The following is a 288,358-nucleotide window of genomic DNA, read 5'->3' as shown; positions in this document are numbered from 1 at the left end:
TGTCATTCACTACCAGAGCATGTCACCTGCACTAGTACATGCACTATCTTTCTCATACCCTGCACCCTGCCCAAGGGGGTACCTTGGGCTTTCCATAGGGATGACTAATGTGCACAGAAAGGGAAGTGTTATGCCTGGTCAGTGGGGACACTGACAAGAAGGACATGGCAGTTCACAGATTACACACAGGCACTGCGGTGGGACTTCTTGGTGACACAAATATGCCAATCATGGATAACAAATTACAATAACAATTTACACAGGGAGCACTTGCACTTTGAAACTGATCAGCAGTGGCAAAGTGCCCATAGCATCTAAACCAGCAAAAACGAAATCCAGCACAGCGTAAAAAATACAGGAGGTAGAGGCAAAAAGACAGGGGAAACCACGCCAAACATGCCAGGTCTAACACAGATGATATCTGATCCAATGATCATTGCTTATATATGGGACGACATGAGGTACTGTGTTTTGATTAATTTTGTAACCAGCCGATAGGCCACCCATGGCAGGCTGGCTGACACAGTCGAAAAGAAAAAATTAACATAGGTATGGAGTTGTCCTCTGAGTTGGAGGAAGGCGCTTGATGATAACTACTTCATACATCCACAATATATATGCTGTGCTTGCAAACTACCGTGGTTCAAGGGAGTATTCTGAAAAAACAACTTAGATTCTCCTCTGCTTTGCTACTCTGGCGCGGTTTCTTTCACAGTCTCTTCAAAATAAGACTCTTTATCCAGTGACAGTCTCTGCAGGGCCAGACTGGCCATAGCGGGCACCTGGCGTTTCCCCGGTAGGCCGCTAGGGTGGGGGCCGGTTTTGGGCCCCTGGGGGCCGTTTTTGTTACCGGGGTTCGGCAATGCCGGCCCCTGGTAACAAAATCGGCCGAAACCGGCCGTCGCAAACTGCTCACCTGCACTCTCCCTGTCCCCAGGGGGGCTAGCTGAGCAGTTTGCCAGGGGCGGTTTCTGTTCTCAGTCCGGCCCTGAGTCTCTGCCTATGCTGTCTATGATGATACCATCCAGGCATCCATCCATTCAAAGTAAATGTCTATCATTCTTCTTAATCCCTCAACAAACCTTAGTTTGTTTCACCATCAAACATTTATTCTTTTTTTTTTTAAACCCCCACCCATGCGTCCTTTCCTTTCTTGCTTGCCTTGGCTTAGAGTTTGACCCAAACACCACTGAGGATTCTTGCTATCCTCCACTCCTAAAGTTTTACCCACCCAGGCAGGCATCTTTTCTTTCCCCTTCCACCCATCCTTCAACCACCCATGCATCTGATTCCTATCATCCACCTATGCATGCATCCCACGTATCCTTCTCTGCCAGTCATAAATATTACATCGCGCCCATCCTTCTTCCTTCCACCCTTATTTCCATTTTCGTTCCACACACCCATCAAGGTCATCTAATCTGACTTTTAGTCAGATAGAAGAGGCCATTGGTTACTCAACTCCCGCCGCTATTGCTAATGCTAAATAAAGGGCGTCTTCTTCAACCGTTGTTCACAACAATTTCTCTTACTTACTAAGTCTCAACAGTACAGTGTACTGTATACCCTTGCAGCGAGTGTAATGTCAATAAGTAAGGATAACTTACCACCGCCCGCCACTGCTGCTGTCTCAGCCCCTGCAGGTGCTGAATCTCCTGCCCCCTCCGGAATGGCCGTGTCGCTATCGCCGCTGGCACCAGTACTGGTGGATAGTACTAGGCCGAAAAAAAAAATACACATTTTTTAGATGCCATATACACCTCCCCCATGTATTGTTTTTCACTATCAAGATTCAAAGAAATGTTAAATACATATACAACACACATCACTGGTACAAATCTGGTACTACTAGAGTAGAGTAGACACTAGTAGTGTTATGGTCTCTAGGGTCATGCTATCTCTTTGCTAAGTTAGCCTGAGCCGCGCAAGCATTTTAGCTTTGAGTCTTTTATTTTTGCGCATGTTACCTCACAGCTTGTTGTGTAAGAAAGAATTAAGAAGCCTTTGAGCCCACATGAGCTCATACTGCTACTGTCTGAGCGCTGCATACAAGTTTGAAAAACAAGCAACTTTGTTATTGATTTCTGGTGGTCAGTCGGTTTTGCTTAGCCATAACATGCTACACTTTTGGCATGACTGAGAAATGCTTGCAATATACTGATTCGCAAAATTTTTCTCATTACAGACGGAAGATTCCTTTCTACGAAACAGAGCTTTACAGCGCTTATGATGTAACCAGTACTTCTAGGTTCTTCTAAGGTGAGGGGTCCCCCAGAATTTGCTCAAAGGTATTCATTTATAATTTTATATAAACTATATTCCTGCCAAGGGGAGCGAGGTTCTTCAACCACTGTTCAGTTATCACGATTTCCCCTTTTGTCTTCTCTGGACTTGTAGTTGTAACAATGTTTATTGTTTTAATTTTATGCATTTTGCTGTTGGTGCTGGCACTTATAGTTACTACTATACTGCATTATAGACCAAAGTACAGAGCTTGTTATTTAAAAATAAACCTTTTGAACTTACATAGACTCTGTGGTATTTGGTGTGGATTGTGGACTTAAACGAGTGAGTGAGCAAAAGGGTGTGCATTGCTTCCATGACTCTGAGAGGTCGGGAGTGTAGTGTTATGTTCTGGGTGGTCTAATCATTGGGTTTCTTCAGGGAGCCTCAGCTAATGAGACACTATAGCTAGTCGGTCAGGGGATTGTGGGTGAGGTAAGAGGAAGGTCCAACCTCCTATCAACAATGTCCAGTGCATAGTTCTGTATGTGCAGAATCCTTACAACAGTAGTAGTATGTAGTGTACTAGTATGCTATACAAAATAGTTAAATATCTGGTTGGAAATTTTGTTGGTGGTAATTTTCTAAAAGCCTCAAGATTAAGAAGACTAGAAGAGGACAATCCAAAGGACTGGACTCAGTGGCTAGAGCGATTGGTGAATCGGAGTTTTATTTAAAACCTTTAAAATAAAGACTGACCACCTGGGCAAGCTCAGCTACAACAACAAAAACCCTGTCTTACTGACGTAAATTATGTCAGTAGATTTTATAACGGAACAGTCAAATAGTACTGATCACTGTTATCCTCCCCTATATATTTTATTTTGTTTCGGGGATGTTTTACTGCACTACGTCCAAAGTTTTTAAGAATAAAAAGGAGAACCTATTGGCCAACAGTTCTTTGACAGTCAAACAGAACAAAAACAGACAACTGTCTGAAACCTTAATCAATACCAGGTAAACACCACATAAGATTGGAAACAGGCAGAGTTCTACTCAAAAAATATGTGAAGAACCGAATGACACCTCACGGGAACACCACCATTGGGGCAACTAGTATGTAATCTCCAGACTGGGCCCCTGTCTCATCATTGGTCGTCATTCGGTTCAAAAGAAAATGTGTCCAAAACAACAAACCATAGAGTGCAAGAAAAAGTGGTAGCAGAAAGGATCTGCTTGTGACAATCAAAAGTGTTTAAAATCAGCAGGCGCACGTCTCCGTAAATTTATTCATAGAAAATGGGTGTGCACTGTTGAATTAAAAAGGCTGGTAGCTATTCTCGCGAACCATTACCTATCACCGACATGTTTGTCTGCCATGATGTTTTTTTGGCAGATTCATCAGGGCCGCACACTTTGCTGCCACACCACTATTGGACACTTGTTCTATGTCAACTGTCAACAAAGAGGCCCAATAGAGATATTAAAAACCCCGTAAGCCACCCTTAGAAACTGTATGTCTGGTGTCGTGTTAACAGTATCTACCCTCAAGCAGCCCGCTTTGCTCATACCAGCTACCAGGGGTTCCAGAGAATAAAAATGGTACTCCAAAAGTGAGTCTCCGTAATCACAACGACTGGGAACATCAATCTAGGACAGGGGTCTTCAAACTGTGGGGCGCGACCCCCAGGGGGGCCGTGGAGTGATGTGAAGGGGGTCGCGCATTCACAGTCACACTTCTGACCTGGCCTCCAGGGCTTCAGCTTCCCTCCTCCCCCGTCCTGTGTCTCAGCCCGGGCTGCTGCAGTGCAGCTCGGGCTGCTGAGTGCTCGGCTGGGCAGTGTCTGGAGTCTTATCTCCAGCACGCCCGAGTTTTTTGTCGGTCTTTAAAGACCATTAGCATATTTACATGCCGTTGTTAATTGGTTACCACGGCTTAGTTTTTTTATGGTTCCAGTACCTACTGGGCCCCCACTCTGCCAATTCCTTACATTTGTATTTGTGCACTTACTGCTGTAGTGTGAGAATGCATTTAATGAAAAGAAATATAAAATTGGATTGCTAAAAGAAACATGTCTGCTGTGTGTTATTTAAAGAGCATTTATTTTTATTTATAAAGTTTTATGCAGAGACCTGCTCTTGACACTAAATAGAGTTAGAAATAAAAAAGTATGTATTAATTAGTTATGTGACTTTTCTGTCTTTGTTCGCTTTAATTATCAAATTGTCATTGAGGCATCCCTAGAACAAAATTAAAAGTGCTTTCTATTTATATTTGCTGTTCCTAAGTATTCACAGAAAAGTGCTAACAGTACAGCTTTAGGTGACTGCTTAGTTCTGGGCCATCAAAATAATGAGCTGGTAACCCTAATCATAAGACTGAAAGTTTGTTGCAGGATCAGCACATTATTTATGTTCACCACCCTCGATCCCTGATTAATGCCATTATAGCAATAGTTTAACTTATATCTGAAACCCTACGCTTCAAGTTTCTGGGAATGCACCCTGCTTTCAGACAACTCACTTCTCATTCTCGCTTTCACTTTCACGCTCGCCCTGCACTCCCAGCGATTACAATGCACTCACACTGATCACCATGCACTCATAGCGATCACAATGCACTCACACTGATCACCATGCACTCACATTTTTCACCCGCTCACCCTACACTCACACTGATCACCATGCACTCAAACCAATCACCATGCACTCACAACATTCACCCGCTCACCCGCATTCACAGTGATCATAATGCACTCACACTGATCACAATGCACCCACACTGATTACCATGTACTCAAAACATTCACCCGCTCACCCTGCACTCACAGTGATCATAATGCACTCACAGTAATCACAAGGCGCTCACACTGATCACCATGCACTCACAACATTCACCCGCTCACCCTGCTCTCACAGTGATCACTCTGCACTAAAAATGCGCTTGCATTGTTCGCTCTGTACTACACCCTGCAGTCTCATGAGCACACTTCTCACCCTACACTCATGTGACACTTCACTATCAATCAATCAATCAAAGCATTTGTATAGCGCGCTGCTCACCCGCAGGGTCTCAAGGCTCACTCACATGTCCCCCCTCACTGCTCAATCGGTAGCTCACTCAATCAAGGCCATCACTAACCATGCACTAATTTGTCCCACTCTGCACTTATAGCCAAATCCAAATTCATATGGTCACCTCACTCACCCTGTAGTCACTCCTTTTACCCTACTCTCACACTGTTGCATTGCTCACCGTGCAGTCACATGGGCACTCTTGTTACCCACACAGTGCAGAAGGTTAAAGTGCCTGGTACAAAGAAGCTGTACCATGCACATCACAGAACTGAGTGTGAGTAAACTATGAGTAGCGCTATAAAAAAATGAAATGTTTGTCGAACAGGTGCTATAAAGAGATGAGGTGTATTGTTGGAGAGTGGTAGTGAGGGAATTCATGGAGAAGGTGGAAAGACTGTTGCACTGTGTGCGACCAGTGCTAGGGCCAGCCCTGGCTGGGAGTGTTAACCCCCCCGAAGTTCTGGTCAAGTGGATCCCCTGCTTCTGCCTATTATTATTTACATTTGTAGTGCACTACTGTTACCAAGAGGTGTCCAGGGGCTACTAACCATCTGCCTGCAATGTGAGAGAGGGATCCAGGGTTGGGAGAGGAGAGAAGGGAGGGATGGAAGCAAGGGGGTGAGAGGAAAGGTGCATGGGTAACTGCTTAACTCTGCACAAGACCGCCAGGGTTTGGAGGGACCCTTGCTGCTTCCAGCCATGGCCAGGTGAGCTGCTAATGTGGCAGCGCGTATTCCTGTGGAGTGGGAGGCCTTTCACAAAGGTTGAATAGACATCATTCTGATGTTAATTGCTGTATTTTGGTTATAAACTGGTACTGATGGGGTGAAATCTTTCCTCAGTGTAAACAATTTCAAAGTAATAAAGCAATGCTATCCCAAAATACGCAGCATCACAGGAAATTATTTACATTTTCTACTCACACAATTTAGTCAAGCCTGTCGCATAATTTGGTCCTCACCTGCCTCATAATTCCAGTAGCCCTGCCTAGAGGTTTAGAAATTTTTGTCTGGTGGGGGTCCTTATGCCTGAAAATGTTGACAGGGGGGGTCCCGGCATCCAAAAGTTTGAAGACCACTGATCTAGGAGCACAGAGACAAACACACAATGATGTCAGCATTGTTCAAAGTATTTACGAATAAGTTGTAAATCAGTTGACAAGCCACTGTCTATTATCTAATTTAAAAGAACAGGGTCTGCCTATCTAGGTTCCGCCCCCGTGAAACAACTTAACTTTTTGCTCTAACATGTAATAATCCCGTGTATCCATGAAGTACAGAGTGCAAGACAACGTTCCTGAAATTACGATATACAAAACAGCTCTCAAGTGGCTTTAAAGAGATTTTCAACTCTGGGTCGGTACTTTTGTGTATAAGTTCCTAGCAAATTACTATCCCAATGCCTGTGCATTATAAAAGAATCATGTCAGGGCACACGAACACGAAGCATGATGAAATCCCGCTTCCGTCTTCACCAAGCAGCAACATACAAAACACAGACTTCAACTGCCTCACAAATCGGGCGTGTGGACGCCAATGCCCGGATAATCTAGATCTCACCGTGTTGTCTCAGGACGAGCGCCTTGTCTCGTTCTCGTGTATCAGCGCCATTCTGCCTTACTAAAGAAAGTTTATTGAACGCTCAGACGCTGCTGCGTGAAAGACACGTGGTACAGCGCCCACAAGCGTGGCGGTCATCTTAAACTAGTCACAAGGAGCACTAGTGAAGCCCTATTCGAGCAACATGACAAAAATTATCCCAAAAAGCCACAATACAGTGGAAAATCACTTGAAAAACTGATCGTAGCACTAGGTCCCCACGTAGTTTCATCGTCAAATTTACACTTTGGGTGAGTGAACACCTATGGATCACGATGATGCCAATGTGTCCCAACATAGATTTACTCAGCTCTTTAAAGAAATGTCATCTAGAATATATAATCTACTCACAAGACTCAGTGTGTGGAATTACACGCCCCTCCATTCAAAATGACCACTACCATGCCATACACATTGGTTGAAAAAGGTGTTGCATGTCTGTATTGAATAGAGAGTGTGTTTAGTGCAGAACTAGGTATATATAACCAGGTATATAAGGACTAAGTGTCCCTTCCAATATTTCAAGGAACTGTGAGGGCCAAATATATAGTTCACCAGAGCCCTGGTGATACCAAAGAGCAAAGAAACGAAGACCCACCACGTTAAGTCTTATCCTGTTCCACTCTATAAATTAATTGAGCCCCAGGTGGTCAGTCTTTTCTCTATAAATCCAACGTGCTTCTTTGGATAGCAGGACATTCTCAATATTTTGTGGGGTCCCCTTCACCTTTTCTAGGACCGTCCAAGTAAAGGAATGTTTTTAGTTGAAACAATGCTGCACAAATTTTGTCGGGAGTTTGCCTGCCTTTATGGTGCTTAGATGTTCTTGCACCCTGACCTTGATTTTACGTGAAGTTAGTCCAATATATTACAGGCCACATTGACAAAGTAATCTATACACCACATGAGTTGTGTTGCAGTTGCTAAATTGATTTAGAAACCATTCTCTGCCAGATGCTAACATGACGTTGGTACTCTTCTTGGTAAGGAGGCCGACCGAACAAGAGCCGCATGGATAGTGTCCATTGGGAATGGTGGTAACATTCGGTGTTCTGTCCACGGGTTCACGGGTATGCACAAGTTTATCCTTAAGATTACACGCTCTCTTGAACGCAAATCTCGGAGGAGGCATTTGAAACTCGTTATTGGATAAAAGTGACCAATGCTTTCTTATAGACTGTCTAATCTTTGTTGCCATTGGATCATAAGTCGTAACGACTGGAACGCAATCCTCTCTATTCCTCACATTTTTCTCAAGTAGTGCACTGCGTGGTGTGTTAACGGCTCTTTTTTTTGGCTTGTCTGACCACTTTGTTTGGGTAATTGCGATTCACCAATTTGTTGGTAAGCTCCTGCGATTAATCCGGAAAAACATTTGTGGAAGAACAATTACGCCTGTACCTCAAAAACTGTCCTACAGGGAGATTATCTCTCAGTGCCCGGGGGTGGAATGAGTCATACAGGAGCAGAGAGTTCCTATCAGTAGGCTTCTGATGTACACAGGTGTTAATGACGTCATTTTGAAATTCTATGTCCAGGTCAAATCACACTGCCTTGTGCCTTTTGTAAGTCCAAGTGAACTTTAGATTTGAATCCTGGTCATTAAGCCATCTTAAGAAACTCACCAGATCTTCCTCCGTACCTGACCAGATGCACAGCACGTCATCTATATACCTCTTCCAGAACCGAAGGTTGCTCTGGAAGGGATTGCTGGTAGGGTAGATGACGTGCTCCTCAAATTGCCCAACATAAATACAGGCCAGACTGGGGGCCATAGTGGCCCCCATCGAAGTGCCAGAGATCTGGAGGTAGAGTTGGTCCTTGTAACTGAAGTAGTTTCTAGTCAGAGCAAGTTCGATACATTGCAGTACAAATGCTTGAGTTGCATCATAAAACCATTCCTGTGCCCCCAGGGCGCGAGCTGCTGCCACCAGCATGGCGTCCTGGGGGATACAGGTATATAATGACTCAATGTCAATCGTGACAAATAACTCATTAATAGGATCGTACTGCATGTTATCCAGGATATTAAGAACTTCAGTGGTGTCCTTGACAAATGATTTTTGATTCACTACCGACTCTCGCAGAAAAAAATCATAATACTCGAGAGGGGCTCCAAGACAGACTTGATCCCTGAAACAATCGGGCGTCCAGGCGGGGGACGGGTGGGCTTATGGATCTTAGGAAGTGTGTCAAAGGACGGAGTTCTGGGGTTGTTGTTCACCAAGAACTCCACCTCCTTAGCTGAGATCCAGTGGTTTTCCTTAGCTTTACCCACCATTACGCGTATAGTTTTAAGCAGATCTTCCAAAGGGTCGCGACTCAGAGTTTGATAATTGGTTCGCACCCCCAATAGGCGCATGACTTCAGCGTCATAGTCTTTAGAATTAAGGAGGACAACAGCCCCACCCTTATCTGCTGACTTAATCGTCAGCAAACGATTATCCTGTAGGCTCTTGACAGCCTCCCAATCATCTTTTGTCATGTTCTTGTATTTAGACTTGTTATGCATATTCTCAATTCTTTCTATGTCTTGTAAAACCAAAGATTAGAATACTGCTACTTCGGGCCCAATGGACGTGGCCGGGGGACAGAATGTAGATGGTCTTCTAAGGTCAGTTCCAATAGATATGGCCTCATCAGGTTTTTTATTTAAAAAAAAAAAATTAAAATTGTTCTCATAGTCTCATGGAACTCAATCCTACATTTGAAGGAGTCGTGTGTGGGGGTAGGGACAAAACCAAGCCCCTTATTAAGACTCTCTCCTCATTCCTCGTGAGTGTATGTTCAGATTAATTCACTACATTACTTTCCCTCAGTTCTGCATTCGGCCCCTGCTGCGGGTCACTTTGGGGGAGAAGATTTGCCATTGGGGGAGTTGTTGATTGGACTGATTGGGCTGATTGCCTCAGCCTCTGCCTCTTCATGCCTAACCATCCCCTCGAGGGTTGTTCCTTTGGCCCCGGCCTACAAAAGACCTCAATAAGGCACCCAAATCTTCGTCACTGCGACCCTGCTGGTTAAATCAAACCCGATTACCCTGTGGTATATCCTCTTCTTCCTCAGTGGAAGTATTATCAAAAGTCCAGTGGTTTGGGGTACGTCTAGTGTGTTGCCTTGCACCTCTCCCCCTTGGGCGTCCCCCAAAATTCTGTTGTTCTTGGGGTGTCTGATAGTACTCGTCTTTTACATAAGGAAAAGCCCACTCATGTGTGTATCTCTCCAAATTACGGGTTAGTCCTTTCAATTTCTGATTTGCCATATAATATTTGTAATCAGTAAGATCGTCTTGGATCCTTTTCAATTGCTCTTTGGTATCCACCAGAGTCATGTCACGTTGTATAGTTTCTTCAAGTTCAAGTATTTCTTTTGAAAGTTCCTCACTCAAACTTTTGGCAGTACTGATAATAAGAATGAGCCAATCTCTAGTGCACTTATTGGCGATGAAACTCCAATCGAGCCTAAACTTGCTGTCTTCAAGAAATATGCGAGGCTCAATTCTCACTAGAAGGCTTGCTGGTGCTGCTCCAGCTGTGTAATATTCGGTCATTAAAGCTCCATGTAGAGCGATTCTGACCTGTCTTTTTTTAAGAGTACTTAAACGTTCCCATTCCTCCCTAGCTGTAGTAGTACCTAACAAGGGAGTTCCAGGGAAAAGTGAGGGGCCCGCTAAAATTGCGGCTATCTGCTCATCCGTGAAATAGCCGCATGGTGACCGAATATTACACAGCTGGAGATTACATACCAGTTGCCCCGATGGTGGTGTTCCCGTGAGGTGTCATTCGGTTCTTCACATATTTTTTGAGTATAACTCTGCCTGTTTCTAATCTTATGTGGTGTTTACCTGGTATTGATTAAGGTTTCAGATAGTTGTCTGTTTTTGTTCTGTGTGACCGTCAAAGAACTGTTGGCCAATAGGTTCTCCTTTTTATTCTTAAAAACTTTGGACGTAGTGCAGTAAAACATCCCCGAAACAAAATAAAATATATAGGGGAGGATAACAGTGATCAGTACTATTTGACTGTTCCGTTATAAAATCTACTGACATAATTCACGTCCGTAAGACAGGGTTTTTGTTGTTGATAAGTTTTTGAGTGGAGGGTAACCCTGTCCGTTCTTCCCTCTGAGCTCCTCTTTTGTGATAGACAAGCTCAGCTACAGACAGACTAATAGAGGTAGTAGTAGAGTCATAGCATAGGCAGTTAGAGGCAGGGATAACAAGAATCTAGAAACTGATTGTCTAGATTGAACATTGGAGAAGATTTTGTAAAAAAAAGAATTAGGGGGACTTACTTGGGACAGCAGCAGAGCCCTCGGTAGAAGAGCGTTCATGGCCCTGGGAGAAATCTTCCCCAGCTCCCGCCGACTCCGACCCCGTCTTCCTGCCCCTGGGTGCTGATCATGAAAGATGTAAGAAAGAAAGAAATGATTGATGTGAAACAAATAAAATATTGCAATAAAATCAACCTATCTAAATCTGGTTGACTAGTAGTATTGCGGGATTCACGTAGCGGTCGATCTTGTTATTATTTAATATATTTGTGAACACTATTCCAGTGTTCCATTCTGATTCCAAACTACTAACTAAGCCTAAGTACCACCTGACCTAGCCCACCTATTCCAGACGGGCCAATTGTTTACTAAGTCTGCAAAAATGCAATGGAAGACACATGCATAGTTTTTTGCATACACCAAATTGTAGATTTGGTTAGTTCCTGCTAATGATAAATAAATAATAAGCCTATATTTCCGCTCAATAAACAAACTACAAAAGGTTCTACTAAGGACTGGGGTAAGCAGCACTCAGCAACACGTGACGTTACAGAGGGATATGTCATGCAGACCACTAAAAAACCTACCTATTAATAACAAGTAACTAAACTAAACCTATCAATCCACTACTATCTCTTCTTAGTGGCACGAGGACAAAGCAAGGACTAGAGTCTCTCTAGCATTACCTAACTTAAGTTCTCTAAAGTAAATACATAATTATGTCAAGCGAGCGCAAAGTTGCAAACAAGTAAGATTAGTAGCGCCGAGCACCTGTGTCATAACAATCACAGAAAATTTTTAAATGTCATTTTCCTGCAATTTAAGCAGCAGCATTCTTGCTGTTCGGGGAACAAATGTATTCGCAATATATAACAGAGAGCAGAAGAACACAAAATAGTAATATTAAATAGCTACTCACCAAACCCCGGGACCTTCACTCCTAGCAGGTTCAGCAGGTCCTGCTCCTGGTCCAGGATATTGGACCACCGGTACGTCAGCTGGTTATTGGTGCGCCGGACACGAGAGCATCGAAAAACTGCCCGGCGCACCTTTCCCCACTGCTGCCGACGCTCCTGGAGTCCGTACCCAGACCCAGACCTGCCGCCTGCTGCCAGGGTTAAGGGGAGGTGGTTCTGGACGGAAAAAAAAAGTGCGGCCACCTCCGCCTGACCAAATAGGGCCTGTACATGCACTCCATGTGAGCGCTCCCTTCCACAGGGAAGGCGGCTGTGGCTGCGACTGGGGGCCGCTCTCCCGTTAGCTTTGACCTCTCCCTTGTCCATGGCTCCGGGACTCTGGGGGGACGGGCGGAAAACAAAAGAGAGGAACTGGAAAAGTAGGTAAAAGAAAAAGCATGTTATAGCAAAAGAGTAAAAAAGTAATAGAAAAAGTAACAAAAAGTAGAAAAAACTCAAAATATAGAATCAGGAAAATAGAGAGATAGATAATATATAAAAAAGATTTTTTTAAAGTGTACAGAAACAAAGGATTGCAAAGATAGAGGGAGGATAGAAAACCAGGTCCAGAACCATAGAATAGAGTGGAAAACATGGCCACGCCCATTGCGACCGCATGGGTAAGTTTGCGCGATATTTCCCCCCGAACATGCAAAAAGCTTCGCAAACACATAATACGCATTCCCGGCGAGGAAATACTCATCGAGAACGGCGGGAGCATGCAATACGCGACCCAGAACAGGAAATCGGGAACGGGCGGGACAAGTGAAAACAAGATGGCCGCGCCCATTAGCGACCACATAGGCAAGTTGGCAACACATTTCCAAGGCGATCACACAAAAAACATCGCAAACAGGCGGGGCAAGCACTTCCGCGTCTTCGTGATATTTCTGCTTGTTTGCAGAGATTTTTGCCGCTTTCGCAGAGATTTGTGTAATGCGATTACGCAAATTACGCCCACCTCTAACAAAAATGACTGCTTTGCGGATATCTGGGGGAAGAATACCTTGTTGGTCTGCTTCTAGGAACATAATCAACAAGTGAGGGTAATAGATTCCTATTCACTGGAAAAACTCCACAGGAAACCACTTAGGTCCTGGTGTTTTGTTTGATTTTCATTTTGCAGTTGCAGCCTAAATCTCCTTCAGGGTAATCTCCACTTCTTGTCAAAGGTGTATTTTATTGAAAAGAAAAAAACATAAAGAATCTTGCAACAATCTCGCACAACATCCCACGCAGGGGGTTAGTCAAGGCTGTCGGGAGGACATTGAAGGTATGGGCAAATCCAACCATCGGGCACACCGGGGTACTTAAGCTAAATAGTCACAGGAGGTGCAGTCCAAGCCCGATGTGCCACCAGTAATTAGCAGCGTGGATCCATTGGATCACTTGAATCATGAAGAACTACATTCGAAAGAAGTACCCTTGGGCGAATCGCTGTATGCCTCCAGCTGCAATTGCGTTAATAGTGTCACAAATAAACCAAAAAAAAAAAAGAAGAAGAAAAAACTCCCCCTCTCCCCCCCTCCCGGTGGTGGCAGCCCTCCGCATTCATACTACTCCATACGCACAGCACTCATACCTGGAAGAGATGTAGGCTCCTCAACGTGGGTGGGTAGACTGCTGATAGCAATCTCCTAGAGAGGAAGCGGACCAGAGGTCCCCAAAGAAAGGTAAAATTTTTTAAATTGCCCAGAAAGACCTCGGCCATACGTTCCATGCTCAACAATCTCCACAGTCTAGCATGCCACAAACAGATCGCTGGGACCTCCCTCTTTTTCCAACCCGCCGCCAGGGTGATCTTGGCTGCCCCAATACACAACCAGAGGATTTTCTTATCAGCCCGGGTCTGGTGTTCCAGCAGTGGATCACAGGGGCACAATAGCACGTCTGCCATTGAGTCCGCTACGGGGTATCCCAGGATATCTTTAATGTGGGAAAGGATTTCCTCCCATTAGGGGCGGATAGCGGGGCAGTCCCACCAGATGTGGCGAAAGTCACCTAATAGGCCACAGCCGCGCCAACACCTGTCGGAAGTGCCAGGGTATATGCGATGTAACTTAGCGGGAGAGAGGTACCAGTCCATCATTGTTTTGAGATGTGCCTCGCGAAGTTCAATGGAATGATTGTGTTTCGGCAAATCTCTCCACAGTTGTGACCATTCCACATCCGATATATTGCCGTCCAACATTTCTTCCCAGAGGCCCATGTAACGCGGTCTGGGGGAAATAGCCGTGGACAAGAAGTGACGGTAGAGAAAGGAGATAACTCCCCGCATGGCAGTGGCCCGGGAGATGAAGGCCTCAAAGGGGGTCAGGGCTCGAGTGGCCGCGTCTCGAACAGCAGGGGAGAGCGCCCAGTGAAGCAACTGGGCATGATGGTACCGCTCCGCTGAGAGGACCTCATAGTCCCGTCTACAGTTGTCAAATGTGAGCGGGCATCCCCATGGAACAGGTGGGTAAGGGCGAAACAGCCCCCACTCCTCCACGGATCAAAGGGCCCCTCACATAAAGCAGGCGGGAAGGCAGGGTTGAAATGAATGGGCGTGAAGGGGGAGGGGAATGTTGTCCACCTCTCATCCCTGTAGACAGAATCCCATACCTTCAGAGTGGTGCCAGTGGGAGTGCTAATATATGCATTCTTAGGTCTATCTCTCTTGGGCTTTCAAACTAGATCCGAAATCGATCTCCCTGCCACGCTCCTGTCCATATGTAGCCAGTGTTTTTCTGACATGGGTTGAGACCACTCCACCAACATCCTGAGCTGCGCTGCTTTGTAATAGAGAAGCATGTCAGGAAGGCCAACCCCTCCCCCCTCTCGCGGACACCTAAGAGAGGTAAAGGAAAAGCGAGCCTGCCCTCCCTGCCAAATAAAGCGGAGCATAAGGGTTTTAACACGACGAAAGAAGTCAGTGTCTACAACTATGTGGAGCGCCTGGAATAAATTATGAAGTTAGCGGCGTACAGTTTCCCCACTGTGGGGGTAAGGTGGACCCCCAGGTACAGCAGAGAAGAAAGGGTCCACTGCAAAGGTGAAAGCGGGCGAAGGCGGTCCACCTCTGCTAGGGAGAGCGTGAGGTTTAGAATAATGGACTTGTCGTAGTTGACTTTAAAGCCCGCTACCGTCTTGCAACGCGCCAGTTCCGTCTGAACGTGGGGGAGGGAGTGCGCGGGGTCGGAGAGGGATAGTAGGACGTCATCCGCAAACAGGGAGATTTTATGTTGCTCGCCAGTGAAAGGTAGTCCCCGTATGTCTGGGTGTTCCCTACCGCCATCGGCAGCGGCTCTATACTTAGGGCAAATAGCAGGGGAGAAAGTGGGCACCCCTGCCTCGTGCCACGTGAGTGTGAAAAAAAGGTCGATAGGTGGCCGTTGACCGAGACTCTGGAACGGGGGCAGCTATAATTCGCCCCCCACCATGGACAAGAATCTGGGCGAGAAGCCAAAAGCCGTAAGGGTCTGGAATAAAAAAGAAACAGTCCACCCGGTCAAATGCCTTCTCCGCATCCAGACCCACCAGGACTGCCGGGATACGGAAGCGATTAGCCTTTTCAATAAGCCTTTTCAATAGGGTGGACCACTCGTCTGGTGTAATCGTGGGTCTGGCGTCCCTTAATGAAACCCGATTGATCTGGGTGGATGAGAGCGTGGATCAGAGCGGGCATGAGATCTTGTAATCTGGACGCTATTATAGACGAATATAACGTAGCGTCAATGTTCAGCAGAGCTATAGGCCTATATGAGGTACACTTGGTGGGATCTTTACCCGGCTTGGGGATAACCGATATAACAGCCTCCGCCATGGAGCCCGAGGTCGTGCCAGTCTCAGCCATTGCGTTAAAAAGGAGCACCAGATAGTCACTTACTTCCGCTGCAAAGGTCTGATAAAAAAGCGCTGTGTAACCGTCCGCCCCGGGTGCCTTATTGAGTTTCAGAGTCTTAATTGCTGTCAGAACCTCCTCCTTAGTGAAGGAACTCATTCCACTGGGCAGAGACGTGAGGGAGTGGAAGTGCATTTAGATAGTCACGCTAAGCCTCCGGGTCCAGGGTGTACCCCGAGTACAATGGTGCGTAGAACTCCCCAATGAGTTCCGCCTTGGCCTCGTCGCGGTGCCTCAGCTCCCCTCTGTGGTCTTGAATACCGCCGATATACTCCTTCTCCCTCTTATCTCTCAGCTGACGCGTGAGGCGCTTCCCTATCTTATTTCCCTGTGAGTAAGAGAGACAGCGCAATTTCAGGAGAGTGAACTCCGCTCGGTTATTATAATGGACCCTAATCTTACCCCGGACTGCCGTTAATGAGCAGAGTGTCTGCCTGGTGGGGTTCTGTTTGTCGGTCTGTTCCAACCTGGTTAGTTCCTCATCCAACCCCTCTCGTTACTCCCGCCGCAGCTTATTAAGAGCCGCATTGAGGGCTAAGTAACTACCCCTGATCGACACCTTAAAGGCATCCCAAGTAACAAAAATCGAGGTATCTTGGACAGGGTTGAGGTCAAAAAAGTTGCGGATCGCTGTCCGCAGTACCTTACAGGAGGAATCATCTCTAACCAGGGAGGCTGGGAAATACCACTTGCGGGTTCCAGCACTGTCCGGGGTCCAGTGAAAACAGAGGGTCAATAGGCTCTGATCGGAGACTGAAAGGGGGAAGATTGTCGCCCCACACAGGGAACCCCGGAGGGACTGGCTCAGAAAACCATAGTCTAGACGGGAATAAGAATGGTGGACATGGGAAAAGTAGGTGTAGTCCCGCGCAAGGGGATGAAGGGAACGCCACCCGTTGATTAACCCCAGGTCTGTAAAGCACTGACGTGTCACAGCCGAAAAGACCCCAGCGTCAGCCCTCTGAGGGCGGGAGCAGTCCAATTCTCGATTCCACGCAGGTTAAAATCGCCCAGCACAAAAAGGGCCCCTTCAGCAAAGTCCTCCACAGTATTCAGTAGATCCTGGAGGAACTTATTCTGTCCCGTATTGGGGGCGTACAGTACTAGAAAGGTACATAATTTGCCGCGGAGCATACCCTTGACCGAGATCCATCTGCCCTCTTTGTCGCTCCGAACCCCCAGCGGTTGAAATCGCACTGCTGAATGGAACATAAGTGCCATTCCCCTGTGCTTAGTAAGGGCAGAGGACCTATATATAAACAGGTATTGTCGATGCTTAAGGCGGGTCTCGTCCTTCCGAGCTAAATGCGTCTCTTGGAGACCCACCACATCTAAGCTATGGTCCAGAATGTATTTCCATACCTTTTGGCGTTTTTGAGGAGAGTTCAGCCCCTTCACATTCCATGTTCCCACAGTGACCGGCATCACGAATATGTTCTCACACTCAGCTTAGAGTCCCACCTTCACATGCTCGATGCATACCTCTTCAACCCGCACTCCTGGCCTCCCAACACATCCACTCCACCCGTAGCCCCCATCATCAGACTCCCCGGGGCCTCCGCTCGTCCTCCGCAGTGCGCCACCCCCGCCTGTCCTCACGGCTCCAACACCCCAGCAAGGCCCTGGAGTAGTACGCCCACTCTTCCAGAGGATAGATAACTCTCCTAGTACAGACTGCAAGGATAGTATCACACATCTACACACACTTACGCTACCACCACCCCCCCTTCCCCCCTCCCAACCCTCCATCCCAACTCTTCCCCCACTCCCTCACCCCAGGACTGGAGAGCCTCAACGGGAGTGCCTCCCCCGCCTTTAACTGAAAAGGCCCCAAAGGGGCAAAGGAAAGGAAAAAACATAAAGAACAGAGAACCACCATAAGGGTGGTCGTTGAGATCCCTAGAGAGCGGTGGTTGAGGTACCAGTCAATGTCCCACTCGCTCTCCGGACCGGGGCACCTTCTCCAAAAGTACATAGTTACCCACGGTACCTGAGCAGAGGGGGGTCCCTCCGGCACCTATCAGCCTTCCCTCCTTAATCATGCTGCCCCCGAAGTGTCACGCTCACCACGGAGGCCACTGCTAAATCTCTTTCTTGCTGACTGGCCGTAGGATCTGGCCTGTTCTGTGTCACGGGGCACCTCACTCTTTGCCAGGAGGAAGAGCGCCGTCGTCGCCGATTCAGTGATTACCCAGTCCTCGGGGAGGGGGCAGCGTCGTCCAGGCCCAGAAGCTCTCTGGCCGCCTGCAGCGATCAAATCTGGACCAGCCTGTTCTGCCACCGGAAGATGAGGCGAAAGGGATGGCCCCAGGAGTACGCCACATTATGTTCCTTCAGGAAGGATGTCACCGGCTTAAAGTTACGTCTCTTTTGTAGCATTGACACTGCCAAGTCTTGGAATAGCTGTGGGTGATGATCTCTAAACTGCAAATCAGTGATTCCCCTCGCCTTCCGAAGGATACGCTCCTTAAGCTGAAAATCTTGTACACAGACCAGAATGTCAGGAGGTGGGGCCCCCGAACCTCTCGGTAGCCCTACTCTATGTACTCTGTCCATTCTGACCTCATGAAGGTCCTCCTCATTCAGAATCTGTAGAAAGAGCGCCTCCACATAGCCACTCAGGTCTCCTGCCTCTCCGTCCCAGGGCACTGCGCGTATGCGAATGTTATTCCGGCGCGAACGGTTCTCCAGGTCTTCTGCATGGGCCTGGAGATCCAGGTTTTGCTCCGTCAGTCTGAGCACATCCTGTTGGAGCTGGTGCACATCGCCCGCCAGCCCCAGGTCGTGTTCTTCAGGCGTCGCCACCCTCTCGCCGATGCCATCCACATCCCTCCTCACCTCCCTGAGATCGGAAGCGAGTTGGGAGCGGAGCTCCGAGATATCCTCCTTGATGGCAGAAAAGAGCTCCAGCATAAAGGCCTTGGTGGCAGGTGCCTCATCGTCCCGCGGCCGGGGAGAAGTGCTGGTGCCAGGGGACGTCGTCGGCTGTGCACCCTTTAGAGGCCCCTCTTTGCCCGGCATGTCATTGCGGTTTCTTTGAGCCATCGTGTCTCGCTCGGAGGCGCAGTCCGACCAGGGCATCGCCCCCAATCCAAGCAAGCTCTCCTCTATTGCGCCAAAAGTGCCGCCGCGAGACCAGAACTCCGGCCCAGTGGCCAGACCGCACAGCGCTCACTCTCTTCCTCCACCGAAAGGTCTATTCAGGTACCCGACCGCACCCACACTGCGCCTCTTCTGCCTCCACTGGCATCAGGCCGCTTCCAGTAGGCCGCACCGTTCCGTCTCGGGTGTGGACGTGATCTGCAGGTCCTACCCCCAGGCACGATCCCCAGGCGTTTCCAGCCAGTGATCTTTATGTCGATCCCCTTCCTCTGGCGGTCTCAGGAGCGCGGCCCCTGTGTCTCCAGGCTAATTCCGTCCGCTCCGGCCCACACGTATGCGCAATGGCAGGTAGGGAGTCCAGGGCCCAACCACTAGCAGGCCGCTACTAAGGGCTGGTACCGTCGTAGGTCATGGGCGACCCTATGCTCCAGGCCTGGGGGAGTCACCAACTGTGTTCCGCAGTCCCCGGAGCTGGGACAGAGGCAAGCGCTCCTCCGAACTCCTGCCGCGGTCCGGGCTGACAGCTCCCCAGGAGGCCGGACCTAGGCCTCCAATCCTCGGCCTCGCATGCGACAGGAGTTCCGCTCGTCCGTCGGGCATGCCTCGCTCCTACTCCCACAAATCAGCGACCTTCTCAGGGCCCTCTCTTCCGGTGGGGCCGCCGGAACGCGCTCCAATGGGGTCTCACCCGGTTCCATAGTCGGCAGGCCCCGCCACAGCCGCGCGGCCAGATGTCACCGCCCCGGCTGTGCTGTACGTGAGTCTCCCGGCTCACGCTGCTCAGCCCTGCCACAGGCTTCGGAGCCGTCGGGGGGGTCACCACTCCACTACCGGAGCCGCGAAGGACACCAGATCTTCACAGGTGATTTCTGAGGTGCCGCGCCAAAGTGGGGTCAGTCGGCAGGGTCCAGGGAAGGCGCTGGACAAGGCTATAACAATCGCGGCAGCGGAGGGACTGAAAGCACGTCCTACTCCATCGCCATCTTGGACACGCCCCCCGTAATCTCCACTTTTAACTCTTCACGTGCCTCGGTATCAAGTACCGGAGTCTCGACCAATGCCCAATAATGTGCTATGAAGGAGGCATCCTGTGGAGGCTGTGCACTATGCAATTGCTCATTATGGCAAGCAAAGGCCTCTGCAATAGATGTGTCTGTATCAGCACGAATTCCCCCAGACCCCATCACCCGAGGCACCCATCTGGCTTTCAATTACTTTCTACCTACACAGGCAAGCAGTTTCCCTGCCTTATCACCAGCATCATCAAATCTACGAAGCGTGGTCAGCATTCCTATGCCCGTTCTTGATATTCTACCCCCATAATTTCTAGCTGCCTAGGCGGTGGGGGGGATCGCCTTTGAGCTCTAGGAGTTTGCTCTCCAACTGGTTCAGAGTGCCCACTTCCAGTCTCTGCTTTTGGACAATCAGATTCTGAGCCCTATCCTAAAGGACTGTCTTATAGGCTTCCCATAGTATCATCTTGGATGTAACCGAGTCTTCGTTCTCTTTGAAGTAGAGTTCAGAGTCCACCCGTAGCCGAGTGGCCACCTCCCAATCTCACAGATCTCATACATCCAATTTCCAGCCCATACCATTTCAGGGTCCTTACCTACCCAGTTTCACTAAAAGGGGGGAGTGCTCAGAAAGACCTGAGCTAAATATTCTGGCCGATGAGTGCCCCTATTTTCCTGGCAGAGGCAAAGATGTAATCAAAACGTGAAAACACCCGGTGTGCTCTGGAGAAGTATGAGTAGCACCTCTTATTGAGGTGCACTCGTCTCCATTTGTCGGAAAGGCCCAAGGTGAGGAGAAATTGTGCAAGTGGTGTAGTGAGAGTGGGTCTCCCCGGTACCTGATCCAATCTAGTTCATTTGACATCACATCATTAAAAGTCACTAATTATCATGAAATGTATCCGTCCCCCAGAGTCCCTGGACTCCCACACATATGCCAGCAGTATCTATCCACCTCTTTGCTACTTGAAAGGGAGGATTTTTTCTAATCAATATGGCCACCCTTCAGGATCCTGAAGTGTAGCTGGCAGGGGGCCAGAACTGTGTTGGCCCTTCTTCCCAGGAATCTACACTGTGTCCCTTAGAGATGGGTTTCCTGTAAGAGAATCACATCCAACTGTACTCTCCGAATATACTGGGCCACCAATCCTCTTTTAACCGTATCTTGCAGTCCATTCACATTCCAAGAGAAGACCAAGATGGTTCTGGAGTCAAGTGGGGGGATATCCGCACTAGGTCCATGGTCAGGTCTATGCCGTTAAGGAATGTACAGCAGCCATGACTTAAGTAAGTGTGTAGTGTTTTGATTAGCATCCAAAGCCAAGCTATTCACTGACCGGTATGTCTGGATCCACCCCTTAAAAACTCTTAAACCCCATTAACTCCTATATTGTAACCACCACTTCTACCACCCCACTAGAACCCCTGTGAGTGTGTGCCCCAATAACTCAACTAAAAGTACTCGACAAGGGAATAGAGAGGTCTGTAGCCCTCCCCTCCTTAACTCAAGCCCGCATACCCTAACACCAACTCTAAACAACAACGCATGTACACTGCAACACTATATGGGATTAAAGAAGTGAAAAAGAAAAGAGTATTTAGATTAATTCTAAGCATTTGAGCCAACTTCATGGGGGGCATGAAGATATTAAGTCTGCCACCAGCCATCTCCCGCTATTCCACTGCCGTTAGTCCTGAGGCCATATCATCTGGAGGGGACACTCCTGACCCACCCTCGAGACCCGCTACAGCCACTGCCAGAGAGTGAGGGGACTTCAATCCTGTCTCTTTGTCATCTCCATCATCTTCCTTATTCTTTTTAATGTCTATAGTCTGGTGGAAGTTAGAATGAGAAGCCCCTGGGTGCTGCCCAGGATGCATTCTGCACCATGGGGTGCCACCCTTCCTTGCAGTTGCCCCTGGCATCTCCGTCTGAGGTGATGTTGTTCCTTCGGATGGGCCCTGCCTCCACACATGGGTGTATATTGGACTCCTAATCCCATGCCCTGAAAAGTTGGGATTCTCCTCTAGCCATGGTCAAGCTTCCTCTGGCATCTGGAAGAAGAAAGACTTTCCCCGAAACAGGACCTTCAGTTTGGTTGGAAACATGAGCATATATTGTAACTTGAGCCCCTATGCACCTTTTCTATAATAAAGCAAGGAGAAAACTTGTATTAGGGGAGGCCACTTTTTGAGGAACTGCACAATGTTGTGTCCCTCCACTACCTCAGGGAACCCCACAAACCTTAAGTTATTCCATCGGGCCCAATTTTCCTCATCCTCCAGTCTCCACATCACTTCCTTACTAGTGGTCCAGGCCTCTGTCACCTCCTTACACAGTTCCCAGATTGCATAGTCCAACTCATAGATTTGTGCTTTGGCCGAGGTGACTCTTTCCGCTATATTAGGGAAGTCTTGGAGCAACTCATCCACTCTTCCCTCCAAGGCATCCGGAGTAGACTGAATTGCGAAAAGCAGGACAGCATTATCTGGCATGGGCTGTGGAGCGGCATCCGGTGGTGGTGTCAGAACTCTTGCATAATGGTCAGGGCTCAGAATGCCCAAATGCAAGTCACAGCCACAGTACACCCTAGCAGGGGCAAGCTATCCCCCAAAATCCACAAGATATGAGACAAGAGGAAAATCCAGCCCCCCAAGCCAGCAAAAATACGGGCCGCAGTCTAGGTATCCCTTCGTTATCACCACCCAACCATGGGGGTTATTGTTCACATTCCTAGAGTTCAGGCCCCACAACCATTCTGCAGGCGGGGTAGCCCCGACATCTCCAAAACGACAATCACTCGTCCGCACCCGGGGGAGGAGGAGAGCCGAGGGACAGGGCAGTGGAAGTCATCTGTCACCCCACCCCGGGGTGGTGCTTGTTCCAGGCAATCTTAGATAAATCTGCTCCCTGGCATGACGTTGCCAGCGAACTCCACTCTCACACCCTAGGGGCCAGGTCTAGACCCTACAACCTCTTGTTGCCGTGCCCCCACAAATCTGGCCCAGAGGAAAGGGGGAGGGGCAAGGCAAAAAGAAAAAGAGATGGGCCCAAAGACAGTAGGAATGTGGCCCCACACCCAAAGGGACCACAAAAGTTCAGAAAATCTGGTCGGACCGCGGTTCTGGCGCCCAACTGCCCTCCCGTCCGACTCACTCCCACATAGGCCAGGGGGTCCGGGTAGCCTTGGAAATAGTCACACACCTTGGGTGGGCCCACAGGCCCGGTGTTTCTTTGCAGGTCACTGCTGGTGGACAGTCTCTTTCATCTCTCTTCCTCCGCGCAAGCTGAGCCACCTCTCTGCTTCACCTCCAGGCCGCAGTGTTAATGGGCCAAGCGGCAGATATGCCACACCCAAATATCCTTCTCTTACTCCCCCAGCCTCCATTCAATCAAATCCCCCCGCCTGCCTAAAGCTTCTCCGGCATCCAGAGCCCTGATCAGCCCCTCAGCAGATTGCTGCGGTGCTTCATTCAGCCCATGTCCGACCAGCAGTAGAAATATTGCCCCGGGGAAGACCCACACAGACCTCAGTTTAACAGCTGGATTGAGGATCTGGTGAGTCTCATTAAGTCGCATAGGCCAGGCTGCCCAGGTGTAGGACCAGGCCACTGCCACAACAGCAGCGTCCCGATTCCTCCCAGTCAGCATCCCCCTGCAGCAATCGGTGTCTCTCGTGTCTTCGGGGAGGCCAGCACTGATGAACGGTAGACTATCCGCATTGGCAAGGATTATTCAGGATTTGAGCGGGCTGCAGAGGGCTCATTTATGGAGTGTCCCTAAAGTAGGGACATTTTTAAGCATTTTTACAAGGGGAGTAGCTTCTGGTGGGAGCTGCAAACCATTATTGGGTTTCCTTGGGACAAGGTTGTCGCTCATAAAATCAACTGTCCTTTACCTCCTTGTCCTGGTACTGAGGAGTAAGGGACTGTTCCCAGGTTGCTCGGTTGAGGGATAGGGCTTGGCGGAGGGAGGAATTTTAATGTGATAAATTGGCCCCTAATAGTTGGTGGTACTCTTTATTGACAAGGAGTCATTCGCCATATTTTTTGTGTTTCCAACACAATTGGGCCCTGGTCTAAGGATATTGGTGTTGCCTAAAAGGCCCGTAGGCACTGTACTGCTATATGCGTTCTTAGGTGCTCCTTGTTCTATTAACAGCTTGACCGAGATATCTATACTCTTAAGTACAGGGTCAAGTGTTTTGGCCAATAATGCCTCAACAGCAGTGTTGTTTGGGAGATACAAAGTATCATTGTTGTACAAAAGCTAGGACCGGCTGGTCCAGCATTAAAATATATATAAGTCATTTAATTACTTATATTCTATCCTCCCAACCCCTAGTTTCTCTCATTCAGTGTTTGCAATTTTTTTTGTTGTTTGTGATAAAAATGTTTGTATTATTTTTTCAATAATTGTTTTATTCAATGTCTGATGTGAGAATACTTTCTAATGTGTGACATAATGGTTTCTAAATGTGTAAATAGTCTTTGCCTTTAATGTTTGTTAAAGTTTGTTTAGCCTTGTAAATATTTGCAATCAATGTCTTTTTCTGTCAGCAACTCTTTGAAAATATAAAAAATACAAAGTGATTGACACAAAATAATGGTGTCTAGGGAAGCGACAATAAATTGGTTTCTTACCCTGTATCAAAAAAACTTATTGAGTCACTGTGGTTTGGGTACTTTGTGTTGTTCACTATCAACAGCCTTGATAGGCACAGATTGAGTTAGATCTTCTCCTTAACTCAGGTTAGCACATTTATTGACAAAATCTCTGCCCCGCAGCTTGTGCTCAGAGGAACTGTGTAAATCTCTGGTTGTGGTAATACTTTAGAACTATTAGGCGGGTTTCTGATACGAGGATTGACCGAGACCATTGTCTTTTTAATTATTAAATGGAGGAAGTCCCATGTTTTCAATCCTGTCAGTTAAAGTATTACTATCATCAATCGATAAATCCCCATTGAAAACACATTGATTGGAAACCTCCCTTATTTGTTCTTTGTTTGTAGTAGTGTTAGCAAAGTAGTGTAAAGGAGAAGGATCCATCGCAGCACCACTATCTACACCCAATAATAGTACTTTTTTTGCACTCAACCTTTCTTCCAGACACACTATCTCAGTGTTAAGAAAACATATGATGGCGGTTAGGGGTCGGTGGTGTGAGTACTGCAGATTTCCTCTTGCCCATGATACATAGACCTTCAGGTACCCAGAAAAATCCCCAAAATTAATATAAGGCCATGGTGGGTGGCCGAGTCCATCCTCCCCTGGCTGTGGACTGGCACAGACGAGCATCCTGCACAACGGGTCTTGCAGCGTCGTAAAAGCACCTGCATGGCGCAGTGATCAGCTCTCCCTGCCTCCTGGCATGTGATAAGGCTGGGGCTATTGGTTTCCTGCACAGCAAGTCTTGCAGCATCCTCAAAAAGTGCCTGCATGGTTTGGTGATGAGTTCCCTCCACCTCTTGGCGTGTGGGAGCATGGAAGTTGGAGTAGCGGCTATTGGTTTCCCATGTCGTGGGTCTTGCAACCTCATAAAAAGCGCTCAAACGGCACCGTGATCAACTCCGCCCACCTCCTGACATTTGGGAGCCTGGAAGTTGAAGCCTGAGTAAGGATGCAGCTTTTGGTTTCCCATGCAGCGGGTCTTGCGCATCCTAAAAAAAGCACCAGCAGGGAGCCTAGAAGTTGGAGTCTGGTTAAGGCTGCGTCTATTGGTAGGATTGTCATAAAGACCTGAAGGCCAGAGTCTATTTTGTGCCCAATCTTTAAGTTAGCTTGTCTAACTTTGACCTAGATAATGTCTGCCCTTATTTTCAGAAGAACCTGTAGAAGTATCAAATCATCCAGACAATGGCTTAGACACACATCTAAGGCGTCATAAATGTGGGACAAGATCCCTGTTATATATATTTCAAGGTCAGAAAGTGGATATAAGGAGGTAAACAGTGTAGTCTGAATGTATGTACTTTTGTCACACTGGTTTATACTGGCGCGACTCAAAACTATCATATTGGTACAATTATGTCCCGAATTAAATGCAAATTCCCCAGTTTAAGGCAAAGGTCAAGGACCAATACTCTGAAAATCCCAGGAAGTGGACACTGATTCAGAGATGTCTTCACAATAGATTATCTACTCCACAAGGTTCCTCCAGAGTCCCGTCATACCACTGTACTGCCTCAGCACCCAATTCTATGCTGAGAGCTGACATTGAGCTAATTCTGAGAAGAGAGGAGCTGCTCCCCAGCTGATGTGTGTTTTCCTTCTGAGGGAACACTCTCTCCCAGCCGAAGCCTTATAACTACAGCCTTTCCCCTGAATATAGGTATAGGGTGTACTGAACCCCAAGAAACTCTAAATGCAAGTTAGCTGCTCCATGCTCTCATAGTGTAGTGAATAGAAATCTTTACGATTTTAGGTTGCCAAAAACATTCGAATCATGTTAGAAATGTTAATATTATTCTCGCTGTTAATGACATGCATTAGTGCTGTTTTCATTACATTCTTTTTAGTTATTACTCATGTGCTGATTAACAGGATAACACTATTGAAATAAACACTTTAAAACATAAAGGGCCATATGTCGGTAATGGCCGAAAATAAGTAAATTTGCCCTTACCGACCGGTATTTAACTTTTTCTAATGTAAAGTGGCTGGATTTAAGGATTCAGTAATTTACCGATTCGGTAATTTAAGGAATCGGTAAATTACCGAATCCTTAAAATACCGAATCGGTAAATTACCGAATCCTTAAATCCTATGTAGGGAGCACTCAAGTGAGTGCATTTTTGATGTAAGGATTCGTTATTTACCACCAACTACAAGTTGGTGGTAAATAAGCATTTACCAAATCTGTAATAGTGAATGGCTTCCCATTCATTCCTATGGGCCTCTAGGCCCATAGGAATGAATGGGAATTACCGAATCGGTAATACCGAATATTACCGATTCAGTAAAATTTACAGAATTTTTACCTACATACTATTTACCGATTCTTAAATACCGAATCGGTAAAATTCGGTATTTAAGAATCGGTAAATAGAGATTACCTACATATGGCCCAAAGTCCCTTTTCTTAGTGCATAACTTGTGCACAATATGCTAAAGCACAAAATGGGGTCAGAATGATCATGTATTTAATTGATTTATATTTATTTATATATAAATGCTGGTCTTTCTTTTTTAGCAATCTTTGCAAGCGTACTCTACATTTTAGGGTTGGTGTCCGAGAACATATTAAGATTCAAAAAGTTCTCAGACTCCTATGTGTCTTCGCTGTAGTCGAGAGGAGGGTACATTCATTCATACAGTCTGGCGTTGTCTCTCTCTTGACTGCTTTTGGAGGGGAGCGTTTGCCTGCCTTTCGGAGGTCCTAGGGTGGGAGCTCCCACTCACACCGCAGCTGGCCCAACTTCATGTCATGGAGAGAATAGGAGGCAGCATTTATAAGCGACACCTCGTACAACTGGGTATCACTTTGGCGAAAAGGGACATTGCCAGGGCATGGAAGGCAACGAGGGCCCCCATCAGTTGCTGCATGGAAAAATGGGCTAGATTTCTGCATGGGGCTGGAACAACCTAGGGGGTGCCCACACAAACACTACAAGATCTGGAAATGGTGGGGGGATTATTGGGGGCTGTTATTAGATCCTCTCTTGGGATAACTCATAGTTGCATCTTCGGACAGTGGAGATGTGATGCACGGGGGGCCCGGAGGGGTACACCTGTCTGTTATGAATATACTTTGCGGTCAGGACTATAAAGAACTTGTGCGATCGTGGGGGGGAGTTGGGGTATTCAATTCATTGTTACATATACATATTTGGATTTCACCTTGAAAAGTCATAGTCAACATATCTGTATGGTTTGATTGTGCAGCTGTCTTTGGGGTACAGAGCTCTGCAATACATGTGCAACTTGACAAATTAAATTTGTTTAAAAAAAAAAGGTCTCAGACATAGAGTCACTTCTAGGTAAGATAACCCTAGAAAGTTTGGAAGAGAGGACAGTTGAATATGGCCTCACCTTGCCTTTTTGTTTTCAACTCGATTTTACGTACCCTGCTGTTTGGGTTTGTCTTTAATTGCCTTCATGGACGATCATCCCTGTGTATGGGGCCCTGTGCTTTTCTATTTACTATTTTGATCATCAGCTTGTGACCTGACTGTCATCTTAAATCCTGGAGTTCCCCACTGGTATCCTTGTGTGATGAAACGTTGTAGAACATTTAGCCATTACCACTGGTAAGACTCATATTAATCAATCAATCAATCAATCATTTGTAAAGCGCACTACATATTATTATTATTATTATGTTTCTTATATAGCGCCAGAATCGACCCCCGAAGGGGTATCTCCGCGCTTGCCTTGGGAACCCGTCCTGGCTTTTCCCTGTGAGATAGCCCCTACAGGGCATCCCCAAGGTGAAAGCCAGGCATCCCGCCGCGGGGGGCCGTTGTGGAGATTAAGCAAGCTTAATGCTCAGAGTTGCAGAGTGTGAACCCAAGATTAGGTCAGGCACCGAAGCGAGAATTATCGAGTCCATGGACATTTGAGCTCAAGACCCTGCCGCGTCGGGAATTGAACCCTGGTCCTGGGTCGGACCTCTGCTTCAGGGTCTGCCTGCTCTAACCAGTGAGCCACGCTTCTGCACTCCTGCAAGGGTATCAAGGCGCTGGGGGTGGGGGCGCTACTGATCGAACAGCCAGGTCTTGAGTATCCTCCTGAAGGTCAGCAGGTCTTGGGTCTGTTGTAGGCTCAGTAGGAGTGTGTTCCATGTCTTGGCGGCGAGGTGGGGTAAGGATCTCCCACCAGTGGTTGTTCTTCGGATGCGCGGGACGGTGGCGAGTGAGAGGTCGGCGGAGCGTAGCTGGCAGTTGGGGATGTAGAAGGAGAGCCGTCTGTTGAGGTAGGCTGGGCCGGTCTTGTGGAGTGCCTTGTGTGCATGGGTGAGGATCTTGAAGGATAGCAGGTTTCTCAGGTGGGGGGGGGTGTGGCCGTGGCGTGGTATTTCGATGTTGGGGTTGTGCTGTCGGGCTACGTGAGTGAGGGGGGTCATGTAAATGTTGAACAGCGTCGGGCTGAGGGAGGATCCCTGGGGTATGCCGCAGATGATCTCGGAGGCTTTGGAATGGAATGGGGGAGGCGGACACTCTGGGTTCTGCCGGAGAGGAAGGAGGTGGTCCAATCGAGAGCCTTGTCTCGGATCCCTGCGGCATGGAGGCGTGCTCGTAGTGTGCAGTGGCAGAGAGGTCTAGGAGGATGAGTACTGCGGTCTCGCCATTGTCCAGCAGGGTCCTGATGTCGTCGGTGGCGGCGATGAGGGCAGCCTCGGTGCTATGGTTGCTGCGGAACCCTGACTGGGAAGGGTCCAGGATTCTGTTTTCTTTGAGGTATCGGGTTAGCTGTCTGTTGACGGTTTTCTCGATGACCTTGGCCGGGCAGGGGAGCAGAGAGATGGGCCTGAAGTTCTTGAGGTCTCTTGGGTCTGCCTTAGGTTTTTTGAATAGGGCGTTGATCTCGGCGTGTTTCCAGATCTCTGGGAAGGTCGCGGTCTCGAGGGAGAGATTGATGACGTTGCGCAGGTGGGGTGTGATGGAGCTGCTTGCTCTGTTGAAGACGTGGTTCGGGAATGGGTCTGACGGAGAGCCAGAGTGGATTGTGCGCATGGTCTTGATGGTGGCATCGATGCTCACGCTGGGCCAGGCTAGCAGGGGGTCGTGGTCATGGTGTGCGGAGGGTCTGTTGTATGGCTGTCTGTTGGGGCTGTCTGGGTGTTGAAGCTGTTGTGGATGTCTGCTATTTTGTGGTAGAAGAATGTGGCAAGGGAGTCGCACAGGGCTTGCGACGGCGGGATATCGTTGGTGTTAGAGCTGGGGTTGGAGAGTTCCTTTACAATGTTGAAGAGCTCCTTGCTATTGTGTGCGTTGTTGTTGAGGCAGTCTTTGAAGGAGGTCCTCTTGGCCGCCCTGATGAGGTGGTGGTGGTTGTGGATGGTGTCCTTGTGTGCTGAGTGGCTGTTCGGCGTTTGTTCACTGTGCCATTTCTTCTCTAGTTTCCGGCAGGTTTGCTTGGAGGCTAGGAGTTCTGGGGTGAATCAGCTGGCCCTCTTGCACGTGTCTCTGTGGGGGGATTTCTTCAGCGGGGCGAGGATGCTGGCGCAGTCCTCAATCCAGCATCTGAATCTGTGGGCAGCGTCGTCGGTGTTGGAGGGTTTAGTGGGTGGGCTTAGAGCAATGGTTTGCGTGTAGTTGGTCTTTGGTGATTTTGCTCCAGCAGCGGCGGGGGATCTGTTGGGCGAGGTGGTGTATGGTGGGTTTCTGGAAGGCGAAGTGGATGCAGTGGTGGTCGGTCCAGAGGAGTTCGGTGATGTGGCTGACAGAGACGTGCAGGCTTGAGGAGAAGACGGGGTCGAGCGTGTGGCCGGCGGAGATGGTGGGCGTTGTGACAAATTGCTTCAGTCCGAGTTTGTCAAGCTTGTCAATCAGGGTTGTGGAGTTGTTGTTGTTGTTGTTCTCAAGGTGAAAGTTCAGGTCTCCGAGGAGGATGTAGTCGGTGGAGGTCAGAGCGTGCGTCCTTATCAAGTCGGCGATGGAGTCGCTGAACTAGGGGCGCGGGTCCGGGGGGTTGGTAGACGAGAGTGCTTCTGAGGGTGGAGTTACGGTCTGTGTGGATCTGGAAATGCATGTGTTCGGCGGTGCTGAGTGTGTCGTCATTGCTAGTCGAGACCTTGATGCTGTTATTTTGGACGATGGCGATTCCTCCTCCGACTCAGTTGGTGCGGTCTTTGCGGGTGATCTTGTAGTCGTCGGCTCTAAGGCTGGTGTAGCTGCAGTTCCGGCTCATACTATTCATTTGCCTAGTCTTTCAGGCCTCCTCGCACTATCATATTCCAGACTCCTACCTTTTGTATTATACCATCTCTACAGTTAGTCGATAATCCCTCACAGTCCTTGAGGTTACCTTATGCCTCTTATGGTCTACATGGTGATTGCTGTCCTGGTTTTTTCTTACTGCTTTTCCTTATCTTCTCTCATTTCGACCAACAGGCGTATCAGCTAATCATTAGTTCAGTACTAGTACTTGGGGGCATCCTGGGTACTTGGCAGGTCTAACTACTCAGAGTGTGACATAAGGGTGCTAACTTGTTTGATCTGTGTTGCCAAAAATAGATCTGGATGTCTGGTACCCAAAACCCTTTTGGCTTAGTTTATTTTTAAGGTTAAGGCCAGAAGGCTTCCCTTGGGCTTTCTGAAGTTTTCTGAAAGAAGGCTGATCTTTGAATCTCTCCTTCTTTTGGACGTTTGAAGATTTATCTGTAGCACCAGCAGACTTGTTCTTCAATGTATATTATTTTTTGCAAAGGTCGTTCCAAATACTTTTGCTCCTAATCAAAGGCTCTGCTAAATGGCGGTTGTATTCTAAGCTTCATTTAACCTTCTTGGTCTGCAATGGAGCATTCATTAAACTAGGCGTTTTGCAGTGTTTTATTTCTAGTTTTTTTTTAGATTGCTTCAATCTTTGTGCACAGGGTTGTGAGCAAGGAAACGCATGCTTTTCTCCCTCTCTGACGTTTACACATTTCTCTTCATGAGACCGAAAGCATTCTATTGAAGACCATCGCGGAGAGCATTTTCCCTTCCATAAAGTCTTCTCTGGCCTTTGGGGCAGTCTCCAAAAATGGCTGTGACTGACATTAGATGTATCTGCCTGCAGGTGAGAATCTCTGCTGCTTCAATACAGTACATGCGCAACAGCTGCAAGCTTCATTTCAAAATCTGAACCCACTGAAAAGTGGAGGACAAACTGGCTTTGGCATCTTGGGGGAATGTTATCAGTGGCCTGTTCAGCTGGTCATGCTAGCCCAACACAAAATCCATGCCCAAACCTTCAGAGAGTCCACTACGAAGGATCATTAAGGCCAGGCTGTTTGATAAGGAACAAGGTTCCCCCTCCCCCTCATTGTTTGCGCTCTAGGATCCCCAAGTCATAGCACAAGTTAAACAGATGTGATCAAAGCAAGTTTGTACACTGCTACTCTGTCCCTGAGAACTTCAGTGGATAAACGCAGGTTCAAATTTAAGGCCCCATAGCTACGGTCTTGGCTTTCGAGAAATACCGCCCCTCCACCTGGCTTCAAGCTAAAAGGAGAGATCCTCCAGAGTAACACTTCTCAAAGAGAGGCCTTGGACCTACTTGTGGATGCACCGGGAGGCACACAAGAAGTGGGGCAATGGACCACATATCTTGCTTCAGCTTCTGGTGACACACATCCTTCACCCTCACCTTGCCCAATGCTTTATGCCCTTACAAGTCCTTCTGACACAGCTCCTTCTTTCTTCAAGTATCTGGATTGTGAGTTGCTCTTCTAGGAAGCACTTTGCTCTGAGACTTCCAGTACCCTATTCTTCTCAGTATTAGCCCCTTCCAAGCCTCCTACCAGCAGTGTTTCCAGTGAGATTATAGCAGGATTATTGATCATGTTCCTGACGTGTGAAAGGAGCTGACTGCTCCCAAGCACTAGCTTATTATCCCCCAGTCTACTGCCCTGGACCATTTGGCACCAGTCAGTGAGAAACCCCTGGACCACTGATCTGGGGGTGCCATCCCATAGGTTCATACTCTAGAAATGTGCATTCCACCAGACTGACTTATGGGTTGTTAGATTTAGGGGGGTGGGTTTCACCTCACACCTCGCTAGTTAGCCTTGTGTCACTGTGCTGAAATGTTTCAGGCAGGAAGATGGCGCTAGGTGTTCACTGACAGGGGCTTGAGGGACACATTGCACCAAAGAAGCGTTGGTTCCCTCCTCTCTGTACACCTCTAGGAGAGAATGGAGCAGAAAATAAAAGGAAGCAAGGCAGTCCTTTCATTTCAAAGTGACTCTGTCTCCCTCCTTCCTTTCATAGGAACCTGATGCTTACAAGGAGATATACATGGATTCCTGTATCCCTACAGTTTCAAACTCTCTCTCTCTCTCTCTCTATCCCCCCTTTTCTCTCTCACCCGACACACATTTAGAGAATAAATGTATATGTGCCATCCATACCCCATATGGATTGAGCAAAGGACTGGCAGAACCATTTCTTTAGCAGGAGAGGCCTTCGGTAAATCTCGCTGTGCAGGGGACAGAAAAAGACATGTTCTTATTATTACGAATATTCTCTCTCACCACTGCCAATACGTCCCCGTCCCATGCGAGGACAGTAGTCACTTCAACTAAAAGAGGGATGAACTTGGTGTGCCCCTGTTTGCCAAACACATGGCCCAGCTGGGCCTCAGTCCACCCTACTAGGCTTTCAGGGTTCATGCATGATTCTTGTGTGTGCTGAGGCAAAAATCACAACATTATTAAAAACTTGCTTTGGCGGACTTATAATGTGGTCATAGTTCACAAAGCATCAGTGCTATAATTAAGAAAAATGGAACGGTCACATCTAGACAGGGAGCCAAAAACTTTATAGAACAAGAAACAACTGTTTCCAGAACAGGCACAGTGCTCTGGTGAACATGTGGTGCACATGTGAGTGAGAACTAGTTGAAAACAATACACGTTTTACAATACATTCCTGAAGCACCAGGACCAAAGCAAAGTTACAGATCAGAGCAGGATTACTAAAGTTCCCTCTGATTTCACATTAGGTGACAGTGCATAGCAAACCGTACTGCAGTTCCTATCGCTATTATTTTTGCCTTCACACAGGCTGTGCTACACTGGAATGAAAATCCTGTCGCTAGATCAGGGGAGGGGTTTGTGGTTAAAAAAAACCCTCCCCTGATCTAGCGACAGGATTTTCCTTCCATTTTCACTAGTTAAAAGGAAGTGAACACAGAAGGTATACACCCCCCTTTTTTTAGGTCCTGAAGAATGCTACGTTCCCCTCGGGGACACCTCAGCAGAAACATGTCAACCGCATTTAATACGGTGAAGAGAGAATATTATCCCATACCACCGTCCACTTAGTTTTTAACCACCATACATTTACCATTTGAATAAACATAGCACATAGACTAATGTAATGGGTTTTAAATCACTTATCACTTCCCCATGGCCATCACTTAGATTTGGAAGTGCATCCCTGTCTCCAGTGTATGCCCGCCCTCTATCAAACCAAGTTTTTAGAGGGCGAGGACAGCCGATGATGAAGCATTACACCGGGCGGTGTGTGAGGCCAGTCCGTAAATTTTTATGAGATGCCCCCACTGGTAGTGCATCTCTACAGAACTCTGTAGATACACATAGGAATTGATTCAAGGTGCAGCCCACTTTTGTGTATTCAAGTGTTTACATCACCCAAGACTTTTGGGAAATGACAGTCTGGGTCTGGAGCCAGTTAATGGGTTGGTTATGGAAGGTACTATGGCGAGATAGATGTCTAAGAAGCTATGTCAAATAGGTTGTCAAAAGAAGAAGATTGTTTTTGAAGCCTGGGTATAGAAAAGTGGTACAAGATTAAGTAGGTTGCATTCCAAGGAGATTTAAAGAGTAATTGCATCCCCATCATGTCCTGGAGGAAGCGGGTTGACTAACACAGTAGAGCAGACAGATAAAAACAAGACTTTATTTAGAAAAAGGATGTCTTTAAGCAAGTTACCACCATCTGTAAATCATGTGTTCCTTTGTATAAGCCTGACTGCTTGAAGCCACAGCTACCCAGGGTTGATCTAAAGGTTTTAGGAACAAGCCTGACTGGACCAAAGACAGTATTGTGAGTACATTACACGGTGAGGACCCACAACCACACCGTATGATACACCACTTTCCTCACACTACCCAGTTGCCTAGCCTTTCTAGCCTCCTTGCACTCACTATCATATTCCTCTTGGGTTACCTCCAGTTTGTTTCAGCATGATGGTTGACCTATTTTAGTTATGACGTATTTCCTAAGTATAAGGTAGTAGCATGGAGATTAACAGAATGGGACCCTTGATTTACAATTGGATGTAACTTCCTTAAAACATTATCATACTCTGTGAAACTCTTGGAGTACAAGGAACCATGATTTTATTAGTACTGGCTGAGTTAACTGCAATATTGCTACCAGAGTGAGCTGCAAACATGTATTAAAAATGGAAGCCTGAGTAATTATACCAATTTCAGTGAATAATATTTTTGATAATAATAGGTGTCTTGGTGAAAAAGCCATCAGGGGTGTGGCCCACTAAGTGAGTGGGTTTTCATATACGGTGTGTAAATCTCATGTCAGGTAGCCCTGTTAGGAATTACTAAGCATGGAGGGCATCTTCTTTCTCAAACAACAAATAAAAATAAAAGCTCCACCAAGGCTACCCATGCCCTACCTGTTTCCAGTGCCTTCTCACTCCCCGTCCTTTTTGCTAATTGCAATCTCTTAGCTCCCTCGGCTTCTGCCCATCTTATCAACTCTTTTCGCCATCTAGATCTTCAAGGGCCCCCTCTCGCTTTCCAGCGGCTGGTGATCTCTCTTTTAGCCAAGACCAGCCCCAGGTCTGTAAATTTACTCATCACTTTATTCTGTGGCTGTGCTGTGTGAGGGAACCATTCCAGGAGGCAGCTACCCAGTGTTACTACAATCTCCATGTCAGTCACGGTTGACATAACTGCTAACACTCCTTCACAATACCCTTCCAGTTTTGAGTAGTTCCAGAACAAATGCAGGAATTCTGCTTCTTCCATGTTGCAGCGTGGGCAGGCGGCTGATTGTGTGTTAAAGCACTTAATAATCTTTTCCGGCGTGATGTACGCTCTGTGTAATACGTAGAAATGAACTAACTGAAACCTAGCATTCCTGGTACTCTTCCATGTCATTTCCGTCAACTACCCCAAGTTTCATGAGGTATTGGCTCACCTAGATCTGCCTACCACTTTTTTTGAGTTCAAATCTTTTTTATTGAGCAAAAACAAAGATGATAACGGCCATAAGGCATCAGTAGATTTACATTCGTATTGGAGTGACGCCGTGGTCAAGCATGGATCAGTGCATATAAAACAATACATACAGTAACGGAAAATAAAGCATAATGAAAACAAGAAGGTAACATCAGACCGAATCTGTAAATGAGATGAGATGAATGAGATGAGTGAATAAATAAATGGATAAACAAATAAATAAATGAACAAGGTAAACAATAAAATATGCCATCATTGCAATCTTTACGGTTGTGCACAGTTCCGTAGAGCTCTCCATCCAAATCTTATCAGACAATACCAGGTATACTTTGTCATCCCTGCACATTGTGTCTAAGTCTGGTAAGCCCATATGGGCAGGATATAACCAGTACAATTCGTGCGTCGAGCACCCCCACATTTACTAAGTGTTGATATCATTGGTGGTGTATCATGGTGGATCGAAGGTAAAGGAGGCCTGCCTACCACTTTTGATGCAAGCCAGTCAGGGAGACTAATGCTTCAGGCATGATGTGTCTATAGAGGCACGTGACCGCTTTAAATGAGCCTGCCGCTGTTATTATATATTGGCACACCTCCGACGTCTGAGGTTCCATGAGACCTTCCCGCCAGTGGCCCGTATGGCTGCCATGATAGCTGAATGTAGCAGAAAATCACCCTCTGGTAAAATCATACCTTTCCTGTAGGTCATTAAATGCTATTGATAGAGCGCGCAGTTCACCCGGGTCACCGAATTCACCAATTACTTACACGCACTGGGCCCTGGCGTGCATAAAATTTAATATACCATTGACAATTGGGGTGAACTGGGTGATGGCTCCGGCTGCACGCTACTATGAGTAATTAAGGTTTGGGTTACACCTCTGCTTACCATGTACCTGACTTACCCCAGGCACAAAAACTTACGACAGATCTGGAGCTAGAAGGGAAAATAGTAGACAGGGAACCTAGAAAAAATATATTCTTTATACTTCAGTACATACTTATCCACAATTTCTGTAAAATGACCACAGACACCTGATGAAGTTTAAAACTTTATATAAGAGTTCAAAGAGAAGATGCCAAGACAATAAGCGATATGCAGAATAATATATCAAACATCAAAATCAACACCAATAAGTAACTTTGTATTAGAATTATAACCATTAGAATATATGGGAAGACTAAAGGTAGGAATTTTAGAACAGAACAAGTCACTGCAATTTTATACTAGGACATGGGTTTAGATTGGGACCTAAAACATGTATTTATCCTAAGTGTTTTAAACTATTCTTACTAAATTCACTGCAATCAACTAAAGGAAAAGGAAATACTGGAACATACTAAAATATAACAGTTTGGCAATTTTCTAAAGGTGGGGAGAGAAGTGGAACAACCTACTAAACAATCACATTCAATTTGCTTTAAAGGTGATAGAGCAGTATCACTGGCAAGAGTGCTTAACTGAAAAGAATTAAGAGAGAGAGAGAGAGAGAGAGAGAGAGAGAGAGAGAGAGCTGCAAACCCACGGACGAATATTTACCTAATTCAGATTGAAGACTAACCCTGGCCACGGGTCAGATGGGAAGACGGGGACAAGGACCCTCAGAAAAGGAATGCCAGAATGCGAACAGGTACAGCCCACGGACAGATCAGGACAGGATACCCCTCAGGTTCAGGTCAAAGGACTGGGCCTCCCAGGGTACGACCAACACCCACAGCTTCGGACGGCAACGCCTGCGTTACCCCCTTCTGCAAGTAATCCGCCAGAAACCCCGATTGGATTTTCGAATTTCCCAGCAAAGTGCTTCGCCAGCACTTAGGATTTTCCACCCCTTAGGAGTTTGTGGAAAGTATGGACAGAGTGCTCCGCAGCACTTTCAGCTTGAGCACCTATTGAGATCGTAGGGTCAGTGACAGGTCTGCTACTCGGACAAGTCGGACAATTTTCCTAAGCTAAACTAGGGCAATTATACTATTTTGGGGTCCCTCAGTCCACCCACTAATGTTGCAAGTGACAGTTTCCCATATTATGATTGGTCAGGAGAGGTGGTGCGGTCATTACCACCTCCTAGAGTTCGGCTTTCTCATCATTATTATTCAATTTTGCACACCCGCCCCCGGGTTCACGTTCCCAGGCATAGGAATACATAATACAATACAAGAGTCCAGCATATAGCAACAGTGTATGACAGTTCAAGGTTCAATACTGCATCTTCGGGATGGGTTCCCAGGCGCATCGGGCTTCAGGAGCCAGCTGGCTGGTTTTAGCTTCTGCGCAGTTAGGATTTTCCCCAGTCACATGACAGGGTTCAGAGGAGCCTCAGCATGGCGTTGCTCACGTATGCCCCAGCCCACAAAGACGCGGTACATGAAAAGTAAGCGAGAACAAATTAAAATCACATCCAAAATTATCACACTGTATACCATGATAAAATTCTAACCAACCCTTACTTTATAATGACTATAGCATTATTGTTTAGTGCGAAAAGACAGATAGGCTGAAGCAGCAGTAGCAAGCGGAGAGCGTGGTGAGAGTCAAGCGGCCATATTTGCAACAGTGCGCATGAGCACAAATTCCCTCCAGAATGCGAGTGCGTCACATCACATGGGTATGACCGACGCATGCGCAGACTGAACTTCAGCGAAGCAGCCGATTCTTTAGTGCAAGCTTCGTTAATATGGAAAAGACATACGAGCAAGCATCCTGGGGACACCCGCGTGTATGGGAAAACGTATAATAAATGACAAACAATTATTTTAGTAGGATTATACATTAGGCGAGGTTCTTGCACTGGAACAAGGCGCTTTACGTGCGAATCCTTGCTCCATCAATCCCCTCTTTGATGATATTTACTATCATCACCACATAAAGGAAACAGATGCCAACTTCTCATTCATCCACATCACTCATTTGTATTTCAACAAATTTGTTGTTGAGTTTTCTTTCAGCTTCTCTATGAGAGTGGTGATTTTTCACCTTCTTGTAGACTTCATTTCTTAATTCCTCTAATTCTAGCTCATCAATATTTCTCTTCACCCCCCTCTTGGGTTCTAGAGACTTCTTTTTGCATTTTTGGCATTTGCAACAGATAAAGATAATCAATACGACCACACCTATCACGACTATTGGCATCAGTATTTTCCACAAAATATTTCTACCTAGGTTAGAAAACCAACTACCTATAGAGGAGAGACCTCCAGTCAGTCTCGTCCAGGCACTGTCAACCTCCAATGGTTTGAGTTCTTTCTCCAAATTAGTTATGTTCTTCACATATTGTTTTAATTCGATACTTTTATCTGGAATGTAAGTGCAACAATGTTGCGCCTTCAGCATTCTACAGACTCCGCCCTCTTTTGCTAATAGGGTGTCAAGGGCAAGACGGTTTTGTAAAACCATTGATCTGATCGCAACCATTTCAGTATTGACCATCAGGAATCCAGCAGCAGTGTCCGTTGATAGCCGGTCCACTACTGTAGACAATTTGCAGATTCTATGGGTGTTCAGAACTACCCCCATTCCAGGTATCAGTGCACTAAAAATATCACCTATAATTTCACCTACACTTTCACGTTTACTACGCACTAAGCCATTAGTTTCTTCATCGCTTCCAGCTGCATTATTCACATGGTATATTTTCGGGAAAACAATGCCAAAGTAGCAGCTTCCATACCAGTGATCCGGCAATTTGAAATAAGCCTTGTTCCCACATATATAATATATTCCGGGAAACACAGGTTCTGACCCATTTTTGAAACCCCAACCTCCAATTACTTTGTAATTATGTTCACACTCGCTGGAACCGATGAATACATTGTTATAGTACTATGTCTTTTCCCTATGGATACAAAGTTTCCCTTTTCGTTCAAAATCCAGCAACAAGGCAGGATTAGCTTCGCCTTGCGAGGTGTTATCCATGTGCTCAGCCCACCTAGGGACTCTATCTTTTTCGTCATTTGCTTTCTTTTGAAACTTTTCTCTCCTTCTGTCTGCCATCTTAATGAACATCTTTTCCTGCTCTTGCAGAGAACAGGTCAGATTTTCTTGCCTTGCTTCATCTAAATCTATGTTGCCTATAGTCAGAAAATATTCTCCCATATAACGAGTCACGTCACTTTTGGTATGTACAAGGTTCAGGTGTCCTCTAATAGGAAGTTCAGAAAATACTACGTCAGCATTTGAATAATAGTACTGTAAAGTGCTCCTATAAAACAAGCTAGCTAAAATACTGCAGGAAATTCCATAGGTTAAAGGTAGGTGGTGGTATGTCACGCCTTCAGCCACTGAGGTAGGTAGCTTCATGCAGACATAACAGTCTTCTATTTCCATAGCTTCTACGTAATGCACCAACAAGTTAGCAAAAACATTCAAATGTGTCCTGTTTCTCATTTTGTGGAAGTGTAGTCCATCCTCATCTGATGCTTCTAAATTAGGTCGTGTGTGTGTCAAGCCTACTTGTTTGTCGCGTCTTTCTAAATTTCGTGGTGTTTCTACAGTCTGTACAACCCCTACGTCTACTGCTTCTGGTTCAGTAGGGGACAAATTTGGATTTTTGCTTATCATAAAAGGTAGAAAAACTGTTAGTGCTATCCACATTATTATTAGCATTGCTATACTACACAAGCATATTTTACAGCAAGTTTTAAGACACCCACATCGGGACCTTCCAGAGACATTCGGATCAGACATATTTAGCTTACAGGTGGCTTTTGCTACCCCTCTTCGTTTCTTGGCACCAAAGGTTCACTTCAGGGCTCTTTCAAGGAGGGTCTTCGTCAGAACTCCGATCAGCGATGGACTCTTCGTCACTGTTGCCACTGTGGTGTGGTTCGTCTATTTCCTCCAACACAAAGTAAGTCCACTCAGGGCTCCGATACAGTCGGTTCTGTTTCTTTAGTCTGTCGCTTTTTCTCAGCGATTTTCCTTGGGCTGCCTTTCTTTCACTTTCAGCCCTTTTTCGGTCTTTCAGTTTCTCTTCGACTGTCTTTAGTCTGAGTCTTAGTCTTTTGACGTATCGGGGTGCACTTCTGCCTCCGTGCCTCCCAGTGGTAGAGGAAACTTGGCCTTCTTCGTGTACTCTCTTTACTTTTGGTTGTGGCACTTCTTTTTCCCTACCTGACTGACTTGTTCCAGGTCTTTCATCTATGTCTTCTGCCTGGTCCCTAGTCTGACCTTGCTCAGATTCAAATCGTACTTGCTTCTTATGTTTCTTTGGCTTTACTTCGGTTGTCTGAGCACGTTGATCTATTTCTATCTGTTCCTGTTCATGCTCTTCAACCTCTTCGTTTTCTTCTGCATGAACGTCAGCTCTAATTACTATCTGTCCCTCTCCAGACTCCGGAGTTTCAAGAGGAGTCTCAATGTCTTGATCTGACCCTACTTGGCCTACCTCCTGATCAGGTGTGATGTGATTCTCGTTGACCTGACCTTCTTCATCTATTTCTAGCTCACCTGGACTATCCCACTCACTGTCTAAGTAGGAATATTTCCTGGTTCGTATTGGATCATGAACCTGGTCGTCGGCAGGGAACCACTCAACGTCTCGACTTGTGCTCGGCAGTTCGATGTCAGCTAGCTCAGGACTCTCCTCCTCGGGAGCTTCCTCAGCTGTGCTGCCTTCAGCTTCAGTCGCGTTTTCTCCAGTTACCCGCTTTGTGTGGCTGGCGTGGATCCACTTCGGTACGCCCGCACACTTTACAGCAGTTGTAGTGACGAAGATCACTTGTCGTGGCTTTCCCCACCTTGGTTTCAGGCAACTGCTCCGGGTGTGTTTCTTTAACGCCACCCAATCTCCTGGTTGCAGTTTGTGTGCTGGAGTCTTTGGCCACTCGTCTTCTGTCTCTCCAATCTGCTGAGAGAGAGAACGCACTTGGTCACCCAGCTGCTTGCAGTATTCTAGTACCATATCATCAGAAATGCTTAGCAGTTTGTGTCCGGGTACCCATGCCTGTCGCATCACTCTTCCCATCAACACTTCATGGGGGCTCAGGCCAGTTTTTCTGTTCGGGATACTTCTCAAACTCATCAGCACAAGGGGTAAAGCCTCTATCCAGTTCATTTTTGTGGAATCACACATTTTGGCCAATCTGGATTTCAGGGTGCCGTTTATTTGCTCCACTACTCCAGAAGCCTCTGGATGGTAGGCACAATGCAGTCTTTGCTTCATTTTGAATGCTTTACAGAGTTCCTCTAGGACATCGTTGGCAAAATGCCCACCTTGGTCTGTTTCGATTGTTTCGGGAATGCCGAATCTAGGTATCAACTCCCTGAGCAATAATTTGGCAGTGGTTATGGCATCATTTTTCTTTGCGGGATAGGCCTCCACCCACCGGGAGAATAGACAGACTATGACCAGGATGTATCTATACCCCTTGCAATTAGGCATTGTTACAAAGTCTGCCTGCATTCTGACAAAGGGACTTACTGCCTTTCCAATGGTACTCTGTTCTACTACAGTCCTCTTTCCTGCATTAAATTGCTGACACACTAGGCACCTCTGGCAAAGCCTTTCCGCCTGGTTCCTGAATTTTGAATTACAGAACACCTTGTCAAACACTCGACACATTGCGTCCCTTCCCATATGTGTTGGTTCATGTATCATTCTGATCATGGGGTCTACCAAGCTATCAGGCAGTACAGGCACCCCAGTCGAGTTTACCACCACACCATCATCTCTCAACTTGCATCCATTTTCGGCCCACCTGCCTTTCTCTTGCCTGTCTGTTGCCTGTTGTAAATCTTTTAATTCTTCCCACGTTGACACATTCTCAAACAACATAAGTTGGCAGCTGGTTCCACCCCACAACGCAATTTGGAGTGACATGTGGTATCGGGCACAGAACTGGGCAATTTGGTCAGCGTACCTATTACCGGCGGTCACATCGTCATTTCCAGATCTGTGAGCCGCGCACTTGACCACAGCCAATTCTTTGGGCAATTGGATAGCTTCCAGTAAGTTATGCACCACCTTTCCGTTTCTGATAGGTGTGCCAGAGGACGTCATGAATTCTCTTTGCAGCCATAATTGACCGAAGTCATGAACAACCCCGAAACAATACTGGCTGTCTGTGTAAACAGTTATTGTCTTGTTCTTACCCCTCTTACATGCTCTAGTTAACGCGATGAGCTCTGCCACTTGTGCAGATTTCACCTCGCTCAGGTAAGATGCTTCTATGGTTTCTGTCAACGTAACCACAGCATAGGCAGCACTCAGGCCCCCACTCTCATGTCTTAAACACGAGCCATCCACGAACATTGTCTTATCCCCATCAAGTAGTGCTATTTCACGAATGTCTGGACGGGGCTTTGTACTGAACTCAGTTAAATCGATGCAATTATGTTCCCCTTCCTCTTCTAGGTCTACATCCAGAGGGACAGGTAACAGTGTCGCTGGGTTTAGGACATTGCACCGAGAAATGGTTACATTTTCAGCACCAATCAAAATTCTTTCATACTTAGTCAGCCGACTAGGTGTGAGGTACTGGGTCTTAGTTCTAGTCAGCAGGATTACAACAGAATGAGGAACATACACAGTGACGTGATGTCCCATGACAATGTTTTCACTCTGTTCCAGACTGACGCAAGTAGCAGCAACTGCTTTCAGACACCCCGGTAATCCAGCAGCCACCGGATCTAGAGTGGCTGAAAAATAGGCCACCGGTCTCCTAATTAGCCCGTGCTCCTGGGTCAGGACTGAAAGAGCACAATTTTCTCTTGTGTCACAGAAAAGCTCAAAAGACTTAGAGTAGTCAGGCATACCCAATGCAGGAGCGGTACATAGACAATTCCTCAATGTTACCCAAGCGTTCATGCTTTCATTGTCCCAGCTGACGGGGTCTTCTACTCCTTTCTTGGTCATTTTTATCAGGGGTCTTGCTAGCGCGGCAAATCCTACAATCCATTGTCTGCAGTAACCCACAACCCCTAAGAACATTCTTACTTCTTTCTGAGTTCTGGGCAGTTCCATGGCTTTAATTATTTTGATTCTTTCAGTAGTGACTTTCCTGATTCCTTTTTCTATCTGGTGCCCCAGATACTTCACTGAGTTTTTGCAAAATTGTAACTTGTCAGGTGACACTTTATGTCCTCCCTTTCCTAGGTGATTCAGCAAGGCAATGGTGTCGGTGACACAGTCTGTCTGGGTTTTAGATGCCACCAATAGGTCATCTATGTACTGCACTAGAACAGATTCTCTCGGCAGCACCAGAGTTTCAAGGCACTTCTTTAGTATCTGGTTGAAAATCGATGGACTTTCGGTGTACCCCTGGGGGACACGATTCCAGACATAGATATGGCTGTCAAATTCAAAACTGAAAAGGAACTTGCTTTCTGGATGCAACGGGATGGAAAAGAATGCATGACACAGATCGATGACAGTGAACCATTCTGCATTCCAGGGAATCTGATATAGTATCACTGCAGGGTTGGGCACAATAGGACAGCAAGGCACGACAATCTGGTTTACCTTGCGCAAATCTTGCACTACCCGGTACTTTCCACTAGGCTTTTTGATCCCAATGATAGGCGAATTACAGGGGCTGCTCATCACTTCTTCTATTATTTCTGCTTCGAGCAGCCTGGTAATTTCAGTCGCTACTCCTGCTTTCACTTCTGCACTCATTTTGTACTGTCTGGTTTTGGGATATACAGCATTCGTTTTTATCGTTATTTCAACTGGGTCTACATTCGCCATCAAGCCAACATCTTTTCCTGTGAAATCCCACACTTCTGGAACTACTCTTAACTGGAGTTCTTCAGGTAAATCCTCAACTGTTAACGGTTTGATATCTGCATCTTGTCTGACTAACATCAATTTGTACAGGCCATCTTCATCGGGGGTCTGAATTTCGACGCCTTTTGGTGTGCAATAGATGGTACAATGCATCTTGCACAACAAATCGCGTCCTAGCAGATTCACAGGACTAGAATCACAGACCACAAATCTGTGCATTTCCTTGAAATTACCTATGGAGATTTCCATTGGTTCAGTTACTGGGGTACTTATTATTTGATTTGAGACGCCCACTACTTGGATCGCTTCTCCCGAGAGGGGTAGGTTAGGAACATCCACTGTCCTCACAGTAGATCTGGTAGCACCAGTGTCCAACAGAAAGGTGACGTCTTTTCCCTCAACCTTTCCTTCAATGTATGGTCCAGTCTGGTCTACCGGTAAGGAGGCGCCAAGCACGCACTCCTCACCCTCCCCTCTCAGGCCCCGTCAATCTTGATTTTCATAGAGGAAGGTGTCATTTAACAAGTACTGTGGAATGACTGCATCTCTTTCATTCTCGACTTCCCATACTTCCGCCCTCTCATTCTGCTGACCCTGATTCTTAAAATTTTGTCTAGGAGCTCGAGGTACTGGAGGTAGCTTTACCTGTTGCTGGTTCTTCCTCGTCCCCTCTTTCTGCACCTGTGGGTTTAAACCATTTACAGGGGCATTACCGGCCTGCAGGTGTGGACACTCGTCTCTCCAATGCCCTATTTGGCCGCACCCGTGACAAGGGAATTTTTTCATAGCCTCTTCTCTACTCATTTTAGTTCGGGGCTTTCCTCCTCCCCCACCAGTGTTATTCTGTGAGTTCTTATTAGAATTCAAGTTACTTAACTGCTGTTCTTGTTGTTCAGCCAACTTCACCTGTGCCCACATTACTTTTTCCTTGAGGGCCTTCCTTTTGTTTTCGATTTCATCTTCGCAGTATTTTGCGTATTTCAGGACATCATCTATTGGTTTTCCCTGCCAACTGATTTTATTGTCTCTAATCCATTGGGAGATTTCGGGCCTTAATCCTAGCACAAATCTGTAACTGAAATGTGTCATGTCCTTCATGTCCACATTATCGATACCGCTGTATGTTTTAAACACTTGCAGTAACCTTTCATAATAGGAGTGAACAGTTTCATCACGTTCTTGGGCGGTTCCATCTATTCGGGTCCAATCTGTTTCTTTTGCGGGAACCTTTTTCTTGAGATATTGTATGACTTGCTCATACTTCCTCATTACTTCAGGTGCAGGCGCTCCTGTTTTCTCATCTCTGGGAAATTCCTCACTGGGCCAATCAATTTCAATTTTACAGTCGGTCCACAGATCTACAGGGACCACAATGTCGAAAAACCCATCCAGGTCTTTCAGCAGACATTTCTGAACTTTTATGAAACGTTCTACCTGCCTGTACCAATCAACAGGCTTCTCCCGTAATTTCGGGAAGTCATTTGTAAATGACACAATATCCTGTCGGGACCAAGGGACATGGACATATTTCCCTCCCGGGACCTCTCTCATGGGACACAATTTTTCTGCGGGAGTTACTTCTTTCAGCATATATTCTGACGCTTGTGATTTCGCTCTACTGTCTTCCTTTTTCTTCGCCCACCGGGTTCTCCATTTTCCCACATCCCCCCATTTCTGCAAAAGCTTTAATAATTCTTTTATCTGGATCTGTTTTCCCATCACATTCAAGCTTTCTAAGTCCTTATCTGCAAAGTCTACTCTGTAGGGTTTCTGAAGAATTTTGGAGCGACTGACATCTATCCCCATTTCTGTGGCAGTGTCCATTAACCTTTCATGGAGCAATCTAGCGTTTCGGGTAAGATTTTTACTGATGAACAGCAATTCTTCTTCATTGTAGGAGCTCAGGCGTTCCACCCCCACATTTCCAGCCATCATCTCTTCTATTTCTATTCTTAATTTATATATTTCTAACGCTTTGGGTTGGGGAGTGGTATCTTTTTCCAGCTCTTTGGTCCATCTGTCTAATTCTTCTGGGGACACCACTGTGGCACTCCTAACCCCAGATGCACCTTCAATCAACACCTCTTTTGGCCTATTCTGACTTCTTGCCCCCGACATGCTAGTCCTAGGTTCCCTAATAGGCAAATCCATCAGAACCACTGATTCACACTCGCTTTCTTGATCCTCATCTATGTATACCTCCTTTCTCGAGGGTGGGATACTAGGAGTGGGCAGTATTGGGGAGATAACAGGAGGACGAGGACTAGCCAGGTTATCTCTATACAGCGGAATAGCTGGACCAATAGTTACGGGAATAGTCAGGGAATCAGGATGGGGATGTATCTGGGCAATGGTTCGAACTAAATCCTCTCGCTGTCTAGCCAGGGCTTCCTTTTCCTTTTCTCGTAGAGCCTTTTCTGCAGAATTGTCGTGCAATACCTGAGGTACCAAGGGAGGATAAATACTTGGAGCAGTCAGAGTGACCAATCGGGGTGGTCCTTCCCCGAGCGGCTGGTAATTTGGGACCGTGGATTTAGGTCTGCAAAACCCATCCCCGTCACTGACCTTACTGTCTGTACCCGTTCCATCTGTATCACTATCCCTCCTACATCTGGGATACTTTGAAAAAGGGTTTGGAGAATGCACAGGTTCTGACTCTGCAACATAGGGAGGTGGATTTTTCATTAACAAATCCTCCAGGTGCTCATCTTCTGAGTCCCCTACAGGCATTAGGTGATGGGTCTTTTCTTTACATTTTCCTTTCTTCTCTTCTAGTACTCCCATCATAGGAAACAATCCTTCTGTCATCATGTTTTGCCTCCACTGTTTCATTTTCTGCTCTTTGGTTGGCGTTGGAAGTCTGGGATACCATTTACTTACTCCCTTATCCATCCTGGGTCTATCCCTTTCTAGTGCCTCAATCTCCCATTCTTCCAGGGCTTCGTACTGGGTCAATCTGGGTCTGGGGTGTAATTCATTCATGCGAGTCCTTAAGTTAAACAGAACCCGACCATTAAATGTACCTTCAACAGGGAATGCTAAAACTCCGTCCTCAGCAGTATACTTTGCCCAATTTTCCAACCATACACAGGTGTGATACCCTTTGTCAAACATCATAAAAGAGGCAGGGGTATTTGGCGGGGGAATGAGCACACCTTCCCTCGTTCTAATGGGCTTGTCGGTTTTGAAAAAATTCTTTAATTTGTCAGTAAATGACAGTTTCCTTTTTATTCCATACATCATGTGCGGTCTACCTCGCAATATCTGATCCTTATGAAATCCTAGGTACTTTGGATTTGGTATAAAATCTGGATACCACATATAATTTTCCAGACTTTCTTCTAACTCGGCTTGATTAATTTTGTTTACCTTTGTACTTCCAATGCTAGCGCGACTTCTATTTCGCACTACCCAATCAGATCAGAGAATACAAAAATCTTTAGCCAATGGGTGCGCGGCCTTTCCGCAAGACAAAGTCTCACTCTTCGGCACTCACCCTTCCTTCACAAATTCAGCTTCACTACACACCCGCGGTATCGACCAATACCAGCGCGGCACGGAGTGACGTCAGAGCAGCCCTCCGACCGACTCCCTCCTTCACAAGGTAACGGAAACTTTTAACTTTTCCTAAAGTACGAATGTAAAACTTAGTTACTAACACACAACGTCTGCCACTATGTCTGAGTGTTCTAAAGAGACAGAAAAACTTCCTTTCACTGCAAGTAAACCACTTCTGTCTACTTCTCATTCACTCTGGGTAGACTTCTTTGCCTAACCTCACACGCGAGTAATATAGAACCCGTTATTCTTCCGACTCATCCACTTTCGTCAGGGATATGTACTGAGCCGGGATTTCACCAGTGAACTATTTTACTTACCAGTCAAGCCTCGGAGACCCTACTACTCCTTCCGTATGCGACCCTTACTAGGTGATATCGCAATGAAAGTTTTATACCGGACTCGTAGCTATCATTTATCCAGATGCAACAAAAGGTCCTAATTAGTGCTTCCAGTTATTCCTAACCCTGCACTAATGACTCAAACCTAGTGACTTCAACAGCTAACCGGATTCTGCTCACCGTTAGCCAAATACTTCCCCGGGGATTCGGACTACACTGAACACTTACAAACAATTCTGGGTTAATTCAACATGCAATAGCTATAGCAGCATTGTAAAATCGTATACATTTACATATAAATCCTTAAAACATTTCAAAATATTTAAACCAATACAGTAGAAAATCAGCAGCACATTTTGTTTTCACGGTTGGTTTATCAATTATCCTGTCTACCTAATCTAACTAGTCCAAACCATCCTCTGCTTGCCAGAAAATTACTGATAGAGCGCGCAGTTCACCCGGGTCACCGAATTCACCAATTACTTACACGCACTGGGCCCTAGCGTGCATAAAATTTAATATACCATTGACAATTGGGGTGAACTGGGTGATGGCTCCGGCTGCACGCTACTATGAGTAATTAAGGTTTGGGTTACACCTCTGCTTACCATGTACCTTACTTACCCCAGGCACAAAAACTTACGATAGATCTGGAGCTAGAAGGGAAAATAGTAGACAGGGAACCTAGAAAAAATATATTCTTTATACTTCAGTACATACTTATCCACAATTTCTGTAAAATGACCACAGACACCTGATGAAGTTTAAAACTTTATATAAGAGTTCAAAGAGAAGATGCCAAGACAATAAGCGATATGCAGAATAATATATCAAACATCAAAATCAACACCAATAAGTAACTTTGTATTAGAATTATAACCATTAGAATATATGGGAAGACTAAAGGTAGGAATTTTAGAACAGAACTAGTCACTGCAATTTTATACTAGGACATGGGTTTAGATTGGGACCTAAAACATGTATTTATCCTAAGTGTTTTAAACTATTCTTACTAAATTCACTGCAATCAACTAAAGGAAAAGGAAATACTGGAACATACTAAAATATAACAGTTTGGCAATTTTCTAAAGGTGGGGAGAGAAGTGGAACAACCTACTAAACAATCACATTCAATTTGCTTTAAAGGTGATAGAGCAGTATCACTGGCAAGAGTGCTTAACTGAAAAGAATTAAGAGAGAGAGAGAGAGAGAGAGAGAGAGAGAGAGCTGCAAACCCACGGACGAATATTTACCTAATTCAGATTGAAGACTAACCCTGGCCACGGGTCAGATGGGAAGACGGGGACAAGGACCCTCAGAAAAGGAATGCCAGAATGCGAACAGGTACAGCCCACGGACAGATCAGGACAGGATACCCCTCAGGTTCAGGTCAAAGGACTGGGCCTCCCAGGGTACGACCAACACCCACAGCTTCGGACGGCAACGCCAGCGTTACCCCCTTCTGCAAGTAATCCGCCAGAAACCCCGATTGGATTTTCGAATTTCCCAGCAAAGTGCTTCGCCAGCACTTAGGATTTTCCACCCCTTAGGAGTTTGTGGAAAGTATGGACAGAGTGCTCCGCAGCACTTTCAGCTTGAGCACCTATTGAGATCGTAGGGTCAGTGACAGGTCTGCTACTCGGACAAGTCGGACAATTTTCCTAAGCTAAACTAGGGCAATTATACTATTTTGGGGTCCCTCAGTCCACCCACTAATGTTGCAAGTGACAGTTTCCCATATTATGATTGGTCAGGAGAGGTGGTGCGGTCATTACCACCTCCTAGAGTTCGGCTTTCTCATCATTATTATTCAATTTTGCACACCCGCCCCTCGGGTTCACGTTCCCAGGCATAGGAATACATAATACAATACAAGAGTCCAGCATATAGCAACAGTGTATGACAGTTCAAGGTTCAATACTGCATCTTCGGGATGGGTTCCCAGGCGCATCGGGCTTCAGGAGCCAGCTGGCTGGTTTTAGCTTCTGCGCAGTTAGGATTTTCCCCAGTCACATGACAGGGTTCAGAGGAGCCTCAGCATGGCGTTGCTCACGTATGCCCCAGCCCACAAAGACGCGGTACATGAAAAGTAAGCGAGAACAAATTAAAATCACATCCAAAATGATCACACTGTATACCATGATAAAATTCTAACCAACCCTTACTTTATAATGACTATAGCATTATTGTTTAGTGCGAAAAGACAGATAGGCTGAAGCAGAAGTAGCAAGTGGAGAGCGTGGTGAGAGTCAAGCGGCCATTTTTGCAACAGTTCGCATGAGCACAAATTCCCTCCAGAATGCGAGTGCGTCACATCACATGGGTATGACCGACGCATGCGCAGACTGAACTTCAGCGAAGCAGCCGATTCTTTAGTGCAAGCTTCGTTAATATGGAAAAGACATACGAGCAAGCATCCTGGGGACACCCTCGTGTATGGGAAAACGTATAATAAATGACAAACAATTATTTTAGTAGGATTATACATTAGGCGAGGTTCTTGCACTGGAACAAGGCGCTTTACGTGCGAATCCTTGCTCCATCACTATCATGGCACTTTCTTCATATAAATCCACTATCGTGGTTATTACCCTCTCCGCCCAGGTTTCCAGTCTCTGCCAGTGTCCCCCATGTGGCAAGGCCTCACACATAGCCAGTGGGATGTCAGGTGCTTAAGGCTGCCCCCTACGTGCCCGTAGCAGAATCCTACCCCAGCATTTTCAGACTGTTTGGAGTTCAGATGTCACAACATGCCTTTGCAAGGGTAGTGCCAGCCCCCCAAGATAGTATGTGTAGGCTTGGGGTGTAATCTCTCTGACGGTTCTCCCCCGAGTCGTCCCGCTACCCACTTTGTAAACCATTGAATCTGTGCCGCTAGATAGTAAGCCTCAAAAGTTCGGGCAGCTAAACCTCCCTCTGCTTTGGGTCTCAAAAGCATATTGAGCACCACCCTTTGCCCACCGACTCCACACAAGAAGCTGAAGATTGTGGATTTGAATGCAGTAAATAGACGCGTCAGGATCCAAACCGGTAGTGTGCCAAAGTAATATAGCAATCTTGGCAATGTTACCATTTTCAGGAGGAAAATTCGGCCAGCCACCGACAACGAAAGAGTCCCCCAGAAGTCAAAGCTACTTTTGGCACCCCTTAGCGCTCTCCCTATGTTCCCTTCGAGTAAATCTGCCTGTAAGTGATATATTTGTGTACCCAGGTATATTAGACATCTATCTTCCTACTTCACTCCTTCCGCCTCCAATGGACCTGCCCTGTCCGACCGGTAGAGAATAGGCACGACTTTCCCCAGTTAACTTTAAGACCTGCCACTCTACCTAGGCCTTGTATGAGGTCTTTCGCTCCACGCATTGTCTCTCTTGAATCAGCCAGGAACATCAGCAAATCATCAGCGTACAATGGTATCTGTTGCACTTGTCCAGCTACCTCCAGGCCCTGATAGTGCCTGCCTGATCTAGCCTGGGTCGCCAGCAGCTCCATTGCCAGGGCAAATAATAAAGGTGACAGTGGGCAACCCTGTCTTGTCTCTCTACCCACAGTGCATGCATCGGATATCAGACCGCCCGCCCAGACCCTGACAGTGGAATCCCTATAGAGAAGAGCCGTCCATGCCACAAATTATTCCCCTAGCCCGAATTTTCTCATCACTTGAAATAAGTAAGGCCATTTGAGGCTGTGAAATGCCTTTTCAATATCAACCACGAAAATTCTTGCCTCCTCTGATAAGTATCAGCCTCCAGTACCCGCAAGAGCCGTCTTGCATTCTGAGCTGTATTCCTAGTGGGGATGAATCTCGCTTGTTCCTCATGTATCAATATTGTCATATGTGGAAGCAGATGGGAGGCCAAAAATCGGCTCAGGATTTTGTAATCCAAGTTAAGCATGGAGAGCGGTCGATATGCCGCTCTATCCCATTTCGGCTTCCCCGTCTTAAGTGCTGGGGGAAGATCACTTCCGTCGTTAATTCAGGGAGTCGCACCCCTTGTCGTGCCCGTTTATATAGCTCTACCAGTCTGGGAGCCAATACCTCAAAATAAGCCGACTAAAATTCTGCCAGTAGTCCGTCCGTCCTGGGCGTCTTATTTCTGGCCATACTCTTAATAGCCCCCTCACCTCGCAGCTCTCTATGTCACTACCCAGGTTGGTCGCAGCCTCATCGTCCAGTTCCGGGAGCTCTACATCCCTTACAAATTCGTCCAGGCCCTCTTCTGGCGGGACCAGTCTACTCTTGTACAGGCTAGTATAGTACGTTAATATCCTGCTGCCTATGATGGGTTTCTCCTCCCTATCCCCTAAGTTCTAGTATCACTGTCCCCTTTCTAGCTGGGTTCGCCAGCCAGGCGCGCTCCTGATTATTCCCTTTCTGAATGAGCGTGCGCCATTTAGTTTTTATAGTCGAAACAACGCAACCGCTCCACTTGGGCTGCCACTGTTTCTTTGGCCTCAAATAGTTCCTCATGCTTGTCCTCCCTTTCAGGTCGTTCCGTCTCTATCTCGCGGAGTTGTTGCTCCACCATCTATATGTCATGCAAGAGGACCTTTCGTGTCCCAACTATTTCCGATATGCAAAGCCCCCTAAGAACCTTCTTAAAGACATACCATTCCATAAGGGGTCTTGTCGACGTATCAGCATTTTCTACGAAGTATTGCCCTATAGCAGTCTCCCCTGCAGCATGGAAAACATGGTCCTCCAGTGCTTCAGGTCTCTGGCGACAGGCAGATATTTTGGGTTGCCAACGGGTCCATGCCAAGCTCAGCAATACCGGGTTGTGGTTACACACTGTTCGGGCTAAGTATTCACTAGACCGCACTTTCCCATGTACATCCGGGGAGCACAATATAGCATCCAATCTGACATGGAGCTCGTGTACTGCAGAATAAAAGGAATAGTCCCTCTCCCCCGGATATTGGGCCCTCCAGGAGTCTATCAGCTCCCATTGCTTTTCCCACTGTTGGCGCATTGCTGCTATTTTATGTATGGGAGCATCAGGGAGTGGGGGATGAGAGCAGTCCAGCCCAATATCAGTAACACAGTTAAAATCAGCACCTAATAGCGCTGGGACCGTCAGCACCGAGGCAAGTGAGCTTGAGAATTGGGCCAGGAAAGCAGGTTGCTCCATGTTAGGACCATATAGGATCCCAAGAACTATATGTCTGCCGCCTAGGCACCCAGACACTACCACAAACCTCCCCTCCTGGTCTGTTATCTGTTGCGTGCACTGAGAGGGCACTCCCACCCGTATCTAAATCAGAGCCACCCTGGCAAAGGCTGAATAGCTGGTATAATACACTTGCCTCTTCCACCGACCTTGCAGCCCCCTCATTTGCCAACAGATGAGTCTCCTGCAGTAATGCTATTTGCACCACCCTCCTATCCAGATAGTTATGTATTTTGTAGCTGCACTGCATAGTATGCATCCCCCGGACATTCCAAGATACACATTTATTATCTATGGGGGGCGCCATTGCATGCAATACGTACCATCCCTAATGCCTGTGTTAATAGTGACACGCCTAGTCCCACATAACAACCCCTTAACAAACAAATACCTCAACTCCCCCTCTCAGTACAGGCACCCAAGAACTAATTCCTATCCAAACTAAAACTGTGCATTGGAAAATCCTCTGGTAGTGGCGGGGCATGTGGCTTCCCCTACCATGCACAAAAACCCTCCTGGCCGCATCCCCTTGCAGCTAGTCTTGGGCAGTAGCCCTAGTCCGTATACAATTTTGTCTGCCTCTATGCCTTGGGTGGCAGCCTTCACAGTTGATCTCACCCTGGGGTCACTGCCTGCATCTTGACGGTCCTCCAAGTCTTCTCCATTGCTTGCCCCACTCAGGCAATATCGTCCGCTGTTTGAGGGGTAACCTCTGGCAACTCAGGGTTCAAGTCCTCCTTCGCACTGGATGCTTGTGAACTTTCAGACCTGCCCAGTTCAATTCCGCCTTTGCTCGATCCAGCGCTAGAGCCTCCCTGGCTACGTTCTGCAACTGCCTGCAGTGCTCTGCTCCTCTCAGTTCTGTGGGAGATGGGGCTTGGCTTAATTGTTTGCCGTTGTTCGCTCCCTGTTGCACCAAGCCCTGGGATGAGTTCTGTTGCACCGGCCCCTATGGGAATCTAGCCAGTCCCATGCCTCTTGCGGTGTAGTAAAGAACTGCACCCCATTCGTGCCGACCACTCGGAGCCGCGCTGGATACCGCATTCCATATGGGATCTGTAATTGCCGGAGTTTCCTTTTGAGAGCCAAGAACAACACTCTCTGGCATTATTTTGTCATTGCCTATATGTAAATCTTGTTTTTGACGGGCATGTTGGAGGATATGATGACGATCCCTGAAATGGAGGAGGCGCGCCACAATTGGGCGAGTGGGAGCTCCGGCTTGGGTGATCTAGCTGGCACTCTGTGAGCCCTCTCCAGGGCATAGAAAGGAGACAGTCCCTCCGAGGCCACTTCCGTCTTGAGCCAGTCCTCCAGAAAGAACACTGCATCCGTGCCCTTCATTCTTTCCGGTATTCCCACTATGCATATATTGTCTCTGCAGGATCTGCCCTCTTCTGCTTGTGCCTCCATTATCTTAACCTTATCTTCCACCTCCCGGAGAGCCTTCTGCAGGGTAGTCACCCCTTCGGGAGTTTTTTCTGTGGCTGCCACTCACTCTCTGAGTATGCGATGGTCATCTTTCAGCAGGCCAAGGTCCATTCCTATTGCATTAATTTTGGTCTCTAACACCTCCCTGGAAGTCGTGGTGGCCTGCATGATGTCTGCCAAAGTGGGCCTTGTTGGTTCGGCATCCTTCCCCGACTCCCCCAGTTTGTCTTCTTTCTCCATCTGACTTCCGGCTCCCACTGCGTTCAGGGCAGTGAACCCCTTTTTCCGAGGGACTTTCCCTATGCTCCGGTCCCAGTGCCCTCTTGTTGGGGCTCCGAGGGGTCCCCTTGTTCAGGGCAGGGTGCGATAGTGTCTTCCGCCGCTTCTTAGGTGTGAAGAACAGCACTGGCGGGGCCTAGTAGTGCAGTAATTGGATATGCAAGTACCTGAGGCAGCAAGGCTCAACCGGTCACTCAGCGAGTCCCAAGACTAGGCATCCGGCTGTAGCAACAGTGTTAACTCTTCGGCTTCACTCTGGCAATTGGCGTGGAGTACTCCCCGACCACCCCGGCTCCAATCCGACGTTCTCTTCTGTGCCGCTGCCCTGGCCTCCCCTTCTCTGCACCTCACCAACTCTGGGACAGCGAAGGTCCGGGTCTCCCTTGAACTCAGGGAAAGAACAGTTGGGCTTTCCTCAGGCTTCCGTCTTGACCTGCACCCCGAGGCGCAAAGCACACCACGCCAGGGGTAGGAATCGGCCGGCAGTGGTTGCTCTCGAGTCTCCTCCCAGTGCAAAAATGTGTGGCTCTATAGTCCAGATCAGCCAGGACCTCCCCTGCTGGTCTCCCGGTCCCTTATTCACACCACACGGGTTAATCAGAAAGCCGTATACCGCCTCTCCGCTGTCCGGGGCTCTCAGCCTGTCTCCGGCCTCCAGCACGAGCATGAGGGCCTCGTCTCTCCCCTCTGTGGGCCCACAGCACCCCTAGAGGTCCGCTCTGCTGGCTGGGTGCAGCCCCAAGCGCTGTAGCCTACAGTGGTTGCGGAGTAACCTTCTCCGTCGAGGCGCTTCTTCACCACTCGCCTTGTTCCTTCAAGACTGCTCAGGCTCAGCTCCGTCACTGGCAGGGTCCTTCTGTATCCCTCGAGGTCACCATTTTGGAGTCGCCAGCTAGGAATCCAGTAGGGGCAATTTCGTCTGATTCTTGGCCCACTCAGTGCCCGCCGCCGCTCTCTCCTGAGTCCGGCGTGACCCCAGTACTATCAGCCTTGCAGATTGTGGTTGATAATAGCTCCCAGAGCTCAGGATTGATTACAACAAGAGATATGGCGGCTGGAGCCCGCTCCTGCTCCCATCGACGCATAGGCACGCCCCCCCATCAGGACGCATCATGTGCAAATCAGGGAATGTCTATTTTGTCACCAAGTTCCCATTAGTGAACATGCAAACGCAACAACATAATATTTGAAGGTGAGACAGACTGTGGACCACCCATGAGGTGACTCTGATTATCTGAGTCATCTTATGTCGCCTACTTCCAACCCATCCCTGTTGGAGACTGTAGGCGAGGAAATGAAGCCAGGTTTGCATTTACATCACACAGGCAGGGAGCACCTGCACTGCCTGTAGAAGGGAAGTGTCTTCAGATGCCTACAACAGTTATTGTAGAGACTTCACTCACCCCTATGGCTGTCCTCAGGCCTTCAACTGAATGTCCCAAAGACTCCTGAACAATGTAACACAGTGGAGGGGGGTTCTTACTCTTTCAGTGTGAGCAGATTGTGTTGGGATGTGCAAGTGCACAAACTTTGAGTTGCCCTAGGGACAACTATACTAACATGACACATGGGAGCTGTGCTTTCCCATGCATACACATTGAGTGTGCATCTACTGAGTTGCCCCCAGGGATTGCCATTGTCTCTAGTGCTCAGTGGTAATACTGTAGTACCTAAGTACTTGGTACACAACAAATACTTTCTTCATCTGGCATTCACAAGAAGGGGCGCACTAGCAATAAATAGTAGAATCATGTTATCAGAAACTTCAGATATAAACATGTCAGAAGATGTGTGAAAATCTCATGCTGGAAAACCTATTTTATGGACCGACTGGATGAGGATAATGTACTCCTATGTTCGCACCTGAAAATGCAGTGGTTGCTATAATCTTAAGGGTTAAGATAAGAGATAGGGGAAACTAACCTCAGTTGTTGTACTGCTTAAAATATTTCAAATATTGCTTTCACCTGCAACTAGCTCAGGTTGGATTGCGAGAAGCTTATATATAAAAAAAAAAATTCTCCACCAAAACTCCTTCACTCAAATTATGGTTTCAATAAGAGTACCTGTAATCTTCTAATGTTATTTAGCACATTCCATTTATTTCTTGGTCTGATGAATGATCCGACTAAAATATTGACTTTGAAGAACAAGCTCTTGTCAAGGCATCTAACAAGGACCTTTCTATTCCAAGTTAACTTATCAACTGTAAAAACTTAGGTCACTTGGAATAACATCTTGTAGACCTACCACTTTGGAAGAGGTGTGGCGTCGCGGCCAGGGGCGACTGACGCTGGAGATCACGGTTCGATCCCCGGCGGCAGGGGTCTGCCCAGCACCATGCGACTCTGGGCAACAGCTCGCTTAATCTTCCCAACAGCCCCCTGTGCCAAGATACCCCTTCGGGGGTGTTTCATGCGCTATATAAGTACTGGATTTACATTTACATTTGATTGAGAAAATGTCTATCATATAGAACTGTTAGAACCAGTGGCTTAATGTAAAACTATGGGCCCCCTGCAGAATGTGAAGTGGGGCCCCGGAGTTTTCCATATCTCTCAGATATTTATTGGCCTTGAAGCAAATGGTGTTCCCCATGAAGTACTGGGGGGACCCTAGAGGGTTGCCCCCCCCACGCCTCAGTGAGATGAGTTACGCCTCTGGTTAGACCAGTCAGCGTTTGCCTCTGTTTTTCCACTCCCACTACGGGTCATATAACCCTGTATAGCTTCTTTTCAGACGCATCTGAAGCAATGTTATGAGGTTTTCAGTTGAACAATCACCCTTCCCTCCCTGAAAAACAACAGTTTGTTCATCCTACAAAGTGTATAGTCGTCAGGTAATTTATAGAAATGTTTTATGTCACAGAGTATAAGAAATATGTATACACAAATACATGACAAATACACTAAGATCTTTACAATATTAAATGTATAATATACAATTCTACAGATATCTTACATACAAAGGTTTATGCAGAACCCCTATTTTAGATCTGTATGTACCTTACAGTTTTATTACCACATAAATATAAAATCATGAATGGAAAAATATTTCTAATTGTGGACAAAAGTGTCAAAATGTAATATGCTTTAGATCAATTGTTGCTCATATTAAAAGAGTTACACTTCCACTTGATTTACCTCTATGTTGTCGCACATTTTGTTGTTAACATTCCTTTGAATAATATATTACATTCTACAAGGTGATGTAGTGGGTCATTTCAATTTAGACAAAATGTTTGTTTTTATCCAGTAGAATTTTGAAATGGCATTTTGTTGAAAACACTTCGTAAAGGATCAGTTTTCATAAGGCTCCCAATTCCCCATGCTTGTAAAGGGAAAGAATAGGTCTTGAAAGTAATTAGTAAGAATAAGCATGTGTCACTGATGTGATTGTAACCTGTTCTTCTAATGTCTGCTGATTTGATTTAAATTATCTGTTCTTTGTGATACAGGAAGCAATGAAGAACCATTTACGTGTGTTGTAGTATTTATTGATTCAGAGTTCTTGTACTGTGCTATAGCTCATGGCATACTGTAAGTATATAGCTGTGTGTCTAGTGTGTTCAGTGTTGATGACTTGTGGGTTATTCTTAAAGTAAGGGGATTTGTTTTAAAAAACACATTGTGTCTAAGACTTTTTAGAATTAGAGTTGTGGCAATTAGTGCCTGAGATACTTGTGTTGGTAAGATTACTCTTAGTCCTCAAGGGATGGATCATGGTAGGTATTTAGTATAACTAATGACTGTGCAAAGTATCAGTGTATGTAAATGTATTTCCAGTATATTCATTAGGTTACTGTTCAAATCAAGATTCAGGATTGGCAACAAGTAGCCTTGTTGTACAGCAAGGAAGCTCTCCATTAAGACCACATAATGTCCATGTTTAGATCTTGGGACTCTGGAAGTCTCTATCTCTCACATCACTACCTTTGAACAGAATGCCGACCAATCACGTGATATGATCATGACATTTATTTAAAATAATTTAACATGAGTTTGCCAAAAATGTAGGTGGATTAAGAACACTTTCTTAGCTTCCAGATTCCCTAGTTGCATTGTGGATCAGGGCTCCTAGTAGAGAGAACTACTCAATAAATGTTATGTGTAAATTTATTTGAACTGCCTGAAGACCTCAGCTTTTCAGGGACCAGACCACAGGATAGGCAAGGTCCCTTTCACAGAGTGCTCCAAATGTCCTTTTTACTCACACCATCTCCTTTATTTATCTTAGAGCTTTATTGGCTGAGACATAAACAACAACAAAAAACATTGTTCCAACAACGCTTTTTGAGTTCGTTTTTGAGATACATCTCTAAATTCAACAAACAAAAAATATTGTGCTGGTATTCGTTTCTGGAGCATTAAAATCTAGTAGCGGGTAACACTTTGTAGATATGCGAACTGTCCTGTAAAAATGAGGTTAATATATCAGAGTTTGCTTTCTTTATTACTACAGAAACAAAGAAGCATGTTGGGGTTGTTCATGTGGGGACATGGTAGTGAGGAAGGGTGACTATAGTTTTATCAATGTGGCTGCCTGCCTTTATGGTATTAAGAAGTAAATATGCTATCACTCCAGCATATGTGGGTAAGCCGTACATATTCTACTTATTGAGAAATATTATACAACTTAGCTAAAGTGACTCTGGCAGTACGAAACAAGAGTTAACTTTTCGGCAAGGCACCTCTCTACTCCTTCCATTTTTCTCTGATGCACTATGTACTAAAGGTATGCTTTATCATTTGTCTTTTTCCAAATAAATTAGGCTTAATGCAGACTTGCCAACTCTGGAAAGTTTATCACTGTGTGAGTGAAGAGGCAGGATCTCAGACAGGGTGAGGCTTTTGGACTATCGAAGACATGAAGGGAGGACCTGGTGAGAGAGCAAGGCTTTAAGCCCAGCATTGTCTAAGAAGACACTTCTCTCCACAAACAGCAAACAAAAGGCTTTTGAAGCCATCTACTCTGCCTCAGGAAAGTTGTAAAAATGCTAATGGATTAATCTATCCCTATAGAGCCTTCAAACACAAGCTGAACATTTAGTTATGTGGGGGTTTCCAGCTCACAAGGCACTCACCGCTTGGTATCTGCTCTTCCCCAGATGACCATGTGAAGAGAGCCTATATGGTGGGCAGACCATGTCATTTGCCAGGTCTGTTTTTGAATATTGTGGACTGCTGCCTTGTTCTTTCTTCATATGTCTGATAGAGGCAATGCAGGTTTGTTCTAAAAGTAAACCGTCGAACATATATCTGAAAACGTGCAATGAGTTGAAAGTTCGTGAGTTTTAAGGGCAGGCCCCTGTGAATTGTGTACACATGTATCTGGCATGTTTGATAAAGTTTACTCTCTAATACATTGCTGAATATCACTTCACTGGATACTGAAAGACAAATAAAATTAAACAGTCAGTGAGATGAATTGGGAAACATAGTCAAAAAAATTGTTCCTTTACATTTGAGAACAAATCGTAGATGTAGTTAGACTGTTTTATTTATTACCTTGCAGTGGGGAAGTAAAATGGAGCATTAGATACATGCATAATAAGGTCACATCAGACGATGGAAGGGCATAATGCTCTCTTAGGCTGTATAATATGAACATCCTTCCAGATGTTTATTTCTTATGCTATCTACACTTAGATTCAAACTTGGAAAAATATGCTGGGGAACAGTATTGAAAGAAGAGGGAATGTTTGGCAAGCCACTAGACAGGAGCAGGAGCTGGAGGTTACTGCTCCATTGCTTTAAAAGTGGTTCAAGAATGTGACCTGCTTGTCGGGGGACAAGAGTCATTTGTAGTTCGTAGGAAGAGGATATCACCAGCAGAAATATGATGATCTGCTACTACTGAACACATCACAGGTTAGACCTAATTTAGAGTATGTTGTCTAGTTATGCAGGCCACATTGTCAATCGTAGATTTAAAATATACTAAAGTGGGCTTCCACCTTGGTCATACACAATTCTCAACAGATGCTCAAGTCTTTATACAAGTACACCCTTACAAAACTGGGGAAACAAGGTAGAGGAAATCCAGGTCCTCGAAGGAAACAACACAGTGTGAGAGGCAAGTTTTTTTGAGTGGTGTGCCCGCAAGATCAAGTAGAAATGGAAGTGCTAGTCTAACATTATAATGTGTTGTTAAAAGAAGAACAGGGAACTTACATGACCAGCCAGCAATGATGTTGGAGAAAGAAACAGTGAAGGGATTTATGAGAGAAGAGATAGGAACAAAGACATGGGGAAATAATTGCCCGGAAATCTGACAGGATCCTTAGTGTCACTAGGAATTAAGTAAACTGACAAGTTTGATTAAATCAGAGGATCTTCTCTGTCAAGATGTGTGCTGAAACAGAATGTTTCTGACTAAATATTTTGAATTGTTCATTAAGGAAAGAAAATTAGTTTGTTTGAAATGTTGATACCACCATGCACAGAAAGAAGTTGTCTAATTTATGAGAACACTAATAAGTTAATTCCCAACACAAATTTGTATTGTCACACTATTTCTTCACATTTCTTATCATTGGCACCAACTTAAAGTAAGATTCAAGATGAAATCAAAATGTTATCTGATGGCACATCTGTGGTGTCAATGTTGTTCTTCCTCTCCAGTGGGTGATGGCAGATCTTTACTAACTTTTGCTTACCTAGATCCCTGTGATCCTAAATTGATTGTTCTTATTCTCTTGTGGTTACTGAGTACCTGATAAATAAGCATTGGTCCTTTTTATTGTACAGTATGTACACATTTATTTCAATTCTAAGTATAGAAAAATAATCAATTTTATAGCAGGGGTAAGGATACAGTCATGTAGGTGAGTATTATATAATTCAGATGTGTAAGAAAACATCTGATATGAGGGGTGTGCGGAAAACAGGCTTCAGGCGCTGTTGTGAGTAGATTCACCTTCATTACATTAGCTCCTTTTGCAAGGGTATAATATTAGCATTCAGTGGGGCTGTCAACAAAACTATCACGTTTGTTTCTTCAGCTGACATACTTGTTCCGCTTCGATTGGTTTCTGTGTCGAAGTCCATTCAGGAGCCACTAGTTTACATAGCTTAGCTTTGACGCAGCAGCTGCTCTGTCCAAGTGTATTTCCGCACAGTCCTGCATGGTGAGCAAGCTTCGCAACAACATTAAAATGAACAATGTTTCCAAATGTGCTTCATGGCAATGCGACAGGTAGTTTTAGGATACCGCAAACTGGTAAGGTAGTCACAAGTTGCTTGCTAATACTGTTTTGCAAATCCTTTGTTTCACGTAAAGGACTAATGAACACTTCCATTGCTGCAAAGGTGTCCAAGGGTAACTCAGTCAAGAGGTTCTTGCTTTATCCTGAGTGATGATGGAATCTGTAGTACTCGTCTGTCCTCCCGGCACAGGACGTACTCGCTGAACTGTGAGGAGTCCACACCGCCGCCGCAAGATGCCACCACGTTAAATCCCTTTTGAAACAACCGTTCAAGAACCTGTGAATTCAGAAATGTGAGAAGAAAGTTACGCAACTTCCGAACTTAACAACAAACAATGCATTCTACATAAGCCTATAATGCATTAACATCTCGAATAAAATTCTGCAAATGCAGCTTTGCAACAGAATGTACCAATGTAACCACCTCTTTGATAGATCCTTGAGATACATTCACTTAGCTCCAGAAACGTAAAAAACCCTGAACGCAGAAAAATGGATCTGTGGTACATAATATTCATATTATTTTGCCATTTTAAACAATGAACAGGCAATATTGTCGTTTTTCTTTCAATGTTCTTTGCAAATATAGTTGTAAACCTTAACACACACATTACTTTTGCAACCTGAACAGCTTCCTCGGATTCAATGGATGTCTGGGTCTAAGTGTTTAAGACTATGCCTTTTTGCCCAGGATAAACATGATGAATTTTGAAGTTTGAAAGTATATACGCACACCCTGAAACCCCAGTCTCACCTAATGAGCCCATTTATTTCCACCTATTTTTCTGTGCTATAAAGAATGTGTTCTTGCCAGCTTTCAAGGTGTTGGACATCCTAGTTTTGCCATCTCCTCACACTTGTGAGCCGCATTGTGAAAAGGTTTTGTTGGGGTGACTGGGCCCACCGCATTCAATTCTTAGTAGTCCACTCAGTGAGCCTCTTTCTTTAACCGCCTTTGCAATAGAGAGTTACATTCAGATCACAGTTGTCTCAGGGGTGCTGGGACCTGATTGCATGGAAGCAATCAAAAGTAGGTACAACAGTTTTGATAATAGTAAGGTGACTAATCAGTAGACTTGGTAAGGCCAGACAATTGTGCTAAATAGGTTCCGAGATGTTTGGCTGGACAAAGGTATTGGCTGATGGAACGCTCAAGCAATTTTTCTGTTTGCAGTGTTACATCCTCAAGATGCCCATGCTGCCTAACGCTGGCTCCCAAGTCGAGGTGCCCAATGTGTCTAATATTACAAGACCCTCACTTACCAGCTTAGACCCATAATACTGGAATAAATCTCAGGTTGAGGCACATGCCTAACATCAGCAGATACATTTTATCTGGTGTCATGCTACCCAAAGGAATCTCAGAGTGTACTTGAGACCAAGACAAAAAGTTTCTTTCCATTCCTAGAGAACACGTCAAAGTTGAACTCTGAACCTTAAAATATTGTTGCATACCCAGAGGTGGCTACTGATGATCTTTTAAAAATGGTGTATCGTGGTTGATTATCAAATATAGTCATCATTGATAAACTGAATCACCTATACCTGTGAAGTCAGTTGTCAAGTACCAGGAAAAAAAAGGCAGCATAAACATTTACCAAGCAACCTATTGCCGACTACCCATATTACCGTATCCATTTGGGTAGCCCAAAATTCAGATCATCAATGGACATACTGGCCAAACTAGTCTTCAGCATGGAGACTTCACTTGGCTCATCTTAGAGTGTTTTGGTGCAGGCTTCCTGGATAAATTAGTGCCTCGCAGATTAACGGAGGAAGAAGAGGTGGTCAATATTTCCTAGGACACACTCTCTTTGAGGGTCACACGTTTGTGCTGCAACATAGTTATTTATAGATTTAAAAGCAAAGCTGGTCTCTTTAATAATGATGACATAGCTAACATGGCTAATACCACTAGATTGCACAAGATACTGTATCTGCTATGTTTTCTGAGCGCTCAGGACACATTTTTTGGTCTTTAAAAAATGTCCTCCTCAGGTGAAAAGCCCTGCTTCAGTTTGATGGCCTGGGTGCCACAAAAATATCCAAAGTGCCTGCAGGAGGGCACTGAAACATCCTCAAATAAATTCTCAAATACATATCTTTAAAAAATTGTTTCACCATATGAATATATTTGAGGTGTGGGCTTCTAGTGAGATTACCTGAATGATCAAGACCAACTGTGATTCTCAGTAAGTATTACCTACAAAATAGGGTCACATTAAATTATTTTGGCCCAATCCTGTTCCCTTGCAGTCTTAATTGTAGCTATTCACCTTCCACCCACTTCTGTATAAACAAGCGCTCCCAATTGATTGGACTGGATCCACATTAAGTTATGTGGCCTGGATTCTATGAGCCAGGTCGCAATAATTAAAACACGTCCAAACTTGATGTCAGCCCATTGTTGAGAACCTGAGTTATTGGACTGCATTCCAGGCTCAGCCATTGGTGTCACCAGCTTCAGACCTTCAGTAAATAACCCCTACAGCTATTATTCCTTGGACTCCAGGGCAGCCAGCCATTATGGTGCCTGCTTGCTTAGCATTCAGTATTCTCCTTCACCCCATCAAAGTTTGGTCTGTATGAACTCATGTGGACCTCAACTCCTGACTGAACTTTATGGATGTAGTTGATGACTGCATTTTCCTGATCACGTGAACATCTACCTAAAATGTAGTTCGCTTCTGTGCTAAAACCTTTGGTCCATCATTTTTTTACGTATTTTAAATTTTTCACTTTTAAACTCCTGGGTGCTTATTTACTTGACTATAACTCAACGCAAGGAAAGTTGCTGCTTTTGTCAATTCCGAGAGAGCAGAAATGCGTCATATCAACTAGTATACGGCGCAGTTCTGCTCTTGTAATGGCTGTTTAGCATTAATGCAGGCACTCTTGTGCCAAATAGTAAGGGTGTCTGCATTGTGGTCAGAATAGAAATTGTGCATGAAGGGGTACCTTCCTGCAAAAACAACTATTCTTAGAGGTGCTATTCCTCTTTGTATGTGTGCTGTGTTATTCCTCTTTTTATGTGTGCTGCAGAATGAAGCACACTTGCAAAGAGGAAGCAACAAGGAGAAATAAAGATATTTTTCCTTGTTACGCCAGCCTCCGGTAGGCACACCATTTTGATGCAAAACCGTGTCTATTGACTTTAGTAAGTATGGGCTTGCTTCTGAATACATGGTTGGCTGCCCCAATCATTTAATACCTACCGCATGCAAGGTAACACATCGTAGCGCAAATCAGGTTTTGCATGACTTTGCAAATACTAAAATAGATTTTGTATCAGGGTTACATTAAAAAAAGTGACGCAACCCAGATGCAAAAATCTTAGTAAATCTGACCCTGCATTTCTTTTTCATATATCTGAAGAAAAAAAAAGAGAGAAACTGCGCATTTACAAAGGTCGGACCTGCTTTACTTATGCGTGTTTCTTTATTTTCTCGTACAGCACAAACGAGGTTCTGATAATCATAATCTCAAACTACCTGCTAGAACACATAAGTTTCAAACTAAAATGTTTTACAGCGACACTGACGGATTTAAGTGCGTCATCCAGAATGCCCTCAACCTAAAATGGGAACTCTGTAGAGTTACTCTTTCTGCCCAGGAGGCTTGTGCTTAGTCCAGGATCTTGCACTCACTTTAATGGTGTGTTACATCAACTTCACAAGATGCTGAAACACCGGGACAATACATACATACTGTGCCTACCTGCCTTGGGGTATCCTTGCCTGCCGCCATTTTACAGCAGGCCACGATTTTTGGCTTAATATTGGGATACTATAGAACTCGCAGTTCCACAACCTTACACAGTAGCGTTACAATGTACATAAAAAATATTGCTAACGCTCTGCCTTCAAGTGATATGGTAGTCCAATTAGCTCCAAAGACTACTGCTTTATTCGTTTCGAAGTCAGGCCAAAGGAGAAAAAAATAGCTTTCAAAAGAATATTCCAGAATTTGCCAATGCACGTTTTGAACTCGTATGAGAGGAAAGTCTAATTAGACATGAAAGCACAGCTGATGGAGGGCTGGAACACCCCTCGTTGTGCTGTTGAATTACGGCAGCGAGGCGCGCGCTTTGCAAACACAGCGCATACCCAGCCAACTGGGATTTGGAAGAACATACACTGGCACATTTGTTTTTTTAAAACTTCAGTCTGCTTAACTCTCAACTTCTGGCTGGCATGGAGGCTTTGAGCTATGTAGGCTGGATCTCAGTGCTGGGCAAACGGTGGGCACTGCTTCTTTCCAGCACTGCTTTGGGGAAGAGTCGTGAAGGAAGGGCTCGGATGCATCTGGCTGTGGTACAAAAATGGCGCGCGGAATCAAACTCGGCTGCCAAATCCTGCTGATTGTTGGCAGTAGTTGCAGCTCGCAGCGAGTAAACGCTTGCAGTGGAAAGAGCACGTTCCCAGTGATAAACTACCAAATACGCAGCCCTTCACCTCGGGATTTTTCACCCCAGAACTAGGTTCTAGCAGTAGCCGGGGGCGTACACAAACATCCAGTAGGGAACGGCCACACTTCTCAAGAACGTACTTGAACAAGCATTTACAATGCAATGGTCTCGGCAATATTATAGGTAGAGCTATTGGTATTGCTCATTATTTTTTTTATCTTTTTTGTATCCCTAAATAAATGGCATTGTCATTTCTATCGGCATTAGCTTTTTTTGCATATGTGATACCTATTGCATTAGCAGAGAGAGAGTGAGGTAGTGAAAGAGAGAGAGTGAGGTATTGAAATAGAGAGAGAGTGAGGTAGTGAGAGAGAGTGAGGTAGATAGAGAGTGAGGTAGTGAAAGAGTGAGGGAGGGAGAGGGATGTTGTGAGGTAATGATATAAGCATAGAGTGATGTAGTGAGAGAGAGAGAGGTAGTGAAAGAGAGTGAAAGTGAGTTATATTATTCTAAACTTTTTAAGCGCACAACACCCAGGGGTTTCATGGCGAGTTAGTGAGATAAAAAGAGTGAGGTAGTGAGATAGAGAGTGATTGAGGTAGTGAGTTAGAGAGAGAGAGTGAAGTTGTGAGCTAGAGGGTGAGGTAGTAAGAGAGTGAGGTAGTAAGAGAGTGAGGTAGTGATGTTTTGAGAGAGAGAAGTTGTGAGATAGTGAGGTAGTGAGATAGAGTGGTGTAGTGAGGTAGAGAGAGTTATGTAATGAGAGAGAGGTAGATAGAGTGAGGTAGTGAGAGACAGAGACTGAGGTAGTGAAAGAGTGAGGTAGAGGGATGTTCTGAGGTAGTGAGATAGAAACAGGGAGTGAGTTTGTGAGGTAGTGAGATAGAGAGAGAGTGAGGTAGTGAAAGAGAGTGAAAGTGACTTAGTGAGATAGAAAGAGAGAGTGAGGTAGTGAGATAGAGAGAGAGTGAAGTTGTGAGGTAGTGAGATAGAGTGAGTTAGTGAGGGAGTGATGTAGTGAATTTTTGAGGGAGTGAGTTGTGATATACTGAGGTAGTGAGAGTGAGATTGAGATAGAAATAGAGTGAGCTAGTGAGATAGAGAGAGAGTGAGATAGAGAGTAAAGTTGTGAGGTAGTTGTGAGCCAAAAAGAGGGAGGGATAAAGCAGCCCTGGTTGTAATGCAGTGGTTGTAATGCATTCCTATATGAGCCACAGTATTGCCGCCTGATTGTCTGACTTTATATAAACTCTGCAGAAATAATCTGAAAACAAAGGGGAACTTATAGTAACGCATTCGTGTTCGTCACCAACAGACTGCTTTGTAGATAGATGACAGGGTTAAGAGGCCTGTTGCACAGATCTAGTCTAGCTGCAGTAAGCTTCCGGGCACTGTACTGGGGAGGTATGTCCAGCGTTAATGGACTTGCTCTGGTACCACGATTGAAACAACGTGAAGCAGCTCAGAGTGTTGATGTGCCTGCTGCAGGGGTCGTCTTGTGACCTGCAGGTGACACGTGCCAGGTGTGGTGAAGTAGCTCAGTGGGTGAAACGCTCACTGCAGACAGCGGCACGTCACCTGTATGACGTCAAGCAAACTAAATATGTCACACAGCAGAACACTACTTCTAAGCTTACATACACATTACTTAACTCAGTCGGTACAACTTGTACTAGAAGGTGTATTTGAATCAATTTAATAAAGCCAGTGTTTAAAAAAAAAAATAAAAGGACATACTTGTTGAGGTGGGACGAAGTAAAAAAATATAAAGAGCATCCAAGCCAACACAAGTAAAAACTATAACGATGTATCGATACGCAAAGCGTAGCATTTTAAAATAAAAAAATAACAATGGCACATTGTACCATACTGTAGAAAAGAGTAGCATGGCAACCAGTCCATCCCGAAAGTTGTACTTGATAGCGCAATAAATGTGTTATTACATAGCATTCAGATTATTGCTAGATTGAAAAAAAGATTCTCAACCCCTGAATTATGATGCAACGCTCATAGTAGAGGTGAGCCTGCTATTTGTGCCAGCATCACATTCGAGGAGACACTCCACACGTCCATGCCCAGTGGTTGGGACGCGTCCCAAAAGGACTGCATCACCATCATATGCTGGGGTGGGTGCTAGCTAGAGTGCAAGAGGAGCAGTTTTAAAATATGCCCTAGGACGAAAAGGGGAGCAAGTACATTTTGCATTGTTAGGACTATAGGGGACCCACGAGCTTACTTATGTAAAACAGACGTAACCACAATATGCTAAGCACAGAAATAATTTAACAGTAAAATCAACAGAACAAAATTCTGAGCACAGAAGTGGGGCAACAGTAAAAAAAACAGTAAAATACCCAGATGACCGGTGATGCTGGGTACATCAGCGCTCAACGTGAAACACACAGAAAAGGCAGTGCGCATCAACGCAATAGAAACAATTGACAGATGAAGCTGTGTGCAACAGGCCCGAAACTACACCGGCAAATGACTGATACCTAGCTGAGCACAAAATACAGAGAAGGCAGGCAAGGCTGTACGCCTCGGCGCACGTAATTAATTCGCAGGCAAAGTTGTACAGAGACAATTAGCAGGTAAAGTTGTATGCGTCAGCGCTGAACAAACAAATGCCCAACGAGGCTGTGGGCATCAGTGCACAATGTGAGCTTCGTGGGCAAGGCTGTGCACATCAGCGCAGGGTAAATCACTGAGAGCAAAACTCTGTGCACCAAGGGAATTATGAAGCAAGACTGAGCATCAGCACAAATGGAATAAGAGGTAAATGAGGCGGTGCGCATCAGCACAAGGTGAAATTCACATGGCTTGATTGACATGATGGGTCCAATTACAGATGGGCCACCACTACCCTCGATGCAGAGCAGGACGACGGGGGGCAGAGCAGGACGACGGAGCTGCGGGGGGAGGGGGGCAGAGCAGGACGACGGAGCTGCGGGCGGAGGGAAGGGGGGCAGAGCAGGACGACGGAGCTGCGGGGGGAGGGAAGGGGGGGGCAGAGCAGGACGACGGAGCTGCGGGGGGAGGGAAGGGGGGGGGGGCAGAGCAGGACGACGGAGAAGTGGGGCAACAGTAAAAAAAAACAGTAAAATACCCAGATGACCGGTGATGCTGGGTACATCAGCGCTCAACGTGAAACACACAGAAAAGGCAGTGCGCATCAACGCAATAGAAACAATTGACAGATGAAGCTGTGTGCAACAGCCCCGAAACTACACCGGCAAATGACTGATACCTAGCTGAGCACAAAATACAGAGAAGGCAGGCAAGGCTGTACGCCTCGGCGCACGTAATTAATTCGCAGGCAAAGTTGTACAGAGACAATTAGCAGGTAAAGTTGTATGCGTCAGCGCTGAACAAACAAATGCCCAAAGAGGCTGTAAAACACAAATACCCAACGTCCTTGTTCCTCATTTGGCTCGTCCTCGTTCCTCAGGAGTGCTCCGGTCTGTTCCCTCCGTCTCCCGAGTCCTGAACACGCACACCTCAGCGTCCTGCAATTATGGTGGGCGTTCAAGATACCAGTTGCGATGAGATCCTGTGCGGGCGGGGCAGGATCAGCGGGAAAAAAGACGGCGGGAACCAGACAGCGGGAGGGGGCGGCAAAAAAGACGGCTACCACTGAATGATTTATTTAGCGGGAGGGGGGCGGGAAGAAAGACAGACAGCGGGAGGGGGGTGGGAAAAAGAATACAACAGCACAGCGGCCGACCTAATCAGCGGGAGGAGGGCGGGAACAAACACGGACAGTGGGAGGGGGGCGGGAAAAAGACCAGGCAGGGAAAGAAAACAACGGCCGACCGATTCAGCGGGAGGAGGGCGGAAACAGAGACGGACAGCGGGAGGGGGGCGGGAAAAAGACAGCGGGAAACGAGGACAGCAGCCTACCTCATCACAAGAAGACTTAAAATGGCGGCCACAAGCTTCAGATTTTTTTTCGGAATTGGGGGCGTATTTTGCTGTTCTGAGTGACGGGCGACGTCACTGTCTAAAGAACAGCAAAAATGACGCCCCCAAATCCGAAAAAGACGGGGCTTCTTTGGAGGGATGGCTCTCTCCTCCAATGGCTGGCCTCCATTTAGGAAGCCAGCCAATGGAGAAAGAGCAAAAAGAGGGAGGGATAAATGCAGCACTCTAAGAATCATTAAATCTCCGACTTCCGGTTTCTGCCTTACGGCAGAACCGATAGTCCTCGACCTAAAAAAGAGATCGAAGGGAAAAAGAAAACAAATTCGTGTAAGAAAATGCAAGCGGATTCACCGGAAGTTCAAATATCTGGGGTCTCTTGCCACAAATAATGCTCCCTATCTCCCCCCCCCCCCCCCCCTCCCTCCCCGGAAGCTTTTGGCTTTTCTCTATCCACCTCATATTACCTTCACAGTTATGCTCCTGGCAACATGCTCAGCAGCACCGTATTTCTTCCAGTGCCTTTCAAACAAACTTTAATATTTTTAAATCACATTATCTACAGAAGCACAGGTGTAGTTACAGTGCCGAAATTCCAGAACACAGGTTGGTATCCGCCTGAGGTACCCGTGATTAAGCTTTACTAGGTGACAAAATGCAGATTAAATTTCCTGCCTATCAAATTGGCCGATTTAAGGGTACCCTTTAACATTCTGGGACAAATCTATAAATCATGTTTTTATTCTGTAGGGACAGGGAGACTATGGTCTATATGAAAGCCACTGAAGATTCCTGGAGATAAGAAAGTTAGCAAGTAATAGACTCTTTCTAGTTATCTCAGCAAATCAATGGTAAATCTGGGGCTCGAGTCGGGGTACCACGTGGGTCGATGGTGTCCCCCACTTATTTTACCGGGTGGACACCGTCCCCCTGCCCAAAAGATGGAGCCGGTACCAGATGCTGCACCTGCGCGTGAATGATAGCCTTTCAAATGCACCCGACGCTCAGACTAATCTCCCCTTCCACCTCGAGCCCTCCCCTTGCCAGCCTTTCTCAGAGCACAGCCGAGGCGCCAAGGCTTCATGGAGCTGTGCTGTCAACACGCTGAGCATGTCACTTCCAGGGACCCCGACCGATGCCCGTAGTGCCTACAGCCCGAGTCTGTAATAACCGTGTAATCCGAGTAATGGGTCCTGTGTATAGTGTGTTCTTGCGTGTTGAGTGATTGCCACTTATTGCAGTATTATACCTCTACTTGTATCTTGTATGTATTCATGCATTTCAGACGGAGACCGACAAATTTTGTGACGTCACTTCCTGTTGTGATGTCACCTCCAGTGAGACCACCTAACTTGGAGCGTCCCCCCACTTTTTTTTTTTAAGACTTGTGCCCTCGGTAAATCTACCAGGATCCAAATAGTACAACAGATAAATCAAAGAATTGTATGTATTTATGTGAGTTAAAAAAAACACTTTCAATCCATGAAAAACCCCACTGACGTGTGGGAGGGAAGAGAAAGGAAATCTTTTATGGGGACCGTGGGATATGGTCTCTCCTATAATCAAACTTACAAAAGATGTCCAACCACCCTGTGCTTAATAAAAAATACCCTGTGGGACCCCGGTTTCCCTTACTAGGGTTAATCAACCAGAATTTTACTTGCATTTTTAACCATACTAGTGGTACTCAAAATAAAGGGAAACCGGGGTGACCATGAGATATTTTTAATATTTACTCTCCTTGCTAGGATTAGAACATTATCCAAAGTGCTCCCTGGAAGATAATTGAGCCTAGCACCTCAATTCCACTAGTTACATATGTCAACAGATGAGTGTAACAACTCCCAGCATCCGCTGTTGAAAGATGCAAATTTGGTAAGAAAGTTCACAAGAAAGGAAGGTGCACTCTGATAGGTGTCAAACAGGAAACACGCTAGTAGTCCAAAAAATGTCTTCTTTATATTCAAGGTTGTTTGATTAAAACCGACACACAGCCAACGCGTTTCGTTCCCTAGTGCCACAGGAACTTCGTCAGGGCTAACTAGGAATGTCAGAAATTTTCGAGAAACCACAATGTAAGTTGTTGATCATAATCACACATTTTAGAGTAAAATGGCACAGTCACCTAAATCAATGCTAATATTACACTAAAGACAGCACCAGATGATCAATATCTCTGTGTAGGTAGGAGAGCAGAAATGTGTCAATGTTTTCATATTTTTGATGTGGAAAGAACATAGTGAATTTCATGGCTGCTATTCCCTAATACTGCCACAAACAGCCTTCAGAAATCACAAATATCTGTGGTTCCCCAGTACTCCATGTGCATCACAAGGACAGGTCTATGAAAGTATTGAATTGCTCAATGTAGGCCTATTTAGGCCTAATTTCTGTCCCTGTCGAAGTGAGACAAAATGCCATGGCTCACTGACGCCATTTGAACGCTCTCTCGGCAAGTGGAAATCAGCTAAGTGCACCTGGTGACAACCATATACTACCGCAAAAAATAGATGCAAAAATTTTACTACAAAGACCTTTCGTTAAAAAAAAAATGCATCACAGTTGTTGAGCAGATCACAAAATTTGTGGAAGATGCAGAATTGGTTTTTTTGCAAGGAAAGAAGAATCGCAACCCGAAGGCTTATTTTAAACCTGAGTATGTGTTGTCAGGTGCCTACCTTAGCACTGTATGAATCTCTGGTAACTTGTGGTATAGCTTTTGAAGCCTATGGCAGCAAGTTTTTTTTTTTTAATTTAGAATACAGAACATGGTAAATAAACCCTGTGCAAATCTGTTCCATGTTCAACCTTTGAAGTGGGACTATCCACAGATGTGGACAGTGGGTGGACTGTGCAAACAAATATCTATTTGAGGGCGTGGAATTTGACGCAGCCCCCCTCCCTGCACACTCAACACACTTTGACATCAGTTGTGTAACCACATTTGAAAGGTTGCTTTCTAACCCTTTCAATGCCGCGCATGCCCAGTTAAGCGCTTGGACTCCAGCTCTTTCATTTTCAATTTCGTGTCAAAGATCAGAGTGTGAAACTTTTTGTGTTTAAAGTAATCTGGGGGAGTTCTATACAACATTTTGAATGAAGTGCAGGGATCAATGTTTTTTTTTTAAGTCCACACCGCAGGCACCATCATTTAATTATGAGAGAGACATAAATAATGCATTTTTCAGTGTTGCCTCCTTCTACAAAAAGGCATGAACAGGCTTTTTGTGCGTAGTTTTAGAACTCTTTCCATAACGCGCCTCGGGCTGTTTAGGGGGAAGGGGATAAGTTGCTTCAGGCTGCACGCTGATGAAAAAAATTAGCATTGCTGCTGTAACACCATTACGAGGCCAGCGTGACGCCAACCAACATGGAACAGAAGCCCTATTTATTATTATTGCCTTTGAAACAAACAGCAAACCTAACGTACCAGAAAGAAAATGCCGAGCCACCGCCCCCACCTCTGGTGTCCTTATTTCCACCCTTTAGAGCACATGTTGTTGTAAGTGCAGTATTGCAAATAGTGAACTCTGCAAATACACTGATCCCCCAAACTGAAGGTTTAAACTAAAATAGAAATAGAAGAACAAAGATAGGTAAGCACGAGCTGGACATTCGGCGTCATACAATTCACCCTGTCGTGTAAAAGTTTATTTACTGCAGAATTTAAGTGTAGGGTGGAAAACTATTATTGTAGAGCGCAAAATGAAACTTTAAAAAATATTTGTCAAAGTATTTCTATAGCACAGGCTTATAGTAACACAGTAAATGATGTCACAAAACATTGTAAATATTAGTATATATATATATATATGTGTTAAGTAGAGACGTGCACAGTGTAATAAGTTATTTACTACCTTTATAGAGCTGAAGAGTGCCATAACTTATGAGTTTAATGATATCTCTCTTTCTTTAATAATATGTTATGTTATGTTAATTTCGATTTATATAGCGTCAAATCACCGACAGGTCTCTTAGCACTTGCTTTGGGAACCCGTCCTGGCTTTCCCTGCAAGATAACCCCTACTGGGCATCCCCAAGGTGAAGACCAGGCATCCCATCGCGGTGGGGCCGCAGTGGAGATTAAGCAAGCTATTGCCCAGAGTTGCAGAGTGTGAACCCATGATTCGAGTAGGCACCGAGGCGAGAATTATCGAGTCCGTGGACATTTTTGAGCTCAAGACCCTGCCGCGTAGGGAATTGAACCCCGGTCCCGGGTCTGACCTCTGCATCAGGGTCTGCCTCCTCTAACCAGTGAGCCACACTTCTCCACGTCTTGAATAGAATATTACACCCAGCTGAATTACAAACAGAGGGCCTGATTCAGAGCCGGATGGGCTACTCAGGCACAAAAGCGACAGATATGCCATCTGCTGTATCACAAGTGCATTATATCCTACAGAACTTGTAAGAAGGTGGGCGGGGTATCCGTCACAAACCATTCTGTCAGTGGCATAGGGAGCCCCTTCGCCGCCTGTGGCGGTCTCTGTATTTGCCGCCACAGACGCATTGAAGACCCAGGCGGAGTGAGTGATGCTGAGATTCCGCCAGTTGCCGACCCTCGACGGCCGCAGTGTAGAGCGCGGGAGGGGGCGATTGCCACCCAAAGACGGCAGGTAATAGCGGGAAGAAGCCAAGCCGCCCCAAAACTCGTGCCGCCTGGGGCGGAAAAGCCCCCCCACCCTTTGCTACGTCACTGCATTCTCTCAAATTCTAAATCGGGCCCATATTTTGTAGATTTCATGTGCACAAAATATACAGTTTTCTCCCACAACCCAGCACAAAATGAAACTTATGTCTGTTCAAATTGCCTCTACTGTAGTCATATTAACACATTTAACCCTTTCCCTGCAGTACTGTGTGAATCTGCCATTACACATATTTCTAATATCACGGTTTATTGACCCAGATGTGTTTTCACTGTCATGGCGTAACATCAATATGCCAGGGGAGCCAAAATGATTGTGCCTTAATAAAAGCTTGTTATTGGAAACAACTGTACTAATAAAGCCCTATTCAAACCTTTATTACTACAGTGCAAACGTCAAAGCAAACGTGATGACCATAGTAGACCTCAATACTCGAGAAAACCCTGCATATTGCTTCACAGATGGCATATTACTATCATTTTGAGAAGGGAAACACGTGGTCCTATACTCAAGAGTTCTATTTAATGAGCTACAGTTTGCATGAAAAAGAGGCTGCTATTTAAACAGGAAAATACCTTTTGAAAATAGTTAAATACGAGACTACTCTGGGTTTCTCCAGTGAAAAGGTAAATTGTTTAATTAGGTAGTATAAAAGTTTAGTTTTAGTGTTCATGCTTTGCTCAGAAGCACTTTGTGTCGGTATAAGTGAGAGAATTTACAACTATTCTGATTAAACAAAAAGGCGGTGCTGAAGCTTAGCAGTGTAGGCGGGCCGCCTTTATCTAAATTCGATATTGGATTCCTTACCACACAAAAATAAACCCAAGGAAGAACAACTAAATTGTTCACAGACAATGTGCACCTTCTGAAACATCAAAGTAAGAGCGCTAAAATGACAGTGGAACAAAAGAAAACTAAATTCAGATCTGATTGCATGTGGAATACCCTCCAGAGGCTGTAAACTAGCTTGCACCAGGAAAAAATAGGAGCACTTCAAGCTCACGTTACAAAGAACAAGTCAACCAAAGAGCTTTTCATTGTCTCAGAGCAATACGAATCCCCAACATCTGTCAAACTTTCAGGTGCATGCTAAAGATCTGTGTGACAACCTCTTGGTCATCAATGTTAAACTCAATGCCCTCAGCAGGTGCATGGCCTCCACCTCCCTTTAACACAAGGAGTCTCCCACCTTCCTCCAGCACCTTCAGGCCCCATTGTCATTCTCGACACGCTAACACCAACCACTGAGGATGAGGATGAGGATGAAAAAGGTAAAATCCTTCCAGGCCGGAGATGTTTGTAACACCAAAATTGTCAATATGGCCTACCAGGACTGCGACCACTGATCACAGGTTAATTTCTTCCTTATCAGTGGTTCCATCCATCCATCAACCTACCAAGCGCACCACCAACACGCATATCATAAAGAAAACCTTTTTTGAATCAGGAGAGTCTCTCCTATATATAGACCAATTTCTGGTTTACCATTTGTGGCCAATGCCCTTGACACAGTAGTCATCTGTTAACCCTCATCTCGAAGCACACTAGCTCTTCAGTGATCTTCACTAAGGTTTCAGATATCAAAGAAGTTCAGAATCAAATCTTCTAAACATCACCAGAGAATTCCTTGGCAGCTGAGACCAAGACACCCTCTGTGCTCAGATTCTTCTGGGCCTCCATACGGAACCATCAAGCACATTCAAGTCAAACAGGGTCAATTTTTTCACAATTTACCTCAATGACCCTTTGTGTTCTACAAGGTACAGCATTTTCACCTCAGCCCAAAAAACATTCCAACAACCCATTGTAAGTTTCACACTGTCTATCCCAGGTTCATCATCGGATGCAGAAAAACTGGGTAATCCTTGAATGGTGAGCAAACCAAAATCACTCTATTGGGCATGGCCTTGCTGAAACACCAGCACATGTCCAGGCCCTATCATGTTTGTTGAAGTACCACCTAAGCATTATCTGAGCCTCAAGTGCTCTGAGGTTACCTAGTTGGTGGCTAGTAGCTCCCAGGGAATAACAGCTGCCACCAAGTTTATATTCAGTCAGTTCAGGATAAAGGTTTTTCTTTGTTTTGTTTCGTTTCAGGGAGGGGACTCTTTATTCTTTAGTGGGTAGGGGTATGGATTCTTGTTTAAATTTGGGCTGGAGATTAGTTTGACGATTCTAATGAAGCTTTTTCTGTTCTATTGCTAGATATGTTGACTGTTAACCATCAAGTTGTGTATGACTTCAAAATTAATACAAGCATTTGATATAAAAACAACACTAATAAAGAAAGAAAATAAAAGCAACCACTGCCATGCTTGCAGCCAGAAAAAAACACAAGAACGAGCCCAGGCTTCCCACTGGATAAAAATCCTAATTCATAAGATTGATGTCATATCTGCAAATGGGTATGACATCGCCCCTGTCCGTAGGATTGGGCAGAGTTGTGAAGTAGGATGGCTCGCTAGCGTGCTAATACATTGAATGCGTCATAAACTACGGGAAACAAACAGGACAACTTTAGGTACCTTTCTTGGCTGCGGCAAATGTTTCATGTTGCTACAAGTGCAGCAGGTGGACGGGTGCCCTCCTAGGACCAACTTTCCATTCCCTGCTACTAAACCTCACCGATGCAATGTCCTGAACAGTTATCTATCACTCTGACATTCATTCGCAGTCCTTGTAGGATTTTCTACTATGAATCTGTAGATGCTAAATTGCTTGAATCTCATGTGTATAAACTCGATTAATAAAGAGTTGTCTATAAATAAGATATAGAAAATTAAATTATCTTGATAAGCCTTCCATTTCATTAGAGCCAGTGAAGCAAGGCCCACAATTTACTTTTACCAATCTCACCTGAACAGAGTTTAACCGGCAGTATCCGTTCAAGGGGAATCTGATTACGTGGGTTGGATCTTGGTTCCAGCCTGCATTGACCGAGTTGCACATCACATCCCCTGTCTCAGGGAAAATTTCTTCTATTAATGCTTTCTCCCCACTCAGTGCAATCCGCTCTCCAAGGTCCGGACTCACTCTCACCACCAGGCAATCACATGGCTGGAAATGTTTTCTTTGTTCTTTGTCCTGCTTCCAGCGCTCTAGTTCCTTGATCATTGGCTGCAGCTGGTAGTACCTTGCTTCTTCATATAAGAGATGGAATTCCTATTGGAAAAAAAACAATTACAATAAATTGACCATTTCAACACTTAGACATGCACATTCCTGCTTATTGTCAACAATGGGTGCATAGCATGGCGGTGACAGGCAGTGAAAGCTGCAAAACTCCCCCCTCGCCATTGGAGAAAACTCTGCCCGTCAAACTAACAATGCATTGACAGGAACCTCCGTAACAACAGATCCAGCCAATGCTAAAGATGAATGCTGGACTGGCGGCCGTCTCAGAATTTGACAGGCAGGGACTCTTTTGCGGCGATAGAGTACTTTACTCTGTCGTCCTAACGGAGTACGTCCTCGTGACAAACTCTAAATCAGTATCCAGATATGTGAAGGAATGCACACCATTCTTTCTTTGTGATTTAAAGTTTTTTTATATTCCTTCCGCGTGCAAACTTGATGGGATTTGTATTTCTTTTGCGGTCGTGGGTTGGGTCATATGGGTAGTTGGAATCACGGTATAGGCTGGAATGTATAGAGGAAGGCGGAGTAGCGCTCAGGGACATTTTATGGGGGCCATCATGCAGGAGTTGGTGATTGAGTATTTGTTTGGTGGAGGCAAGGGAAGCAGCTGAGGCGGGTTTACCGTCAAACACAGGATTGGGATTTTGCAGGTACACAGTAAGGCTTTTTTTGTTGGTAATTTGGAAACGATTACATTGTGGGTGTTGATTTGGTACACATCTAGGGTGAGGTTATTACACGGGGTGGAAAGTTTGCATGTTCTACCTGACGGTGAATGTGGGGGACACGTTTGGCATAATTTGAGGGAGATACTTATTGGTATTGGGGCAAGGGTGATAAGCGTTGGCAAAGAATGGGTAATTTCTTAAAATGCATGGAGTGGAACTTTTGCAACTAAATTTTGTAGTTTCCCCTGACAAAGGACAGGCAAGTCCGAAATGTATTGGGTTATGTGAATCTGGCTACCAAGGATGAATGATGTATTCCTGTGGGGTATAGTACAATGCCTGGATAGGTATATCTATAGCATTTTTAAGCAATGGGAAAACATGATGCCTTCGATGTGGACAATAAAGAAAAGAATAATTTGACAAAAAGGAATAAGTGTGATTAAAATGGATTATTAAATTCAGGATGGAGTCTATTGAGTACCCGTGGATGTTGTTTGCGACTGGATATGGGGCGTAAACTCGCTCCATACTTTGTAAACTCTAAATCAGGCCATCTATTCCTATTATTAGATAGCACATCTTTTTGATAAAAAACTTTAGATCGGTTGAGCTAGAAATGATTTTTATGCATCAAATGATGGATTATGTGGCAAATCCATAATTATGTGGAAAAAAACCTGTGGTTTCAGAATTACATGATTCCAGTGGCCCTGACTATAGGATTCAATCTGCACCTTACTGATGATGCCCAAATAAACTGAAACCAGTCAGAGGTTGGTAGTGTTCCCGTTCTAAGGGGATCAGTCTTGTCAGTTTGGGTAGGACCACAACAGAGTTGCATATTGCTTGATTCTGTCTAAAAAGCAATGATGGCCAAACAAAAACCAATGGGCTAGATTGTGACCCAGATTAATTAAACAAATCCACCCATCACTTGTTTTCTTCACTGTTACCCTATGGCCTGCTTCGCTTGGTAGACCACAGACGAGTGGGACAGCTGCCCCCCCTCTTTTTTGAGGGGGAAAATAACATCCTTCAACCTTGGGCAAGGCAGGGATTTTTATATTGAATTAAAGCGCCAGCCATTTAGCAAGAAGGCCCAATACATATACCCCTATGTCGCTGAGCAAGTTTTGAACAAAAAAGCTGAGATAACCCCAGCTGCTGGGCAAGGTGGAGGCGGTAATATATAAATAATACATCAACCTTTGAAAATTGCGGGGGTTAAAAGCCATATTGTCCACAAGTTGGTCGATATTTAAGAGTATCCCACTTCATCTACTTTGCCAAGATAGGGTTCATTAATTTCCCCCACCTGGCCAAATTGCAATTTTTTCAAATAACCCCAAGGTTTATGAACATTTGTGGTTGTTTGCCAGAATATCAGTTACAGAAATATTGTCTAACATAAATACCATTTCCTAAATATGGTTAACAGAATATCATCCATTTGGGTGTTGATTTTCTAACATTAACTGCAATGGTGCCATATTTTTGTAGACAATATTTAGGATACAATATCTTTGTCGTATGATATTCTGACAATGATCTTCTGGTATCACATCAACATTTGCTGTGGAATAAAAACAAAAATAGGAATCCACTTGGCCAAGTTGAAAAAGGGTTCAAGGCTGGCCTGGCTCCCAATCTCTTCATTAATCAAGGCAGGCTGTTACATTTTAACAAAGCTGCAATTTTGTTCAAAAGGTTTCATTTTCATGCAGATTTTGCAATGTATTTAGGGTTCTGGATACGTTTGTAGCGAGAAACAAATCTCCCCCTTCTCATCTTTAGGCACGGCAAAGGATACAAATAAACCAATTTTCCTTCAGCAAGTCAGAGGGAGTGTACCTCTAAATCCACTAGAGCAAGATGGTGGGGGGCATACGCCCTTCAGACACCTATACAGACACCATACGCCCACAGACATGCATACTTAATCAAAAACCCACATACGTGGCACCAAGCCCACATACTCCCCACGAGGCACCCGCACACCTCTCCAGTTCCAAGAAAACCTTGAAGCTAGAAACAGACACTCATCCCCAATTACTTTCCACGAGACACCCACACACCTTTCCAGTTCCAAGAAAACCTTACAGCTAGAAACAGACACCATTTGGGAGGCGCTTGCACAAGCACAAGCAGGGCTGTAGGATATTGCAACAGAGCAAAGTCAAAGGCTCCAGCCAAGCAGGACATAGGTGTAGAGGCCAGTTCTGAGCACCGGGCATGAGTGCAATGGATGGGCGCCTCCAACGAGGCTGTGCAGAAGGAGTTTTGGTGAGGTGTGGTCAAACATAAAATGAAAACAGAGGCTCCACCTCTTGCTATATATAAACTCAGTTAACATCACACGAGTAAATACTATCAATATAGAAGAACACATCAACCTTTAACATATCTTCAACCTAAAACAAAAAAAATATGTAATCTCATGAAAAAATAAAGATAAAAGTGAGTTAAGTTCCACTAATAAGTTGGCATGGGCTATGCCACAAAAATTAAAAAGACAGAAACATTCTAAAGATAAGGTTCACTCTTATCTTTTACCACCACCATAACCACTTAACTTTAACTCTCTCATATGCCGAACTTCCAATAAGATACATGTTTTACCAAACTACAGTTTCAACAGAACATCACCCTCGCCGTCAGTGCATGCCTTGGAAGAACCCTTTCAGCGGATTGATACAGGTAGTAGCCAGTAGCATAACTAAAAGGCTAAAATACACCTCTTAGCTGATCTAAGAGGCGAACTAAATTTGCTGAAGGAGGCGGGCTCAAAGCAACTAATGGGTAAATGGGACTGACTCATAGTCATTCTCTGCTAATGACAGTAGGGCTTGGTAATCACCAGAACTACGAAGAGTTAGAGCCTCTGGAATTATACGTAATGCACATCCTGATCTTTGCTTGCAAGCGAGCCTAGTCTGGCTTGTAACTTGCACTTTTTAAAATCTGGCGAGTGTTTTAGAACTTCAAGAGATTGTAAAAAGTTTTGTGAAGCATGTTGTAAGGCAGTACTCATGAAATAAAATACATATTGGTATCAATTCAACGAGAAATGCTTTATTCCACATTTTCCCACTATGATGCATTTCCCAAATATGTGATTCGTTCCAGTTTAGTGGCCTTAAGTTGTATTAAGGCCAACTCTGCAGTGTCTTACAAAAACACATAGTGGCAGCTATACTAACATTTTGATCTGGGTTTTGGTCACAAAAGTTACAGAAACTGATGCAAAATGTTTATTTGTGAATTACAAAAACATATTTTGTGCTGCAAAGATGCTTGAAAGTAATGCAAAGCAAGTTAAGAAGGGATTGGTGCCCAAATATACTAAGAGGATACAACCAGACGTGGGGCTCCTACAGGAGACCCATCTTTTGGGGACACAGTGCAGGTTCCTGGAAAGAGGTGACTCACTGCTCTGGCCCATAAGGGTTATACCTCGCCTCGGGGTCCCTGGGTGTTGCCGTTTTAATCCAGAAGAACCCTCCCTTCCAGGTGGTTCAGCGCTGGATAGATTCTTCCCTCAGATATGTGGGGTTACAAGTGCTATGAGGATGGACAGATGTTACTTTGCTTAGCGTATACATGCCACCTGGCTACAGGCCCCCATGATGACGAAACTCTGATAAATTGTGTTGGAAACAAACTCCCATGTGCACATTCGCGGAGAGTATTTTAACGATGTAATGGCTATACATCTGGATCTCACTGGGACACCTATCCCGACTATGTCGCTTTCACGCTTTGTCACTACCCTTGGCCTCGCGGACTGCTCTGTAGGGCACAACCCACTGACAGGATATACTCATACTTTTCTGGGGCCCACAGGGTGTTTTCACACTTACATTATATCTTTGCACTGGTGGGAGAAGTGGAAGGTATACTTCAGGCAGAATACTTGGCCCGGGACTTCTCTGATCACTTCCTCGAACTATTGAAGATGGGTAGACGAGACCCCAGGGATGGTATTTGGTGAAGACTTAATGCATGGGACTTGCAAGATTGGGAGGTGGACATATGGCTACGAATGAGCTGCAAGCTTTACTTTCAAGAGAAAGAGGCTCAGTCAATTCCACAGTGACACTGTGGGAGGCCTACAAGGTGGTCCTGCAGGATAGGGCCCGAAACTTGATTGCCCAAAAGAGGAGGAGAAAGGTGGGAGCCCTAGACCACAGACTCCTGGAAGTTGAAGGAGATCCAGGTCTGGAGATGGAGCCCCCTAGACTTAGACAATTGAAACTCCTGAGAGCCAAGTACTGTGCTCTGGTGCACAGTGTGGTGGCAAAACAAATGCTGGCTATGCTCCATAGGCTGTATGATACTAATAATAAAGCCAGGAAGCTTCTGGCGTGGCTGGGTAGGAAAGAAGTAGTGGCCAAATGGGTTTCGTGGATAGTCAGGCCGGAGGGAAACTATTTTGAGATGGATGATTCTATTACACAGGCCTTCACACATTATTACGAGGAGTTCTGTAAAGCTAAACCCTGTCATGTTGCACCACGTATTGCTCATTACTTGGCGTCTGTTTCCACCCCTGTGTTGGATGCACAGATGCGTGAGGCGCTAGAAGCAGAAGTTGCACTGGCGGAGGTCGAGGCCGCTATGAGGAAGTTACGATCTAACAAAACGCCAGGTCCCAACAGACTTCTGGTGAAATTATTCAAGTGATATATAGGGTTACATGGACCTCACACACATAATATGTTCTTGGAGGCCGGTAGCAGGGCATTCTGTTACCAGACCTTTGGCGGGCAGTTATAGTGGTGATACATCAAGAGGGTAATCCCAAAGAGCACTGTGATTCTTATTGCCAGATTTCGTTACTAATATCAAAGTCAAAGTCTAGGCTACAATACCTGCCACAAGACTACTGCCAGCTTCATGCCCGGTAGGTCCACCCATTATAATTTACGACGGGCAAATAATTGGCTGAATTAAGTCTGCACCAGGCCAGAAGCCCATGTTCTCCTCGTACTGGACGCGAAGAATGAGTTTGACGCAGTGCACTGGCCCTTCTTAGAAAAAACTTTGATAAAGTTTGGCTTTGGACCCCAATATAAGAAGTAGGTGGGGATGCTTTATCAATCAAGTCAATGTAAAGGTGTCCTCTGACTTCCCAATTTGCCGAGGTATGAGGCAGGGCTACCCTCAGTTCCCCCTCACAATAGAATCGTTGGTTTGCGTTCTGTTGAACAACACCACCCTGAGGTCTGAGGTTTCCAACTTGCAGGAGTGGAGGGACTAGAGAAAGCATTTTCCTATATATGGATCACATCCTCTTAAATGTGACTGAACTGCTGACGACCCTCCCTCGGATGTTTCCCTGTTTGAGGAATATGGCAATCACTCTGCTTATCAGATTAATTGGGGCAAGTCAGTACTTTACCTTCCACAGGGCAGGATGGACGGGGAAGGATGTCCCTCCTCCCATGTAGCCTGCTCCGAGCAGAAGATAGCTTCAGGTATTTAGATATTTTTATGACACTGCAGAGAGATCTCTGCTTCAAGCGGAACCTGGGGCGGTTGGCATGAGCATGTTGGGAAGACATAGAAAGGTGGAGAGGGCTGCCCCTCAACTCTTATGGGGGCCTTAGCAGTGTTCAAGATGACCTCCTTCCCAAAGCTGCTATATGTTCTGCAGAACACATACTATCGGATCCCTCAAAGGTCATCACTGGCTTACCTGTGGGATGGAAAACACCCCATAACTGCCCTGAAAATGCTGCAGTGTAATCCCTGCAACGGGGGTCTGGTCCTTACGGACCTGAACAAATCATCCGACTAATGTCGATGAATCGTTGTTTGCCCCACAGGATCATTCCACCATTAGGCTTGAGAGGGCGTAATGGGAGAAACAATACTGTCTACATTATCTATACAGGGGAAAGAGGACGCAGAGACTCCTCCTGGCCTTGTAAAAGGCCATAGCAGCCGGGTGGGGGGGACAATGAAACGCATGGGCTGGCGCTGCAGACCCTCAAGGGAAACACCCTTATGGGAGGGGACATGGCTTCTGGAAATATGGAAACAACAGGGTTTTGAGGCTTGGGATTTCCTTTGGATCTCAAAGGTAGGCACTCTACTAGAGGGAGGGGACTGAATGCCATTCACCTCACTGCAACGCAAATAGGGGATGAACGTCAATCAATTTGTGAAATATGCATAGGTACGCCATGCCGGGGAGGGTATACCTGAATCTGCCCCAGTAGAAGGGGATCTGCTAAACGGGGAGTATGAAAAGGATGCAGTCTCCCTAACTTATAAAACTTTCAATATATGCTCAACACTCTCCGTTGGCTGCGAGTGAAATGGGTGGACGATATATGAGATCTGATGGACATATACTGGGAGGCGGCCCTAATGCACCCACTGGAGGTGGCAATAGAATCGAAACTCCGCCTGATACAATTTAAGTTCCTTCATAGGGTTTATTATGACAGGAGGCAACTGAATTTCAGTGGAAAACACAAGACCCACATTGTTTGAGGTGCCATGTTGGGGATCGTCCTTTTTTTCACACAGTCTGGAGATGTTCAGTGATCCAAACCTATTGGGAAGTGGTGATTGAGGAGCACGGCAAGGTTCTCACAGACTCGATCCTGCTGGATCCCAAATTTGTACTCCTGGGGATCCCTAACGAGGATTTGCCAAGGGCAAAATTGCTGTTCTGCGGTCTAGGACTAGTGGTGGCCAAAAGAGATATAGCCCGCTACTGCGAGTGTGGGGGACAGCCCAACACTCCAGGAGTGAAAAAGGGGTATGGACATGTATAGGGTGGCAATCGAAGACACATACACCAGCAGGGACTGCTCCTGTAAGTTTTTTTTAGATATGGGGTGGATGGATGCACTACTACTTACTGGAGAAGCCCGTGTTGCACTGGGGCCATATGCCTGAAATCCTGTGTGATGTTCTTTTTTCACTGATGCACCCAATGTAAAATCCAATAAAAAATGTTTTTCAAGAAAGTAAAAGTACTTTGCATCAAGGAGGCTTTACATGGGTGGTACATAGGCATTTTCCATGCAACCACCCATAGACACTTTGTCTAGGAATAGTATTGTGCACTGGAATTGCATCCTTCCAGTACACAACCTATGCTAGACATAATGCCTACATATTTGCACCATTGTGCAAAGGTGTGTTCTTGGCTCTAGCCAGCACTAGGGAGGGATCAGACCAGTACCCTATGTTAATATATATGAAACTTTCTTATTCTCTCCCTCATTGCGACACACCAACGTTGGTTGCTGAATGCATGGCATGAGTTTTTAGTAAATCTACCCCACAGAGTGGGTATTTGCCAAGCGGATTGCTATAACTCACCACCCACCCTGGGGTAGGCTAGGGCCCAGGGCAGAGCGAAACATCCTACATTTTCCCCTTCTTGGCTCGGAGACCAATGCAAGCACATCCCCTTGATGAATGTGTGACTAAAGGGAATTGCCTCCCGAATCCAGGCAGTAGAAATCTAAACCACCTTAAAGTTAGGGTGCCTACCTACACAAAAAAAAAGAGAACAGGAAAGTTATGAGAGCATTAGGCCTCATGATAACTGATAACTAAGTGGCACAAATTAGTAGATAGGCAGGGATTATAGGAGCCCTGGCAAAGGCCGGAGACGCAGATGGGCTTTCTGAACGGCCGAAAGAAGTTGGCATAAGTGGTCGGATAGATGAGTTATTGCATCTCATCTGACACCCAAGATATATGGTGTTTTGATCATATTCGCGGTACCCTGTAGTAAAGAATATTCTCTGGGGTATACAGAAGGGGTATTTTTAACACTTGTATGGATTCATGCTATAATCTAGCATTCACTTAGCTAAAAACTCCCAGCAATGGTTCAGTCCACCACGGTGGTATTTACCTACCAAGATGTAGGAAATTGCCTACGATGAAGCATGTCACAATATGTTGTGGGTGTGATGATTTCTCCAAAATTGTTTAGGATTCCTGTAGGGTATCCCAAGAAGTACCCTTTATTGACCTCAACATTTTCAGTGTGTTATTCTTATGATAGGGAGGATATGCCTTGGTTAAATTCTTCTCTCTATTTTATTATGTATTTATATTTTTTGTTTTGCCCATTGATTCCTTAACCAACACACCTCAAGGATTTAAACTGATTCTTCCTTTCAACATCCTGAAGCTGCTGAATGAATCCCCTTTCCTACCAGCGTTGTTCAACCTCTTAAAATATGCAGTAGTACCTGCCTGCTATAGATTCCTGCTGCAGAGCCTAATGACCTCACCAACTTACCTTACCTTTAATATGCCATGCAAGACAAGCTATTAGAATGTACATGCTGGAGTATGATGAATCTGATAACTTAATCCACAAAAAGGGAACACGTTGATCTACCCGAAGAAATACTGTTATTCCCCATGTCAATTCTAGCAAGAGAACCCACACAAATGCTACAGTAGCTTTTAAGCGTGAAAGCTGGAAGCTCTTAAGTTTGCATGAGCATTGGTATTAAAGATGACCACATTTTGCTGTACTAAAAATGTGATACAGTTTAAGGAATAAATAACATGCTGCTTAACTATCATTCCGCTTTCAGTTCTATATCAGGTAAACATGATCCGTACAAGCAACCAACCACAAGGACGAATTCAGCACCTTCGACAAGTTCCATATAGCCTTAACTTATCCTCTGCTTGCATTGAGATCGTGGCTAGGTAGATAAACAGATTCTGCTGAAATGGCTGGGAAAAGGAATGAGATTGGCTTGAACTTCACAAGAACGGATCAAATGCTCCTTTCATACCATAATGAACAGCTTTTTGAAAGTACATTTCAATGCACCAAAAAGGACTACTTGTGGTATTTCATCAAAATCTTCTCGGTCTCTAATTTTGTCCATGTGTACTGAACCAATATCACAAAATGTATATAGGAGATCCTATAGACTTCTGGATAAAAGAGAACTTCCTCTGGCTGACATACCATGCATAATCAACGCTACAAGCCAATTTGTTTTTGTGGATTAATGTAAAAAAACATTTGGCTCAACAGATTAGCCCTAAATAATGTCAAATATAATCTTATACGGAATGCAGATTTGATGATTGATTATGGTGAGAGATAAATGATGTTGCTGTTCTGCTCACTTATCCTTCTTGTTCAAGTTGCAGCAGTTTCATGATTGGTGGCTCATCAACTGAGCTCCCCAGAAGTCAACAACAACTTCACAACACATAGGTATGCATTTAAAATCCCAGTTTCTTGGCTCAATATTGAGGTAGGCCAATTGTAAGTTTGAAAATAAATACATATTCTCCTGGTGAATAAAAAAAACGTAAGTTGTAAGGATAGAAGCAGCAACATTGTTTTTCACAGCTGCCTTCCCTGGGTGAAGCAGATCCTTAGGGCTGAAGTAAGAAGGACACCTGGGACATCTGGTCTGATTCAAGAGCTCTCCTCTGTAGGGCCATTTACAGCCCAAAATAAATTACAGGCCCCAAACACCCTAGAGCATCAGATTAAGACTTGCATATAAAATGTGAAAAAGCAGTTTATGCGCCATTTTTGCACACATTATTTTAATATTTTTTTATATGTTGCATGGAAATTTCCATCAGCTTAAAGTTGGTGGGACAAACCTGGGAAAAATAGTAGGAAGGTCAAGCGTAGTTGAACAACCTCTCTATGTGAGTGCTAGATATGGGGAAAACACCATTTGTGCCAGATTTCATACTACAACATGGGTCTGCAAGACCCTGGTAAAATCTGCACATCAATGCACAATAGTACTTGGGAGGATAGTGCTTTGAGAGCTAGCACAACATGAGACAACCAGATATTCTAACTTGAAAGAAGAAGGATCTTGTTCCCCGGGGCATAGTAACTTCCCCACTGGGGGGAGAGAGGCTGCTAATGGTCCCACTGGGTAGAAGTTCTTTCAAGGAAAGCTAGAATTGAGCTAAGTGGCACCTGTCAAGATTTTACAAACTGCACCTGCTCAGTTCGCATATTGTATATTGTGCGGACACTGCTGCTTCAGGGGTCTTATAGTCAACAGGCCTGTGACGCTGACTAGTTGATTGCCTCTATAGGACTATAACCCCCAGCAGGATTCCCACAGAAGTTTAAATGTTTGGGCTAAGCAGGGTGCAGGGCAGCCTTAACACCCTGCAGCAACAAATGCTTACTAAGCGCCAAGACGCCTTCGGGCATTCGCGTGCTTTATAAGTTGATAAATCAAATCTTACTTGCCTCCAGTAAGTAAGCGCAAGTGAGGTGCATATGGAGAACAATCAAGCCTTCCAAGGGCAGATCTATGATCTATGAACTATGTCAGTATGTTTTATTGCATCTGATAGGATATAGGCCAATGTTCCTTCTTTTAAGGACACTCACTTAGATTAACATGTACATGGAATGCTTGTCTTTCTTACATCAAGGAGCCTAGTTACAAGAGGGTTTGCATCCCATTTGCACCACGCAAAGTGGTGAAAGTGCTTTGCAAACCTTAAGTCAGATTAATGAAGTTACGCAAGGCCACTTTGTGTGGGAATGAGTGACTCCATAAATCTGGAGTAAGGCAAGCCAGCGCAACTCACTTTTTTGCCTCATTCGGGCCTGGGGAGGCATTCTGTGGGAGTGGCATGGGTGCAACTCCCATGGTTTTTGACGCATTCCCAGATTTACAAGAACTGGTAAACCTGGGAAAGCGCCAAAAAGATATGCCTTTCCAGGAGAAGCGTAATGAGGAGAAATAGATGTGTTTCTCCTCATTACTTTCTCTTTCAGTGCACACATAGAAATATGCCTCTCAAGATTGTTTTTGTGCAGGAAGGTGCCCCTCCTGCACAAAAACAATCCTGCATGCAACGCAGGCACCGTTGCACCATAGTGCAAGGTTACCTGCATTGGCGCTAGGCTGCCAATAGGGCACCAGTGCAGAAGAAAAGGAAGGAATGCGCTGTATTACCTTAAATACAGCGCATTCTTTTCCTTTCCCCGCCACGTAGTGCAGCGCACCAAGGTGACTTGCTGCGCTGCGTAACTTTTTCATAAATAGGCCTCCTTGATTTCTTCCCTTTAGGACACAGCTCCATTTTTTTTATTCCAAGTTGTTTCTTGGAGTGCTTGATAATTGTGTGATTGGCCCACAGCTGGTTTACCCAGCATGCTTCTCGAAATATTTCTTTTTTTCTGACAGGTAGGTAGTGATAAGTATTGTATACTTTTCCAGTCACTTTAATTTAACACATTTCACTAATGTTTATAGATTGACATGTGCGATTTAATTTTAAAAAATGACAATTTGTATTCCACACAAATTGAATTACTCTATTCACACTTAGCAGGCGTCCAAAAAGTGTTAAATTAAATTCAACTCAGAGATGCCGCTTTTATTACCTTTAAAAGATTGAGTTAAAACCTGCAAGCATCCAACCCAATTTTTTATCTTATGTGAAAACCCTTTACAACTCTTGGGGAAGGTGAGCTTCAGTAGATAAACCCTATTTTTTTTGCATTATTTCCTATGAGCCCTTCAGGCGAAAACATGTAGCAAATTTGTTGAATATTGTACTGCAAATGTGCCCTACAGCCCTATCTTTAAGAACATTGATTGGAGCGAAGAATCCAGAATTTGTCTTACAACGTTGGCTCGCTCGGAGCCATTCACAATGTGGTTGAAAAAAGGGGGGTATTTTTTTCTGTAAACTGCCCTGCGTGTTCTCCTCCAGATGTTACCTTGCAGACAGCCCACCCTGAGAGCAATTAATGAAAGCAAGAGGTGATTATGATGTAGCAATATTGCAAATTGCAGTAATCTCCTTAGCCAAGATGTTTCCCCATTGCTCATGCCTTTTGATGCCACAATGCCCAGCTGGGCTGTAGATACCATGTTGGATACACTAAAGTAACTAGGTTATAACTAGTCCTGGGTTGCTTGTGTTCCAGTTCAGGGAGTAACTGGACTGTTCCCATTGGAGCAGAGTCAAGACTCATTTGCATATGGCTGGGTCCAAACCGAGGTGGCATGGTGTGCAAAATAACCATAGACTGGGATGTGCCCGAGAGATTATGAGTGGTTGAGATTAAGTCAAACATTCCAGGCATCACTTACATGTATTCTTTAGTGTGTCACCCTAAGTGGGACCGGGTATGCCAGGCAGGGGTCCCATGCACAGTATATCACTGGAACCAAGCTATACCTGGCTGATGACCCCTAACAAGGGAAATAAAACGCTCCTGGCTTACTTGTACTCTGGAAAAATCTGGCAGTTCAGGCTGAATTGTTCCCATTGGAGCAGGGTCGAGACTGATTTGCATATGGCTGGCCCAAACTGAGATGGCATGGGGGCAAAATAGCAATAGATTGAGATATGGCTCCAAGTAACTACCAGTGGATGAGATTAATTCAAGCATTCCATCCATCACTTTTTTGCATTCTTTAACATACTGGATACTGAGGAAGAGGCACAAGAGGAGGAGAGTCTATATAGCTTCCAGCAGACACGGGGGCCCTATGGCAGCTGGAGTGTGGACAGTCTTCAATGTGTTCAACAGTCTAATATAGAAGCACTTTGTGAATTTCGAAACATGTGGAAATCCGAATTCCTGCCCTCCCCAGCGATACAACAACGCCAGGCAAATGTTGGTCTCTAGAGGTCTTTTTATGACAGTCACAAGTCTAAAAACACATCTGCCCAGGATTAGAAATCTCGGTGCCAATTTAAACATCAGATCTGAGGTGGAAAAACGTGTATGCGAAACCGTGTTCTAAATATTCACACTTTCAAGCCTCGCAGTGCTAGCGACTACACTTGGAAGACACACTCTGCAGCGCCCCGAGGCATTTAACCTGACTAAATGAAGAGGCACCAACTGATAAATATTCAATAACACTTTATAATGGTTTGTTTGGGCGATGGAAATACCTCATGCAACTCTCTCAGGAAATAGTCCTGCTTTTTAACCTCAAATTCTCTTTAACTGCTGCAAAACAGACATTTACTCCATTGGAATGCTGGAAGCGTTGTTTAAACGTCGCTTATGTCGCTGTCTTTAATATCCGCTCCCCTTTTGCTCAGTGTAAGATATGTTGCGGATGTCGGTAATACACACGCTTTCTTGCAGAGTGCAAACGATTCACAAAAATAATTACAAAATAAAGACAAGATCCGCGCTCAACAGCGCTGTGGAGGCAGCAGCCATTTCCAAGCATCTGCGAGCAGGTGGACTCTGGGGGTGCTGGCATGTGTGTCCGGAGAGATGTGCTATTTTGAATTCAATCAGAAACGTTTCACTCAGGTGACTGGAACTGCTTCTACCATTAAAGTGCCACCAAAAAGATTTTGGGGTAGATTTTCAAACATTATGCATAGGTTTAGCATCACAAAAGTGACGCTAACCAGCACAAAATATTTTTGGGGGAATTTACTTTCCAAAGCAAAACTTGTTTTGCGCTGGAACGTACCCTAAAAGTAGCACAAAGCACTGCTTTGCGTTACTTAGCGCCAAGGGGGCATTACATGGGCGTTCCCATGCAACCACCCATGCCTTTTGATGCAAAACCCTATCTACAAAGAATTGTAGGCAGGGTTTTGCGGCAAACATTAAATAAAGACACTTCAAAGGAAGCGCTAACCGGAGAAATGTTTTTGTTCCTCCTTTCTTTTCCAACTTTGCATGCGTGCTGCACTGTGCAGCACACATACAAAGTGGGGAAATCTTTTTAACCCCTTCGCTGCGGCGGGAATTCCGCCGCAGCGCTAAGGGGGCGGGGGGGCCGAGCGGCGCTCACATGCTCGTGACGGAGCTGCTCCGTCACGAACCGCGGTTGAGCTGTGCTCATGACGGAGCGGTTCCGTCATGGCCCCGCCCGCTCAATGGAACGTCCAGCGCAGGCGCGAAATTCGCGCCGCGCAGGCGCGCCGAGCGGGCCATGACGGAACCGCTCCGTCATGAGCACAGCTCAACCGAGGCTCATGACGGAGCGGCTCCGCCATGAGCATAGAAGGGGTTAACTTGTCTAGGCATGGTATTTTGTACAGGGAGGGTACCCTTCCTGTACAAAACCTATGCTAGACTCACGTACACAGCCTAGCACCATGGCGCTAAGGTGTGTGTGTGGCGCTCGGCAGCTGAAATCAGTGACGTCACTAGTGAGAGGGGAGGAAAGGACCATATCTCTGAAGATATGGCACTCTCCTGCTTCCTTCCTGTCATGCAACGCAGTGCATAGTCTTTCGGTGCCGCACTGCAAGCACTTTTTGGAAATCTGCCCCTATGTGTGAAGTTTTTGTGGTCACAATCAATAGAGGCTGCAAACAGCCCGAGCATTCATTTTGTAAAAAATTTGACACATTAGGTATGCTGAGTAAGGAAAGCTAATGGCCCCATGTACTGTTCTCCAATTCTTGGATAAAACTCCACTGGGTTAGCGTATACAAGATAAAAACAAGCAAACAGTTCACGTGCAATTGCAGATTAACTCCCACATTACATTCTACCCAAGAATAAACAACCGTGGAAGGGAATGGGAAATTGGGGGTTTGTGCCACTGAGGGGGTCGCAGGTTACAAAACGTATTTACAACGATTGCAATGCCGTCAAGGCCACCAGTATCTCTTCTGCAAACGTTCCCTAGCACTACGGAAACTGCCTTGCTTACTGGGTAAACAGAACACTTACAGGCGGGAAGCACTCTTCCAGAAGTGATCTACAATGCATTTAAATACCCAGGACATTGAGTCTGCCATCTTACATCTGCTAACATGGCCAACTCAAAGGTAGAGCTCCATGAAGGGAGACAACATCGCTCAGCAGCATCTTTCAAAGTATGTGGTGTGGGCTGCATGTCTCCCTCTCTTTAGGAAAGTGAGGTACCGCACAAATCCCTCTGGATCATCACCCAAAATCCTGTGGTGGCTTAAACTGACCTTGGCGTATGTTGTTTCTTGTGCATTGTCTGTTCAATAGCTAAAGCACCGGGCACAATGTGCAGAACAGAGAAGGGCATGTTTGTGATGCGGCAGTAATACCTTTTCAGTCTTTGCATTAGTTATTGTGAAAGTCAGTCTATCTTAAGGTGCCTTAGGCCTGAGTTAGCGTTGGGTAGTTAAGAAACCAACACAATTTGTAGAGGAAGTTGTGAAACCTTCACTGGAGCCTTCTACTCTGTTAGATAATCTTCTCATAGATTTACCTCCACCATAGTGATGGTATAGCATAAGTAGCTACACATGAAAATTATTTTCTGGTGTAATCCCATCCAAAGGACGAGTTACCACTTTCTTCTCAAATTAGAAGATTTGATGGTATCACTGAACACTAAACCAATCAGTTTGTGTTACATATAAGCACCTGCATAGGACAACCCTTCCCTACCTGAAAGAAATTATTGTTCCACACAGACCAACTTCTGAAGAGCCACCAGGTCACGTTCCAAGACAAAGAGTGAGCAGCAATATTTGCTCTAAACTCCCAGGTTGTGAAATAATGGTCCGTTCACTAAATGTATAATAGCATTGCTTGATATTTTTGAAAGTGTTTTTGAAGATTGATCACGTTGCTTAAAGGATTTTGACATTGTGAGGAATTTGCTTTCTGTTACTGGGCCACTGCTTTTTAGGTTCGGGGTTTGACAAAGTTGTTGCTTACAATGTACATAAAGTTTGCTTTGGGTCTGTCCCTTTCAACCATTGGCTTTTTTTAACTGCCTTTTCAACTGCTGGCTTGAGACTTTATCAATCATGTCTCACCTCAGCGAAGCAATCATCTATCACCTAATGCTACTGGCTGTTTGGGTGTATTCTTCCACCTCCACCCCAGTGCTTGCATTGAACTGCATGCAGGACTACTTTACAGCTGTAGCCTTCTCTGTCTGCTTCTAAAGGCCACTATCCTTCATGTCCCATTTTGATGTCATGAAACTGCATGCTTTAGTACATGGGTTCCATCCTTTTCTGTAATAAGAGTTTCTTAAGTTGAATGGAAATCATCCTGAGCTACTAATATTATCAGTGTTGTAACACTCACCACATCAGACAACATTACATTAAAGGCCACCTTATGCAAGATTACTAGCAGCGATAACCTCAGTACAGGAGGTAATGTAATAAACGATTTGGCAATTATGAATGTCTCAATATGGGTAATACATACCAGACTTAACTGCAATGCCCTTGGAACCAAGATAATTATATCAGTAATGAGTCTTCCCAATGCTACACGATTTATCACTCAAATATCAGCTTTAAATATGTTTTGGAAATTCAGCCATTTTTCTCCAGACATCAGCTTATAAGTACTAGAAATACGCACATTTTTGTCTCAGATCCACACTTCCAATTTTGGTATACCTATATTAATTCAACCAAGCAAAACCTTCTAATTTAGTACACTGGGCTGCACACAGGAGATCTACTTATAGGTGGCTGGAAAGCTACCAGTAGCCCACGAGCTACTTTTTGGAAAAGCCTGCTATAGTATATTAATTTAAAACCAGACCTTTTGGCTTTGTCAATGTTTGTTTAATGGTGGAAGCAATTGACTTTGTGGTGCAGACTGGTGGTGGATAATCAGTTACAATAATCAAATGAAATCACAGTGATGTAGATGACTTGGCATGAGAAATACACAGTTTTACTGTCCAAGATAAGGAATATGCTACTTACCAGTATGCATCTGTTCTTGGCATAGAGGGCTGCAGAGTGGTACATTTATGAATAGATCGCCATCTGGTGTTGGGCTCGGATGATTGCACTTTGTTTTTCTCCTGGAGAAGTCTTTGTCGTCATAGATGACTCCTCCTCTTGGTGTTAGTGCGCATGGGCATCGGCTCCATCCTTAGATTGTTTTGCCATAGTAGGGTTAGATGGAGTAGTGTAGTAGAATACATAAAGATATGCCCATGTAAGTGTATCTAACTAAGATAATGTTGGGGCAGACACAGGTTTCCGGGGAGGCAGGGAGGGCATGTACCACTCTGCAGCCCTCTATGCCAAGAACAGATGCATACTGGTAAGTAGCATATTCCGTTCGAGGCATATGGGCTGCAGATGGTACATTTATGAATAGATTGTACAGCAGTTACCTCCCTAGCGGTGGTCACCAGTGTCTGTCGCAACTGTTTGAAATAGAGTTTTTAATACAGCTTGGCCCACTCTGGCTTGTTGTGTAGCCTGTACATCAACACAGTAGTGTTTTGTGAATGTATGTGGTGTAGACCAAGTTGCTGCTCTGCATATGTCATCTAGGGGAATGTTCCCTAAGAATGCCATAGATGCTCCTAGTTTTCGTGTAGAATGAGCTCTAGGAGGAATAGTTAATGTTCTCTTTGCTTTAATGTAACATACTTGTATACATTTTACAATCCATCTAGCTATGCCTGCTTTAGAGATAGGATTGCCCTTATGAGTTGGGGAAAATGCCACAAATAGTTGTTTAGTTTTCCTGAAATTTTGTGTCCTTTCTATGTAGTACAAAATGGCTCTTTTGACGTCTAGTGTATGTAGAGCCCTTTCTGCTACTGTCTGTGGTTTTGGAAAAAAGACTGGCAGTTCCATTGGTTGGTTGATGTGAAATGCCGAAATTACTTTAGGCAAGAACTTTGGGTTTGTTCTAAGAACCACTTTATTCTGGTGTAACTGCAGGAATGGTTCTTGTATTGTCAATGCCTGTAATTCACTTACTCTCCTGAGTGAGGTAATGGCTATCAGGAAAGCCACCTTCCATGTAAGGAATTGTATTTCGCACCTATGCATAGGTTCGAACGGTGGTCCCATTAGTCTGGTGAGTACTACATTGAGGTTCCAGACCGGGGAAGGTGGTAATCTTGGTGGAATGACTCTTTTAAGGCCTTCCATGAAGGCTTTTATCGCTGGCACTCTAAACAGTGATATGTGCTGCCTGTTTTGTAGGTACGCTGCTATAGCTGCTAGATGTACCCTGATAGATGTGTATGCGAGATTACATTGCTGTAAGTGTAGTAAGTAGCAAATAATCTCCCTTGTTGATATGTCTAGAGGGTTGATATTATTAGTAGTACAGTGTATAGCAAACCTCTTCCACTTAGCTGCATAGCATGCTCTGGTGGTGGGACGTCTCGCTTGTTTAATTATCTCCATACAATTTGGTGGTAGATCTAAGTACCCAAATTCTAGGATTTCAGGAGCCAGATCGCTAAGTTCAGTTGTGTGGGATCTGGGTGCATTATTTCTCCATGGTTCTGTGTAAGATGCATGGGTAGAATTCTTAGCTTTTGATGTGGCACTTGTGAGAGTTGCAGGAGCGTGGTGAACCACGGTTGTCTTGCCCACGTGGGTGCCACTAGTATCATGGTCATTGAGTGTTGTTGCAGCTTTCTGACCACTAATGGGATTAGTGGGAGAGGGGGAAAAACGTATGCAAATTTGTTGGACCAGTTTATCCATAACGCATTGCCCTGCGACAGGTGGTGTGGGTACCTGGACGCGAAGCTTTGGCATTTTGCGTTCTGATGGGTGGCAAAGAGGTCTATCTCTGGTTGTCCCCATCTTTGGAAGAATGGCTGCAGTATTTGTTGGTGCAGTTCCCATTCGTGTATTTGTTCCGACTGTCTGCTTAAGATGTCTGCTATCTGATTTTGAACTCCTGGTAGGTGTTCGGCTAACAGATAGATGTTTTGAGGAATGGCCCATCTCCAAATTTCCTGTGCTAGTCTGGATAGTTGGAGAGAGTGCGTCCCCCCCTGTTTTTGAATATAATACATTGCTGTCATGTTGTCTGTTCTGATCAGGACAGCTTTGTTGGTAACATGTATTTGGAAGGCTTTCAATGCTAGAAATGCTGCTAGTAGTTCTAGGTGATTGATGTGCAGTCTTTTTTCCTGCACACTCCACCTCCCTTTTACTGTGTATTTTTCCATATGTGCTCCCCATCCTGTGAGTGATGCGTCTGCTGTTATTGTCACCTGTGGAATTGGTTCTAGGAACGACCGCCCCTTGGCAATGTTTGTTGTGTTCCACCACTTCAGAGAGCGGTGTGTGCGGTCGTCTACCAACACCAGATCCGTAATCTGTCCTTGAGCCTGATTCCACTGTGTCGCTAAGCATTCTTGTAGCGGACGCATTTGTAGTTTGGCATATGGTATTAGCAGTATGCAGGATGACATCATCCCTAATAGCTGCATAAACACTCTTGCTGGTAGTGAGTGTTGTGGCTGGAATCTCTGAATGATTGTAAGCATTGTTTGAATCCTGACTGGATTGGGGTATACTTTGGCTTTCCCTGTGTCTATAGTAGCCCCCAGATATTGTTGAACCTTGCTTGGTTGTAGGTGTGACTTTGTGTAGTTCACCGTGAACCCTAGCTGGTGTAGTAGTTGAATTGTCTTTTGTGTGTTTTGAAGACATTCCTCTTGTGACTTGGCCTTTATTAGCCAGTCGTCCAAGTATGGGAAGACATGTATTTGTTGTCTTCTTAGGTGAGCTGCCACCACTGCTAGACATTTTGTGAACACCCTTGGTGCTGTTGTGACACCAAACGGAAGGACTTTGAACTGATAATGTTGTCCTTCTACCACAAACCTGAGGTATTTCCTGTGGGCCTTGTGAATTGGAATATGAAAGTAAGCGTCTTTTAGATCCAGTGTAGAAAGAAAGTCCCCTTTCTTCAGTAAAGGCAGTACTTGTTGTAGCGTGACCATGTGGAAATGCTCCGAATTTATGTATGCGTTGAGAGGTCTTAGGTCCAGTATTGGCCTTAGAGACCCGTCCTTTTTGGGAATTAGGAAGTATAGGGAGTATACTCCTGTTCCTTGTTGGTGCTGTGGAACCTTCTCTATGGCATGCTTTTCTAGCAGGGATAGTACTTCCTTTTTTAACAGTGTCAGGTGATCTTGTTTCATTGGACGCTGCCTGGGGGGGATGTTTGGCGGGGTAGATGTGAGTTCCAGGCAATAACCATGCTGGATAATTTGTCGCACCCACCTGTCTGATGTGATGTTTTCCCAGACAGGTAGGAACTGTGATAGGCGTCCCCCGACCGGTGTTATATGGTCTGGGGGGAGCTGCATGAAGTCACTGTTTTGGGGTTGGAGAGTTGCGGTTGTTGTTGTTCCCGCAACCTCTACCCTTGTTGTTGCTACCTCTGTAGCCACCTCTTGAATTACCTCTGGGTGATGTAGGTGTAAAAGAGGTTTGTTGCTGGTTTGTACTTGTATTTTTGGATCCTCCTCTATAGGCGGATCTACGAAAGGAACCTCTTTGTGTCGGCTGTTGCAATGCTCCCATTGATTTAGCCGTTTCGGTATCTTTTTTCATCTTTTCTAAGGCCTCATCTGTCCCTGTGCCGAAAAGTGTTTTCCCATCAAAAGGTTGGTTTAGTAATGATGTTTGTACCTCTTGTTTGAACCCTGATACCCTGAGCCATGCATGTCTCCTTAACATGATGCTTGTGTTTGTAGATCTTGCTGCAGTGTCTGCCGCGTCTAGGGCGCACTTGATTGAAGTGTTAGTAATTAACTTCCCTTCTTGTATGAGTTGATCTGCCCTCTTTTGATGTTCTTTAGGGAGATGTGTGATGAGTTTTTCTAGTTCATCATAATGCGCTCTGTCATACCTTGCCAGTAGTGCCTGTGTATTAGCTATGCGCCAGCTGTTTGCCGCTTGAGATGCTACTCTCTTGCCCGAGGCATCTATTAGCTTAGACTCTTTGTCAGGAGGTGGAGCTTCTCCTGTGGATAAAGAGTTTGCTCTCTTACGAGCGTTTGTGACCACTAGTGAGTCTAGAGGAATCTGCCCTTTAATGAATATTGGGTCCTTTGGAGCTGCCCTATATTTCTTATCGATTCTTGGGTTCAGTATCCTAGCCCTCACTGGGTCTTTGAATATCTCTGATGTATGACTGAGAAGGCCCTTAAGCATTGGTAGTGTTCCTGATGTTCTTTGCGCGGTAGGTAGTGTTTCTAATAAGAAATCCTCTATTTGAGGTTCTGCATGTAGTTCTACCTTGTGATATATTGCTGCTCTATTAATGAGTTGTGCAAAACCAGTATTATCATCAGGAGGTGAGGGTTTTGAAGGGTACAATTCAGGGTCGTTATCGTTATCTGACCCTACATTGTACTCCTCCCATGGGTCTACCTCCTCTGGGATTGTGTCTTCATCATCCCTAGGATGTTCTCCCTCCCCTGTGTCACTCTCTACATCTGTTGTAGGTGTATATGGTCGTGTGGGAGACATATTTGGCCTATTGTGAGGGAGAGGGGAAGAGGGTGTGTCTCTATGTCTTGGAGAAGGGGGAGGAGTTGTATTTGTCCCCATTGTTCTCTTCTTAGGATGAGTCTTGTCATCCGACTGTTCATTCTTCCTCTTTTTAGGTAGTTCTGTGACTACTTTGCCAGTTTTTGGATCTATCAACAGAGTCTTTTGTTTAGGATCTGTTTTATATTCCTGTGTCGGTACCGCAGTTTTCGGGTCCGAAAGGTGTTTTTTCTTACTACTGTCCATTTGTATTTTCGGCACCGAGATTTTATTCGGATCCGATGTTCTCGGTGTCGAGGATGTCCCCGGTGTCGAGGGTGTTTTCGACATCGACACGTGTTTCGGTGTCGATATGGACTGTTTCGACTTCGAGCTTTCCTTGTCATGGAGCTTCGGTGTCGATGTGGTCCGTTTATCGGAACCACCATGATGGGAGGCCGAGTGCTTCGGTTTCGGTTTCGTTGCCGGGCCCGAAGGCGGGGCGTCGGAAACTTTTTTCGGTTGTCTGACCGGGCTCGAGGGCGGGGTCGACACCGTGCGGGGTCTGTTCTTTGGTAAAGGGACGTCGTCACTCACGGTTTGTTGGACGCCGATTTCGTCGGCGTCGGACTCGCTCTCTTCTGACCCCGCCTCGTCAGCCTCCTCTTCCTCCTCTTCTGGGTGCTGGTCCTCAAACAGATCCGGGATTGCTTGTGACTGCATTCTCGATACCTCGTGTCTTCGGGCTCGACGGTTTCTAATCGTCGATTTTGAAGAAAATGCTGCACAGGCTTCACAGTCCCTGGATTCGTGTTCAGGGGACAAGCAGAGGTTGCACACCTCGTGTAGGTCCTTGTGTGGAAACTTAGCACCACACGTTGGACATTTTATGGATGGAGTCCTTTCCATGGACTCCGGGCTGGACTACGTCGCGTTGGTCTTCTCGTAGTCTTCGTTCTCCGAAACGCGTCGAGATGGAAGTGAAGTCGCGTTCGGTAACAATACCGTCGAATTGGAAAGTTTTACGCGCCGAATATACCGTCTTTTACCGAAGTCGGTCCGGAGCTCTTCGATCCTCATCCGAACCCGATGGCGGAAAAAAACAATCTAAGGATGGAGCCGATGCCCATGCGCACTAACACCAAGAGGAGGAGTCATCTATGACGACAAAGACTTCTCCAGGAGAAAAACAAAGTGCAATCATCCGAGCCCAACACCAGATGGCGATCTATTCATAAATGTACCATCTGCAGCCCATATGCCTCGAACCTAAGTTTACAGTGACTATAAAAAGTTTGACAAATTATGGAATGTTTTGGAAACAAAGTAATGGGCCTCTCTGGCGCATTTTATCATAAATCTGGCATTATGTGGAATTATCTTCCTTAAAATTAAGAAAACCATTATGTAAACAACAAAAAAGACCAAGAACATTTTAACTGCGTAATTTGTGTTGGTGGTAAGGGATGGATTGGACATGATTTAAACTGGCATTCGGGGGGTGGCATAAAAAGGGAGGACTACCTAAAATGAAAGAAGCAATGGTGACAAACATCAAAAAAATTGCCTTAATTATTTCTTGGTTATGGGATCGAGGTAATGGATTTCTTAATAACATATTTATGTATTTTGATATCGATCCAATCAAACCTTCTTCTTTGTAATTCCTGGTTTGGTTTTAATCAGTTGCTAAATATGTCTGCTTTAGAAGCCAGCCTAGTAGCACACAGTTTTGCATCATCATTATCAACAAAAATGTTAAAGTTGATTTCTGACTCCCTATTTATCGATTCTGAGAGCTTTGTTATATCCTTTTCTATTACTAAATGCAGTTGTATAATTTTCACATACTATTATACTATCACATTTTGCAGCGGCGGCCGGCAGAGATCACAGGTGGCAAGCTAGGCGGGTCATGCGCGGGGAGGGGGGATGGGGAAGGGTCGCACATATTTTAAAAGAGTAAGTAAAATAAACTTGCCATTGCGGCAGGTCCCACATCTCCGCTCCTGCTCTTCTCCATCTCGGACGGTAGCACTGTCAGGCCAAATTGACCAATCACAACGCTGCAAACCAGCATTGTGATTGGTAGACACCCAGGCTCTCCTGAGCAATCACAATGCTGCAATGCAGCATTGTGATTGGTTTTGAGCGTCCCGGTTGGATACTCAACTAGGGAATGGGACCCTGGGCTTGTTCTCAATGAAGACTGTAATGCAACCTACATGGAGAACGAGGAAAGTGCGCATGACTGGTTTAAGCGGCCCGAGAGGGCCGACCAAACAGTCATTGCGCACTTAGGAGTGGACAAACCACTCCTCCTCTGCCCTGCTCCGAAAGCAGAAAAGCCCCACCCTCCCGCCCGCAAAGCAGCAGGAAGCATAAAATGATAACAAAATTATTATCATTTTATGCTTCTTCTCCGCACTGCTTAGAAGCTGTGGGGCGATGCTCCTCTGCAATAGTGGAGGAGCCCCCACTGACTTTTTGTGGGGAGATCACAGCAATATTGTGCATATTGCATTAGAAGAAGCTATTTCTCAAATGTAGCCCGCCCCCCAGGTTAAAATGTATCTAAAACCCCATACGATTTGACCAGTGTTAAGCGACCAATCTACACACAGATGCACCATGTACCTTTACATTTGCCCATGCTGTAAGGCAACCTGCCCACCCTCATCCCAAAGCGCATTAGGATTTGTTGCAGAACTTGCCCCACCCCACATAGCAGCGTGAGTGTGTGCGTGGGTCACAAAGATATTAACATATCTCTTAGCCCTATATCCTCTGCTCCATGAATTGAGTCCCCAAAATCCAATTTTCGAAAGTTAGAAGAAGAAAATGTATTTTAGGTCCTCAGATTCCTATAATTGGGGTCCTGTATGTAATGCCCCGCTCAGCCACAAAACACGTGGATACACGAATGAAGCTGTGTGAACTCATTCACGTGTACACTTTAAGCAAGGATGCCAATGGGCCCTGGTGCAAGCAAGGAGAATGGCCCCTTTGACTGCTGTGGGGGTTGTAAAATCCAGTAACTATAAGGGTTCAATGGACCGCTCTAGGCCCCAGTGCCACTGCACCTGCTGCACCGATGGTAGTGAACCCCTGTTTATCAGTCGAACACAGGTGCCCGATATTGACTGCACATATCCTACACGCATTACAGAGCAGCATAAGAGCGACTGAGTCCAAAACGAAGGTCCCAAAACTGACTTTATACTAACACTTCAGACGTGATGTGGGGCAAGAGGTGGGAAGATGTTGGTGACAGCAGTCCCAAAATTGAGCAGTACAAGGCGACACTGGCAAAAATAGTGTTGCGGTGGGTATGTGGAGAAGTGTGGCTCAGGGGTTAGAGGCGGCAGACCTGGAGCTTGAGTTCGGCCCTGGACCAGGGTTCAATTCCCCGCCTCGGCGGGTCTTGGGCTCAAAATTCCACGGACTCGATAATTCTCGCTCCGGTGCCTTCTCGACTCACGGGTTCACACTCTGCGACTCTGGGCAATAGCTTGCTTAATCTCCACAACGGCCCCTCGCAGCGGGATGCCTGGCTTTCACCTTGTGGATACCCTGCCGGGGTTATCTCACAGGGGAATACCAGGACGGGTTCCCTAAGCAAGCGCGGAGATGCCCCAGGGTAAGTCGTGCGCTATATAAGTTTCATTCATTTCATTTCATGGGAAATGATGTGGAGGTGAAAGGTGAGGGTTGTAAATAAACTCCGTAAAAAACCGAAGTGGTGATATAAACAGTAGCAGGAGAGAAAAAAATGCAGGAATGGGAAAAAACAGAAGTAAAAATAAACACAAGCCCGGTAAAAAGTTTTGTGCCCGCTGTATTTGAATTTGACGGTCGTAAAATTGACCAGCCACATGTAAAGTGCACTGTACTGGACTTCAGCACAATATTCTGTTTCCTAATTTTTTCGGCGGTATTTCAATAAGTGCCATTTTCCACAACAAATTCAAAAGGTGTCTACAGGTTTTACCACTGACAGTTTCAAGTAACGGTGACACAAATATGTTTTATGTGACAAGACCAATATTCCCAACAAATTCACATTCAAACAACAACAAAAAACTGGAAGGACTGGTGGCAAACTAACAGTAAAGTGAAGGCATGCAGGTAGTGTCAGGATGGCTCAGTGAATTGAAAGCTCGCAGCTGACGTTCACGGTCATCTGTATGTTTAATTGTTTGAATCTGGCAAGGCCTAATAAGACTTCCATCCTTCCGAGGTCGGTAAATTGGGTAACAGTGACACCAGTTATTCCAAGAAATGGCAGAAGTGCAAAATGAAACGCTGCAAACAATGTTAGCAGAAACGTATTGTGATCGTCTCACCTAAACTATGGCTTTTCAGTATTGCATGCCAAACTAACAAAAGAAATTCAGAAAACCAACCTAAAGGCCTCGTGATCCACAGTTGATGCTGACTTGGCAAAAACAAAAATTTGTGATGAAATAAAACCAGGCGGGAAACTGAGGAAGCCAAAGGCTTCGCCATTTAATTATTTTCGGTAACCATAGCAACCAATAGCTCATCTGTATAGCAACATCTCGAATGTACAGAAACCACAAATGGGAATAAAACTGCAACAGCAAACACTGAGGATTGGTCAACTGGGTTGAGGCTGAACCTACTCGCAAACCTTCCAGTGCGAAGAACTCGGGTGGTAAGGCCATCCCCTCTCACCTTAAAATCATCGGGGAGAAGCAGCTTACACGTCCTCAGGAAACTCAGGATGTATCTGAAAATCTCGCCGTCCCGATCAATGAAGTAATGCTGCTTCAAGCTGTCCAAGACGATTGGCTCTGTGCCGTTGAACAGGCGACTGATTCTGCGCAGAAAACAAGGGACAAGAACAGCATTTAGCCTCTGACACACACATGGTTTGATCCACTGCTCTTAGGGGAGTGGACTGTTCCTGGTAGGTTTTCACAATTGTGAACATACACACAAAGACGTTTAAAGGCATCGGGAAGTGAGCAGTTGTCCAGGGCCCCCGCCTTGCAAGGAGCCCCAGGAAAGTGAACTTTCTCTGTTTCACATGTTTTTGTCTGCATCTCAGCCTTTAATGTATTATTCAATATAGTTTGGTATCATGGGGCTTGAATTAGCAGTAAATGGCTATCAAACGCAAAGTTGTTACGAAGAGGGGCCCCCAAAATCCTTAAGATGACACTGCATGCACAGTCGCGACTTCCTCCACTTCCCACTACTACGACAGGCCATCTGAGGCGCAACGAGTTACGCGTTAATGCTGCAATTACTAGAAAGCAGCAGGTTTTCATAGATAACTTGTCAGGACTAAGGAATATGTACAATTGTAATGCATTTAGAACTGCTTATTTTGAAGAGTGATATTGCTCCCATTGGCTGTACTTTAGTGCCTCATATCCTCACTAAGCACTAGTCTACAGAAGGAACCAAGAGAACCAGGGGGTTCTGCACATCAGTGCCTGGAATGCAGGGTGTATGTGGAAGTAACCATGGGAGTGAGTGTTCTCCAGAAAGATCATTCTTTCAGAAAATGTGGACATCCAGGGAATAGGACTGCAAACGCCCAGGTTTGACCTCTGGAAGCTCACGCTCATGTGTGCACGTTTCATTGATTTCCTCCTGAAGCGAAGAGCAGGTGGTGGTTGAGCACCAGCGGATATTCATGGTGTGCCTCTAATGTTTTAATCATGGCCATGGAGTACACTCTCCATCCATATTTCTCTAGCGGCTGCTAATCCGCTTCCCTCACTTTACTGCCTCCCCGACGCTTCGCCCTCAATATCTGGCTTTAGGCTGGATACTACGTCTTTCGCTAAACATCACCCAGCTGCGCACACCTCAACACACAGATCACACGGCGTCCCACACCTCAACATACAGATCGCACTGCATTATAAACCTCAACGTATGGATCACATGACATTGTACACCTCAACATACGGATTGTACTGCTTCGTACAACTCAACACACAGATTGCATGGCGTCCTCACCCTCAACATATAGATCTCAATGCATTATACACCTAACATACTGATTGCAAATGCATTGAGAGTACACCACCATTATGCAATTTTATGGATCAACATAGGCCCTGGAGGGCAGGATCCGTGACATACTTTGAAGATATCCACATAAGGCACATTTTCAGACAATGATTCTAATGGAATTCATAATTACCATAATTAAATATGGCACAAACCCAATAACCTTGCACCTATCAGGGACACACCTGACCTAGACTTATGCTTCGCTGTGTACCTGCTCTATGCAGAGTCTAAATTATATGTTTTTTGACCAATGCAGTACAGGTAACAAATACATTGGTCAAACTAAGGGAAACTGAAATGGATGGGTGGTGCCATATTGCAAAGCCTTTGAAAACAAACGTATTGCCCATAAAAGCAAGCTGCTACAACCATAACAGTACACAAGTGAGATTGATTTGTAATATTAATAATACAATATTTCCAGATTTAAAGTGTCAATTACTATGATCTATAAAGCAAAGAACTATAGTCACGTTAAGTGATGAGACTTTAGCAATATTAGAAATAATAATCAGACAGATTACTCGTGATTGGTTTATTAAAATAATGTAAACCCACCACTAAACCTGCAGTATGAATGCCTCAGCTATGCATCTGTCTGGTTTGCTAAAGACATCTTGGGGACATTCAGAAAGCTTCTCTGGGAATGCATTCCACCTATTGCTTACCATTGGTTTTGTGGTTTGTAGCTCACACTTTCTGGCTTACTATTTGCGGGCTTTATTTATTTTAAGCTGTTCAATGTGAGTTTGTCCCTCCAAAGAAGTAAAGACTTTTCACACTTCCTCTCCTTGTATTACTCCAGGAGTGCTCTATTCTATAAACAGGCCTGTAAATCTTGTTCTTTTCTTGTCACATTTGCTGTGCATTCAGCCACAGAGGTCAAATGTCAGGCTCTGTCATTCAAGGGAGTATGGGGTTTACTTTTTTCTTTGACTTCATAGTGAGAGGATTTGTGACAATCTCGCCTGACTACTGGGGGTGGGAAAGGTTTTTGTTCTAGCACACAACAATATTTAAATAAATTGTGGTGCAAGCATTTCAGAATATATTAGAAGACCACAAATGTAGCAGATTTTCAGTGGATTCTGAAGTGTGTTGGAAACAAATACTTTAATATGATCAAATCAATACATTAGGTGATGCCATTTCCACACTTTACCATTTGTGCGCTGTATAGTTTTATTAGCAAAACTGTATGTCTATGCAAAAGCAAAGGTCATTTCAATTGAAAATGTGTTATTCGTAATGGTTGTGTGCAACCACACTATGCATACTCCACTCAAGTCTGTACCACTCCACGCCCATTCACTCTACTCTATGCCTCTGCACTCTACTCTGCACCAATCCACTCTTCTCTATGCCAATGCACTCTACGCCACTGTAGTCCACACCACTGCACTCTTCGCCACTCCAGTCTAGGCCACTCCACTCTGCACAACTTCACTCTACATCACTCTGCAACATTGCACTCTATGCCACTGAACTCTATGCCAATACACTCTACGCCATTGCACTCTACTCTGTAGCACTCCACCCTACACCCCTGCACTCTAAGCCAATTCACTGTATGCCACTCTAATCTACTCTACACCACTGCACTTTACGCCACTGCACTTGACTCTACACTACTGCACTCTATATCAATGCAGTCTACGGCATTCTAGTCTGCACCACTGCACTCTATGCCACTGCACTCTGCATCACTCCACTCTAAGCCACTTTGCACCACTCTACCTCACTACACTCTCTGACAGTCTATATACTCAGCACCACTATACTCTACGCAACTGAACTCTACTCTGCACCACTATCATCTATGGCACTACATTCTATGACGCTGCATTGTACACTGAATTCTATGCCGCTGCAATGTAAACCACTACTCTCTACTCTGCACCACTGTACTCAACATCACTGCACTTTGTGCCACTCTACTCTGCAACACTGCACTCTTGGTCACTCTTCTCTGCACTACTGCATTCTATGCAAATGCACTATGCCACACTACTCTGCATCACTCCATCATACGCCACTGCACTCTACGGCACTATACTGTACTCTGCACCACTCTACGCCACTCAACTCCACTCTGCAGCACTGCACTCTACGCAACTCTACTCTACAGCACTCCACTCTACCCCACTGCCCTCTAGTCTGCAACACTGCACTCAACACCACACTAATTTGCATTACTGCACCCTATGCCACTCTCCTCTGCATCACTCCTTGCCACTGCACTATACTCTACTCTGCACAACTCTACTCTGAACCACTCTACACCACTGTACTGTACACCCCTGTACTCTACGTCACTGCACTCTACTATGCGACACTCTAATCTACGCTGTTACATTTTATGCTGCTGCCCTCTACGCCACTGCAGTCTATGCTGCAATACTTGCAACACTCTACGCCATACACTCTACTCCAGTCCACTCTACGTCACTCCACTGTATGCTACTCCACGCAACCCCACTCTATGCAACTCCAATATAGGACACTCTATGCCACTCCACTATACAACTTTCTACTCTAGTCTTCACCATTCCAATCTATGATACCCCACGCCACTCTGCTCTAAGCCATAACTTTTAGCCATCCTGAACAGTAGCCACACTGTTGTACAACATGGCTAAAATACATTGCCAAAGACAATAGCCATTGCATAGTCAAGACCTATTAGCTTGCCAATACTTGTTTAAGAGTGTCTTTTCTAGGAAAAAAAATGGAAAACAGTAGATGTAGCTTGCAATAGGGCCTACATACCTGGCTCTGTGCTGCACCTTTGGTGCCTTTTAAGATGGATTTCCTCTATTGTTCAGTACCACCATTGCAAAACCTCAACATCACCACTGATTGATACAAACATCCTATCCTTTGTAAACTACCAAAATGTGTTTCCAAGTGACAGCTAGCCAAGAGGTAATAAAGACAAAATAACATTTAGAGGTTGAAACCCTAGTATCTGCAGAAACTAGGCTAGCTTTTTCAGTGAGGTTTTACCAAAACTAGTCCATCAAGTTGAGGCAGGCAAGGGATAGTCTAAACTTAACTCCTTTGTATGAGCCAGCCTACTTCATGCCTCGGACATTACCCTAAAGACAACATGAAAGCTTAGCCCCTTACTTGAAACATATAGCCTTCTCAAGACTTGCCTTTCTTCTTCCCGGAAGCATAATGTTGTAAAGTAAACTGCCGACTTAAGGAAGCCAGGTCGGACTGGCCTATAGGGCAATCTGAGAGTGCACGAAGGGCTAGTATGGCAGTGTATGGACCGCTTTAGGCCGCGTCTGGGCCTGTTTTATGACCTGGGGGCGTTTTTTCTCTGTATTTCCAAAAACATTGCCTGCAACAAGCACAAATGTATGCAGGCGGCTATATCTTGTAAAACACATTCACAGTTTGTCTTTACGAGTTTAAAAGTGCATTGATTTGCCAATACAGGACTCTTTTTTTACTTTCGGATTCACTAATCGGGCCACTTATATTTTAGTGCCCGGGCCACTTATATTTTAGTGCCCGGGCCTATTTTTTGTCCAATTCTGATCCTGCCAGGAAGCACGTTAAACTTCAAGCTTTGTTGGTACAACCTGCCTGCGTGTGATCCGTTCTTGCCAACCAGGAACCAACTGACTTGGCACGGAACCCTTAGCTCATGAGTAAACAATAGAACTTCTGGAAAGAAGAGATTCAATTTCATGCATTAAAGGCATAACATGTCTCCTTCTTTTCTTACAACATAGAAAACAAAGATAAAAGAAAGCATAATACAGATGTAACATATAAATTCATTAAAGTGAGAACACTGTGAAAGACATAGGAGATGGAAGGAAATGAAGCATGAAAAAATGATACGGTGAGTTTACCATGTACATAATCTTCTAAATACACAGGTGTCCTATGGTACCTTTGTACATGGACCATTCATATACCCTCTCTCCCTGTCATCGCCTAAAAATCCATCAAGACTCCGTGTGAAGTGGAATCACCATTATCATCATCCTTTTATAATTTGCCTCAAATCTTCATCTCCCATCAACACAAAGCACTACATTCATTCTCCTTTGTCCTACCATAACACAAAACTCCCTTCTGGTATAGAGCTACTTTTCGTTTGTTTGGTTCCATTTGTGTACATGTTCCAAAACAATGTACCATTCATGTGCAACCTTCACTTTAAAAAGGCCATTGAATTTGGATAGCCCTGTCGCCATGCATCGAAGCTTGACTTTGACCCAGTCACCAACCTCATTAGGTACATGCACAGCCTTCTGAATCTTCAGGGATCTATCACACACCTTTTATTGGTGTGACAAAGCTGGCACTAAGTTTGTGCCAGGCTTTCTCCCTTTCATCAATTCACAAGCAAAATCTTGGTCACTATTTTTTGTGGTGCGATGTGCCCACACCATATCACTGGCCAACTTTACAACATCCTTGCTATTTTGTAATGTAATTTGGATTGCGCTATTAACCAGTCTATTGTCTCTCTCTACCATGCCATTTGCTTGGGCGTTGTATAGTGTACTGCAATTATGTTTAATTCCGCACCCCTCTAAAACACTTTCATATCCTGAGAGGTAAGTTGAGTACAGTTATCAGTGATGAGTCAGCATGGCAAAACCTTCCTCTTTAAACAAGTATTCCAAAACAGAAATGGTGACTCTTTTGGTCACATCTCTGATAATAGTGACCAATAACCATTTTGAATGTACATCAAGGCATGTAAAACAAGGGAAAACTTTAACTTACTCCAGCAAAGGCTCAATGGGATCCATGCAAACACTACTCCCCGGTTTTCCTGGGTCATGAATGTGGCCCACCTCAGACCGTTCACCATCTTTAAGCCTTTTTTTCACCTTTCTTCCACTCACTACAACACTGAACCTATTTAAAGGAGTGATCATCAATCACTGGCCACCAAAATCTTTCTTTTATCTCTTTTTTAGATGCAGATTGGCCAAGGTACCCTTTATGTGCCAATTGCATGATCATTCCCTTCAAGTTCTGAGGAGGAACAAATGTGTCATCCCTCATAATGTAATTTTGATCATAACTGTTAGTTCCTCCAGAATCTTAATGAAAGGCTATATTTAGGGAGCTACTGCAGCCTTTTTCCGCCTCTACTTAATTAACACGTAACTTCTTGCTACATGGTATCTTTCTCCATACCTTTTTTCTATTCATCAAAGTGAAAGACCCACTTCCACCTTCTTCAGTGTCATGCATCCATGCTGCAGCACCTTCCCATTCCACTGCCATTTACTGTCTTTTTATCTACAGTGCACCAATCTACACGTTAGCAGAAAGGCAATTTACTTGAGCATTTTGCCAGCCACAAATATATTCCACAACATATTGCTATTCCTGCAGGCAAGACGCCAACCTTGCTAGTCTAGCTGACCCCTTGCCAGGCTTTCCAGGAGTAAGCACCTTGACTAGCAGTTAATGGTCAGTACTGAGTTTAAAGCTCAATCACCAGAGGTATGTCCTGAAATGCTCACCACCCCATTCTGCTTATGATAGAATAATTGTGTTCAGCATCCATCAGAGAGCTCAAAGTAAAAGCTGCAGTCTTTTCAACATATTTGTGCATCTTGGACAAGATGGCACCTACGAGCTCAGCGATTCCTTTGAACTCCCCGTTCAGGTCTATGCTTTTCCTTCCTTTCTCTCCTCTCTGAATAGTGCCTAGACACTTTCGGGTAGTAGGGTACTCTACAAATCTCAATTTCATTTCACCTATCCCTGTAGCACTGGCATCTACTGTCAAGACAGTACTTATTCACATGTCAAAACGATACAAGAATACCTGCACTATAGAATTCTTTCTTAATCTTTTTTTAGAAAACATTGTTGTTGCACCCTCTCCCATTTGAATACACTTCCTGTGTTCAAAACAATTCTCAACCCATCTGTCTTGACAGGGAAAGTTGCAACAAACTTAGAATAGTAATCAATGAGACAGATGAACGCAAAGCGACTGTTGTAAAGAGCTACGATACCCTCGGGTCAGGCCAGCGCTAAATAAAACTTCTTAAATAAAATAAATAAATAAATAAAATGAAGGATCTTGACTGTTATTTAATCTGAGGTGATGAAGACAACTTGATAGCTTTCAGTAGATCCTCCTTCAGTCTCACTCCTTCAGCACAGATTCTGTGACCTAGATGTTCGATCTTTGTGACTAAAAATATACATTTATCCATTCTCAAGGTAAGACCAGTGTCTGATAACCTTTCTAATGCCTGTTTCAAAGCACTATTTTGCTACTCCTCAGTTCCCCAAAAATGAGTATGTCGTCTTGAAGTATATGATTATTGTTCATCCTACGAACATCTCAGTCATAATTGTCTTTAAAATGCTAGCTGTTGTTGATAATCTGAAAGGCATCCCTGTAAATTGAAATATACATTCCATGGTAATGAATACCTTCAAGTTCTTAGAGTCTTCATGTAAACGTATCTGGTGATATGCATTGTTTAGCTCCAGTTTTTTTATTAAATACCCCCATTCAATACCAATATAATCTGATTGATATTAGGCAAAGGAAAATTGTCTGTAAAAATATTCTGAATCCCACTCCTCAAGTCGACAAAAATCTCAAGCACCTATCTGCTTTTTTGGTTATGACGACAGGTGACACCCTACTCGAAACCAGAAGGGCTCAGTAATACTTTCCCATACCATCTCTTCTAGCATCCTTTTAACTACAACTGGGACCCTTCTCATCTTGTGTTTTACATGGTTCCTGGTCTAACCACAATCTTCTAGACGCAGTCTCTCAACTGGCCTAGTTCTTCTCTGAAAACATTTTTAGACGCACTCACAATATCATCTACGCTCATCTTTTCTTCCACAATCCCCTGCTTGAGAGTTAGCGGTTTGACAATATGTAAATCATACTCATGCACCCAACCCAGGGTGTGTGTCCCTTCCTCTGCAATATACACCTTACCTTCAATCTCTGTTCATTAATTTTATGTTGGCAAGGAAATAACCTAAAATATTGATGTATTATCTCATTACCCGCCCAGACAGATATCTTTTAGAAACTATTCTATATTTGGCTATCTTTCTTTAAGTGCTTGTTTTGGTATTATAGTGTACACAATGCTCCTGAATATACCATAAGCACTATATCTCTAGCCTTCACTTGAAAGGATGTTGATGATCTATTTTTTCTGCATTTACTATCTTTATCTTCACCTAAGGTCAATATTAGATATGTTGATTCATCAACACACAATTCCTCAGTAGTAGCTACACTTGAGTTGTTATCACTCGACTTGCTGCTATCTCTGCACAAGTGTGCAGAATGACCTTTATGGCTATACCTTCTGCATTCCCTGTTGATGGCATAGCATGACTTTGTCTCATAACATATCATGTGTATTTGTAGAGCGCACGTTCACCCGGAGGCATCTTGGCGCTGAATAACAGATGTTTATTGTTACCCAACTCAATGGTACACATTTTATCGACCTCAGATGGATGAAAGGCTGAGAGGACCCGCCGGGATTTGAACCTGTGACCATGAGGTGAAAAACAGGCACCTTCAGTGGACACATTAGTCCACTAAGCCACCAGACTTCTGAAAATTACTTCCACACCTATGGCATTCTTTACTATTGTGTCCATAGCCGATACCATGTGTTTTGTATTCATTTGTTTTTTTTACAGTTACCCACTGCATTCTCATGATTTCCTGCACTGTCCACAGACGAAATCTCATCTTTATTTGCAGTTTCCTTTTTTTTCTCCATTTCTCGCATACAAAATCCAGACTGTTCCACTACTTTGGCTATATCAATGGCATCCTTTAAAGTTGGGTTGTTGGTCACCCATTTTCTCTCTTGAATTTTCTTACTGTTGCACTGGACGATCAGCGGAACACATATGAGCTCCTCTGTCATTTGAAGACATTGACACATAACTAAAAGTTTGGGTAACCGTGCCAGAAATTCAGCGATGGAGTCTCCTGATCCCAGAGGTTGGATATAAAACGTTTTCCTTGTCATAGCTATCTTTACATCCTGGCCAAACCTATAACTAAACCTCAATTTTGCCTCCTTGGTTACATAGTATTATTTCACTATTGTGGTCAGTAGCCTCTGGTAGAAACTTGGACATGTAGTCCTTCCTTCCCTACAGTACAGTTTTCTCCTTTGATATTTCAAACTGTGCCCATCTAGGTCTATCAAGTAATATTCACACATATTTATAGAGTCTTCCCATTGTATAGGTAGCACACCTTGTTTCAAAAAGGAGAGATTCTATTTAGTGCATTTTAGGCATAACATATCTCCCTTCTTTCCTTACAAAACAGAAAACAAAGATAAAAGAAAGCTTGATAATGGTGAATTACATTTAGTTATTAATTCCTTGGTTAATATAAAAATGGAGTCTCTGTAGCTATTTGAACATGTTGCCCACACCTCACCCCTTGCTTGTTAGGACATGTGTCAGTGCTCGCACTGTTTGAGACGGGCACAAAGACAGCCAGTGTTGGAGGGTTATGCTGTGGGTGTTCTGGTCAAGTTCTGTAGTGTAGTTCCTATATTCCCAATAGGCTCTGCGCATTTGAATAATATATCCTATAGATGTGACATAGGACTTATGTCTACTAGGTCGCTATCGAATATATTAAACTTAATTGTGAGTGCCAGCTAGCTCAGAGGTCACTAGAAACGTTGTCGTATTCACAAGAAGGGATTAGTTTCTGACAACCGCATACACATGACAACTTTGTTTCCCCAAGATAAAACGTATCTTCAGAGTCGTGGAAACAATAGATAGATATTTTACTCAGTCATTTGTGCATGCTTCGTTTCACCAGAGGTGCAGAGAACTAGAGAGACAGGCGTTTTCAATAAAGGTATTTATTGAACTGTTTGAACAGTCTTCTTTCTCATGTAGAAGAAATGAACTGCTACAATACTGGCTGTAAAGTATAATGCGTACAGAAAAAAGAATAATATAATAATGTAAAAGCATGGTATGGTTTCTAAGCCATAAAATACATACATAAAAAAATAAAGACTAAAAAGTACTCAACTGGTACTTCTAAAATACGCCTACCCCGATGTACCTAACCTGAGTCTAGTACGAGGGAAGAAGTAAGTGTGGTGTAGCATAAGTTTAGTATTCTTTTTGCCAAGAATCTATCCAAGATTTCTCTTAGGGTCTAATCAGCTCTGTACCTTGTTTTAGAATGAAGGAGGTCTGGTATCTCTCTGTCTCAGGACTTGATTTCCCAACACCCCGCAAGAGGAGCTTGGAAACACTGGAGCTGGACATCTCGGCAAGAGAAAAGTCAGCGTCTATCTCAGTGCATCTGCTGGAGGGTCGGCTTCCTTCGGCACTTGCTGTAGCGAGATGCGTCGGGCAAGTAGATAGTCGAACTGCTCCAACCCACCGTGTGTTTGCTTGGGCAAGTGTGGGCATATTTATACCTTGAAGGTGCCGAGTTTGACGTAAAGGTAGACACAATAACGTCATCAAAGAGTCTCAGTTCTTTGAAAACTCCATGAGTTCTTGGACAAATCAATATTCATGCAAGGGGAAGTGCCTAACTGCTGAGGCCGAGTTTTCAATGAAATAGTTGTGGATTTTCGGAACTAGTGGAAGTAGCCATACAGTATTTGGACTGCATGGGCTATGTCTAAATATGGTTATGATTTCTAGGCATGAATCGGGAAAGTTACACTAGGGTCCTAAAATGCTATACCACAGTTCTACTCATGCGTTCCACTGTAGAGATGTCCCACTGGTGCTGGTGATGTGCAGCCTATCACTTCAAGGCTATTGCTGATAAGCTGGTTACTGCCCACTGAGTTGCACTCCCACTGGGTGCCTGAGAGGTTGGTTATATTAGTGCTAATTTTGTGGAAGAAAATAGTTACAAAATACAGTTCCAAGTTCAGAAAAGGCCAGACACTGCCAATTGTGACTGACTGAAAGTAGCATTCATAGGTGACAGCAAACATCCAACTGAATGTGCAAGCTCGTGAAAAGTTTTAAATTACAGTTTATATCGCAGTTCCCATTTGTAGCAGAGGAGGTTCATTGAAATGGGCTAGCATCAGTCAGAACACAACATATCTGTCACAAGTATAGACATTAAACTGGACACAATAACATCGAGTGAGTCCTGGATCACCTCACAGACTGCTCATTCCTTTGGCTGGCAAAATCCTTGCCAAAATGTTGTGAAGAAAACTGCTGACTCCAGGAAGAAAGTTCAACTTTAAGCTTTATTGTTCCAGCTTGCCTGAGCATAATCCCTTATTGCCAGCCAGGAACCAACTACCTTTGGCATAGAATCCTTAGATCAGGAATAAACAATAGAGCATATGGAAAGGAGAGATTCTATTGCATGCTTGTTTATAAGCATAACACATATCTTACAGTTTTTCCACTGCTGTACGTGCCCATTGTGACCAATCGCAAACTACTGTGCAATCCCGCTAATACCTCCTGTTTGTGGTAGTTCAGGGGCGTGACCACTCAAAACCTTTCCACCTGTGCAACATTGATACAAAACAAGTTCCTACTGTCCTTTGAGCTCCCACCCAGTCATTAAAGGTTATATTAGCTAGCATAATGGCAAGCAAACAATACAGAATGAGGGAGGAGTCACTGGTGACTAGGATGAGCATGTCATCACCTGGTCAAAAGCACAATGATAAGAATAAAACGAAAAGGGAAAAATGGGGAGTAGCTGTACAGTACTAAGCCAATCCCTCCCATGCTTTCCTTCGCTCAGCCAGGATGATGCTGAATATACGCCCATGAGCACATCCCTTGAGAAGGAGATCACAGTATATTCAAAGTGCATACAAATGTTAGAATACCAATGCAACTAACCACACGCTAGCCCAGTCGCAGCAATAAATTGCAGAAAAACCCGTAGTTATCCACGGCAATATATGCCACGTTATTCCATATATATTTTTAGAGGATATCTAGATTTTCTTGAACCGCTTATCCATTAGAAAAGAAAATAGGTTGTGTAGAAGCAGTATGCATTCTCTGGTGTTTACATTCTATAGAAAATTCATGCAGAAATTCCAACATTCAGTAAACTTGGAACCACCTTTGCTGGATTTTAATTTCATGTAGATTCAAGCACTTTTTTTTTGCAAACCCTTTAGAGGTCCATTATTTTTTAGGGAGAGTAAAAATCTTTCCTGGCTCAGCTATGGTAATGTTCTACTGCATTCCATGAAGAACGTTGACATTCCCCGGAAAACCTGCACATCCATTTCCTGTGTAAACGTCCAATAGTTCTTACACTGGCTACATCCAGTGAAATAGCATCAGGAGTCGTGAACGGAGCAAATGCTTTCATAATTAAACACAAACATAGACTAGCATGCAAAATCAGTTCCAACAATTGATTGGCCAGATAAGCCCTTGTCATACAGTGTTCAGTTCATCTGTAATTTCAGTTGACGAGAAGCTCGATCTTCTTTCATTTCCTTAATTTGTATTTACAGATGTCTCTCTGAGCACTGCTTGTATAGGTTATTACAGCAGCAATTGAATAATTAATCAATATTAATGTTTCATTAACAGATCAACGAAGGAGTATTATAACATTGGAATGTTGGGATCTCCATTGAAAACAATGGAGTGCTCCGGATTTCTAATGGCCGGTAGAAGCCCGGAGCATCAACATTCCAATGTTTAACAAAGGCCTCATGGAGCTGAGGGGATTTACACCCCCTCGGGCTCTGTGAGGCCTTTGTTTTACAAATTAGAACATTCTGCCCTCTAGGGGCTAAATGTTCTAATAGCTTTAGAGGCCAGCGTAGAGGGCTCTACCGGCCATTAAAGACCCGCTCCCTTGTTAAAGGCCCTCGTCTTGGGCCTTTAACTCTAGAGCAGGCCTTTAATGGCCGGTAGAGCCCACTATGGCGCGCTCTAAGAGTGCTACATTGATGGTAAAGCATTGGTTCAGGGACAATAATGGCAGGCAGGTACAGGCACTCTGCTCCAACATTCCAATGCTTTTTAGAACTCACTACCCACAGAGAGTGGAATGTTGTAATAGCCTTGTTGCCCTTCTACCACAGGTTATACCAAATGTTAAAGCCCCTCTTCATAATATCGTTCAGGTTCATAGCCCTTGGTAGCAGCCTATAATGCTATAGGGAATCTCATTATGTATCCTTATTGCCCAAAGCAAAGGGTTACATATAATGGTCAAGGCCTAGAACCAGAGTTATAGGACCAACCTGAGATGTTCTATGAAACAACACCCCAACAGTTACAAAGCCGCAGCCTAACATACGGGAATAACAACAATATTGGGCACAAGTTGAACATGGACTGTGATGCCAATCACAATATGAATAATTTGCCAGACTGGTGGAGCAAGCTATAAACATTGTGTCCCGAATAACAGTGAGGACACACTTCAGCCATTACTGATGTTAGCGTTTGAAGGATAGTCTTATGTTTGACTGGTGGGCCATGAAGGCATAATGCATGCCTGGCTGTGTGTTCCTCCCTCAACCTGGAGGACATGGCTCGATAACACATTGGAGGTTTCCCCTGGAATTAGGGAAGGCCTGATGCTGCCTTCAAATGTTTTATTACAGTACATGTGCTATGGGCAGCTCTCCACCACCTTGAGGAGTGCACATTTAATAACACTACTTGGACTGAGGCTGTCTTTAATGTGCACATTAAATGGGCACGGCATTGCAGTGTCGAGGTGGGAAATGAAGGAGTGTCCACTTGGCTTCCATCACGGGCTGCAGATTATGTCATGCAGTGCCCAGTGCTGGAATCCACTGGCTACTGAACAATTTGCTTTGCGCTCACTACCGTTGAGGGCTTTGTACGATAGACCCCCTTGTTGGTCTTTACAGGTTGCTGTGGTAGACTTATATACACTAGTTTTTCACAGAGGTCACAACCTTTTAACTTGAGATTTCTAGTATTTCTGCTGCAAAACTGGACCCCTGTAACAAAAACGGCCTCCGCTCTAACTGCCTACCGGGAAAATGCCTGATGCCCACTACGGCCAGTCCGACCCTGCGCATAATTAAATAAGTTGCAAATTATACAATACAAACCCGTTTTGGTTAAAGCATTATATTCTTTACTCTTTAAATATTTTGAGGGCTGTGGATAATAAGAATGTTTGGCTCAAATGATAATATTACCAGCAAGTACTATTATTGTATCAAGTACATTGCAGTGGTTTTTACTACACAAAGAAGATGAAGCTATCATTTCAAATGTATGCCTCGGCTATGAAACTATGTATCTAGTACAAGCATAACATCCCAGTCTTTTAGACTTTTTTTTTGCAAATTCTTTAGCTATATTAAATCCAGAAATTAAATAGAAAATGATTATTTTACATCGTCCATTCCTTACACAGAATACATGCTTCACAGTTCACTTCCAAATAACTCTTAGTATGTCTCTGAAAACATTTACATTTTGGAAGAGGCGACGGGGGCAGGTGAAAAGGGTGGGCGATACGGCTAGCACAAGAACACCCTTTATTCTCATAGAAGTAGCTACTAAGATCAAGTGAAATATTTAACAAATGTGGAGGGAACTTCAAAGACAACACAGAAAATCAAAACTCCATCATTCCCAAAGGTTGAGCTGTGGTGAACGGTGGGCTTTTTGTGCCTGAAGATGTGCTGGGAGCTGATTTAACCTCATCGATCATTCCCATTCCCAACATTTTCTTCTTAGTGGAGACTCGTGATCTCCAATGCAGCATTGCACCTGTACAGATAAGTGGTTTTCTGTTAACTTAAAAAAAAACCTCAATAACTTTTTCATGAAGGTGCTGTCTATAGCTGTTCAGTAAATAAATATTGTGAACATGAGGACCAAAGAGCCTATGGCTGTGTTCTATAACAGCCAAAATCTATGACTGCAAATGATGGTACTCTACACAACACAATAAGTGTATTTGTAAAGCGAGAATTCACCCTGTGAGTTACCTTTGCGCAGAATAACAGGGCCCAAAGATACTTTCACTTTGCTCTAGTGCAGTTTCAACACGTACAACTTGTTACTTTGTGCTACTTTGCACCAAAGGAATGTCCTATGGGTGTATAGGAGCTACGTCCCCTCTAAGGTGCGCGCGTGAGTGGCCGCGCAGCTCTTCTTGCTCCACCGCGCATTTCATTTGCAGGAGCGCGCACACTTCTAATTTAATTCAGGAATGTATAAAACACTCTGGCAGAGTCTGTGTCACTTCTTCCATTAAGTATGAGCTAGATAGACCAACATTTCCCCCTCCCAAACACGAGGGCAGGTGCCACAAAGGGCAGCATTAACAGACATTCATACTGATGACTTTGTAATCATCCGATGTAGAGAAACCCTTTATGTTTAAAACAGTGCTTTGCACCTTTTGGCTCTGTGAACCAAATGCTCGCCTGGGGACCCAGGGACGCACAATGTAAAACTATTGTTGCCTATATGTGGTGGCGGAGAGCAGTGGAAATGTGTGTGTTCTCCTGGTTAGCAGTGCTTCTGGTTTTTGGGAGAGAGAGCAGGGGCAGCTCTAGGCTCATGGCGGCCCTGGGCAGGGAGCGTAGGTAGGGGGCCCCGGGAGGAACAGGTAGGGGGCCCCCAGAGGAACGCAGGCGCGGAGGCCAGTGAAGAGGGGGGGGGGGTCAGGGTGTTTGGAAGTGGAACAGAGGCGGAGACCCCCAAATCCCTGCCAGGGGCCGCCACGCAAATATGTATCCATCCTCAGAGGATTATTATATTATTTATATATATTGGCGTGGTGGCCCCTGGGGTTTGGTGGCCCTGTGCAGTTGCACAGCTTGCACATGCCTAAGGCCGCCCCTGGAGAGAGGCGTGCACTGATAGCAGTCCAACTGCACATCCGTGTGCCTAACAACCCGCAGCATCACACAGCAAGTAAAGTTTCCCGCATTGTCCAGTAAGATTGCATGCATTTGAGCTATCTCCTGGGACCTTGAAAGATTACAAGCCCTATGAAGGTCAGAGAATCTGTGACAATAAGCTACAGAAAGAGTAAAGAACATGAAATCAAAGTATATAGAAAGAGGGGCTGGGGAGAGAGGGTAGGGTGCGTGGGGTGGAAGCTAAGAGAAGGAAAGGAAAGACTTTTGTGTTTCTTGCCTGGGTCTACTTCGTTTAATTTATTCAGAAGGAGACCACTTCAGCTTGCACCACACATTGCCCCTGGCATGCTGCCAATGACAGAAGCAACACGACTATTAACCATCAGACTCCTAAAGTGTGACAATTGGGATTATTCCAGGCACCTAAATCTATAAGAATGGCTTGGCCATTAGGTAATAGTCAGTTCTATTGTATACTAAATTAATAATTAAAAGTTGTTGTGGTAGCCAGACAATGCCACCTTGTGGTTGACTGTCATAAGCGCCAGTGTTGACAAATCATAGGACGGTGCCGAGCACCTGAAACCACCGGCTTAATTTAGGCACTTATATCAAATATTTGCTACGTAAATAAAGCAACAAACATTGCGTAACATATGGTAATGTCGCTTCAAAATTCAATTATTTCTTTAACATGTGGAAGCTTTAACATTAATAAGGCACTTTATAGCATTGCGATAGGAAGTTCTTTTTCAAAGTGATATTTTTGTAGAACTGTTAGTCTGAACTCACATATTCAAAAGTGCTTTCATATGTGATAGTGAAAAAAAAAAGTTTGGGTGAAATAAAGTATTGGCTCAAGATCACACGTTAAGTAGGGAGGCAGTGATTTATTCAGGGTTTTTGATTTCACTTTGAACAAATCAGTCAGAAATGGGTCTCTATTCATTTCCTTATATAAAGGCTTTTTTTATACCACTTAGTTCAGTTTCTGCAGTTTCTAAATACTGAGCAAATTCGACCCAAAGGGTAACAGCTTTACATGAGTACCAGGGGCCATATCACTGAAAGTGCCCAGGGAGCGCAACAGGCATGTGTGCCTGAGTGTGTGCTCCTGGGGGGCACTTTCGTATTACAGAAGGGGCCACAGACGCTTGTGCGGCCTCTTCTGTAATACTGGTGGTACTGGAGCAGGTGCAGTGCTAGCATTTTCGCAAGAGGGCGTTCTCTCATTTACATTAGGGCATGACCCCATGCAATGGGGGAATCTCTTTGCCTCTGCATCCCCGCCATACTATGGACACAGGCGCAGAGGCAAAGAAGCTGTCAGGAGGTGCACTGTCAGTGGGCCCCATGAGTGTAGCCGTCTTGATGAATGGACTTGGGTCCCATGAACCCCCTAGACATCCCCCTTCAGGCGAGTGCAGTCACTCACTGCACGCTCAAGCAAGGGAATCTCTAATCCATTTTGAAAGTGCAAGCGGGTTGCTGCCTACACAGTGAAACACAGGGCAGCCACTCCATGTTTCACCTGATTGCACTGCCCCCAGAATGCCTTGAGAACCACTCATTCAACAAATTGGGAACACTTTCCCTGTTTACGGATGGCGCACCTGTTTGACGGTGCGCAGGTGCGCAAACAGGGGAAGTGTGCCCATGTCATAAGAGGGGTCCAGTTGTATCAAACAAGGTCACATGCATTGTTTATAGGCATAGGGAAATTAAGTGATGTGCCCAGAATCACAGTATGTTGAGCCTACATTGAAACTGGATCCTGGTTTGCCAGTTCCACAGCTGGCACCACTGGCAGTAATGCCAAATCCTAGGTAGAGGGACGGAGGCAAGCAAAAGCCACATGAAAGCTCGGCTTATTATGGGCTCAAGGTTCCAACAGAATCCCGAGTTGAACCAGAGCTTGGCTTCAGGCTCAAGCTTGGCATGAGATCTCAGTGGCTCGCCGACCTCTATAAAGCTGGGAGCACTGCCTTACGTAAAATAGAAGCCCTATCAATGCAACAAGGGTACCATAAATTGGCAAATGTTACGATCTGTTATTTTCAGCACTAAAAAATACCTTGTGTGGTGTGTAGTACTATATAAAATATGAATAACAGAAGGGAGAAGGCATTAGGGAATAAGAAATTAATGGAGGGACGGGCAAAAGCGGGAAGAGGGCAGTTCTGCTTTTCTATTATCTTCTTCATGCCATCGAATGAATCAGTTCTAACTAGGAAAAGTCCTGATTCACTCTTCTATCCTTCCATAGATTTTGTTAGTCCTGTCAAGAGCATTTGTGCTTCTCTCTTCTCCCACAGACTTTATCAGCTCGACCCAGGCCAGTTATATTTTACTCTTCTGTCCTCCACAAAAGCCAGTGCTGGTTTGCTTTTCTCTCTTTTTATAAAATGTACCTGTACTTTAATGTTCATGTTTTCTATGGGCTTTTCAGTTATAGTCACATAAAACAGATTAGATACACAATTTGTACTCATATGTAAATTGTTTGACCACGAAAATTGATAAATTCAGTGAGAGATGTGATATTTCTGTACCCAGTCACCAAGTGATGTGCTTTGCTGGATCCCTCTTCCAGAAGATCATACATAAATATTACCATAAGAGTTAGCAAAGATCATACATGTGAATGTGCACTGCAATTCTTCTTTAATCAAATTTGTCTCTAGCACTTACTTCCATGCAGGACATGATACTTAAGTGCCTATAGGTGATTCATTTCATAGAGTGCACCCTGAAAAAATATACTTTCCTACTTCGTTTTTAGGTTCAAATCTACTGTGCTTTTCTGGTGCACTGCATACCATAGTGGAATGCTCCAGTTATTACCAGAGATTGAGTTAAGAAAATTAATTAATGTTTTTGTTGGGATGGGGACCTTAAAGATGAGAAAGACACGCCTTTTGGAACTGTTTTTATTTTTACAGCTTGTCAAGCTATTTGTCTACAAACTCTTGTGTTTTATTTGAGTATTTATATAAAAATGCTTTAAAATTGAATGATTTTATTTTGCACAAGGTAGAAGCACAGTGATGGAGGATACCTCTTACATTTCCCCTACCCGATACATAGCCCATTCAGTGAGGGATAGGGCAGTGACATAGTGACATAAAAAGCCACTCAGTTTTGCACATGGCTGATGAAAGTGCTTACATAAATGCTCAATAAATGCATATGGAGAAATAAAATTAGAGGAAACATTGCTTCTGCAAAACTGAGCTTTAATGGACACTAAAATCCACTAAGTCACTTCCATCCCCATCTCAAAGGCTTGAGTCATCCCTTCTGGAAACTACTTCACAGTAAGTGACTGCGTTTGAACAAGAAATTTGAATCTGTTGATAAAAAGTCAACTTATTGAATCATGTTGTTATGCTGAGGAGTGGCTAAATGCCCTTGAAACTGTGGCTGAAGTCCGATATTGTTTCATGTTGGGGGGGGGGGGGTTATGTTTGTGTTGAAAATCAATAAAAATATATATTAAAAAAAAGAAACTGTGGCTGAAACTAGGAGGCATACAAACGCTGAAAGATGTTGGGTCCTAGATCGAATGCGTGAGGACCAAGAGAATCTTTAACCTCCAAATTGCAGTTATCACTGAAGGAATAAACTGCGAGGACAGGGTGGGACACTAACCAGTTGAATAGCATAATTGATTAATGAATGTTATTGGGTTTACCAGAATTGACCATGTCTAGGACAAATAGAGCTCCTCTATGCTCTATTAAATCAGGGAGTCAGGTGTGTATTATTTTTGTTTATCTTGAGGATTTTCTACTAACGGAAAAAAACAGGTTGAAGCCTGAAAAAATTGCCGAGAGTGTAGGTTTTCAATTTTCCATAAGTGAACCCAAAGTACAAGGTGTTGATGTGACCATTTTGGTTTGCGATGCAATAAAATTAAATCAGTTGCCTTAAAAGTGGATTTCACATGTTGATAAACTGAATCAAATGAAGCCTTTTGCATTAATTTTCACATAAATCTTAATCGGAGTGAACACAACTAATTTCAGAAGCTCATGCACCACACTCACTTGCACAGTGAATTTTCATTAGTCTCCAGAGTCCACAGCCTTGGTTACAGTGCCCAGAAGCCCTTAATTGCAGCACACAGAGGAAAATAATTAGAGGGAACATTGTATAGGAGTGTTCCCATCCAATCACACATTGGTTTTGACGCAATTCCCTTCCTACTAACATTGGTAGACAGGGATTTGTTCCCAAAAATGATGCTGCCTTGAGGCAGGTGTAAAGTTGGAGCATTGTTCAAATGTCTCCAAAATTCTAAAACCGTGGATGTGTACTGCATTGTACAGCACACATATAAAGTTGGAAATGTTGTAAAGTATGTCAAAACATAGTATTTGTACTGGAAGGGTCACCGTCCCCAAAAAACGATAGCAGACGCCACACATACACATAGCTGCCGAGGTTTCAAATTGCTCATGGGTGACATTTTCATAATTTCACTGTAATTATGAGTGACATTCAACAACTATGAGTGACATTTTCTCGCAATCAAATATCAAGCTATGAAGAAAAAGTAAACCTGAATTTCAGAAATTACACCAATTTGAGGAACAAAAAAACTCTAATAAGATCTTACAACTGCTTCAAAGCACCACAAACCGAGGCTGCCATGTGCTTTCTCCTGCACCACTACATTTACAAGTAAGTTTGTGGCAATTACTTCTCCACAACTGGGAAGAAACATGAAACTGGAAAGCTAGCACCAAAAGAGAAGAGGATGGAAGTACACTCCAAGAATCCAAGAGGCAAGATGAACTGTAGCTCACAAACTGGCCTAGAAACGAGCAAACATATTTATAGCTTTTGTAAGATCCATTGTAGGCATGTTATCTGTCTAGCATATTATGCAAATTAAGACAAAATTATTGTCCACTGTATTATAAATACATTCTGACATACAGAGGGGCTGAAAGTATCGAGCAAGGGCGAGTCGGGTCAGGATAAAGGAGTGGGTTGCCTGGGCACCTTTGTCAATGACTTGGACAGTGTGCTGAGGTAGGAGCAGTGGCAGAATAGGGGGTTAGAGTGGGCAGCAGTGTAAGAGATGGAGTCTGATCAGGCCGAGCCAGGGTCACCGCTCATCTATCAACTGCCACCGAGCCTTTCACGGGCAGTTCTCCTGACGGGTGGCGAGCCACCGGGGGCATGTAGCAGAGCACTCAGCACACCAAGTGCTTCCAGACCAAGACTGCCCAACAGGGACCGGGGCAGGCAGTGCCAGTGTGGGCAGAGGGAGGAGTAGCGTGGCAGGGGACATGAATAATGGTCTTTCACGTGCACAGTTCTGTCTCGCGGGTTTCCCTACAGGCCAGTTTGACACACGCAGCATAAGAATCATTTAAAAAACGCAAAGGCGCTTCAGAACTACTGTCATTCACACTCGCATTCGGGAGCCCAATATGAAATCACTGCCACCCATCTTTTTAAAACAAATACATTGGCAGTCAGTTTATATGCATGAAGTTGCGGATTATCTTGCCCAAAGAGCACTGAAGAGAGTGCAAAACCAATGTGGTGACGGTCATATCTTCGCATTACTAAATTAACACACGCTGTACACACTTGGCTGTACACACTTGGCTGGCTGCAGCACTCACTTGCGAGTCCCCGAGCCACTGCAATGGGTGTACCACGCTAGTGTGGCGACCGCCTCCTCAGTCCGGTCCTGGCCTCGGCAGCGTCACTCCCTCTGCAATTTGCAGTGAGGTGACGGTCCTCATTTAACATTTACTGCAACCATGGTGGTGCTTGCAGTGCTGCCATGATGTGTTCCAATCACCTAGTAGCCTCCCATAAACAACTGCAGCCCTAGCAGGACTCGGGTCAGGTGACGTCCCTGTTGCGCGCCTAAAGAAATCTCTGTCTATATCACACGCAGGTCAGTCAGAACGGCGCCGCGGCAGGAAACCCCTGCTACATGGATACATTGTAGCAGCCAGCTGAGCCCCAAGCCTGCGGGAGTAGCGCACCCATGCCACAGAGTGCTGCCAGACACTCCAGCTTTATTTTCACACAGTAGGCAGCGCAAACATAGTAGGCAGCGTGAACGGCTTGACATGCACTATAAGTCTGTAATGCGTGACAATGCATTTCAGTGCGGTGGAGCACCACACCGAAATGCGTTAGTGTCACGTCTGATGTGTGATACTTGGCTGCGGTGCATACACCTTTGTACTATAGTAGTATATTCTGAAGTGCACCAATGCTAGTAGACAGAACCACAGCACCATATCTCAGTAGACACGACAACTTTGGTTGCTGCGCTGCATGCCCTCTTAGAGAATTCATTTTATCAATCTTGGAAGTTTTGAGTCGCTGGGGGAACCTGCTGGAATTTGAACCTGTGACCATGTGGTCAAACGCCAATTCCTGCGCTAGATTTATTGTTCACTGAACCATCAGACAATGCTGATGGATCACAGTGAAGTTACATCACTGTAGTGGCATGGGAAAATTCACTAATTTTAATAAAGGGACCTGTGATAGACGATCTTGAAGGTGTATATAATTCCATTATTTGACCCATAATTACAGAAATGTTAGTAGTGCTGCTTTTACATGTGTAAATAGGTGTTTATATATATGATTATAGTAGTGAGTGATATACTCTATGTTATTTATTACTGGATTGTACTTTTTATGTATTTTATCATGTACTTTTATGGTCCTTTGTGACCGCAATAAAGTTATCAAAGTAAAGTAAATAATTCCATTATTTAACCCATAATGACGTCATTATAGAAATGATTAAAAAAAATAAAACCAGGGAAAAGCTGTAAAAATGCCTGTAATTTGTTTAACCCTCCATAATATTTTTAACTTAGCCACATAAGCTCCACAAAACTTGACGTGGTTTTAATATTTTGATGCAAAAATGTACCAATTAGTATTTGTTCTGATATTAGAATTGTAACAATACTCCAGGAAAACAAAAACAACACATCTGATACAATAACAAGTGCATCAAAGTATACATTTCTAACAATGGGAAAAGGTATTGTCTGTAGGAGACACTGTTTACACCAATTTTTACAAGCATTTTATGATTGTGTAGTTTAACAGTACATATTGTACTTAGACAAAGTTTGGTTCATTGTCTGCAGGAGACCCGACGTATTGAAACCGTTTCTTGGCTCTTAGGTTCTTGGAAATGAAATTGGGAAAGGGTTATACTAAATACCGATACTAAATCCTGGCTTTCACTGCCCTTTCTCCCTCATTGATCCTTCCACAGCCTTGAGGTAACAAATCATTGTGGATGGATGAGTTGGGCCCCGAAGTGATAAAATGAGTCATAAACTGGCCAAATGAGAGGTGACAAGGGGTGATTGGTGAAGTAATAGACAACAATAAGCACTGCAATAGGGATGTCATTTCTCAGGGAATACAACATGAGTAAAGTTCGAGATGGTGATTAAAGTGGTAGCTAGAATTTAACGAAAATACATGCAAAGCACCATGAGCAGCAACACAAGGCTAGCGCTACATGATGTGAAGCGAGCAATTGTCTATCCTGAAATAACTCTAGGCTTAGAAACACCCACATCAATTGACCTCAAAAAGATCAACTATTGTGAAAAAACAGGCAGTAGAAACAAATAAATAAATGGAGGTGTATTACAGGAGAGGTGTAGCGAGGAGGAGAAAGTAGGTGGTGACACATACTTAAATATGGCATAGAAAACTCAGTTTGAGTATCATGTCCACTTTTTAGGATCAGAAGTGTGTTGGGGTGACAGGTGAGCCTACAGATGTTATTGTTGGTGGCTGTAAAATGCTGCTTTGGTGGGCTCTTGCTTAGGAATACATTTGTTCTGAAATAATAAAAGCCTACCTCATTGATGGTAGTGGTTTGGGATATATAATTTTAAGGGTGGCAGAGAGTTTATGCTGGCTCTTTCCTAGGATTTTAGGATGGTGAAGCGTGTCTCACTTTTAACAGACCCTAGCAGACAATCCACAAGAAGAAGCCTCTAAGAAGAGACTTTGAGCCAGCTATGCATTTCCGAAGAACGAAAGAGAGAGGTTTGGCGCATTTGTAGAACAGTAGAATGTACTAAACTTTTCTGATGATAATCCTATTTTACCCTAATCTAAGAAAAGTGGTTAAATTGTTTTAGTGAAAACCGGTTATGAATGCCGGAACTCTTTTTTCGGGATACACTATTCATCATCCGACTTTGTTCCAGATTAAGGGGGAGAGAAAATTAAAAGGGGGTAAGAAGAAAGAGGTGAAAGATAAGCAAGCAGTCAAAAAGAAGAAAGCAGGGACAAATAAAAAACCTCGAAGAGTGAGATACAGGGATAGATCAAGAAAGTGTAGTGGAAGAAAGACCAGGGAGCCTTGGTATTCTGCAACCCTGGAATTCAGCCATGCCTAGTGCAGGTTCCTAAGAAAAATGATGGGCTGTGCACAATATTTGTTATCTTCATTTTTTTGTTAATGCAAGGTAAGCATTATTTTAGTCTCTCTTCTACAGTTGGAAAATTTCCCTTGATAATCCCTGGCCTTAGGTTCAGACTGCTTTTTAAACTCCATTGAAAAAATGTTCGTTTCAGCATTATATTAAAGCACTCCTAATCTTCTAACTACTTCTCCTATTTAATTTCACCTCTTAGTGTAGCTTAAGTCGTGATCGATTCATAGCAGTGAAAGACCCTATGAAGAATCATACTCAGAAAAACGTTTGAATGAATAGTATAGATCTGACCCTACAAAAGCTCTACAACAAAAGGTGTTTAAAAATGTATTTTGACTTACAAAGGCATATATGCTAAGATGGTGCAATATGCAAGTCTTCAACGTCCCAAAAACTATGTATTCACTCCTTTGGACTTCAAAAGGTTATTACTTGTGACATCGAAGCATATTTATTTTGGTTCACCTTTTAAAACGTGGGAACAGTGCTGAACCTTCATTTTTTGACTGGACTAACCCAGCATCAGATCTCTCTGTGTTCACTTGTATAGTACTTAAAATATCACCTATAATGAAGGGACACAGAAAATTTATTATTCACGTATCTTACGGCTATACATGTATTTCTTGTTTAATTGTTCTCAGGTTTTCCTTTACGTTGATTTAATTTTCTTTACTGTGTTTTTTTTTTGCGGCAGTAGACGTAAGCTGAAAAAATAGGCTTCTGATTATTAGTATGGTTTTGTATTTAAATGAACAACCCTACATAAATAAGGATGCAAGAAAGGTTGTCATGGTGTTTTAATAAAAAGTAAAAAAAGAATTAAAAAAAACAGAGAAAATGTTCTTTGCTCACCAGTCTGAAAACACTTTGTTGGTGCTAATGGGAGCTAACACTTTAGTTCCCTTTTGGGTACAAAGTTGCTGACACAACATAGTCATTGCTTAGTATTGTAGCTCTAAAATTCAGCACCAATCTTTAAAATCACAAAAGCATATAAAAAATAAATGTACATCTGTATTCCACAAATAGGGTCAAAATGGTGAAGAAAACACTACTCCTGTTTCCTACAAATAGTAGTATAGAGAACTAAAAATACCAGTTTTTAGTTTATTTTTTATAGATCAGAAAATAATTAGGAAAATACAACTCAAAGTATCTAACAACCTGTGCCAAAAAGGTTTGAGCACAGATGATATATTGAAACAAACAAAGTGGAGGCAGAAAGGCGTTAACGATCAGCGGAGGGCAGCAGTTCGGTATATATTAAAATAAAGTGCTAAAAATTAGGTAAAAGTAACATGTATTGCCCAGTGGTACAGTTGTTGTAATCTAAGATGTGTCGATGATGTTATGTTGAAGGAGAAGACCAAACAACTGCTAACTAAATTATTTCTTCAGAGAAAAAGTGGTGTGTACATCAGCCTCCTGTTGAGGATAAAAACACAAAAATATTGTAGGGAGGCTTAGTGAACACTAAAAGAAATGACAAAGATACTCATTAGGACCTTTGGGAGACTCCGGATACTACGATACTGCGCCTGGGAATCCCAGTACTACCGGGTGCAGTAATTCCCAGTTGTAGCGATTCCTCACCATGATGACATCGCCGCTGAGGAAAGAGAAAACACCACAGAAATGTGTGCTTTCTCACAAATTTTCAGATGTATGTCCCATGGTGTGGGCAATTTTCAGCAAGGATATCCTGGTAAAATGTGTGCACCTAAATCCCAGGGAGTGCAGAATTACTGCACAATTCACGGAGCAAATACAAGGAGGTGGAAAGAATCTAATAAATTAGGTAATATAATAAATGATAGGTATACTGCAAAACTGGGTAGAGAATAAAAATACATACACCATGAACAAATTGAAAGCCTTTATTTGCCCCAGCGAATTATAGTTACTTTCAAATTCGGATGTTTATGTTTTTTATTAAGCACCAGCCACTGAATTGACAGGTTCAAAGTCAGTGCTCAATACAGACACGCCTTCTAAACAGAGAGTCATCTTGTAGAGAAGAAATTATTGATTTTGTTGATTTTAAGAAACAATTAACACTAATGAGTGGCCCAGAGCTGGCTTGGAAGCAGAACAAAGCAGGTAGCAGGCTGTTGTTAAAGGATTGTAATTACCTGTTGGTTTATGCTACTGCAAACACAAAGCAATCACAATCCTGGTCTGTTTAAATTGCTTGACATAGGTGAAGGAGGACCTGCAATCGGTGTTTAGCCATCTAGTTCTACTTGAAAGTAAAAGGGCAAGAGAATGACATTTATTTTGAAAAAGGGCCCACAATTAATACCATGCCTTTTTACATGTTGGCAAAGGTTAAAAATAAGAGTTTTTTCCCTCCTGAACATGATTGTGTACAGAAGAAAATGCTCATAAATAGAAAGAGTAAAATAGTTCCAATTATTTTTTCTTGTTCACTACATTGGCTGGCTCGTGTATTAGCGAAATATAGGGCACATTTCAGAAATATGGGACCAATACACGGTTTAGTCATGAATGAATAGTCCCTTCAGAGCACAAAAGCAGAATGAGCCTTGTAAGGGGTATGGCTAAAACGCGACCATACTTTTTGACGCTGGTACTCAAAGACTCATCAAGTTAGTTTGGGGGAACAAATCAGCGCATAATTAAGCCTTTGAATTACAGACACAGCTTTAAAAATCATTGGAGTGTTTTACAGAGCCCAGGGGTTACATGCCTGTACCTACTTGTTACAAACATTGTGGACTAGGACAAGACATTAGGTAGAACATGCATACATGCTTGCACATAGAACACAGGGAGCTATAAAAGAGGCAGGTATGGGAGGACTGGAGTTTGACAAATGGTCTGTGTCTGGGGGAACAGAGATGGGTAGGGAAAGTATCTGCGAAATAATGTTTTTAATTATTGTCTGAAAGACAGCATTGAGGGTCAGTATTCGGACCCAGGGTTAGTTCCTGATGTTGGGTGGACTGGAGTTTGACAAATGGTTTGTGGGGGCAGAGATGGGTAGTGGAGGTATTTGTGAAAGAAGGTTTTTAATTATTGTCTCAAAGACAACAATGTGGGTCAGTATTCAGACCCAGGGTTGGTTCCTGATGTTAGGGACATAGAATGAGGATTTCCCCCCTCATTTTTTCTCTCTTTGCTTGGAATCTCCAGTTGCATCAGGTTTATCCAAAGTCAGATGATTTTTCTGCTAATTCACTAGTTGGATTTGCTGGCTTGTAAGTGATGCAAAAATGATCTGAACTTCATGAGCAATGGTGGCAGCAGCCAGTGAAGATGTTGGATGGCAAGGAGAAGTGGTTGTAGTTGCACTGGCTAGTGAAGAGATGAGCAACTGCATGGAAGACGGCTTAACTGGAATGAGGGTGGAAGACAAGCAGCTTGTGAGCAATATGTTGCCTCCTTTGAAGTGCATGATGATGAATTGCACTGTTGAAGGTGTAGATTGGGAGGAAGGCTTTGATGTTATAACAAAAGCTTAGCTGGCATCAAGCAATCTGGACTTTGCTCTTCCCGTACTCTTTTTTTAAAATCTTTTTCTTTTTAAAAACAAATTTTATTTGGTTGTTTTGCATTGGAGTGGGTATAGGCCCCACAAGGATCTGTGCAAAAAGGATAATATTTGCATCAATAACCATTTCCATGCTGACTAACAATACCTGCCAAACATGCAGGTGAAACAATAATACAACCATTATGCAGACAGTTGTTATTCTGAATAATGCAGCATATGATACGTCCAATACTAATAATACAGCATGACAGTGCAATAATACGACCATGTCATATGATATTGTGTGATACACGTCAGGGATAGGAGGGAGTTCTCTTACTGTTTGAATGAATACAAGAAACTTTGGACAAGTTACATGGCTGTTACACTAATGTCACCTCTCCAGAGAGACTGATTACCACCACTGCCTAGTCTTTCCAGCCCATCACACTACACTCACCCACACTTCCTCACCTCAGCTGATAGCACACATACACACACTCTTTCACACCTCTTTCTCACTTTCTCTTCCTTTGCCCTCATTAAATGCTAGCTAACTCAGCTCAAGCCCCAGTCCAACAGTTTACATCTCTAAACTGTCCCAGAATACCTACGTTTCCTTTACAGGGTCTATAAAATACAAAACTCTTGTGTCTGGCAAGGGTAAGCATGCATGGAGCTGGACAGGAACGCACCAACCCACTCCACCAAGCCCTTCCTTTCCGCAATCTGACCGAAACCACAAACCTTATGTTGTACTGGACAGCAACCTATGGAAAATATTCCTGAGGTTATGAATTTCTACAATTCTAAACTCCAATGAAAAACTACTACAGGTTTCAAAAGATTGGATTAAAGCACCCATCGTGCTAACGAGTATGTACAAAGGGTGCTGTAAGCCCGTTAGATATAACATTATTAAAAAGAGAAACCCTCATAGGACATAGGATGCAATCTATTGCTTACACAAACATCTTACATGTGCCCAATAAAAAGATTTTACACATAAAACTAGATAGCTTGCACCTCTCGATTTCTATATTCGATGTAATTGATAAGGATGTAGTCTTTCCATGCTGAATGCTGCTCTGCACGTAAATCTTTGCCTACAATACCTTCAACGGCTGGTGCCCAGTGTGAGTCGGGGTGTACTGCCAGTGTGTCATTGTGGTTTTGTAGAGTCATTGGACAGGAAAAGGTATGGAGAATGCAAAAAAGCAAAGCTGTCCATGAGGGAGTGAGGCCCCACTGAAGCAACGCTTTCCTTGTTCGGCTTCCATGCACTAACTGGCTTGTTGGCGATGCCAAGTCAAGCACCGAGCACCATTGTAGTGAAAAAACACTAACTGTCTTCAGTCAAAGTTGGTCATGGATGCATACAAAAGTGACCCTTGAGTCTCCATTGTATCAGCATTGACAAGGGCCACTCAATGACATTGTTTAGACATTTATCAGGTCTTGTCTACCAGACAGCATAAGCTCTCTCGTTACAAAATACCTATTCTGAATATACAATGGGATTAGGGTCTACCCATTTCTTACCATTGGTTGGCTTTATTGTCACTCTCATTTAATAGCTTGCCTTCCTCTTATTGCATTTGTCTCTCCCCTGTAGCATGGACTCTTTACAATCCTTTTCATTTGCTGACTGGTAGCCTTCCATAGCTCTTTTTTTGGTTAGCACTCCAAGAGTGTAAATGTATTTTCCAGCTTTGTCGCTGATATGCTTCTCCCCCAACACTTGTTGCTATCTCTCTCTGGTGTTTCTCCCCATGCTCTCTATGTTTCTCTCATCTATGTCTAACCCCAAAAAGTGCTTTTGTGCTACCTCAATTTATAAATCCATCATGATAAATAAAAAGAAGAGTGCACACATTATTTTGTAGGCAGGCACATGCGAGCTCATATGTCATCATACATGTACAAGCACACAAAATGATTCAGAAACGTTATTGTGCCTCTTTTGTTATTCTCCTTTTTTCCTTCTGGCCATGCCACACAACATCTTTTGAGATGCTGTTCAGCTTTGCCAAAAGGCACTGGCAAAGCCAATAGGTCCATCTGGGAGATCTATTGGCTCTGCCAATGCTTTAATAGATACTGGAAATGTATGTTATGTGTGTTGCTACATCTGCTAAGAAATACTGATTCTGTCTATTTTTGTAGCAGCTTTTCTGAGAAGTGCTAGTGCTAACTGGCTAAAAGTATGACTGCCCCTTTAAAACAGTAGAAAAAAATTACACTGAAAAACAAAGTGGCCTTCTTAGAAGTGCTTGCTATACCCATCACTACATAATTACCTATTGTGAAGGGTTGATATAATAGCATGAAACATTTGGTTGTTGTGTTAAGATGTGCCAGTATTAATGCAGTGGTAAAATACCGAGTTGCTGAAATGCCGTTCACAATGGCATCTTACAAGTTGCCTGTGATCGTTACCTGTTAGGGTATCCCCCTCCGCTTCACCAGTGAGTACCAACAGTATTTTTCCAAATCTAAAATGTTAGAAGATGAATAGGTGTCCTTCTTCAACCTACTGCTACTCTGGACCTTTAAAAACTCGATTGTTGTATTATAAACATATATACATGAATATATTCACCCCCCCAAACAAAAAAAACAAAGGTTGAAGTGATGCTATAGTTAGGTGAAAATGTCAGTTAAAACGTTACATTTTAAACTTAAAAAAGACTGAAATTCAGAAGCAATAGTTAACTATAGTAACTATAGCTCATTCCCCCGCCGTGCACAGTGTTGTCATAAATGAAGTCACTTCAGGTAACGAATTTATGTTATCAATGATGTCATAGAACATGTCATGAGTGATGTAATCAGCTAATAAGCAGTGCATGGCCAGGAGGCAAGCCGTAGTTTCTGCCGTTAACTATAACTGGCGAATTTCCGTTTTTTTAGGTTAAAAAATAAAGTTTTAACTGGCATTTTCACCTCACTTTAACCTTTGCTTGCCCCAGTGAATTTCTTTTTTTAATGCAAAGTAAGATATAATAACCAAACGTAACTATAATGTAACTTTACCATTTGTTTTTCTCAGTGAATTTCAGGGAGGTTTTTAAATCTAAAGTAATAATTTATCACCATACATGGCGTGCCCCCGCTCCTGTAACCAGGCTCTAGGCCCAACACTCGCGGGTGGCCAACCGCCTGCCATCTTCAGCCGTGCACGTTGTGGGGTTGGCCTGTGGCTCGGTCCTGTGCCCAACCCCTTACAGATGGCCAATCCCCCCATTGGGCACGTCTTTCATCTGTGTGCAGTGTGCCTGAGCCCCTGCCCAAACCCCTGGTGGGAGGCCAAACACCTGTTGCGCACAGCTTTTGGCCACAGGCCTATCCTTAATCCCCCACAGATGGCCAAGACCCCTTTGCAGGAAAACAAGTCTTGCAGCACCCCAAGGCCTCAAGTTTTGCGGTACTGCCACAAATTACACTGTGGCCCCGCAACAGTACGGCGGTACCACAGTGCTGCAGGAAAAAACATTTTTTACTTTGATTTCACGAATCCCAGGGTACTGCAACCCTGCTCCCTTATTCCTTATTTTTTTATTACTTGTACAACACATGGACCGGGTCATAAAAATGGTGGGAACCTTCTCTTCATGTTGACGTGTGCCAATCAGATTGTGTGTTTTGAGGTAGTGGTACTACACAGTATTTCGTTGGTGGTACTGTATTGCTATACAGTCATAAATTGTGTACCTTAATTTTTCAAAAACTAATGAACAGATTTACATTAAATCACAAATAGCACCAAATCACAATTTCTGGGTAAAGATCTAGCTTTCTGGCAAATCTGGTACAATTTCATTCAGCCGTTTTGTCTGTAGCTTTGATTAATTTTCCTCTGGGAAATTACATGGCTAAAACGTTTTTTTATTTACAACAAGGGGTGGTGAGGGACAGAGTCTCTGAATTAAGCAGAAAGCTCTCACCCAGTCAAGAGATCAGGGCTAGATCCAACACCGTTTTTTAGCTCACTGCACCATCCCAGTTTCAGAACCTGGCTGTATGCAAATTAGTCTGTTCCTGTCCCAGTGCATGATGGGAACGGGCAAACCAAACTACAAAAGCCAATTCTTACACTGGGAAGGAAACAAGCTCCCGGGGACCGGTTTCTGGCATTACAGCCGTCTTCGGCCCGGTTTGCTTGAATCCTGATGGTGCAATGAGCAAGGGTCTCACATCTGAGAATACCCTTCCACGCTTAGGGTGGACAAAAATATTTACAACAAGGGGTGGTGAGGGACAGAGTCTCTGAATTAAGCAGAAAGCTCTCACCCAGTCAAGAGATCAGGGCTAGATCCAACACCGTTTTTTAGCTCACTGCACCATCCCAGTTTCAGAACCTGGCTGTATGCAAATTAGTCTGTTCCTGTCCCAGTGCATGATGGGAACAGGGCAAACCAAACTACAAAAGCCAATTCTTACACTGGGAAGGAAACAAGCTCCCGGGGACCGGTTTCTGGCATTACAGCCGTCTTCGGCCCGGTTTGCTTGAATCCTGATGGTGCAATGAGCAAGGGTCTCACATCTGAGAATACCCTTCCACGCTTAGGGTGGACAAAAATATTTACAACAAGGGGTGGTGAGGGACAGAGTCTCTGAATTAAGCAGAAAGCTCTCACCCAGTCAAGAGATCAGGGCTAGATCCAACACCGTTTTTTAGCTCACTGCACCATCCCAGTTTCAGAACCTGGCTGTATGCAAATTAGTCTGTTCCTGTCCCAGTGCATGATGGGAACAGGGCAAACCAAACTACAAAAGACAATTCTTACACTGGGAAGGAAACAAGCTCCCGGGGACCGGTTTCTGGCATTACAGCCGTCTTCGGCCCGGTTTGCTTGAATCCTGATGGTGCAATGAGCAAGGGTCTCACATCTGAGAATACCCTTCCACGCTTAGGGTGGACAAAAATATTTACAACAAGGGGTGGTGAGGGACAGAGTCTCTGAATTAAGCAGAAAGCTCTCACCCAGTCAAGAGATCAGGGCTAGATCCAACACCGTTTTTTAGCTCACTGCACCATCCCAGTTTCAGAACCTGGCTGTATGCAAATTAGTCTGTTCCTGTCCCAGTGCATGATGGGAACAGGGCAAACCAAACTACAAAAGCCAATTCTTACACTGGGAAGGAAACAAGCTCCCGGGGACCGGTTTCTGGCATTACAGCCGTCTTCGGCCCGGTTTGCTTGAATCCTGATGGTGCAATGAGCAAGGGTCTCACATCTGAGAATACCCTTCCACGCTTAGGGTGGACAAAAATATTTACAACAAGGGGTGGTGAGGGACAGAGTCTCTGAATTAAGCAGAAAGCTCTCACCCAGTCAAGAGATCAGGGCTAGATCCAACACCGTTTTTTAGCTCACTGCACCATCCCAGTTTCAGAACCTGGCTGTATGCAAATTAGTCTATTCCTGTCCCAGTGCATGATGGGAACAGGGCGAACCAAACTACAAAAGCCAATTCTTACACTGGGAAGGAAACAAGCTCCCGGGGACCGGTTTCTGGCATTACAACCGTCTTCGGCCCGGTTTGCTTGAATCCTGATGGTGCAATGAGCAAGGGTCTCACATCTGAGAATACCCTTCCACGCTTAGGGTGGACAAAAATATTTACAACAAGGGGTGGTGAGGGACAGAGTCTCTGAATTAAGCAGAAAGCTCTCACCCAGTCAAGAGATCAGGGCTAGATCCAACACCGTTTTTTAGCTCACTGCACCATCCCAGTTTCAGAACCTGGCTGTATGCAAATTAGTCTGTTCCTGTCCCAGTGCATGATGGGAACAGGGCAAACCAAACTACAAAAGCCAATTCTTACACTGGGAAGGAAACAAGCTCCCGGGGACCGGTTTCTGGCATTACAGCCGTCTTCGGCCCGGTTTGCTTGAATCCTGATGGTGCAATGAGCAAGGGTCTCACATCTGAGAATACCCTTCCACGCTTAGGGTGGACAAAAATATTTACAACAAGGGGTGGTGAGGGACAGAGTCTCTGAATTAAGCAGAAAGCTCTCACCCAGTCAAGAGATCAGGGCTAGATCCAACACCGTTTTTTAGCTCACTGCACCATCCCAGTTTCAGAACCTGGCTGTATGCAAATTAGTCTGTTCCTGTCCCAGTGCATGATGGGAACAGGGCAAACCAAACTACAAAAGACAATTCTTACACTGGGAAGGAAACAAGCTCCCGGGGACCGGTTTCTGGCATTACAGCCGTCTTCGGCCCGGTTTGCTTGAATCCTGATGGTGCAATGAGCAAGGGTCTCACATCTGAGAATACCCTTCCACGCTTAGGGTGGACAAAAATATTTGCAATGAGCAAGGGTCTCACATCTGAGAATACCCTTCCACGCTTAGGGTGGACAAAAATATTTTTTGATCTGTTGACTGGGTAGGAGTGTTCTGCTTAATTCAGATACTCTGTCCATCACCACCCCCTTTTTGAATCGTTTTGGCCACTACGAGTGTGGAAGGGTATGCTCAGACATGAGTCCCTTGCTCACTGCACCATCAGGATTCAAGCAAGCCGGGCCGAAGACGGCTGTAATGCCAGAAACCGGTCCCCGGAAGCTTGGTCCTTTCCAGTAAAAGAATTGGCTTGGTAGTTTGGTCTGCCCTGTTCCCATGATGCACTGGGCCAGGGTCAGACTAATTTGCATGTAGCCAGGTTCTGAACTGGGATGGTGCAGTGAGCTAAAAAACGGTGATGGATCAAGCCCTGATCTGCTGACTGGGTAGGAGTGTTCTGCTTAATTCAGATACTCTGTCCATCACCACCCCCTTTTTGAATCGTTTTGGCCACTACGAGTGTGGAAGGGTATGCTCAGACATGAGTCCCTTGCTCACTGCACCATCAGGATTCAAGCAAGCCGGGCCGAAGACGGCTGTAATGCCAGAAACCGGTCCCCGGAAGCTTGGTCCTTTCCAGTAAAAGAATTGGCTTGGTAGTTTGGTCTGCCCTGTTCCCATGATGCACTGGGCCAGGGTCAGACTAATTTGCATGTAGCCAGGTTCTGAACTGGGATGGTGCAGTGAGCTAAAAAACGGTGATGGATCAAGCCCTGATCTGCTGACTGGGTAGGAGTGTTCTGCTTAATTCAGATACTCTGTCCATCACCACCCCCTTTTTGAATCGTTTTGGCCACTACGAGTGTGGAAGGGTATGCTCAGACATGAGTCCCTTGCTCACTGCACCATCAGGATTCAAGCAAGCCGGGCCGAAGACGGCTGTAATGCCAGAAACCGGTCCCCGGAAGCTTGGTCCTTTCCAGTAAAAGAATTGGCTTGGTAGTTTGGTCTGCCCTGTTCCCATGATGCACTGGGCCAGGGTCAGACTAATTTGCATGTAGCCAGGTTCTGAACTGGGATGGTGCAGTGAGCTAAAAAACGGTGATGGATCAAGCCCTGATCTGCTGACTGGGTAGGAGTGTTCTGCTTAATTCAGATACTCTGTCCATCACCACCCCCTTTTTGAATCGTTTTGGCCACTACGAGTGTGGAAGGGTATGCTCAGACATGAGTCCCTTGCTCACTGCACCATCAGGATTCAAGCAAGCCGGGCCGAAGACGGCTGTAATGCCAGAAACCGGTCCCCGGAAGCTTGGTCCTTTCCAGTAAAAGAATTGGCTTGGTAGTTTGGTCTGCCCTGTTCCCATGATGCACTGGGCCAGGGTCAGACTAATTTGCATGTAGCCAGGTTCTGAACTGGGATGGTGCAGTGAGCTAAAAAACGGTGATGGATCAAGCCCTGATCTGCTGACTGGGTAGGAGTGTTCTGCTTAATTCAGATACTCTGTCCATCACCACCCCCTTTTTGAATTGTTTTGGCCACTACGAGTGTGGAAGGGTATGCTCAGACATGAGTCCCTTGCTCACTGCACCATCAGGATTCAAGCAAGCCGGGCCGAAGACGGCTGTAATGCCAGAAACCGGTCCCCGGAAGCTTGGTCCTTTCCAGTAAAAGAATTGGCTTGGTAGTTTGGTCTGCCCTGTTCCCATGATGCACTGGGCCAGGGTCAGACTAATTTGCATGTAGCCAGGTTCTGAACTGGGATGGTGCAGTGAGCTAAAAAACGGTGATGGATCAAGCCCTGATCTGCTGACTGGGTAGGAGTGTTCTGCTTAATTCAGATACTCTGTCCATCACCACCCCCTTTTTGAATCGTTTTGGCCACTACGAGTGTGGAAGGGTATGCTCAGACATGAGTCCCTTGCTCACTGCACCATCAGGATTCAAGCAAGCCGGGCCGAAGACGGCTGTAATGCCAGAAACCGGTCCCCGGAAGCTTGGTCCTTTCCAGTAAAAGAATTGGCTTGGTAGTTTGGTCTGCCCTGTTCCCATGATGCACTGGGCCAGGGTCAGACTAATTTGCATGTAGCCAGGTTCTGAACTGGGATGGTGCAGTGAGCTAAAAAACGGTGATGGATCATGCCCTGATCTGCTGACTGGGTAGGAGTGTTCTGCTTAATTCAGATACTCTGTCCATCACCACCCCCTTTTTGAATCGTTTTGGCCACTACGAGTGTGGAAGGGTATGCTCAGACATGAGTCCCTTGCTCACTGCACCATCAGGATTCAAGCAAGCCGGGCCGAAGACGGCTGTAATGCCAGAAACCGGTCCCCGGAAGCTTGGTCCTTTCCAGTAAAAGAATTGGCTTGGTAGTTTGGTCTGCCCTGTTCCCATGATGCACTGGGCCAGGGTCAGACTAATTTGCATGTAGCCAGGTTCTGAACTGGGATGGTGCAGTGAGCTAAAAAACGGTGATGGATCAAGCCCTGATCTGCTGACTGGGTAGGAGTGTTCTGCTTAATTCAGATACTCTGTCCATCACCACCCCCTTTTTGAATCGTAAAACGTTTTTTTAGGGACACCCCTTGGTCCTGGTGTAGTATTGAGTCCACTCAATATTTGGTAGAAAAGTAGGTTTATTTGAAGAAAGCACAGGAGCAAGGTAGGGTACAACCTACACAGGACTTCTTTCCAGCAACTGTAACACACAGAAGCTAGGAAAGGAATCCTGTGACATAAAGGAATACTTAAAGCAGAACAATTCTAAGTACAAATTAAAGGGGCAACACGACACATCTTCTTCCTTTAGAAAAACAAAAAACAAGAGGAATTAACAAACAAAATCTCGTAACCATATGGGTTTGGAACAAACACGTTTCTTACCAATAACAGGATTCTCAAAACAATTGGGATCTTTAACAATAGTGTTGTTGTTGCTACGATTGGAAGAAACGCAATCATTAGCATGGTGAAGATCATTGACACTGTCAGAAGAACCCAAAAAAACCTTACTAGAAACATCTGGTACAACTTCACTATTAATACTGTCATCAGTAGAGATACCAATAGGAACAGATGTAATTTCAGAAGGAGCAGAAATATTTTCAGAAAGGAGAAAACCACCATGATCCTCTTTTTGAACAATAGGAGGACTTAGCGAGGAATTGGGTAAAATTGTAGGATTCACAGTGCAAGAATTTTTATTCCCTTTGTAAATAGCAATTCTCTTTAAATTCCATACTTTACCATCACTTAACAGAACAGCATTGCGTAGAACTTTCTTAATCATTAAAGGTTTAGAAAATTGAGAATCACCTTTGCGAACCTTCCATGGTTTTTTAACTTTAACCAGCATTCCAGCTTCAACTTTTGTGGAACCTGAAGCAAATTTATTGTCAAACTCCTTCTTGTATTGGAGATGTTTCCCAACAATATTGTTTTTAACTTCATTCATGCAGATATCCAAACAGTCTTTTTTATGCAACCAATTAGGATTATATTTAGTCCTAGCGACACGGCCTCTCATAATTTCAAAAGGTGACATCTTTAAAGCATCATGAATATTGGTTCTATAGGACCAAACAGCTTTGTGAACACCAACTTCCCAATTATCTCCTTTCATAATAGCAAGTTGAATAGCATTTTTCAGGACTTTGTTGAATCTCTCGCATAATCCATTACCACTTGGGTTATATAATGAAGTGGTTTTATGGATTATACCTGTCCTGTCAAAATAAGATTTAGTAAGTTTGGACACGAACTGGACACCATTGTCACTGATAATTTGTGTAGGGAGACCTTCCTCCATAAAAACTCTATCAATAAACTCTAAGACTGTGGCTGAGTCGACTCTGTTCACAATGGTAATACAAGGCCACCTTGAAAAAATATCAATGATAGAAATCACAAATTTCTGACAAACACCGATAGGTCCCATAATATCCATAGCAACGGTATGCCAAGGGCCATCAGGAACTATAGGTACGCACATGTCTGGTTTCAAAGTATTGAGAACTTTATCTGAGTTGGAACAAACAACACATTCACGTACCATTCTTTCAGACATGACATCAATACCTGGCCACCAGTACCATTGTTTGATATTTTGCTTGGTTTTAACAATACCACAATGATCCTTGTGGCATAATCCTAAAATGGAGTCTCTCAACGTTACAGGGGGAACAGCTTTATCTCCCCGAAAAATAGTGTTTTCAAAAACAGTAAGTTCATTCCTGACCTCCCAGAATGGTTTAAGGTCAGAAGATAATTTACTTTTTTCTATCCACCCATTGCGAATAAAAGAAATAACAGAGACCAGGACATTGTCCTTAACATACTCTTCAGTCCAAACTTTTTTCTCAATGCAAAAAGGATTATCATCATGAATGAGGGCAACTTGAAAGGAATCCCATTCATTAACCTCACATTCTTGCAAGTCTGAGGGCATGCGCGAAAGAAAATCAGCAATAACATTGTTTTTGCCTGGAAAATAGACAATTTTGATTACAAAATCTTGTAAGCGCATAGTCATCCTAGCAATTCTAGCAGTGGCATTGTAAAGGCCTTCAGTGGAGAGGAGTTTGGTAAGGGGTTTATGATCAGTTCTGACTACACAGCTTTTGCCCCATACAAAACTCCGAAAATGTTCTAAGGACCAGACAACTGCAAGAGTTTCCTTTTCAATGACAGAGAATTTGCTTTCAGGAACTGAAAGAGCCCTGGACGCAAAAGCGACAATGTGTTCTTTCCCAGAATTGTCAATTTGTGACAGGACGCTCCCCAAACCTTTATTACTGGCATCGACCGTAATGACAGAATCAAGGTCTAAGTCAAAAGGGGACAACACTGGGGCATTGATGATGTCAGATTTAATACTATTAAATTCATTCTCACAAAGAGCGGACCACTCAAACTTGACCTTACTTTTCAAAAGTTGTCTGATATTGAAAACTTTACTAGAAAATCCTTTAACAAATTTAGAGTAGAATTCTACCATACCGAGGAATGATCGGACATCATCCTTGCTGGTCGGAGAGGGTGCTTCCTTAATGGCGTCAACAAGTTTGGGTTTAGTTGAGACACCATCAGAACATAGAACATGACCTAAGTAAGTTACGGATTTAACTCCAAAATGACATTTGGAAAACTCAATGGTTAACCCTTTACCATCCAGGATATTAAGAACCTCTTCAAGAATAGAGTTGTGTTCTGATTCATCCTTACCATAAACTAAAATATCGTCCTGGAAAAATTTAATTTTGGGATGTTTGCCAAATAATTGGTGCATGATACGTTGGAAAATGGCAGCAGCAGAGGCCAAACCGAATGGCATCCTCTTAAATTGAAAACAACCCATCGGGGTGATGAATGCAGTGAGATGCCTGCTGTCATAATCCAAGGAAATCTGATGGTATGCGGCAGAAAGATCCAATGTAGAAAATATGGTAGCACCTTGAACGGAAGACAACATTTCAGAGATCTTGGGTAACGGAAATTTGTCAATAACAATGTTCTCATTTAAATGGCGAAGGTCAACACATAGCCTAATTTTGCCATTCGCACGTCTGGCGATAACAACTGGAGAAATCCATTCGGAGGATTCTATAGCCTCAATGATGTCCTCCTTAACCAACTTGTCTAATTCTTTTTCAACATCATTGCGAACTAAGATAGGTATGTTTCTAGCTTTAAAAATTCTAGGTTTAGCGTCACTTTTCAAAATAATACGATGGGAAAATCCTTGTAGATTACCAATTTTACCGCTAAAAACTTTTGGAAACTTTTTAAACATGGAATCTCCAATTTTTTCACCGTCATCAATTATTAAAACAGGTTCGGGACTATTGGGATTAAGAATAATGTCTAAATTAAATTGATCTCTCCATCCAAGGACAGAAGGACCACGTTTAGAAACATAGAGTTTCCCTAAGGAATTTCTATCTTTAAATCTGAATTTTAAGGGTTTGAAACCGACAATTTCAATCTTTTCTCCTAAATACCCCTCAGGAGAAATATCAGAAGCATAAAAATCATTACCTAAGTGCTGTGCAAAGTCAGAATTCCACACTTTTTCATTAACAATAGTGTACGGGGAACCAGAATCTGCATAAATATTGATGGGAACCCCACCGATTCTCATGTCACACATAGGTTTTTTAAGAACATTTCCTTTGAAGGAATCATTAATGTTAAAGATAAAAACTTTCTCAAGTGGTTTCTGAACACATTCATCTTCCATAGAGCAATGTGAAACTTTTTTAATACATTCGTCTTCTACAGAACAATGTAAAACTTTTCTAACTAAATTTTCTTCACCACTAGAATCGGAAGAATCATAAATCACCTTTACTTTCTTACTTTTAGACCTGTGGCAAGCTCTGGAATAATGACCAATTAACCCACAATTGGAACATTTTTCCTTAATGGCAGGACACATTTTAAAGTTGGCTAAATGTGAACTACTGCCACACCTGAAACATTTGAGGTTGTCCGGATTTTTATCCGTTTTATTAACCTCACCAGACTTAGGTTTATTTTGGAACTTCTGTTTATAACCAGATTTACTTTGAACTCTAGAAACAGTATGTTCCGAAACAACGTTAGGGTCTGGGGAAACTTTTTCCTTAATCTTAATAGCTTTGGCGCTGCGACCAGAAAGTTCAGCTTTCCTAACAATAGCTAAAACATCTTTAAGGTCAGAGTCGCCATTAATCCAAAGTCTATCTTGTATTGATGGGTCTGATGCATGCATTACGACCTGATCCCTTATGAATTGTTCTTGAAGGTGATCAAACTTACAGTCATCAGCAATCTTTTTCAATTCAGAAATATAAACGTCTATAGTTTCTCCAGGTTGTTGTTTCCTGCGGAAAAATTTATATCTGGTAATACCAATGCACACTTTAGGGGAAAAATGATTATCAAAATTGATTAGAATATCATCAAAAACATTAGAATCTCCACCACCTGTACACTTTGACATTTCCTCATATACTTTTAAACCCCCAGCACCAAGAGAATGTAAAAATAATTTTTTTTTCCTTTCAGGTTTCATCTTTGCTTCTTCATCGATGGTATCAATAAAATTTAGAAAATATGCCTTCCATTGAAGCCACTTCATACAGGGTTCTGAACCAGATGGCCAAAATGCTTGAGGAGATTGTATTGTAAAATTTTGAGTAGCCATGAGGAAGTCACAAGGTCAGAAATGAAGTTGAAAAAAAAATAACCTTACTTGGGAAATGAGAAAGTAATTGGATGAAATGGTACAGTGAAGATGCTGAAAAACGCTAATGGAAACCGCTTTGTTCTGCCTTTGAACGAAGAAACGCTGTGAAATAATGTGTAGCGTTGAAAACGTTGCCGTAGAAACGCTGGTAAACGAAGGAGAGGTGTAGCGTTGAAAACGTTGCCGTGGAAACGCTGGTAAACAAATACTCAAAATGGCCGCTGGCGTCCTACGTCAGCGCGTAACGTGCGTCTGACGCGAGGGAATGACGAGCTTGTTACAGCCAGAGAGTCAAGTAATGGAAGCGCTCGCGAATGCAGGCGCTCGAGAAAGAAGACGCTCGAGGTAGAAAACGCTCGTTCAAGTAGGCTTCTTTTGAACTCTCCTTTTTAAAAGATGCACTCTTCTCAAAACTAATTTTTAGAGAAATTGACCCTGCGCAGCGCTTGCAGTAATCTAAAGAGTAAAAGCGCATTCAGGAAACGGGGTCAAAGTTAACAAGAGGTTACTCACATGATGTTGTGGAGTAAAAGCAGTTGGAAGAGGTATAAAGGAACCAGTCAAATATCAGCAGTAGAGGCAGAATTCTTGATGAAAAGGGTTTCCAAAATGCAGGAGAATTGTCAGAGGTGGTAAAAATTGAAGATAGGATAAAATTATTTTAAAAAAAAATTTTTCCTTGTAAATATGGAAAAAAAAAACGTTAAAGTTGATTAAGTCAAAATCATCAGGGTTCATGGGTTCCTGGTGCTTCCTGGACCTCGTCGCCAAAATTGTAGTATTGAGTCCACTCAATATTTGGTAGAAAAGTAGGTTTATTTGAAGAAAGCACAGGAGCAAGGTAGGGTACAACCTACACAGGACTTCTTCCCAGCAACTGTAACACACAGAAGCTAGGAAAGGAATCCTGTGACATAAAGGAATACTTAAAGCAGAACAATTCTAAGTACAAATTAAAGGGGCAACACGACACCTGGCTGTGTAATATAGTATTTCTTTAGCATGACCCTAGTGAAAATGTAATTTTGCAGTCGAATGGAGTACTCTACAGGGTAAAAGATGAGCATAAAAATCAATGGGTGAGAGGAAAGGTAGCGGAATTGTGGATGGCATATATGTCAGTGACAGAAGCTCTTGCTTACTTTTTTGCTACATGCAAGGTTTCTTTCAGTAACAAGCTGAGAAGTAAATCCTGAATGGTCGCCTCATGTTAATTTAGCGTATATTATCAATATTTCCACAGAATATAGGCTTAGGTGGCGATAAGTGGATTGTAAAGGATGAACATTTCAGCCGGCGGTCTTCCAGTAATTTCCCTGTAATCCTACTTTCTCATAATTCTGACATTTATGCCAATGTGTCAAAGATACATGCGGCTTGGGCTGCTCCAGGAGTTGCAGTTTTCACTCATTTCTTTGCTTTTTAAAGAACTCAGTTTTCAGACTTCCAAATTAGCTCATCATTGCCAGTACTTGTAATTCGGTGTTGCCTGTGAAAGAGTGATCTGTGAAACAGTGGCTTCTTTTTGTAATTTTGCTGCTGATCTAAATTTTGGCATTCACATTTGAAATCACATGTGCATTGACTTAACAAGACATCTATGATTAACCATTCTACAAATTGTGGTTTGTAGCTTTCCTAAGTGATTCATATTTTCCGGTGTTGTGGTTAGAAGCTTATCCACAGGGTTTGCTTTTTTCCTGTCATATCAGGATTGCCTTAGAAACTTACTTTTGGTAGCTTTGTAAGCGAATTTTATAGAAGGGAACATAATAATGGATTTATTTTGTAGTTTTGTAGCGCGCTAGGGCCCAGATTTAATCTTTTTCATGAACTGCGAAGCAACAAACAAATTTTGGGTGAGCTGTGCAAGGGGAAAACCAAACAAGCAGAGTGCTATATCTGCTAAGGTTGGCTAGCTGCTGTCATGTCCTCCTGCTCTGGAGCTCTGAATAGGCTGCCTTACATGACAACCTTAAAAAAGCCACCCTGTGCTGTCTAGCACAATATTTGTACAGGAAGTGTTAGACTTTGCATCTTTTTGGTGTTATTTTACTTCTGACCTCCTGTTTTTGATTGTGTGCTGGATTTTGTTTTTGCTGGTTTTAAGACTCTGTTCACTTTACCACTTCGGACCAATGCTAAGGTGTGGGTGCTCCCTGTCTGAAATGTAATGGTAATTGGTTTCTCCATGATTGGGCTATTTGATTTACTAGTAAGTTCCTAGTACAGTGCATCAGGTGTGCCCAGGGCCTATAAGTCAAATGCTACTAGTGGCCCTGCAGCACAGATTGTGCCATCCACAGAATTAGTCCTGCAAACCTGCCTCAGGCCTGACACTTCAGTGTCTGTGTGTGCAGTTGTTTACTGCCATGTTGATCTGGCAAGTACACCCACTTGCCAGGGTCAAACCTTCCCTTTTATTACATGTAAGGCACCCCTAAGGTAGGTTTGAGATAGCCCCATGGGTAGGGTGCAGTGTACTCAAAAGGTCGGACATGCGGTTTTAAGTTTGACATGTCCTGATAGAGAAAAGCTGCTAAATTCGCTGTTCAGTACAGCAAGGCCTATCTCTCACATAGGTTAGAATTGGAGGTGCCTTGTAAAGTTTTACGAGTGCATCTTCCAATTGTAAGCTGATAGAAAATTTGAGGTTGGTCTCTCTGGACTCACAATTTAAAAATACATCTTTGAGTAAAGTTGCTTTTTAAATTGCAGGTCTGAAAATGCCACTTTGGGAAAGATTTTATGATGATGAAAATTTGACGAAATAGAATGAGAAATGTTAAAATTTGCAGAAAATTGGGAAAAAAAGTATGAAAATAAATGGTGATCACATCAATTTGGTTGTGTGACCTTGGACTAAACTAGTATTGATAAATATAAGTCAGTGTTGGCATTTGTTACATTATGTACTTTTAGAAAGTAGGAATGTTCTTACTTAACCATTCTGTATCTCTGCCTGTCCATAGAATACACATCTGGGTTGGATGACAATTGGGTTTTGTGAGTTCATTCTAGACAGTCGCAAACAAAGTAAGCTGAGTTATGCCCTGCATATCCTAATTGCTCATCACCAGTCTGATGGGTCTTCCTGAGCTGTATACAGCTTGTTTTGGAAGATCCAAGTGAATCATCTCTGAGCAGATCACAGCGATAAGGACTGCTTGGCATAATATAGATCTAACTGTGAATACCACTATGATACTGCTTGCAACCTATATTATCTGACTACTAAGCTTTCAAAAGTAAAAAACCCTTATCCTGAAGTAGTGTCTCGATGTGGCCCTCCCTTTCTGCAACTTCATCCTGAGTGAAAAGACATGAAATGCTATTTTCAGTGGGATTTTGGTAACATATTGTGATTGGCCAAAATCATTAGTAGACTACATATCTCTACATCTCTGTACAGATTAAAGTTACCACCATCCTGGCGTGATTGCAACTATCACATCTCGCTCTTGAAAAATGACAATGTCTAGCACATTGGACAACTTACAATCGCCATTTCTACAGTGATGGACAGATTATCATTATCAAAACACTGAGCAGATCACAACTACCATGTTCCTAGGCAGATTACAGGAGCCAAGTGAATATTTGTTGGTATACAGCATCCTTGGCCCAATTACCACTACCTATATGGATTACTATAGGACTGCGTCACAAACCTCTCCTTGAAATCCAGGGTAAATCAAGAATAAGTCACACCTAGTCACAGGCAAATCTTTGTGAATCTGGCCCAAGGATTTACACCTGGGCATATGGCTTGAACACATCTAAGCAGAATACCATTATCACAACATTAACAAAAATATATTCACCACTACTCTTTGCAAGCTTCAATTACTCAAGGTCTGACAGATTGTGATTAGCTCTGAATTTATATTACAAATTATGTTATACAATGCTTCTGTGCCCATTGGGCACTATTGTAACTGAAAAAAATGAAAGGGAGGATTACAAATACCACAATTCTGGAATTATTGCAATTACCACAGTCTTCAAAAAAGATTACACTTGCTGCAACCCTGGGAAACATTCCAACTACCACAGGCTTTGGCAGGGTTTACTTATCACAACCCTAGTATGATAATTACTTTACAAGGCCCTCAATCAGACCACAGACTCAGCAAGCTCCGAGGTGTATAAAAAGCAATATATTTTTGCTATAAAAACAATGAAAAGAAATTAAGGCCCATATGCACTAATACATTTTCCCATACATACAGTATGGGAAAAGTGGGTTGATACATGAGATTCATAGTTTAATGAACATCCCAGGGTATACTGTAATCATCATGCCAACTATTCATGATAGAGTAGTGTTTCCCAAACTATGGGCTGTGACTTAATTTTTGGTGGGTCACAAAAGTTCAAGCAATAAATAAAGATGCATTTAAATTCTGTATTTAACTTGTCACATTTGCTGGTTCAAAGACAGAGGTCAAATGTCAGGTTATGTCTTCTGACAAATTGCTGCTTATTTTTATAACATGGGGATTGGTGTTTACAAACTCCTCTCACTTTGCAGTCAGAGAAAGAAAAGTAAAGTGAACTATGTGACAATCTTTCTGGTGTACATGGAGTGTGAAAGGAAAGGATGTAGTATGTCATTTTTGTAAGAGACATCAAACTGTAAATACCTGTAAATGAACTGTGCACATTCAGCAATTAGGAAAGCAAAACATTAAACACTATTTTTTTATAATTCTGAAATGTGATGGAACACAGATTTTAATAGGATCAAACCAAATCAAGGTACTTTACTTGGTGATGCACAACTGATAAATATTCACTGAAATTCAATTTCCACACATGTTCATTTGTATGCAATATAGTTTTATCAGTAAAACAGTACGTCTAAGCAAATTTAGTGGCCATTCAATGGAAAAAGTGCTATCTGGTAATGACATTGCTCTACCACACGATGCTTTAGTTACATTTAAAGAAATCGCCCACCTCATGTCCATTAAAGCAAGGCAAGTCATGAAAACGTTTGGGAGGCACTGCTTTAAAGCATATATGCTGAACTGCCTTCTTAAATTTAAAGCGCATTCTTAAGGGCCTCCCCAGTCGTTTTGTTTCACAAAAAGCTGAGTTTGACAGAAGTGAACATTTCCACTAGGATGGGTTCGTATCCCTGTAGAATCCCACAGGGTTATGACCTGTTGTGTTCAGTGTCTAAGTGGCTTCCCTCAAGAGATGTTAGTTCAATCTGATGGTGACAACACTCAAGTAGTGAGAACCTTTTGCTCCATTATAAGTCTTCAGATTATCCAAGAGCAGATGCAGGCAAAATGGCTGCAACTGAATAATTCTAAGAAAGAGATACTTTGGGAGGGTTTAACATCATCAGTGCTGCAGCAATTCATCCCGGATGCTGCACTTTCTGAAATCCCATTGTTCATGAGGAGCTCAGCTCGCCATGAGCACACGAGCAGTGTACTGCATGACGAGCTGTATATGCTTGAGTAATGAGTGGCTATGGAGTTGGTTTAGCAGTACTTTGTCAACTATATAGCAAAGTAGGGAGAAGATGGCAATGACAGGGCACCCCTGGTGGCTGCTCGCTGTTTGAGTGGAGGATTCAGAATGTAGAGCCTGATCACCATGCATGTGCAATAGGCGATTGTCTGCTGAGGCACTAGAACTAACAGTAGGAAGAGTCTAAAGTAAAAAAACAATTAAAAAAAAATGAATCCTGTTTTGAAGCTCCTGGTTTTGTTTACCCGATACTCCCTTAGTAACTCCCGCAGGCTAGTTGAAGCCATGCATCCTAGGAGCAAAGGCAGTGATAAGCTGTGGTGGTCTGCTTAGGATGGAAGAATCCAGTAACTTCACTAGCAAGGAAAGGTATTAGACGCTGGGTGTAGCAAGTCCAGTGCTCCTGCAAGAAAAGCAGAGCAGCACTGATCCTTGTAGAGATCAGTGTCTGAACAGACGGCAGCCATCAAGTGAACCAGAGGAATTTCTTGCACTGCCAAGGGGAAATATGAAAGACGTGGCCGATTCTGATGCTTCCACCACTTTCCTAGAAGAAACCAGGTGCTTAGTGAGAACTCTACAGAGCCAGGGCTTCTCAGCCATTATCAGCATTAAGAATAGTAAAGGTGGAATCTTCATCCATAAGTGACCCTGATTCTATGTTGTGCTGGACAAGAATTGCAACAAGGCGTAAACTTAGGCCAAGGGCACCTTGGAAAATTCAGAAAGACTGCAACTTTTTCCAAGACGAAACAGAGGTATTAATTGGAGCGCAACTGAAGGGTTTTAAACTTCCCAATAGGAACAAGGACAGAGGGTGATGCAGAGAAAAGCTTGAAGACAAGGGGTCAGATTCTGTCAGAGAAGTTCCGAAAAGGTATATCACCTGCAAGAGAGAGGAAAAGAGGGCGTGTAGAGAAAGAGCCCTGTCCAAAGCTCAGAGCAATGCTTAATGTGTAACTGGAGGAATTAAATGGAGAAATCTTGTCAGGTAAAATTTCATCAGTAAATATAATTTTTTTAAACTCTGCAAAGCTGCAGTGCTACAGCTCCTACCTTTTTAAGCAAAATAAATTCCTCCCTGGGGTGAGCCTGCTATTATGGAACTAAGACCCCCCCCCCCCCCCCCCCCCCAAAAAAAAGGGGAATTTACCCTCTGATGATAGTTATCCCAGGGATTGGAAACATAAAAAGTATGGAAGTAGGTATTCCCTCTGAAGTAGAAGTGCTAAGAACAGGGATAAGAGAGGAGGACCTTCTGAAGCACTAGTTGTAGGCGCTTTAGTGGACAAATCTCTGTTACCTGGACCTGACAACAAGGATTTGCAAGTCATGAAAAAGCTGATATAGCAAGCTGAGTAGGTTTGAATGATGGAATGCAAGTACAGATGGAGAGGAAAGTGAGTAATGAAGAATGACTATCTGTAGTACAATCTACTGCTAGAACATCAAAGGCTGCAAAGGGAAGTAATAGCCCAAAACTGTCTGTGGCAGAGGGTGACAGGAGTCAAAAGAGCATAAAGGTGATATAAACAGGTGCAAGAGTCTAGCCTCACTCCCAGCAAGACAGCAGTTGAATATTGATATTGGAGCTGCTATGAGTTGTGAAAGGATTGGTCAAAAGGTCTAGGAATATATAAACATGACTAAAAAGTGTTAGTAAGCGGAAGATGCATGTTGGGAGGCCTGTGAGCAACGTCTGACCTGCTACTAACAAATCATTTCGCACCACTTACTGAGAGATAATCGAAGGCAGATTTATTAAGCACACTGAGGCAAAGTGTTAATCCATATTCGTTAAAGTAAGAAAAATGTAAAAATTACAAGGATTATCTCAAAACTGGGTGAAATTGCAGGACATTGAGGAACACTTGTTCAAAAGATGATACAGTTCCCAAAAAATACCAGAAGTAGAGGAAGGCTTATCAGATAGGGAAAATAAGCACCATTATAAAGAAAGAAAAGGGATGTTGCACTAAGAAAATTATGGAAAGTTTGGAGATTCTGTCTCAGAGGTCAAAACTGGACTGTATACATATTCTGTAAGGATGTGAAGAAAAACTCACAATGGAAGAGGTTCTTTTGAAATTAGTTGGGAGGGGGAGATTTCACTAGTGAATGGTAGTTCTAGTGACTCGTATGTAACAACTGAGGCCCCATAGGTCCCATTTTTGAAATTTATGAAGGTGGGCCATCCTAGCAAGATTTTAGAATAAAGGGAAAGCTCTTGAAAAAAGCTAACGATGCAAGAGTTATTAAAACCCCATCAAGCTATTCCTTTAAAATCTTCCCTGGCCTCTCCTTTGAATCAGCCTAAAAGGGGGAAAAGATAAGAAGTCTAATGGAAGAACTCAAAGCTACAACTACACAGGCTCAAGTGGTACAACACTGTAAATTGAGGATTCTCTGGGTGGGAGAGTTTGTGTTGAATGAAGCTCCTGAAAAAAAGTCGAAAGTCATGAACTCAAAAAGTGGACATAACGTTTGAATTGCTGGGTATGAGTAAAGCTTCTTTGTGGGTAGTTATTTTAGTAAGACATGATGATTAGCTGTAAAAAAAACATCAGAGTGGTATACTTGGAGAACTCTAGTATTTTTATTATAGATTATGGGGATGGAATATTTAAACTCTTTGTTAGTGGGGTGATGCGGTGGGGGAAGTAGTATGTAGTGTTATGTGGACAACATTTTGTGAAGGGAATTTAGCCAAATGCACACCTTACTCATTTTCCCTGAAGTCAATTGTCTAAAAGGGAGACCCAAACAACTTGGAAGTCAGGGTTAGCATCATAGGAGAAAGATAGGACAATAGGAGAGGGAGGGTGTTCCAGGTCTTGGCGGCGAGGTTATGAGAAGGATCTGCCGCCGGAGGTGGTTCGTTGGATGCGGGGGACGGCTGCAAGGACGAGGCTGGCAGATGGGAGCTGGCAGGTGGGGGTGTGGAGGTTGAGTCTTTTGTTCAGGTAGGCTGGTCCAGCGTTGTGGAGTGCTTTGTGTGCGTTGGTGAGGAGCTTGAAGGTGATCCTCTTATCTACGGAGAGCCAGTGTAGGTCTTTCAGGAGGGGGGTGATGTGGCTGCGGCGGGGGGCGTTGACGATCAGTCGGGCGTAGGCGTTTTGGATGCGTTGTAGTCGTCGTACGTGTTTGGCTGGGATTCCTGCATAGATTGCGTTGCCGTAGTCCAGTCTGCGGCTGAGGAGGGCCTGTGTCACCATTCTTCTTATTTCGGTTAGGATCCACTTGTAGATCCTGCGGAGCATGCAGAGGGTGTTGTAGCAGGAGGAGGAGACGGCGTTGACCTGTTTAGACATAGAGAGGGAGGAGTCGAGAATGAATCAAAGGTTGCGTGCATGGTCGGTGGGTGTCGGTGCTGTTCCCAGTGTGGTATGCCACCAGGAGTTGTCCCAGGCTGTGGGGGTAGGTCCGAGGATGAGGACCTCCATTTTGTCCAAGTTCAGCTTCAGAGAGCTGTTCCTCATCCAGTCGGCGACAGCCTTCATTCCCTCGTGGAGGTTTGTTTTGGCGGTGTGTGGGTCCTTGGTGAGGGAGAGGATGAGCTGGGTGTCGTCGGCGTAGGAGATGATGTTGAGGTCGTGATGGCGGGCCACTTGTGCGAGGGGGGCCATGAAGAAGTTGAAAAGCGTCGGGCTGAGGGATGATGATGATGATGCAGATGATGTCAGTGGCTTCGGATCGGAAGGGTGGGAGGCGGACGCTCTGGGTTCTTCCGGAGAGGAAGGACGTGGTCCAGTCAAGAGCCTTCTCTTGGATTCCGGCTTCTAGGAGGCGTGTCTTTAGAGTGCGAAGGCAGACCGCATCGAAGGCGACTGACAGGTCCAGCAGGATGAGGGCTGAAGTTTCGCCGTTGTCCAGTTGGCGCCTGATGTTGCCTGTGGCGGCGATGAGGGCAGTCTCGGTGCTGTGGTTTCATCTGAATCCGGACTGGGACGGGTCCAAAATGTTTTTGTCTTCCAGGTGGCGGGCCAATTGTATGTTGACGATTTTCTCGATGACCGTCGCCGGGAACGGGAGCAGGGAGATGGGCTGGAAATTCTTTAGGTCCTTGGGGTCCGCCTTGGGCTTCTTGAGGAGGGCGTTGATTTCGGCGTGTTTCCAGCTTTCCGTGAATGTTGCTGATTCAAAGGAGATGTTGATGACCTTCCGTAGTTGGGGTCGTAATAATACCAGGTTGATACTGGACAGATTGCTAGCATCAAATACCCACAGCCTTTGAGGGATTAATGATTTAGATGAGATTCTACCTGTAGATGTATGGTTTCTGGATGCCGAAGTCATTCTAACTGGTAAATTGGGGATACTTGGAAATTGTGTTAGAGGAAATTATTTTTCAGGCTTTTTAGGTCTCGCCTGGGACAGCGCATGCACTGTCTCTTCAAGACATTTAGTAAGTGGCTTTTAAAAGTGCCACCAGAGGCTTTTGCTGGCCTACAGCTTGCGTTCACGAGCTTGTGCACGTGCACAGCTGCCATCTGTGTTTTTATTGCTGTTATCAGGCTCCTCTGCTTGCACTACTCCCCTCCCTTCCCCCCTCCCTCCCAGTCAGCTTCATTTGTGTCTTCTAACTGTGAATCATGCTCCTCTACTCGCACTTCCCCTCCCTTCTTCCCCTCCTCTTCGTCAGTTTAATTTGTGTCTTCTATCACTGTGAATGCTCCTGCTTCCACCAGGCACACACACTACCAGCATTCAGTGCACGCTTCCACCAGGCACACACACCACCAGCCATCAGTGCATGCTTCCACCAGGCACACACACCACCAGCTGTCAGTGCACGCTTTCACCGGGCACACACATCACCAGCCGTCAGTGCACGCTTCCACCAGGCACACACACCACCAGCCATCAGTGCACGCTTCCACCAGGCATACACACCACCAGTCGTCAGTGCACACTTTTCACCAGGCACACACTACCAGCCGTCACACACTACCAGCCGTCGGTGTATGATTCCACCAGGCACACACCACCAGCCGTCAGTGCCTGCTTCCACCAGGCACACACACACCACCAGCCGTCGGTGCACGCTTTCACCAAGCAAATGCACCACCAGCCGTCAGTGCACGCTTCCACCAGGCACACACACCACCAGCCTCAGTGCACGCTTCCACCAGGCACACACACCACCACCCATCAGTGCACACTTCCACCAGGCACACACACCACCAGCCATCAGTGCACGCTTCCACTGGACACACACACCACCAGCCGTCAGTGCACGCTTTCACTGGGAACACACACCACCAGCTGTCAGTGCACGCTTTCACCAGGCACACACCCACCAGCCATCAGTGCAGCAGGCAGGCTCTTCTCAGAGTTTCTTGGTAAATATGTGTTCAATGCCTGGGAGGGAGTGGGTCGAGTTTCCTTAAACCATGCGGAGTATGCAGGTGCAGCGAGACCTATTGGCTATGCCAATGCTTGTTCAATCTTTGTTTCGAGGCTTAAGGGTGGAAATTACTCTGACTAGGGAGTTGTTGGGCACTGAGGGCACTTACACGTTTACTCAACAATAGACCAGCCTCCCAGTGGCTGCATAATGAAATGCTGATGGGCATAATGAGACTTATACTGGAGAATAACTTCTTCATCTTTGATAACAAGTGGTATAGACAAACAAAAGGCGTTGCGATGGGATCCAAGTTCTCCCCCTCCTTTGCAAACCTGTTCATGGGTTGCCTGGAAATGGACTGGATCTGGGGCAAGGAGGGTGCCACTTGGATTAACCACATAATTTACTTGGGCAGATATATCGATGACTGTCTGTTTGTGTGGTCAGGCACTGAGAGTGAATTACAGCAATTCGAAGATTACGATATGCAGTTCAAGGTGGAGTACAGTACCACCAATGTCAGTTTTTTGGACATTGAGTTGAACATAAAGAATGGGAAACTAAACAGCCGTCTCTACCGTTCACAAGATTAATTCTATTCCGTATGGAGAATACTTGAGGGCCAGACGCAATTGCAGTGAAGACCTTGAATTTCATAAATGGGTGAAAGACATGGAACAAAGGTTTCATAGTAGAGGCTTTAGAAAAAAACACGCTAACCAAAGCAGCTAAGAGAATCACCAAAGTTAAGGACACTCTCATAATGAAACCCAAAACATCAGAGGGAAACACTACTGTACGCATGATCACGGAATATAATGGTTTGAACCACTTGTTAAGAAAAAGCATGACTAAACATTGGGGCATACTACTTGCGGATAGCACCTTAGGACAAAATATTCCAGATCGACCATTAATTACATTCAGACGGGGCAGAACGCTCCGCTCTAGACTAAGCCCTACGCTGCCTAAAACAGAGCATCCTGACACATGGCTAACTACGCATTCCAAGGGTTTCCACAAATGTGGGTTTTGTGGGGTGAGTAAATGGACCCAACATAAGGTCAAAACATTCAACAGCCCAAACAACCAGGTATTTGTTATTAGGAGCAACATCAACTGCACAACTAGATTTGTTGTTTATGTCATTGTATGCAAATGTGGGAAAAAGTACGTAGGCAGTACGATCAGACCATTGAAGGAGAGAATTGCAGAACATATGAGGGCGTTAAAACAAGGTGATGCCAGATACCCAGTGGTAAAACACGCAGCCCTGTGTCCCGCACAAAATGCACATAACGAGTTCATTTTCTTTGGCATTGAAAGAATAGACCAACACCAAAGAGGAGGGAATAGGGAACTTTTTTTGCGCAGACTTGAAGCAATGTGAATCATGCATTTACAGTCGGTCCAACACGGGTTAAACTGTGATTCAGAAATGCGAAATTGCTTGAATTGATGTATGTACCAATCTGGGGTCTTATAGGATTTGAAAATGTAACATGACATTTTAATGTGACGGCAGCATGGTTGGTAATAATGTTGTCCAATAATTCTCACATTTGTCATATTAATTAATGATTGCAACTTATACCATCGCATTATGTAATAGGGTCTTGCCTTTTCATTAACCCTAGTCTAGATTCATTGGTATTTTGGTATTATCTGAATGATGTTGTGCTTATTTCTCACATAGGTGAATAGTGATTTAATTCAATGTGGGTTCTGGACTATTATGCCTAGTATGCCACTTCCATTCATCATACTGTTGCACAATGCATTATGGTCACCCTACTAACCCAGCCCCATATACAATCTACGTTGTAAAATACTCTTGTGTTTTCTGAACTTTTCAGGTGCCTTTGTCTCATATTGGTGATTAAGAACTCTTTTGAATGATTTCTCTTGATTAACATGCCCAGTTTATCATAATCTGACTCTTGTGGTTTTCTGGACTAGGTCGTGCAAACAATTCCCCCTTTTTTTGACTGATTATTGATAATTTCTCTGCTGACTACAGCATCGTAGTAAAGAGTATTGTTCATCTCTTTCTTGTCTGTTTTCGAATCTTTGACGGCCTAATTGATGCCGTTTACTCTGTACGTTGTATTTTTATCTTTGTCTTTAATAAACTACACTCCCATCAAAGATTTTTTAGTTCGGTCATTGGATTGTGACGATTGTCTCTTTTCATTAATTTTCTGTAATTACGTTGTTTTGCTTACCTAATTAGACACGCTTTTTTAGTAATACGGTAATATTGGGTCACGCTATTATGCAAATTTGATTGATTAAAGGTTCTTTACATATTGTCCTCACTTGTATCGTTCGGGACATACCACGCTTCATGTGAATTTTTCGTGACTCACTCACATTCCATGGAAAGGGTAGACAGACTTCCTTAGTCTGGTAATTCTCCGATCAACAGGGCACTGTACCTGTAGTTCAGACTTCATTAGCGTTTCATTTTTATTTTATTTTTTTGCCATATCTACATCTTTGACAGCCACACTTTCGGTTATTCACCGCGGTCAAGTCTTTTTATTTAAACGACCTCTACCGCTTGTCCGGACTTCGACTATTCCAGCTTCCGGTCAAACTTTGACAACACCGCCGAGACATGGGGTCTCCTCTTCATTTCGGTAAGCATGTTTCAACGCACCCAGTGAGAGTCAGTTTTAGATTTGAGGTATTCATGCACTTTTGGTGTACGGACATGTGGGTTCTGATTAATGGGGCAATTTTTATTCATTTCCGATAACAGCACTTTGACCGTATTCCGGTATCTTGGATGTCACATGACCATTTCTCTTTAATACCATCGTGAGTGTTGTTTTATATTTATTTTTCCAACCACTTTGGGTGTTTGTTAACATGGTTTGTCCCTATTACAGCCTCTTACTGGGTTTTCTGCCTTTTTGTATGCGCAGATCACCTTAAAGGACTTATCCGTCTTCTTTGACCCCATATCGGCAAGTATTTACTCTTCCTCAGCTCTCGATTAAAGTTTGTACAATAAGTGTGGGTGAGACAGTTCCTCTTCTCTTACAATCAGCTGCCGAGAGCTTTCCTCAAGGGATTCCTCTTTCTGACATCTCACTTTTTCCCATACAGTGAAGTACTTTCCACGTTGGAATTTTTTATTGATCGGATACACTCATCCTATCGTCCTTTGTAACTCAGATTAAGCCTATATCAGTATTTGTATCAGGTATGCCCCAATAGCTTCTCTGTGTTTTCACTTTACTTTTGAGTTGTCCTAGTTTTGATCATTATTCCTTCCTCCTTCCCCATAGTGAAAACCTGAAAATTAACTTGTATATGATCCGTTTCCTGTTATCCTAGACCTCGACTAGGTCGGAATTATCACCGGAAAGGGGGTAAGCTCCATTTTAGTTCGTTATTTCCCCCCACCACCCCAGTCACTCCGTTTCTTTCTACAGTAGAATTGTATTTTCATTTCTCTATACAATTCATCTTTATTTTTAGATTACTGATTCCGTCAATTACGACGCAGGTATGTGTGTTTTTTATGCTTCTCACGTACTATAGAATGCCATAGATCACGTTGATGTTTAACAATGGTATCACCGGGGTGTATGTGCATGATGATTTTAGATTGGGGCAGCACTTCTTTTTACACGCACGGGTCATCTATGATGACTCAGAACTTCAATAATACACCTTGAACTTTTGTTTGGTCTTTTGGTGCATGAACAACATACTACGCTCTCTGCCACTTGATTTCGGATTGTGCACTTAACGACACTATGGCACTACTTTGATCATCTTTTGACACAGTATGACAAATATGGATGAAACCTTGCTTTTGTTTCCACGGTTGCCGGTTCAAGCAAGGCAAATTTTATGCTTTGTAAAGTTGTGGCACACTATACTGTATTTGTGTTGTACTGAGTGAGCTTCTTTTTCCAATTCCATCCCTGAAGAGTCAAAGTTGACTGTGCTTTGATGAAACATGTGTCGGCTGGCTGGTCTTTATGCAAATAAGAATGAAAAGAAACAAGAATAACTTATGGCGAACTTATTTTGTCCAGTTGTATTGAATATGAACAGTCACTGTTTTTGATTTATGTGTGCACAGGTCTTTGGCTTTAACGATATGGGTTTGGAGTTCCAAACACTAGTTAAGGGGTTCGTAGGGTCACTACTTTCCTGTTAGCATCATATTACCTAGCCCTATGTCCACTTGATAACCGCTTATCCTGCAGAGCGCAATTGTTCCCTTTATACTAAAACCCTTCCCACCGATATTATTAATTGTTGGGCAATATCCCAATCCAGAGGGGAACAAATATGGTTGCCTGCTATCACCTTTGTTGTTTACTCTTTTCAGTGAGCAGTTATCTTGTACATCAGCGTAACAGAATCCATCAGGGTGAACTAAAATGTACCAGGAACTGTGAAGATAAGGTAATATGCTGACAATGTAGCATTTTTTTGGTCACAGAAGAAAGAAATATTAGATTAGTATTCAAAAGATTGATGTTGTTTTCAAAAATATGCTGATATAATGTTAATGTCATGAAGACTAAAGCCTTGCTGATTAATGTTTGCCCGCCCAACTTTGCAATATGCTAACTAGGTGAGTAATTAGGTATTTAGGAATATAAATGTCAGCTACTGCAATCAATATCTATCATCTCAATTACAGGAGGTTACTAGTTAAGATACAAAAAGACTTTGAAGTTTTGCAGCATCTAGCAGTTGTATGAAGAAGCAATGTTATTAAGGTGGTGACCTGACTTCAATATCTTTTTGTTTCAAACACTCCCCTGCTATCTTGAACTATCTTTCATTAAATTCTGCTCAATATTCAGAGTTGCTTCCCTTCCACCTGGCAAGTTTTGTGTTACAAAATACCCTAAATTAAACACATAATATAAAATAAATGTCATGGTTATCACTACGGTAGGTTTACGAAAGTCATATTCAAATGAAAGATATTCGCACAGTGTCAATGCTCATAGTGAGGGCTTAGCTGTAAATGAACACCTGGTTCAACGACCAAATCAGAATATAACCTTGACAACCTTTTCATGTTTGTGATCTCAAGTAAATCATTGTGGCATCACTTAACAATGCATGTCAATTGAGAGTGGGTTATGCAAAATTATACAATGGATCTAAGGTTGTTGAGCTATACTCTGAGGGGGAGTTTTCTAAACCACTGCTGCCTACAGCCTGCCTCTTCAGATACCATCAATCAACACTCTAGATCATTATATTGTTAATTATCCCTCACCTATGTTTGCTCACTAAGCAAAAAGTCGGTGGTATGTAATTACCTCATGATAAAGGCCGGTGGAACATTTATTATTGCTATAACGTGTTTAGAGCAAATATAATGGCCATAATTTGCACAACAAAATCAGATGGTTATGTGTATTATTCGCTGTACAAAGACAGTACTCACAGGTGTATAATGTGATTTGAGTTGTAAACTGAAAGGGCATGAGCAGTGCATAGCTGGGGCAGGAGTGACAGATACTAAATAGCTGGTGAATTTCAGTGGCTTTAAGGTTTTACATTACATCTGTAAAATTGCCTTCAGTAACGTTTTTATTGGGATTCCTGAGGTACTTTTCACAGATAGAGGTTAATACTAGCAAAGGTAATTATAACTTTCCTTTAACAAAGTGTTTTCAGTTAATATACATAGATACATACATATGTTTGACTACTGTTTGTTTAGTACAAATGCACCTTGGCTTAAAAAGAAAAAAATATTGTTTAAGAGTTACCGCATTGTGTGGTCTCCTGCTTGAGCTTGAATGTGGAGAGTTGTGGCTCGGTTGTTGAGGAACTGGTATCACATATATATTTCAGAATACTTGAGAACGCATATATATATATATATCATGTGATCAAGGCAGGGAGCTGCCGAAACGCGTCGTGATGATGTGGTCGCACTTTGAAAGAAAATAAAAAAAGATGCACTGAATTGGGTCTACCTCGTCTTTTTTGCAAGTTTGGTGGAGAAAAGTCGTGGAGGACGAGCTTCGCAGCATATATATATAGGGGCTGAAAGTGTGGACAACGCGATGATTGGCGAAGTGCACTTTGGTGGAAATAAATTGAAGTTGGCAACCCCAGCATGTGTCAGACCTGTTTGTAGCTGAAGCAGGACTGGAGGAGTATATATATATATATATATATATACATACATACATACACATACATACATACATATAAGAGTCCGGTTGGGGTAGAGGTAGTCACCGTTGGGCGGTCCGCGTTCAGGGTACCGAAAACCCTGTATCGTATCAATCCACCTACTCCAAATTTCCAGAAGTATCACGGACATAACGGTATGTTGCAGCAAATAGTTTATTCAAGCTGCCCAGCAACGCGTTTCAGCTTATGCCTTGATCACGCTAGGTGACAGGCGTTTTTGCACATATTTTTAAATGCAGTGACATAGAAAACAGACAGTCGATGCACAGTGGCAGTGTAGTGAAAAAACAGCGGTCATCAAAAAATTTTTTTTTAAAAACAACGGTCATCTTGTTATTGTAATAAATGCAATACATCTCGTCAATCGCAAACATTGATGCATATTAAAAAATTCCATAGATGCCAAATTACATTCTTATTATACTGAATTCAAAACCAGCGCACTTGTGAAATTATCACATTTGTTACAAAAATATTTGTGTGAACAAGCCTGGTGTACAGGCGAAATGCGTCCCAGCAGCCGACTTGTGTAAATAAAACTTTTGAAAAGCAGAACATGGCGTCGTCTCCCTGTGCCTTAAGTAGAGGATTTGACAATTAATTAAGGACGTGGTCGAGTCAGTCCTTTCAGGCGACGCACTCTTCGATCAGGAGCTGCGGTGGTTTAAGACTCGGCATTTGGAGCTGTATATACAGACGGGATTCACTGTCCTCCCGCCTTCGCCTATTTCCAGATCGGACTGTCGGCAGATGAGGTTGGGGACCGGAGGCAGCCCTGCAACTTGGGGGGTCCCGCAACGCTGTGCAAGTGTCTCACCCCCTGCTATTTTCCCAGATTCTACCTGGAACGTCCCTAGGCTTCACTCACCTGGGAGCCACTGCTGCAACCTGGGAAACTGAGTCCCGAGATCGTTTGGACCAGTTGAACTGAGCTAATTCGAGCTTAGGGGCGGAGCTGACATTGCACCTATCGTAGTGCGGGTGGGCTCATTTAAACTGCACATTGTGGGATTCCCTTTGAACTTTCACTGGCGCTGACGAAGGCCACACCGGCCGAAATGCATTCGCCATAGTTATCAATAAACAGAGCTGCCTTCTTACCCCCGCTGTGGCTTCTGCTTCTTTCACTGGAGAGGAGGTTGTTGTTATATATATATATATATATATATATATATATATATTTTCACCAACGTTCTGCAGCAAGCCAGCCACGCCCACCAAAATGGACTGGTGTAGATTCAAAAAAGCACTCGGTAGCAACTTTCGACACAAAGATAGCCCGCACTCAACATTCTTTTTAAACACTGCCACTTTTTATTTGGCTAAAATAACGCGTTTCAACCACCAAGGGTTTCCATTACGGCCTCGTACAGAGTCAATGTGCCCAATCGCCATTTAAAACAAAAACAAAACCAGAGAAATTACATTCCCATCATTGTCCAGCATGAAACAGGTGAATATACTTGATATGGACTTCAAATCATATTGTGTCGCAAGGCAGTTTTAGTAAATTGGCTATAATGTTTAAAGTTAATTTGCTTTAATACAAAAGGAAAAGTATTTCTCATTATTGGAGAAAATAGGAGCCACAGCAGTGCATACATGATGATGCAAGTAAAACGATAACAGCACTAGTGTGAATCCGTAAATTAATTATGCATGTATGCAAGACTCGATAATGCATGCATGTGAGCCCAATAATATAGACAAAAATAGTAACCAAAAGAAATGATTCCTTGTTTATGCAAGTGCAATAGACAGTCGTACTCGCTAGTGATATAGTTCAATAATTGGATTTAAAAAAGCAGGCCCAGTGGCACAACCATTGTTATAGGGGTTAAACATAGCAACAGATCATAAATAATCATTATTCAAAACAACATAATGCATGTAAAAATACACGTTGAGTGGGGGCTTTGTTTGTGTTGGCAACTGACATGGAGTGCTTCTTGGACATATATATATTCACTGAAAAAACAAAGGTTAAAGTAATGCTATAGTTAGGTGAATATGTCAGTGACAACATTGTTTTGAACTAAAAAAAAAACACACCTTGCCATGCACTGCTCATATTACATCACTCATGACTTTCTATGACATAATTTATGACATTGATGATGACATTATCCAATGAGTGCGTTTGTTTTATAGTTTACATAGTGGCGGGTAGCTACCATATTACTTTTCTACCTAATTGTGTACAGCCTGTGTCCAGCTAATGGTAGTAAGTGTTTATAAAATGCATGTCCTCCTAATGCATCATAGGTGTGGAGAGGTACTGAAGAGTAACTCTGTGTGTAGATAACAGTTGAAGACTTGTGTCCAGTATGTGGCATACAATTTTTTTAGTTTTGTAGAAAGACATTCCTACAGAGCAAGACGGTGCATAGTAGATACTTAGTATTTTAAGCAGCCTTGAGTTATTAGACCCAATCATCTTAGCATGACAATATCTACCTAACAAGGAAGACTGTGTGCACCAGGTACTAACCTATGTACACGTGCTTCTTTCGCTTCAGAAGATGGGCTGTCTGTAAAGTTATCACCACAGTATGGATGGTGCAGACCTTGGTTATTTTAAGTGAGTAGTGGCTTTTTTTGACAAGCGGTGCATAGAGTGTAGACTGTTCTTAGAACATACTTTTTAATACTCTGTGGTACATTTCTCATGAGAATTTTACTGTTTACAGTGTAGTACCGAGTAAACTCTCTCTGTATAGAAAACAATCTTTATAGTGCTTACTTTTCTACTTGTCTCACATTCATTTCTCAGTCTAGGTTCAGTGACTATGAGGGGTTTGATACAGATAAAAGTTATCAGTTGTAGGGCATTCATTTTGGAACAGACTTTGAGTATCTTGAGAAACTGGTCTTTCTCTGAACAGTTGTGTACAGATTGAACACTATGTGCAATGAGGCTTTCCCATATACCTGTGATGGATTGTTAATGTGAACTAGGCTACACATGTAGTGTATGGTACAGGCTCAATGTTGCACATAAACCATGCTTGCTACACCCAAGGGAGTTGTATCTGTGGTGGCATTAATGATGCTTCATAATATTCTGAGCTATTTTGTACTTATTTTCAGGCCTCTAATGCCATTCTAGTTTATTGAGCAATATGTGCAAAAGACGCTTGATATCATCAATGATGTGATAAATGAAGTCATAGAACGTGGTATGAGTGATGTTATATGTGATGTCATAAGCAGTGCATGGCGGGGCACAAGATATAGTTAGTTACCTGATGAATTTCTGTGTTCTTTTTAATTCAAAACATTAATGTCACTGGCATATTCACATAACTATATTGTTACATTAACCTTTATTTTTTCTGTGAATTTTTACTTTAAAAAAAACCCAGATTTATTTATCACATCCAAATATAACATTACTTTAACGTTTCATTTCTCTGTGAATTTCTTTTTTTTCTTCTTTTTGTAAACAAAAACAGATCTTTTTATCACCCCTAAGTATAACGTTACTTTAACCCGTTTACCGCGGCCATTATTTCGGCGCAGTGCGGGCGTTCTAAGGAGTGGGCAGGGCAGAGTCGGCCGTTGGACGTTCGCGGCACCAGCCAGGTAGTGCTCGCGACGGCCGACGGGAGCACGGAAGGGGTTAAACTTTGGCTTTGTTTAGTGCACGCTCTGCCCTACAGCTGCTTAATGGACAGGGGCGGCTCCTCCATTTGAGCGGAGGAGTGTTGTCCCACTTAATTGCCCCCAGAAGCAAAAAATAAAATAGTAATGAATTTAATTACTTTGGCCGGCCGTCTCGCGGCATGCGCACTATAAACCTCTCAATCCAGCTGTCTTAGACCGCTGGCTTGAGATCAAGCATAGGCCTGCAGTGTCATTGGGAGCGCTAAGAGAGGCCGCTCCCTCTAATCCTGGTAACTCCCTGATGCTGGTTAACAGTATGAGAGCAGTGCCAGTATTGGTTAAGCCCAGCAGGACGTCAGGAGAAGAAGACGACTGGAGTGAGGAGGACGTGTCTCCGGAAAGAATGGCAAGTTCCTTTTTATTTATTTTCTTTTTAATGTATTCACCCATTTGCCTGGCCCTCCAGTTGCCGTACTTGCTAGCCGCCACTGTTAAAAGACTAGAAGGTAATGTTACCAGTGACCTTGTGCACGTGTAATTTTGGTAATTTGATCGTGCCTCGAGTGTCTTCATACAAAACCAACATAAATCCTCGTATACAGAATAGATGTTTATTTTATATTGGTAACCATATGGAGCCTATTGAACATGACCTCAGGAAAGGTTGTTTTTATGGCTACATTTTGTGGATATAAAAGAAAGACTGACACATGTTTAATGTTATGTTGTATACAAATGCTTAATTCAAAGATTTATTGATGCATATTGCAATGTTTGTTACTAATAATAAATATCTTTCAATACGTTTTGGGATTTATTGGTTTTAACATTAAATCCTAACAAGTGATTACTGTTTTATTAAGGTTGTGATTTGTTGAAAGAGCCAATAAACTTTTTTTCATATGAAAGTGTGCTGACCCTTTGACAAAGCCAAAAGGCTTGCCTTGATTACTGATGTGTTCACCCCTTTGCAAATTCAAAAGGCCTCTTTTATCTATTAATGTGGTGACCCCTTGACAATGCCAGAAGACCTAGCTTACTTAAAATGTTACTTATTTATTTTGTGATGAATGCTCTCATTGGTTGGCCGTGCAACGGTGGGGGTGTCGCCCCAATAAAGAGCTTACTTTACGTTTAAAAAAACTACGAAATTCACTGAAAAAAAGAAAGGTTAAAGTGACAATATAGCTAGGTGAAAATGTCAGTTAAAAATTACATTTTAAACTAAAAAAACAAAGCACTGAAATCTACCTGTTATAAATTACTGAGCTGCATCACCACCATGCACCACTTATGACCTCATATATTACATCACTCTTGACATGTTCTGAGATTTTAGAATCTAGTATTGTCGGACCGGCCACCTGCAAGTACAAAATTTGAGCTGCCAAACGAAGAATGCTACATAGAGCTAGAAAAAGGGTACGTTGGCATAGCAAGGCAGACAGCTGACAGTCCTTCAGACAAGAATAAGTATATATTAGTAGGAAATAGCAACCTCAAAACAAGTTAAGGTGAAAAAGCACAGATCTGCCACGTTATTCTGTGCCAGAGGAAGCTTCCTCTCCAGACAAGGTTCACTTGAGGACAGGATTCTGTCCTAACCTGTACTGCACTGCTATGACAGAGATTTGTGGATAAAGAAGTAAACATGTTCAGAGAAAGAGGGGAAGTTAATACGAGAGTAAACAAGAGTGCAGGCTAATTACCATACTTGGGTTTTAACCCCTTGGGCGCGGCCGTGATTCTGCGCCTGTGCGGCCGTTTTGAAGAGTGGGCAGGTTCACGACGGCCCCCAGCCGTCATCAGCACACCCCACCGTGATGCATGCCAGCCGGGGCCGTCATCAGCATGGAAGGGGTTAATTTAAAAAAAGCCAACAGGTAATTTAAAATGAAAATGAGCTGCTTCCTCTGCTCCTTCAATCTGCTTTCTTAGCTGATTAACTGGCTTATGCTCTATCCACTAGTACAATCTTACGTAGTAATCCCCTTCGTACTATCTCATTTATAGAGCGCTCTGAGGTTACCACAAGGTGGCATGCAGATCTTTATAGAAAAATCAAATAAAATGAAAGCAAAATAAATGTCATTCTGTTTTCTGAACAAGTGCTCCAATAGGCATGTTTGAGTACCCGGCAGAATTCACTCTGGAAGTTTCTGAGACCAGCACTCACAAAGCTTTTATCTTTGAACCCTTCGGAGAGTGAACACAGAGCCACATGTGTATAACCCTTTCAGCAGTTGCGGCTCGTTCAGGGAAGCACGGAGGGGAAGGAGTGACAAACCATGAATAAGGAAAATAAATAAATAAAACCACTTACCTTGAGCTCGCCGCTTCGCCGACTCAGTGATGCGGCGAGTGCAAGGTTAGTGGTTTCATTTATTTATTTATTTTATTTCCCTTTTCCATTGTTTGTCACTCCCCCCACCCACAGCATTTGCATTACCTGCACGGGCCACGACTGATTCAACACAGGGTTGGTTATATTCTCTTAAGTAGGCAACATTCCTCACAAAATGCGTTTTCTTGAGTCCTTCTCTTAGAAGTGTCATAACTATGAAGTTCTTTCAGCGGAATGCCAGACCTAAATGTTACCGACCTCACCTCTTCCACACACCTCACTGCCAATACATCAAGTAGTTTGAGGTTTAGGTGAAAGTAACCATGGGCTGGTGCCCATTGCCACAATTACAATTTCTTTATAAATTTTGAGCTTGCCGCAATTAAAAACAGCCACTGTTCTAGAATAACACAAACTAAATATTCCTATAGGGGCTGGCAGTATATCATATATAGCTGATTGACGAGCAGCACAAACCAATATAAAGCTGGGCACAGTCATTGAAAAATGGGTTCCAGCTTACACAAACAGCTGCTGCCAAGAGCATGAATATAATATGCTTCTGTGTGCCATATTTAACTTTTGATTTTTTTTGTATTTTCTTTTTGTTTAATGTACTACTTTGATAGATACTGTGCTCTTTTTATTATTCAGGTATGTTGTCTTCTACTGCCATGCAAATAAGTCAAATCCTTCCCAATATCTACAATGGATTCTGTCCATACATTCACCCTCCAGTGGTATAGAACAAATTACACAAATTCCCTCTGATATCCTTGCCCAGTGCTTGCCATTTTTAATATTGAGGTACTGATGGTTTATTCTCTCACAAGTGGGTAGGTCATACTATGTACTCAGTAAAGGTAGTCACGATATGTGCATCTACTTCTACTGAATGCATTGGTATTTTGCAAACCGACCTATGAACTAATAGGTTGGTTGCAGTTCGAACAACCTCTTTAACATTAATGAATATATGTTGCCATCACAGGGATGACCTGCTGGGGTCAGGAAACTACCATGTCTGTGACTGCTTTCAAGTAGAGCAATCATTTATTTTTAATGACAGCTCATTTTCCTTTAAAGAAAGGTTTCACAAACGTTTTTACTACTGACTATTGCTTACTCCTAAAAATGTTTTTCTACATTCACTATGGGAAGGGGGTCATTAGAACCTCTGTACGCATTCCTTCCAAATACTGATTCGGTCTGATTTCCTGAAACTTTTTAACGATTCGGAAAAGATTTTCTGGATCGCTAAATGAGCTTAGTATATTTTAAAAAAGGTTTTAGCTTTCACAAACTCTCTGATTTGCCAAGTTAGAGGTTTGTAAACGGTAAACCCTTTGTTCATTTAAGCCTTAGTTTAGAGTTTATTTTGTTTCTGTAAAGTGCTACCCTCCGAGTGCAGGTGAAACATAGCAATGTCATATATTGTGGAAACGTGTCCTCTACCGGTCTGCTCTTCTCAAAGATCATTGACACAACCTTGTGAATTGAACATGATTTTTCATTTTCTATCCATGTATGAATGAGGACCACCACTCCACCCTAAAGACAAAAAAAGAGGATGGAAGTTTCTCGCTTCCCTCTAACCAATCACTCGCACTCCAAGATGTTGAGAAATAGAAACTATCAAATGCACCTAGAAGCCTCCCCTCTTATGTTAGTCCCTTAACTATCCATCCAGATGTGGACCCTGCTGACCGCACAACAAATCACCTGAGCTCAGATCAGAAGGGAATACAGAAATACAAGTGGTCTCACTAGGTTTAGAGGTAACGGCATATTCGTATTCTGCTTGAAAGATGGATTCACAGCTGTTTGAAGGCCAATGCATGTGTGCTTGAAATACTATTCCGCCTACTGATTCAACACTACCTCACATTCCCTCAACCCTCTTAGCTTGATCATATCGCACCCCACTACCAGTGCTGGACTGGTAACCAAAATCAGCCATGCTCAACATATTCACATCAACCCTAAACTGCTGTAGGTTGTGAATAGGCCATGGGGACTTTCAAGGCTTGGTCAAGGCAGCTCACCCATCTCTGGTTCAAAGGGGAAGAATGGCGCGTTCAACCATGCACATCAATGATAACGCCAGTCGCTATGTGACAAATAAATAAATATAGGTGCTGGTGAAACTGAGTGTGGGCCCTGTTATGGGGTGAAGAAGAGCAGATATATTCTAAAGGACAGTGCTGCCGGAAATAAAAGTGATTGTGTTGCATAATTTAATTATGTTATTACACCAGTGCTCTACATAGGCATTAATGCAAATGAAGGTAATGGTGTCAATAACGCCTGTGTCAAATATAACACCTGTGTCAAATAGCGGCTTACTCTTATTGCCAATTAGGGCTTTCCAAATCACTAAATGATACAGAAATTAACACCGTTTGGGAGAAGGTGTTAAAACCCAGCACTGTGGCAGTCTGACGCAGAAACAGCCGCAGATATGGCGGCTGGTGGCGCAGTACGGCCACAGGAACACCTCCAGGTCATCCCTGAATTAAAAGAACGACAATATCCTTACAGCACTGGTGAGGCAGGAGAACCCACTCCTAACCTGCACAATAAACATGCCAGGGGTAGACTCATAAGACAGCCACTGAGATACCTGAGGGCATCGAGGCAAGCTATCCAGGTTTTAAATTCTGCATTACTGCTTTTGAAGCTACTTGATCAGTGCCTTAGACTCATTCCGAAGAAAAAGTGGCAATGGAAAGAGATAGGATGGGCCCTTTTGGCACATTACTGAACCAGATATTGGAAACCGTGAAAATAATAGTTAAGCAGTATGGAAGGGTCTCCACCAGGGAAGAAGTGTACAATGACATGGCTGTCAACTACCCCACATGACATGGACTGCAAGTGCACAATTTTTGTGTTAGTGCAAAATACAAAATAAATGTACAACGTTAAAAATGTGCCATGCCCCCCAAGTATAGATTAACTAAACAGGCCACGTGCTTTTCACATGTCTATGAACAAAAGATGCCAGTTCTCGAATGCCTCACTCATATTTCGGTACTTTATAAATAATGTAGAATCACGTAATCTGGCACAGTGTTGGAATCAGATGAATAAAAAACGTGAGTGTTTGGTGACCAACGCACCTACGTAGACGACACAAACACATATAAAGAAAGCAGCAATGAACACCATTTTTGCTCCCAACATCAGCTCAATTACCATGAGAGATATCTTTGATCTTCCATAGGATAGGATATGCTGTTACTACACTACTGTAGAGAAGTGTGGCTGAATGGTTAGAGCGGCAGACCCTGATGCAGAGGTCTGGCCCGGGACCAGGGTTCAATTCCCACCTCGGCGGGTCTAGGGCTCAATTTCCTCGGACCTGATAGTTCTCGCCTCGGTGCCTATTCTAATCATGGGTCCCACTCTGCAACTCTTGCTTAACCTCCACAACGGCCCCCACAGTGCTGGGATGCCTGGCTTCACCATGGGGGTGCCCAGGAGTGGACATTTCACAGGGAAAAGCCAGGAAGGGTTCCATAGCGGTATGCGTACAGCGCCAGGAAACCCCGGTAGGGGTATAAGTGCGCTTTACAAGTACAAATTCATTTCATTACTGTATGCGCATAATTGCTTTCTGTGTTGCACAATGTGGCGATGCTGAGAGGCGTACTACTGATGATGATGCAAACCTAAAGCCAGCCCCACACTGACAAAATGGCGCATTAACATTCACACCATGAAGATAGAAGACACATTAAGGTTTATGTTATCAAAATTGCTTTATACCCAGGAGTAAAACAAAACACGCAGATAATATGTATAGCTGGAATAATACATATGTCAATAGACATGTCAGCAATCTACATTCAAGTCATGGCACCCACTAAATACTAAACAAGCACAGATCTATTCTTGCATATTGCATTGGTAATTAGAAAAATGGCAACAACACATATTAACATAATAAAATTCAAGACACACCTTGTGGTGATTCATCATTGTAAATGAAAGAACAGCGTGCGTGCTAACCCAGACGTGAGCAAAAACATAATGCAGGATTACTTGGTGTATGTTACACATAACCTCAAGGAGAACAAGAACACCTACAGAAGGGGTGTAGTGGAGACATGCTCGTGGTTCCTCGCCTGTCACCCTTTATAGATGGAATAGCAAATTCCCTTCTAGTTTCCTCTTCCTCAGGGATAAATAACATGAGCCAATGATGCCCTCTCCAAAGTCCTTACAGACTTTGGGTGTTCTGCATGTATATATGTGGGTAGCCATTTATTTCAAATCATGTGTCAATAGGGTCCTGAATTGAATTTTGGCTTCACTGATCTACGTATAACCTTCAAGTCACAGGTTTAAATCCCGTCAGAGGAGACCAAGCCTTTCATCATTTGGGAATCAATAAAATGAGTATCATTAAGCTGGGGCATTAGCAGTGTAGGTTATTTACAGTGCTTTGAGATGGACAACTGTGGGAACAAGATCTGTATAAAAGCCAATTATAATGTGGGTGTTTTGTGTGTATTGCTTCTCACACCTAAGACACACACTCTTAATCATAAAGGTGGGGTGGGAAATGTGAGGTGTTGGACGAGTGTACATGGCTGTTTTTATAGTCTCCTATGACTAACACAGACACCAATAATGTATGTGTCTGTGAAGTCCTATCACTTGTTCAAGACTGCACTTTTGAGAAGGGGCAGATGTCGGGTGGAAGTCGTGGTCTGCATGCTTGAAAATGGATGCCTGTGTAAGTTCCCCAAGTACCACACACATCATGTGTGTTCTTCTCGGAGGGCTTCTATGGTACCTTCTTGTTTGAGCAAGGCTCAGATGATGAATAGCAATGGCTTCCTCCATCTGCTTGTAGATTATGTAAATAATGAAAATAAGTGCTCTTCGGGGGCTATTAAGATTCTGATTTGTCCTCCTGCCTGTCCAAACTATTTGCTGGTTAACACATGTACTCATTATTGAATTTATTTACCATTGCAAATACCATAACAAATTGAAACATCATTACCTTCAAGGTCCATTTTGGAAAAATAGTCAATGATATCAAGTACATCTATTCCCCATTTACTTGAGGGTGTGTTTGGGATCCAACACGGCTATTATTAATATTACATTTATTTTTACTGAGTGCGTGTTCACCAAAGGATATTGGACTAAGAATGAAAAGAAAGACAAGCCAACCTTAAAAGAGAGGTCAAAAACCATGGCCAAAAGAGGAAGACCACCAGAGCGTAAGCCCAATCAGGTTAGGCCCAGCTAGAGATGAGAGAACAGGATTACATTCACTGCATACTTACTTAAAAACTCAAACGTTGGAGATTCTCTGCAAATCCTACCGAAGGTCATTCTAAAGTTTGAGACCCAGAGTACAGAACACTCTTCAGCAGTAGAGTGCCCATTTAAAACGGAGCATGTAGAGTAGCAAAGCAGACCTGGAATGCTGTAGCTGGGCCTGGTCTGGCACAGGATCACTAAATGATCTAAGGGTACTGGGCTGGTATTTGTGAAGTTTCTATAAGTGAAGTACAGCGCTTTAAGGTGGATCCTTTTTTTACAGGAGCCAACACATGTGAAATCTAGCCTGTGAGAGGCAGTTACATTTTCTGAGCCCCTCAACTAGTCTCTCAGTCATATTTAACGCCTTTGCAGCTTTGAAATTGGCCCTCCTGCTATGCCTAGACAAACTGCATCAAAATAATCTAGGTGGGTCACAGCACATTGACTCTCACCACATGCCAAAGCTTTTCGTCAAGGATGAAGACGCAAATCTTTCTCAGGATCTTAACCTGAGCTAGCCCAGTGGCCCATGTTTTTCTGAGTCTGGGGTAAAAAAAACTGTTTCTGATCAAACAGCACTCCCAGAAACTTGACCATCTTCACTGGACTCAGATAGGGACCCTTTTATGGCAGCTAGACACCAGTGGACCAGTTCTCAGAGTCGCCACCGATAATTAACACTACTAGCTTGTTGTCATTCAGTTTTATGAAATTGAAGAACCTTCATTGCCTGATGCCTGCTAGAAAGTCACAAAACTGTCTGATCGAACTGGACTAGATGACAACAACTTTCACAGGAACAACTTACCAAATGCTGTTACCTTGTATGCAAGGTTTTGTCCTTGTTTGCGAGTTGTGATATGTCTGCTATATGCTTACGGACGTGAGTAACTTAACCCCTTGCATGCTGCCGCGACTCCGCGCCTGTGTGTCAAAATCACGAGTGGGCGGGTTTATGACAGCCCCCATCCGCACAAGAGCGCCGTAGTGCATGACGGATGGGGGCCGTGATCAGTATGCAAGGGGTTAAAAAACAACACAAGGGTACATCTCTGTATTAAAACAGAAGTTGTGAAGAATGTACCTGCACCGAGGAAGATTGTGTGCATAAACACGTTCTAAAAGTAGAGTGATGTGACATCTAAGAATCCGAGTCACTATTGTTTTTCTCTGAGTAGCTGTGCCTTACTTCTGACATATGAGATTTACACCTGAATTTCCATGACTTAGACTTACTTACTTACAGAAATGTGCTTTGAGGACAGGGTCCTAAGAGGGAAACTACAGTTATTTGTGTTGTAACTGGGGCCTCCAAAGTGGGAAGCAGCTATGGACATCACAAGTGATATAACCTGTTTCTGATCCACATTCCACATTGCCTTGACAAATAACACCGCCGGGGAGAAAGCTACTGTCCCCTGCGACAGAAGACAGACTGAAAAAAACAACAGGAGTAACACTACTGTAATGACTAAAGCAAAGTAGTGAGATTTTCTCTAGGAGTGATAAGTAGAAGTAAGAAAATTATAGTTTGGTTCAATTACTAATAAGTAATTACAAAACTGAGACTCAAAATGTGTAGAGCCATGATTATACCTGCTGTCATATGTAAAATACTGCTTCTTCTACTGTGTGCTTCCTTGACACCATGACAAAGCAGGGATTGCCCAGTTGCAAATACTTGATTTGTGTATGTATGCTTTTCGTTTAGAAAGGGAAGATGTTTTTGAGAACCAATGCAATGCTCCCAAAAAAAGGTTAGGAAAAATATTGCTCCAGGTTTCATATTCAGGTAAAAAAAAATGTGTTCTTAGATGCAGCTAGTGGCCTACTAGCATAATTGTACTCATGTAGGCTACGGACAAGTTATGGGACATGTCATAGTTGAACTCATCCTTCTACCTGTACCTGTTCACGTTTCAGCAAGTACTCCAATACTTATATTTACTGAAAGGGTGACTCGCTGTATGATCTGAGTAGGAGGAAGAATCGCTCAAACAATGTACTAATATAACTTAACCACTACACAGAACGATGACTTGTCCATCACATCTGTCCAAAATGCATCACTGTACAATTTCAACTCCAAGTTTTGCTTTAAACAATCTTTGATTATATAACCAATCACCAGCCAGTAAAGTATCTGTTACTGAATCATAAATCAATGATTCGGCCATCTACTTAATTATAAATGTTTTGTAAATGTCTCACTGGTAGAGATGCCACTGCCAGTATAGAGGTTACATCACAGAGGGGAATCCTATTCCCTAAACCTGGAGTAGATAAATAGTTTACAGCAACAATGGTTCTGGAAAATTGTTAAAAATAAACTATTAAAAATTCATATACATGAAAACACAAACAAATCAGAGGACAAATGAACAGAAAATCTTACAGGGGTACCCGACACAGAAAACAATTATTAATACAAAACATATTTTAGTACTAAAATATGCAGATCTAGAAAAAAATAAAAAACAATTAAATACATAAAAGGTGCTCACATAGTTACACAATGAACATCACTAAAAACACGGTTTACAGGGTAAACAAGAAAACAATGGCAGAGGGAGACAGAACTTAAAACAAAATGAGTCCAACAAATAACAGGACCAAATAAATGCTTCCTCATAAATATATATGCCAAAGTCAGGCGTCAACGGTGTTTCGACCTATCGTATTTACAAGGTCATCATCAGGACAGTCGATGTAGTTTGTATAATCCGAGTCAAACATTCTCAGAAAAAATGCAAAAGGACCTCATAGGAACAACATCAGAAGTCCAGCCATAACAATAAATCAGTACATATCTGCATTACAGTGCCAATGTGGAGTCCAGTACAAATTTCAAACCAACCCACTCACAATTCAGAGGACATTACACCTGAACACAGCAAGACAACCAAGCCAGCATACATATTGCTCCCCGTCAGTATAGAGACCCACAGTGATCTAGCAGCTATTTATGTGACACAAATGAACAGTCAGATCATTCTACGTGATCCGAATTAATGGATGGATTTTTCCCAGAATTCTATGCCTTTCTATTAACCCTTCACACTATTTCACAACAATCTTCCACTACCCTGCATAAGGAGTCTTGTACTAACCATCCATGGAAATCAGTGATAGAATCCGGCATTGCATGTGCCTTGGAGACATCGTGGCCCCATGTACTAGCAGCAATGGTGAAGACTTATTATTGCCCATTTATGTTTCTGTTACAAATGTTTTGCAAAACATTGCACTATCACTCGACCCAAAAATATGAAGCCTGTTTGTTATTTCACTGTTAGCATATGCTAATCAGAAGAACCATCAAGCAGGACAAAAATGGTGGAACACATACACAAAAGAAGTACAGATGTCCCTCCAGTGGACATCTGATATCAAATTACAAATGCAGAATCATTCTTCTCTTCCCACTATTTAAATAATGTTATTTATTTATTTAAATAGGATACAAAAACCCAAACGTTGTGCTGGAACTTCTCATAACCATTAATTAACTGGTTCTTCTCATACTGAAGATCCCCCACTTAACTAATGATTTAACTTTACTTCAACCCTTGTTCTGAAGAAAGCTCCCAGAATCCATATTATATAGCAGAAATGTCTAATTGTGCAGTACTCAGGCTATCTGGTAATTTTAAATCCAACCAAGTGAAAGCCTATCAAACGGATATCAGCAGAGTAGAATTCTAACTACACTTCTGAACAACCATAGAGCAGAGTGCACTCTGTACACATTATATTGATGCATTTATGAATGGCTCATTTTGTTTTATGTCGCTAGCCAGTGCTCCATGTTATCTTATAAAACCAAATTTAACACATTGGTGGAATTCATTTAGGCCTACATTAAAAAAACTAAACTACAATAGTATACTGCTGTATGGGATATCCTATAACAGACAGTTTACAAAACATAGGTTTTGTGTCAATAACAGGCACTACTTCTTGTCATTTAAGCTTAGTGCCCACCCCCAATCTTGATAAAAATGTAAATCTCCACTGATATTAAATTTTGACATAATTATATTACAAGAGCTCTTCAACCAACTATCTATCTGGCTTTTTGTTTAAAAAAAATTATTTAGAAAACTACAGTAGTAGAGAAAGCTATTAGCTTCTTCTACTGTGTTTCAAGTTGCCATATCCTAAATCAGTTGAATTTATCCCTTGCTATGTTTCAAGTGACGCACTAAACTTCCAGGTGATTGCCTCTGGACGTCCTCGTTTAGTTGGCCAAAACAAGAATAAAATCTATTTCGGCCTTGTATGTCTACCCTCCCTGCATGTTTAAGCAATTATTCTCTCCAGACTCTGACAGTGAAGAGTAAACTGAATAGGATTAACCTTTCTTTGGTCAAAGGAATACTGCTTGCTAACCTGAAAAGTAATTGATATTTCCATTATTGAAGAAACCCTCATTGAATTCTAATAAGACAAAAATGTAGAGTTATCACTATCTCTGTTCAAATACACTCTGAAACTGCCAGTGATCATCTAAAGTTAATAATTTCTAGGTCTTCTACAGCAACTATGGGGCTGGTTTAGATTTTGGTGGACGGAGAGGACTTTGTCGGGATGACCGGAGGTCATTGCCGCCCCATCTGGAGGAGCCTTCACTTGCCATAATTAGAGAGGACATTGTCCTCGGCATCACGGGAGACTTCCAGCAGAGGCGACTCAAGTCGGGGTGTTGCAGTTCTCCCAAAATAACCATCCTCGAGTTGAGAAGGTGAATGAGCAATAAACATGGCTTACTTTTTTGTTGTGTTTATCTTGTCACATTAGCTGTGTATTCAAAAACAGTTGTCAGCTATATCTTCTGACAAATTGCTGCTTATTCTTTGAACATGGAGATTGGTGTTTACTTTTCTTTCTCTGAATGCAAATTGAGAGGATTTGGTAAAGTGAACTATGTTACAATCTTGCTGCCATACTGGGAGTATGAAAGGAAAGGCTGTAGGATGTCCGGTATCGTCTAACACAACAAAACTGAAATACTTGTAAATAAACTGTACAAACATTTCAAACGATACCGCCAGTTAGGAAAGCATAAATTCAGCCACTGTAATTGTGTTCCTATGAGATACACTAGGGAAAAACATTGCTCTGGAGCGTCAAAGCGCTGGTTCTGCTGAGATAGTCTGAGGCATTTGACACAATCATCTACTCAATCTCAAGAGACTGACTTACGAGGGACTACCTGACAGTTCTCTATTGGTGCTGCTCACATCTGACAGCCATTCCTCTGCCACTGTTGTACCACTTTCAGATCCCCATTTGTCATATGCAGCTCTTCAGCTCTTTTCCCAAAAATATCTGAGGCATCTGATTCAACTAATTGAATTATTTGGCCTTCCAGACTAAAATTACATGAAAGCCTCCCTGTAAGAAGGTGGTCAGTGACCTACACACAGAAGTAAAGAATTGAAGAATTGAGTGGGCAGAACTGAATACATTGAAACTTAAATCAACTAAAAGTGAGGTTCGGGCATTTGTGCATGAGCTCAATGTATGACCAATGCCTTTCAGCTGAGTGATCCAGGTCATTATTATGTCCAGAAAGAAAAACATCAGCGTACGTTCCTTAACTATAAGTTTTCCTTTGGATCCAAGGTCTCTACAGTTATTTATCCGAGGTTAACACCTTCAAACTCAGAAAAAACTCTCACTTGGCCTATTTTTCGTGTGGGCAGTGGGGTAATTGCACTTGAGTTGTCGCAGAGATTATGCAAATTATGCTGATGTATGGCTCCTTAACTGCCAAATTGAGCAGTTGGAGACCTCAAAATCTAATTACTTTACTTCTATCATTATGCCTTTACAATGACTATACCTTTCTAGATTGTGGTTCCATTCCTGGATGTCCAAGGCAAAACAGATTAAAGATTTTGTCTATGATGTCATTAGCCTTTTATAGACAGTGACCCTATCCGTCTAAAGAAACTTCTCTAATGTACCACAAGGAAGGCTCCCTGTTTATCTTCAGCACTCTGATCAAGGCCATAAGAACCTATACATTTCATTCCAGGGGCGGATCCTTCTCTGCGTCCTTCTTCGTGGAATGTCCCCCTGTTTGACTTAAAAAAATAGTCATGGCAAACCCCTCTTTTGGAAACACTTTTGACAAACTCATCTTTAAGAAAAACCCTAAATCATGTTTTTACCAAAGTAACCCTACTAACCTAAAACAGTTACTATCTGTCTCTCATTCTAACATCAGGCACCTCTAAGTTGTAAATGACAACATGCTATGACATAAACTTTGGAGCTCTAGCACTAGGATAACTTGGCCCCGTTTACCAGGTGCAGAAGCCAATTTTAGGCGTAGCCAGAAAATGTAGCAAAACAATAGGCTTTGGTCCATAGGAAACCAAGATTAGGAGTAGTGGTGTGCCACGCCAGAGATGTAAATGCATTGGCTGTTTACAAATAGACATACACATCACTACACATACGTTAAATGGATTTTCAATGCCAACATGGGGCTCGTTGGTAATCACCAAAAATAAACAGAAGTTCTTACAAAAATAGAAAATTAGGTTCTGCACAGTGTGCACAAGGTTCCGGAGTGGCACATCAGTGCCATAATCTACAGCTATTAATGTAAACAAAGATGAAACCTATATATCAGGTACATACAGAAGCATGATACACATCTGATTACCGCCATATTAAATCTCTAGATATCTATGTGGATTGAGTATGAAATGATTGCGGCATAGTTTGAGACTTTTCTCTCACTGCGTCTAAATTGTACCTCCCTCCCTGTCAGTTTCAAGGTAATGGAAACATTTATTTTTAAAATGCACTTTCTTGCAAAAAAAACAAAAAACGCAACTTTGCCCCATCAATCCACTGGGATTAAACCTTCAAGTCTCGCAAAATGGTGTCTTCTTTCGGGCAACAAATATTTTGGCTCAGTGGATGCACTTTGTCAACATATCTGTCCTCTGCTGCCACATCCGATGGTTCACGTGTTGTAAAACTGATTTTGGTAAACATCGAGTGTACTTTCCAGTTCTACTCACTGACTATATCATTTAAAATTCACGGGTTGGATTGCTTTTAAAATATTTACAGAATTAAGCAATCTTCGTCAGCTCCGCAATTAGCATGAGCACTAAATAATTATGTGCAATATTTATGCGCTGCCTTATGCTAATAATGGAGGTGCAAATAAATACTGTATGTCGTATGTGTGCTCAGTATCTTAAGTCCCCTCTCACGTGCAGCAGACAGATTTCACGGAATAGGAAACAGTGAGAACAATACGAAAAGATTTTGCTTTTACTATTTTAAGGGCTTTGACCAGCACTGCTTGGGGAATGGTGGATGCTGGAAATGTTGGACTATGTCGATTACAATGACATGCAAATAGTTTTCAAGTCAACAGGTGCTTCAAAAATAAAGTGCATAGGGATAAGGTTAATAAATAAAATAATTAGAAGGAAAAACAGAGAAAATGTGCATTTTAAACCAGTTATGCTATTGCAATCTTTGACTAGACAGACATGAAAGGGCTGCACAGCCCTAGCATGGATAAACAGTAGACTCCATCATTCTAACACACTTCATGCACAGTATTCACGCAGAGGACAAAGTACAGTACCTGGAATCGGGATACTTTGTTAGGGTCGCCAAGCTGCTGGTGTACATATGCCCTCCCACATCAATGTGCACTGGAGCATTGCATTTGGTGAGCTGCGCCGGGAGAGGGATTCCTTGAGATGCGAGAGGTGATACTGGGGACCGCGTTAAGGAGAGACGGGACATGCTTCTACCCTCCTGGAAAAGGAAGACACAATGAACAGAACCTCTTAGCTCGAAGCGGGCACTCTCTTAACTCCAAGCAGGGTCTTAGATCCTAATCAGATCATTTTTGCATCTGCCTGATCACATATTCCGCTAACAAATTATTGCCACCACTGTAATTAAGTGTATTTGCATCATTTTCTACAAAGCACCAGAGGGTAAGAATAGGATGCTTATTAGCAATAAGAAATCAAGAAAAAAATGTCAAGGTGTCAGCCTCAAGGGGCATAAAACAAACTGCAAAATTCTAATTAAAGGTCGCGGGCTTATGTGTTAGATGTGAAATATCCCCTGACAAACGAATAACCAATTTGTGAATTGGGATTCAGGGGTTTTTGCAAGTTTGTCTCAATAACGAGACACCTCTAAATTAGTGACTTCCTCAGTACCCAAGGCATTTGGTTTGTACACGTCGTACATTTCACATCAAGCTAAGAGCATTTCATGTCTCATGTGTGACTGCAAACATGATTGTTTCGAAACGGTTAAATCTTCTGAGCACAGCAAGCCGTAGAAGCACAAGAAGCAGTATGTAGATGTCAATATACATTTTTTTTAACCTAATCTCTAAATTCGAATGCACGTCACTATCAACAACAGTAGAGGACACCACCTGAGAAAATGGTTATTTTTTATTTGTATTTTTAAAATGATCAAGGTCTCAGTAGATGTGTACGCTCACATGTATAATCACTTATTCTAAAATAGTGCGTGCTTGCTACAAGGACACAGAAATATAAACATCCTCCAGTGGTTTTTACATACCAATGCATGCATTTTAAGCAGCTCTCTTTCAATTAGAACCAAACTAATTATATAGTAAAAAAAAATGTCACATTTCAAACAGTAATCTTATTTGTGTGGGTCTTTCACTGCCTCTCCTTTTATGAAAAATAAACACAGGAATGTCATTCTTAAACAATCTATTCAACTTGAAATACATCAGCTTTCACAGTTTTCTTTTCAATGATTGGACAGCCATAACCAGCTGGTGCTCTCTCTCATGTGTCAGGTTTCAGACGTCAAGAACCTTACCCCATCCACTGATCGTTCAAGACGAATGCGAAATTCAAATAAGAATGGCATTAGGACGAGTTTCATTTGACTGAGTGTTTACAAAAGTGCCCCTTTTCTCTTAAAGTGTCAGGCACTTGGATGTTAAAATATGCAACCTTCTTAGCAACTCCTCCCGCACATTTTTTTTTTTTTGCCTATCACTGATATCATGTCAAACAGACAAATGATTTTTTCGGAACTGTCTTCCAATTTCACTTGCAATGTATGTGCCTAACAAAAATGAATGTGTCCTCATGTAATGCAACTGGTGCTATGTGAAGCGCTCTGATACCCAATTCGGGTCAAGTTCGCGCTATATAAAACTGTAAAAAAAAATGTATATTGTGACACACCAACATAGACACTTCACATTCATGCATCACTTCCTGCACTAGAGTAATGGTGTTGTGATACCTTTTGGCATAGGTTTTAACCATTCAATCTTCATTACATTCAAGAACTCGCAACGTGGGTGTGCTTTGCTTTTGTAGGTAAATATTAAGGCTCAGTTGAGGAATCAATCAATCAGGGGCTTATATAGCACGCTACTCACCCATGAGGGTCTTAAGGCGCTGGGCTGGGATAACGAGGCAAGAAGGGGTGAGTTGCAATACGGGAGGGGACTTATAGCAGGAGGACTGGATTTGCAATGATAGCTTTTTGACAGCATTTAGGGTTCTCGTTGAGCTTCAAAGTTGTCGTAGAGCGCCATTTGCAGGCCTAGGCACGCAAAGTGGAACACCACATGAAAAGTAGGTATGCCCACAATATTCATCTGGTGTGATTACACAGTTGTACTATGTGCAAATCCAGTATTTCAAGCACTACTTCAATTTTGATGAAGCTAACACCTGAAACAATCACTGGTCGCACATTGTAGAAAGCAGGGGCTGGACTTTACGCACCAAACGACCAATGAGGAGTGATTATTGCACTCACACACTGCCTCCTGGGCACATACACTGTTTTACAGGCTTCCGTGGACTTTAAGGGAGAGGCACACGTGTCCCTGGTTTCCAATGCTCAACATATGGTGCAAAGTCCATTCATTTTTCACTCACCTCTTTGTTCTGCCTCCCCCTTGACTGCTTTCTGCCTAAAACATGTCAGTTGAGTTAGGGGGAAATCTGGGGTAGGTATTTCAGTCACAGTACAAATATGAACAAGGTCTGCCGAACCAGTTTCATTGGAATGTTCTTAATCAGACTGTGTATCTCTGATTTGAGAGAAATCCATTTGTTTAGGATGAAAACCCTCACCCAGCATTGGGTATTATGCTTGATCATAGGGTTCCTCCGCACACCACTCACCAAGGTAAGCAGTGTGGACTACAACACCCCGTAAAGCAGCCCTTGGTCTACTACCTAGGAGTGAAATAACTATGTGAGTTATTTGTGGGGGTGAGAGTTGCAGACGCTAGGGATTAAAACTACCTCTTGGAGGACACATTCAGAACTGTATTGTGTGTCCCAAAAGGGATAGACTAAAACTAAGAGTGCAGTGAAATTCAACCCAACAATGATGCAGGGGTTAAAATGTTTCTGCCTGTCTAAAGACCCTATAATGAGGTGTTTGGCATTCTTTAGGACTAAATATGTGAAGTCACTCTGTCATTAAATGAGGAAAGAAGTGCATGTGTAGTGTATGATGATAAAAAAGATGAATAATTAATTTACAATCACTATTCCACTACTAATGTGGCTATGAAACGTCATAAGCCAATTACATCTGATGTAGTGACAATTGATAATATATTTTGGGTTATCTCGCTAAGCCATTGCCCTCCTGTGGCCGATCTCAAACCTTTTCTTTCCTTCCTAATGCTCAAGGGAACAAAAGAACTGGCTCAAAGCAGTGTCTTGGAAAATTTGGTGCGGGTTAGTTTTCTTGATGCCAAAGTTATAGACTTGCACAAGTAACCTTAGAATGGAATGATTGGAGCAACTTGTTTGCAAAATCTTAAGTGTTCTTTCCCAAACATTTTTGTTGTTGTTCGGAAATATTATTTTACTTCTGAATAACATGCTTAGGATGAGTGTTTGTTTGACACAATAGTATCGTAGACAAAGTTCCCCAAGAGCACTTTACAATGTTCCTTGTAACACAGCAATATAAAGTCAAGAAAACTTAACAAAAGCAAACACATTAGGGGACAAAAATTTTCAATTTAGGTACACAAGTTAATGCTATACCAGTATGTTTATTGTTGTCTGCTGGCGATGTTTAATTACCCGTCCGGCATTTAATAAAAATCTATTTCTGATTCTGTCTTCCGTATCTGAGTATGATTGTAATGTACACAATCTCCCATAATATGTGTTCAATTTGATTTGTCAACACTGGTACTATTTTTGAATGACTGTATTATTACTTTCCATGCCAAGGCTGGATCTGTGAATGCTCTCCCTCTGAATATTTCCAAACGGATTACTGCTATCTCAGACTCAACCATGCATGACACACATCCCATAATCTATATAGCATGAGAAGTTGTATTGCTACAGAACAGAGAACTAGCTAATTACCACATAGATAATGCAAACAGAGCCTCACGAGATGTCCAGTACACTTTGCCTCCTCACCAGTTCAAATAAGTTAGTTCCTTGAGTCAGGATTCCATCAGCATGAGTTGATCATCCCATGCATTTCTTTTAGATTGATGTGAAGTCAAAACATAGCCAAGGATCGTCCCATACAATGAGGCCCTTTTCCAGCTCATCATCTCAAACAACAAAGCTCCCCTCTGCCAGAGATTAACTTTCCCTTAATTGCCCTATTGCCCCACCCCACTCCCTCCCCACACCCAGACATGGCTGTTGACTTTTGTCGTTACTGCTACCTATTGGGTGCCGTATAGATTCTATTTTCACTGCGTGGCGTTATTGCTCCTTTCAGGTGCAAGGTGCCGCGGGTTCGCTCTGCGCTCCCTTAGCGGCATGTTTCTGGTGCGGCTCCACGGTGCGAACCTCCGCTCGCCAGGTGGCACCTATCAGGCATTTTTTTCCTTCCCATGATTCGCAATCTCCAGCCTTCTGCTACTGGTGGAGATTGTGTGCCGCGTTAGTCAGCCATCAAGTCTAGAGAGATACGTCCTCTGATTCAAAAGGTCTGCAGTCCGCGAAAGGCATTTCAAACCCTGCCTGCATACGCCCTGGAGTGTGGGGTCTGTATCTTATAGTTTGCAAGCGTGACACCTCAGGCAGTAATCCCCTGGCAACTTGGCCGCCTGGCCTTTCTCCACGACGTTGATGGCCTGTGAGGACTCTTTTCTGCTTGCGAAGGCAGTGTGGCTTGCGCGCTGGGACCAACGTCCTAGGCTTGGTTCTCCTTGTAATTTAACTGCACCACAGGACTGTCCCGGGGCTTGAAACCAATATATTGAGGCACTGCAAATGTAAACATTTTTTGTTGTGTCCCAACCCTTCACATTTTCCATGTAGTGCTGGGTTCATATTCGCCCTCAAGGTTTGCCACCCCATTACCTTTATAATCGGTATTGAGTCCTATGATGATGCACAGGGGGATTCCCCTAGAGTACCTGCCCTTTGATGATGATTTCTACGAGGCGGTTGATACCTCAATATATAGGGCAGTAGCGTAGGCCATAGCCCCTATGGAGCAGAGTCTCTTACAGCAGTTAGCGCAAGAATGCGCCAGGTCGGCTAGTCTGACTACCCCTCCTGTGGACACTTAAGCCCCTGCCCCTCCTCCTGATGGTGATTAAGCCCCAGCGATGAGCCAAAAACAGGAATGAGTAGACCATGATGCCTTTGAGCATCTTAAACACGCTTTCCTTAATCATGAGCCGCACCCTCATCCTCTGCCTGGGAATCCCCTCAGCTCATCTCCGTTCCTCCACTTCCCAACTCCCCAGATCAGGACGACACCCAAGAAGATACTGACGGCAACCAGGGGCTTTCAAGGTCTTGGCTCCCTTCCGCCCCCACAGAAACCTCTGCCACTGCCCCGGGGTCGGACTTATTAGACCCAGATGACATCATCCACCCAAAGTCGGAGGAGTGGTTCCCTTCTGACAAGTTCACCTCATATGTGGCTGCGCATATCTGAAAGCTTTTAGAAAAGGAAGCTCAAAGCTCTCTGCGTGTGGAGTATCCCCGTCCATCCCTAGAGCGAAAGGTTTCCTTGACCCCAGAGCTTTCTAGGCCAAATTTATCAAGAACCCAAAGAAGGGGATTGATAGGTCCTGGCGCTCATGCCAGGACAAACTCCTGGACACCCTTGACATGGCAGAGGACACCAGATCCTCAGGTACCATTATCTCCCCCAAGGTGCTCTCTGGGTGGGAGCAGTGTGCCATTATAATCCTGGGAACACTAATCGCACTTTGTCAGCAGAGTGCCAATGTTCTTTCCTCATCAAATGCACCCCCAAGTTGGGGGACTTGGCGGTCTCTGAGGCTGGCGCTGTTGCTCAGTAGGGTCTCTTTGGGCAGCCCTTCAATAAGGAGCTGGGAAAATGTGTCAATACCTTTACTTCCCTAGACAAGGCCCATTCTTCTATCAAGAGGGTCTTCCACTAATGAATTTTACATGGGGCCATGTGAGATAGGGGGACACTCGTCTGGTTGTGGTGCTTCACAATATGCTTGGGGCAAGGCTCCAGATGCGGTAGTTACCAGGATAACACCCGCTACGCTAACTTCTATCCTACCCAAGGCCAACGCTTCAGAGGCAAAGCCAGAGGAGCCAACTCTACACCAAATTCCAGTGAGTGTCATTCCTTCTTCATCTCTACAAGCTGGGGGTCAACTGGCGGGCTTCATTCATGTTTGACAATCTATTACCGCCGATGTTTGAATTCTGCAAACAATTCAAGAGTTTCAGATAGAGTTTTATGGCTCCTCCACTGAGAGTATGTCTCAGACCCATTCAATTTTCCATACAGAAAGCAGTGCTGGTAGATGAGGAGGTTTTTCCCTCCTGGAGAAAGTTCAATTTGTTTCTCGACTCCCCATTGAATGGGATACGTCAGCAATATATTTTTGGTGGCCAAGACCGATCGCAGTCAATGCCCTTTCATAAACCTTCGCGATTTTGATGAGTGGCTCATATACAGTCAATTCAAGATAGAATGCATATGTCCTCCCTGAAACCTGTTGGGGCAGGTCAATTGGATGGTTCGGCTGGATTTAAAAGACACCTACTTATCCATTCCCTTTTTTCCACCTCACACAAGGTTTCTGCAGTTCATCTGACGTGACCTGACATACAAGTTTTCTACTCTGCCTTTTGGGCTGTCTTAAGCTCTGTGGTGCTTTATGAAGGTTCTCTAACCAGCTGTGGAAGACTTTCAGGCTCAAGGGGTCCATCTTATAGTCTATCTGGATAACATACTCCTTCTGATTTAGTGTCCACAGCAGCTGTCCTTCCAGCTGCAGTGGTCAGTCAACTTGTTACAGGACCTGAGCTTTATCATCAACAAGAAGAAGTTACTGTCGAGTCCATCACAATCTATCACGTTTCTGGGTTTCGTCATAGATTCGACAAAGGCCACGTTGAGATCTTGCCTTCCCAAGGTCTCCAAAATATGACACAAGCTGCGCAAGACTATGGCAAGGACCCAGGTTTCCCTCGGACAGCTTGCATGTCTGGTGGGCTTGCTCGCCTCTTCGATCCAGAAGATTTTCCTGGGTCCTCTTCATTACCGCGCCCTTCAGCACCTAGAAGCATCTAACTTGCACAAGGGTCTTACGTATTGACAGTGCATAACCCTTACGCAGGAGGCAAGGGACGAAATAGTCTGGTGGCTCACCCACATGGAGGCTCAGAATGGACAATTTTCGGCTCCTCCCTAGATCTGGTGATCGACGCCAGCAGATCCGGATGGGGTGCCCGATGTGGCGAATTCTCCACAGGAGGTGTTTAGTCCCCTCAAGAGCAGGCAATGCAAATCAATTGTCTGGAGCTCCTTTGAAGTCCACTGCTGGACACGGAACAGGATTCAGTTAAGAGTTCTCAAGTTGACAATATATCACCTGTTCGCTATATCAACCATTTGGGAGGCACTGATTCCAAGGCTCTGTCAGATCTAGCAATCAGATTTTGGCAGCACTGCCTCCAAAACCATATATCAGTGACAGCCGAGTACTTACGGGGCAGGAGAATCAGATGGCGGATTGGCATTACCACAACTTTCATGATTCTAGCCTTTTAAGGCTCTCCCCGGACGTATTTGTGTTTCTTCAACGAACCTGGGGCCCGTTCTCGATCGATCTGTTTGCCTCTCAGCTAGATCACCAGTTGCCTCCGTTTTTCAGTTGGAGGCCGGATCCAATGGCAGTAACCAAGGATGCCTTCCTACAGGACTGGAGCCTGGAGAAGGCCTATGCATCCCCCCTTTTGCAATGATCAGACGAGCGTCAGCGCAAGTAAGACAGCAGGAAGCAGAGGTGGTCATGGTCACTCTGACCTGTAGGTCTCAAGTATAGTTTCTGGTTCGCCTCCCTCTCATTAATGGCATGGCGGATTTCAGGGGCAGATGGTCAGTACCAGGCCTTTCGTGAGAGGCTGAGTATCTCCTCTCAAAGGCATGGGCCAGGAGCACGATCAAAAATTACAGGTAAGCTTGGAAGCAATGGATCAGTTGGTGTGTGTGACAGGGTTGTGATATGTTGTTCAGGTCCTGAATTTCTTGCCAACCCAGGGTCTGGCCTACTGATCTTTTAATACCTTTCAGTCAGCCATCTCTGCAAGCCATGCCTAGATAGACAGCTCCTCAGTTGGGGAACACCCCTTTGTGTGTCGTCTTCGCAGGGAATTAAGTTGCCACTCCCCACCTCCCCCCACATGCCTAGTTACTCTGCCCTCTGGGATGTGAATACGGTTCTTAACTTGTTTCTGTACTGGCAACTAAGCACATTCTTTTCTAGAAAAGAGCTAGCTGCAAAACTGGCGATGTTCCTCTGTCTTGTCTCATGTAGACTGGTATCCGATGTGAGGGGCTTGGACATTACAGGCAGAACCTTTTCCCTGGAGGTGGTTTTCTTCACTGTTAGCAGGCACACCAAATGCCACACCAGAGTGATCTCTTTTCCAGATGTTCCAAAACTCTGTGTGGTGCGGTGCCTCAAGGCATACGATCAGATGGTGGAAGAGTTCTGGCCGCCAGGCAAGCGCAAACTTCTGATAGTGCTTCAGAAGCCCCACAAGGCAGTCTCCTCGCCTACTACAGCACGCTAGCTGAGGTGGGTCATGCAGGAGGCAGGCATTGATTTAAAGATGTTTGGGGCTCATTCTACCCATGGAGCAATGGCTTTTAAGACCTTCAGCTTAGATGCAAGGTTGGAGGACATCATGAATGAGGCAGATTGGTCATCAGATTCCACCTTTAAAAGGTTTTATTTAAAGCCTGTGCTTGGTATAGCTTAGTTGGTGGTGGATAAGCTTTGAACATGCATAGTCTACACTTCCGGTCCTGGTCCTGAAATAGAATTAAACATTGCCTAACTTTTGGAATGTAGAGTTTCTATTCTATTAAAGACTCGGAGGTGAGGATTATCCCACCTGGGAATTTTAATCTGATTTCCCCTCCCTGTGACTAGTAGGCACCTATGTTTTCTTAAGAGTCAATAAAAAGTAAAATATAAAATGTAAATGTTTATCAATGTTGTGCTTTGTCTAGATTCTGATCTGTTATCTTTGCCTTGTACTCCTAAGGGGTCTGGGGAATGCTATTCCATCGGTGGTGATCATTGGGTAACCACTCCCGTTCTTTTTGCCAGGCTCTGATTCTGCCAGACAGTATGCTTGATTCTGGTTAGTCGGTTTGGCTCACGCAACAAAAGAGGACTATGGGACTTTGTTAATGGGCTATATGGCAGCATGCAGTCCCCTGATTGGCTGTGCCTTTGTACCTGTTTGATGATTGGATTCACACTGTTGTGCTCAATTTTTCCTGTTCCCTAGGATTCATAAGAATAGTAGTTTGTGATATTTTGTTAAACAATGGCTGCTATGAAAATAAAGCACAGAGAGTATGCATACTCCTCGCCTCTGATCCTTAATAGAATTGAAACTTTCTGTAATGGAAGCTAGGACATTTTTCATAGAAGCTAAATTTGCTGAGGAGTTTGGGTGGCAACATCAGAAACAATTGCAACCAGGGGTGTAGCTACTATTGGTGCAATGGTACTTGGGCCGAGAGCCCTAGGGGGCTCATTAAACCCTAATGATTGCTGTATTTTATTACCTCAACAGCAGTCACAGCCCATGACATCCTTGCTACACTACTGATTGCACAAGATTTGTGAGAGACATTACAAAAGGCAATATCCCTGAACTATGAGGCATGCTAGCTCCTTTTGTAATGTTATGTAAGAGTGATCAGTTCCAATAGCAGAGACATTGGTGTTCCATATACTGAATTCACTCGCCACAAGTCCTGCTGGTGGGCCCTTTTCTGCTTGAAAAATGGGGTTTCAAGAAGAATTCTTCAGATCTCCACAGGGAGTGGAATTCACCCGGGATGATTATTTAATTTTTTTCATTTATTTTGAATGTTCTATAGAGCATGGCACTACCCTTTCAGACACTCTGGGACTAAAGAGACACCGGAAGGTAATAAGAACAGTTGCCCTGCGAAGAAACATGAGCCCCCTTGGACTGGGTATTTATATGTTCATGAAGAGTCAGGGTTTGACCGCCATGAACTAAAGAAATTCGGCACAATCAATAATAGGTGGCATGCAGTGAGGGAGTTGGACATGTTTGTGTTGGAATGGGAGAATGAGGTGGGGAGATTATGTAGAAATCTGTTTTAGTTGTTCTCAGTTTAGGAGATCGGACATCACTGAATTAAAACATGTCTAGAGTTTTTAGGCAGGAAGAGTGACTGAACCGCCGCAAGAGCAGGAAACAGGTCAAAGAAAATGGTAGAAGGACAAAGTTCCCTTTGTGGGCAATGCATAGAGCACTGTGCACAACGTGCTGCAAACAGGTCTTGACCCGAAATTATGTAGAAGGTAATCTTCTGTGATGATTTGTTTAGGCTGGGTTTCAGCACAGCTTTCCAAATCTTTGGTCAGAAAGGGTAGGATGGATATAGGGCATGAGCTGGATTTTGCCTTTTACCCTCCACTTTTTGCTAAATTAGTTTTTGTTGGCCTTAGGACTGCATGCATCGTACAACTGCTAACCAGCGCTTTGGTTCTCCTCTAAACATGGTTTGATTGGCTTATACCCAATTGGTATATTTAATTTCCATGTAAGTCCCTTGTAGAGTGGTATACCATATACACAGGGCGTGTAACTTATATGCTACCAGTGGGCCTGCAGCACTTCTTGTGCGACCCATTTAAGTAACACCTTAACACATGACCCAGGCCTGCCATTTCAGCCTGAATGCAGTTTTAAACTGCCATGTCGATGTGGCATTAAAACCCCCTTGTCAAGCCTGAAACTCCCCTTTTATTACATAAGTCAACCCTAAAGTAGGCCCTAGGTAGCACATTGGGCAGGGTGCAGAGTTATCAAAAGGTTGGACTGGTACTTTTTAGTGTTTTAGTGTTACGTGGGTGGTAGTGAAAAATCTCCTACTTTTATTTTCACTACTATGAAGCCTACTCCTTCCATAGGATAACATTGGGGTTCCTTAAGCTGTAATTTCCAATTTGGAGTGGGTGGCTCTCTCATGTTCGGTGTCTGTGGAATTGTAATGAAGAATCCTATTTAAAGGTTTCTAATTAAAATTTTGAAAATGGCCCTTTTAGAAAGTTGTCATTTTCTGCCCATAGCTCTTTTTGTCTGCAGCCTGTCTTGGGTCACATGACTGGGTGTAACTGGCCGACTTTGTGAATTCCTCCCAGACAGTCAAACAATAGTGGGATTAGGTGTGCTTGAATAAGCCATCTGCTGGAAGGATGGAATAGAGCGGAGCACAGCCCCACATGCAACTGAATAAGAAGTGCTCTGCCTTCACACAAAGGATCTATCATCTCCACATTGTCACCGCAGCCAGCATGGAGCAACGGAAGGGGAGTCAGGAAATTCCATGCACTTTAAAGCCACTGTCTAGAAACTTCTTCAAAGTACCAGAAGTAGAGCACCTGGGTATAAAAATAGGGACCCGGACACCAACCCTCAAGTACACCTCTGGACCTGTGGATACTCTGCAAAAAGGACTGCTGTGCTGCTGAAAGGACTGTCACTCTACTGACCTGTTGCCCTCTTGCCTTGGTGAGGACTGGGCCTGCATCTGTTGAAACCAGAACCCCAAAGTGACTCCAAAGGCTAGTTGGCTGGCCTCTTAACTAGAGCCTCAGGGACAGAAGGTTTCAGTGACCATGAAACCAGAAACTGGTCATTGCTATGTGAGAGTCCACCTTGCAAAATGGTGCTGCCCTGTACCCTGTAGATTCTTTGCAAGCCCATCTGTAGACTCATCAGAACTAAAGCATCTCCTCTCTCGAGTGGCGCAAACCCGATCAGAACCAACGCATCACCTCTGCTGCAAGGGTTTTTCTGATGCAAAGGACTCCACACGGACCCCACAACTGTATCAGATTAGCCACCTGTTCAAAGCTTTACTGATGAAGGCCCTCACATCTCTCGCAATGGCAGCCTCTATGGCAATGCAGGTTCCTGCATCGCAGTCTAGCAGCTTCTCAGAACTTGTGCATCGTCTCAAATGTGTGACGCATCCTCAACACCAGAATTTGCACTGAAGTCCTCAACGATGATGCAGGACCTTGCATTCTCGTGTGGAATCTTGCAACGCTCCATAAGCAGGACCAAAAGTTTTTTGTGCTAGCAGGCCTAACTGGGCACATGTAAACGGCCCTTGCTCCATTGCGGTTGGCCTGAACTTGTAACAATGTCCCGGACCGGTGTGACCAGATAGCCACAGTTAGCACTTTTGGCACTATTTTCACTGCAACCTTTAAAAAATCATAACTCTGGTTCTACTGACTGGATTTTAGTCATTTTGGTGTCAAATAATTCATTAACACGTACTCTATACTTCTTAATTGATGTGGGATTTTTCTTTTTTTTTTTGTATTTTGTCAACTTTTATAAAGCACAACAAATCTCTCCTAAAGGAATGTTCAACTGAAATGGCTGAAATCTAACAGTTCAGGCCTATATTTTGGTACCATCGCAATGCTTAACTGGATTGCTTTGCTGTTACTTTCCTGAAGACAAGGCTCTCTTTTTCCGGACTGCAGTGCGTGCGAGAGTGATCTACCCATGGCTTCACTGGGTCACAAGTCTAACGAACCCGCTTACGCACGGAAAACAATACACAAACACGGCGTGCCTAGAGCACCTTTCAAAACCAGGGATGCAGACAAAGCATGCTTTTAGAAATCTGTATTAAACTTCACCTTCTGACTTAAGTTTGCATATTTCACTATCCTTCAACTTCCTGCTTTCAGTAAACATTTCGTTACTCAAAACATGTATACTTTTTTTTAAATGTTCCATCAAACCAATCGAAGCAACGTGAAATAACACGTGACTCTTGGATACCTCTGATATGGAACCACATAACACGATCTCATTGTCTGGTTACATAAATAAACCACCAGTTACTCATTGCTAAGGAATAACGAAAATGCATGACGTCAACATCCATTGTGATCCAATAAAACCATCATGGTTGTTGTGGAAGTAACAAACCACTCAGCCATTGGCCATATTAATCAATTATTACATCATAAGAATCCTTTGTTGACCTCGAACAACTAGCATTTACAGAGTCAATTTTTATTGCTGTACCAATGATCTGTGATTACCATTATTGAATGTTTCTCAGTGCCAGATACTTCCAAAATGCACTGGCGTTGGCAAAGTCAGTATTGGTGATGAGCCATTTTAAAAGTATAGGCAACATGGAGTCCATCTTGAAAGTATGAAACATTGTTTTCTATAGTTTCAAGAGTGACACCAGCTTGAAACTATAGATGTGGGATTTTTCTTGTGTTGTATTCTCACTGTATTACTGTTTGTGCTGCATAAATACTTTACACATTGCCTGGAAGTTAACCATGCCTGCTTTTAATGTCAAGCTACCCTTATTTTTTAAGGAGTGTGTGACCCACCCTTTTTAGGCCATCATGGATTCCCAAATCTGAGATGGAGTTGATCAACTGTGGCAACTGAGGGGCAAAGGAGATGCTGTTGGTTAAAAAGTGAGAGGATGGCACATGCACTGCAATTGTGTCAATACATTCTGACTGAGTGACTTTTTAGAAAGATGACCAAGAGCTATTTGATTTCAGATAGGTTACGTTATGTTAATACACTTTTAAAGCACACGTATACCCAGTGGTGTCTTGGCACTGATTCAGCATAACGAACACAGAACTAAAAAGGAGACTAGTTGTTAAAAAGCCATATTTTCAGTAATTTCCTAACAATCAGTGGGGGGAGCCGCTCTAATGTTTATGGGTAGGCTATTACGGAGTTTAGAGTCTTCTGAAGCAAACCCCACCATTTGAGTCTTTTGAATCTGGGGTGGGTGACCATCATGGAGCCTTTAGATCCCAAGTCCCTGTTGGGTACATACCATGCTATGGATTGTTTGAGATGGTTGGGCCAGAGTTGTGGAGAGCTTGGTAGGTAAGACAAAGTGCCTTGAATTTAATTGTATTGCCTACTGAAAGCCAATGGAGTCCTTTAATGGCGAAAGAAACTGACTGAAATTTGGGAAGAACAAGAAGTCTAGGAGCCACATTCTGAACACTCTGCAGTTTGTTTAGGTATTGCGTTTGCCGATTTATGTATAGTCTGTTACAGTGATCCAATTTGGTTAGGATTAACAGTGTAATTACCTTTTATCCTCGAATTGGGAATAAAAAGAAGGATTTTCCTGATGATTCTGAGGGTGTTGAGGCTTGAGGAAATGACTGAGTTGATGTGCTTGCTAAAAATGAAGTTCCGTCTATTAAGACTCCTAGATTTTTTACTTTCTGGACGGATAAAGGGAGTACTCCTATTTCAGTGGGTAACAGGTAGGGCTCCAGAATTGTGGTCTGTTACCAAAAAGAATAACCTCGGTTTTGTTTGAGTTCAATTTAAGGCAGTGTTTGCCCATCCAGTTAATTATAGCTCTCAGTTGTGAAGCTGAAGGTTAGTTTCATTGACATTATTGGAAGCATACAAACTGATTTGCTTATTGTTGGCGTACGATGTGGGTGAAATGGCAGATCTAATAGGGGATGCTAATTCTGTTACATAGATGTTGAAAAGTAAGAGGCTGGGTGAGGACCTTTGCGGGGCCCCACAAGGAAGAGGGAATGGCTTGGACAAAAGATTGTCCAGTATCACTAAATGTTTTCTGCCCGTCAGGAAAGATCGTAGCAGAGCAAGAGCTTTTTTATTAATGCCGAGATGTTTAAGGCGGAGGATCAAGGTGGAATTGTCCATCAAATTGAAGGCCGCTGATAAATCAAGAAGAACAAGGGCTGCCGTACCTCCTTTATCAAAGATGGTTCTTAACTCGTCTGTGGTTTTGATTAATGCAGACTCTGTGCTATGTTCAGCCCTAAAGCCAAATTGTGAGGGGTACAGTAAATGAGTGGAGTGAATACAATGCGTCAGTTGGGTATTTATCATTTTTCTACTATTTTAGCTGGGAAGTGCAGTTTGGAGATAGGACGGTAGTTAGCAGGGTTATCTGAGTCCAGATTAGGCTTTTTGAAAAGTGGAAGAATGGAAGCCTTTTTGCACAGGTTGAGAAAAATCCCTGTAGCAAATGTCCCATTGAAGATGTTGTTCAGGTACGAGGCAATGGATTCAGAGATCTGCTTAAGAATGGAGGGAGGGCATGGGTCATAGGGTGATCAGATTTGGTGGATTGGATAGTCTTGAGGACTTTCGGCAAGGGGATGGGGGAGAAGTTACTGAGATTATTTAGGGAGCTGCTATGTGACAATTTGGTGAGTAAATGTCTGTTTGGGTGAGGAAGAGCTCAATCATTTTAACTTTCTTCTTGGCAAATAAAATTGTCAAATTATTTTGTTTGAGGAGTTAGGGGTAGGTGGGATAGGAGGGTTTGTGTACTGTTTCACAAACTCAACCAGTTTTCTGGGGGAAATTCTAGCTGAGTTAATTTCAAGTCTGAATAAAAATGCCATCACCTCAAAATCGGTTTTCAATACTGTTGCAGTGGAGTGCAGTTAAAGATTTTTCTGGGAGGGACTTTGTTGCCAGATAAAATCAATCCATTTCTTCATTGACCTCTTTTCAATACAATTTAGATTTTTTATTGTTTCTCTTTATTTTGGGTGGTGAACTCATCAAAGACTCCAGTCATGGCATCATTACGGTGATTAGTCAGTAAATTTAGCGCAAGTTAAATTAGGACATATTAGAGGTTGCCCTAAACATGCTTCCAGGTGTTAACAGAGGAAACTGTGATAGAATTATCTTGGGTGCGAGTGGACATATTTCTCACAAACCTCACATTTACAGCTGTTCTCCTGACCGGCCAGAATCTAAGGGATTTTGGCCTCCACTTAGGTCCTTTGTTTACATGAGGAGGGAGTTTTGTTGTGGGGGTTAAAGGACAAACATAGATAGATACTTATTCAATTCCTTAAATGTAGCGGATGATTCTAGAAAAATTCAGAGGCAGAGATTCGGCTGATGACGGAGAAGCAGGTTTGAGGTCCAGGAAGTACATTTTCCTTGTAACCGAACAGAGGTCAGCTATTATTACATGTTGCAAATTAATTTGCAGCCTTATCATTGCTTTCCAAATACGTACAACATATAGGCCCGAACTATGAGTATAGGTGCAAATTATCACACCTGCTCAATAACTATACCCTGGGGTGCGTTATTTTTATGGTGTTATAAATAGCACCCATTACGAGTTTCTGAGGAATAACATGGAGACTTTGGTGTTTAACGCACCCAAATCAGCATGATACAGTAAATACAATCTGCTTTTCCCCTGTTAAATTTTAGCAGGTTAGACATGCCGAAATGTAATAAAGGCTGAGGTATTTAATGCATTTGATAATTAGTGGATGTGTTAATTACTACCAAACTCTTAATTCCGATCCCATGGCAAACAGAGATTTATGCAGGGTTCGGAAAACAACAACCCAGTCTTAATCAGGCCCTCTATCAGTATGAGATTCTCATAAGATGTGATGATTGTGAATTGTGGCTGCATATCGAAATTCAAAAGCAAGGGAGTACAGGGAAACCTGTATAACCTCAATTATGCTCACATAACATAATGGAGGGGGATGTTGCTGATGTGTACAACTCTTTTCTTGACACTGCCGATCACATTTTGAACATCCAGAGTATTCAGACATGGAAAAAACAACTGGGATGATGTACTAGTCCCACAGAGCACAATGAGGTACTGTACATTTTTACTAACAGGTTACTTAGTAATAACTATAGGATGTGCAAGCAGCCAATGTCAAAATTAGTCAGGTTCCATGCCTATGCTATGTAATTGTTTTTTAGATCCATTGCATGGCAGCTAGGGAAAGTGTGAAGTGTACGTTTCTGCTGGAGTATCTGTACACTGGATTTATATAATAGATTCAGGAGACACATCATCAATGATGTCAATGCTAGTGTGAGCAGTTTGAACAATGACTACATTTTACCATTCTACCAGGACATCGATACGATAAGCTTTATTCGATAAATAAATTATCATAAAAGCATTGGGAAATACAAATATATAGCCACAGTTAAAACCACGGTTAAAAAGGAGCACAGTGCACATATCAAAAGGTTAGTCCATTAAGTCCAATAAAATCAGCATAAAATATACAATTTAAAATAATTTCATACATGAATATAAATCACCATTTCATATAATCAGGAGGCGACACCCTCTTGTTGCCCCCTGCATTGTACTATTAAGTCAGGTCAGTCATTCGTCCCAAATCCTCCATTTGGAGGCCTGCCGAGCTCTTGCCTGCCGCCTTTAGTCAAAGTAGCCAGGCCCACCCCAGATATTTTGCTAGACCACAGATCAGTGTCAATGAGGAGGTATCTGTTTTCATAATGCGTAGGGCAGCCACATGGCTCATGAGGCCTAAGGTTTTGCAGACTGGCTTTAGCCACTTTTCTCTGGCCTTTGTGTAAGCGGGGCATGCCAAGAGAAAATGGGCAATGGACTCATCAAAATGGCCACAGCAAGGGCAGGGTGCAGGAACCGAGTGTGACCCCTTCCATGAGGATATCACTGAATTAACCGGTAGGGTGCCAAATCTCAGCTTCATGTACAAGGTCCTGTCCCTAGGGACCTGTATAAAGTCGAGATAGGGCTCTAATCTGCGGATGCTTTTAAATTCAAAGAAGCCCTCCGTGAGTTTCCCTGCCTGCTGACATGATAACTCACGTTTCGACACCCAATCCCAATATGCCCGCTTCAAGTCCAGCTTGGAAGGGGGAATCTGGGTCGCCCATGCCTCGCTTAGGCCGATGAGGCCCAAAAGATGCTTCAAATCAACCAGCCATTTTATCCTGCCTCCCTTGTCTACCGCCACTAATTCGTCAAACCCCGCGGCATACCTGCAGAGCTCCTCCGTCCTTTTGAGGCGGGCCCAGAAAAGCAAAGGACGAAGCCTGGCAATGTCCTGGATGTGCCTCCTACCAGTGTCGTAAAACAAAGGCTTCAGAGGGGTGGAGGTGGGAAGGGATACAAGGTTTCTTAAAAATCTATTCTCTGACCTGGTTAATTCGGTGACATTCTCCATACCCCAAAGCTCTGCCCCATAGAGGGCCGAGGGTAGAGCTTTCCCATCATAAATTGCTAGTGCAGGTGCAACCGTTCTACTAACCGAAAGATACTGTTCTCTGGCAATTGCGCCAGACACCCACTTATGATTTAAAAGCATTTTGTCTATGTGCAAGGACCACTTCAGATTTTTTGAAACTCTGATCCCCAGGTAGTCAAAAGACTCAACCATCTCTAGTGGGACTTCGTTTAGGCTGATGTTGTTCCTAAAGCGTTTTGAAGGGTTAATAGTCATCAGCTTAGTTTTGCTAGTGTTGATGGTTAGCCCCTGTTCTTTACAAAATGAGTCAAAATTCTTCAGTAATTTCTGTAGGCCACCTGGGGATTTGGAGATTAGGAGAGTGTCGTCGGCAAAGAGGAGGGTAGGTGTCTTCTCTCCTGCCAACACTGGAGCATCAGTTGGCTCCTTGTTGAGGTGGGCCACCACCCCATTAATAAATATTGAAAATAGGGTGGGGGCCAGCACACAACCTTGGCGTACCCCCCTCCCTACCGCAATTCTCTCTGTCAGCTACCCTTGGGCCCCAAACCTGATTCTAGCATAGTTATCAATGTGCATCCTTCGTATAAAATCTAGAATGTAAGATGGCATACCCAGATGTCCAAGTACCTGCCAGAGCTTGCCCCGGGGGACCAGGTCGAAAGCAGTCTTCAGATCTATGAAAGCCAGGTACAAACTCCCTTTGCCCAAAAGGACTGACTTCCAATAGATCATGAAGAATCTGAGGACCTGGTCCATTGTTCCCACCTTTTGCCGAAACCCTGCTTGGAAGTGTGATAGGATGTTGCCATCCTCCAGCCAGGTTCTAATCCTCAGGAGAAGAACCCTGCCAACAACCTTCTGAATCACGTCTATAAGGCTGATTGGCCGGTAGTTGGCAGGGTCTTCTCTATTCCCTTTTTTAAATTTTGGTACCACCTCGGCCCCTTTCCAGGAGTCCGGGATGGCAAACCCTCTAACTATCAAATTCATGATATGGAGAATGAGTTGGGCCCAAGGCATGGGATCATGTAGGAGCAGGTCTCCAGGCAGTCCATCTGGGCCTGCTGCCTTCCCTGGAGAGATGCTGTAAATTGCTTGCTCCACTTCCAGGAGGTCGAACCTGTCTGATGTTCCGTTTGCTTCCCAGGTGACCAGACTGGTCTCTGTGGGAAGAGGCTTGGATGACGCTTCCCCCAAATATAAATTGGCAAAGTGGTTCTGCCACTGTGCACAAGTAATATGATTAGACATGGGGTCCGTTAATATCCTGTCTTTACGATTGATTAAATCCCAGAATACTACGGGGGTCTCTCTGTGTGGCAGCTGCCTTTAATTCCTGCCAATGCGCCTCCTTCCAACCCCTTTTAGCCTCCACCAATGCCCTTGCTTACTCTTTCCTGGCAATTCTGACAGCAGCTGGGTCTTTCAGCCTGATGCTACGTGCGATGGCCGCCCTTTTGTCTCCACAATCCCTAGTGTACCAGGGATTGCAAGACTTTGTATGGTCATGTTTTCTGGCTGGTTTGCCTTCAGTGATAAAAAACGAACTCAGCTTATCTATTTCCGTTTGATAAAAACTCTTCAAGTTAAAATCATTAGATTCCGCCAGGCCATTATACAATGCCATTAACTTACTACTTTTGGCCACAACTTCCTCCCTCACACTTGCTAATAGCCCTTCCTGATGTGAGACTTTATTCCACTTGAGACGTCTTTTGCAGTTTGATGGTATTACCTCTCTGCTTACCATAGCAGGGCGGTTGAGTTTCTTGGTCCCCCCCTGCTGCAAAATATTATTCATTTGGAGGCAGAGTGGGTTGTGGTCACTGTGGGGCACAATTTCCATATCGATCAGATCCTGCCATAACCGAACATCCAAAAGGATGTAATCTATCCTAGATGAGGACCCCACTCTGTTAAAGGTAAATACACCATTTTGGTCAGAGCGCGATCTACCATTAACAGCTCTCAGGTCATATTCCAGGTTGAGAGCGTTAATTTGTATCGCGCGCTGTGACCATTTCTTAATTGGGTCTAGGTTGAGGGGCGGAATGCCCCATTTGCCGTCCTCTTCAATGATTCCTGCTTGATCACCCGAACTCAGAGGTTCGAAGGTTACATTAAAGTCCCCAGCTACAATGATGTTTGTTGGGGGCAATATGGTTTCTAAGCTTTTCTCAAGAATGGCAATGACAGGAGAAGTTTGGGCACCAGGTGACCCTCTGGCATAGACATTAAATAGCTCAAGTGACTGGCCCTTGCCTTGCCCTTTGATGGTCAAATGTAGTAAATCAGTAGAAGTGCCAGTGTGTGGGGTGACCAGCCAATTGAGGCCAGTTCTTATCCAAATTTGTAGGCCTCCCGATGGACGGCCTGAGCTAATAGCAGGGCTACAGTAGGATGTGTAACCTGATTTGTAGAGTGGAGCTAAGCTCCATGTCTCCTGGAATATGCATACTTCGAATTTATCCACGAAGTTATGCCATTCCGGGAGTATCAGTTTCTTCTCTAACCCTGCTACATTCCATGACAAAATATTCATGCTTGCTACATTAGTTCTATTTGTAGTTAGGTCGCCCTTTAGGTTGGAAGAACCCTGTCCTACCTGGGGGCATTCTACAGCAGAACAATGGCCCACAGCAATGCCCTGGCTGTCTGGTAATGCTGAAGCACTTTCATCTCTAGGGTTCGAAGGTGTTGCCAATTCAAAGCTGGCCTCCCCATCCCGGGACACTAGTCAATCAACCCTACCAGGACATGACTAGATGTGTCTAATCTGTCTTCGAAATTTTTGTGTCTTAGCTGGACCTTCTGTTCAGTTATGGTCCTGAACAGTTTCAGGCAGGAGCTAAACACTGAAGTATCGAATAGGATCTACAACATAGTCTTGCATTTTACATTTTCTTTGCATTTTTAATTCCATAGTGGGATGTGGGTTTATAGGGGAATAGGGTGGGAAGTTATTTAATTGCCTCAAATTGTAAAGCGCTCTGATATCCTTCGGGATCAAGTTTGCGCTATATAAAACTTTATAAATAAATAAATACAATAAATAAATACATGATGTCATTAGCCATTTGCAGCGTTATGTGCTATACATGGGAGCTACATTCACATCTCTTCACGAGCAAATTTAGACAGAGATCTTAAAATTACTTCAAATTCAGTTTGCTTGACCATACGTGATATCATTATTTGGACAGGTATAATTATTATTGTCACTGATATAATAGTTATTTCACTGGTCTTAATAACGAATAGGGTGTTATACATTACAGCTCTAGTTAAGTACTCATTACCAGTGCAATCAACTGAAAATCATGCTTGTAATACTCAGTATATTTTATATATTAAATGCCTGTTACAATTAAATTTTTAAGTCAGAGCCTTTTTTCATTCTGGCATTGTGATAGCCTCTTGCAGCATTCAGAAGTGAAATCTTTGTGGATATGTACAAATGGGGGACTCCGTTTTTTTTGTGCAACTTTATGACTGGCTGAGCTGCCAACATTCCACATAAATGACCAAAGTTTAGGATCTGCTCCATGATCTTAATGTATCATCTGCTGTTTTAATGTGCTTAGTGCTGGTAGAAACCATGTTATGTTTTGACTGCACCCATCTAGAAGCAGGTACTAGTTAAAATGCACTATGTACATGCGTTTCATTGCATTTGGCTAATGTCAATGCCACTCTGCTGCTTATAGTCTTGTCTGGAGAAATTATTGAGAATATTTATGACTATAAAATAACTGAATGCTTACAACATAATTCTATATCATTTTATAATGGCTAATGAAATGTTAAGATCAGAAGAAGAGTAGGTGAAAATATTTCTTAGAACATACTTTTTTGTGTAGAATTCTGGACATTGTATAACCTTTAAACACTTTAAGCAGTAAAGTGTCTGTTGTTCAGTAGAATACCCCCCTTGGAAAAAATAAGGCACATGTGACACAAGTGGAAGCAATAAAGTGGACTAACTTCAAAAGTGAGAAATTGTTTTAGTACATCATTAATTGGGCAAGACAACTAATCTTGTGTACTTTTTAACTGGCTGTTTGTTAAAAGGCCTTAGCTAAACAGCACACTTTTTACTGCCTCACTGAACAGTGGTAGATAATTCTAAGAGAGGAAGGCATCATGAGTAGCTCTCATCAGCCTGGTTAAAGGAGTTGGAGGTAGTGTTTGACTTGATCAGCTCCTGGTATCTACAGTTACTTAGAATGGCAATTTCGTCAGCATACATATGTATATATAAAGGTGTAGTTCACACTTACTTTTCTCCCACAACAATGGGTATCCACTCTGCACACATTCCATAGGAGTAGATCTGCAAGGCATGTGCGACGGAACCTATGACAGAGTCCCCCAAGTACACCTTTGGGATTCTCTAGTCTTCACAATGAACTGCAAACCTATGACAATTATTAGCACACAGCTAGACAGTCTTCCACATTTTAGTGAATCTGATTATTTGTATTTCTTCTTTAATACTTTATTTCGGTCAACAACAATAAAAGCAGCATAAAATAGGAAACACATTGTATTAACAACTAATAAATGTATCTTAAAAGCTGGAATTCCCAAAAGGCAGTGCCAAAGTGTTAAATGTTTTTTGTTTTTAAATGTAAGTAAAATCTGTATGAAAAGCCAGTTTCACACTTTAAGACACAATTTTGAAGGCAAAGCTGTATAAAATCAATAGTTTGCTCAAAATAAATGCTGTCTTGGCAGGTTGTGTTTGATGGTTCACCGAACAGAAGTGTGCAGCTGTAGCTAAGCTATCATAATTACAGTTGATTCATATGCTCAATGTTTAGATTGTGGCGTTTGCATGAGTATCCTAGTACGAATCGGCCAGACTTACTCTAAGAAGTTAGCTATTGAGAAAACCACACAAGACAACTTGTCTGACCTGCAAATACGCAAAGCTTGTTTATAGAGCCTTATTCCAAGGTGTCTGCACAAGGGGACAATCCAGCATCTTCGCTATCTGGTGTGCGCTGAACAAAAAAAAGAGTAGGTGGAAATCTGTCTCCTGTGCTGCTCCACATTTTTTTGTTTGAATATTTTTATTAGCATATCTTATGTCATTTATAATTAGTATACAGGATGATAAAAAGCAGTTGAGGAATATCAATAAGTAAATTATGCATCAGTCTTTACCACTTCATTTTTTATTTATTTTTATTTTTAAAGACCTTTATTATGCATATAAATCAAGAATACACAATTGTACATGCTGTGTAGCCCGTTGCCCTCAGGTGTTGGCACAAGTAATAAACATTGAGATGTAACATTGGTGGTGTGACACAGCCAATTAGCCGGCAACCCGGGGGTCCGGCGGCGTAGTTCAGGATGAGTCCGAAGGCATAATGCAATGTACAGTGTTACAACTATGAGGTCTACAATTTTTTGTAGTTTTTGGTGTTGGGTTGATCACATCACTGTCTATCCAGTATCTGCATTGTAGAAGGTATAATTCAAGTCCAGAACACATTTTAACAGCAACAGCAAATAGCAGGTAATATGTGAACTGAGAGAGATGGTAGCAATGTTTTTGTGCCTGTGATGTCATAATATCGCAGAGTACCGACTAGTGGTATAGCTCACTTAACGCAAGACATCAGTCATGTATAGTCGACGGCGCCAGGCAACGTTCGCCATGGCGGATTCCCAATTGGTTGTTATCTCAGTGTGAGTTGGACCCTCCTGTGTCGATGGTACATGCATGATTGTCATAGGTGGAGGTCCGATTACGGGCTCGAACTGTCTGTGTCACAGTGCAATTATCTCAGGTGTTAGTTTCGTCCCATGCAAGCGTTGCGTTGTGGCTTGTCGCGGCATCAGAGATGTAACGCAACTACGGGCGCTTATCGTTTCGCGACTTAGACACAGTGAGTTGGATCTACGTCTGCTCCCATAAAGGGTTTGGTCAGGGAACGTGACCATTAAACAAACCAGTATCAGACCTAACTTTCTGATAAAAGAACTAGGTAAGGGAAGGTGAGGGATCAGTTATGTCCATGGGCGCGATGTGGGGGGGGCAGGTGCAGTCCAGATGAGGGGTCACTGTGGATCCGGGGCCGGGTGAGGGGGACAGCGCAGAGGGGTCCCCGAGGGGAGGCATGTGACAGGTGGTCCAGTTAGCTGTCGGTGGGGAGAACCTTCATAGATGGACACTGTCCGGACATCAGTCTTTACCATTTCATACCTTGTTTTATGGTTGCTTCATCTAGCGACGAGTTACTCTTAAATTTTGGGTGACTAAGTGTGCGTCGCATAGATGTTGCAGGGAGTCTAATGAGGCCGCGTGCGGCCTGTCTCCTGTCTTTGTATGCGTGTGGCGACATCTGTGTCCGGGGTCAGCAGAGCGTGGGGTATAATAGAGAGCTGTGGAGTGGGTCTGGTTGTGTTTCTCAGCGTGACGCTCCCCCCGGGTGTATCTAGCTGTCTATGTTTGCTGTATCATACCCCACTGTGGCATGTGATAAGGTACTGAGTGCCAGTTGAAATATAAATATCAATTTCTCATATGTAAGTTTTGCAAAGGCGGTCTTATCAACAGTGATAGCACCCTAATATCAATTACGGGGCCATCACGCAAACAGTGGGGTGAGAGGATTCCGGGTAGAGGGGGGCGAAGGTGAAAATTATTATTTTTTTCCCCCCTATGGGTATAGTAGGTGGGGAAGAGGTAAGTGCAAACTAGGGAGGGGTTCAAAAAACAATTAAGATGAGGTGTGTGCGCTAGTTTCAGTTGTAATTGTGCGTGGGGAGTGTCGGTATGGGGGTATAGGGGAAGACAGCAGTCAGCGGTGGAGATGTTGGTCACATCTGGCTCGTGGGATGGGGTTTCCGCCTAGGAGGGGGGGGGAGTGGGGGAGGGACAGTGTAGCCGGTTTCGTGCTTCTGGGAAGCATCTACGCCTATGTGCACTGGGCTTCTGTTCATAATGTGCGGCATTCCCTTCCGGCTCTGCCGTCAGTTAGATATACATGTCGCGTCGCATAAGTAGGCACAGGTTAGGAGGGGGGCGCCGGGCACGCGGGGCATCTGTTTATTCAAACATCTTCAGTCTGTTCTGGGAGTGTGTCTAATTTCAGGTGATCCCCTGTGCTAGGCTAGCTTGCTGGAAGGACTTCAGCACGGCATCCCAGAGGTGCGCAATTGGGAGTTTTCTCAGTCCCATCGTTTCCTCTCTGCGCAACACTGTGCCCTCCGCCACCGCCCAGTTAGTGAAAGAGGTGTACCAGTGTCGAGTATGCAGGGCGGGGATCTGTTGTGTTTCCAGTGCTTAGTGAGTAGACGTTTGGCTGTGACAAGTCCCAGATCCCAAAATCGTGCTGGCACCTTGTTCAGTTTGGTCCTTTTGTAAAGCCCCAGGATGCAAGCCTCCCATGTGTGCGGTATTTCTTCGTCTGTGCATTGTGTCAGCAATGATGTGATCCTGCTCCAGTACGACGGGATGTCGGGGCACAGCCAGAGCATATGCAAAAGGTCTGCTCCAGTCAAGGAACATCGCTGGCATGCTGCATTGGTGACTGAGAAGTATCTGTTAATCCTGTCTGGTGTCAGGTACGCACGGTGCAAGATGTAGAACTGTATGGTTTTAAATCGGGAGTTGCGTGGGACATTGACTGGGCCTAGTAGCACCATTGCCCACTCTGTGTCCGTCCAGGTCCGCCCTCTGTCCACTTCCCATTTGACTCTTAGTTGTCGGGTAGATTGTTGTGTGTGCTCCAAGAGGTTGTGCCAGCCAGTGTACCACGTGAGTGCCATTGCCCATTACATGCAGATATTGCATGAACTGATGCATTGGCGGCTCCTCGGAGATATCGCCCCAGGCGTTCGCTAACGTCCGCACCAGGGAGGCGTGGGTTAGAAATTGACCAGCTGGCAAGCCTGTGTCCGCTGCAAGTGCAGCAAAGGTGAGCAAGGCGCCTTCGGCATAAAGGTCCCCCAATGTCTCCACTCCTGCCTGCGTCCTGCTCTCTAGCGCTGCCTTCGTCATTACCCCATCTCCTCTGGGAGTGCCCAGTAAGGGGAGCACTGGGGCGTATGGTTTCACCACTCGAGTCAGTTTCAAGCAGCGTAGGAAGCATTTGTGTGCTACTGCTGTGTGTAGTTGTGTGGGGCGTGAGGCTTTCACCAGTGGGTGGAACAGCGCGCAAATTTGTGTGTGGGTCTGGCGAGTGGTATCTGTGGCTGTATCTTCCAAATTTCTGCCACTTAGCCATCCCGATACGCATTGCAGCTGTGCTGCCAAATAATACAATTCCAGATTAGGAACCGCCAGGCCTCCAGTCTCGGTTGTCATATACAACTTCGTCAACGCCACACGGGGTCTGCCCTTGTTCCAGATTAGGTCGCGAAGCAAGGTTTCCAAGTCTCAGAACACTTTGGTAGGGACCTAGTTCGGTATTTTGGCGTAGTAATACAATAGTCGTGGTAGGACTATCATTTTCGTTAGTGCCACTCAGCTTGGCACAGTCAGGGGAAGGGTTTACCAGAAAGACACCAGTGCGCGTAATGACAATATCGCTCTCATCAGGTTCCCATCCAGTACGTCCATCGGGTTCCTATATATGTAGATTCCCAGATATCGGAACGTCGAGGGATACAAAGTGAGTCGTTCGCCCCCGAGTCTGATGTCGCATTCTGGTGTCTCCTGACTGAATGAGTATGCGCCCGACTTAGCCCAATTGACTCATAAGCCCGACATTTCCTCAAAGGCCTGGAAGATTGTATCCAGAGACCTCGGGATGTTGGTCAGATCCTTGACGTATAGAAGCAGGTCGTCTGCATAGAGCGAGACTGCATGTACACCATCCGCCATCGGGATTCCCCACTCCTCCCCCTGCGCTCTCAATATCGTAGCCAGGGGCTCCATAGCCATGGAAAACAACAATGGGGACAGTGGGCAACCCTGCCTGGTGCCCCTTCGCACCCGTATGGCATTCGAGAGGAGCCTACCCATGCGGACGCGGACAGTCGGCCTTTGATACAACAATTTAACCATATCCGCTCCTGTGCTGCTCCACATGCAGAGCAGATTGCATTACTCTCCGATTGGGATCCCCATTTACTGGTGAAGAATGCGAGTGGCAAAGTACCCAATCTAAATTTTATTTTCAGGGATCTAGTAAATGGCGGGTCAATGTCTTCCAAGAAAGTTTCAAACCTTGGCACTGTTTTTTGATGCAGTAAAAAATCCCCACAACTACTACTGCTGGTGGTTTCCAATATCTTCCTCCATTTGTTTGTCCAGAAGGTTTCTTTGATCCCCTTTATAGAGGAAGCAGAGATGCCCTCTGGGCATTGCCAGAGATCAGAAGCCCCCAATGTAGAAAGGGATTGCTTGATGTAGGTTAGCCATGGCAGAGAGTTGACATACCTTGGGGTTAGAAGGATGTCCTTCCAACGTTTGTAGAACATTCCAGTTCAGAAACCAACCATAATCTCAGCCAGTATAAGATTGTTTTTATTCTCACTATGGCATCGATTAGGCAAAATTTTTAGGTCCACTCTGAAAAAAAAAACGGGATGTGCCTTGGGGAAGTCTAAATGCTGTTCTCAAAAACATGTTCATGGCAATACCCAACGAATTACCATTGCCATGGCCCCATAGTTCAGAGTCATAGATAGCTGCAGCCACAGCTTGGGCTCTTCAGATCTCCAGTAGTGCGGACATTGGATGGAAAGATGTGTTCTTATTTATTTATTTTTGAAGCTTGTAAATCGCGCGGCTACCCCCAACGGGGGTGTCCCGGCGCTATAGACCGCAAACTTGGAAAGGAGAAACACTTTAAGAGAGGGTGAACAACCAAGTTTTCAGTTTGCTCCTGAATAATGATTCAGAGGAAATAAACCTAAGGTCTAGTGGGAGGCTGTTCCAGAGTTTAGCTGTCATGCCACCCATTCTGGAACGGCGAAAGCGAGGGACAACCAGGAGACGCAAGTTGTTCAACCTCAAAGATCTGACCGATTGGGATAATATAAGTCTCTTTCTCAAGTATCCCGGGCCCGACCCATTAAGGGCCCGAAAAGCAAGAGTCAGAACCTTGAACTGAATGCGACGGGCAATGGGAAGCCAATGTGGCTTCTTACGATAGGATGCAACAGAATGTCGATAAGAGATGTTGCCAATCAGTCTCACCGCCGCATTTTGAACGATCTGCATGCGTTCAATTTGGTACAAGGGGGCACCGGCATAGAGACTGTTGGCGTAATCCAAGTGTGAGGTGATAAGGGCATGGATGATGGTTCTACGGGCATCCAGCGGAAGGTACGGAAAGATCTTTCTAATCATACGTAGTTTCCCGAAGCACGCTGCCGTGACTTTATTGATTTGAGCTTTACAGGATAGAGCGTTATCAAATTGAAAGCCCAGATTACGTACTGTTTGGACTGGAATGGGGGAGGATTAAGCACAGTCGGCCACCACAAAATGGCTGGCAGCGTGGTTTTCTGATTAAAGAATAGGACCTCCGTCTTATCAGTGTTGAGTCTGAGATGATTAGAGGTCATCCAGGAGCATATATTGCTAAGGCAATGGCGAAAACTGGCAAAATTGGAGTCAGAGTGATCTCTAAATGAAAACACAAGCTGAGTATCATCAGCCTAAGAGATCACTCTGACCCCCCAAGATTCCACCACCTTCGTCAGTGGAGCAAGATACACTTTAAAAAACAGGGGGCTCAGAGCAGAGCCCTGAGGCACGCCGCAAAGAAGGGGTTTACCCTCTGATTCAAAAGGTCTAAGAAGGACCTTCTAGGTCCGTCCTTTAAGAAAGGAGCCAATCCAGGTCAGAACCGCGCCACCCATACCAGTCTGACCCAGACGATCCAATAGTATCTCGTGAGATACTGTATCGAAAGAGGCGGATAGGTCGAGGAGGACCAACATGGCCTCCTCGCCCCTATCCACACACTCCCGGATCGTCTCTGAGACCTCTAAAAGAGCGGTCTTGGTACTAAAACCAGATCTAAATCCCGACTGTAAGTCATGTAGCAATAAGTTGGTTTCTAAATATTCTGCCAGTTTTTTCTGAACAGCCCTTTCCAGGATTTTAGCCGGTTTAGGAAGGAGAGAAATGGGACGGTAGTTACTAAATTGCACCGGATCCGCGTCCACTTTCTTCAGAATGGGAACTAGCATTGCCTCCTTCCAAACAGTCGGAAATTGGCCTGTGCACAGCGATGTGTTCCAAATTGAAAGGAGTGGTCTGATCAATAGAGGTGCCAGATTGCCCATCACTTTAGCAGGGACCGGGTCTAAAGGGGAGCCAGATTTGCACTGGGCAAACAGGCTCAATGCAGACTCAATAGTAAGCTCTTTGAAGGACACCAATGACACTTTCTCAGGGTTCCTGTCACTGGAAATAGGGGGGGCCAAAACAGGAGAGAAAGAAGACGTAATATTGCTAATTTTATCTTGAAAGTAGTCCAACAGTCCATTACATAAGGCCTGGCTAGAGGTACTCTGAGGCACCATAGCAGGGGGATTAACGAAATCCTTTACAATACTAAAAAGAGTTTTGGAAGAGTTATCTGCATTCTTAATTTGTAAGGCATAAAAGTCTCTCATGGTAGATCGTTTTAGTTTTTGAATTTTTTTTTGAGCAGTCTTGTAGATAATTTTAGACTCAGAATCATAGGTTTGCCGCCATTTGCGTTCTAACTTTTTACAGCGGCTTTTTTCCTCACGCAGGGCAGGAGAGAACCAAGGAGCAGACGGTCGGGATCTGGCGGAGGTAATAGGTTGTAAAGGAGCAATGGCGTCAATGGCAAGCAGAAGGGAGGAATTAAGTTTAGCCACTCTTTCATCAAGGTCATTAGACAGAGGGTCTGGTTGGTAAGAAAAAAAGGATCCAAAGCAGCACAGGTGACTTTGTGCCATTTTCTCCCATACTCTCTGCCAAGTGCTACAGGACTGGGTAATGAAGGAAGAGTTAGGTCAAAAGGGAGAAGGTAATGGTCTGACCATGTAAGGGGAAGAGAGGGATGCACTGTGATACCAGGATGATTAGAAAATATTAAATCAAGAGTATGGCCCGCTATGTGAGTCGGGCCCTGAACTAATTGGGTTAAGGTCAAACCCTGCAGAGTTTCTAGTAGATGAGTGGCCTGAGTGCATGAAGAGTTTTCAACATGAAGATTTAAATCGCCAAGCACGATAAAGTGCGTATGTTTGAGGGAAAGATCCGCTATCATGTGTAATAGTAGTATTAATGAGGAGGCTGAAGCATTGGGGGGATTGTACAATAAGATACCAGCCAAAATCACTGCAGCCGAATCTAAGATGGTGAAATACATGGCTTCAATAAGCCCAATTTTCGTGAGTTTCCTGATCGTCAAATTAAAATGTGATTTCAAGATGATATGCAAGAGGGGGATTGCTGTACTGTTCCTATGTGGAAGCGAGGGAGGTTTAGCTGGCATGACCAAAGGTGTAAAAGTGGCACCTTGGGGCATCCATTGTGTTGGATGTATTTGCCTCACACACCCCGAGGGATGTCATGCTTCATCATCGGCGTTTGCTCCTCGTCGGGGAGGCGGTGCAATCCCCGACGGGCTCACCTCAAGAGGGGCTCTTTGGCGGAGATCTTTTATCCAACAGCCTTATGGTGAAGTGGGGGTGTGTGGGCAAGAAGGTGTATGGTGATAAGCTGAGAGCTAAAATGTAACTGGGGGTACCGGAATTTACTTTATTCTGGGGGTCCCCTAGCTACAATTAAAACGTGGAACTAGCTTACTAGGTGTCAACACAATTAGGTTGAGTGACGCTGGTAAAGACTAGAGGTCATAAGTGGTCGACATGTTTCTCGCAGTGGGACAAGTTACCCGCGATTCTTCAGGACCATATAACAAGTGAAAGGAGTGTCAAAAGAGGGAACATGCTCATGTCATGTATGTAATGTGTGTTACCTCTGTGGAGTATCCTATGCCTAGACATAGAGAAAAGGAACAACACTGATTAATACATTATGCAAAAGTCATTAATGAACATCATGTCAATGCCAGAAGGTGGGGAATGAGTGGCATGCTGGCGATATTGTGAACTATTGAGCACAACAATTGCATGCCTGAAGACGTTGAGTGAGCAGCGTGCATGTGCCAGGCACACTCAAAGGCTGTGTGAAAAGGGGAGAAAGTGGTGTATCAGGGTGATGTTTAAAAGCAGTGATTAGAACAGCAACAATTAGGAGGGGTGTATTACCCTTTCAGACTTAATTCATATTGAGAACATGTGAGTGCTGTATCATATTGCGGTAGCCTGTCTGTACATGGCGGACTTCGAGGGTACACATATACACCATGAGTCGAATCCTTTCCGAGAAAACATCAAACTTTGGAAACGCTTCATTGACGACATCATAATTCTATGGAAAGGCTCCACAGCCACCCAAGAAGCATTCCTTGTTTGGGTGAACCAACTGAACCCCTACCTGAACTTTACCATGGCCTCCTCACCAAACGAAATCTCTTTCCTTGATTTAACTATAAAACTGGGAACAGGGTCCATCAGCACAACTATGTACAGGAAACCCACTGACAGGAACAGCCTCCTACACTACAGGAGCCACCACCCAAGGTCCTTACGCAACAACTTGCCCTTTGGCCAATTCCTACGGATTAGACGCAATTGTAGTGCCATAACTGACTACAAAAAGGAGTCCACAGTTCTATCGAGGAACCTACTAGATAGAGGTTACCCGAAAAGTGAAGTCTTTAAAGCTAGAAAACGGGCCAGGAATAATAACAGGGACGCCCTCCTAGAACGACGGGAAAGAGTGCCGGTCGAAAACCAACCAATCACCTGCGTAACCACCTTTACCCCACTCTCCAACCAGATCAGGAACACGATCAAACATCACTGGGGTATTTTGAACACAGGCGACCTGATACTAGAAGAACCGAGATTCGCGTTCAAAAGGTCCCAGAACCTTAAGGACATTCTAATCAGTACCAGACCGAAGGTGGCCAGAAAAGAAACCCAACAAACCCTTTGGCATCTACCTCCTGTGACAGGCCACTACCCCTGTGGCATGTGTGGGGTCTGTAAATACACCCTGACACTTAAAAACATCCAGCTTTCTGAGACCTTTAATTGGGAACTCAGACACCATACCAATTGCAACACATCGAATTGCATTTACATGATAACCTGCCCATGTGGCCTGCAATACATCGGTATGACTACCCGGGCTATCAAAGTGCGCATTACCGAACACCGCAGTAATTTGCGCTGCAAGAAAACCCATACGAAAATGTGCAAACATTATGTGGACCTCAACCACAATGAAGACTCTATGAAATGGGTGGTACTAGAATCTAGCCCTAACTGCCCTAAAAACGCCCTGTTCCGTAAAGAGCAGAGATGGGTACACCGCCTGTCCTCTGATAAATATGGCCTGAATGAAGAAATTCCCTGGCATTCACTCTAATACCATTCTATCAGCACAGTTCTGAGTCAGTTTACCTGACGCACCCCTTGCTAACACCTTCCCTTACGGGCATTACACCCTAGGAGAATATATGATTTCATTATCCTAAATCCACCTATGTGTTAACTATAAATCCTGGGGTCTTGAGCAATTGTCTTCATGAGCCACCTCCTGCCTATTACATCATGGCCGCCATATGTTTAATTTGTCCACTACCTTTTGACTCCCTCTAACACACACTTTATTTATAAAACATCAGCTCTGCTAAGTGCGTCCGTCTACATCATATTCCTTACGGAAAACCAGCGCTCTTGTACTGTCACCAAACTACATGAGCCAATAGATCCTTACTCTCCATTAGCGCCAACACATGATATGACCATTACAAAATGGCCGCCGCCTTTTCGGCGGCTATCACGTGATCCTACCCCAGGGCGATGACGCGCAATACACGCCGATCGCCGCGTTAGTTCAAATAATCCCGACCGCCGAGCTCTCTCATCTACTCGAGCTCGGCGGGGACGGGTAGGTCACGTAACCTGGATACAGGCAGGATGAGGTGAGTGTAACCAACGAGCGGGACGAGCACAGTCTCCGCATTTGCATTTATTGAATGAGGCGGTCCAAACTCATTAGCGCTTCTGGGACAGCGGCGCCACCGCTTTATTTACCTTCTAATATTTTTCTCTAGCCTCACCTAAGGGCCCTCCCTGATATCTCTTCCCGCCGACCCTCATGTGGCATGTAGTCCCCAACCTAATGGTGAGTAGGGAGTGCATTTCTTTGTGTGTACAGCGCTTGTCAGATACCAGTGTGTGATTTTGACCTGGTGTATGATTCCCTGTCTGGTTTTCACCATAAGCAATATGATACAGCACTCACATGTTCTCAATATGAATTAAGTCTGAAAGGGTAATACACCCCTCCTAATTGTTGCTGTTCTAATCACTGCTTTTAAACATCACCCTGATACACCACTTTCTCCCCTGTTCACACAGCCTTTGAGTGTGCCTGGCACATGCACGCTGCTCACTCAACGTCTTCAGGCATGCAATTGTTGTGCTCAATAGTTCACAATATCGCCAGCATGCCACTTATTCCCCACCTTCTGGCATTGACATGATGTTCATTAATGACTTTTGCATAATGTATTAATCAGTGTTGTTCCTTTTCTCTATGTCTAGGCATAGGATACTCCACAGAGGTAACACACATTACATACATGACATGAGCATGTTCCCTCTTTTGACACTCCTTTCACTTGTTATATGGTCCTGAAGAATCGCGGGTAACTTGTCCCACTGCGAGAAACATGTCGACCACTTATGACCTCTAGTCTTTACCAGCGTCACTCAACCTAATTGTGTTGACACCTAGTAAGCTAGTTCCACGTTTTAATTGTAGCTAGGGGACCCCCAGAATAAAGTAAATTCCGGTACCCCCAGTTACATTTTAGCTCTCAGCTTATCACCATACACCTTCTTGCCCACACACCCCCACTTCACCATAAGGCTGTTGGATAAAAGATCTCCGCCAAAGAGCCCCTCTTGAGGTGAGCCCGTCGGGGATTGCACCGCCTCCCCGACGAGGAGCAAACGCCGATGATGAAGCATGACATCCCTCGGGGTGTGTGAGGCAAATACATCCAACACAATGGATGCCCCAAGGTGCCACTTTTACACCTTTGGTCATGCCAGCTAAACCTCCCTCGCTTCCACATAGGAACAGTACAGCAATCCCCCTCTTGCATTCCTTGTACCAGATACGGACACAAGCTGTTACTGGACCTTCCACCACCCCGAGTGGTAATTGGTGTCCGTTGATCAAACGATCAGTCTTCCTCCCTATTTCTTGATAAATACTTCAGCACGGTGCCACACCGTGGGAGTTTCTTCTTGGCGGGTTAGTTTTTCAAATCCCCCACCATTCAAGCCCAAACAATTGTACTGGGTTTCACTGTGTCCACACCTGACTTAGGTTTAGGACAATCTTCCCCCCTCTTTCTTCCCTGCCTTCTGTGAAGGACCCTACTTACCAGGACCACTCCCCCGGGCCACACCATCATGGAGGGCCCAGGTCTGAGTTTTGGTGAGGAGGATGCAGCAGCAATTATGAGGACACCCTCCCTGTTTGGTATTAACATCGAACCTGCAACAGGTAGTAATACACCCGAGTGGCAATCCCTATCCGACCTCAAACGAGAATGGATAAGGGTAACTATCCACGGGACCATGATGGCAGAATATTTTAAAGCCAAGATTGCACCTAATGGCCTAATTGTGAAAAATTTCCCCAGAATTTTTTGGGAGGATGGACAATTTAAAATCGAATGGTCACAAGTGTCATGGAAGTGCACCCACGACCTCCTCATCCTGATCGTCAATACAGCCAAACGTTTAGCAGATGCCCTTCTAGTTAATATCCAAGCAGCAGAGGCTGCCTTGAAGTCCGCAGTACAAAACCCGGGCTTTAAAACAAAACTGGCTGAACTTAATAAAGAAATGGCGGAACATCAAGAATATCTAATGGAGCAGAAGCTTGCTAAACTTCAAAAAGATATAAAGAAGTTTTCAAAGGAAAAGGTCTATCCCTATTTAAGGGAAGATTACACCCCCCCTGGCACGAGCTATAATTCTGACTCGAGCACGACCTCATCTAGGAGGGGTTCCAACAGTGGGTCGGATAGTAGCGGGGAAAATAATCCTGCTCAGATGCCACCGAGGGCCAAAAGAGGCAGGGGACGGGGACAATATAACTTCCCGAACTACCCCAACCAGGGGCAACCAGTTGGTCCCCCTTTTTGGCAATACCCACAATTCCCCCACTTTCAACCACCCTTTGTCCAACAATATCCTCCACTCTACAACCCCCCCCAAAACCCTACACACCCTCCTTTTTTAGGCAGAGGTTGGGGCAGAGGGCGAGGGCGAAAAAGAGGGAACGGGCCAGAGAAGAGGGTGCAATGGGAGGATACACACCCCCAAGGAATGAACACCAGGAGCACCAACCGATCAGGACCAAAATAAGCCTGGTGGTCAATCTATCTGACCGGCTCCTCACAGAGCGAGAGGAGGAGGTACTGCAAAAAGGTTTAGGCTTTGTACCTACCCCCAGGATCGATTCGTTCCAACAAACCAGGGAACTCAAATCATTTTTCAGAAAAATACGACTTAAAACCTTCTTTGAAGGTAAGCCTTGTGAAACAATGACAGACTCAGGGTTACACAATCCCTCAACCTTCACACCCCATAATGGAATGGTCCCAAATGAAGTGTTGACTTTTGAGCAGGCCGTACTAAAAGACATCAATAAACTGGAGCGAAGATCCCCACACTCCAATATCTCCAAGAATGAGTTGGACATATTGAGATCACTAGCAGAAGACCCATTGTTAACCATCAAACAAGCTGACAAAGGGGGCGCCACGGTCTTAATGAATACTGTGGATTACGAGCTAGAATGCAATAGACAACTGAATGACCAAAGATACTACACACCCATTCCGAATGACCCTACCAGACGCCTTCAGACCACGATCTCTAGCTTGGTCACCAATGCGGAATGTGAGCAATGGATCACCAGAAAGGAGGCAGATTTCCTAATGAAAAAGGACCCGAGGGTACCCTATTTTTATATACTGCCTAAGATCCATAAAGCCACCAGACCTGTACCAGGGAGACCCATTGTTTCAGGGATAGACTCCGTATTGGAGCCTCTGTCACAATTTTGTGACCATTTCTTACAACCACTTGTGAAGGCCATACCCTCTTACATCCAGGACACCACGGATGTACTACGGATTCTTGATACCATCCAGGACATAGGAGAAATAGATCTCTTGATGACCCTTGACGTAGAAGCCCTCTACACGAACATTCCTCAGAGGGCTACTCTTGAGGTCATAGAGGAAAGACTAGGCCTGGAACCCTGGACTTCAAGCACCCCACAGACCTTTGTCATGGAATGCGCCACACTGGCCCTTACCGAGAATTATTTTGAGTACAGAGGCAAGTATTATCACCAGACCCAGGGGACCTCAATGGGCAGTACCTTTGCCCCCTCGGTAGCCTGTCTGTACATGGCGGACTTCGAGGGTACACATATACACCATGAGTCGAATCCTTTCCGAGAAAACATCAAACTTTGGAAACGCTTCATTGACGACATCATAATTCTATGGAAAGGCTCCACAGCCACCCAAGAAGCATTCCTTGTTTGGGTGAACCAACTGAACCCCTACCTGAACTTTACCATGGCCTCCTCACCAAACGAAATCTCTTTCCTTGATTTAACTATAAAACTGGGAACAGGGTCCATCAGCACAACTATGTACAGGAAACCCACTGACAGGAACAGCCTCCTACACTACAGGAGCCACCACCCAAGGTCCTTACGCAACAACTTGCCCTTTGGCCAATTCCTACGGATTAGACGCAATTGTAGTGCCATAACTGACTACAAAAAGGAGTCCACAGTTCTATCGAGGAACCTACTAGATAGAGGTTACCCGAAAAGTGAAGTCTTTAAAGCTAGAAAACGGGCCAGGAATAATAACAGGGACGCCCTCCTAGAACGACGGGAAAGAGTGCCGGTCGAAAACCAACCAATCACCTGCGTAACCACCTTTACCCCACTCTCCAACCAGATCAGGAACACGATCAAACATCACTGGGGTATTTTGAACACAGGCGACCTGATACTAGAAGAACCGAGATTCGCGTTCAAAAGGTCCCAGAACCTTAAGGACATTCTAATCAGTACCAGACCGAAGGTGGCCAGAAAAGAAACCCAACAAACCCTTTGGCATCTACCTCCTGTGACAGGCCACTACCCCTGTGGCATGTGTGGGGTCTGTAAATACACCCTGACACTTAAAAACATCCAGCTTTCTGAGACCTTTAATTGGGAACTCAGACACCATACCAATTGCAACACATCGAATTGCATTTACATGATAACCTGCCCATGTGGCCTGCAATACATCGGTATGACTACCCGGGCTATCAAAGTGCGCATTACCGAACACCGCAGTAATTTGTGCTGCAAGAAAACCCATACGAAAATGTGCAAACATTATGTGGACCTCAACCACAATGAAGACTCTATGAAATGGGTGGTACTAGAATCTAGCCCTAACTGCCCTAAAAACGCCCTGTTCCGTAAAGAGCAGAGATGGGTACACCGCCTGTCCTCTGATAAATATGGCCTGAATGAAGAAATTCCCTGGCATTCACTCTAATACCATTCTATCAGCACAGTTCTGAGTCAGTTTACCTGACGCACCCCTTGCTAACACCTTCCCTTACGGGCATTACACCCTAGGAGAATATATGATTTCATTATCCTAAATCCACCTATGTGTTAACTATAAATCCTGGGGTCTTGAGCAATTGTCTTCATGAGCCACCTCCTGCCTATTACATCATGGCCGCCATGTGTTTAATTTGTCCACTACCTTTTGACTCCCTCTAACACACACTTTATTTATAAAACATCAGCTCTGCTAAGTGCGTCCGTCTACATCATATTCCTTACGGAAAACCAGCGCTCTTGTACTGTCACCAAACTACATGAATCCTACCCCAGGGCGATGACGCGCAATACACGCCGATCGCCGCGTTAGTTCAAATAATCCCGACCGCCGAGCTCTCTCATCTACTCGAGCTCGGCGGGGACGGGTAGGTCACGTAACCTGGATACAGGCAGGATGAGGTGAGTGTAACCAACGAGCGGGACGAGCACAGTCTCCGCATTTGCATTTATTGAATGAGGCGGTCCAAACGCATTAGCGCTTCTGGGACAGCGGCGCCACCGCTTTATTTACCTTCTAATATTTTTCTCTAGCCTCACCTAAGGGCCCTCCCTGATATCTCTTCCCGCCGACCCTCATGTGGCATGTAGTCCCCAACCTAATGGTGAGTAGGGAGTGCATTTCTTTGTGTGTACAGCGCTTGTCAGATACCAGTGTGTGATTTTGACCTGGTGTATGATTCCCTGTCTGGTTTTCACCATAAGCAATATGATACAGCACTCACATGTTCTCAATATGAATTAAGTCTGAAAGGGTAATACACCCCTCCTAATTGTTGCTGTTCTAATCACTGCTTTTAAACATCACCCTGATACACCACTTTCTCCCCTTTTCACACAGCCTTTGAGTGTGCCTGGCACATGCACGCTGCTCACTCAACGTCTTCAGGCATGCAATTGTTGTGCTCAATAGTTCACAATATCGCCAGCATGCCACTCATTCCCCACCTTCTGGCATTGACATGATGTTCATTAATGACTTTTGCATAATGTATTAATCAGTGTTGTTCCTTTTCTCTATGTCTAGGCATAGGATACTCCACAGAGGTAACACACATTACATACATGACATGAGCATGTTCCCTCTTTTGACACTCCTTTCACTTGTTATATGGTCCTGAAGAATCGCGGGTAACTTGTCCCACTGCGAGAAACATGTCGACCACTTATGACCTCTAGTCTTTACCAGCGTCACTCAACCTAATTGTGTTGACACCTAGTAAGCTAGTTCCACGTTTTAATTGTAGCTAGGGGACCCCCAGAATAAAGTAAATTCCGGTACCCCCAGTTACATTTTAGCTCTCAGCTTATCACCATACACCTTCTTGCCCACACACCCCCACTTCACCATAAGGCTGTTGGATAAAAGATCTCCGCCAAAGAGCCCCTCTTGAGGTGAGCCCGTCGGGGATTGCACCGCCTCCCCGATGAGGAGCAAACGCCGATGATGAAGCATGACATCCCTCGGGGTGTGTGAGGCAAATACATCCAACACAATGGATGCCCCAAGGTGCCACTTTTACACCTTTGGTCATGCCAGCTAAACCTCCCTCGCTTCCACATAGGAACAGTACAGCAATCCCCCTCTTGCATTCCTTGTACCAGATACGGACACAAGCTGTTACTGGACCTTCCACCACCCCGAGTGGTAATTGGTGTCCGTTGATCAAACGATCAGTCTTCCTCCCTATTTCTTGATAAATATTTCAAGATGATAGCAAGACCTCCCCCAGTTTTTGCACCCTCTCGATTAATACCCATCAGATGATAGCCCGAGGGAGTAGCTAGGTGGATATCAGGTTTAGAAGTATCTTTTATCCAAGTCTCAGTGAGAAACAGGATATCCCAGGCGTGAGAGGCAAGTGACATCCAAATCTCGCTAGCATGGCGAGGAAGAGAACGACAGTTGACCAAGCCCGCCTTCAGCGTCAAAGGGTGATTAGATCGCTTGGTCAAATTCGAATGATGAGAGGCACGTTTCCCCCATGGGTTTAGAATGAGGTCGCAGTGTGGGCATTTAAAAGGGTGTCCCTCAAGGTTGCAAGGGCAGCAACGTGTGGCCGGCACACACGTACCTAGTCTCAACTGTAGGAGCTGACTTGTAGACCAGCTAATATGACTGACATCGGAGCGACAGGCAGGGGGACTGGCACTGGGCACGGGCCAGGCGCGGATGGGCGCAGACGGGCTTGCCTTTGGCGCGCCACCGGCGCGCCCCCTGCGCCCGCCCGCTGCGCGGACGGGAAGTCCATCTATTTTTATACATAGAGAGGAGGGTGGGAGGCGTCCAAGAGCTGGACTGCTACCCTGCCTTCCCCTAAGATGGCGGCTATCCCTCTGCGTCCCGGCGTCAGCGCCTCAATCGGCTGCGCCGGTGGGGAATTGAGTGCAGGGAACCTTGGAGCGACGTTAATCTCGCGTACAAGGATCGACTCAGATGGTAAATAAAAAAGCATAATCTAAAATATATACAGTTTTTTAAAACAGTATTACCACCCAAAGGGCACTGAGTAACAGAGGGAAAGTAGAGAGCGCCCCCGGTTTCCGCCTCAGGGGAAAGTAAGCGTTAGTCTGAAAGCCAGCGGAAAATGAATCCTTAAGTAACCAGGGAGGGCGGGAGGCGTCCAAGAGCTGGACCGCTACCCTGCTTCCCCTAAGATGACTCAGGGGAAAGTAAGCGTTAGAAAGTATTTAAATGTAACGAGTCACATCAAAAAATCTGCTTCAGTTTTGCCTGCAAACCAGGTACAAAACTATCAAAACAAAATTAAATCCTAAAGTCTTGTGCTGAAAATTAGTGATTTATTGATTTTGGATGCAGACTGGCATTTTTTGGAACTATAGAAATAAAGCAATTATATCTTAAATGTCCATGAATGATATTGTGCGATGGGAAGTGATTCCCTCTACTTGTGATGAAAGGTGTTTGAAGCTGAAATTATTTCAATGTATTTGGAAAAACTGTTATTACAAAATATTTTCATTCTGAGTAAAATGAGACCTTTGAATAAAAAGCAAAACACACAAGATGATGGACGGAATGTTGCACAATGGCAAAACATTCACCCCCAGCCACAGATTTGGGTTTAATCCATAGGTATTTTGCTCACCAAGCCACCCCAGTTCAGACATGGCCATATGCAAATCAGTCCTGACCCTGTGCCTCATGGGAACAGTCCGTGGTACAAAAGGGGGTGGTGATGGACGGAGCATCTGAATCAATCAAACACTCACACCCAGTCAAAAGATCTGGGTTTAATCCATCACCGTTCTTTAGCCCACTCTGCCACCCCAGTTCAGACATGGCTATATGCAAATCAGTCTGACCCTGTGCTTCATGGGAACAGTCCAGCCCGAACTGCCAAGCCATGTCTTCCCTGGACCGGAAACAAGCTTCCGAGGACCGGTTTCTGGCTATCAGCCTTCTTCAGCCAGGATAGCTTGACTACAGTGGCCCAGTGAGCACAGGACCCGCGTCTGGGCATACCCTTCCCACATAGGGTGAACAGCAAAACACATAACTGGAGTCAAGCTATCCTGGCTGAAGACGGCTGATAGCCAGAAACCGGTCCTAGGATGCTTGATTCCGATCCAGGAAAGACATGGCTTGGCAGTTCGGGCTGGACTGTTCCCATGAGGCACAGGATCAAGGCTGATTTGCATATGGCCATGTCTGAACTGGGGTGGTGTGGAGTGCAAAAAAACGATGTATTTAGGCCCAGATCTCTGTACTGGGGTGAATGTATGACATTGTTCTGCATTCTGTCCATCAATTGTTGTTTTGCATTTGTCACCCAGAGTGGGATGGGTATGCTCAGACGTGAGTCCCATGCTCTTCACACCACTGGAGTCAAGCTATCCTGGCTGAAGACGGCTGATAGCCAGAAACCGGTCCTAGGATGCTTGATTCCGGTCCAGGGAAGACTTGTCTTGGCAGTTCGGGCTGGACTGTTCCCATGCGGCACAGGGCCAAGGCTAATTTGCATATGGCCATGTCTGAACTGGGGTGGCGTGGAGTGCAAAAAAACGATTGATTTAGGCCCAGATCTCTGTACGGGGGTGAATGTATGACATTGTTCTGCATTCTGTCCATCAATTGTTGTTTTGCACCTTTGAATAAAAAGACATTTTGAACAGTTAAGAGATAATTCCACAACTGGTAACATGGGCAAAAAGTAGAATTGAAGCAATTGACAACAGATCATTGTCTGAGGCACAGAGCCTGTTGTTATGACATACCTTTTCGAAAGTGATCATCAACAAATTAGATGAATACAGTTTCTATGAAAGTTAGCAGAAGGACTTTTGAATCAATGTGTAGTGCTGTGTCTAAATAACAGACTCCTGTTTTATTACCACTTAACATACCTTCCCCAGCATCCATACATGTTTAAACAGACCCTCTTCTCAGGCTACACTCAAACAATGGCTTGCTTACAGAATGCTTCTTGAGGCGTGGCAACACACACCTCATGTGAAACTTCACTTTGTACATTAAAGACATGCCAAGTGTCCTCGAAAGGAAAAGTGGGACTCCAAGAGACAGTAAAATCGTGTTAGTAATATTATTTAGAGTTCTTCAGGAGGGTAAAAAGAGATTACATGCACATTTGTACTGATCTATCATAAAACAAAACACGAATTGTCCTTAATTGCTAGTGTTTTATAAGGTTTTTACTACCAGCTAGATCCTGGTCTTATCAAAGTGGGGATGAAAATGTGCAACAGCTTCCAGTAACAATTTCGCTGCCACTTATTCCCGATTTAATTTTTCCCCGAGTTCATCCCATATCTTGAAGGTAATGCTAAGTAGTAATGTTATTACTGCCTCTGAGTATTACTTATGTATTTTGTGCTGGACTTTATATATGAATTCTTAATACACTGCCTCACTTTATCAGTAGTAATAGTCACCAAGCAGGAGTGCAAGCAGTGAGGTGCTTCCTAAGAGACAGACCAACACGTACCACCTACATACACATATTTTGAAGATATACTATACAATAATTATGTTTTTTAATAATGTAATGTACCTAAAAAGCTTAGCAATACTTTGTCATACTCTATCGTAGTATGTCACACTTTGCCCCCATCATGTGTAAACTTGAAGATGGCATTTGAGAAAGACCTGTTAAGTGAAGGCAAATACATTTAGACTTTTCAATCAACATGTACTTGTTTTATTACTTTATAGAGAGATTTTGTTCCTGTTGGAACAACAGTGAGAACCTTCTAAGCAATTAAAGAATTGAACAATAATCATGTACATGTGCATTTATGACATGATGCTTATGTAGACTTGAGAGTGATAGTGGCTTAAGTAAAAATGGAAACAAAGATGTTTTGAAAAAAGAGACAGCCAGAAATAGAATACTCCAAAGTAGGAGGGTTCATTCGGTAGTCTCAAGAAAAATACCCCAATGGTGATTTCTAAGAAACTGTTCTAGAAACTAAGGATTTGATGTACAAAAAGAAAAGTATATATGTGATTCACAGGCTTACTCCTAATATGTTTCTATGTGTACCAGTTTTGAGATGGTTCAAATAATCCCTACAAGTGCCTGAACATCTATGAAAAGCATAGATTTGCACATGTATGCTCTGTAGCCTAAAACAAAGACTGCAAGATTGTCTACAGGCATACAGTACACAAGCTGAGCGTTGTGGAAATGTGCTTTTCAAATGTGCCCTTCTTTTTCTCCACAATGAAGGGAAGAACTTTAACACCAAATGTATATACTTCAGCATTGTATTACTGCTAAAGCCAGGTAAACAAAATGGGTTTTACTAGCCCTTGGAAATGTTTGTGAGTGTCAACAAAAAAATCTGAATTTGTTGGTGTTTGCCATGTTTCAATGCCACCCCAACATCTTCCCCAGCTTTCCAACGTTAAGCTCATAATTACTACAGCAGAACATGTGCCATATTGGTAGATTTTTTGCAGTAGTAAGTTTGATTGAGTCCTCGAAAACGTATCACCTCATCAGCATTTGGGTATTCAAACTACAAATATAAATGTTTGTGTCATAAGTGTAATTTATAGCCTCGTATGCTTTTGTGCCTCAGGCCTTATTTCCTTTCAGTCAAGTCAATACTCTTTATTTCGGACAATTGCCATAAAAATGAGGTGCAAATAAAAACATTAGAAGTACAAGATGAGCTTGGCTAGATAAAATATGCAGAGCGATAAAAAAATGGCGTACAACCATCATTTAAAATAATTAAATAAAAATCGATAAAACATTGACCCACATATTATATATGAATCATTTCTACCCCAGCTAGTATTGAGGGATTGGTATCCCACTCATGATGACATTAAAAACTACTGTGAGATAAGGATCCCAAACGTCAGTCTCAGCTATGAAGAGATCTCCTGGGATTTTATCTAAGCCAGGGGCTTTACACGGAACAAACTTCCTAATAGCCAGGACCACTTCCTTGCATGTAATAATCAGATTCTCATTTGTGGCAGAAGTCCCCTCCATAGCTAGTGATTGAGGCATTCTTGCCGGGACAGGAGATACAGGAATAGAAGCGCACAGGTTTGAAAAATGTGCATTTGAGTCATCAGCGGCGATGTTACTTTAGATGGTAACAATCCCTTGGGTGTTCCTAGTGGCAACTATATTCTAAAATGCTGCTTGATCTTTGTCCCTGGAGGCAAAAAGGAGTGCCTCCCACCTCCTTTGGTCTCATTCCCTCTGTGCATTGTAGACAACCATCTTAAAAGCTTGATTGGCTTGAACAGCGCTTCTACCCTGGGACTTATTTGCAGTAGTAAGCTAAGCGCACATTTGGCGGTCCTGCAGTGGCTATTAAACAACAAAGGCAGATTTCTCCTCACTCCCTCAAGCCTAGCTTCTACAGAGAAGTGTTTTGTTAGATCAGCAAAAAGTTCATTGTGTACATCACCAAGCCTTACATGGGGAGTTTCCTGTCCCAGGCTTAGGTCTATATTACACAGGTCTCCCAGTTCACTCTCTCACTAGATTATAAATGGACTTTCTTGTTTCCTGGATGGACTCTATTTAGAGTTTCCTTTACTTTTACACTGCTTGCTTTCTATGAACATCCAGCGATACTGGAAATGAGATGCTTACCAACCTAATTAGAAATTCTGGAGGGGGAGAAACAGACTAATATTTTGCTCCTTCCAACACTGTAAACATAACTTTCAGTTGACAAAGTGCACCCCACCCACGTAAAGTATGCGTTTTGAAACTCTGACACCGTGCTCATGTTTCAGCATTGTAAAGGCTTAACCACGCCTAAATTAAAATAAAAGATGACTACACACATTTTATTATGTTTGTATTTGCTGCCTGACATTCGCAGTGCAAAGCTATTCAGGATGAACTTTACAGTATAATAAAAAGCATACTTCACTTCCATTTCTTGTGACACTGAAAAATGTGGAAGGCTGTTGCGTCACTGGAACATCATGCATGATTCACGAGTGACTAGCTGGTTTCCAGTTTTACTATGAGTTACTGAGTACTATAGTTCTTCTGTATTTGCATAGTGCATCTTTATTTTTTCATTCATGTTTTATTGTCTCCATCTCTTCTGATGCTCCATTAATTTATTAGGCTATTCATAATAAATACGTTTTCTTTATTTATCATTCCTTTTCCTATACGTCAGTTAAACATACAATAAAATTTTAATACACAAGATCTAGGTTTTAATGTTTACTTGATTGATGTTTACACAGCAGTTTTATACATGTAACTTCCATAGTTCATATAATCAATGTACAAGAACTTCTTACAATTGTCAGGTGGGACATGGCCTGGCGCCGATGTAGTCGGAAGCAATCTGCGGAGCTCCGGCCGGCATGTCCCCTGTTTGTAACTATCCTGAGCCCGGGCGCACCAACTCTGGAAGATTAATGAGGCTGAAAGTCCCCAGCACAAGGCTCCTTGCAGCACATGAAAGTGAAAGACTGTGAACGCGGTGAAATGGCCTGACTTTTTCCTCACAGGAACAGCGCAGCGCAAAACAAGATGGCGGCTGCGATGCAGAGAGGCCGAAACCTCTGAAACCTGAAGAACGAGGGGAGAGGCCAAAGCAACCATCACTACTCCGGAGGTAGGGAGCGAAGCCGCGGTGACAGCAGAAGCATGCCCTGTGAGCTGACTGCCGAAAAGAGGAGGTGTAGAGCCAGGTGCCCCCACTGCGGGAGCGCCAAGGGGGCAGTGCACTTTGCCGTGAGGCGGAAGAACCTGCTTCGTAAACAATGAACCAGAGGGGTTGCTATCACCTAGTCGAGCGCCCTGTAAATACTGGTGCTGGAGGCCTGACAATCCCTGTGCGGCTAAAACAGGTGGATGTTCCCAGCTGGGGGAGTAGAACCATTGGTGAAGCCCTCCGGTGGACTGTGTCACCCTTGGACCTGGCGGCAAGCCTAGAAGATCACAGCCTGTGAAGCAAAGGCCCAGAGGAAAGAGCGAACTAATTGGTTAACGCGCAGCTAGGAGTGAGGAAGATCTGGGCGAGTGGAGCTAAGAAGCCGACGGCAGGAATGACCCCAAACTCCTGCAACATGGTTTAACACAGAGAGAGCAGAGGGCACGATCACAGGAGATCGATAGGAGACTCAGGCTCTGTCCGGAGAGCATGGCCCTAGAGATCGATGAGGCCTTAAGGTGAGGGGCACTGGATGGGCGGTGTGAAAGGTAAAACAGCGCAATTGGAGCAAAACAGAGGGGGACAACAGGAACACGCGTGTGGGGCAACCATTAAAGGACCCTTGGAGGCACAGATCCGGAACGCAACGCGCCATACACCTGGTCCAGTCTCCTGCAGTGAGACACGGGACTGCATCTAGCACAGAGCTATGGGGCAGCACGGGGAGCAGCCCATGGACGAACAAATGGGTTGTGGGCCCTACCTGAATATTACCTGCGCTGTCAGCACATACCAGCACTGTGAGAGCAAAGAACCATCGAGAGGAATAGGGAAAGTATCCAGGCGGATAAGTTATAATGCCCTCAGCATAGAGGGAGCCGGAACCCAGACAGATGTTGACGACGACAGCATGGGATCGAGAACGGACACCACCGCAGCATGGCCCACCTTGACGAATCTTATGCAGGCCATCACTGCCTCCAGGGAGACTCTGGAGACGAAAATTGATGCAATTGGAACAGATCTGAACCTACTGAAAGACGACCACAGCAAATTAAAAGAAAGAGTGGCAAACACCGAAAAAACACTTACTGACAAACCTGCGACGGTAATAACTTTACAAAAATGGCTCAGAGGAGTAGAGGCCAAGGTTAAAGTGCTTGAAGTGAGTGGAGATCCCGTAGGAATAACCTACGGATTGAGGGGATCCCTTGAAAAACAGAAGGGACGGACATGGTATAATTTCTCGAGGAGTGGCTCAAAGCTGAAGTAGCACCAGATGGCCTCTTGCCCTTCTGTGTGTTGGAAAGAGCTCACAGGGTTCCAGCTAGGCCACCACGACCTGGAGCTCCTCCTCGCCCTATAGTGGTGCGGCTTCATCATTACAGGGATCGGGCCACATCCTCCATCAAGCTCACCAGAAGCAAGACCTACAGTTGGGTAACAGCAAAGTCATGATATTCCTGGACTTCACTAGGGAAGTACAGCATCAAAGAGCCTCGTACCTAGCCCTCAAAAAGAAATTGCGGGAACTACAGATCCCCTACGCGATGTTGTTTCCAGTGAGGTTGCGCGTAACTGATAAAGAAGATACACAGTTTTTTAATACCCTACAGGAAGCATGGGATTGGTTGGACTCTGGAACAAGACATGAAAGGCGCAATTCCTCACCAGATCTGACACCGAAGACCGGAGAAAAGAGTAAGGGCACGATTGGGGCACCCTACTCGAAGGAGGTCAGATCTGAAAGACGTAAAGCGCTACAAGCGGTAGCGGAGCTTAGCCAAGGTGGATCTAGCACTAGACCAAGTAAGAGAGGGCAGGAAGTGGACAGGTCAGATGGCTCGCTGGCCACCAGGGCCGAGGACTCAGAAACTGAATTGCCAAAGATCACGCCCCAGTCGGCAGATGATATTGTGTAATGGGGTCGCCACGGGAAGACGAAGCAGCTGTATGCACCGCTGGCTGACCGGCCTGAGGAAGTGATAATCAAGATTATGACTCCTAATGGAAAGGCAGAAGAAATGCAGCATGCGAGTCGGGGCTGAAATTTAAGCCATGACATGGGGATATGGCTAGGTGGTGCTCTGGGGCTTGATGAGTACGCTGCATAGCCCCACAACCACAAGAGGACTTACTGGTAACTTTGTTTGACTTTGGATGGAAACTGAACTATCTGCACTTGTCCTGGGAGTGGGAGTTGGGGTTCTTGTTTAATTCAGGGGTTGTTTTTAGGGGCCAGGCGTGTCGAAGGTAAGGTAGCTAACGGGAAAGGGGTCAAACCAGCACAATGGCTCCCCCATAGATCTTAAATGCATATCATGGAATGTACGGGGGATGCATACTATGTCCAGGCGCCAAAAAATACATGCGTTTTTAGAGAGGAGGGTGGTACAAATCGCTCTACTCCATGAGACACATATGAAAATGTGATTGGGAAAGAATGAGCAGCGCTTTAGCATAGTTGGAGGGGCCAAGTGTATCACACAAACTACTCAGCTTTTGCCAGAGGGGTCCTGATCTGGATATGGGTGGGAGTACCATTTCAGTGCACTGGACAAATGATTGAATCTGAGGGGAGATATGTCATGTTGCTGGGAAGGTTAGATGGTAGAGATGTAGCATTGGGTAACATTTATGGTCCCTCCTTTAAGGACTCCTCAATTCAGGAGCTATAGATGGAAATCACCAGGCCACCCTCCTCTCACAAACTATCCATACAATAAAGACCTGGTTACAAGAGAGTATCTTCATATCACTGGGTTACGTTGTGGGACAGTTAGTTTTCCTTTTTCTGTTCCTTTTCTCTTCTTTCTGCACTGGACACAATTTTCTTTGTTTCTGTGAGTGTTAAACCGATGATGATATACGTGGGTATACTGGCGAGAACCGGCTGGTAGCGTCCCAGTTTTTGCATACGTGAGGTGCTTTCTCACTTATTTTCTGTGAAGTGTTCTTTACTCACATGTTGTGGGGGAGGATATCTGTGGTTGGACACTTTGACCAACAGCGGTTCGTGTTTGTTTTTTAATAAAAAATATTATTGAATTGAGAGTTCTGGAACTGCGAAAAAGTGGACAGGGTGCCAGAAAGTGGGTAGAAAATGAGATTCCCATTTTAAAAGCAGTTCACAAGAGTGATTTTGAAGATACTCTCTTGTAACCAGCCCTTCTTTAAGGAACCTTATTCGGAACTGTAGGGGGCCTCTTCTTTGCCTAACAAGGAGCAAGCCTAATTTCTGACTCAACTCTCCAGAATGCAGGCGCCAGCGCTGATGGTATCGTTAATTCTAGGGTGAGGGGTGGGGGGGGGAGACTTTAATTGTATTACGAATGTGGGGTTGGATCATTCCCACCCTCCTCTCCCTGACTCTCCCATACATAAAATAGCAGAAGCACGAAGGCACTGGCAGCATCAATGGGGTTTAGTGGACACCTGAAGGGCGCAACACGCAGGGGACAGAGACTATTCCTTTTTCACGGCACTACACGAGTTACATGTCAGATTAAATTCCATTCTGTGTTGCCTGACGTGCACAAATGCACACAGACAAGTGAATATCTTTCCAGAACACTTTCAGATCATAACCCGTTATTGTTGGGGCTAACCTGACAATGAGAGAGGCCCAAAATACCGACCTGGCGCCTGAGACCTGAAGCGCTGGAAGACCAAGTCTTTCAAAGCGACAATGCGCACTGCTATCGAGCAATATTTCGAAGTAAATTATGGCACAGCAACGAACAAACTAATAGAATGGGTCGCCTTTAAGACCATAATAAGAGGCTGTTCCGTTTCGGAAGTGGTGGGAGTACCAAAGGTACTTCTGAAGGACACAATAGTGGACGAGCTAAGACTTCGAGATCTAGAAAAAGAAAGACCGGAAAGGAGAGATAAGCAGGAGGAGCTTCTGACAGCCAAGGAAGCAGTAGCTGAGCAGGTAGAGAGATTACGTTGCTTCAGCTATAAGAATTATGTGGTCCGAGCTCATTCTGAAAGGGATAAGTCCGGGGCCCTACTGGCCTGGCTGGCGAATCCGGCTAGGAGAGGATCGGTCATACTAGAACTAAAGGGTCAGGAGGGAGAGACTCCCCACCGACAACAGGATATTAACAACACATTTTTGGACAATTATGCAGACTTGTATAAATGTAGACTGTCCCCTAGGACTGAGGAACTTGATGAATTCATGAGCAACATAGAGCTACCGTCAGTGCCGGAGGAAGTAGCAGAAGACCTAGGAAGGTACATAGAACTGAGTCAAGTGAGGGGGGCCATTAAGGCTATGGCCAGGAATAAGACACCAGGGACGGACGGACTCCCTGCGTACTCTGAGATTTTGGCCTCGCCTAATAGAAGTATAATAGACTAATAGGAGTGTGGCTCACTGATTAGAGCGGCAGACCCTGATGCAGAGGTCTGGCCCGGGACCAGGGTTCAATTCCCTAAGCGGCAGGGTCCTGAGCCCAAAAATGTCCACGGACTTGATAATTCTCGCCTCGGTGCCTACTCTAATCATGGGGTCCCACGCTGCAACTCTGGGCAATAGCTTGCTTAATCTCCACTACGGCGGCCCACCCGCTGCGGGATGCCTGGCTTTCACCTTGGGGATGCCCAGTAGGGGTTATCTCACAGGGAAAAAGCCAGGACGGGTTCCCAAGGCAAGCGCCTTGATGCCTTCGGGTGATACGTGCGCTATATAAGTCGCAATACATTTACATTTACAACCAAGCGAAGCAAGAGGGGAAACTCCCAGGCTCAACGAGCGAATCAGTAATCACCGAGGAAGCCAGCATGTGACAGAGCAGCATATAGCCGCTCTCCATGCTTAACTTGGATTATACAATTTTGAGCAGGAATCTGGCCACTTGCCTTCTTCCCCATATGACAACACTTATACACCAGGACCAAGCAGGCTTTATCCCCACCAGAAACACTGTTAAATGTTAGAAGGTTACTACATATTCTTGAGGCCGATTCCTATTGCAGGGATGAAGGGAGCATCTATGCTGTAGATATTGAAAAGGCCTTCGATAGCCTTGAGTGGACTTACCTATTCAATGAGATGAAGACATTTGGACTGGGGCCTGGATTCGTTGGGTGGACAGCTCTGCTGTATAACGATTCCACAGCAAGAGTTAAGACGGACAGACTAATCTCTGAGGCCTGCCGAATACAATGCGGAACATGGCAGGGGTGCCCGTTGACACAACTGCTGTTTGCCCTGGCCATGGAGCCGCTGGCGGCCAGAGCTAGGACAGGTCAGCATTTTCAAGGATTAGAGGTAGCCGGGCAAACTCATCATATTGCATTATATGCAGACGACTTACTGTTGTTCTTGGCGGATGCAGGAGGAGCACTCAAGGGGGCTAAAGAACTCTTACAAAGATTGGAGAGGGTGGCGGGCCTCAGGGTGAAATGGGCAAAATCATGTTTCTTTCCTACTAAGTCGGGACCATGGGAGACGAAGGGTGTCCAGTGGGAGAACCAGTGCTTAACACATCTGGGTACTCAGATATACCACACTCAAGGAGACCTATAGGAAGGTAACGTAGGGAGAGCCCTGAGGGGAGCGAAAGCCAGCTTTGACTTCTGGGGGACTCTTCCCAGATCAGTGGCCGGCAGGGTCGCCTTACTGAAGATGATGACCTTGCCAAGACTCCTATATTATTTCGGAGAGCTGCCAGTTTAGATACCGGCTCAAATGTTTCACCAACTAAAGTCACTGGGGACGTTGTTTTTATGGGGAACGAATAGACGGAGAGTAGCACTCACGACCCTCATGAGACCAAGAGCAGAGGGAGGACTGGCAGTACCTGACTTTGAGTATTATTACATTGCAGCACAGCTACAGTGGCTACCGAAGTGGGTGGCGAGCAGACTAAGAGGGACAGTAGCACAGGAAGAAACAACGGCGAGGCTGCAGTTGTGAGTAATGCCGAGTCTCCCGATTCAGGATCAAGAACTGACCATGGAATTGAAAACAGCATGTAAGTGTTGGAACAGGAGCTTGCGAAGGTCTGAAACTAAGTACCCTTATGCCCCAGAGATCCCACTGATTATGTGCGAGATGCTACCACATGGAAAAGACTGGTGCAGATTGGAGGCCTGGGGAGAGCTAGGAGTGTCCTCCATGGGGGATTTATATGACAAAAGGCAACCTGATCCCATATAATGACCTCAGTGAAAGATATGGTATACCTAGGAGAGATTTCCTGTTGCACACTGCCCTCGCAGCAGCGATTAGCATGCATTGGAGCAAGGGACTCACAGAACCACAGACGTCGGTGGGGTGACAGTATAGTAACTGCAGCTGGACCCTTCAAGGCGATCACCTGCCTCTATAGGCGATTCACACAGAAGACTCTCCCTCCCTTGAGTAAATTACATCAGAAATAGGAGGAAGACTTAGGCAAACCAATTGTTGAGAAAGCATGGGGGAGGCTGGTGGAAAGGGCATGGAAGAGCACCAGAAATGCAAGGTTTCTATTGGTATACTTCAATGTGATGCACAGAGCCTACCTCACACCGGGAAAAATGTATAAATATTTCAATACACAAACAGCAGCTTGCCCACGCTGCAACCTTGAAGGAGCAGATTTCCTGCACATGTTCTGGATTTGCCCGAGCCTGGGTGATTTTTGGGAAGTAGTAACTACTACCTTAGCAGATGTGACCAGCAAGGAGGTTGCCACAATACCTGGGTATTGTTTACAGCACTTATTACCCCACACGGCTAAAAATAAGGTGACAAGTAAGTTTCAGGACATTGGCCTGGTATTAGCAAAAAGAGACATCACCAGTCACTGGAAGTCCAGAGGAGGTCCACATATACTCTGGTGGAAAACAGCATTCATAAAATGGGCAGAATGTGAGGGAGTAGTTAGGCTGCATATAGCCAAGAAAAGGGGGAGTGAAAGAATGCTGGGGACAGCTAGAGCTTGGACAGAGTTGGTGGAATTTTTGAGGAATCCAGGAAACAGGTTGACGAGGACATAATAGCGAAAACCCATGTAGGTGAAAGTTGGACCCCACAATGTAGGCACCAATGGAAAAGCAACAGGGGAGCAGCTGTGTACCGGTAGTAACCCCTCAGAATGAAGATACACAAGCTCTGGGCTTATAATGACAGCCAACAAAGCAAATAGATATGCACTCCACATTAGGAAGACAAGAGACCGCCTGTACAAGACACGCCTGAGTGGATGTGAGGGAGGAGGGGGGGGGGGGGGGGTTTGCCAGGGATAGATTACAATGTTCAGTATTTGTTATTACTAAATGTTTAGATTAAACAAAAATGCACTAGGCGGATTAAATTCAATGTAGTTTGCAGTGCCCTTGCTAAAGTAACAGCGGAGAGTAGAGAACTTTAACTGCTGATACGATGTGCCATTCTACTTTAGATATGTCATTGTAGATTATTGGAACATGTGACTGACTACCCGCATCTAGACACAATGTCATAAATTGCTCCGACTTCAATGAATGTATGTTTAAACTCTCAATAAATTCTGTTTACAACTTCTTGCCATTGTCAACAAGATTCCCTCAACCTATCAAATGAGTGGAACATATGTACATTTCAAAAATGGTTTACTGGAGAGGTTTGCCAACGATATGGGATTTGAACCAATAAGTGTGGCCGTTGGTTTATGGAGAGAGAACGGTATGAGGAACTAACACAATCAGTTAAAGCTGGGCCTAAGAATGGGGGTGTTCACTCCAGCTAACCACTTCTGAGTGAAAGTTACTTTTTAGTAACTTAATTTTGGCCTGATGGTTTTCTTAAACTTTTAGCATTAGCAAAAAATCAAAAAACGTATTTTTTTAGTTTTTAACAAGAAGTTGATGGTATAATTAGACATGATCTTGTTAGGGTTCTCTTCTTTCCAGTTGCAGTCTAGTGGAAAGAAGGGTGAAAGGCTATGGAGGGCAAACATTATTTCAAGACCACGGACAAATAATCAATGTCTGATTTTCTGAGTATGTGCCCATTCACATCTGAATCTGGATGCAGCTGTATTAGCTAGGTCTGACTACTTGCTAACCCCCCAGTTTCTCCAGCTATCTTTCTGATTTATTCCTTCTCACATCAGGGGTACTGATTTTTCAATTCGCTGTCTCACCTGTAGAATACCCATGCTTGTCAATTCACAATCCCTACCATCCTTTGTATGTGACCTTGTTGGCTGATGTTTTCTTCTTTACATTCCATGTTTTCTTTCTTGTACAGATTACAAGTTAATGTGGTTCTCTCTTCTTCATCCATGAAGGATCATCAGTGAATTTGTCGTCTTTGTGATATCATTTGAACTCCAGAGTCTTTCTTCCTGCGTTTTCCATGTCCTTTACCACCATGGAATCATGATAGAAGTGATATTTTTCCACCACGTAAGTTACTGTTGCTCAGATTTCAAGCAGCTCTGCTATAATTCTAGCAATTACTTCACCCACGGCTGCACTGCATCCAAACCACTTTTGTGCAATTCTTATGTTCAGTCCAAATTTTCACAGTTTTCTCAGTGAAACTTCATAGTCTGCATTGTATTGTTCGCTTCTGTGGTGTCTTGTAGCCTACAATAGGTGTGGGTATGTATTCCTCATTTCACTTATTTATACGAGTGCACTATCCAGCACGCCTCTGCAACTCTTTTTCTTCCATGTACCACTTCTCCACCTAAGAGTAGCCATCGCAAATCCTATCCATTCAATGTACAGGTGGTCAAACCAGAGAAACCAAGGTCCTAGTACAAGCCTATTTGTGCCTGTCAGTGCCGGTTCTCCACCCTGCTTTCGTCTCTTGAGACTTCCTCAAGACCTTTCACCATTTTGAACCACTCATGGTCAGGGCACCTCTACAAATGCAGTTAGTTTTCTGTTTGATTTTGGAGAGCAGTGAGTTAAAAATTAATTAAATTTTCTATTTGGATTTGCCGCAGTCTGTCTAAAGTCAAAGCATTTCTGGATGGCAAATTTCAAGAGCAGAATATGGGACTAGCAATGTTAAGAGCACAGGAACTCTGTGCAACACATCTTTCCCATCTGTCATGTTGATGTTACTCCATAGCTCCCTCTCACAACCCCATATTGTGGCTTTTTGTTTTGGCGCTTAAATGCTTTCAAAGAAAATGGTTAATTTCTTCCTATTATTTAGAAATGTCATTTTGCATAGCTGTGAGCAAAATTAAATATATAGTTGTTAATACCTAGCTTATCTACCTCATTTTATATGAGATGGGTATATTCTAGATGACCTCAATGTTGGCATACATCTTTTGACCAAATACAGCCTTGAAATCAACAGATCGAGGGGCATATTTACTTACATTTCACAAACCAGAGAACAGCACACAATGTTGCTGAGCTGCATTGCGTGAAAGGGAGAGAGCAGAAATGAGCCATATCAACTAAGATACGGCGTACTGCTACTGTTTCCCAGCACCAATGCAGACACCCTTGCACCATGGTGCATGGAAGCCTGTGTTAAGGGCAGGATTGCTGTTGTGCAGGAAGGAACACTTTCCAGCACAAAATCAATCCTTAAATGCATTTTCCTCTTTCTATGTGTACTGCAGAATGCAGTATGTATAGAAAGAGGAAGTAATGAGGAGAAAAAAAGATATTTCTCTGTGTTATGCTTGTTTCAGGGAGGTGTCGCTTTTTGACGCATTCACAGGTTTACTAGCTTTAGTAATCTGGGAATGCATCAAAATACATAGTTAGATGCATATGAACGCCCATGCTCCACCCATGAAATGCCTCCCTGACGCAAAGTAATGCAAGGCTGTGAGCTACTTTTATTTGGAAAATCCAATGCAAATCTGATTTGCGTGGCTTTGTGAATCACAATTAACATTGTGCTGTGGGGCTGCATGAAAAAAGTGGGCCATCCGTGAGGGAAAATGTTAGTAAATCTGCCTCCTTGTTTTCTCTTCTCACTATATAATATAAACAGCGAAATTAAAATTGAGAATAAGGTACATGCATCCCTTTGTGTAAAGGGGCATACGCCTTAATGTCTGTGGCTATGCACCCTCACATGCACCCAGGTTCCCTGTTGCACTCCCGCCCAGTGGCCATTCCAAAAGCCTTCTGTGGGTCTGCTAGTCAACCTGGAACTTCCATTCCCATAAGATGTGGAAATCTTCCTGTGGATAAAAACCCAGAGAACTGCCCCACGTGCAGAAAAAAGTTCACCAAGAAACCGGTAAGAAAAGCTAGCCACAGCTCATCTTCCATCCTCAATACAGCACGAACCAGAACTTGGTCCTTATATTGAGAAGCCATGTGGAGAAGATCACAGTTATTTTCTACGAGATCGACATAAAGGCTGGCACCATGACAGGCCTTTCCTGCAAGTCATAGGGCAGTCTGGGGTTACTGGTAGCTCTTTGGTGATCAACTGATTTGTCATCAATGTGCAAAGGCCTTGAGTGCTGTGCACTCCTTGCTGGATTCCACGTTTTCATGTCTCCAGGGGTACTGTGATTGACCAGTCAAGGATTAGTTTAGGAAGTGATAAGGATTTGGAACTTGGATAAAGTAGAAGACACATTGAAAACACTCACCAACGGCAACTGTTCAGTCAGAGCTATAACTTTTAAACTACATCAGTCATTAGTTACAGGAGAGTATGTTAGATTAAACCCAAGGTATCCACATGGAAGGATACAGAAGGTCCTGAGCACTTGTTGGGCTAAGGAAAAATCTTAGTTGTTAGTCCATAGCCTAGATGACTAATCGCCATATTGAATTTCATTTCAGGCTGTGTCCCCACTGGTATCCCTTTCAGAGAGACTGTGAAAACCCAACATTCATCAGACCCTATTGTTCGGGTTGGGTTATTGTACTGTGGTTCACACAATCTCAGTCATTTATTTATAGGTTCCACAATGGATGCAGCAACGTATCTTTCAGAAGCCTGGCCCATCTCCGTGACACTGGGTTTTAGCAGGTTAGCTGAAAACCCCATAGCCAATAATTCAAAACATACCAAATCTAGCAAACCCATCGCCCTGAAGGGAACTGAGTATATCAACCCAAACCTGGTTCTCCAAAGTAAATATGAATAAATACGGAGGGAAGTGAGAAAAAACAAACAGCATAAAACTGGAAGCCCTGTTTCATCGTTGGTAGCTACACCCAGAGACACTGGAAAAAAAGGGTTGCCTGGGTGCAGTGTTCTCTGAAAAAAAAACATAAATTTGACGCAGTCACAACATAATCCTTCATGCGATGCATTATTTGCAGATTTTAACTAAAACAAAGACTTTCTAACTAAACAGATCCAGAGTCATCAAACTTTCACAGATGTGTCTGACACTATACAAAAGTTAACAAGTCAACTGTTGTAGTTATTGATTTAAAAGGGTGAAAACTTTACGAAGATAGTGTTAACAGCACTATTTGATGGACCCTGGTATGGGCTCTTTTCTAAAACACAAAGCATAAACCTTAAATATGTCAATGTGATTCAAACAGGTTGAATAGAATGATTTTTTCTTTGTCATGCCATGGTTATTAATTTAATTCACAATTAGCACAAACCCATTTACACAGCCATCTCTGTTTTCAAAGCTTCAGTGATAAAATCAGGATATTCAGACCTCCTAATGAAGCATGTCTATTATACATCTGAAATGTACTATCCTGTTCTGAAGAGTTATTTTAATGGCGAGAGGTGGTGCATAATTTTCCTTTCCTTTTTAAATATTGTAGTCACCCCTGCCAGCATAATTTGGTCCTCCACACCTGCATAATTACCGGGGCACTAGCTCTACCACAGCAGCAGGGCAACTTCCAAGAAAATGTATGACACATTTTGTGTAACAGGAGAACCAAACAATAAAGCAGTTTAGTAAGAACTTAAAGATGCTAACCTGGTTTAAAAACAAAAGTACTGTGCAAAATATGTAAGAGTAAGAAAACAAGCAATCGTTCACATTTGATAGCAAAAAAAATAGTTATTGGGAAACACTGGTGGAGGAAAGGAAGAGGGTCGTCATAGAACTATTACTATTACAGAAGAGAATTTCCTCTCAAACACTAAAAGACTAAGAGTGATCTCTATAATTCCCTACCCTTGTAATAGTAGCAGATAGCTTCTGAGAAACTTAACACTTTCTGCCCCAAATCATACATGATCTTTTTCCCTGTTGCCCATCTCAAAAATCAAATCTCTATATCTTCATTCAATGTGAGCAGTATTCTCATTTGGCTGTCACTGCCTTCTCTCTTACTTGGCATGGGGCAAACTTGTCAATCTTTTCACAATGTGTGTTAGAGGCCGGAAATTGCAAGTCCATTGCCTTCCAAATGTATGTCTGCATGGGCTCCATCAGGTTGATGTGTTTGTCTGTCCCAGCTAGCCTATACATTGAATGTTAGTTGCTCTTTTAGCATTTTCTGATGATTCCAGTCTATCATTGAATCTGGTACAGGTAACAGCACAACACCGAAAGCTTGAAAAGGAGTACAAGATTTCCTGCATAGCCTCTAAGGCCTCCAGTGCACACATTTTTCGCCTAAGTGTGGCTGGATGACTCCGCTTCATTAACCATTGTAGCCATAACTCCAAATCTACCTTCAGACCTTCTCCCCCTTGAGGGATCTGAAACCTTGCCTCTTGTTGCTTTGTGAAGCACAAGCAACTCATGCCACTTGGTGTCTCTGGTGGAAGCAGGAGCACAAGACATGGGTGGACAAAATTGAGAGCCGCCAGCAACTGCAAAGATAGAGGACACCAGCTCTGGTTGTTGGACCGCTCTGGAAAAACCTCAATGCACGAGCTGATTCAAAGCCAGGTTCTCCCAAGGTCCCACTGCTTCAATCATCTTCTCTTACTCAGACAGCCTTTTTAAAACCACTGAAGCACAGTGGAGAGCTTCAAGATGAAGTGCACCGCTGTTTTGCATATTTGCAGTGCCTGCCGGGAACTTTGCCTCTGGTTGCTGCACTCCTCAATGGTATCGGCCTCACTTTGTGGAGACAGCACTGGTTCACACTTGCAAAAGATGCAACCAAATTCATAGCAACGCACTAGGGCTTTAGGCAAGGACTATGAAAGGCCACCACTACAAGAGTTGCAAGAGAAGTTTTGTCCACGGCTTGCTTGATCACACCGCTTTCTGAGACTGTTTAATAAAGATGAAGCAGCCTGCCACAATGGAGGGATAACTGAGAAGCAGCCATGTGCTGGGACTTTCTAGAATTCCAAAAGAGTATTCAAGTGTGTGGAATTTTCAGACATATGCCAGGAAGAATCCACATCATTCACCATTCTTGAAAAAAAATGTTTGACCATAACTCCACACTACATTGGTCTTCTCTGTCCTTTCCATCACTTACAGGTCAGTAAGGAATTATTCCTGAATCGGATAAATAGTATAACTTCTTATTGGGGGTGCCAAGCAAGTTCTGAAGTGACAGTGAGCCAAGCAGTGTTTTTTAAAGGGAAAGTAGCAATCGACTAAGGGGTACCTAAACAGAGCTATAAAAAGTTCCCACACATCATACTTCCACTATTGCAGGTATTGTGCATAATCAGGAGACTCTTACAGAGTTCTTTCTGAGCTAAATTCCAAGATGGCAGAGGAGAGCTCTAAGGCCAAGATGTTCTTCCCTGCCTCTTGGCAAGTTAATCTGGATATACTTTAAAGTGATTTTTAGAGCTTTTTGCTAGAGGTGGGCAAACCAACCATGGCTTGCGCCCTACTCCAGCCGAACATCTGGCTGTGGCTTGGTCACTGTTCAAGGAGGACTAGAGATCCAAAATAGAGCGGAGCTCAGCATCCAATGTACTGTTCTTCATCCTCCCTAACATAGTTTCTTTAGAAGACAAAAAACGAGTAAATGTAGAGCAGCTGAGCACAAGACGTCTACATGGTTCTTCTGTCTTGTGCGTCTGCAATGGTGTTAAGCTGTAATTCAAGCCTCTCAATGCAGACCTGTAACAGGATAACAGTCTCTGCAGGGTGTCTGTATTTACTTTGTTTTGCTAATTAATGTAAATGCTTTTGTTGAAGTGCTGACCTGATGCCACTTTACCATTTGCTAAGTTTGGGGCAGGCAGTGATGCTAACATAAAATGTGCCTTCTGCTTTCCGTTGTTCTTAGTTAGCTATGTATTTTTTTTTCAACAGGCATTTTGACATGACAGAAAGATAAGTAGCTAGCTAGCTAGATAGAACGATATTGTGTCAGGTTGAATTAATGTGTGATACTTATTGAAAATAGTGTACTAATTTAGGTCATGAAATAACTGAGCACAAAGCACTGTTCTCTGGAGGTAGGAGATATACCAGCAGTGGCTAAACTGCACACAATGTGAAACTGGGGTTCAAATCCGAGCTTCCCCACCTGACAAATTGTGTGATGCTAGTCTAATTGCTTTACTTCACTGTGCCTCATTTTGGCTAAGTTTCAAGTTTGATGTTACCTTGAGTCAGTTCAGCCAACTTAAGTGCTACAGACAAACTTACATTTAGTATGTGTTTTGGTGTTTATCAAGTTTACCAAACCTTAAATCCATGTTAATGTTGTGGCATTAGTTTTACAAAGACATTTGTCTGCATCAAAAAATATCAGATAATTATTTGGAGTGTTTTGTATAGCGCGAACAAGACCCTTGCGGGTATCAGAGAGCTTTACAAGGCAGATATAGGTGGTAGATATAGGCGTAAAATACTGCGAGTTAGATAAATACAGAAATGGTAGCTAATATAGATAAGCACATATATACATGAATATAAAAATAGTTCAGGTGAATTTGGCCAAAAGGATCGCTTTCACTTCTTTTTTGAAAAATGTCATGGAGGGGTTCAGTCTTGTGTCAGGAAGCAAGGCGTTCCAAATTCTGGGGGCCATTCCTGAGAAGGTACTGTTATATGTTTTCTTCTTGAAAATATTCAGTTCAGTATACAATCTTCATGAAAGGGGAGACTGTGGGAATAATGTGTCCTGTTCCAGATTTCCAAACTGACCTCTCAGAAGCAGAATAGAAGATCCTGTTCTAAAACCACTGATGTGCAAAGAAGGAGTGATTCATATTTTTTCAGGACTTAGTGTCAGTTTAGTCCTCTGACAGTCAAGATAGGTCTGCAAGAGAAGGAGCGACACACAGGACAGAGACATAACATGTTTACAGAGGTCATAGTCAGAGCTGGTTTGACAGCCCGTAGTGCATAGCAGGGAGCAGAGATCCAAGAGTTTTACAAACTGATTAAAAGAAACAGAACCATGCAAACTAGATGCACGTTCATGTAATATTGTTGAGGGGACTAAGCGTGGATACGCTTGGGGGAGGTCACGTTTGCTTGTGTAAGAAAAAGAACATCCATAAACAAGTGCGCATAAGTATAGAAGGAGAAGCATGACTAACCGTTGGGATAAACATGGGTAAAAATTAGGGAGATATAAGAGGGTTAAGCATTAAAATGTAAGAAGGGATAAGCATGGATCATTAGGTGGGTGTATGCTTACATATGAATGAGGGGATTATCTAGTAGGGAGATGCCCTAAAATGCAAGAGGTGTAATCATATGTATGAGGGTTAAGCACGGTGTGAATACGGTGGAAAAGCATGAATATGCAAGAGGTCGATATGGATATCTATGAGTGGGTAAGGATGTACACGGAAACGCGTACCAAATTTATGCAACATGAGTGCACACAATCCTTTGCAAGCCTTTCCCAAACCAATTTTTCAACATGGCCTAAGAAGTGGATAAAAGTTTTTCCCCGACGCACATTGGCAACGTTTTACTGTTTAGTAATGTCATGAAGTCATCTGTATAACTCTTAAAGTTTGTAAACACAACCAAAGTATCCCTTTGGATGATACCCTCTGATATTCACTGATAGACCTAAAATGTAAAGTTTCCCTCTTTTTTTTTTAACTAAAAGCACTCAAGCAGTGGGCAGCAGTGACACTAAATGTTAAACTCAACACTAAGAAATACATATATTTAAAAATAGCACTAAATGTGTTGGCAAGGATGGGACCTTTGATTGGCTTATGCAAATTTTGGGTTACGGGTTTTCAGGGCAACATGGCCATCAAGCAGTCCTACCACTACAACAGATGTCCCCTTTACAAGCAATAGGATTCTGATTGCCATAGGGTACAACAATATGTAAGTAAATCCAGTTTAACAACTTCTAGAATAGTGATTTGAGTAACATAACTTTGAGATGTGCACAAAGGTTAGGGAGCTTCGTTTCTCAGCACTGTTGTCAGAAAGGCAGAGAATCCAACGCTATGCGCATATGTCCCATGTAAAACTATAACAGACCATAACCCCATGATACTCCGTGGCAGGGGGCCCACTTAAGGCAACATCAGAAAGCGGACTCCCAAAAAATCTGAATATTTCAATTTACCAAAACTGCACATCAGCCTCCTCCACACCAGCTCGCCTGCCTTTGTCTCCCAGAGATAACTGCCTAAGTGCTTCATGCAAACACTATTTGCACATAGAACGCGAAATAATCCGAATGGCTTCCTCATTTAAACACAGAATGGTTTTGTCTCCCACGGTGCTCCCAGTTGTTCGCCTCTCTGGGGGTGATTAAAGCTGCTGCGGCTTGCGGTGCTGAATGGCTTGCCCGTGAAGTTGCCTCTCTGCTAAGCTGTTATTCTAACCATAAAAGGTAAACAGAAGGCAATTTTAAGAACTGCGTTGAGCTACAGGCCTCGAGCCACAGGCCCGAGGCAGAGGCTGCCGAAGAAAGACAGAAATGTGGCAGGGTGGTGCCTCTCTCTCTCTCTCCTTGTGCGCGCACTCCATGCACTCTGGGGTGGTAGGTTTCAGATCATTGTAAAACAAAAAACAAAAAGCTTCAAAAGTCCGGGAAGTGTTTAAAATGTTGCCTTTCGCTAGTGTGCTTCGGGGCCCTGGTAACTAATACAGTGGTTGGTGTTGGCGAGTGAGGGGGGTGGTAGCAGTAATGAAATAAAAAGAAAGTCAGGCCTGGTGGGGGTGAAAGGTTAGTGAAAAGATGACAAAAAGGCGGAAGCGAGAATGGAAAGAATGACAAAGGATTGGTGCGGGCCTAAGCCAAGAACACTACACAGGTGAAGCACAACATGTGGTTGTGTTTTGATTTCTTAAGTTTATTTACGTAAACTGCCATCATGAGTTTCATTCTAGCAGGGGTTTGGCACCAACGATTATTTTCTTCCCGTTCGGAAAAGAGGTTTTTTTCCAAACAAAAAAGTTTCTATTGCTCTACTTTTGTATGTACCCCTGAAAAAAGTACCCAAAGTTAGAGGATGGCAAATGCTGTGAGCCCCAAAATCATCCACTGGGCACAAAAGTGCGCAAAGTACATTTTAAAAGTGTTCCATTTGAGTGTGCTAGTCTGTGCTTGTGTTGTGATGTGTACAGCGGGGAGAGAAGGGGTGGATCCCGTGTCTTGTTCAGGGGTGTGTCGATTTCATTTGTTGTAAAAGAAAGGATACACCCAGCCTCATTTGACCGCATGCTAATTTGTATTGAGTAGAGAGGGAACAGCTCATCTGACAACCGCCCTCCCCCACAGACACAAACCCCGCCTCCTACACCCCTTAAACGGCCCCACTGCTACAAAAGACTGGCCAGCTGTGCTAACAATACAATGGGGTCACCGGGTCAGTTGTCCATAGGACAACACCAACAGGAAGCCATTGTATGGGCTTTTAATCAGGATGCACAGTTCTTATAGCATATGCTCTGTATCTCTTAGCAGAATTCTATAGGGCGGCCTTATAAGAAAATGTGCCTGTCACACTCCCTTCCCCACAGGAAACCTATAAAATCAAGGAGTTCATTGTAATCACTAGGAAATAAACGTACAGGATTAAGATTTCAGAAACTTGCACGACCCTTTGTGCATTTTGTTCACGGTGCTGTTTATTAGTGTGTAAAACTTTACAAATATATGGCGTCACACACTGGACTTCCCTCTGCTGTGCCCAAGCTCCAAAAACGCGACAAAACAAATAAAAATATCCTTTGCTGTTATGTCCCCGAACTGACAAGTCGTGTTTTTTAAGGGGATAATTTGCCGCCGACAGCCTGAAAATCGTGAGCTTTGTTGCATGAAATGCACTCCAGCTTCTTCCCCAGTAAATTAATTGTCTTGGGGCATTTTATAATCACGCCAGTAGCGCCACACAAAGACCGGTGACATAAACCAATAAAAACGTGAAGAAAAAACATATATCGTGATCATCACGCGATATACTTGGACACAATTTATCAGCCGGGCCAGGATTTGAACTCGTGACCTGCAGGTCACGCCGGACGTCGGCTGCAGCGCTTAACTCAATGAGCCGTGAGTGTGCCTCACTTCCGCTAATGTGAACGTCTAAAAAAGCTGCCAGGAAGTTGAAACAATGTATTTAGTTGAAGCCCAGGTGTTCCTGAACTCTTTCAACTTGGGTACTAAACATCGACTGCCACTGGGACAGAGGACCTCACAACTCCTTGCACATGAGAGCCACTGGACTATCTCGTGGGTGACGAACTTCCCACACAAAATTGGGCTTCGTGTAAGAAACTTTACAAACTCGGGCTCCTTTTCATAAAACTGTTATTTTGGGCGTTCGCCATTCCACGTGTCTTTAAAAATAAAAAAAAGGTATTCTCCGTTCAACTACCTCTTATTTTACCACTAGGACCCTCTTTAAAACAGGGGGAACGCATACCAGTGAAGGTTCTAGGTTGGTCAACCAAATAAAAAAAAAAATATATATATATATATATATATATATATCATGCAGTGCACGCCAGATCTCAACACCTGGCACCTAGGAATACAGCTCTACCGGTTTCACATGAAACACGAGATTTTGAAACAAGCCTCGAAAGAAACAGAAGAGCACTGATAAGTCAGGGCAAGCAGCAAACAAATATGCCGGTACAGGAAATAAAAAAAACGTCATTCTGGTGGACTTCCGTCGGAGTTCTAAGGTACACGTCAAACTTTTTAAGTCGCTCACACCCCTGCGCTTGGAGTTCCTGCAGCCCTCGTGCACGTCTATCTACCAAAAGACATCCCCGCTTCTAATAGTGTAACGTGGAACAAAGTGCATTTATACTACATACAACGATGCCTGGACAGCTTCAGCTTAATGAAAGATTTCAGTAAAGAAAAGCACAACATGGCGCCTCCGTAGTTAGCCTGAAACAGGAAGCCGGGAGACCAGCGCTGCACAGAATGACGAGGGGTTCTCTGGAACAAACGACGAGAGGTCCGGGGCTGCAGCCCTGGTCTGGGCTTGAGGCCACCATCCCTGAGCCCACACGGAGCACGCATGGGAGACTGCAAGCTGGAGTAGCCCCGAGTGCTTCCAGTAAACACAGTCAGACACATCTCCCCAGACTGGCGCCAGCACACATTACACACCGCCCAAACCCCCTGGCTTCTCCATTGTGCAATCTAATTTCGCCAATCGTAACAGTGGATACACAACAATACTGAACATGCACGAGAGGGTATATTTTTCTATAGCCATGCAACATTTCACAGGACTTTGAAATACAAATAGGTTCGCGAAGTAACAAAGCTAAGCAACAAAACACATCCAGCATACCAAACCGAAAATATCCCAGTAAAATATTGGCAGCTGAGGTGGCCGCTGTAGCCAATGATCTCGCTGTGACATAAGACAAAAAATGTATTGTTGGTGCCTGGGCGGGAAAAAATAAAGACGAAACACCAAAACCGAAAAAAGGGTTACAAAACATTTTTACTGAAAATGTGGGAGGGAGTGATAGAAAAAAAGAAACACACAAAGAAACATTTTTCCTGAAACATCTTTTAAATAGGAAAGGCAAAAATCAAAAGACGGGTCTTCTCCGCTCCGGAGCAGCAGGGATCGCAGACCGCTGTCCCCAGCCACAACAAACCCCTGCAGCAGGCAAGACGCAGCGCAAAGAGGACCTTTACACGAACCATCAGAACACAGTTCTGCCGAAAAAAATGCACGAAACCTGCAGTTGCGTGGATGAGAGCGGAAACAGGATTTTTTCGACAGAACCATGCTCACGGAACTAGAAAAAGAGAAAGCCCCCTGTCTCCAGAGGGAGGCGAGACGCTCACCCAGCCTCAGCCACCCCCTGCAAGAGCCAGGCGAGCAGCAGCCTGGCGCGAATGCGCAGCGTGCAAAGCTTACCTTGAACATAGAAGGAACCGCACTCTTCCTCTGGCCTCTTTTCGCTTTTTTCCCCTCCACCACCGGCACCGGCTGAAGGCAGAGAGCAGCTGTCCCGCGTCCCCTCTTCAACACAACAAAACCTCGGTTCCTTCGTCTCCGTTCTCCCCTTTTTTCCAGTGCCCTTAAAACCGAGGCTGTTGTGTGAGGAAGAAAGGGCATAAAAGAGAAAAAAATAACCCGTCTGTAAACGAGGGAAGGGAAAGAGAGCGAGACAGACAGAAAAAAAAGAGAATTCTTGCTCAAGGCTTTCCAAACGCCTCCGGGGCAAAGGATTAAGCTACAATTAGCTCAGCCCTAGCACTCGCCCTAGCGCAATTTTGAAATGAAAATGTGCTATTTTCTCCTCATACAGATGTTTGGGGAGATTTTTTTTTATATAAACTGTTTCCCCCTCCCCTGAAATAAATCTTTATAACGGGCTTTTTTTTATGTGCTTGCGGGATAACGGTTTAATATTGTAGGATTTCAGGCCACGGTGTCACCTCGCTCGGTAGACTTTACTGAAAGAGGAGGAAAAAAAGAATGGGGGCAGGAGGGGGGCGCCGATTTTAATCATTTTCATTTCGTCTGATGTAATATTTCCCCAGGCGTTTTCGACTAGGCATAAATTTTCAGTTTCTAAATAAGTAACACAGGGCACGTTTCTCGCATAGCTCCACACTCTGTTAGGCAATTAGACCAGCACTCTTAAACTTGTTGATAAAGTGGATTGAAGTTAAAAACAATGGAAGGGCGTCCAGTATTTATTATTATTTATTTTGGGGAGTGGGCATAATTTTGCCTTTAATATGTTTTTTTGTATCTCCTCCCCGGCTTTTTTTTTTTTTTTGCTAATGTCTGGCACTGCAAACGGCGTTTTTTTCTCTCTCTCCCCCTAGGGCCATCAAAACCAAATGACGTCTATCGACATGCATTTCTGCTATTGCAAAAAGCGCCCTCGACTAGCCCGCCTCTGGCTAAACGCGCCATTTCAATTATAGCAGAGGGCTTAGATGGAGATGTCTGTCGTGAAGAGTTCCCATGCAGACAGGCAGCACCCCGGGCACTCTGCGGGGTGATCCCTCCCCCTCCTCTGGCCTCTCTCGGATTTTCTTCTTTCTTTTTAATGAAAGGAAAAAACAGGAAGGCATAGCGAACAAACAAAACATTGATTTCTCGAAGAGGAAAGATTAAATCATGGCCTAAACTTTTAACAAAACGTCTGCTTTTTTTTTTACCCTGTTCGCAGAAGTGTTTCATTTCACACCACACTCATTTCGCATCCTAGCTTTGTGTGTGGGGACGTGTATCAGATGGCTTCTGTTTTGATCACAAGGGTCTGGGCGCTTTGTGCTAGGAAGACACCAGTAGCCCCAGAGAGTTGGCAGAGTTCGAAAAGAGCAAGAGTAGAGCAGACATATCATCAAACCAGGAAATGCAATTCAGGCGCCTACTATGACCGATCTTTTGGTCTCTAGCGCCTACTAGTTGGGGACGAGGAGAGGTGCAGCACAGTTATGCTTTTATATTTGTCCAAAAGGTCAGCCCTTGATCCTGTACTGGGAGCGACCCAGACACTGTTAGGGACACCCCCTCTTCTTTTACTGTGCACTCCTACTTTTCCAGCACCGCAATTGTAAGCTTTTTTTGTTACTGGCTTCAGCTATGTATGCCCTTTCAGAAACTCATGCAAATGGCACAATAAACCACATTGGTGTGAGCTTCAGAATATGTTTAAATCCAGTTTTTAAGATGGTGGGATATATACTGACACAAATTAGGCATAATGCAATGCTTTGAGGTGTTCTTTGTATTGTCTCCTTGTATGTCTTTCTGTTAGCGCCAGGAAGACTTGCAGAAGCAGTGCATGTTATGTATTAAACAACAACCACTGCTGTTGTAGTCTGGAATATAGAATAAGACATATTGTTACACCTTAAAGTCGTATCCAAAATGTCAAAATGGTATTCCATATATGGAAGTTTAAGTTTACTACTCTACGCCACATCTATATAACTTTATTATTTTTAATATATTTATATATACACACACACACACACACTCTCTCTCTCGGACCATATATGTTGATTTAGGTAAAGATAATCTCTACATACTTACTGTTGATATTTTGTCTTTGAAAATACAGCTTCGATATTAAGGTATAACGATTTTCCCTACTCAATATTCAGGACCCACACTAACAATGAGTATTAATAATTGCTACGCCCTGTCACTCACAGTAAATACAGTGTTTTGAACTTCTCAAATCAAAACTTAAACCCAACACTGTTAAGGGAATAGATATTTATTTTCCATAGCTTAGCGCTGGAAGGCACAAAAAAACAGGAAGCTCCTAAAAAGTTTCAGTTTTTTAAATGCGTGATAGGTTATCCTCTATGGCAGAAATAAACAGAAAGTTTTCCCCCCCTAGGGTGGTTTTTATTTTTTCCAGCACAAACTACAAGGGGAGAGGGAAATTTTCTCATTAAAGTAACATCCCTGCAGTTAGTTCAATTACGTGATATATGCAGAAGATGTTGTAAATTTAAAGATTTAAATAGCTTACAAAGATGCCCGAGGCCCCATCAGTTAATTTCCTTAATTTATGGATTTTTTAGCTGAGCTTTTGAAATGAAAAGTAGAATGAAAAGAACTAGGTCAGCTGAGACAATTTGCATCCAGCCCTTTACTTTATATTGTTTTTTACCATGTTCACGTGTCATGGATGTTTGGTGGGGTTGACAAGTTAATTCTTTTGACCGTGGTTACTGAATTAACTGTATGATAAAGCCACCATTCAAAATTATTAAGTTGGTCTAGAAATTTACCAATATCGGTTCAAACACAATTTCTTATCCAGGTTTAGCACCTGACTTCATGTCACAGGAACACCTTGTTTCTGGCCCGGCCTACTAGAAAAATTCAGTGGATTGTATGAGTTGTAGTTTTGTTTCATTTGAATGTAACTAACTGGGCTAACAAGCACAAAAAAATAAAAAAAATAATTGGCGAAAGGGAAAGTCAGGAGCGGAATCATTGTTTCCTGGTGTCATATAACCTTATGCTCATCTGAGCCTGGAAAAATTGTTGGCAAACACAAGGAGATTATGGATGGAGTGCTGAAACTTTTTAAACACTCACTCCCAGTCACAGATCTGGGTTGAATCCATCATCATTCTTTAGCTCACTTTGCCCCCACTGTTCAGACACAGAAATATGCAAATCCGTCTTGACCCTGTGCCTCATGGGAACAGTCCAGCCCCAACTGCCAAGTCGTGTTTTCCCTGGGCCGGAAACAAGCATCCTGGGACCGGTTTTGGGCTAACAGCCCTCATCAGCAAGGCTAGCTTGAATCCAGTGGCAAAGTGAGCAAGGGACCCACGTCTGGGCATACCCTGCCAACTTAGGGCGAACAAAGCAAACACAAGGAGATGATGGCCGGAGTGCTGAAACTTTTCAAACACTCGCCCCCAGTCACAGATCTGGATTGAATCCATCATCATTCTTCAGCTCACTTTGCCACCCCAGTTCAGACACAGCTATATGCAAATCAGTCTTGACCCTGTGCCTCATGGGAACAGTCTAGCCTGAACTGCCAAGCCATGTCTTCCCCAGTGATGCAAGAGCCGGAAAAGAAGCCCCGTCCCCAGCAGAGGAACCTTTAATGTGGGGTAAAATCTGTATCTGCACAATCAATGTATGTGGTTTGAATGACAGAGCTAAAAGAGGTAAAATGGCAATTGGTTTAAAGTCTATTAGCCAAATATAATATGCCTACAGGAGACCCATGTCCTGTGAGAGAGAAGAAAAGTACTAAAGGATTTGGTATACACATTAATAAACTGTACAATGCAAAGGGGTTACTACCAGAGTTGTTTCTGTATTGGCAAATCGAACAGTAATCAGAACTAAGGTGGATAATGTAGGGCGATTGGCTATTGCTGACATCCGCATTGGTACTGGGAGGGTTAAGTTTGTTCTCTCTATGGCCCTAATTCATTTGGACCTCGTTCTGCTTCCCATATCACTTCACATAATATTCCCGAAATATGTCGATACCTTTAGGGGAGAAAATAGTCTGTCCTCCAGAGCCTAAAATACTAGGTTTCAGGGACCCCCTGACTTCCGGTCGAATTAGCCAGGCCAGTAGCTTACCTGGCCTTCCCCCCTTTTACATGCTGCCTTTCTTGGTATGCTTGCGTATCAAAAAGTCTTAACCGTTCCCAGGTGGTATTATATATGCTCTTTACGTCTGTCAAGCGTTTCTGGGATTCAACTCCTTTCCCATCTTGCCTGTCCAGGGCCAATATTTGGGCCTCTAAAGACTTAAGTTCTTGGTTGATCTCCTTTCTAGCTCCCACTGTCTGTCCCATACATTGTCCCCTAACCACCACCTTGAAGGCATCCCACTCCACCAGAGTGGGGCCAGCCGTTCCCTGGTTCCTTTCATAATACACCAATATTGCCCCTGATAACTGTTGTCTGAAACAATGGTCTACCAGTAAATTTGGATCTAATCGCCATAGTGGTATGGGGGCCCTTTTCGGGGTTGGAACAAATCTCAGGAGGAGGGGGCTGTGGTCAGAGATGGATTGTCCCAGGTATTCTGCCTCCACCAGCACGGGTGCTAGCTGGCTCGATCGGAGAAACATATCTAGTCTGATGTTCAGGTTGTAAAGCGGAGAATAACACGATTATTCCCTCTTCAGTTTGTTTTGTAGCCTCCAAACATCCAATAGCTCCCACCCGGTGATCCAGCCCCATAGGCCCTTAGCTGTCAAGGCTGCCGCCGTGCCCCAAAAGGGGGGAGCGGGAGTAGATTTATCCATTCCCAAATCACACACACAGTTGTAGTCTCCCCCTCAAATCAGGTTACCCGAAGCCATCCCCGACATTGGTTTGGATAGTTGCATCAGAAAAGGAACTTGATCCTGGTTTGGGGCATAAATACTCTCCATTGTTACCTCTTTCCCCTTCAATCTGCCCTTTACTAGCATGTTTCTCCCATCTGGGTCGATTATCTTGCATGATAAATGGAAAGGGACGCAAGGTTTGACCCACACAAGTGTCCCCCTTGCATAAGCTGAGTACGTTGTCGCATACAGTTGACCCCGCCATCTAAGTTTAAGCTTAACAACTTCTTCCTCTGTGAGGTGGGTCTCTTGAAGTATCACTATTTGTGCGCCCCTGCGTCGTATTTAATTAAGAATGCTGTAACATTTAGTAGAGCCCATGCCTCTAATATTCCAAGTTAGCAGTTTAAACACCTCAGCTAGATATGGTTTCTGGCCATAGTCTATGTTAGCAAACCACCTATCTCCTCTCCCCCCAGGCACCAACGCCTGTTTCTTTACATGTGTGGTGGACTCCTGATATAGGACAACAAACCCAACTGTGTAACTCACCATCAGCGGACTGAAAACGGTCAGCTGTCCAAACCTGTAATTAAACATCACTCCTGTTAGAACGCTGCCTCCAGTTCCAGTGGCGGTTCACTCTGGTGGGGGTGGAAGAAGAGGGCGTTAGATCCGTCTAGTTCCACATACTGTGCAAGGGCCATTCCTCGACCACTTCTGAGGGAGATGCCATATATATATATATATTTTTTTTAAATATATCCTTTATTTGGTTCACAGGATAAAGAAAACATGAGTCGTACAATATTTCGTTATACTAAAACTTAAAAAAAATTGCATACATGGATCACGGAGCGAAACATAAGGTACACTGTTGCTTCACAATGAAATACAATAGCGGGATCATCGCTCAATCATGTATTCCTCGTTATCATGTTGTAATGGAGAGGCTAGGATAATAAAAACGGGGAGATCTGGGGTACCAAACTTGGAGGTGTATGGCGTGTGGTGTGATGGACATCTGATTACGTAGTGGGGGGGGGGGGTGGTCCGAGGGTGGTGTCGTGATCGGTTCGTTTCCGTCTCAGTAGGACAGAGAGGGCGACGCGGGGGTCAGTGGTGGGCGCGCTGCGCGAGTGGAGGGGGGGGGGCGCGGGGGTAGTGCTCGTCCCAACTATGCGACGGGAGTGCCGGCAACCTGGCCAACATCAGCAGTGCCTGGTGTTGTGCGCCTGTTTCTGTGTTCTCCGCTTGGGGAGGTATGTTATGTGGGTTCTAATGGTGTCTGGAATTCGTTGTGGAAGGAGTGTAGCATTTCGTCCCAGAGCGCCGCAATGGGGAATTTGCGCAGCCCTGCTGTCTCCTTATTGTGAAGGGATATACTTTCCGCCTTTGCCCAGTTGTCCAGTGAGGTGCGCCAGTGCTCTGCCCTGGGTGGGTCCGCGCGCTTCCAGTGTTTAGTAATTAGCCTCTTTGCTGTAATAAGGCCAAGATCCCAGAAGCGGGAGGGCACCCTGTTGTGTTTGGTTCTGTGGTAGAGGCCCAATAGGCACGCCTCCCACGTGTAAGGAATCAGCATCGCCGTGCTCCGCTCCAGTAGCGACAACACCGACTGCCAGTACGCTTGGATCCGTGGACACTGCCACAGCACGTGCAAGAGGTCCGCTCCTTCTGTATCGCATCTCGTGGACCCTGCCGTTGCGCCTGGAAAGTATAAATTGATCTTGTCTGGGGAGAGGTATGCTCTGTGTAAGATATAACACTGGATCTGTTTAAAGCGTGCGTTGCGGGGAATGTTCTTGGGGCCCGCCAATATCACCGCCCATTCCTTGTCCGTCCAGGCCTTCCCTCTGTCCACCGCCCACTTATCCCGCAGTGGTTGGAGGGTGCATTGTGTGTGGGAGAGCAGTGCTTGGGTTAGCCAATGTACCACGTGTGTGCCATTTCCCATGAGGTGCATGCACTGGATCAGTTGGTGTATGGGAGGTTCTTCAGTGATGTTTCCCCATTTCTGCGTGAGCACTCTGATTATGGAAGCGTGTTGCAGGAACTGTCCTGCTGGTAACCCCGTGTCGGCGGCAAGTGTCTCGAAGGGGAGCAGGGCGCCTTCGGCGTATTGGTCTGCCATGGTTTCTATACCCGAGCGTGTCCACTGTTCCAGAGCAGTTTCTGTAACTACGGTCGTGGCCTTGGGGGTGCCTAGGAGCGGGAGCGCCGGAGCATACGGTGTAGTGGTTCTGGTGAGCCGTAGGCATCGGGAGTAGCATTTCGCAGCCACTGCTACGTGTAGTTGGGTGTGCTTCCTAGCGCTCGTCAACTGGTGAAATAATGAGTGTATCTGTAGCGGGGATAGTGTGTCCACAGCTGTGGCCGTGTCTTCATGATTCATACCTGAGAGCCAAGCCACTACCCATTGCAGTTGCGCCGCTAAGTAATAGAGTTCCAGGTTTGGTACCGCTAAGCCACCATCGCTAACTGGAACGTACAATTTCGCCAGTGCCACTCTGGGCCTTCCTATGTTCCAGATCAAGTCTCTAAGCATGGTTTCTAGTTCTCTGAAAATGCGGGCTGGGACGTATAGTGGAATGTTTGCAAAGTAGTACAAGAGTCTGGGTAGGACAATCATTTTCGTTAAAGTCACTCTGCTCGGTACATTGATGGGGAGAGTTTTCCAAAAGGCAATCTGCGCCCTGATGGATGTTATGGCTCGTGTCAAATTGCCATCTAAGATGTCTGGGGGGGGTTCTGTAAATGGGGATTCCCAGGTATTTGAAAGTGGTTTGGTGCCACAGCAACCTCTCGCCATTGATCCGGAGCTCAGGGTCTGGGGTGTTAGGAGCAAATGGGTATGCCCCCGACTTGGCCCAGTTGACTTTTATGCCTGACATTATCTCGAACGCTCGGAAGATGTCCGATAGTTCCAGTGGTAGGTGTTCGAGGTCCCTGACGTACAAAAGTAAGTCGTCCGCCTACAGCGATATTATGTGTGTGCCATCCGCCAGTGGAATGCCCCACTGTGCGCCGCTATTGCGCATTCGCTCGGCTAAAGGCTCCATCGCTAGTGAGAAGAGTAGTGGGGAGAGCGGGCAGCCTTGTCTGGTGCCCCTCCTAACTCAGATGGCCTCGGATAGTAGCCTGCCCGTGCGCACTCTCACCTCGGGCCTTCTGTACAATAATCCCACCAGCTCAATGTAGTCATCACCCAGATCAAACTTGTGTAGCACCGCTAGTAAATAAGGCCATTCCACGGAGTCGAACGCCTTTGAGGGAGATGCCATATTTTGCACTCAGGTTGCCGCTACTCTTCCCCACCCAATGTTCATTTGCCCCATAATGTTAAATGATATCGTCTGCTGAACGTGGGGTCATTTTCCGTAGGTCCGAGTTATTTCCTGAATTGTCATCTGAATTGGATGAGTGGGCTAGCTGCTCCGAAGAAGAGTCTATATTTTGGTCCAATTTTTGGGGTGACAGTAGATGTGCCACTGCCTGTAATGCCACTTCCCTCTCGTTGCATCTGAGAAGTTCTGGGCTTCCGCAACGATTTCAGCTTCTTGGGCCCGGTGTTGCATGGTTCAGGCTCCCCGTTTCTCATCTCAGGGGCCTGGCTGTGATTTGGGCAGAGGCTCACCTTTCCCATATGCCTCCAGCCAAGTCCATGCCTCCTCCGCTGTGTTACAGAAGTGCATGGTACCATCCAAGATGATCTGGAGTTTCACTGGAAACACTAGTGAATACTGCAGACCTGCCTCTCTGAGGACTTTCTAGGCCTCCAAGAATGATGCTCTTTGTGCCTGTACTCTGACAGTAAAGTCAGGAAACATTAGTACCTTACTGTGGCCAATTAGATATGGGCCGTGGTTTCTCGACTGTTGTAATATAGCGCCTCTGTCTCTGTAATGTAGAAGTTTTGCAACCACTGGACGAGGGGGCCTCCCAGATGGAGGCGCCCGCCCGCTTACTCTGTGCGTCCTCTCTAGTGCAAAGAAGTGAGCTAGGGAACCAGCCTGCATTTAATCTCTGAGCCATTTTTTCTAGGTACGACAGCATGTCCGCACCTTCCATACCTTCCGGAATCCCCAGTATTTGCACATTATTGCGTCTATTCCACCCTTCGGCATCCTCAGCCCGCTGTTCCAGCTGCGCTACTCTTACAGTGAGGTCGTCCATCTGTGAAACCCCCTGTTTTTGTTCCCTTAGCAGTTCAGTGAAAGAGTTTTCAACTTCCTTAACCCTGTCAGCCAGTTTACGGTGTTTGGTTTGCAGCAATCCTAGTTCCACAGACACGGCCCCTATGTCCTGCTGTAAAGCCGTTTTTGTATCTTGTTTAAGCGGAGAAGCAGAGACAATTTTTATCCTCTGGTTCCTCATTGTCATGCTCCCTGTGTAGCAGGGAAGGTTTCATATGTTTGGCAGTGTATTCCTGGTTTTGCCCTTCTGGCGCAGGATTTTGACCTCCGTTATTCCTGATCTGGTGATATCCAGAGGCGACAGTTTGTTCCACTCCCCACTGTTCTTACTGCATGTCTCTTAGTCCGGTGGGGGTTGGTAAGCACTCCCCAAGGGTCTCCTCCAGATTCTGGGTCTTTCTGGACACATTAGATGTCCCTATCAAGATGAACTATGGGCTGTGGGCCCCTCTGTTTTCAACACCGCCTGCTCTGTAAGGACATTCCTCTTGTCTTTAACAGCCTCAGGTTGCCTCCCCTATCCGACTTCCTGGTATGCCCTTCCTTATAGTGGCTCAGCACCCCAAGCAGCGCCTCCGAGTCCTGACCCAGTCTTCTGTTGCATTCCTGGACCCAAGCCCAGGTCTCCCGTAGACCCGAAGGGCTATGTGTTGGTCCAGCCAGGGCTTACCCTCTCCCAGCTGAACGCTGCTCTCTGTGCCCTGACTTAACGTCTATTTTTTGTGCTAGTGCAGATGGCCACCAAATCTGCTGTACGCCTCATAAGCTTCTTCACTTTTGAGTACGTCCTAGCCTCCCTGGTTTGTCTTCCTCACTACAGGGTCGTTGAGAGATGTTTAGGGAGTGGCAATGGCCGCCGCGCTGCACCACTATGCCTTTCCTTCCCAGCCCCTCTGCAGGTGTGGGGCCGTCTACTCCGTCTCTCCGCCCGGCTGCGGATTCACCCTGTCACCGTAAGGTGGTAGCATGGCTCAGAGGATTCGGCTCCTCCCGCCTGACGTCTCTCAGCCTCTGGTTCCTGAGTCAGGGCCCAGAAGGCCACCCGACTCCAGTGTTCTGCCAGTGATTCACCCAGGACCGGCCTCGAGGACCTTCGCCGCCCATGAGTGAGCACTCCTTATTTCAGACAGTTTTCGTCCGTCATCCTCTCCAAGTGCCCCTTCCCAGCACCAACTCATCACCCTCTACGGTCCTTTGGTCTGGGCGCTTCAGTGGTCTGTCGCAATGCCTCAGTCTCGCTCGGACAAGGTCGCTCCCGGAACCGCCTCCACCTCACTCGACTACTGTGCTCCATGGCCCTCTGCCAGTGTCTCTTTCACAGCAGTGTGGGGCCCCAGGTGCTCGCCACTCCACGCCTGCCCTTTTGTCTTGGCCCCTTCAGCTGGCCTGATATTGTCCCATTCAGCCGGAGGGAGCAATCTGTGTCGTTCTTCTTTACGCGGCTGCCCTCAGCCTGAATATTGCATTCGGCTCCGTCTCCCAAGGCTACGGGCAGTCTGAGAGTTTCTCGCAGTCTTCCTTGAGCACTATGCTCCTCCTTCGGTGCTCCATCCTTCAGTGCTCCGCCGCTCCTTCCTCCTGGTTGCTGTGGAGGTTACTGCAGTCCAGCGCCGCACTTAGGCCTCCCAGTCAAGGCCTCTCTCCCCTATGGGCTCTGGAGTCTCAGGGCCCACAGCTGCGTGCTCGTCGCTCCACCACAGGGCTCCGCAACCCTATGGAGTTCCGTGCTCTGCTTTTCCAGTCGCCGGTGAGCAACTATTGCAACTCCACCCCGATCATGAGTCGTAGGGATGCCTCACTTTGGCTCAATACAGGATTAATTTGGAACCATGATGGAGCCTCGCAATTATGCGGCCGCCATGCTCACGTTCCTGACCACGCCCCCTCTAAGGCCCTAATTTAGATCACCCAGGAATGTTTCATACCCTCAATATGGAATAGTCAACATGGCCTACTTTTCTTATTCTCTGTAGGGATTTAAATTTACATCTAGAAGCGACCAGATATTTGGGAAAAGGAGACCCTTACAGGGGTCGAACACCATTTGTTTTTCAAGCGGTTCCGCAATTGATTAGTGATAATGGGCTGGTAGATGTCTGGGAGGGCCTGAAATATCCAGATCCTGGCTATACTTTTTTTCCTATCCCCATAATTAGCTGGATCGACTCGACTGTTATTATTTTTTGTATCTGCCTCTTTAGCGGAATCGAATACCATCCAAAGGCAATGTTAGATCATAATCCATTGATATTAGAATGTGAAATGGCATGGCTTGAAAAACAAGTTAGAACCTGGACTTTTGGTAGGAAACTACTCCGGGACAGAGACTACAGAGAACATATTCTGGAGTGACTGAAGTGGTTTCTTCAAATAAATCAGGAAACAGACGCTCTGGGGATGGTATGGGACTCTCTTAAAGTGGGGGGTAAAGGGAGAGACATTGAGCTATAGCCTAGCTAAACAACAAAGCAGGCAGCAGCAGCAGGTACTGTATGACACACTTTTGAGATATGAGTCAGATCTTCCTGGGATAATTGGGGGGGGGGGGCAATGGGGAAGTATTGCAGAAAATAGGGGTAGTCGGGGCAAAAAAAAAAATGAACGTTATAGCAAAGAGCTTGCTGCCAAATATCAAAACCACCGGACGGAGTGTTATGAATACAGGGAAAGCACTGGGGCGGCTGCTGGCACACTGTATTAGGCAAAAGGAGGTTGCTAGGGTGATAGAGGTTATCAAGGACAAACAGGGAAGAAAGACAGATGTACCTATAGAAATTTCAGAGGTCTTCAGTGAGTAATATTCAGATCTGTATTCAGAAGATATAATCTCTTTGCCAGAATCCTACCACAACTTCCTTAGTACAACTAAGATGCACTAATTAGATCCAGTAGGCTGCATTTAGCATGGGCATGTACGGAGGTACAGCAGTATTGGGTGAGTGTGGGTTGCGAAAGTGAGTGGGGGAATTGATATTCATGTGGAGGTTAGTCCAGCTCATTGTCTTTTGGGACAAGTGTCGAGGCCCAAGAAACGCAATATGGCATATAAATTAATGCAACTGACCATGGTATTAGCTAAAAGGAAGGTAGCTATAGGTTGGATGAGTACACAAGTTCCAATATTGGAGATTTGGTTGAGGGAAGTGCATGAATTGTCTCTTGCCGAAGAGCTGCACATGAAAGTGTGGAGACTGGACAAAATCTAGCAGAGGTGATTGTGAATGATATGGCAAGGGGGAAATTAGCTGGGCCTGATTAAATCCCTTTGGAATTCTATGCAGTTTTTCTCCCAGAACTAATCAAAATAATATCTTTAGTCTTTTTGAATGCACAGGAGAAAGGGATAACACCACCTGCCTGGTAAGGCACTAATATTGTCATTTTTGAGAAAAAGGTTAAGCCCCCACTGAACCCCGGGTTGTATAGACCAATTTCTCTTATAAACGCAGATGCAAAAATATATGCAAATATATTGGCAATAAGATAAAGCAAAGTAATAGCAACTCTGGTCTCCCCCCATCAGCATGGCTTTATTCCTGGCAGGGGCACCGGCAATCATGTACACAGGGTAATAACACTGCTAGATGTAGCTGAAGTGACTAAATTGCTGATTGGCTTGGTATTTTTGGATGCTGAAAAAGCCTTCAAACGAGTCTCTTGGGATTATCTGTGGGAGGTGTTACAATGGAAGGTACTCGGTATGGGCTTTGATAGGTCTATCAAGGCCTTGTATCAGGCACCCAAAGCCAGGATACAAATACTGGGTAAGAGTTCGAACCAAATCAGCATCGCTCGTGGGAAGAGGCAGGCGTGCCCGCTGTGTACATTGATCCGTTTTTAAGCCGATTGGATGGGAATTCGATGAACCACCTAGTAATCTCGACTCAAGGGCGATATAAGGTATTAGCATATGCTGAGGATGTGGTCGTGGTAACGACAGACCCGAACAAAGCCATATACCAGATAGAAGGGAAGGCATGCACATTTGGGGAAATTTTTGGAAATCATCTAAACAAGGGTAAGACACAAATTATCTGTACGGAAGGAAGACCAGGGGACCACCGCTGGGTGGGAGAAGTAACATGTTTGAGAGTGGCTGTTACACCTGATGTTGGAAAGATAGTCAAATTAAATTTGACTCCATTATTTAATAACATTAAGATGGATTTACATAGAATAAATAACTTACAGCTAACTATGAATAGTAGGTGTAATGTATTTATAATGGTAGTAAACTTCTTAGAACTATACCTCTGGAGATTCATAAGTGCTGGTTAACTAAGCTGGATAGTCTGTTTAATATCTTTGCATGGCAGTTTAAGAACCTTTCAAGAACGCCATATTTGCAATTAAATCCGGTAAGGCCATGGGCCCCAATGGCATTCCCATTGAGTTTTTGAAGGCCACAGCCCTAGATATAACCCCCCACCTCAAACAAATGTTTGAGGAGAGCAGGGAGAAAGGTGTTTTACCACAAGACCAAAGACTGGCCTCCATCGTAGTTCTTCCCAAGCCGAATAAACCAGCTACAAACTGTGGCTCATATAGGCCAATTTCGTTGATTAGCTCCGAGGCTAAGGTCCTGGCTAAACTCCTAGCCACTAGACTCCTCACAGTCCTCCCATCACTAATACACGCCGACCAGTCGGGATTTCTCCCTGATCGTAATACGGCCTTAAACCTCAGAAGATTCAATAACGTGCTGGGTAGAATGCCATATATATACAGGAGGAGGCCGCTATACTTTCCCTTGATGCCACAATGGCATTCGATTCGATCCAGTGGCCGTACCTCTTTGCAGTTTTGGAACAATTCGGTTTTGGCCCTAAATTTATACTATGGGTCAGATTGCTATACACCGACCTATTGCGACAGGTGTGAGTCAATAACCATACTTCCAGACATTTTCCGCAGCACAAAGGAACTAGACAGGGCTGCCCCTTGTCGCCACTGTTGTTTGCCCTCACCCTGGAACCGTTAGCTCACTGGGTTTGCTCTGATGTCTCCATACGGGGCCTCAAATGGAATGATGATGTTACAGACAAAATCTCCCTGTATGCCGATGACATCTTGGTATACATGACGTCTCCGTCATCCTCCATTAACAGCTTATTCCATGTCACAAATTTTGGAAAATACTCCGGTTTTTCCATTAACTGGTCGAAATCTGTCCTATATCTGTTGCATGGGCCCCCTCCCGTACTACCACGAGGTTATTCTAGTCCACTGGTGCCCGACGGTTTAAAATACCTCGGGATCTTCATTACTCCGGACCCAAAATTATTTTATGATCAAAACCTAAAAGGTCCACTGCAAAGGCTCCATGATGACATAGCCCACTGGAGGTCACTGCCGCTGTCTCTCCCCGGTAGGGCCGCCCTGTTCAAAATGTTGGCCCTCCCACGTTTTTTATACGCGTTTCAGAACTGCCCCTTTCCTATTGCGGAATAATTTTTTACCACGCTGGAGGGAGAAATGCGCCTGTTATTGTGGGACGGAAGGGCTTCCTGCATTGCTCTCCATAAACTCACTAAGGGTTGGTACGATGGTGGTATTGCCCTGCCAGATATGCGCTTGTATTATTGGGCATCCCAACTGGTGGCGGTCAATTCTTGGGTCCATGGACCGCCCACAAACCCAGCTTTTTATCTGGTGAGGTATCAAACAGGACGTGAAGGCTATCTGGGGGCCCTTTATAGTAAACCAGTTCGTAACCGCTATATCGGACCGATGCGTCAGACGGCAGCCCTATGGCACCGGGCCACAAAGAGTCTGGGATGGTCCGACAGATTTACCAAAGCCACTCCTCTCTTGTCCTCTCAAGCCCTTGGCTCCCTGTGTTTCCACCTGGGGTTTGACAAATGGGACACCATTGGCATATCCACCCTAGGGGACATGTTATACAAAGGAAGGCTTCTCTCCTTTCCGGAGCTTTAGGAGAAACACGCTCTTACTCAGGGGGAGGCCTTTCGGTACCTTCAGATCAAACACACTATTTAGACAGCAGTTCCCTATCTCCCTTCCATCCCGAGGCCTCACCCCTCGAAGACAGGCTACTCTCTGAACCCCTTTTGGCAAAGGCTATTTCCTGAACATACCGCAAGATCTGTAATAACTTACCTGACTCTTTCCAGGCCCTGCGTGAAAAGTGGGAGGGAGATGTGGAACCTCTGGATGAGGAAGATTGGCGTACGGCGCTGATGTCTCCGCGCGAGTCAGCTATTAGTCACCGTCTCCGCCTGATACAACTTAAAATCCTTCATAGGGCATACATGTCCGGTCCCTTACTGGCAAGACTCGGAAGGCGCCTGAATGACTTATGCCTACGGGGCTGCGGACTATCGGGTACCTTCTATCATACCCTGTGGGATTGCCCCGTGGTTCAGCTCTTGTGGACTAAGGCCTTCAAGAAAATGGAGGAGGCACTAGGTAAACAGATCCCACTGACCCCTCGGGGAGGGCTCCTTAACGTATGGGAGGCCACAGATCTAACGGAGTTAGAACACCAGTGGCTGGCCCTCGGCTGTCTCCTCATTAAACGATCCTTTGCAATAAAATGGGGTTCCCCTGACTGTCCACTGGTGGTAGGGTGGTCTGCAGAAATGGATAGGGCTATGGTCACTGAAAAACAAAATTATAAACTCAGAGGATGCCCTAAAAAGTGGGATGAGAAATGAGGTAAATGGAATATATATAGGGGGGAGATCTGTAGTTCTCCCACAGCAGACATGGCCATGGAAAGGTCGCAAATTGTGCATAATGACCCAAATTGATCAGGATTGCTTCTTGAATTAGTGTAAGTCTGATTTTAAGTTTTTTCCTTTCCGTATTGTATAATTGTCAGAGAGCAGTATTTTATTTGTGCCCTTGAATTTCTGTATTGTCTTGATGTGTCCGGAAGCTTTATTATGATTCTTTTATGTAATTGCCTTACGATGCGAAATGTGCTTCGACTTTATGTTTTTTCAATAAAAGTTAATAAAAAAAAAAAGAAACTTAGGCTTTCAAATGTATGATTTTACTGACCGACCGGGGAGGGAAGGGACTGCCTAGTATGGTATTATTTTATTGGACCTGTATGATGCAGCATTTGCCAATATTAATAACTGGCAATAGCCGGGAGACAAGCCAGTCTGAAACTCCATCAATATATCAGCTCACGTTGGGTACAGATGTGAGAAGATGTTTCCTGGGGAATGTAGAGAAGAACTACTTCAAAAAATCCAAGTTTAAAACAGTTGATGCGGCCATCAAATTATGGTGTCAGATCAAAAAGTGATAACATATCATCAAAATGAATCAATTCACCCCTCTATGAGATCCATCCTTTTTACCAAATATATTTCAAGATGGCATGTGTAATCGATATAGGGCTTGCATTATTTTAAAATTTGGGGATCTTTTAGCAATGGACAGCTCTGCTCGTTTACACAGCTGCAGTTTGGTCTAACTATCAAGAAATCTTTTAAATATCTGCAGATTTGTGACTACCTCGGCAAGCTGGATGACAATCAATGGTCAGGTGCTAAGCATCCAATAATAGATATTGTCGATCAGGGGAATGGATTGGACCTATTTTTAGGGCCCTGATAAGTTATCATCCAGATGATATTGAACTACAGAACCAGAAGTGGGACGTAAGGGTAGGATCAAAGGGACTACTTTTGGAAACTTCTCTGGATCTCTGGACGGAGATGCTTCTGACGGCGAGCCTCAAGATCCAATATTATTAAAAATGGATTTTGATTTATACTACACGCCTATTTAAATGAGGGAGGAGGCCGGATTCTAAATGACATAGATGTGGCATTTCAGAGGCTGATATAGTGCATATGTGTAGTACTTGCTCCCGGGTGGCTAATTACCTCCAAGAGATTTCACATTTTTTGAGAACGAATTTGAAACAACATATTAATATTACATCACATGTAATTCTCCTGGGGGTTAGTGAGGATGTGAATCTGTCTAGAGGGGGGTGTATTTGATCTTTATAGCCATGGCTATGGCATGAATGTGTCTGACGATTGGCTGGATTAATCCGGACCCTTCGACATTTATTGAGCGGAGATCACAATTTTTGGTCATGCATAATATGGAGAAAAGCCTCTATGAACAGAAAAGTAGAGGAGCACAGAAGCAGGGTACCGTGATCTGGGCCTCAGTTGATGGATGGATGGAAAGAGTGAAAGGGGACAAACGTAGGGGCCTCAGGGACATAGGGGCACCTCAGCACACCCTGTTTTATTTAGGCCTGTTTTGTACTTTGCCAAATGATATCTATGCGGGGAATACGCTGATCTTAACTTTCTTCTTAGTTTTACAGCTCTGATGTTGAATAATTTTACGCTTTATCCTTGAAATAAGAATCCATCACTGATTGAACTGTAAAATATCTATTCTATATCTTTCTAAAAGGGCTGTTGGAACCCATTAGTATATAGTATGCCATGCATTATAAGCCACTGATATTACCTTGAATTTAATGTGCTTTGTCCTTCAATTTCTGCATTAACTATTCTGATTGATTGCCTTTGTTTATCTTATTGAATGATATAATTGCATATGATTTGGTACCTCTACCTAGAAAGAGAATGTAGCATATGTGCTAAGAAATGAAAAGGAGATTAACATAGTATTCACATAGAAACCCCTATAAGTAATTGGCTTTGTTTCATGAGGAAAGCCTCTGGACCAAATATGGCCACATTGAAGTTCCTGAGCCTCTGTTAGATCCCAGACTCCCTGTGTTGAGAGCCTGCATCATGGCTTTTTAAGCCCATCTCCCTTCACCTCATTCATGGCTCAAGAGGTTGTGGCTGTTACATCTTTGTGTAGAAACAATATCCTGCAGGCCACCTGTGCATCAACAGTAAAATATGTTCAAGAACACATTTGGAAGTATTGCAAAACTAACTTTGGAGAGAGGACTTCAAGAGCCTGGTGCAGAAAGGTATTGATGGAGGCCTTGTTATCACAGATGACTTGCAATTGATGCATATGAGGAGAAAATTTAATGTATAGCGGAGATGTCATTATATATAACATGTAAATTACTCTACGCATTTTATTTGCTGAGCTGGGAGGAATTGTGGAGAAACTACTAAATGGAGATGGGCCTCAATATTCTGAAAATTGTTATAAAAATATTTTATATTTAAGCGTGTAGAAAAACAGTAAACTAATTCTACCTTTATGGACCACCAAGGGTGCAAAACAAGGATGTCTGTTGGTGCCTAAATTTTTTTTTAGTCCCTACTTGAATGACATGTGTAACAGTAGGTTTCAGCCAAGGCATTTGTGGCATCATAGGTTTTAAACTGCTACTTTCACTGTATATCAATGGATCTATTTTGAATATTTGACCTTCAGGTACCCTACAAGCACAGTTGCAGTAAAAAGCATGTTTTGGTAAATAAGGAAGTACAATCTTTGACCTTTGGCAGGATCCATGTGGTAGTGAGCGATTAGAGTTTGAAAGATCCCCTACTTGGATTTAAAGATTTCCGATTTGCTCAGCTAGTAATTCTTTAGTAAGGAAAGGCAAAGCCACTCCAAATTGTATTTTCAACTTTATCTGCCAAAAATGCACCATATGTTGGCTGAGGAGGTTCTTCAAAAGAGGTTTGGAACCCTTCTTGACTATGGCTCAAATACTTGGATAATGTACAGTGAGGTTTATCAATTAGCAAGTGCAGAATGAGATTTCTGCAAACATAATTGCGCTTACTTCCAACCAACCATAGACTTGTGCTGTGGGAAATGTGGTTTTATGAGCTTGTATTTTACAGGGAACTGTGAAATACTGAAATAGTTTGTGATTATCTCTGAAGTATGGGTTTAATCATTGTAATGAAAGCCCCTACACCACTCTGCAGAGTCAAAGCAGCAACGATTATTTGGCATGGATGAACAAATTAGGCCGCAAACCTTTCTAAATCATGAGGCAAAATGGGCAAAATATACAGTAAATTCTCTGCAGTATAATGTTATCCATTTGAGCTGGGAACAGCATTTGGTTTGTGACTCTGCAAATTATGTAGCAAATGCAATATAATCCCTAAATATTAGGTAAAAGCTGTAGCCACAAAATCACATACATTTACTGGCTCTAACCATTGTCTTAGCAAAAATGTTGCCATCTTTCATGGTTTGGGGTTTCTGTCCATGCCCAACTATAAGCTAAACGATGTCTGGCTAGCATCAGACCTAGAAGAGCAAATCTATGATTCATTTTTCTGCCTAAGGCTCAGAAAGCAGTGTTGAATTGTTCAGGCCAATCGGACCCCGTTATCTGGGTTACGGATTCCATGACTTGTGTACAGTTCGGCAGCAGAACCCTGCAACGCCACGTAATGTGGACAAAACCTGCAGGGGACACACCACATCCCACACAGCCCGCTGTGCGGGTCGGGTAGATCCTGCTAAGTCGCCGTGGGGGTCACATACACCTTATGAAGGTAATACAACTGGGTTAGCTTGAACCTGGCATTACTTGCAGTCTCCCGTCCGTACCTGTGCCCTAGCTCTCCGCCATTCACCACTGGTCAATGGGGTTCTCGTCCCACCGGAGCCAAGACTTAGTGATATCGATTTGCCTGTACCCGCTGCAGGGCTGCATAGATTTGAGAGATAAGGCCCCTATGTGAATTCGAGTTTCACAGAACCCTCAAAACCTGGGTTTCCTCCAGCTCATCAGGGTACTAGTCCATATATCAAAGGCCGTGCGTATCAGGCGTACCTTCACAAGGTTCCTGTTGTTTCCATCTTGAAGATGCTTAATCCCAATTCCTCGAAGAACTGACTAAAGTGGCAAGGAAGTTAGCACTTATCACTACCAGTCAGCTCCCAAAGGGAAGGGGAAGTGGAAGAGAAACAAACAAAGAAACACTGGACCTCTTCTGAGATGTCTGGCGTTGTTTCTCTCGAAGTATTCTGGGCTGTGTGTCGTGACTTGCAACATTCAGTATTTCAACAATTTGGTTACTAACAAATCTACCAACAAGAAGATTCCTTGAAGATATTATACATACATCTCAATACATACCTAAAGTATGATCAGCCCAATCCTATACTTCTTTTGCAAGGACATAAATTCTTTGATATAGTGTTTTGTGCATCTTCAAAATGAACATATATTTATGATCGTTACTGCTGGACTCCAAACACTGTTCTGTTTTTTAAACTGGTTATTTTGTTAGTACAACTTATTAGGTAACACCAACTAAGGTAACTTCTCTTACCTTGCAAATATGCTCTAATGTCGTTAAACTGGAGTCTGTAAAATAAGATTGACAAGAAAACACAAAGCAGTCTAATATTCCTTGCCCTGAATTGTTGTGCTCTCTTGTGCAGTTATGATTCACTGTTACAGTTAAAAATCACTGTTGTATAAAGCACTGTGAATGTTTCTATTATTGTGAATACAAAACACTCTTTCACAAATGACTCTAAGTAATTGCAATCATTACTCAAATTGTCACCCAAACGCTACAGTTTTAATCTTAACAAATGTCCAAAGACGTATTTGAAGCAGTCTCAATAATTGTCCGATTTGCATTTACCAAGGTTTATTTGTTTTCATTGTCTATAGACTAAGTTCTTACTGTCTCCTTGGATACCGAAAGGAAACACGTTGGGGGCCTGGATCGCCGTGGGACAAGGTCCGGTTGCAAACTTGTTCCGTCTGGAAACCGGAAGTTCGGGTGACGAAGCGCAGCGCCCAAGGAGCTTCTCTGCAGCTCGGATATTCCCCTACAGTCCAGCGCGATGAAGGAGGGCGACGGGGAAAAGAAATTGAAGGTAAGCGGTAGCGGAGGCAGAACTTGAACGCTCGTGAAGAAATGCTGTAACTCCAAGCGAAGAGTCTTTCACGGGTTGGGTGGGGTTTTTATAGTCTTTCCGATGCGTGAGCTTTACGTGAGCCTGTGCCTTCACGTGTTACAGAAAGACAGTTTGGGTAGGGCTTTCACGTGCACACTTCATGAATATTCATCAGCCCTCTTGACTCGCAAGGAACCACAAGTCCTGACAACAGTAAGTTGCAACAACAACTCTTGGCAACATCACTGTATACAATAACAAACAAGCATTGCTCGTGCCAAAATAAACAATACACTCTAGGCATGTTTCCTGACTAAACCCTACTAAACCCTATTTACTCACAACAGTTCCCCCCCCCCCCAAAGGTCTCCTAACTGGCCGTGGTTTGTTTGGGTAAAGAGCATGAAATAAACGAACCAATCTTGGTGCGTGAACGTTACTTTTAGGCTCCCATGATCTTTCCGAAGTGTCATAGCCTTTCCAGTCTATTAGGTAATGTAAACGGCCACGAATACATTTGGCATCAAGAATTTTCCTGACCTCAAACTCTTCATGATCTCCAACTATAATAGGGGGAGGTGAGTCATCATCACGGGTGTTAGGTTGTACTGGGTTTACAAGAGACACATGAAACACAGGATGAATTTTATAATCCAAGGGTAAAATCAGTTTAATGGAAACTGGATTGATGATTTTTTCAACAGGGAATGGACCAATAAATCTTGGTTTCAGCTTTTTAGGTCCCTCTATTTGAATGTTTTTTGTAGATAACCAAACTTTATCTCCTGGTTTGTAAAGAGGAGCTGGAATTCTACGTCTGTCAGCGTACTTTTTCATAGAGTCTTTGTTTTTGGCCAAATATTTTTTAACGCTTTCTTGAAAATTACGTAAACTGTTTAATCTTTCTGAGAGTGCAGGCATGGTACTTGACTTTTCAGGAAACAAAATTGGTAAGGTTCGGGGATGCTGACCGGTGAGAAAATAGAACGGAGAGCATCCCAATGCGGAGTGCTTAGTATTATTGTAGGTAAACTCTGCTAAAGGTAAAGCTTCCCGCCAGTCAGAAGTCAAGGTAGTGGTCAAACATCGCAAGCTATGTTCTAGATATTGATTTAATTTCTCTGTTTGACCATCTGTTTGGGGATGGAAGGCTGAAGATAAGGCTACATCTACTCCTAATTGTTTGCTCAGTTGTTTCCAAAAGTTTGATAAAAATCGTGGGTCCCTATCTGAAATTATTTTTTGTGGCAAACCATGGAGTTTAGCAATGTTGGCTAAAAATACATCACTGAACTCTGCAGCTGTTGGTAGTTTAGGTAAAGGAATAAAATGCCCCATTTTGGACAATAAATCCACTACCACCAATATGGTAGTCATACCATGTGACTTGGGTAAATCAGTGACAAAATCTAAGCTGAGCGTATGCCAAGGAGTTGGAGGAATTTCCATGGGCTGCAACAACCCCATTGGCAAAGAGTGAGACGATTTCTGTCTTGCACATACCGGACAGGTCTGAACATATTGATGTACACTTGTCTTCATTCCATCCCACCAAAAATATCTTTGACATAATATCAAACTTTTACTTTCTCCTGGATGAGCGACTATCGCTAGAACATGGTTCCATTTTATGACTTGTTCTCTTAGTATTTCAGTAGGAACAAATATTTTATCCTTATGATAGAATATTCCATCGGAAACTGAGGTGTGCTTCTGTGAGAGCCAATGATCCTGATTCAAATTTTTACTTTGGTTTTTGAGTGTGGTCAAGAAGTCTGTAGAAGTGATTTCAGCACAAACTTTCTCTACTGGGATTTTACTCTGTAATTCTGAGTCTTGCTCCTTGTCTTTTTTACACACTAAACGTGAAAGTGTACCCGATAATAATTGTTTCACTCCTGGACGATACGTGATTAGAAAATCAAGTTCGCTAAATAATTGTAACCAACGCATCTGCCTAGGGGTGAAAGCTTTCACTGTGGAATAGAACTGCAAATTTTTATGATCTGAAAAGATTGTGATTGTATGTTTCGCCCCTAGGAGGTGGTGTCTCCATTCTTGGAAAACCGCCTTTATTGCTAAGAGCTCACGCTCAGCAATGGTGTCATTTTGTTCTGCCGGTAACAGCTTTCTTGAGTAGAAAGCTATTGGGTGAAAATTTCCGGTTTCAACATCCTTCTGTAATAAAACTCCACCAATAGCTGTTTGAGAAGCATCCGCTTCTACAAAATATGGTCGGTCTGGGTCAGGATGTTTTAGGATTGGTGCAGAAGTAAATGCCTGTTTAAGGGTTTTGAAAGCTGAATCAGCCTCTGAATTCCACTGAAACTTCTTTCCCTTTTGCAATAATCGTGTAATTGGCACCACAATTTCAGAGAATTTCGAGATAAATCTTCTGTAAAAGGTAGAAAATCCTAAAATTCTTTGTACTTCTTTAATTGAGGTAGGAGCTGGCCAATTTAAAATTGCTTCCACCTTTTTTGGATCCATAACAATTCCCTCGGGTGACAGCCAATATCCAAGGAATTCCACTTTTGAAGTGTTAAACACGCACTTTTCTAGCTTAACAAATAGAGAATTGTCCCTACGTTTTTGTAAAACTTATCTAACATGTCCTACATGTTCTTCAGGATTTTTTGAGTATATCAAAATGTCATCGATATATACAATAACACAGATATCTAATAGGTCGTGCAACACTTCATTAATGAAGTACTGAAATGCAGCTGGTGCATTGCACAGACCAAATGGCATCACAGTATATTCGAATAAGCCGAATTTTGTACGAAAAGCGGTTTTCCATTCGTCACCCTCTTTTATGCGGACTAGATGGTATGCACCCCGTAGGTCTAACTTGGTGTAAATGCTTGATCCTTTTACTTGGTTTAAAAGTACCGGAATCAAGGGCAGAGGGTAACGATTCTTAATCGTAGCCTTGTTTACTGCACAATAGTTGATGCAGGCTCTAAGATCCCCTGTCTTCTTTGCTACGAAAAACAGAGGAGACGAGACGGGAGAGGTAGAATGACGGATAAAACCTATCTCCAGTAACTCATCTAAATAAGTCCTCAAATACTGATTTTCAGGCTCAGTTAATGCATAAATTCGGCTGCAGGGTAATACAGCTCCTGGAATTAGGTCTATCCTGCAATCATACACGCTGTGGGGAGGTAACTTAGTAGCCTTTACAGGATCAAAAACATCAGAAAAATCTTTGTACTCTTTTGGAAGATCTGAAGGATTGGGTTGTACTATGGCACAAGTAAGGGGCATAATGGAATCTGTTGCTTATTGATAGCAATGTTTCTTACAATAGACTGAGTCTAAAGTCACCGTGCGTTTCACCCAGTCTATTCTAGGGTTGTGGAGTTCTAACCAAGGTATACCTAAGATGACCCCAAACGCTGGTGTGTCGAGCAAATCAAATGTAGTATATTCTGTGTGATCATTGTCAGACACGAGAGTTAAGGGTGTGGTATGGAATCTGATTAAACCTGAAGAGAGAGCTGAACCATCAACTGCCCGTACAGGTTCTGGCTCTTTTTTGGGAACTTGAGTTAGTTGTAATTTCTTAGCAAATTCCAGATCAAAAAAGTTACCAGTAGCCCCTGAATCGATAAGTACAGGTATGCTATGCCTCTGGTGATTAGACAACATGGAAATTATTCTAATGGTGAAATGCCTAGGTATGTAATTTCTAACACAGGTTGCATAATGTGAGATCCTCTGAATTTTTTCCCTCGAGAAATCGATCTCTTCTTTTCTCGAGACATCTAGTTTTCCGACTCCTGTGCAATGTTTTGTGTAACTGCCATAACCTTCTTTTTAATTGGTCTAATTGGACAGTCTTTGGCAAAATGACCAGATTTACCACAGTATAAACATAAATTACCCTTTCTCCTTCTATCTTTTTCTTCCTGCGTCAAGGGTCCCTTGATGCCTCCTATTTGCATAGGTTCTACCTGAGCATTTTTATCCTCAGCTGTCTTCCTTTCAGTCTTGAAATGTAAATTTCTAAAATAATTTCTTGGCTTTTCGTTTTTTCTTTCCCCTAATCTGTGATCAAGTTTTATTACCAGATCTTGAAACTCAGCAAAATCTTCTGGTAGATTCACTATGTGAGCCAGAGAATCTTTTAATTCTTCCCTAAGGCCTCGATAAAATAATGATACTCTTTTATTCTCAGGCCATTGTGTTTCTGCTAATAATCTGTTAAAAGTGGTCACATATGAGATTAAATCCTTTGAGCCTTGACGTAAGTTTAACAATTCATTGTCTGAAGCCTGCAAGAAAACATGTTTGGAAAACAAGCTGGACATGGCTGTCTTAAAGTTATTTAAGTTATGAATTAGTGGATCGTTCCTATCAACTAAGGGCATGGCCCAGTTAGCCGCCACTCCTCCCAAATAAGAAGTTATAAATGCCACTTTAGAAGTATCAGAGGTAAAAATCTGTGGTTTGCACAAAAAATGTAGTTGACATTGACTTATAAAAGTATTGAAAGAATTACTATCTCCAAGAAACCTTTCAGGATTTGCTAAAGGAACCGCATTAGGTGAAACCACTGTTAATTGAACTGGCTGATTTTGCTGTTGATAACTAGGAACCCCAAATTTTGGTGAAGCTAAACCGGAAACCCCAAATTTGGGTGGAGTTAAGACAGGCCGACTATCAGAAGTCTGATCTCGCCATGAAGTAAAACTTTTTTCAGAATTATCAAGTTCTTGCCTAAGGGCTTGGTTTTCTAGCCATAAGTCCTGTACTTCATTATTCATTTTTCGTACTATCTCGGTAATTTCTGAAACATTTAAATTTGAAAAATCCATAATTAAACACCTTCAAGAGGAAACAAGGAAGGTTGTTTGGCTTCGCTTTCTGTCAGGCGTACCTTCACAAGGTTCCTGTTGTTTCCGTCTTGAAGATGCTTAATCCCAATTCCTCGAAGAACTGACTAAAGTGACAAGGAAGTTAGCACCTATCACTACCAGTCAGCTCCCAAAGGGAAGGGGAAGTGGAAGAGAAACAAACAAAGAAACACTGGACCTCTTCTGAGATGTCTGGCGTTGTTTCTCTCAAAGTATTCTGGGCTGTGTGTCGTGACTTGCAACACCTTGAAACATTCAGTATTTCAACAATTTGGTTACTAACAAATCTACCAACAAGAAGATTCCTTGAAGATATTATACATACATCTCAATACATACCTAAAGTATGATCAGCCCAATCCTATACTTCTTTTGCAAGGACATAAATTCTTTGATATAGTGTTTTGTGCACCTTCAAAATGAACATATATTTATGATCGTTACTGCTGGACTCCAAACACTGTTCTGTTTTTTAAACTGGTTATTTTGTTAGTACAACTTATTAGGTAACACCAACTAAGGTAACTTCTCTTACCTTGCAAATATGCTCTAATGTCGTTAAACTGGAGTCTGTAAAATAAGATTGCCAAGAAAACACAAAGCAGTCTAATATTCCTTGCACTGAATTGTTGTGCTCTCTTTTGTGCAGTTATGATTCACTGTTACAGTTAAAAATCACTGTTGTATAAAGCACTGTGAATGTTTCTATTATTGTGAATACAAAACTCTTTCACAAATGACTGTAAGTAATTGCAATCATTACTCAAATTGTCACCCAAACGCTACAGTTTTAATCTTAACAAATGTCCAAAGACGTATTTGAAGCAGTCTCAATAATTGTCCGATTTGCATTTACCAAGGTTTATTTGTTTTCATTGTCTATAGACTAAATTCTTACTGTCTCCTTGGATACCGGAAGGAAACACGTTGGGGGCCTGGATCGCCGTGGGACAAGGTCCGGTTGCAAACTTGTTCCGTCTGGAAACCGGAAGTTCGGGTGACGAAGTGCAGCGCCGAAGGAGCCTTCTCTGCAGCTCGGAGATTCCCCTGCAGTCCAGCGCGATGAAGGAGGGCGACGGGGAAAAGAAATTGAAGGTAAGCGGGAGCGGGAGGCAGAACTAGAACGCTCATGAAGAAACGCTATAACTCCAAGCGAAGCGTCTTTCACGGGTTGGGTGGGGTTTTTATAGTCTTTCCGATGCGTGAGCTTTACGTGAGCCTGTGCCTTCACGTGTTACAGAAAGACAGTTTGGGTAGGGCTTTCACGTGCACACTTCATGAATATTCATCAGCCCTCTTGACTCGCAAGGAACCACAAGTCCTGAGAACAGTAAGTTGCAACAACAACTCTTGGCAACATCACTGTATACAATAACAAACAAGCATTGCTAGTGCCAAAATAAACAATACACTCTAGGCATGTTTCCTGACTAAACCCTACTAAACCCTATTTACTCACAACAGTGCGTGATATGCCTGTGTACTCTAGGGACTGTCCCTGACCAACGCCAAACAACTCACCGACTTCAGATAGTGTTATAAATGTGTTATTCAGATATAATGATCTGTAAAGACTAGACCAATGCACTGCAGTTCGGTTTGATGTTAGGTGAAGGTTACTGAATTTAACAGGTGCTCCCTAGGTATCGTCTCCCTCCCAGTGGACGAATATTACTGAAGTTATGAAGTGCATTCAATTGGCAATGGATAGCACCCCTGGGGGAACACTTTTTAGAAAAATATTTCCTCAATGATTCCTTTGATTCAAGTAAGAAACCCTCGTTGAAAGTTTTGAAACATGATTTATTCCATGGTTGCTGTTATATTTTCCATTGTATTCATATTCATACAGTATTCCATTATTCATATCCACACATTTTTTAGCTCCAATGCATTTCGGGCATTTGCTCTTCGCCTGGAGCAGATCTACAAAGAACGACATATATTTAGTATGCTGATACTAATTGCCAAAAGTAAAACGTCAATACAGGTGCAAATAAGGTTGTCAAACCTTATATCCCAATAGTGGTAATCTAAAATGTGAGGAAAACTGCACCAAGGCAACACAACATGCTGCAAGTGTAAAGCTAAGGAGTCTCTACTAATGAAATCTGACTTACTCATTGTAGTCCTGTATGTATTGACTTGTTACCTTTGGCGAGAGCCGCTGTGGCAAGATCCTATTGAAAGATACCTCATAGGGGGTGCGTGACTGGCGGCCTGACTTACTGTACAGTTTCGGATGCACCAATGTCCACTAAAGGTCTGTGGCACAGGATGAAATGTTGACGTCCACTGCAGACTTGTGACACAAGATGACTAGTCCACTGCAGACTCATGACACAGAATGATGCACCTATGTCCTCTGCAGGCTCATAACTCAGGACCCACTAGATGGTGTTATCATGAAGTGCAATGGCGACCGGAGCTGCACTGTAGATGTAACAGAGGACGTACCAATCCCTGATTGCCGAGCAATCGGATGCAGGTGAGGAGTGACTTTATAGTCCCAGTCCAATTAAAATGGCTGCTGAGTGGGTGACTCATTTCCTGATTGTACAATGATCAGGATTATACCATGACTGGTGAGTCATTTCTGACTGTATAATCATCAAGCCCAGTCTGGGTGTCTCATTTTCTGATTGTATAATCACCAGTCTCATACATGACATGTTCTGGGTGACTCATTTCCTGATTGTGTAAACATCAGGCCCAGACCATAACATAATGGTGTCAACACAACAACTACACACAAACTATATGGAGTGAGAGCACACACACAATCCGATGCACATGTGGAAAGCACACAGATATGCCATACAGATGCACATGGGTTATAAATGTGGGTTTATGCAGAGTGCATCCTCTAAGATCACATATAGTCTTCGACGGATCAGTTTGGAATCAAGTATTGTCTTTACTTCATATTCTAGCTCTCCCTCTATGTGAATAAATGCAGGAACCTGGGGTCCACGCAAGTCTGGGTGGCAGGGTTTGACAAGTGAGAAATGTAATGTGATTTTGTAAGGGCCTTTGGTAAGTCTAAATAGATTGCTATGGGTTTAAAAACCTTGTTGATGGTATAAGGTCCAATAAAGTTAGGATTCATTTTTCGATCACCCCGTAAGGCCAGGTTTTTTTGTCCATAACCAGACATGGTCAAGAGCATACTCGGGCTCAGGAGATCTTTTTCTGTCTGCATACAATTTGGCCTCACCTTTGGCTAGTTCAAGATATTTCCTGGCTTAGATGTGAATGGTTCTCAAGGTTTGGTGGTGTTCTAGTGCTTTTAGATTAATGGATTGAGCTGGTCATTTAAAGGCCAAACAATGTGCGTGACAGCCAAAGGAGACAAAAAAAAGGAGAACACCCTAACGCTGAATGTTCAGAGTTATTGTATACAATACTGCCATCCACAGATGCGTACTCCAGTCTTCCTTTTGTTGTACGGCCAAACAGCGCAAGTACAGTTCTAATGTTTGGTTCAGTCTTTCAGTAAACCTGTCCTTTTGTGGGTGGTAACTTGTGGACAGCCTGATGTCAATTTTCAACAACTTGCAGAGTTGCTGCCAGAAATGTGCAGTGAACTGTGTTACGTTATCAGTGATCAGAACATTGGGTATACCATGCAAACTTACAATATGTTGTGTGAATGTACGAGCTAAGGTTTTGGCCGAAAGCAGTTTTGGTAAAGCAAATGCCCTACATTAGTTAAGTGATCTACCACAACCAGAATTACCGTATTTCCCTGACTGATGGGCATCTTTACAATGAAATCATGGACACTGTGTGCCGTGTCTAGGGCCATTGACTAGGGAATGTCCACAGTGGTCATAACAACCCACCAAGTTTTTTGTGATCTACCTTTGCTTGGGCACACACAATACAAGTCATGACGTGCCTTCTGAGGTGTTCTTTTAAGGTGGGCCACCAGAAATGTCTCTGAACCCCTGTAGTGGCTTTTAGAATTCCCAGGTGCCCTGCTAAATCTGAGTCGTGGAACCATGCAAGGTGTGTTTGTTGTAAGGCTTCATGCGGCACATATATAACCTCCTGATGGAATAGGAGGTTATGATACTGTTACTTTCTGCAGAAATCCAGTCATGGCTATCTTTATATTGAGTGGCTTTTTACCACAGTGGATAAGAACTCCTGATCCCCTATAGCATTGGTACTCACAAACTTTCTCTCAGGGGCCAAATTTACAGTGTGGTGTGTGTCCGAGGCCCGCACCGGTGGGGGGGGGGGGGGGGGGGGGCAGTGAGGGAGGGGGCGGGGCTAGAGCAAAAAAAAAAAACTGTGACCATGAGGTTGAACACAGGTCCACGCCTTCGTCCACTGAGCCACCAGACCCGATATATATATATATATATATATATATATATATATATATATATATATATATCTGCCTCCCTTCATCCCTCTATCTCACTCTCTCCCTCCCTGTCTCCCTCACTCTGACTGTCTCACTCCCTCTCCCTCTCTCCTTCCCTCTCCCTCCCCTTCCTTCTCCCTCCCTCTCCTTCCCTCTTTCCTCTCCTTCCCTCCCTCACCCTCACTCTCCTTCCCTCACCCCCTTCCCCCTCACCCTCCCTCACTCCCCTTCCCTCACTCCCCTTCTCTCACTCCTCTTCCCTCCCTCACCCCCTTCCCCCTCACTCCCTCCCTCACTCCCCTTCCCTCACTCCGCTTCACTCACTCCATTCCTCACTCCCCTTTCATCACTTCCCTTCCCTCACCCCCTCCCTCCCCTCACTCCCTCCCCTCACTCCCCCCCTCACTCCCTTCCCCCTCCCTCACTCCCCTTCCCTCACCCTCACTCCCCTTCACTCACTCCCTCCCTCACTCCCCTTCCCTCACTCTGCTTCCCTCACTCCCTCCCTCACTCCCCTTTCCTCACTTCCCTTCCCTCACTCCCCTTCCCTCACTCCCTCCCCTCACTCCCTTCCCCCTCTACCTCCCTCACTCCCCTTCCCTCACCCTCACTCCCTCCCCTTCCTTCACTCCCCTTCCCTCACTCCCTCCCTTCCCTCACTCCCCTTCCCTCCCTCACTCCCCTTCCCTCTCTCACTCCCCTTCCCTCCCTCACTCCCCTCCCTCATTCCCTCACTCCCTTTCCCTCACTCCCCTTCCCTCCCTCACTCCCCTTCCCTCCCTCACTCCCCTTCCCTCACTCCCTCTCCTTCCCTCACTCACGCACTCCCTCTCTCACTCCCTTCCCTCACCCCTCCCTCACTCCCTTCCCTCACTCCGTCTCCCTCCCTCTGTCTCTCTCTGTCGCCCTCCTCCCTCAGTCTGTCTCCCTTTCTCTGTCTCCATGTCTCGGTCTCCTTTTCCCTCCCTTTCCCTCGGTCTCTGTCCCTCGACTTCACTCTGCCATCTCACCCTGCCTGTGTGTCACTGGGCTGAGAAAGACAGATTGTGCCCTCTGGCTTACCGGCTTCTCTGCAAATAAAAGATCCTGTGCAGCGCATTCTGTGGTCCGTCTCCTATGTTCCCTCGCCGGTCTGACGTTGGTTGACCTGGAAGTGGTGTTTGGAGTTTTTTCGTATATATATATATATATATATATATACATATATATATATATATATATATATATATCTGCCTCCCTTCATCCCTCTATCTCACTCTCTCCCTCCCTGTCTCCCTCACTCTGACTGTCTCACTCCCTCTCCCTCTCTCCTTCCCTCTCCCTCCCCTTCCTTCTCCCTCCCTCTCCTTCCCTCTTTCCTCTCCTTCCCTCCCTCACCCTCACTCTCCTTCCCTCACCCCCTTCCCCCTCACCCTCCCTCACTCCTCTTCTCTCACTCCTCTTCCCTCCCTCACCCCCTTCCCCCTCACTCCCTCCCTCACTCCCCTTCCCTCACTCCGCTTCACTCACTCCATTCCTCACTCCCCTTTCATCACTTCCCTTCCCTCACCCCCTCCCTCCCCCTCACTCCCTCCCCTCACTCCCCCCTCACTCCCTTCCCCCTCCCTCACTCCCCTTCCCTCACCCTCACTCCCCTTCACTCACTCCCTCCCTCACTCCCCTTCCCTCTCTGCTTCCCTCACTCCCTCCCTCACTCCCCTTTCCTCACTTCCCTTCCCTCACTCCCCTTCCCTCACTCCCTCCCCTCACTCCCTTCCCCCTCTACCTCCCTCACTCCCCTTCCCTCACCCTCACTCCCTCCCCTTCCCTCACTCCCTTCCTTCACTCCCCTTCCCTCACTCCCTCCCTTCCCTCACTCCCCTTCCCTCCCTCACTCCCCTTCCCTCTCTCACTCCCCTTCCCTCCCTCACTCCCCTCCCTCATTCCCTCACTCCCCTTCCCTCACTCCCCTTCCCTCCCTCACTCCCCTTCCCTCCCTCACTCCCCTTCCCTCACCCCTCCCTCACTCCCTTCCCTCACTCCGTCTCCCTCCCTCTGTCTCTCTCTGTCGCCCTCCTCCCTCAGTCTGTCTCCCTTTCTCTGTCTCCATGTCTCGGTCTCCTTTTCCCTCCCTTTCCCTCGGTCTCTGTCCCTCGACTTCACTCTGTCATCTCACCCTGCCTGTGTGTCACTGGGCTGAGAAAGACAGCTTCCCCAGCGCGCACAGACACACAGCCCCACCCAAGCACTTCACAGGTCTATAAAAAGACCATTTGCATGTGAATTGGACTTTGTTCACCTCTTAGTGCCCCTTCTGCCCCACTCTGGCCTCCTGGAATGAATCGCCCGCCCCCACAGAGCAGCAGTCTCTCTCAGAGTGTCTCTGCAACCAGCAGTGGTTGCAGACACTCTTGGATTTGTATTTTTTTTTAACACAGGTGCGATGGCTCATGGTCCGCGGGCCGCCACGGAAGGCTTGCCGGGCCACTGCCGGCCCGCGGGCCGTACTATGAGTACCCGTGCCCTATAGTAACATTTATGTTCAGGACATGTTTCTCCACTGGATGACCTTCATTTAAAATTAATGATGGTTTTTGCGATGGCTCCTCTCGTATTATGGGTGCTTCATCCTGCATACAAGACAAGGCATCTGCTTTACCATTCTGTGTCCCAAGGCGATATCTGATTTAAAAAAATCTAAATCAGCAAAGAACAGTGACCATCGAAGTTGATGTTGTGTGAGGGCCTTAGCCAATATCGGGAACTGTAAATTCCGATGGTCAGTGTGGATCTTGACTGTATGGCGAGTCCCCATCAAGTAGTGTCTCCACTCTTCAAATCTCTCTTGAGGGCCAATAGTTCCTTATCTGTAATGCTATAGTTTAATTCACTTGGGGCGAACTTCTGGTAATAAAAGGCTTCTGGCATCTGGCTAGTGGATAGATGTCGTTGTGACAGGACTCCTCTGATCCCATGATAGGATGCATCAGCTTCCAACTGGAAGGGCAAGGTCACGTCCGGATGCTGTCGTGTTAGGGCCTTCATGAATTGTTTTTTTCAGTTGACTGAATGCTAGCTTGGCTTCTTCTGTCCACTTAAAGGCTACCTTTTTTAGCAGGAGTTGTGTCAAAGGTTGTTCTATGGTGGAGATATGCTGTTTAAACCTCTGGTAAAAGTTTGCAAAGCTGAGGAAGCTTTGAAAATACTTCACTGTTGTTAGAGTCTTCCACTGAGTGATTGCCTCTATTTTGCTGTTGTCCATCTTGATTCTTTCAGGGCTGATAACGTGACAACGTAAATCAGGAACTCAATCTTGGAAACATGAAAGTGAAACTTCTCCAATTTTGCAAAGATATGATTCTCCCATAGGCATGTAAGCACAGCTTTGACTTGATCGATGTGTGTCTTCATGGTGCCAGAGAAGGTGAGGATGTTGTCCATGTACATTACACAGAAGACATCAAGGTAGCCTTGAAGAACATCATCCATAAAATCCTAGAAGGCAGCAGGGGCATTACAAAGTCCGAAGGGCATGAACTGATATTCAAACAGGCCAAACCTGGTCCTGAATGCGGTCGTCCATTCGCCACCCATTCGGACTCACACAAGATGCTATGCTCCCCTGAGGTCAAAATAGTGAGGACCTTGGCTCCTTTTAGTTGATGCAGTAGTACAGGAATAAGTGGCAACGGGTTTTGGTATTTAACCATGATATTATTCACCTCCCTGTAGTCAATGTCGGTGCGCAAGTCACCCCCCTTCTTTGGGATGAAGAAAAGAGGGGAAGAGGCCGGGGACTGGGAAGGATGTATGAATCCGGAGTTTTTCCTATAAGTATTGTCGGAAATGCTGATTCTTTGGCTCTGTGAGAGCATAAACCCTTCTACAAGATATATTAGCTTGTGACATCATATCTATCCTACAATCGTATTCACGATGCAGGGGTAGTTAACACGCTTTTTCCTGGCTGAAACCCTCATGAAAGTCTTGATAGTCGGGGGTAAGGTGGAACCACAACAGATTTTGGCTTTACTACCATAAGATAAACAGCAAGCTGGATACTGTTTGCTGTGTATAGCTCTATTGCTTGTTTAGTACAATGTGTTTGTTTACAATAGGCTGACTCTAGGACAACTGTTGAGCAACCCAGTGTATGGCTGGGTTGTGCAAGGTCAACCATGGCATTCCTAAGATCAGGTGGAAATTAGGTGCATTGTTAAGGTCAAAATGGATGCTCTCTTAGTGTCTGCGATGTGGGGCAGAGGTGGGTACGTTGCTCCACACAGTGTGGTCTTGCTCCAAACTAGCTGGCTTCTGGAGGGGTGTATGGGGCTGTCTGTCGGAGGTGCTGGGCTGGACCCTTCCCCGTACTCACCGCTTGGGTCTATTGCACATCATGGATGGGGTTGGGGGTAATATATATAAGCGACACCTGCTCCTCCTGGGGCTGGTGGTAGCCAAACGAGACATGGCCCGAGCGTGGAAGGACGTGAGGCCCCCCCCCCCTGATTGCATGGAAGGCTGGTATGGACTTCTGTATGGGTCTGGAGAGGCCAATCTTTGAGGTGCGAGGATGCCCTCGTAAACATTTTAAAATATGGAAGAGGTGGGCAGACTACAGAGGTTTGACACTAGACCCCCCGGTAGAACAAGAGGAGGACCTGTAGCCCTGTATGACCCAGCAAAACCCATTCCCACACACATGCTAGACACACCAAGAGCTTCCGTCAACACAGTTCACACACACATGCACGGGGTTAGGGCGGGTTCCAGGGAGGGATCCGGGAGTTGGGTGGATAGATAATTGAACAGATGAAGGTGAGATTACTGTTTCCATGTATCCTAGATTCCGTTGGTTTCTTGCTTCAACGCTCAGATCTATATTGTAATCGTAACTGAAATGCCTGGTGGTATCGTCCTGATTGTGGGATGCCACTCTACTTCATATGCTCATCTTTATCAATAAACATGTTGTGAAAAAAAAAAATGGATGCTCTCTTAAAGGTTGAGCCCTAAGTGCAAAACCATGGAATGGGTGTGGTAACACACTGGCCCAGATTTTAGGGCTTTTTTATCGACTGCTTTGACTGGCTCAGGGACTGCCTTTTTAACACAAAGTATCCTTAGCTGACTAGCCAATGAGTAAACCATGAAATTACCGAATCTATGAGGGCCGCTATCTGCACTTGACTAGCATCTGGCATGGTCAGAGTGATGTTGACGTTGATATGGGCCACAGTCCCTTGCTGCGTATTTGCCAAAAAGCTGGAGATCTCCTGGACCTGTACTATAGCTTGCTCCTCCTTCCTGGACTTCCTTATCATAATGTAGGGCATGTTCTACAATCTTTGCCACAGAATAAACACAACTTCAGTTTTCTCCTTTTCTCATGTTTTCTTGAGTGAGAGGTGCCCTGATTCCATCCACCGGCATGGGTTTGGGCTGTTACTTCCTTTCAAACTGTTCTCCCCCACCAAGGACTTAGTGCAGACCATGATCACCCTAGAGTCTGTTCTGGTTTAATCCCCTTTCCTGTCCAGCAACCGGTTATCCATCTATACAGTTAAATCTATCAATTCCTCACAAGGGTCTGGTAGGTTTACCACTTGGGTTAGGACGTCCTTGTGCTAGCTACGAAGACCTTGGTAAAATAATGAGGGTCATTTGGCTTCTGGCCATGCAGATTCAAACACTAGTCTAGTAAACCCTTGTTATATAAGACAAAAGGTCTTGTGTGCCTTGCTGCACTGTAATCAAATTCGTAGCCAAAGAAAGTCAATGTGTCCTGCGGTCAAACAGTTTTTTATTTCATCGCAAAAGTCTATGAAATCGTATAAACATAGGGTCATTGCTGTTGATGATGGGGATAGAACAACTGGCGGCATTGCCCCTAAATATGACAGAACAAACGCTGATTTACTCTGCCCATCAGGGAAGGCTGCAGTTTTGCATTGGCAGTGTAACATGCATTGACTAAGGAATATGGCATATCTTTTGGTTACCCCATAAAATCTTTCTGGAGCCAGAACTAGAACGGTTGGAGGCTGTACGATGGGTATTGTATGAGCCTGACCAGGTGTGGCAGTTCCAACACTTGGTGGAGTGAGAAGGGGAGAGGAAGCGGAAGTATGAGTAGAAGATGTGCTGCCAGATGTGAGTAACATAGGAGGAAAAGGCCATGGATTTCTCTTACCACTAGTAAAATCAGGCTTCCTCTTGCAAGGCAATACTGCTACCTCCCTACATACTGTCCTTAGCTCCGTTCGCAGTTCTTGGCTTTCTACTCATGAAGCCTACACTTCAACTTGTTGACTCGTGATCATTTCTAAGATGGATGTCAGTTACCTGGTTAGCGTCCATCGCTCAGGCCAATTTAGCATGCATGGGCTAGGCAATCTATCAGATACACTAATCTGAGATACAGTGAACCCAGCAAGAACGATGTTCGTGCTTGTCCTACCACACCCCTCTCTACGATGTGAACCGTATTTCGGCCGGTCCATGTCACAATGAAGGGAATGGGACAAAATAATAAGAAAACACGATCTGGTTCGTTGGCTCATTAGACCCCCTCATCTGTGGTTGTCGAGTAAGCGTTGCCCATGACGCAATACCAGATGGACATTGAGTATGTGGTGTACACTATGATATAAACATAAACAGAATAACACACAGATCAAAACATCTAATGTAGATTAAGATGTATTCTATTTGTTATATATTTGTGTATAGGTTTCCCTTAGCAGGTGACCATAAATGGGTCTCTCAGTTGTTCATGTGGTAAATCTAAAACTTTACATATGCAGTCTGGTTTATTGTTTGAGCTTCCTTGCTACTTTTAGTAGGATTGTACTCCATATGAAGGCTAAAGTGAATGAAAGGGAATACATTTTGTTATAAAAATAAGATCATTATATTTTTTTCTAGCGGCCTATTATCATGGCCTCAAAATACTAGTTTGTATTTGTATTTGTACTTGTAAAGCGCATCATTCATCCTAGGATATCATGGCGCTAAAATTGCTGTGGTCTGCGGCGAGCTGGTCCAGGAGTTTAGGAGGGTTTGTCGGATGTGGGAAAAGGTAGGGTTTTCAGTTTTTTCCTGAAAGTGAGGTGGCAGTCTGTAAGCCTGAGCTCTGTGAGCAAGTCATTCCAGATGTTCGCGGCCAGGTGGGAGAAGGAGCGACCGCCCATCCTGGTTCTCTTTACTCGTGAGGTGGAAGCTCATGCAGTGTATTGTGAGCAAAGATTCCGATTGGGTGCATAAAACTTGATCCTGTTTTTTAGGATGTTTGGGCCTGTGTTATTCAATGCCCTATGTGTGATGCATAGCATTTTAAAGGAGGCTCTTTGCCTCATTGGGAGCCAATGTAGGGCTCTCATACAACTTTTGGCTGAGTCGTACTTTTTCCTCTTGCAGACAGCCTTTGCTGCCGCGTTATGGACCAACTGCAGTTTTGTGAACAGGTAGTCTGCCATGCCGACAAATAGAGAATAACCGTAGTCTAGTTTACTTATCAGCAGTGACTGGACTAGTATTTTTCTGCATTCTACGGGAATCCATGGAAAGACTCGTCTTAGCATTTTAAGTAGTGCAAAACATTTGCTGCATAAGATTGTGACGTGGTTTTTCATAGACAGGGTATTGTCAATATGGACTCCTAGGTTCCTAGCAGTATGTGTTGGAATGGGGGGCATGCCTAAGGCAGCTGGCCACCAGGTATTATCCCAGAGCTGTTGGGATCCACCGAACAGGAGGATTTCCGACTTGTCAGAGTTTAGCTTTAAACAGTGACTATGCATCCAGTTGGCCAAGTCGGTTAGGCACTGGAGCAGCCTGTTTTTAGAATCATCCTTGCCATTTAGGGCTACCATTAGTTGAGTATCATCTGCGTAGGAGCAGATGTTGATGCCCCACCTTTTACCAATGGCTGCCAAAGATGACACATAGACATTGAATAATGTCGGGCTCAGTGAAGCCCCCTGTGGGACCCCGCATTTGATCATCCGGGGGGGGGGGGTAGATTAAAAATTGCCTAAGCGTACCGATTGCGATCTATCTAGTAAGAAAGATTCGAGCCAGCGTAGAGCTTTTGCCTGTATACCCTTCGAGGCAAGAGTTTTTAATAGGGAGTTGCACAGTGTCAAACGCCGCCGACAAGTCAAATATTATTACCCTGATCTACCTTTGTTCTGATGGCGTCAAGTACTGCTAGGAGGGTTGTCTCAGTGCTGTTGTTGGCCCTAAAGCCTGTCTGTGAAACGTCCAGCAGGTTATTGGTTTCCAGGTAATTTTACAACTGTTTGTTTACCAGTTTTTCCAGGACTTTTGATAGGTATGGTAGCTGTGAAATAGGTCGGTAGTTAGCAGGGTTGTTTATATCTGCCCCAGCTTTTTTTAATAGTGGGGTGACCACTGCATTTTTCCAGTATGTTGGAAGTTCTGCTTGGTTGAGTGAACGATTTAGTGCCTGTGTCACTGCCGGGCAGATTACAGGGGTTAATTGGGGTTAATTGTGAAAAAATGTGATGTGGGCATGGATCAAAAGGGGAGCATGATTTAATCTCCTGCATGACCTTGCTCACTTCCTCTTCAGAATAGGGGCCAAAAGTTGAGCAAAATACTGATGGAATGAGATATATATGTTGCTCATCTTTTTCCTGGGAATTATTAGAGAAGGAGGTGTAGATTTTTTTTATTTTTTCACAGAAATAACTACTTATTTTGTTACACCCCTTGTGTGAGGGGGTCAGGTTTAGCATAAGGCCTGGAGGCCTGCAAAGTTTTTTAAAGAGCTCTTTAGAGGAATTTCTCTTTTTGCTTTCCTTATGGTTGCATTATAGGTTTAAGTTCATTTTTATAAGTGAATCTGTCACCAGGTGCTTTGGTTAACCTCCATTTGTGTTCCAGTGAGATGCATTTTCTTTGTAGAATCTTTAGCTCCAGGCCGTACCATTTTTCTGAGAACGTTCGCCTGGGTTTGCTGTTTTTAAATGGCGTTTAACAGTTTTCTAGTGCATTCAAGATGCTGTCCTGGAGATATTGAATTCCATGATCACTAGAGGAAACAGGGACATTTTTATGATGAAAGTGATGTTGGAATTTCTCCACAGAGAAATTCTTCCAGCATCTAGTTTTCCATGAAGTCTGGATTGGCGGTCTCATGTGCTTTGTGGGTAGATTCATGGTGAATTCAATCATGTGATGGTCAGTCCATGTC

General features: G+C 44.2%; 2 protein-coding genes across 3 annotated transcripts; both read right to left on the bottom strand.

Moving 5' to 3' along the window:
• Positions 1-61,988: 61,988 nt before the first annotated feature.
• KCTD15 (potassium channel tetramerization domain containing 15) lies at positions 61,989-250,424 on the bottom strand. Of its 2 annotated transcripts, XM_086945145.1 has the most exons (6): positions 250,292-250,424; positions 249,033-249,208; positions 183,007-183,182; positions 105,402-105,546; positions 78,547-78,852; positions 61,989-62,992 (listed from the first exon to the last, which is right to left on the bottom strand). In XM_086945145.1, exons 1-6 carry the CDS (start codon positions 250,311-250,313, stop codon positions 62,834-62,836), a joined length of 984 nt encoding a protein of 327 aa, XP_086801271.1. In that variant the 5' UTR covers positions 250,314-250,424; the 3' UTR covers positions 61,989-62,833. The 2 variants fall into 2 exon arrangements, with proteins under 2 accessions (XP_086801271.1, XP_086801270.1); XM_086945144.1 differs by lacking the exon at positions 250,292-250,424 and having other exon boundaries at positions 249,033-249,561.
• On the bottom strand, positions 99,540-100,385 carry LOC147674082 (uncharacterized). The gene has a single exon (XM_086946457.1). The coding sequence runs from the start codon at positions 100,383-100,385 to the stop codon at positions 99,540-99,542; it is 846 nt and encodes a 281-aa protein (XP_086802583.1).
• Positions 250,425-288,358: the final 37,934 nt, after the last annotated feature.

Source organism: Lissotriton vulgaris, chromosome 12, assembly GCF_964263255.1.
Source record: "Lissotriton vulgaris chromosome 12, aLisVul1.2, whole genome shotgun sequence".
In the NCBI taxonomy this organism is placed as follows: Eukaryota; Metazoa; Chordata; class Amphibia; order Caudata; family Salamandridae; genus Lissotriton; species Lissotriton vulgaris.
The sequence above is the reverse complement of the archived record's forward strand: the minus strand, read 5'-3'. Positions and strand labels throughout refer to the sequence as shown.

Coding starts and splice junctions, on each gene's coding strand:
- LOC147674082 (XM_086946457.1), bottom strand. CDS start 100,385: ATGCTTAAGGGCCTTCTCAGTCATACATCAGAGATATTCAAAGACCCA.
- KCTD15 (XM_086945144.1), bottom strand. CDS start 249,233: ATGCCCTTTCTTCCTCACACAACAGCCTCGGTTTTAAGGGCACTGGAA. Junction 183,183..249,032: donor CGGTTCCTTCTATGTTCAAG/GTAAGCTTTGCA, acceptor TTCCTTTTCCAG/GAGGGTAGAAGCATGTCCCG. Junction 62,993..78,546: donor GCCGGTTAAACTCTGTTCAG/GTGAGATTGGTA, acceptor CTGAATTCACAG/GTTCTTGAACGGTTGTTTCA.